The sequence below is a fragment of the Pagrus pagrus genome (assembly GCF_965226575.1).
Source record: "Pagrus pagrus genome assembly, chromosome: 2".
Classification (NCBI taxonomy): Eukaryota; Metazoa; Chordata; class Actinopteri; order Spariformes; family Sparidae; genus Pagrus; species Pagrus pagrus.
Window position 1 is genome coordinate 23,905,620 of NC_140186.1, and position 263,309 is coordinate 24,168,928.

The following is a 263,309-nucleotide window of genomic DNA, read 5'->3' on the forward strand; positions in this document are numbered from 1 at the left end:
AATGTCCGATAAAAACAAAGCATCGACAGTTTCAGGAAACAGCTACGGAAACTCTGTGGTACATCTGAACCTCTTAAGCCGAGTGCAAGTGAGTCCAAGTGGGAGTGCTCGACACCTGAGTTTCCTTCACCAGTGGTTGGGACGAGAGGGGACTTGTGGAGGTCGCCTGTGTGAGAAGACCATGAAAAGAAGACCGTGAAAAGATTTTTCCAGCCAGTTTCTGATCATAATGCATCAGTAACTCCCACAGCTGACAGGCACAACAGAGAAAGGAAAGATCTCCAGAACAGAGGAGTGGGACTGCATACCTTTATTCATTCCTGCCGAGCAGCGCCAAAGCAGTGAGCAACACTATCTGTACTGTGCTGTTGCCACTGGCAACCACGGTTACCATGGTAACTGACAGCTCCATCATACAGTAAGGTAGGACGGACGTGCCAGGCTGCACACAGAAAAGTGAGACGTTCCTGTTCTGCATGGCCGTCTCCTTTTGACTATCCTGCAAGTCAAGGGGTCTCGACCTGGATTCACTGAACTGTACGCTCACAGCGTCATACAGTGACAGGAAGTACGTGTAGCACATGTTTGCTGTCTGTGCGTGGAAACGGCAGATTGAACAACAGATGCGACAAGAGAGGAGGTCAAAAAAACAAAACAAAGGAAGGCTTGGTGGTGCATGAGAATGTGAGAGAAGAAATGGAGCAAAGAATGAATGAGCAAGAAAAAACAGCGGCCACCACACCTTCTTCTTCTACTCTTTTATTCAGTCCATCACTGTATACACCTTCTGAAAGAGAGGCCATTTTATTAAAAGATCATTGTTTCTAGTTATGGCTTTTTTAGATGATAATGAGTACTTAGAAGATAATGTTTGCTCAAGGCACTTGGATGCGAATTTCATCATGTGCAATGGCGGGAGGTCAGTCTTACATCAACTGCGCTGCACTTGATAAAACTTAATTAGCCAAAATACTGAAGCGTACAGATTGCATTGATCAGTCTAATTAAAATAAGCTCATTTGAAGGCTGACTTTGAGAATGTGAAAATACCAACAATGAAGAGAAAAGGGACTCTACTCAAAAGTGCTGCTTACTTAATGAGGTGCTTAGTGTGTAAGATTACTGACAAAACGTTAGCAAGCATCCAACTCAGAGAACAATTACTCCTAAAAGTGTTTTCTTCCATTATATAAAAGTTAAGAATCATATATTGTTTTTGAGACACATTTCATTTCAAATGACACAAGCAAAATTCAAAGACGACCTGCTGGTTTATAACCTTTAAGTCAATTAAATCATCAAATGTATCCCTTTTTATAATACTGAACGCAGAATATTTCATCATATACTTTGTTAAAAAAAAGCTACCTACACTTAAAGTCAAAATTACATACATAATGCTTCTGAAACGCACAGACTGAAACAGCATCAGATTACCAATTACAGTAGGACAAAGTTTGTAGTTATAGGAATATACATGAAATAAAAGGAATAAGAGAAATACAAAAGTGTAAACAAAAAGAAGAGTGTTTTCGTGTGTGTGTGTGTGTTTCTAGTCAAGCAGGGAGGGCTCTGAAGGACGTATGATAGTGGGTCGGTTGGGAGCAGCCGGTGGTCTTCTGCTGCAGGAAGAGGGGGGGGGGAGGATTTGGGGGAGGGGGAGGGAGAGAAGAAACATGCAAGGCAAAACATCATCAGATAATCATGCGCCAATGATTCCCAAACCACCAAAAGCAGAATGTGCAGTACAACCCGTCACCAGCAGTCTTCCACCAGTACCAAAGCCATAAATGAAGGCGTCAGAATGTCTTTGTGTGTGTGTGTGTGTGTGTGAGTGTGTGTGTGTGTGTGGGGACATTACCTGGGGATCCCTGGCGGAAGTGCAGGAGGCACGCGGGCCGGCCTCGAGGGGACGAGAGGCACAACACCAGAGTTGGGATCGCCTGCGTAGGCCGCTTGGCCGGGGCCGGGTCGAGACGGTACCGGCGGTGCTCCGAAAGCCGGCGATGGGTTGAGGGGGGGCGGAGGGCCCGGGGTGGGACCCCTCACTGCTGGGGGTCGGCCAGGAGGAGGTGCTGTCGCTGCGGCAGCACGGGAAGCCGGTGGAGGACTGACACAGAGAGAGAGGAGGGTACTGAGTATAGAGATGCCAATTAAATAACATTTTTATATTATATATATATATATAATATATTTTTATAAGCAGATTATGCAAAAAAAGAAAAAAGATTATAATTGGGATTACATTCTTAAATACAGTTACATAATATTTCATTTAGTTGCATCAGGTGGCAGTGCACTCAAACTGTTGTGTGAACAAGGACATGGGAAGTCAGTCGCAGTTGGGGGTGCTGAGGGGTCAGTCTATAATGACGTCATTGTAAATGGTGCGCAACATTTATTTATTTTTTTGTATTCATTTAAAAGGCTTTGAGAGGTTTCGCACTACAGCAGTCTACAAACGTTCACCAACATATTATAGCTCAAAGCAACCATACTAACCACAGTCAACAACAGCACAGAGATGACGGGGTGAAATTCCCCCAGACTCCCTTATAAAACTGCTCAGTTGTGTGAGTTGCTGATAGGAGAAGCCTTTTAGCCTTTGTGAAATGCTGTCAATGACAAATTCTTAATTATTTGGGTCTTCTTGTTAATTTGACAAATTTTATACATATCTCTCTCATCTGCCGGACTCAATCACTTTTTTATCAGCTGGTTATAATGCCTCGTTGAAGGGGGTGATGCAGCGCTGAGGCAGTCTTAGACGTGACTTTGGTCTGGATAAGATGCACCCTCTACGATACCCTGATCTGCAGGATTACATTTTTTTTTACGTCAGTAAGAACAAAGGAGAACACTATTGCCAGATACCTAGCACCTATATTACAATCATTATGGTAAGAACATTTGTTTTCACAACTCGGCAGTGCTCTCTGGTGGGCAAACTATGTAATGGTGACACTGTTTCTAAATTACCTTTGTCGTCGGCCCACATAGAGTACACACAGATAAGCAGATACCGGGTTACCTGTGCTTACATGTGCTTTAGTATCCTGTTTTTTAAATTATATTCAGGATATGGTGCTTAAATGGAACTTGAGAAACCTGGTTATTCATCTCCCTGCATATATGATCATAATAGTATCCATGTTCCTGATCATCTGCCTGCAGGTGTCTCTTGATTTATCACCATACCAGCCACTATGAAGATAGTTCAGAGACCTAGATAAGGTGTTTACATGCCACAGCATCCTGGTTTCTATATCCAGGTTCACATGTGCAAAACATAACCTGGATGCTCCAAAAACCTGATCATAACCAGGTTACAAGTGTGCATGTACACTCACTCACTCATATCCGTGTTTGTTACCTTTGCTCCTTGGCGATCCAGCTGTCGTCTACAGGTGGAGGCAGTGGGACAGAAACAGTGGTGGTGCTGATGTCTCCGATGAGGACCAGGGCCTCTTTCAGAGCGTGATACATCCTCAGCATCTCATCTCTCCTCTGGGCCTGCTCTGCCGACTCCTCCATCAGACTGCCCTGGTCCGCGGCTGAGTACAGGTAGGCCAGCAGCTCAGAGTGGATGAAGTCCTTCGCCTGGAGACAGCAGAGGATAAAGGAAAGGATGAATTACTTTCCAACTCAGTTTTCATTAAGTATACCTCTCCAGATCTCAGTACACTTATAGTTGAGTATGACTAATGGTAAAAAAGAGACGTACACTGTTGATCATGAGGTGCATGATGGTCTTGGGCATGAGGTCTCTGATGGACTTGTTGACGATGCCGATGTACGAGTCCACGAGGTTGCGGATGGTCTCCACCTGCCGTTCCAGCTGCGGGTCCATGGACACAGTGTCGCTAGGATTCATCGCGTCTTCGCTCTCAGGCTGGAGAAGACCAAGACAGGAACAGAGGTTCGTTAAAGGCCCACCAATTCCCCCCCCCCCCATAGATTGTTTTCTGCCAGTGTCTGACCTTTTTTGGTTATTAAGCAAGTGAGAAATCAGTTTCTGTGTTTTTGTTTGTGTGCAGATTCCTACTTATCTGTGTCCAATAAGTCATAAAATACTATTTCTTACAGCGGAGTGCTGAGGATGAATTGAGGGATCTAACAGCTCGAGGAAAGAAGCTGCTCTGTAGTCTGGTGCTACGGCATGGCATTAAAACAAAGTCAACCTTGTTTATTTATTTTGTTTCGGCATAAAAAAATCAGTCAGTGAAGATATTTCTCTTCTGATTCAAATTTCTTCTCCAAAACTACACCGTGCACCTTGAAGACACATCAACACTACACCAGTATTTCCACCATTAATATCAGATCTTTCAGGATACACTCTCCAGTGTGAATACATGTGAGGACACCAGTCTTTTTTAAAAATGCTGGGTGTAAATTTTTTAGTACATGACCTGAATACACTAGTGGGGAACGTAAACAGTGGATAGCTTTGGCCTGGATATTGGATTCCCACTTTGCATCTTGGACCAGCAGGGCTGTGAGCTGAGCGAGCTGTTGCACACAGTGTGGTTGTGTAACTGGGTAAAAGTGTAGAATGGAGGTTAAAAATGTGTCCACAAACTAATCTTACTCCAATAAATATATGAACAGGTGACCACACTCTCTGGTCAACAAACGGGTACTGGCAACTTTATTTTGTACACCTGTAAAATCTAATCCAACACAACTGTTCTGCCATTAACTCTACTTTCCACATATTTTTGTTACTGAGGTTGTAGTTGAGCTGGACTATATTAAACTGAGAAGTGCTTCTTTGTTTGGTCCACCCCATTTACAAACATTTTTAATATAAACTTGCCATTGATCTAGAGCTGTTGCACCAGGCTGCATTAAATTGTATGAGTGTATAAAAACAGGGAGTGTTGTGTATCTTTAAATATCCCTCGGCCATATTTAAAAAGAAAAGCTGGAATCCTAAATAGCATTCAACGTGTGAGAACACTCTCGTGCACCTGGTCTTTCTCTGGGTAAACGCCAGCTCTGAGGAACGAAGCCTTCCAGCTGTCGACGTCCTCCTGAGTGTCACATGCCAGCTCAATCTGACGCAGGTCTTTATACACATTCCTGTAAGACACACACGTATATACACACACACACATTAACACTTAAAATAGTTTTTTTTTGTGTAGTGTTCATAAACATTTGAACTACTAATCCTGACCATACGCTTTAGGCATTCAGGGGTTCTGTAGTGAACGTGATCGCACCAGTGGATCAAACATTTCTCAGGAAAAAAAGTCCCTTTTGCTTCAGTGTCCTCTGTTATGAACTGATAACCTTTATTTTAACTCTGAGCTTTCTACATGGTCATCAAATGGAATGCAGGATTACACATTTTTCACTGAAAAACACCTGGGATAATATTTTAATATATGGCAGTAACTTGCTAAGGAAAGGTCAGATATGGGAAAAAAAAATGCATACGCAAGCCTAAAACATCCAAGTACATCTTTTTAAATAATAATAATTAAAAAAAACTAAACTTCCTGAGTTCACAGTAAAAGCAAAACAATACTTTTCTGGTAAATTCATCCTTTCTCAGACAAAGCTAATGTAAAATTTGGACTTTTAAATGAGCCAGACAGAAAGTTACGGTGCAATATGTAAGAACTGGCCACCTGTCAAACTCATACTCAAAACAAATCAAGGGCAGCATATCACCAGATTAACAGCTAACTACCTCTAATTGTAGATGTTAGCTCAGTTAGCTGTGCAGTTAGCAGTTTGAAGTAGCTTTTGGCTGGGCCAGGGCTAGCTGGTTAACATGCTAATCTCAGTAGATATCTGTCAAAACTGTTATTTATTCTCATTCTGTTGATAATTGACTTGATATTTGAACATTCTCAGCTAAAATTCGTACATATCGCCCCTTTAAGGTTCTCCTGCATCTAATGATTAATGGCGCTCGATGTTGACCGCTACATAGGATCGGAAAAACAAAATGAACACAGGAGAGACTGGCACCCCAAAACTTGTCATACGTCTTTGAGGGTTCACCAAAGACTAATTAACAGATGAACATAACATCATAGCGTCCACACCTCTGTTCTGTGTTGAAGATGGCAAAGACGTGTTTGCTGGACATGAAGCCCTTCTCCACGTCTCTCAGCTTCAGGTTGTCCAGAGGCAGCATGTACTTCTTCTCTTTCTCCTGATAAAACACCCAGTGATGAAATGACCAATATAAAAGCAGGAAGACTACAACAAACAAAGCCTCAACTCAACAGAGCACCACAGTAATTAATTAACGGGCGTTAGCAGGAACTTTCGTCCACTTCCTCTCCATGGCATCAATAAAGAGTAAACTCTACGTTTTCATGCTTTTAGTGTCCAATAAGCAGCCTTACCTCCTCGTCTTTGTACCAGGAGAGAGACTCAGCAGTCAGGACAAACCAGTAGTCCTTGGATCCTCCCTTCATGATACTGATGTTGATGGTGAGCCAGCCTCTGCGGATCACCTGCACACGAGAGTCCAACAGTTGACTCAACTACACACCCCGCAAGAGGGGTAACATGTATGTATCTAGGGCAAGCAAGTACAGCACTAGAAACAAATGAAAGACAGAAATACAGACATATAGCAGAGAATTGGCTTCAACAGTCATGCAAGTACAACAGTGATCTTCATAAAGAAAGAGCACACTGCAGTGAGATCAACCCACACAGCATGAGCTGAAAACACACCACAAACAAAGACACTGAAAACAGATGATGACAGACAGGCTCTGATGAAAGGTCACCTTCTCTGCATCCCTCTCTCTGTCAGACTGACGGACAAGAAGACACACAGGGATAATAAGCAGACATATGCAGTACCCTAGTCTGGGTGGTGTAACCACGAATGTATTATGGAGCTGGGAGTCAGCCGTGCAGCCAGTTTGTCCCAGTTAGAGGCTGTGGTGCTGCAACTAAAGTTTCCCCTGGGGCCTGAAAAGCATTTTCTCAATAGACCAGCATTTTAATCAGGGCTGGTTTCAGTTGGGCTGCACTGTGAGATTATTGGCCGGGGATGTTATTTTGTTGCTGTTTATTTTCTTTTGGTTGTTAATTATTCCCCTGTAGTGCCAACAAAGATTAGAGTTATATAATTATAAATAACAGTTTTAAAGCCATTCAGCCCTTTATTACACCATCTTTAAAGAGTACACATTTGGTTTTTTTTGGTAACATCAAAAGCCTTTTAGCCCGCTATACAACCACCTACTTTACCTACCTACTACTACCTACTTGAGCCACAGAATAAAAAAGCTGCAGCCGGTAGTTTAAATTATTGAGGAGACAGCGAGTAATAAAAACAAACAGATGAATCGCATCGTGAAACTGCTGCTGCCAGTGGAAAATGCCATTATATTTTATTCACGCTGAGGCTGAAGAGAGTTTATTGAAACAGTCAGTGGGACACAGATGTGTAGCGGGTCGAGCAGTACAGAATCAAAACAGGATGAGAAAAAGCTTGTTTGGGCCTTTCGCTGGGTGAGAAATTCTCATGAGTCATCCATGAGTGTAACTCTTTCACTTCCCTCTTCTTCATCAAGGAGCACAAATCTTGTCTCTCGACATGGTCTGAATGACTGTTGACTCCCCCACCCACCCAAAGAGGAAGTGACCAGTGGAGGTGCAGGGGGGGAACGGTACTTACAAGAATCTCTCCCTAGACCGTAAAGAGGAGGAACACAGGAGAAGGAAGAGGAAGAGGAAATAAAGAGAAAGGACAAGAGGGGCACAGACAAGAGTATGTAAACAGGCGAGACGGGCTGAGACAATGACAGACAGAACAAGAGATAAAGAAATAAACAGCAGGAGAAAGCAGCTGCTATGATGCTACAGTGGTGTGAGGGCTGTATATGGAGGGATACAGTGTATGTGTTTAAACGGGTGAGTTACCTGATTGGGCATGACTCTCTTCTTGGTGGCGTTAGCAGCAGTCCTCTGCTGAGCACTGCAGGAGAGAGAGTCAATAATATAAACTCCGGTCGAAGACACAGTGCAAATTCAAAACAGGCTGCAGAGGAGGAATTTCCATCTGTTGTTTTCTTATGTAGTCTGCAGAGGTCCCGACTGACTCTTTACACTGGTAGCAGTGGTGCTACTTACTGAAAATTGAGGAACACCACTTAAATTGACATGCAACGCAATATATTCATATTTCTTCCATCATTGATTAATCCTCTAGTATTAAATAGACAATTTAGAGAAACAACAATGTTCTGTTTTTACATGTTTGCAATAACCCACATATATATTCAGGAAGTAGATCAGATAATTGATGGAGGAACATTTTGTTGTCTTTTGTGATTTCTTTTTTCATAGCAGTGGAAACACTGCTCCTGTAGTTTCACATGATATACGATGACGATGAATATTTAAAAAAAACAAACTAAATCATGGGGGGCATATTTGCAAGTTGCACAGGTGCTCCTAATTAGAAAACTTAGTTGCACTGTCTATAAAAATGGTTCATAAAATGCAACTAAACGGTCGCAGTCTGGAGCCGTGGTTTGGTCTATGAAGTTTCACAGAACAGTGAATCTGTCACAATTTCTTAAAGACTTCACATCACTTATTTTGTTGATCAGCAGTATAAAACCAAGACATTTAATCTTCTTGTCACAAATGATAAAGAAAAGCAGCAAATAAACACTAAACAGAGACTGGAACACGGATGTGTTTGGTATTTTTGCTTAAAGGTGCACTATGAAGTTTTGGAGAAGACATTTTAATCAAAGAGAGAAGAGAAACCTTCAAGGGCTGATTTTTTATGCCTAAACAAACTAAATCAACAAACTCTCTTTGTTTTCATGACTGAATAAACAAACTGACCTTACAGGACAACACAACTTCAAACTGTTTTACTTTGTTTATATGTGGCGGACCCTGCCACCTCTCGAATAGATGTACTTGGGACCTTACTTTCCTCTGAGAACAGCTTGTTTATCAGTTATGGAAAAGAAAAAGTAAAAAAATAAAAAATTACCTCATTAATATTGTAAATATTAAAATTCTGAGTATGAATTTCTTCTCCAAAACTACATAGTGCCCCTTTAAATGATGGTTCATAGAATACCAAGAGTTGCGTCTTATTTTCCTGAGTACGTGAATTTACGTCTTACTTGGCAAATCCAATGAAGTCCTCATGGTTAGTGTTGATGTAGGACAGCTCAATGTCAATCAACAGCAGCACCTGAGAGGCAAAACATCACACATGTTATGTATGCAAAGAAGTGAAGAAGTGATCGTACAAATGTACAGGTAGGCTGCGCGCGCACACACACACGCACACACACACACACACACACACACACACACACCCACCTGGTCTTTGGTCTTGCTGTCTCTCTCTCTGACGTAGGTGGTGACGATTCTCTCGGTCTCTTCTCTCAGTCGAGGGTACGATCCCAGCTGTAGGCACGAACACACACAGGAGACACACACACTGCTGCAGGCACCGTGATTAAAGGACACACACGCCTGTGTAGGCTCACATCCTCATAAGCAACATAATCATATAGAATATAAACACAAATATGAGGGAAGACATTTGACACAATATGACCGAGGAGGCATGCAACGACTTCCGTATCAGCTCGAGATTTCTTTACTTGTAACATGACGTGAATTAAAAATCATCATTAGCATAAAATCATCTCAAGCTGATAGCAAGCCCCAACAAATCAGTGAGGGAATGAGGAGAAAAGATGAGGTTAAAGTCGGGAACAATGACTGAATATAAAGATGGACGACACGACTTCTCTTCTTAAAAAAACCCTTGATATCACAGCACCCTCCCCCGATCACTACTGCACAGAAAATGACATCATCAGTGCATGATGGCAGCACTCTGTCTTTTTTGGCTCCTTTGATTTACAGTGGGAGGAAGTGGAGACGCGTCGTCCATTTTTCATTACAGTCATTGGTCCAGAAAGAGAAGAAGATTGGGTAGGGTCTAATGGGTCTTATGGGGGGACGGTGTGGGTGAATTATTGTTGTCAGTGGTGCAAAAAAAGGTTGTATCACAGAAAAAAACCCATGAAAATCTCCCTTGACAAGACAGGGTGGAAAACAGCCAGGCAAATTTCTTAGTGTCAGTTGGGATCTGATTTGATAAGTGAGGCAGGATGAGGGGTTGTTACATAAATCACCACTCGCAGTGCTGATGGGGTGAGTGGGCTGGGCGAGGATCAGTATGGACTCATTTAGATTTGTCATTAAGGAGGGACCCGCAGGGTGAGGTGAGGTGGGGAGGAGCTGTGCCGAGTGAAGCCTTCAAGCAGCGGTGAGGGGAAACGATCAACAACGCTAGACAGTGACACGTTAGTTCATTATTATGTTTGTGATCCGTGTGATTTTTGTCATTTCTTTGATTGCTCTCTATCACTCTTCGCTTTCATTTCCCCTTCACTCCTCTCTCTCCATCCATCTATTTTCTAAGCTGTCTCTCTCCGCTCTTTACCTTTTCAGCGCACTTCCTGATCAGGGTGACAAGCTCGGTGACGACCAGGTCGACACATTTCAGACACGGATCTTTCAGCTTAATGACCTGCTTTTTCACTATGGCCTCAAACGCCATGTCTGGGGTGAACAGGCCTGTCCTGTGGTGAGGCATCATGGGAGTTGGAGGTTTAATGTCAGGTGAAGGAGGAGGTGGTGCAGCGTAGGTCGTGATGAGGGAAAAAGGGAACGGTGGTAGGAAAATGAAAGTTGGAGGGAATAGTTTGGGGGAAAGATAAAGTTTTTAAAAGGAAAAGAGAATGATGAAGATTGAGGAATATGACAAAGGAAAAAAAACAGGTATTTAGTTAGTTCTACTTCATGTACACGACAGAAACAAGCTGCAGGTTCTCAAAAGAGTTCATTGCAATTTAATCTTCCTGTTTATTTTAAAGGTCCCATATTGTAGAAGGTGAGATTCCCATTTCTTCTCTTTTTAAAGCACGTCAATAGAGAAAAATGCACACAGTCAGAAACTGCGCTGGCAGGACTTCTGTAAGGTTGTGATGTCACAACTATACAGTCACCGCCACCAGCCACGCCCCCAACACGGGCGTTAATTCAAAAACACCAGCAGAGCTGATGTGGGAACAGATTGGTCAGTGCCTGCTCAGGCCTGTGAGAGCTGACCAATCAGAGAAGACTGGGGTTTTCTGAAGGGGGGCCTTAAAGAGTCAGACAGAGGTTGAAACAGGGGGTGCAACAGGGGACAGTATGAGAAAATAATGTGTTTTTTAACAGTAAAGCATGTAACTACAACTACTGGCTGGATTGCCATGAAATCTTGTACATTGGGACACTTGTATTTGCCAGATGATGATCACTTATTGGTGATCATCAGTACAACCAGGTCAAAATTTAAATTTGTCTAACACTTTTGTTCGTGACCAAATATCTGCAAAACTAATGAAAGTCATCATCACAGTCTGAGCCTATGCACTATATGCAAAAGCCCCTTAACACAGAGGAATAAAACCAGCTTAGCGTGCTAACACACTAAAGTAAGCTGGTGAACAGAGGTAACTTTCTCCCTGCTAAATTTCAGCATGTTAGCTTTTAGCCCAAAGCTCCACTTTGCCTCAGTGCAGCCTCACAGAGCTGCTCGCACGGCTGTAGACTCTGTTTATAGCTGTCGCATAAAAGTGAGCCCTGCAGCTTGTTTTGTAATGAACCTGCACAGGAACATGTTACAGCCCGTCTGTTTCTGACAACACAACAGCACTCCGGTGCACTGTAGTACAGCCGCGACATTCAAATGATATATTCAGTGTTTTTTACACAACTATAAAAAATGTAACCCTTCAGTTGAATTCACCCACTTTATTTTGATTTAAAGTTGACGAAATGATGTAAAAACATCGCTAAAGAAACGGCTTTATCAAACAGTTGGCACAAAAATGGCCCCTGCCCTAAAGCTGGCTGGTCTCTGCGGTGTGTATGTACAGGTGTGGCAGCCGGGCCGGAGACCATGCAGTGATACCTTATTAGTGCACTGCCTGACTGTGTTGATGAGCTCCTGGATGACCAGGTCGATGCATTTCAGACAGGGCTCTTTCAGCTTAATGATCTGCTTTTTCACTATGGCCTCAAACGCCAGATCTGGAGTGAACAGGCCTGTCCTGAAGGACATACACACAAGACAGACATGGAGACATGGAGTAGGAGAGGGGAGGGGGTAGATAGACACACAGGAAGAGTGTGAGATGGGCACACAGATGAAGTAAGACATGAGCAGACAGACACTGACTATGTTTACATGCACACTAACATTTCACTATTATACCAGATATAATACGGGTCATGTAAACAGCTGATTCTCTTATGCAGGCCTTAGTCCAAACACAGCATTTTCAGATTAAGACGTGTAGGATACGCTGACATTATTCTGGTTTTAGAAGCAGTCTTCTGACATGTATACGGCCTGTATATGTCTCATTTGGGGCTTTAACTGAAGTTTGCATCACACAGCTTTTTGCGTGTTTACAGGAAACCCTGTGTGTTGTCATGGATGTGTTGTACACAAACCAACTAGCCAACAGTTTGCAAGGATGGTGGGGTAGAGATGCATGTCCATAGGATTAGATCACATTTCTGGTCGGAAAAAGAGGAAAACCTACTTTTGCAGTTTTTTGATGGGCACAAAAGTTGCAACGTTGGCTTTTTCAAGAAGGTTGTTGAAGGAATGAAAGAGGGAGGTAAACTTGAGCGATATCCAAAAACAACAATTATCGCGATAGACATTATCGTCTTACGGCGAAAACTACATTTTGTCTCATTCAAATCCCTTGGCTCACCTTTTTCTCCATGTTTGTATGTTAAATGTCCTGGTCTCATTCCCATCTAGTAAAATAGACGCGCGTTGCCTCCACTGCCATGACACATCAGCTTGCATTTGCTTTTCAAAGTAAAAGCCCAAAGATGCCATAACAGTTGTTCAATATTCGATATTGTGAAATATATTACATATGACGGGAAATATCTGGACAGTGGATGATATGTAATATCAGCCCAAGCTTAGAGGGAGGCTGCGTTGTCACCGTCAAACAAGTCCGACACCGGTGGAAAACTTCGAAAAGATCTTATTTTAACAGCAAGAAGTAAAATTGCAGAAGCGGCTCCAGCTGTTACATGATAAACGACATACTCATTGGAGTATGCACGGCTGCATGTAAACACAAACATTAGTGTAATATTCATTTTCATAAGCCATGTCAACAGCTTGATAGGAATAAAAACTGGGATATTTTGTGCATGTAAACGTCAGTAAGGAAGACTAAATGAGGAGTGGAAGTGGAAGAAAAAACTGGAAGAAGTGGCGTGGAAGAGGAACGTAAGGCTTACAAGGAGCCAAGGAGACAAAATAAGATAGAAGATAGGTAGAAGAAAACAGAGGCAGACAGAAGAGACGTGTAAAACAGGACAGACATCGACCGCAGGTCTTTATAAGGCTGAATGAACACAAACAGAGAAAGAGGTGGCTCGCTGCTACATGTGAAGCACTGTCTCAACTTGCCTGACTCCGTGGATGTTCTTGATGGCGTAACTGATCTCTTTCCTCAGCTCCTTCTCATCAAACTCCATCTGAGACAAAGTGAGAAATAAAGCTTTGATTGTATTTGTACTGGAACAGAAAACAAACATGAGAGCTCATGCAACACAGCTACAGTGTGATAAAGGATTTATGGAGATTAAAACATCAGTGGTGTGAACACATCATTAACTTAGAGGTGACAACTTGAGCCATCTGACAGGAAAATAACGGAGAGCAACTCCTTATCCACTTAATGGTAATTATCATGATGAAAACAAACGTCAGTCACCTTCACCAGCTCAAAGGGAAAACGCTCGTGAAAGATGCGGTTGATCTTCGCTCCGCCAGACAAGTTGGAGGTGTCCACCTGATCTCCAGACCCTTCGATGCACTTCTCAAAGTCCACGCCAAACTGCTGCACCATCCTGCAGATTGCACGCAGTACATTGAAGTACTGTACTGTAATGACTATCCGTGTGTGTCTGCATCTGTGTGTGTGTATGCACTGACTGGAGTAAGGCCTTGGTCTTGCGTGTAGGGTCGTCAGGACGGAAGTTCTTGTACTCCTCCACCTCCTTCTCCAGTGACAGCAGCTGGCTCTGCAGCTTACTGCGTAACCCTGGCAACGTGTCACGGATGTGGTTGGTAAGTTGCTGGAGAAAAGTAAAGGTAAAAAAAGATTTACCATGAAAAATGTAAAAACACACACATAAAAACACGTTTGATCAGGTGTGTGTCTCACCTGATTGAGCGTCTTCTGCAGGTGTGGTGTGCCCATGCGTTCTGCGATGTGTCTGTATGCAGGGTGAGACAGGAAGAACTTCCTCTCAGCAGCCAAAGCAGCACGGATGTCTTTCTTCCCATCGATGTCCTTTTGACTACGGTTCACCACCCCGATGTACCCTAAAGACAAATACACACAAGGCACCCAAAGATTTGTTTGTAATGAAAGTAACAGTCGAATGCTTTTGAGGCCGATCCCTAATCCAAGAGTGTTTCACCAGGCTGAACACAAGAAGCAGAGCATCACCTCAGAATGTATCAAGACGACGGGCTGCATAGGATTTGTAACCACATATTCATATATTCATCAATCTCACAGGCATTCTTTCATTTCCAATCCAATGCACAGAGGCAACCAACACAACTCATTTAATATGCGCTGCAACTATTATATTCATTATCAATTAATGTGCAGAATGTTTTCACCATTTAAAGAGTAACCTTTAAGACATAAAGGTTGAAAAATGTATGAAAAAAAAGCAAAAATAGTCAAAGTGAAATTGCTTCTTTTGTCCCACCAAGAGTCCAAAAACCAAAGTCTCTTCATTCACTGTCATAAATGACCAAACAAAATCAAACAAATCCTCATATTTAAGAAGCTGGAACCAAATGTTTGACATTTTTGCTTGCAATTATTTGATGAATTGATTATCAAAACATTTGCCATTTATTTTCTTTCAACCGATGATCTGTGTGGTCTTACCTCTGCGGAGTGGCAGTAGTTTGTTTTCCAGGATGTCTCGTGCATCTGTCCCCTCGTCCATCAGGTCCAGCTTTGTGATCACGCCGATAGTCCGCAGCCCTGAAAACAAAGTGATTATGTTCCAGTACTCACACATGGAAGAGCATTTTCAGCGTTTAGAGAGATAATTTTATTACATTACTTAACCAAGTTCAATAACCCCCAGTGTGTTGTTGCATCTGCTATATGCTAGCAGTTATGGGAATTATCAGGAAATGCAAGCAAACTTAACCTTAAAGGTGCAATATGTAAGAACTGGCCACATGTCAAATTCATCCTAAAAACAAATAGGGGGCAGCAAATCACCAGAGTAACTACTAACTGCTGCTAACTGTAACTGCTGTTAGCTAGTTAGCTGAATTAGCCGTGCAGCTAGCTGTCCTGACTATGAGTTCAGAGCACTGGGGAAGTGTTGGTGTTTACTAGCACAGGGGCTTTGGACCAGGATGGGCCAAGGCTAACTGATTAACAAGCTAACATAAGTAGATATCACTGCAACGCAATACATGAAAAAATAATTCTCTCTCTACATTCAGTGCTAACTTTGTTAACTTTTTAATATTTTCAACTATTTCCAACTTTCCATATTGCACCTTTAAGGTATGCCTAATGTGAACATTTGTTCAAAGTACTAAACTGTCTGCACACAGTAGGTAGAGTAGTTAATAAATGGTTAATAACATTTGGATGAAAGAAGGCCAGAGGTGGAGATAATTACATTCATATATAACTTGTGACTAATCTTCAGTCAGTACATGTATGCTGCCAGGAAGTCTTTTAATAATGTAACTGTTAATTATTCTTACGACCGGGCCGGCTCCTGCACTGAGGCAAAGATTAATAGAAAGAGTAAGAGTGATAATGGCTGCAAGATACAGCAAAGAGTAATTAGCCTTGTTTAAATTTAGACCAAAAGATGGTTACATTTAGAGAAATACCCAGACAGGATGTAGCAAAAGACAAAAAGATCTCACCCTGAGGGTCCACCTCCTTGGCGATCTTGAGGGCGTCGGAGTTGGCCAGGTCCATGTTGGCCGGGGTGACGGCCAGGACCAGACAGCTCTCCTTGGTGATGAACTGCATCAGCATCTCTCTAATCTGGTGCTCGATGTCATGGGGCTGGTCTCCCACAGCCACCTTGGTCATCCCGGGCAGGTCGATCAGGGTCAGGTTCAGCACTGAGACGGCAAAAGTAGGAAGTCAGACAGAGGCTGAAACCTGCACCGAGGAGGCTGAGTTTGTATTTGTCTGTGAGTGTTACCATTAGGGGAGTAGACGCGGAGGTTGATGGGGATGGGTGAGATGCCCTTGTTGGATCCGGTGAGCCGGTCAGTCTCCGCTTCAATCTCCAGACGGACCTCATCAAAGTCCACAAACTTGCGTCCCTTACAGTGCAGGAACTCTGCATACTCTACATGGAGACAATAAGAGCATTACACGCGGGAGAGGGGAAGATGGCACAAAGAGGAGCAATGCAGGAACTTTAAGGAATAAATTAGTTGCATAAAACATGTAATAAGCTTTTAAAAGGTGTAATTTGTAAAATATGGCCAGAATTCAAAGGTGGCTCCAAAAACATAGGGAGCAACATATCAACAGAGTAAGTGACGACTACTGCTGCCGCTCTTTGCTAGCTATCCTTGGATGTGGCTAGCTACTGTTAGCTAATTAGCTCATGGCTCAGTCAGTCATGGTGCCAGTTTGATGACAAGGGATGCAGTACAGAGGTGATTTACAGCTACTCCAATCTGGACTATGACCTTTTTTTTAAAATTATTATCAGACTATCAGACTATCAGACTATCACCTCTTGCCGGTACAAAGGTGTACTATGACACAGGACAGAATGGGGCTAGCTGGTTAGCATGCTAACTTCTATAGACATCTATGCAACACAATACATAGATGTCTCCAACATAACGTCAACACTGTTGTTTCTTCACACTCTGTAATGATTTAAGAGCGTAAACCCTTTTCCCGACTCATGTGTGGAACTCGCCTGCTTTACTGTTGACCAGCTGGAGGATGAGAGGACGACGGGTGACGATGCCATTTCCTCTGGGCAAGAAGTCCCTGAGTGAGAAAGATGAAGGTGAAGTTAGAAACAAATACGAGGATAACAACAAGTGTTAAAAACAAGAACAGGATAAAAAACTTTTCCAGATGAATAATTAAGCAACGTGATGTTTTTACTTCGAAAAAAAAAAGGCGCAAAAGTGCCCTCTTGGTTGCCTCTATGGTGGATAAAGCATGATGTGTCCTCTGAGGTGCCCATCCAGTACACAACACATGGTGAAGTGCCCTCTCTTTTGCCCCACCACATACAGCTGGTGCCCTTTTCTGTTTTTTTCACCCTGTCCCTAAATCACCACCACTGGCCCGTGCACCTACATGTGTGCATTATTGATGCCGGACAAGGATTAACTTACAACCCTATTTATTATAAATAGTGCAAAGAGAAAGAAACATGTCTCTCTGTTTCCCCGTCTCGTTACAGGCACGTTCATCTAAATGGAAACTCCTGTTCAATAGAGCTGTGATCATGTCCAGGTCACTGACTACACATCTCTCCAGGCTACGGGCATACTGTATGTCTGTGCCTGTCTGTGTCTGTGTGTCTGTCTGTGTGTTTACCAGGTCAGCGGCAAAGACTGAGCTGAGTTCCAGCGTAAGGTAACCGTCCACACACACATTTGAACATATACATGCGCCCTGTCGTCCACTGCTGACAGAGCAGTCAGGATGTTACACAACAGTGATTCCCATCCTCTTTCCTCATCTCTTCCTGTCACTTATGAAAGCACAGCGTGACTAATACGATCACCAACCAGACAGTTAATCAATTATATCATTAACCAGCAAATATCGCACCCAACATTTGTTTATAACAGCTCTCCACATGTGAGGACTTTTTGTGTTTTACATCTTCATGTTAAATACTGCTGGGCTTCTGGCTGTTGGTCAGACTAGTTGAACTCTGATGGGCTCTTTTGGTTGTTATTTTCACATTTTATAGTCAAAATCAGTGGATCCCATCTAGAAACTACTAGCTGATTGATTGTTTGCTGAATATGTTCTAGTTTGAATGTGAGATCTTGGCACTTTTCTCTATTTTCTATCATTTCAAAGTGAATCTTTTTTTTATTTTTGTGTGTAAATCGGACAAAACGGGACAATTGAAGTTGTCATCTTGATTGTCAGACCTTTTTTTACAGTTCTTTTTTACTTTTCATACACAAAACAGTTAATCAATACATTAAGTCATTAAATGTCGTTAGGAACAACCCTAATCCAGTCCCCTCTGGCTTTTGACCCTGTCGTCACAGCTAACATGCAGCATGTACAAGAAGAATGATTGAAGTTTCATGTCTGTCAGGACAAAATATTCTGTTCAATTATAATAAAGTGTTAGTTCAACCATACAAAGCTCCTGTTTTCATTCTGTAAAGGGTCAGTCTAAGTGGCGGGGGTCCCCGAGGACCAGCAGAGAGGGACACTAGCTGACTGAATCAATTCATCCTTTCAGTCAAACATTTGCTGGTTCCAGCTTCTTTGTCTTCTGGGTTTTGGACAGTTCTCGGACAGATTAAGGACTTTGGAGCATTTTTCACTATTTGTTGACATTTTAAAGACTAAAGCGATTAATCGTTTGATTGTGAAAATAATTAGCAAAGTAACCAATCACGAAAATAATCTTTCCTGACTGACTTAAACCTACTCCATTTACCTACAAACAAGCCACCATTACACCTCGAGTTAACAAACATGAAAACAGCTAAGTAGCCTTCTGTGGGTATCTGGTACCCAGTGTGTCATATACACATGACAGTGCAGCTGGTGACATCACTGATGACCCCAGCACAAACACATCAATGCCCCTACTGTCTCCCACAGCCACTGCTTGGGACTCGGAGACAAAAGGCAACAGGAAAGAAAGGAGACGTGGCTGCCTAATCGACATTCCCTATCTCTTGGACAACAAGTGAAATCATTCTGACGTGTACAAGAGTAAAGCGGTCGCTTCTCCGGGCACCTTCACTCGGAGATAAAGACACAAAGCTGCCACAGAAATCTTCAGTAGCAACACGGCCATGTTGTCTCCCCCTTTTCCTTTTCCTCTGAACGGATTTTCTCCCAATTGCTCGAGAGAAAAACCTGAGCCGACTCATCCTGACATGTGGCATTAATGTAACTGTTGGTTTGCTGCTATTTGTCATCAAAGAGGCTCCACAATTCAAATTCCTTCAGACTCATTCATCAACCTCACATTCAGCAGCGCAGGCGGTGCTGGCAGAGCTGACTCAAGACATTTGTACATTTGCCTGCATGAATTCACCCATCTGACGGTGACATCAACCTGTTCATGCCTCACCCAAGTCAAACATTGACCTGACCTATGTCACATAAGGCCTGTAAAGGTGTATTTACAACCCTGGGGCAACAAGTCTCAAGGAAACACAGCCTTTGTAAATGTTTGACAGAATTATGAAGCAGTGACTGTTCGTGTTCCTGCTCAGGAATTTTGACTGTATGGATTTAAGATGTGGAGCTCCCAAACTAAACCCACTTTTTATTATTTTTTTTACCAATCCTCCCTCAGCTTTCAGCCTCTCAGTTAACAGATGTTTACTTGCGTGAAATGCGTAATAATCGATCGGGAATAGCTCAGCTCCAGAATGGAAAGAACCCGTTAGGGCAGAAACTGGGAGGCGCCGACACACAGCGCGTAACCAAGTGCTTAGTTGGCGACTTTTACGCAAAAGCTCGGCGCAGTTTGTCTTAAAAGCAACAGCCACAAACCACTTCCGACAAAGTAGACATGATGTTCACAGAATCAAAGACTACATATAAACCGTGTAGCTACAACCTTCCGACGAAATTCTCCAACACGGAGCTCTTCCCTGCGCTCTGGCCACCGACGACCGCTATCTGCGGCAGATCCAAGTTGCAGCTCTGTCCGATGGAGCTGAAGGCGTCCTGGAGCTTGTTGATGAGGGGGATGAGGTCTTCCATTCCCCGGTTTCCCATTGCGGCAGCTCGGTCAGCCCAGCGGGCTCTGTGCCGCTCTCCTGGCCGGTTGAATAAGACCCAGAGGGTCGCTCTTCCAGCGAGCCAAAAGTTCCCGGACGGCACCGCAGTCTGTCACAGAGTCTGAGAGTTTAACTCAGTTCAGAGCCAAGAGTCCCCGCTGAGGTCAGAGCACTGGCTGGATTATGAACTGGTTGACTGCATGATAAAAGTAGCCACATTAGACCAAGAAACTTCTGTCATCATCCGGTCAGGCGACACCCAGCCTCCGCCGGAGATTGTGGCTCCGCCTCCAGCGGGACGCTCCTCGGTCATTGGTCAGCTGGGACGTCCGTCATCGTGTAGAGACATGTCATCAGTTTTTTACAGCTTTGGGACCTGCACTTTGGATCAGGGGGAATGGAAGTCTGTTTGTCTTCATGATTAAAAAGAGAAAGAGAAAGAAAACACTTAAAGGGGCACTTTGTAGTTTTGGGGGAAAAAAATAAAAACTCAGAAATATGTTTTTTGTTTTTTTTCATAACTGAATAAACGAGCTGTTCTCAGAGGAAAATAAGGTCCCAGAACACTGTTTGAAGCTAGAAAGGTGGCAGGGTCTGCCACATATTAACAAAGTAAAACTGTGTTGTCCTTTAAAGACAGTTTGGCATGAAAATCAACCCTTATGTGTCCCTGCTACAATACATTCCTCAGCAGCAGACAGGACGAGAGACGCAGGCCTCTTACAGAGTTATATTAGTATATTGTATGTCCTGTCACTATTCAGTAACAATCCTCCTGTTTTCAGAACGGATCTGCTTGTTTCTTCTTGATACTTTGCTGTGATATGTTCACCTTGGCTGGCTCTGGGAAAACCTTCATGATTTTCGCAATTTCGTTGACATTTCATAGACCAAACAATTAATCAGTTAATCAAGAAAACATTCACAAGTTTGATCACATAGTACGCAGCTGAATCACAACACAGGCGTACTGTGACGATGCTGTGAAGCAGTGTGGGATCATGGGAGTTGCTGTCTTCCAAATGTTCCAACATTTGCTGACGAAAGTCTATCTGAAGTGACTCAGACAGGAGGTCACGTTTTAAAGTTTTATTCACACAGCCTTCAGTCTCATTAGCTCACTCTCTGACTCTCTCATGGAAGTCACAGTGACAGGCGACCACATGAACGCACCGTTACCTTGAATAAAGTAATAGGCTGGATTTGGGTTTGAACATTGTTGGAAACATCTGTGATAATGTAAGAACGCAACTCAACGAAATGTTTACCGACAGCCTGGCCGTTTTTAGACATTTAAATGCATAATTTAGCATAGTATACCTTTAACTGATCGTGAAAATAATCTTCGTTAGTTTGGTTTTAACTTGATGGGACATTTTTTGTGCATTAGCTCTTCAACTTTTGTATTTTTCATTCACTTGTTAAAACCACACATGCACATGTAAAAACGTACATTTCATTCAATATGTGTAACTTGTATTATTTTAATTTTACTCTCATTTTAAAGGTGCACTGTGTAGTTTAGGGGAGAAATTTTAATCAGAAGAGAAAAGTCTTCATTGACTGATTGTTTTATGCCTAAACAAACTAAATAAACAAACTGACCTTAATGGACAACACAGTTTCATTCTGTTTTACTTTGTTTAAATGTGGCGGACCCTGCCACCTTTCTAGCTTCAAACTGTATTCTGGGACCTTATTTTCCTCTGAGAACAGCTTGTTTATTCACTCATGGAAAAGATGACAGACTAAAATGAGTAATTAAGAGTTTATATATGGCAGATTTTCATAATTCCACATAAAAATAACCTGCAGGTAGTGTTGTCAGCTGTACACCATCTTCAAACCTCATCTATAACTCTGACTGCACCTGTAACCTGTTATACAGTACTAAAGTTTTCTGCTGACACAGTGATGCTTTAACAGAGCCACAAACATTAACATTATCTTCAACCATCTCACAACCTTCTACTTGTGTTATCTTTTGCATACATTCATGAACTGTCAGCCAGACACAGAGAGTTTGTCTATCTGTGCTTGTCAGTTTTCTTCTACCAGGATTTAACAGATAAAACGATGCCTGACATTCACTGACAAACTGATCAGCAGGATTAGTTTACCCCATGTAATGTCAGTGTCATGACACATGAAAATATAACTATTGACTTAAAACAATCACCAGGTGCTCATATGAACACTGAAGCAGACTTTCATTGCTGTAATCATTCCTTCTGTTCACACTGGAGGTTAAAAGATGCCTTCTTAATGTGGGCTAAGTGCTGGGGCACAAAATCTGAAGTCCTTTTCTTGTGCAACACTATATTCAGGTGTTTATCTGAAAATTATACGATGCAAATAAAGTGAAGCCTCAGAGAGGAGAATATAAAAAGACAAGCTCTGTTCTTCTCCATGTCAGGTGGAGGTACTCCTGGATGTTGAACATGTTTGTGAGCTGGTCAGAGGTCACACCAGTTAATCACCAGCTGATCTCCACTTCAGCCAGAAGAGGGCGCTGCAGAGCTGAACAAAGTCAATGACAAATGTCCTGTTTTCAATCCAAACACACTGAGCTTCAACAGAACAGGTCACGATCAACTGAAAGTGCTGACACAAGTAACACTGAACTGTCGCGATAAGATAAGGGCACTCGATCATGTTCATTTACAGGAGAGCTCGTAACTCCACAACAGTTTTAAAATAACAGAATACCATAAAAAATGTGCATGCATTTGTTATATTTAGCTATTTAAAGGTGCAATATGTAATAACTGGCCACCAAACAAAAAGGTGTTGGCATATCACCAGAGTAACCGCTTACTGCTGCTACCATTAGCTTGTAAGCTCAGTTAAGCGTGCAGCTAGCAGGTGCGTTAGTCGACTGAGAGCTCAGAGCATCAGGGGAGTGCTGGTGTTGTTTACTATCGGACTATCACCTCTAAAGAGGCAAAGTGGCCAGGGGCTACGTGGCTAGCATGCTATCTTAAAAGAGCTATCCATGCAACACAGTACATCGACGTGTTCTACATAGATTTCTTCACATTTTGTTGATGGTTTTACATAAAAATTGTATCCAAATAGTGATATCAAATCCAAAAATTGTTACAGCTGTCCCCTCTCCCCAAGTTATAAATGATCAAGCAGCTACAGATCATCTGTGAATCAGGGATTATATAGTTTTATGAGAACAAGCTGTCTATCATGTACATTTTGTATCAGAGTAAGTAAGTAAGCAAGTGTCAGAGCACTCGTTTGGATATTCTCCTTCTGTTGTGTTTTTTCTGGGAAATGTATAATTTCCAATGACTGTGTTACCAGTACTTTATATTATTTTATGGTAAGCTGCAGTGAAGTATAGCATCGTCCAACCGTACTGATATACACTCAGTGGCCACTTTATTAGGTACGCCTGCATAATTTGAATGCAACAGCTCTGCCATAAACTCTACCTTTATAAAGTTTATAATGTTCAGAAATGTGTAATGAATTTAAGTGTGAGTTGAGTTTGTTGCTGAGGTCATAGTTAAAGGTGGTGTGCATCTTATAGAGAGGTGTTTTTATTATATGTCCTCTCTATTTACATACATCAGTGACACATCACTTACTATGACTTCAGTGCTGACTCATTATTTTATTAACATTTCTATGACAGTGTAAAACAAATTGAAAGTTACAGGAATCATAACAAAATATATAAATAATAAATAATAAATAGTATATCACACGTTATTTTTATCATCGTACTCAGAGCACATTTACATTCATTTCATATACGTCATCCGTTATATATACGCTAACTAGCAAACTCATAGACCACATTCACATGGCAGCCATTTCCCTCTGACGTCAGGGTAGGAAGCCCAATTGTCATACTGCTGTGTTCTAGGGTGCAAGTCATATAAATGTTGGTAATCTGACAAATGATGTCCCTCTGGATTTTCACTGTCCATCGCCTTTTCAGTTGGTGACCAATCTGTAAGCGGGGAAATGACAACAATATGCCAGATTTCACTATATTTATAAGAACTGCAACCTGGAACACAGCAGCATAACATTATCCCAAGCCTCCTGCCCGGAGTGTGACGTCAGAGGAAAATGGCTGCCATGTGAATATGGTCTATTGTGCCAAATTATAGGTCCATCACTCACAAGTTTTGCTACATTACTTTTCTATATTCTGGGTGAATGGACAGTATGTATATAGCATGCTCCCCTTGAACTGCACAGTTAACACCTACTATCTATCTCATGGCTCCCGAGGCTTTGTGACTGTAGTATAGATAGTCTGCTCTGCTGCTGGAGGATGGACGGCCCCCTGAGTCCTGCTGATGGAGGAGTAGTCACAGGCCGAGGAGCCGTTTCTCCTCCCGTCTGCGGAGACATTGACAGAGTCACTCGGGAAGTTGACGCTAGCATAGAGGAGCTGATCAGCGGGAGGGTTGACGGTGGCATAAACAGTCGGCAGTGCGGTTCTCGAGCTCGCCTGCTTGTTCTGCATCTGGATCTCGTCATAGTTGTGAACTCCATGATTTCCCTGCAGAGGAAGAAAGGGAGCGGTGTGACAGATGAAGCTGTTGTTCTCATATGCAAACTCATGAAGACAGAAACACGCACACAAACACACCTCTGTGTTATGTTGAGTGTTTGTCCTTGGCTCTGATGACCCTCCTGCAGCACAGCACACTGACAGAAATAATATTTGAATAGATGGAATCAACAAGATATTTTTATCTGCATTCAAAGTTACTCCTCCGGGCAAAATATTTGTGCATGTAAAGCCGTGCAAGCTGTTCATTTTGTTTGGGGAAATGTCCTTAATATTCAGCATTAATATCACAGGATCTGTTTTGTGAGTAAATATAAAGTTTCAGAAATATGTTGATGGGGACTTCAAGGCAAGACAACTACATATACAACAGTATGTGTGTTGTATGTGGGGTTTTTGCAGCCCTCACCTTGTGTCCCTGGGAATTTGTGTCTGACCACTAGAACTACAACCACGAGTATCAGTACGAATGCCAAACTACCCACCACACCGCCGATTATAGCTGCAATCAAGAGACAACAGAGGAAACTGTTAAAGTACACTGTCAGCAGAGGTTCACTGTCTTCAGCATTCATGCTTCAATGAGCGGTGTGTGCGTTTGTGCAGCAGAGTTGTGTGTATATTAAGGGAGGTATGAAAAGGAGCTGTTTGTTAGCATTAATCAAAGTGATGTGGTTACCTTCAGTTTTGCCTGGAGGTGGTTCACTTGTGTCTTCTTCTCTGTTTGATGATCGGGGAGCTGTGCAGGTGCAGTAAACCAGAAGATTAGAGATGTGGTGAAAGTGAAATGCTAAAACCATAGGCGCACACGTGTTTAAGTAAAGTAAATACAATTAAGTAAATATAAAAAATACTCCATGTATCGGCAACAAAATTGACTTAAGGCATCAAAAGTAAAAGTACTTAGTCTGTGGCAGAATGGCTCCTGTCAAGGCTATATTAATAAATGTTTTATATTATCCTATTTTATTTTTATCACTTATACATTAACATGTGAGCAGCATTTTATAGTTACAATTCTTAAAGTGGAAACAGACAACTCCCGCACCCAACCAAATGATATTATTCTTGGCACCTGAATGCATCTGAATTGTTTTCCGTATTCCACAGAGATGCAACCTCTAACACCACAGGACAAAACATGAGTTTATTCAGTCATTCAGTCTATAATGAGGACGTGAAAGCAGATAGAAACGGTGCAGGGCTGGATCTCCAGTCTGCCTTCATTTTGTTGTTTTGGTGCCATAGCGAGGAACCAATCTAAACTCCAATGGTGTCATCGTTTTATAGCCGTTACATTGTGATTTCAACAGTTACTTCATATTGACAAGGTAAAGCAAGAAAACTTGTCCATTGCCAGGTTTTGATTTTCAGGAAATCAAACTCCTTTTTTGATTTGCTGTTTAGTTTTTTGTTTTTGCAATAGCCTTTCAATTTATTTATATCCTGTAATTACCTCAGTGGCGGAGTCCGCCACCTCGACCCTTGATTCCAACACATACCTTCAACATGAGTTTGTCTGGCTGCACAGGAAACAGATACACAGTTGCTCGTCTGTTGTATTTCTGACAAAATCAGGGTTGGCTGTGGTATTAAACCGTGTTTCCTGTTATCATGGTAACCACGGCAACCATGGTTGTCGCTCAATCACCAGGGCTGAAACCTTAAGGATTAAACCTTTAATGATGCTGCAAGTAGTTTTACACATAATCATATGGAAAAACTGTATAAACTGGTTGTTTGTTTTGTAGCTTTTATCTCAGAAAATGGAAAAATTCAAGTGAAGTACAAGTATTTCAAAATTGTACTTAAGTACAATACTTGAGTAAATGCACTTTCTAATTGCAGCCGTGCTCCTGGATGGATGTCTTTCATCCTTTTTAATTTTGTCACAGTTATGCAGCTGTTAGAGACAAAAACTACTTGAACGTAGCTTTTTTCTTGGTGAATAACAATAAGTAACTGTACGTCTATTCATCGAGAGCAGCACAGACAGTTGTTTTGCTTTTGCTGCATATTTACAGAGTGAATAAGTTATATTTGTGTCAGTATAACAGTAAAGTGCTCAGTTTACTCACCTACACTAAGGAGGATTTCCCTGCTTGGCTGACTTGTCCTGTCAGAGCCACACCAGTACGTTCCAGAGTCGGCTGTGTTCACATTCTTGATTCTTACATAGAAGCACTTCTGTTTTTTATTGTCCCTTATAGCAAACCTGCCTTCAGCCACATATCTGTTCTGTGCTGTTGTCTGTATTAGGATCTCGCAGTCCCAAGGATTCTCCCCTTTGCACAGGAATTTCTCGTTGCCCTCATGGCTGTCTGGATAGTGACAGTCGATATGTACAGTGTCCCCAGTGCGATAAGCTTCTGTAATGTCTTTCCAGTATGAAAAAAAAGACATAAATGCTACCACTTTTCTGTTGAAATGTGCTTTTTGCCATATATTAGCTTGTGTTATGTTGATTATTTTGACACCCAACAAGCTAGCATGTCCTTGCGCAAAAATATTTTTGCATGACGCTTTACATCTTAATTGTACTTACAGTCAGGTCCTTCTTTGTTTCCTGTCACAGACAATAAACTCACGCTTGCTGTCGAAAAGAAAAAAAAAGTGATTTCATCATAACAAATCAAAAGGTTTTTGCCAAAATATGTTTCACACTCATAGAAAAACACAAAGAGAAGAACTCCGTTACCTGTCATCAGGTAGATGAAGATTTTAAATGATACTCCCATCGTCTCAATTCAGCTTTTTCCAGTTTAAATCCTGTCTGATCAAATATAAATTAAAATGTATCTACTGTCGTTCATCATGACATGTACTCTACTCTGATCTCTCTGTTTTACTACCACTGTCACACCTTATGTCTTTCTGCACAAACAAGATCGTGTCAGCTTCTCCTTTCTAGCCACAACTTGGATCATTTGCATCCACAATGAGGATGTGCTTTTATTATGCAGTGAGAGTGAAACAGATGGGCAAAAGCAGCTGAGAAAGAAAGAGAGATGGAGAGATATCATATTCAGAGTAATTATTCACCTGCTGCATCTCATGATCTCTTCCTCGGTGTATACGTAAAGCAAAATACTAGGGCTGTACTTCACAGAACAATGACCACAATGTCCCTCTTATCTTCGGATCAAAATAATTACAGCACCAGCTATTTATATCAAGACTTTCAGTATTATAGTTATGCAACTGATACAGTATGTGGCCGGACACTGACAAATTCCCTGAAGACAGAGCGATGGAAACGCAGTGGATTATTCAAAACTTGTTTTAATGGACAAATAGAGACCTGTATGAATATATCATCCTCATATTGTGAGTTAACCTTGTAGAAACCATGCAGAAAAAAACAAAAAACATTTTCTTGCAATAATGAGCCTTCCTTCTCTGTGCCCCGCTGCTTCACTTCCAGTAAAATATGCATCTATTATTGTAAAAACTCACATAGAAGAAATTAAGACTGAACCCACTGAGACTCAGGCTCAGCTGTAATGGCCAGCCTAGTAGACTGTAACTAACTAATAATTATGTTATGACATTGCCAGGTGACAGAATGAGACTCTTAACATCCTGACAGCAATCAACAAGTGAAATGAAGACTACTTCCCTTTATTAACTGTTTTGTTTTGTTTGTATGTTTAAACCATCAGAATAATGCCAAATTAGCTATTTGCGGTTTATCATATATCCATGTTCTGGAGTCATAAGGAGCACATTTCCTCTCTGGTTTCAAAGTGGATTTATGGATGTTTATTCTGAATGGACATCTGATATCCTCCGAATGTGTGAGTCACACTGAATCTACATGTAACATGTGATTGTTGAGTTATGACTCCAAGACAGAGAACACACACCTGTTCCTCACCTTACAGTGTGGTATGAGTGGCAAAAAGCCAAAGGTAGAGGATGAATTAGACCTGCTGTCATCCTAACAGAGTGTAAAGCCACAGACTATATTAATCTCAGTATTCTGGAGCCATAAGTGACCATATTTGAACTACATTATGACATGAGCATACTTTTGAGGCTGTCTTGTCCCTCAGTGCAAAAGCCAAATGAGACACTAGGTGGCAGAAACTCCATTCTTATACAGCAAATTCTCCCAAGAGATACCAACACTGTACAGTATTAAGCCGTGTATTTTATTTGGTTTACTGTGGGTGAGTCCAGTTAAAATAATCTGGAGTGCTTTGAGACAAACAGTTCATTTGGAAGTGGGCTCCATCTTGTGGCATTCACTTCTCCTAGATAAGCCTCTGGTTTTCTCACATTGGCTGCTTTACCTCTTCAGATCTTTTAAGTTTTCTTTAAACAAAAAATGTACAATTAAATTTAAATTAACTGAAAGTATTATACCTTAACTATTTGCATTGGCCTCACTTGTCAGTCCAGGGGGCTATGTCTACTTATTTTATACAGTCCGTGTGTGAAGCTTGGCAAAGGTTATTCAGTGTATTTAGATAAAGATTATGTTAAAGCGACATGTAACACAAAGTTCAAATTCTGCACACTTTAATTTAAGAAATCCACACATAGAAGCAAGTGAATGTAAAGTAATAAAATAATACAGCAAATGGATAAAAGTACAAACTGTCACCATTTTGATCAAATTCACCAACAAACAATAATAAATGAGTATATAAAACAAGAATAACACCAGCAGGGACTATCTTTGTGTCCGTTGGACGGTGGCATACAGCTCAGAGGGTCCAGCAGCTGATCCGATCTGTCCCCCGGGCTGGAGGGCGTCTCCCCCTCTGTTGAAGCGGACAGTGGAGTAGAGCAGATGGACGTCCTCACTGCTGGGATCAGCCACCTGAGTTTGGATTGTGACTGGATGATGAATCGATGTGTGGGAGCCCGGACCTCTGCGACTGATCACTGTAGCATACGTGATGTCCGATGAACTGACGTTGACTGATGGGTCCAATTCTCTGAGCTGATCCGGGATGTGAGTCTCCACTTGTGTAAGCTGCTGGAGGGCACACACAGTGTGGGTTAAAGGCTTTGTAAAGTCAAACACAATCATGCACACAACACATAGGAAGACTTCTCACCGTGCTGCATGTGTCGATGCTTGGGGCCACTTCACATCCAACTGTTGCTAAGACCAACGCACAGTGAGTATTAGATCAGGCAAACTGTAGCCAGGAGGACACACTAATAAATAATATGGGTCCAATTCTCATCATTTGCAGTCGGAGAATCATTGGGTTAAAATAATGTTGCAGAGACACTTGTGAAATTAGGGTCACTCACCTCTTCCTGTACCACGTCCGTGCTTCCTCAATTTGAAGTACAAAACCACCATCAGACTCAGCAGCAGGACAACCACAACCACAACCACAGCCACAGCCAAGGGCAGCTCCTTTTGGCCCAGTGCTGGTGACAAACAATTCAAAACACTCTTTAATTTATCATGACTGCTCATCCCTACTTTAATTCAGTACAAATATATGCTTGTACAACATTTTTTAATATTTTAACAAATTCTGCCCTGAGTATACATTTCCCCTTTTCAAAGCCAACCCCCTAGAAAGGAAACATGTGATCTGACAGCTGAAAATGCGTTTAGCCACGATGCTGCACACAGATGGAACCAAATTCCTGATAATCTGAAACTTACTTTAAAGCTGCTACAAGAAACTTTCATTTTGTGTTGATTCTGGCGGCCCCTGTAGACAAAAGCAGTGTGGGCACCAGCGTCTGCTGCGGTAAAGATCTTGAACGTGCATTTATTTGAAAGCGAGTGAAAGAAGAACATAATTTTTACTCCTGTTTTTCTTTCTTTTTAACACAATAGAGTAGAGGAATGGGTCCTAAAAGACAGAAATAGGTTAGCACTTTTGCGCTTCTGGTTCCCTCGTCTTGAAGTCACTGGGATTATTTTGCTGAACAAAACATGTAAGTATCATAAACTAGTGTTTGCCACAGAGCTAATAATCCACAATCCAATCGAAAAATCCGGTAGGGTGTTTGTCGATGCTAACTTCCAGGTCAGCCCACAAAAATACATCGTCCTTACACGCATGCTTCCTTCACACCATTGCTTGAAGGATGCATGATTATGAGGTAATGTATCTATTTGATTAATAACTGTAATATAGGCACATGGAAAAAATAAAGTGTGTTAGTGTTAGTGCCGTACCATCAGACTACAGAGCAGCTTCTTTCCTTAGGCTTTAAGAACCAGTTAATCTCTGCCAATCCACCATAAAAAATATGCTTTAAGTTTACGACTTATCCAACCAAGGTAAGTCAGAATCCAACCCAGAGACAGACCATTTTCTTACTGATGGTCATGTTTTCTTATGTGGCTCATATAGAGGCATCAGTATTAAATTGTGACTGTTTCATTATCATTTGAAAGTTTCTGTAGTACCTTAATTATATATTGATATATTGAGATTTTTTGATTAACACATTTTGCATATTTTGATCTTAGGTAACTTTTTTTTATTTTCCTCTTTTTAAATGTTTTTAGTTGATACTTTTCTTGCCTTGTGCAGAGCACTTTAACCGTATTACGAGAGGTTTTTATTGAACATCATGAAACTGTGCCTTTGTTTGAACTAAGAGACTGTCAGCAAGAGGATTGGCTATTTCTGTATAGTCATTCACAATGTCCTAAAATTAAAACTACTTTTATGGCTGAGGATGAATTGAGGCGTCTCACAGCCTGAGGAATGAGGCGGCTCTGTAGTCTGGTGGAACGGCACTACTCTTGTCATATTACAGTTATTGATCTTACATAGCCACAAATACATACATTACCTAATCATCATGCATCCTGTGCAACACCTGTTTAAAAAAAGAAAATGTGTTTATGAAATATGTTGCATCTTTCTTTCAAGCTTTTGAAACAAATCCACAAGTTAGCCAGATCAACAACAATACGACAGGAGGCGGAGGTGCTTTTGTACACAGGGGCTGCCAGAATCAACAAAAAGTAGTTCCTTGCAGGTGCTTTAATAGCCAGAAGGTGATGTACACATCATTATGCTAGTGTCTCCTTGCTTCCCTCACTTCTTGCTTCTTAGCTCTAATGCTGTAGTTTGTTGAACTTGGAAAAAAACAAAATCCAACATTTAAAAAAGTGCGATGTAACGGTCATTTAAGTCAGAAATAGGCTTGAAACTTAAAGTAGCTAAGATCTGTATAATCCCCAGCAAAAAGGAAACATTCTTTAGCATTTCTCTCTTTTTTTTAAATTATCACACACCTCAGATTACTCCTGAATAGCTTGTTGTGTGATGTGTTACCTGTACGCATATCTCCAGGTGGTGTGGACCTCAGTGTTGTACCACCGGCAACTTTTGACACAAAGAAGCAACCAGAAAACAGACTGAAAATCAGCATGCAGTACATTTGTTCACATAAATATCTCTAAAAGATGGTCCTTCCCGAACACACTGTATCACACAGTTAAAATAACCTGTAGTGCTTGCCAATTGTTGCAGGTTCCTGGTGGTGGTTTGAACTGTGGTTAAAACAGGAGGATGTGAGGTGACCAGTGGAGGTTTAGGAGGTGCAGGAGCTGTCAGACCAACAAAAGGTGTTCAGGGAGGAAGAATGAATACAAGTGCAGTAATAGGAAAATAGCTAGAGATTGAAAGAGAAAAGCCGACTTGGACATACCTTTGTAGACTTTGAGTTTGATTTCTGTTTTAGGATCAAACCCATATGCATCTATCCAACACCAGTATATCCCGGCATCGTTCAGGTTGATGTTATGGATGGTCACATGCAGCTTTCTTTGTTTGGTATCATCATTAATATAATATTTCCCTTTTTGTGCGCCTCCTTTTTTTCCAGCAGCAGTTTCGATGACAATCTGCCTATGAGAATAAATACCTTTATAGAAATATTTAGGATATGTTTCATACCCAGAGTCATATGGGCAGGAGATCTCAGCCAGTCCTCCCTCCTGGGCTGATACATGAATCTTTGGATGTTGGCATCTGACTGCTTCCAGAGAAAAATAAACACAGGAGGTTTTTTATTTATTTATTTGCTTTAATTATCTGCAAAATGGCTTTTAATAAACAAATACCAACAGTTTCATTTTAAACTTGCCACTGGAAGGTAGTCGGTACTCACCAGAAGACAGCCAGATAACGAGAAGGAGTGTGTTCCTCATCGTGATCTTTCTTAAATGATCTCTCCCCTTTAGTTTCCTTAGCGTCTAATAGTTTCTATGCCAAACTGTCAGTGAGTCTGAAAACAATCAAGGCTTTTCATCCTTGTCAAGAGGCACTGGCAGAGTAACACGATGGCCCAAGAAGTCCTGAGGTTTATCACAAAGCGTGTGAAAGTTAAGTCGGACCGACGACTGTGAAGTTTGCTCTTGTAGCTTCTTCCTCTGATCATATCACTTTTTTTCAGTTTCCATCTCATTCGTGTGTGTGTGTGTGTGTGTGCGCGCGCGCGTGTGTGTGTGTGTGTGTGTGTGTGTGTGTGTGTGTGTGTGTTTCCACCTTATTGTGGGTGGAGGGTGTGACACATTCAGCTTCTTCAACACAGTCAAGAACAAACAAAAGCACAGACAAAATAATGATTGATTTTCCAAAGTGATTTTATCGAGCTAAAAGTTCAAATCTCCTGAACATAATGTATAACTTTTAACTTAGTGATTGTCAAAAAAATAAATATATTCAGAATTATTCAATTATTGATCCACATCAATCTGTGAATTTAGCCTCTGAACAGGAAGAACAACACAAACTCGTAGAGCAGAGGAAGATACTGCACCTAACAGTGAAGATGACCAGCACTGTGCTCAAACATTGCAATACACTGTTGATTCATCTGTTGATATGTTATTAATGGTGGAGTATGTAACCACAGCCGGGCAGGGCGTGACGCTGCTGCAGTGTTTGTTGAAGCTAACAGTGGAGTAGACGAGGCCGTCTGGTTGCATCTGAGACTCCGATGACACGGTGACGTTGGAGTAAATATTGTCGTCGTGACCTTTGCTGGTACTTTGATGCCGAACGGACGACGAGCTCAAGATGCTGTTAGTCCTGCCACCTGTCTCTTGATCCTCAGTGGCAGTTGAGGAGGAAGTAGTGATGTGGTGTGCATCTTGTTTCTGACGGAGTGGTGTTGCATAGACTGTGTCTTGGACTTTTCCTGTATGGAGAGTGATGACAGGTTGACACAGTTTTAAATACCTGTGAAATGAAAACCAGGCTACATTCTCACATTTCATTTTCAATTTACATTTTTGACAAAAATTACTCAACAGGGGAAAATGAGAAAAAGCCTGAGAAGAGCAACAGAGGGAAAACTCTCTCAGGACAGACAGACATTCGATAGTTGTCTGAGTACACAACCGACTGAAATAACAATAGTGAAGATGGCAAAATGGTAAATCAGGTCCTCTTGGTGCTGGTTGAGTACACATTAGCTGCCACATTGTACTTTTAAAGGTGTTATTGATACCATTCAGCCATTAAATGTGGCATATATCCCTGTCACTACCTGATGTGAGCGGCACATAGTACGGCCACCATCTTGGACAGCTACACCGCTGTTGTTCTCATCAGCTGCCCACTCAAATGGTTGCCAGTTGTAGCTAACATTGCTAAATGTTAACGTCGCTAACACTAATGTAGCTAACGTTAGTTTATGTTGCTAACACTAGCTATCTTACATTAGGACAGTACAGTTTGCGCATACTGCAGAAATCAGCCATTTTAAGTTTTGTTTTGTTTTTTTCCCCACAAACTGCCAACTACCCAAGACACTTGATGGCTGACAAAACACACATACCACATGATACCAGCGGTGTTATACTGCTGGCTCACAAACCAACCATCAGAATTGTTAGACAGAGATAAACAAAACAATCATTTTGGACCCGACAAACATTTTAAAACTAGTGATTCACAATCATAATAATGTTTTTAAGGAAAAGAGATTCTTTTGATTTGGTTGCTAACTGACTGGAAAGATGCACGCTATGGTTTCAAGCTAGGTGCCAGTGTTTCTAGGCAGTTGCCTGGATGTACTAGAGCGCTGGATACAGCGCCACCACTCAGCCCTGCTGTCATTTGACTTATTTTGACTTGAAAAACACAAAAAATATGATTTTGGTAAACAATGGCACCATTATCTCAGTAAGCCAAACCGTGCAATACCAGGACCCTGGAGCGAGCTCATTGAAATGAAAAGCGCTCATTATCTATGTTAGCACACCTGTGCTTTACCTGCAATGACATGTCAGACTGGTCAAAAAAGGTCTGTTTGTCCCACTGACCACTCACTGTATTGTAACAAAAAAATCTCCTGTGACGTCTTCCTTCCAATCTTCTGTTGATAGTTTAAGTTGTGTTTAGTTGTAATGCTGTCAACCTAAATTCTTACATATTGCACCTTTTCAGGTAAATTCTTAAAAATTTAACTGTTGTTTTCATACCAGAAGATGCGCTGACGTTTCTGCTTCGATGTCTGAAGAATATTACAAGGACGATCACCAGAGCCAGCAGAACCGCCCCGAGACCTGCTCCGATGTACACCAGCTTCTCTGAAAAGTGGACAACATGTCTCAGTGATGAGGTATCTCAGGACTTTGTCTCCCACACACACTGTATGTATCTACACAAATGCTTACTAGAGGATGATGCTTTTGGATTAACTTCCTCATTTGAATTTGATTGTGGTGTATCACTGCGGTCATTTTCAGGCTCCTTATTGTTTCCTGACAGAAAAAAGAGAGAGAATAGATTGATAGATGTTAATTCAGTTCCTTGTTTCTCACTCACAGTGTTTCTGCTGTGTTGGTGTCTCTTTTCTTTCCGGTGATGTCTGACTGTTGTGAAAAAGAGAAGACCAGTTTGAGACAGAAAGTGTTGTGAAATATTGGTGGAAATGGAACAAAGGTCTGTATTTTGTATGTGATGATGAATAAAAGTTAATCATACAGAATCATCTCACCTTTTCTGACTGTGAGGAGGACTTCCTGGTATGTGTCCAAACCAAATCTGTCTATTCCACACCAGTACCTTCCTGAGTCCTTCTCTGTCAGGCCAGAGATGGTCACGAGAAATGTGTTTCCTTCATCGCTAATTTTGTATCTCCCATTTGAGTGTTTCTTCTCTTTTCTGCTACTTATCAGGATGTCTTCATTTCCACACTTTCCCTTGCAGAAATATTTGACGTTGGAAAATGCGTTGGCGTGTGTGCATTTTATTGTGACCGTCTCTCCCAACACTCCTGTTACTGACAGAGCTTCAGTCTCTCTTAACCCTGCACAAGACACAGACAGCAACAAAGGTCAAATCTTTGTTTAGTTGGTAGTTCCTCTTTATGACTTTTTACACTTTTGCTTTCTTGCCTCAGATATACTGTAGGTTGCATTAGTGTAGGCAGTTCATATTGATTTTCACTGTTTCATTTAAGTAAGTTTTAGAAGTCTAAAGAGGGCAAACTCTCTCAAACTGTTTCAGAAATCAACAAGTTTACGATCAAGGCTCAAAAACAATGGCAAGACAGCAGGAAATACAGGAGTCAGGAGGAGCTGTTGGGCCCTCTGACAAAATCAGGAAGGACAAATTAAAAAAAAAAAAACACATCCACCTGAGAAAACTCAAAACCACAAAGAGACAGAGGGACAAAATAATTAATTTCAGTAAACTTACCTCCCAGAAGACAGAGCAACATAAGGAAAATGGTCTCCATGCTGCTCAAACAATTTGTACGTCTTTGTGCTTCTCAGTCGCTTTTTCTTTCCTCCCCCTGATTTTGAGTCTTTGTAATTCTCTCCAAATGAACACAATTCTGCACTTGTCATAGGTTCCTCTTTGTTGTTGCACTTCCTATTTTTAGCCAGCTTCCTCTGTCAGAAATCTCCTTTTACAAAACCACTTAAGGCCAGACATCACAGGCAACAACACCTTCTTTTTTTTTCATGCACCATAAAACAGTGCGAAGTTTTGAGATTTTGGGCTATTTGGCTTCCATAACATGTCTTCTTCCAAACATGTGGATAGAAAACGTCCAAAATATAAAATAGGCTGTTTGTTTTATTTCAGATTTCTGTTATGGAAATGCGCAAATGATTATTTTTTTTATTTCATAATGCCTAATTTGCATATTTAAACATAAAATATCAGAAAAGTTTAAATTCTGAATATAACTGCCTAATGTAAGTAATCTGTTGAAGTTTTATTGTGTGATGTTCACCCTATTCACCTGTATTGTCTCATTATTTTATAACAACAACAGCACCTTACAATACATATCTTTAAAGGCAGTTTCCTCAAATGTTTTTTTTTTTTTTTTTTTCCAGAAACCTCCACTTCATTAGCACTTACATACACCAAACTGTCCAGTTTCACTGCTGTCGATGTTCTAAAGGGGTTTGTTCATATATCATTCAAAGCCTGATTCATATAAAATGTTCTTTTTGTATGACTGTTGACAGTATTTTCTGATTTATGGGTTAATAAAAAGAGATATCAGGTAAAAATCTGAAAAAAACCTTCAACTCTGATGTCAACAAAATGAAACATTTGCATATTTAAAGGCCCAATTTGTAAGATAGATGATTGTTGATTGTTGTAGGTGCTAACTACAACAAAACTCAATACATCATAACAATGTTATGTGTTGAAAACTTGTATGTTGAAGCAAACATGTATGTAACGCTGTGATCCTGCCCTCTCACTGAAGTTACATAGTGCAGAAACAAGTGATGGGAGGGCGGAGTGGCTGAGACAGAGACACCATTCACCGTATTACAAGACACTGTACCATCAACGTGTGCAGAATGAATGTTTATGATCAGCAAGTCCAGGACGCACTCTGATATTACCTCTTGGTTTATTTTCATGAAAAACATGATTCTTGGTGGATACCTCTTCTGTACCTCTTTGGACAACACAAACAAAACACTGTAAAAAGTAACACTATAGCTACTTGACCGACTGAAGATCTCGGATCGTTTACTTTTACACTGACAAACATCCTTTCACCTCTTTCTTTAATTATTACATAGTAAAGTTTATTTAACACTGGGTCTTATTGCTGCAGTTATGTTCATCATTCCTGTCAATAATAAACAGGTTTATTGATGAGATGCTGGAAAACGGCAAAAAGTTCTGACTCTCCGTCAGGCTCTGTTGATTAGCATAAGTGAAAGATTTAATGGTCAAAGCTTCAAAAATAAGATCCAAGCTAGCCTTTAACTGTATGAACACCTAATCTGCTCTTTGACCCCCAGAGGTCCATCTTTAGGCCGGCCGTCTCCATGCAGGCTGTGATAGACGTGATCCTCTGTCCGGCTGAGATCCAACTGTTGGTACTGGCACAAGTGCCCCGATACATCCACATCAGCGTAATCACTGAGGCCGAGGGAGACAGTGGACTCCCGATTCTTTAATGTGAAGTGGGAGCAGAGGTCAGGTGGTGGAGGCGGTGAACCTGACAGATAAGGGCAGTCTGGAGCCGAGCAGCTGCAGCAGAGCTCAGGTTCAGTTGTTACACCAGGCACCATCGTCTCGTAGTCAGAGGACATCTGTGGGATGAACACAAACCTGCTGACTTTCAACTGCCTCTTGAATGAGAGTTCATGTTATTCTCTGTGTATATACTGAATGTTAGTGCTTACTGGACAAGGTGCTTTATTTCCAGTAGGCAAACAACAGCCATGCTAGCAGCTCAGTGAGGCTGCATTTACAGACACAGTGCTGCTTTGAGCTAAATGCAGACATGCCGAGGCTAAAAAAGTATAATGTTTACCATGTTGACCATCTTACTTTGATGTGTTAGCATAAGAAAATCTGGATTTATAGGTCGGTTCTGCGTTAAAGGAAAAGTTCACCCAAAAATGAAAATTCAGTCAGTATCTACTCACCTCGATGCCAATGCAAAGTCAGGTGAAGTTTTGTAGTCCACAAAACATTTCTGGGGAGTTGAAGCAAAACAGTGTTGCAGCATTCTCCTTAACAATAGCCATGGATGGGGCTATCTATTATTTATTTATTTCATTTTAAAACAAGTCCCCATCTACTTCAGTTGTTTGGTACAATGCAGCGATGCTGTTTTGATGTTTTCTTTGCTTCAGTAATGTTTTGTAGACTACAAAACCTCACGTGTCTTTCCATTGACATGAGGGTGACTGGATGATGACTGACTCCAAAGTTACTCCGTAGGTTACAATGACAGATGACATGCACGTCTTTAAAAATGTACACTTCCATTGACGCCTTACATTTAGACAATGACAATTTTACAATTAGCACCAAACACACAGTACAGCTGAGGCTAGCTGATGATCAACAACACTTATTAAGGCTAATTCCAATCCATCCACTACTTGCTGAGATATTTCAGTCTGGACAAAAGTGGGGGACCGAATGTGTATATCATGGACCAACCTCTCTATTCTGGCGTGGTGGGCCTGATCTTCGGTGTTTAATAACCATCAGAAGACAAAGCGTGAACAGTAACACACCCAGTATCGCTGCCACACACATTACTGCGGTCAGGTACAGCGGCAGGTGGAGCTCTGCAGGACAGAACAACAACTGAAGTTTACAGGTAGAAGATCCACTCACACACATACAATTATGAACTCTATGGGTACAGATGGACACACACACATATCACTCACTGTCCATCATAAGGTCCGTTGGAGAGATGGGTGGTTCAGTTGCTGGAAAGTGTGAATACAACAAAGTGTTTATACAGAAAAATGAAATAAACACATACACAGCTGCCCAATGATTAGTTAGATCTTGCTCACTGTAACGTGCAAGGTTTTCTGACGGGCTTGCTGTTGTCAAAGGACAGGAAAAAGAATAGTAGGTATACAGATTGTTTATAGAGAATAGAAAGTTCAGAAAAGAGGAACATGTATGGGAAAGGTAACTCTACCTAGTTCTCATTTAGAGTTTCAGCAGCCTGCCATTTTTGGATCGAAATCTCCAGGTGGACACAAACTATACACTATATCTTGTACTACCCAGGGGTGTAGGACTGCAGGGAACTGGGCCTTCGTGTGAGGAGGGTCCACAAAGTTAAATGAAAGAATGTGAGGAGGAACAGGATACAGGGCCCAGAATTTTGTGACTCACCCCTGAAGCTACCTATTTAACTTAAGCTGTGAGCCAACTAGAAACCAGATTTCACTGTATGCATATGGATGAAATGTGCATAACAAACAGTTAAATAGTGATCCTGGCGTACTGTACCTGGGACAACATTCAGTTCTATGGCACTGATATAAGCGGACTGGTTGATGATGTCCACCCCGCACCAGTACTTCCCGCCGTCCTCTAAGCTGAGTTTCTTCACCCTGACAATGAAGTACGCTCCGGTGGTGTTGTCGTAAAGTGAGAACCGTCCGTCTTCCACCCACTTGTCATGTAGATCTGTCCGTATCAGTTGATGGGAGGACACATTGTCATCATGGTGGCAGAAGTTCTTAGTATTCGTCTGAAGGCCGTCTGAATATTCACACCTGAAATCAAATGTCTGACCTTCCACTCTGGTAACTCTGGTTGTTTTGATACTGATCAGAGCTGCCAGTCAGAATAAGGTGTGTTAGTTGTGTTGTCATGTAATCATGTGTGTTAAAGGTGCACTATGTAGTTTGGGGAAGACATTTTAAAGGGTTAGAGAAAGATCTTCAGTGACTGATTTCTTATGTCTAACTAAATAAACAAACTCTCTTAATTCTCATGACTGAACAAAATGAATAAAAAAAAAGGACAAAAGGATAACTAGATTTTTATACTGTTTTACTTTGTTTATATCTGGTGGACCCTGCCACCTTTCTAGCTTCAAACGGTGTTCTGGGACCTTTCCTCTGAGAGCAGCTTGTTTATTCAGTTATGGAAAAGATAAACATTTCTGAGTTTCAATTATTACCTCATTAATATTGTCAATATAAAAATTCTGAGTATACATATTTTTCTTCAAAACTACTTGGTGCCCCTTTAACACAAACAGATTTTTAACTTAGCTTAAGTCTTTAACATCAGCTTTAAAAGTTTTAATGCATAGCACGCAGCCCACCTTGGATTTGTAGTATCGTAATAATGAAGGTTATAGTTGTTCTCCATGAGATCGATGACGCTTCCATCACTCCCAGTTACCATCAGTCCACACAACGCAAAGTGAAGCAGCAACCTGGACTAAAGTTTCTGTGCGTTCAGTCACACGTTTTCACGTCCGTGTGTTTGTACCTCTTCCTCTTTCATGTAAAAAACACTCCACACATTACACTAAACCTCTGAAAGTGAAATCAGGGCGCCTCAAAAAGTGACATTTGTGTGACCAGATTTGATACCAGCAAATGACAGATCCATCCTCTACTGTAATTGACTTAAATCATCACAGACTGCTAGGAATCGGGGTAAAAACTTTTTTTTTTTTAAATTGTCCAGATGAGCATTTTAGCACTGTGTCAGAAACAATCTCTGTCCATTCTAACACATACCGCTAGAAAATACAAAGATTCATACAAAATACAATGATGCTGCAAAATCTGATAAACGTGTGCATCCTTGTTTCTAAAAGCCCGTTTCTTTTAGAGTTTTGTAATAGCTCAATTTTCAGTGACTTGAAAGGCTGTTTCAGTCTCTTTATAAATGACCTGCCTACAAGTGTCCCAGATTCCAGCTTTACGCAGATGACACGGTCATATTTACATCAGCTAAGTCCCTGATGTCCAACAGTGGCTGCAACACTATCACTGTCAGATACTCAAAAGATATATTCTACTTAGTTTTGATAATTTCTGTTTTTTTCAAAATAATTTTCAAATGTATCAACAGTCTAGCCCCAGAGCCTCTTTCCAGAAATATCCAAAGACAAGAGAGTAAATAGAAGTATGGTGAATGGTAACTGTCAAATAAAAACAGCATAGATCTAAATCAGCTTTCTCCATAAAAAGCTGCCAACTGTGCAACACGACTGAAATCAAACTAATTCCAGATATAAAATCTTTTAATTGCTGGCTAAAAGTCAACCAAAGCTCTACCGAGAGCTTTAGTTTATTGTACTTTGACGTCAGTTATGTGTATTGATGTGTTGCAATGTGTGGTTTCATGATACTGACCATTGAAAGCTGTATGTTTTAATTATGTTGTGCGTGTTAAAGAATTGAAATCTAAAGCTATAAACTCTCTGTGCAGCACATCATTTGCCTTCTATGTGTATGTAAAACTGCATTGTCACTATCAAAAAAAAATCCAAATAAATCAAAATATATATATTGTGAATGTCATCACTTGTAGTGACGAACCTACAGGGAATTGTCACCAGACTCTGCCGTGTTTTAGCATCTTGTAGCTGATTGTTTTGGTTTAACTGCCCAAAACTTTACTGTTTTCACTCTCACCAGAGAATAAACCTACTGTATAACTGCTCAGCACTAATCAACAGACACAATCAGCCACTTGTTGTGGATGTAGAGCCTTGAGCAGCTAAAGAGCCAGATATTGTTCTTAGTAGTTGATTGTGATAATATTAAAACTTACATTCAACAGATGACCAGAGACACAAATCCAACTGAATGCTAAAGTTGCTGTGTGATTGCTGGATCTATAAATAGGCAGCTGTCGAATCTGCTGCCCTCAAGTGACCAAAAGCAAAAATAAAAACAATGTTTACAAACCTTTCGTGAATTATGATTTAGTATAAAGTAGCACTGTTATCCTTTGCCATCATCTATATCTCTATATCTCTCTAACATACATTGTTAATAACATGTGATCTGTGTAACAACAACAGGCTGCAACATTTGCTTGTAATGGAAAATAATTGTCGAGACTGTGTTGCAGAGGTTTCTTTCTTTTGTGCATACAGGTAAACAAAATGACATTAATAATAGAAATAATAATAAACGGTATTAGCATCTTTAATGCATGAAATGTGGCTCAAAGTGCCACACCTTACATTACCAATGCAAGAACACTGTGATGTTTGAAACATGTAAGAATTTTAGTTGGAAACATTACAATCAACTAAAACTGTCAACAGAATTAGAATAAATAACAGTTTTGAAATTACGGTGTCCAAAATGATATTATTACAGCAGAAATGATACATTTTAAAATCTGCCTCTAGTCAAACGAAAGTGTTTCTTCTTGTTTCTACAGCTGAACGTTTGAGCTTCACTGTGTAGAATGATGTATGTGCAGAGTTTGACACTGGAAGGCTGTTATCACATTCATCTGCTGAAACTGTTATTTTCTCATCTGATTCAGGAGGCGGGGCTACGAGCATGATTTGTGACATCACAAAAAGTTTGGAAGCCAATCCTGGTCCAATATCTTCAAACACTAGTGTGCTGTGGAAACCTGAAGCCTCCAGTACACATGAGAATGGACTTTACGGTGAAGTAGGAGAGATCTTGTGTCCAGCACTTGTGTTCTTTGTACTTTTTCTGCAAAAACCATGTCAGACACACAGAAGGGATTTTTTATGTATGCCTGACTGCATGAGTGGAGGCGTCATTTTCAATATATGATCAACTCTTATCACATTGTAATGTACACCTCAAGCAAAACAAATATTTAAAACTATGTCAAGCTAGTTTCTCTTTCACAGGACTGGACCTGCTACACCCAGCAGTCTGTAAAGGAAGTACTTCACAGTAAAAGACAAATGTTGCTTATAATTGGAGAAGCAGAATAGGACATACAGTCCACAAAACCCATGAATCACAGCTTTGAGAGTAGCTCAGATAGTTCCAGATAAATCCAGACCAAACCAAAGTGATCTTGGTCTCACTTCCTTGGAATCACTGCGAGACCTGGAGTGACAAGCTGATCTATTGTTTGCACAGCTCTCTGTAGGTTTTCCTGTCGCATTTTTAGTTGCTGTAGGTTTATTTGTGTCTTTTCCAAGAGCGCCATCACCAGCTCTTTCAGATACTGTAGGCGGCAAAGGTTCGATGTAGATCCTAGAGCTGATGTCATGCTTGTCTCGGACGTGTGCAGCTGAATGTCTTGAATCTGCAGGGACTTTGGAGCAGCAGATGTTTTCATAGATAACGTTGTGAGCACCACGTTCAGCTGCTGTAGACGCAGATATTGATGGGTCCTGTTTTGGGTGGTGAGTACAAGAGAACTTCTCTTTTTTTGTCGACTGTATGTCTTCGCCAATCTCAACCTGTTTGAAAAGACAAAGGAAAAAATTAGCAGATAGTGGTAGTAGTAATCCGTACATAAACCAAAGTGTCAAATCAAAAACTTGAGGTTTAATGATATCATTTGTTAATTAATGACTTTAGAGGTGTTGCTAGGTGGATTCTTTTTTACCTCGGGATATAGCCAGCCTAGCTTGTTCTCCCTGTTCCCAGTATTTATCCAGAATGTAGCTTTATATAGACCTTATTATATACACGGCAGACATTTTCTTCCAACATCACACTCAGGGTGAATGCTGGGTAATTCAATACTGCTCTGTTCCAGGTTACAAGTTACATAAACGTTGGTAATCTGAAAAAATTGCTGTCATTTCACAGCTTCCCAATCATTCAGCAACTGAAAAGATGATGGACAGTAAAAATTTGGAGACACATTCGGCCATGTTTCAAGGTGAAACGACATATTTGATAACTCGTTAGCTGATGTTAGCATTTAACAACTTCTTAGCTAACATCACTGTTTAATTACATCCTGTCTGTTTCACTTCCAGGTTTAGACAAATGTCTCCAAGACGCATGTTGATATTTCAGAATTAATTTATGCCTTTCCTAATCGTATCACATCAAAACAGTATTGTATCAAACAGTAACATAAGCAAGAATGTCGCAGAACGCTAACGTCAATTGTTGCCTAATGGAAGCTTTTCAGTTGTGAAACCTGTTGTTGAAACATGGTTTTATTTTCTTCACAGTTGGTGATCAATCAGACAGAATTGAAATGATAACAATTTGTCAGATTACATATGTTTATATAACACAGCAGTATGACATTTGAGAGTGATGTCAGAGGAAAATGTCTGCTGTGTGAATATGGTCTATATTATGGTCAGATTTCAAACTATTCCTTCAATGCAACACCGCTGTATCGACGACAGTTATCTTTAATTGTGGTTTTAAAACACCCCTTGATTCAAAATAAAGAGAAATGTGTACTGATTTTTGGAAAAACCCCTGTTCATACATTGAGTTCTGAAAACAGGAAAAGAAACTTGATCGTCATTTGCTTCATTTTATTGTCTGTTAAGACGATGGTCATGTGTCTCTAGGAAGACAGTTATTAAAAGACACTCTGACATGCTGAGCCTCAGTTTCTGTCTCGTACCTCTCTTTCATCTGCACTGACGGTGTCTGTGCTGTTGAAGCAAACTTGTGGTTGAGGTTTGAAGTTTTTTCTGTGCTTTCTGAAGCAGATCACCAACACCCAGATAGTGAGCATTACAACAGCCCCGATGGTAGCGTACAACACAGTGCCTGACCAAAAACAAAGATGAGAAAGATGAGTCAACAATTTTGCATATCCACAAATAGCCAGCTGATATTCACGTAATAACTGTGCAAGTCAGATTATAAGATAGAAACTCACCTGTGCTGATGCTCTGATCTACTCTGTCAGTGTAGTTTGACGCTGTAAGGTTGGATAGAAAATCACTTTCTGTGAGTTTGTTTATCTATGGTCCGTATTTGTAAGGACTAAACTATAACAAAGTTTTCTTCCTACCTGTTGAAAGATTTGTTGCAGATGTTAATAGTGTTGAGTTGGAAATATTCTGATACGTCCATGTGGGAGAGAGTTCAGAAATGATAGTTGTCTCACTTGCAACAGCTGTATGGGGAAAAGTGGAAGAAGAAGTATTCAGAATCTTTACCAAGGTAAAAGTATCAACAACAACAACTTAAAAACACCACGTTACATATAGAAGCCCTTCATTTAAAGTCCTACATGTGTAAGTTAACAAAAATGTAAAATGTCCCCTGTGAATGATGTATTACAGTATTATATATATCAGACTGTTGATTAATAGGGTGGTAGAAGGAAAAAAGTTCTGGGTCTGAAATCCTGTCTTATCTCAGTTCAGGATGATATTTATGATTTCTGGTACTGAAGAGAATCAAATGCAAAGTTTTAGTTCTCAATGGAGAAGTCCACCCATAAAAGAAAATTTAGTCTTATCTAATCAACCCCCCATCCAATGGAAAATCAGGAAAAAAGAAAAAAATATATTTTAATTTCCAAAACTACATAGTGCACCTTTAACATTTCAAAACAAGTCCCCATCTACTTCAATTTTAAGGAGAATGCTGCAACGCTGTTTTGCAGTGAAGCTCCAGAAATGTTTTGTGGACTACGAAACTTCACCCCCATCAGCACGGGGGTGAGCAGATAATTAGTACATTTCATTTTTGGGTTAACTAATCTTGGAAATTGTTGCTTCTGAATTCTTAGGAATTGCTCCAATAACAGGGAGATTTTTCATAACTTTGAAACTCAAGATAAGACAAGAAAATATAATATATAATATAATATATATACTACTTTCTAAGATGTCGCAAGCCAAAAAGATTGAGAAATGCATTGCATTATATAAACGTATTAATATTAATAACATTAATCTGAGTAACAACTGTGAGAGATAAATGCAGTGGAGTAAAATTGTGTTTACCTTTGAAATGCAGTGGACTTGAAGTATAACATAAAATGTATAAATTCAAGTCAAACACAAATACCTCAAATTTGTACTTACAGCAAGCCCAGTACTTAAGTAAATGCATTCAGTTACATTCAACACTGGTGTGGAAATTGCAGAGACAAATATAAAAGTAATCAGTGTGTCAGTCTGAGGATAAATCTTATTCAAGGTGAGAATGATGAGATCTTGCACGTACCCTCCTTAACAGTAAGTTGTACTCTGGTGTATGAATCAAGTCCAAGCCTGTCCACCCCACACCAGTATCTCCCCGAGTCTGACAGCTGGAGCTGCCTGAAGGTCACAGTGAAGGCTCCGTCCCCAGAGTCCACCAGAGTTATATTTCCCGACTCTGCTCTTCTACCAGACTTTACGGTAACCAGTATATCTTCACTGACTTTACATGGATCCTTGCAGAGGTATTTATGGTTTTTCCAAGCCAACCTGTGTCGACACTGGAACGAGACTTCACCCCGCTCGAATCCCTCTACATTGATGCTTGCTCCCACTGTCCACAATAAAATCATGTGAGAAAAAGTTCAACAATCTCAGAGTTACATTTATGTATGTGTATTATTGGCACACTTACCATTTAGAAGGCAACAGAAGACATAAATGGTCTTCATTCTGGTGAATAAAAAGCCAGTTCTTCCTTATTCTGAGTTTTCCCTCCACGTTTGGTACATTAATTTAATATTTATACCTGTTTAAAAAAAAAAGAAAGAAATGTCACTTAAGACCTGAACAGTGGTGAAATGGTTCATCACGCTCTCCCCTCTGCACACCGTGTGCACCTGACATGGCAGCTAGATAACCTCTCAATTCTTTTACTGCCTTCCTGTGGTTTTGGCTGTACAGGCACGGAAGGCGGGGGCTGTCATCAGACATCAACCCCGTCGATGCGTCAGGCAGTCCCACGCTTTGTTTCATAGCCGTCACTTTCTTGTATCCTCATTTTGAAATTCAGGTGAATGTTAAAGCAAAGCAGGAATTGAAATTCGACATGTACATCGCTACAATAACATATCAAATTACACTTCTCCTCACATCTACCACTGATATGTAGATGAACAATTCAAATTAGGCATATGAAAACAAAATATAGTTCACTTTGGTACTGAGAATGAAAAGTTGCACAGGTGCTTTATCATCAGCGTTTTTATAAAACTGCATTATAAAATGTATCCCCTGATTTTGCTGTATAGCAGTTCCAGCATATGTCTGACCTGCATTTTTACTGTTTTGGTTCACTCTCACCGTTCTCATGGGACTATTGTTGTTGTTGTTGTTGTTGTTGTACTAGCTCAGCACAAAGCAGCGGACAGACATGGTTAGCAACTAGCTGGTGAACATAGTGACGCATTGAATAGCTAAAGCGCCGTATACTGTATGCCCATCAGGAGTAGGTGGAGACCAAAACAGAGCTAAAAGAGAGCGAATATTGAACTCACAGTCATTAGGTGGACAGAAACGCAACTCCAAGTGATTGATAATGTTGCTCTGTGACTGCTGGATGTCTAAATAATCTAACTCTTGCCTGACAAATTTTCCATATCAGCTTAAAAGGTGATGTCAATGTTGTCTCCACAAATTGTTTCTGCCCAAACAAATGCTTCATTGTGCTTAAAGCAACATTATGTAGAAATTGTTTGCGATTTGGCACCCCCTACAGTTTCTGAGTGCAACACCACTGTCGTAAATACAAATCCCAACTTTGTAACAATTTGTCAGATGTAATGTAGGTGATAACTACAAACAAAACTTATTACATCAGAACACTGATACACTACATGTTGAAAATGTGTATCTTGAAGTAAACATGTCTGTAACGCTGTGATCCTGCCCTCTCACTGTGCGCAGGAACAAGCGACAGAGACACCATTCACCCTATTACAGGACACTGTACCATCAAAATCATTTTTAAGATGTAATTTCTAAGAAAAAAGTTGCATAATGTTGCTTCAGAGGAGTAGTTTGACGTTTTTGAAAGAAACACAATTGGTTTCGAACGGACAGCTAAATTAGGAGGTTGATACTACGATTTCCATTACATATGAAGCTACAATCAGCAGCTGGTTAGCTTAGCTTAGCATAAAGCATGTAATAGCTATGTCCATACCCCACCAGGAATTGTTTTTTTTCTACTTATTGAACTGTTTTGTATGGATTAAACATATGTAAAATTAAGAATTATTGAGCTTTAGAGGTTCTGGTAGGTGGATTTTACAGGTTACAGGAGGACTATTCTCACACAACCTGACTTTTCTCCACTGTCAGCGCTGTGGAGAAAGCTCGGAGGTTGTGGTTGTTGTTTCCTGTTGAAAAAGCTAACATGCAGATAGCAAAAGGCTTTGTACCCATAGTCTACATCCAGTGAGTCAGACTACGGTTGGACACAGTCAGGTAGCTCCCTGTGTCCAGTATTTATGTCATTATTGTTAGTACAGTAGTTAATTAACAGACACCCACAGACAATCATAAGCACTTCTTGATCTATATGTAAGCTATATAAGCTAAACAAAATAAGAAAACACTGCAATGTTGTATTTTAGTGCAAACATTATGGAATATCTCAAAGTGAGTCATGAATGTTTTCTGATAGCTAGTGTCTAAAAATAAAATGGCAAAACACGTTCCGACTGGGCCTTTAGTTGCACTATATGTCAGTGTAAAAGGCAGAAAATGACTCTATTGTTATTTAAAGAACAAGCAGCAGACATGGAGGCAGCTGCACACATATCAGTCATTGTGTTTGAGTCATCCTTCACAAAGTTTGTAGTAAAACAGCATGAGGAGAAGTGGCACTGGAGGTGCTCTTCACCCGTGTGGGCAGAGGTGTTAGAAAAGGCCTTTTCTATGAAACCTTCTCACATCCTTCCTGGAAAGTTCATGACTCATGGTGATGTTAAGTAATAAGCACGGTTCAGCAGACTTGTGCATGTGTGCCCTAATAACATACATACCACATCAAAGTCGTCATATTTTCAAACACAAATTTAAGGTGCAATATGTGTCAGATGACAGAAATGACAGATATGACATCTTTATACTTGATACTGGACTGCTAGCTGTGCAGCTAACCAAGCTTCTAGCTAAAGGCAGCTGAAGTTAGCAGCCATCACTCCAGTGATACGCTGCCCCCCATTCTTTTCGATTAACCTTTGCCAGGAGGCCAATTTTTACATATTGCACCTTTAATTCTTATTTTTTCATGTTTGCTTTTGACTGATTAATAATGGGTCAAATCCAAAAATGAGTTAAATGTACTTTTGGAAAAAAATTAATACAATTAATCATGCTGAGCAACAACAAAAACACCCAAAGCACCATTTTATATGGTAAATGGTATTGGTGCTGTTTTGTTTCTTATGCCAGTGCATGCAGATGTCTGCAAAAAACAATATACAGTATGTTTAAAGGCCACTCTGCCCTCTATTGCATTTGATTTCTTCATGACAATACGGGAACAAGACAGAGACAAGTAGGGACTAAATAAATGGCAACAAGTCTCGTGAGTGTTTGCAATGTTGTCGTTATGAACATATTGCACGTTTTCTTCAGGAATCATGGCCATTAAGCTACCAGGGTTAGTTGTGAGAGGGAGTAATGGTCAGGTTGAATTTTAAAGTGTGTGTACAGTAGCACCCTCTGCAGGTCTGCCTACAATACTACTGTGAATTATATAAAGAGAAACTCGGCATCTGAAACTCTTTACAGCCCTACCTTTTGTGTCTAATATATCAGCAACCTGTTTGTATGGAAGACTTAAAAATGCCTAAAGTAAAAAAAAAAAAAAAATTAAAGAAAAGAAAAGAAAAGAAAAAAAAAATCAAACTAAAGGAATAAACTGAAAAACAATACAAACCATTGTATGCATTTCTTATGCTTTTACTGTGTCACAATGACATGAAAAAGATTGCATTTACATGTCGCCCATTTTTGAGGCACTAAAACCAGGTATTTTAAGTCCAAACATGATCTTTTATAACATGATCCAGACCCTAACTACACTGTTTATGTGCCTAAACCTACGCAGACCTTAAGCACAGCGTCAACATAAAGTTGAAAATTGAAGGTAATTGTTACATAAAGTTTTAACATATCCATAGGAAATGAAATGTACAAATTTAACATATCTGTGGTTTGCAGAAACGTCACAATGAAAACAATTCATTTAGTTTTTAAAGGCGCACTATGGAGGAATTTTGATCGGAAGAAAAAAGATCTTCACTGACTGAATTTTTTATGCATAAACAAACTAAATCAACAAACTCTCTTTGTTTTCATGACTGAATAAACTGAATAAACAAACTGACTTTAAAGGACAATACAATTTCATACTGTTTTACTTTGTATTTGGCAGACCCCGCCACCTTTCTAGCTTCAAACTATGTTCTGGGACCTTATTTTCCTCTGAGAACAGCTTGTTTATTCAGTCATGGAAAAGATAAATATTTCTGAGTTTGTATTATTACCTCATTGATATTAAGAGTTTGAATTTCTTCTCCAAAATTATTTCAACTTTTTATAGACAAAGGCAAACAAAAATATCATTAAAGGTAAAAGGTTGATTATGACACATTGAATTCATACATAAAAAGAAAGTACAAATTACAATGTGAGTTTTATTTCATTCATCATTCATAATCTAATTTTCTTGCATACCTGTATGACCACATATTATTGTTAAACCCTGCAAATCTACCTGCCCACACCTTCGCTTTCATCAGGCAGAACCAGATGTGTCTAACTGAGGCTTCTTCAACATGTTAAAATCTCACTGATCTTATTCCCATTCTGAAGAATGTCCAGGACAGCAAGGATATCACTGATGATTATCATTGCAAAAGCCTGTATTATACTGCAAAGAATTTAGTCTCGTACAAACATACACATTGTAAAGGAATAATATATATTTGAGCCAAAATATAGTCATATGGTCAATACAATGAAGAGGTTGAGGTCAGATTTGAGCTCAGAAACAGAAGAAACCCTGTTCAGTCCAGACTCTTGTGATCGAGTGCCTGGTAGGCGTCAGCATACTGGGAGTCATCCTGAGCACTGGACTCTGGATCAACATCTGGCTGTAAAGACTGCAGCCCTACTGCAGCCTGAGTGGAGGCAACATCTGCATTTCCCTCACAGCAATCAGCCTGTAAATAATGAAAAATGTAATTTATGTGAGCAGGAATTCTTTTAAAAGTCATTCAAGAAAGACATTTTAATCCAAATATAAAAAGGTAATGGTAAAGGTAACTCACCTCGCCCTTGTTTGCGTCAGGTTTGTTCTGATGTTCTGAAACAGATAAGCAACAGGAAATATTTAAGATCACGCTGTGGAGTAGAGCTAGTGTTTCCCCCCTTATATCTTTATGCACCGGTCACCTCACCAGGGTCACTCCGGAAGTGTCTGTAGAATATCAGAGGTATAATCGCACAAACCAGAAGAGCCAGGCTCACCGAGACAATGATGACGACTGTGGTGTCTGCCAACAACAGAAACAGACATACATGTGTGCTGGTGACCAAACAGTTTACACTACAGTACTACAACAAAGTGACAAAGTAGTCCTGTTCTACGGTGGCCCTGTGGGCCAAATCACAATAGCAAAAAAGTAAAAAAACACAACAGTTTTGACCCATTAAGCTGATTTTCTACATATAAATACTAATTATGATGCTAATGTGTATCCAGTGTTTCCGCAGTCTCGTTTTCTGTCTTGGAAATAGCAACACTTAATTTCAATCAATAATACACTCTGCATGCAGAGTGCAATGAAAAGTTTTAATTTACTTTCTGGTGTACCCACGGTCCCCCAACATGCCTAACACAGTGCTTTAGTTTAGCGATTTCCTTCACATTCAGTTGAGGGTTGGCGTAAGAGAAACACAATGACACATTTTTTCCAGTCGGGGAAAAAACACTTGTCTTGCCCCTGACTCAAAACCCAACACCTCTCGCCACTTATTACTGAAACTGCAGTCTGTGGAAACTCTGCCTCTTCAACACAATGCATATTTTAATGACATTTACACTTTAAACACTGTGTTTTCATGACTTCACTTTTTTCAAGCAGCACATTTTAATAATGCATGCCTTTTTTAATCCGTTAATAATCCGTTAATACTAAGCATTGCATACAACTAAATACCTGGAAAATATAAAAGTTGTTATTGTATAGTTAGCAAACCTCCTGACAGAAAGGTGACATATCTTTGTTCTGGTGTCTCATTACATTTCTGTTGGGCTTTACAGAATGATTTAAGATCTAACTCACATCTATCGGCATGTGTAGCTGTAACAAAGTCTCAACTTGTCGGCCAATAACTCTTGAAACCACAAAGGCTATGGCGTCTTTTTGGTCGTGAAGGTCACGACTCAGGTATACGTATGCTAGAAAATTATATAAATATATATAAAATCCAGATGATATCCTGAGAAGAGTTTAGCCTTTTTAATGAGCATTGCCTTTAAATTAAACAGCACAACTAGTAAGCATGAGAAAATATCCCCTCCTGTTTAAACATACCCAAGTGCAAAAACAATAAATTAAATGGTCGAAGCACATCGACTCCTCTTTTATTAGAAAAAAAAGAAAAATCCAGGATCTATGAATATAGAAATATTTTTCATTTTAAAAGTTGAACTGCTGGACACAAGATAACACTTAGCTAACACTTGATTCCTCCTGCTTCACGAGTTGTCTCAGTGTATGTATGTATGACCTGGAGGCTTCCACATGACACTGACCACCAGACTACCAGACTAATTATGATGCCACAAATCATCTCGTACATGTATCATAATATCATATTCGTATTTATGTTTTCATTCGCTTACGTATAATTAACCTTATAGTATATCTACAGAGTGAGTGGGTACTCTTCCACAGAGCCCCCCTTGCTGCTGCACAGTTCAGTCACCAGGATAAAATTTAAGCAGTTAACGTTTCTGCAAACCACAGGTACGTTCAAGTTTGTACACATCATACAATATACACCATATTGACATGTGTACAAAATCTATTATATCATGTTCACAATACATGTTTTTTAACTAACTTTTTTAAGGCAGAGTCAGAGGGGCTGCCAGCAGGGACCACAGTTCCAGTCTGCATTTTATCATTTGTGAGTGAGAAACCACTGGATATGTATGACAAGACCACGGCATTTCAACATCTGTAAGAGGTACACCCTCGATATTTTTAAGGAGACTTCAAGTGTCTGGTGCCCCCTGCAAAAATGCCCTTTTGGACGTCCTATGGTAGATAAAACATGATAAAATGTCCCTCTTGGGTGTCTTGGGTTCTGCTCGCTGGTGCCCCTTTTTATCTTTTTGCCCCCGCCCCTCAAACATCCTGAGTCTGCCAGTGAAGAGGAATAACTAAAACAAAACATATTTTCAAGCAGAGGAGAAAATCGTCATCATTATAACGTGTAAAAAATGTTTTGCTTTTTTTTTTTAGCTTGCTATAAGAGAACCACTGCCAAACTGTGAAATACCTTTGAGTTTGGTTGCTGCTTGCTGGTTTGTCTTGTCCTGTGCAGCAGGCAGGGTTAATGCTGCTGGGGACGGTTCAGTTCTGGGTTGAAAGCTGCTCTGGGGCAGAGATTGTGCTTCAGTCCGCAGTGTGGTGGCGGTGGTGGCGGTGGCGGTGGTGGAGGGAGGAGATCCAGGAGGAACAGTGGAAGCTTTGAGTGGACAGGGTGGATGATGAGGAATACGTGTGTGTGTGTGTGTGTGCGTGCGTGTGTGTGTGTGTGTGTGTGTGCGTGTGTGTGTGTACGTGTGTGTGTGTGTGTGTGTGTGCGTGTGTGTGTGTGTGTGTGTGTGTGTGTGTGTGTGTGTGTGCGTGGTCATGTGATATTGATGCTTAATGTATGACGCATCACAAGACATAATGTACATAACTACGTTGTTCTGGGGAGGTAATTTTAATCAGAAGAGAAAGATTTTCATTGACTGATTTTTGTGTGCCTAAACAAACTAACTAAACAAACTCTCTTTGTTTTCACGTCTGAATAAACTGAATAAACAAACTGACCTTAAAGGACAGCACAACTTTTATACCGTGTTACTTTGTTTATATGTGGCGGACCCTGCCACCTTTCTAGCTTCAAACAGTGTTCTGGGGAGCTTATTTTCCTCTGAGAACAGCTTGTTTAGTCACTTATGGTAAAGATAAATATTTGCATTATTACCTCATTAAAATTAAGAGTTTGAATTTCTGCTTCAAAGCTACATGCCCCTGGTGTAGTGTAGTGCAGTTATCTACACATTGATCATCTTTAAGTGTTTTGCTGTAGCCTGCAGGCAGAATCAGTGGTATTTACAAGACAATGAGTTTTCAGTCTTACAGTCCAGACAACATGACCTAATCACCATCTAACAGTAACCCACAGTTAACACTTTAAGCTTCATTTCATACCAAATTTGCAATCCTCATTAGAGCATAGTTTATCATTATCCCACAACGTCCCTTAACTGCTGACATGTTATGCATCTAATCAAGAACTTACCGTTTAGCACCATGAGAATGACCTCCTGGTACAACACATTAAAGGTTTTCCCCACACCACAGTGATATGTCCCTGCATCCGCCCTCCTCAGCCTCTTTATGGTCACATTGAAGGCTCCATCTCCTCTGTTGACCTCCATGCTGTATCTCCCTCTTCTTGTGATGGCCGAGGCCTTCCTCTCAGTCTGAATGAGAGTGTTTTCTCCGGAGCAGTCTCCTTTGCAGAAGTACATGTTGAAGTGTTCGGAGTCATTGTCTGTGGTCCAGCTGCCAGAGCAGTGTATAGAGACCTCTCCTCCAACATGGCCTCTCACCTCCAGCACTGCCGAGGCCTCCGCACACACAGCTGCAGGATAAAACACAAATGCAAAAACATCCAGTCACAACTTTTAGTATATGACATTTTTTTATTCATTCTGTTCAGTTACCATCATAACCACCCACCCACAGCTTGCCCTATAAAACACACAAGCTGTATTTTCATTATAACAAAAATCTGTATGCTTGCGACATTACAGGATTATTCGTTTAGCTTTTTGACATCCTGGGAATGTGTGTAGCCTACTTTTCTCTCTCTCTCCCTCTTCATGCGCGCGGGTCCAGACACTTACACAGCTTATTGCAGTTAATCTAGTTAGATAAAACCTATCGCTGTTGTTGTTTGAGCAGTCCCTTTAGTTTTACAGCAGAGGGCAGAAATAGACTTTTTTTTTTTTAAATAACATTAGAATAAAAGTATCTCTTTTCATTTAATATATTAGTATGATTGTGAATCAATAATTTAAAATGTTTGTCGGGTCCACAAAACTGAACATTTGCTCTCATTCACGTATGAATTAATGGTGAAATACAATGCAAATAAAACATTCTGTGTCAAAACTCACCTGAGAAGCAGCAAAAAGTAAGAACATGAAGAATCCTCATTCTTTCGCCAGGATAAAAACAAACCAAGTAGAAGAAAACTTAGTCCAGTGGCATAACACTGGAGTACCTTAAAGATCCAGAGAAGCTACAAAGATGTGTTTGAGGGAAAATGATTGCAGCAGCAGTTTTGTCTTCAGCTCACGTCACCAATAAATGAGCATAATTCTGTTTTACAAAGTTGCTTTTTTTACTGTGCCATTAGATTTCTTTTTAAAGTAGAGAATATACAGTATAGCCTACTATAGTTTCTTTAGCCCCTTCCTCTCCGTCACTCTGGTCTGAAGAAGCAGCTCATGACTGTGAAACTCCTTATTGTTTATATTTATTGTTCAGGCTCCTGCAGCTGGATCTGGGTGTCTGTGTGCATCTGCAGTACAGGAAGCTGGAGGGCATCAAACTCAACAAGCTGTCTGCTGACTGTGTCACGGGGATCAGAGAGCAGTCTGAGGACTGTTTCATAAACCCCACCTCCATCACCAAATCAGGCTAATTTTCAGCTAATTTAATTTTATGAATAGGAGGGCTTATCTTTAATTTCTTTATTTAAAAAAAAAAAAAAGCAACACCCTCCTCCACAATAGCAGTATTTTATTTGGACAGTCCACTTGACCTAGAAAAAAACCTCTGCAATATTCTCCCCTATATGTCATTACAATACTGTAGATCATATTCACACAAAAGCCATTTTCCTCTGACGTCATGCTCAGGATTGGAAGCTTGAAGGCTGGGATGATGTAATGCTGTTGTGCTCCAGGTTGCAAATCGTATAAACATATGGAAACTGACACATTTTTATCATTTCACCACTTCCCCATTGATCAGCAACTGATAAGATGATGGATAGTGAAAATCCAGAGGGACATGGGCCATGTTTCACGGTAAAACAACATGTTTGATAACCCTTAGCTAACATTAGCATTTAACTGCCTCCCATTTGATTACATAAATTGCATTTCACTCTCACTTCACTGGATCAAACGTGTCAAAGATTTGCAAAGATATTTTTGACTCACTCCTCTCCAATTGTATCCTGTAACACTATCGAACAGTTATGTTAGCTTGGAATCGGTTGAATGCTAACGTTAGCGGAAGCTAATGGTTACCAATATGTTGTTTTATCTTGAAATACATCGATGTCCAGATTGTCACCTTTGATTATCTTTTAAGTTGCTAATAAATATTTTGTTTTACCTTGACTTTTGGTATTATTTGATAGTTATCCTCTTAGCTAATGTTAGCATTCAGCGATTCCCTAGCTAACATTACAGTTTGAATACATTCAATGTGTTTCAATTCCAGGCCTATAAATGTGTCCAAGAGGTTTGTTAATATTTTAGAATCCATTGGGATCCATTGGGCATGAGGAAGTTGTTCAATGCTAATGCTAGCTCTCTCTAACATATGCTAACAGGAATTATTAATTACGTTGTTTTACCTTGAAATATGGCCCATGTCCCTTTGGATTTTCACTATCCATTGTCTTTTAAGTTGCTGATCAATCAGGAAGCCTTTAAGTGGCAACAATTTGTCAGATTTCCTATGGTTATACGAAACGGCTATAAGTATGGTTAGCCAGGTTAGCTGTTTCCCTCTGTTTCCCTCTGTTTCCAGTCTTTGTGCTATAATTTACCCACAAGTTTCCTGGGGAGGTCACAAGAGAGGTCATTGGGGAAATGATTCTGGGTGATCCTCCCAGAGCTCGGCGGAAGTAGCTTACGTACAAAAGTATGACAACGACTTCATTGCTTTTGAAGCGTTAGCTCAGTGTGTTAAACAATGTAAGTAGTATTCACTCGATAAAGGCGCTAACCTAGATCTTGATGAATGAATAATACGCCGTACCAATCGCTCTAAGAAAGAGGGCTAGCGTCCTGTTGCCATGGAAAATTGGTTTTGGTTAAGCAACAAGTCGCCCTGGAGGTCATGCCCATAATTCGCACAAAGCGGATAATGACAGTGGGATCCAGATTCGTAATGAATGGACAGATTTAGGAGAGGTATTCATCTTCTTATCTAGCTCATGGCAAGAAAGGGGTGAAGTGTATTTCTAAAATGTCAAACCATTCCTTTAAAATGTGTACCTGTGAGCATGATTTTGTGACATCACAGGAGCCAATCACGGCTCAATATGCAATTTATGCAGAAGTGTGATGTGGAAATATGAAACCTGCAGTGTTTCCACAATTTTGCAGCCAAACTACAGTTCACTACAGAGAGATCGCTTGGAAGTGTATAACAGTGTTTATTGGGTTTAACAACAGGAAAAGACCTTGGCAAGCAAACCCTGTCATTGTTCAGACACAGTGACATCAAGATATGTGAATGTGAAGGAAACTGATAACAGTGGATATGATGGAGAAAATTAGTGTGGGGAAAATAGCACCAACAGAGGCAAAACATGACAGGAAAGAAATGTGCCAAAGCTTTATGCATACTTAAAACATTGGGTTAAAAATGTGCCCAGTGTGGGTCAACATAGCACTAACTGGATGAACCTGACCTAGTATGAGCAGGGCGTTTGTGACCCTGTCAGTGTTCATTTTATATTACTTTTGGATTGCTGGATTAAAACAACACTTCTGTGGAGTTGTTTCTACCCATTAATGAGGTAAAAATTAAACAGTATTGCATCAATGCTACATTGACCCCATGCTGAGTTAATTTTAACTCATTTTTATGTAGCGTGTGTGCATCTAAATACACTAAAATCATACTAATATATGATTGAAACAAGGTCACTTTGAAAAGCCCTTTAGGCTTTGTTTTCAGAGCCTTTCTGTAAGGCCTCCCTGTTTAACGTGCACAGCACCAGTTTCCATTTCTTTATTATTCTTTCCAAAACAATGACGATGGTAAGTTATCAGTTACCAAACAACTTTTCATTTGGATGTGAAGTTGTCATTTTTCTCTGCATGAGCTGCAAAACAAGTCATTCAAATATGAAATCTTTCACAACATCTTACAAGTATAGGTTCCTCCATCCAAAAATATTTTTCTCCATCAGTATACACTTTAAAAACGTTCCTATCCTAGCTACATTAAGCTTTCTATGCACAGCTGAGTGCATGTTGCAATTTCATACAAAAAAGAAAACATCTTTCTTAGAGAAAACCTTTATTACCAGCAAAACAGTTCCCATAGAATAATATATATATTTTATATACTACATTTGTTTTCATCCAAAATATAATTGTATTCAGTAACTCAAACACCAAACAATGTTGGTCATATTTACATTTTAGCCTGTGAAATACTGTCATTCATGGTGAGCATTTTCGCAAGGTGGTTTTTACATGAATGCCCATGTGATGAAAACAATACTTGGCAGCGTAGTGCAATAGTTGTAAAGTCCTGGAGGTCCGTTGGTCTTGTTTAAGATCGTGGGAGGACCTGAGCGATGGTGTCCCGTGCACTCTGGCTGAGTCTTTCTGGGAACTTGACCTCATACTCCACTAGTAGGTCACCTCGACGATCGGGGCGTTTGGGGTAAGGAAGCCCCTCGCCGCTGATGCGTCGCTTCATACCTGGCTGCACGACTTCTGTTGTTGACACGGTCACTGTTTTGCCTTCCAGGGTTGGCACGTTGACTGTGCAGCCACACAAGGCCTGATGGGACAGAAGGGAATACAAAAGGGGAAAAAAATCATAAATTAAGATCATGACAAGACACTAATAGGAACGTAGTTCCACCTTTTTTCAGCAGATAAAAATTGTTTGGGTTTGTTTTCAAGCACTTTTGTGAGGAAAATAAGTGACAAAAAAGTTTTAAGTAATCTTAACTTACATCTCTGAGTGAGATCCTAGCCGGGTAAACGATGTCTGAGCCGTCACGCTTGAATACTGAATGAGGCTTGTCCTTCAACACAAAAACCACGTCAGCTGGAATGTTTGTGGGAGTCTGGTCCCCCTCTTTGGGAAACGTGATTTTTGTGCCCTCTTTCCACCCCTTCTTTATCTGCACCTCCAGGATTTTGTCTTCAGCCCGTATCGATCGCCCATCGGGGTTCAGTCGTTTACGAGAGATCTTCATTCTCTTGGTGCAACCCGACAGAACTTCCTCCAGGGTCACCTGAAGATCGTGAACCACAGGAGGGTCCTGCTGCTTCTTTACAACGCTACTTTGACTGCCCATTCCACCCATACCAGAGCTGAACGAGCGAGGGAACCCACCCATTCCGGCGCCCCCCATCCCAAAGCGAGTGAAAGGGTCATTAGTGTCCATTTCCTCATCCATGCCGCATCCATTGCGGGCACCAAAGAACTGTCCGAAGGGGTTACGTCCACCAAAGAACTCTTCAAAGATGGCATGAGGGTCGCCCTGGAAGGTATAGCTGAAGTTGCCAGGTCCACCACCACCACCACCACCACCTGAGGGGCCTCCGCCTTTCAGACCTGAGTGACAGAAACATTTAGTTAGTTACATGTGTGGTATATTCCTTTTCTGTGCTGTTTTGAGAGGTAAGTGTCATTGATAAGGGAGAAACCTGGTGCCATTACAGGCATGAGCCAACTAAATTTAGCTTAGAAGGGCGACAGCAAAACCTTTCATGTTACAGCTGACGACACAAGCAGCAGAGTTTACTGTAAGTTGCTCTTTGAATTAATCCAGATAGTAAAAAATGAATGCCAAAAAAGTCCCTCCGTGTTATTATCATATTGTAGATCTATTACAAATTCAGTATGGGGTCAATCTAAGGCTGGGTAATGGCCTGAAAAATAATATTGCAATATTTTTTAGGCTTTATTGCGATACACAACATATAGCTCAATATTTGCTGCACCTGGGGAGAGCCAAACATGTCGTCGCCGGTGTGGACATCTTTAACAGTATTAGAGGAAGACAACAGGACTGACCGCATTTTGCAATACATGTTCGGCAATATTAAATCGCCTATTTTTGCTTGCTACATCTTATCCTTCCTTACCCTCAGGTGTGCATGAACTACAGGTTAGGAAACTTCTTTAAACAATACAAAAATGTAAAATAACTGGTTGAGTTATCTGTTATTATCTGTTATCTGTATTGGCTGGGGGAAAAAAATCCATATTGTGCATCCCTGTAGAAAAGTATTGTCATGTGCAAAATGAACTGCAGCAAAAAACTATTTTAAAAATGTAAACAGGCCCTGAGACCTTCAACTCAACTGTGTACAGACACCACCATAAAAAATGTGGCACGAACCTACAAAATTCTCCAGCAGCAACTCTTGCGGTTTCTATTAAGCTGTCTACCTTTGTAGAAATGTTATTATTGTACTGAAAGGACACATGCTTTGCTCTTTTCTGTATTACCACATCTGGCACCATATTGGAGAGAGTTAAAATCTCATGTGTATCAAAGGATGCAAAACTTTTACAAAGTAACACTTCTTACGTTCTTCACATGAAGTCATGAAGTGAACTTTGACTTTAGTTACCATGCTTACCAAACATGTGAGAACAGTAAGTATAAATGGTTTGAGTACATGTCTGTGTCCCTGCCCAGCTGTCAGGTTGCCATGCACCAGAATCAACAGTGACTTCAGTGACGACACCCCTCAAACATCCGCACGTTGTACGCTCGGCCCCGCCCCCCTGCTGACGTCACACGGAGTCTTCACACTCCCCCTCCTGAACTCAGGTTTACACGTTTTTACGTCGGGGATTGTCTGTGACTTCTTGTAGAAACATGTCATGTGAGTTTCCCTGTCAGCAAAGCCTCGCCTGTCGTGGCCCAGCAGAGGAGCCGCGGGTAAAGGGCAGAGCCGAGGGGAGCTGGGAGCGCCATGACACCCAGGATAACATTAACGTCCTCTTTGGTGAAGTGCATGTTGACATGTCACCTCCACGCAGTCGTGTCGTAAAGCTACACTGGCAACTCTCTCTCTCCTAATGAACTGCACTGTTTAACGATTCATGTGACAACCTTACCTTCTTCGCCGTAACGGTCGTATATATCCTTTTTCTTTGGGTCGCTCAAAACGTCGTAAGCTTCAGCGATTTCTTTAAATTTCTCTTCGGCGTCCGGTGCTTTGTTTTTGTCGGGGTGATAGCGCAGAGCCTGCTTCCGATAAGCTTTCTTTATATCGTCCTCCGACGCTCCTCTCTTAATTCCCAAAATGTCGTAGTAGTCTTTGCCCATTTTGACCAAACGGCTGTGAATAAACTTCGCTAGCAGCTCCTCCGTCCGACTTCTGCCTCAACTCAGAGCGCCTCGTCCCGGAGATTTTCTTTATAAGCGGCGCAGAAACTTCCAGAGTTTTCCATAACCAGCCTGAACAATCTCCACTGTCAGTCCGGATCAGACACGCCCAGCGGGACGGCACGTCATGCTGCCTTCAACTGCTGTCGGAAATATCCCGGCACAGTAACATACCATACCTTATCAGTCGCCCAGACCTCAGTATGACTATAAACACCACAACAGGAAGGAGTGGGCTATATTTTTAAACAAGCATGGGATACTTTCAGTTATATTTATAAAGAACAATACGGTTGCATCCCAAATGCACACGTCCCAGTGGACATTACTGACATGTCGGGCTAATGCCATGAACAATGAATAAACCGCAATAAAATACAGCCCAGAAATACTTGTTTTGCAAGTCTTGTGCAAACTGGAAAAAGTCTGCCTCGCCTTACCAAAATTAAATGTTTATAAGCCTAGATTGCTGGCAGACTGTTATGCTCACTACTAAATCACCGGGGCACTTGCTGGTAATGCGCTCCTCATGAGAGATATGTAAGGCCTAATACTGTGGCACTTTACCTTTAGGTGGCAAGGTCTTCCAAAATAAACATCTCCAATCTGATTTCCTCTTCTTTCTGTTATTTGAGGTTAGATATGTAACTTGCAATAGTATAATAGAAGGATAAACATTTTGGTCAATACATATTCAAAGCTTCAACAAGCTCAGCTGCTGCTGACGCGGCCACAAACTGAAAAGAAATAACATTAAATCTAGACATACATGAGCTTATCCTTTGTGATGTTTTATCGACAATAACAATAAGAAATTGCGAGATTTACAGGTAAAAAGCTAAAGTACAACTGTGCATGTACAGAGAAATGCAGCCTCACACTGACCACTGGAGCTGTATCCCATTTTTCCATTTAGCCTATGTTTTAGTTATTATTGAACTATAAAATGTCAAATGAAATTATATTATAAAATTTTCCCATTTTGTTTCATATTCTTTAACACTGCTCTGCGTGGCTTTTCAAGTACAAAAACAGTGTGAGAGTGTACGAGTGGCACTTGAAGGCAGCATTTCAGATTTAATTTACACACATGGAGGCCTACGTGCTTTCACACTTAAACACAAATGTCTATCAGACATTTGTTGGGAAAGGTTTACACTATGTTTATAAAAAGTACCCTTACTTAAAGCAAACATTATAATGAATCAATCACACAACTTCGTACACCTTTTGGGTACTGTCAAGTGAAGCAAAACCTGTTTTTCACTGCAGGTGTTAACAGCTCTACAGACACACCCAAATCACAGTAGGAGTTTTTAAAGGTCAGAACTGTAGTCCTGTGTATTAAAGTACATTGAAGTGACACGTAGGCTATGGCTCCTTTGCAGGCCAGACTTATCTATATAATCTGCATATTTTTTACATCATTTTGTTTGGATGTGTCATTATTATTATTCCTTAAAACGTGTTTGCACATTTCACGTGTCCTAATTCTGTCCTCACTGTGGTGTGTTACTGTACAAGCTAATTATTTTTGGGGTAAATGTGCCTAACTAACACAAGCAATTCATGACCTGATATTTTCCATTAGTATTGACTTTGGTTTGAGATTATAAAGTGACAGCACACAAGGTTAATGCCAAACTTTATTTATGTTAGACATTTTACACACAAAGAAAACAAAGAAATGCGTGTAAATAAGAGAAGGCAAACATTGAAAATTCACATAAAGTGCAACTGTGTAAAAGAGACAATGTTGCAGCATATAACTGAGAATGAGACTGCAAAAAGAAATTGGCAAATTAATGGCATTGTGCCTGGATATAAAGAGGGGAAAAGTCACCAGACAGATGAACACACACTGGACCAGTGAGCATGCGCACAGACGGACAGAGATGCTATTCAAAGAGCAATATAACTGAAGGGATAATCCAATTATGTTAGCGCAGCAGCGACCTCTCCGTCTGCTCACACGCCATTGGCTAGGTCGCTGATAGTGTGGGCAGGATCGCCTGAATGCCGCCTGTTGTTATTGGCTGCGGCATGGCCTTAGGGCCCGCCCACGGTGGCCTCAGCACTCCCATATTAGTCCGCTGATTGGAGGCGGCTCTGTCACTCATCTGGGATATTAAGGGAAGGGGTGCTAACTGCCAAGATGAAGCACTACGAGGTAAGTAGTGTCTAGGAAACTCTACACCGTCAATGAGGCGCGTTATGGGACTAGATTACAATTAATGAATCCAATGTGGATTTTTTCTGTGATTTCTACAAGAGTAAACTCCACCAGAACAGCCACATTTAAAGCTTTAAACGTTAGCATTGAGGTACGCATGCTGCTGCAACATCGCCTGCCATGGGCTGGTGTCTGTGACCGGGGATTTGTGGCCTCTCATGCACGGAAATGAACGCTAGTACCGGCTAATGTCGTACCTTAAAGTCAGGCTACACCTACATTTATGACGAATTATACCTGCGTTGTGCATTTGATAGGTCTTGAGGAAAAGCTAAACGTCTCTAAGCTAAACACAAAGCCCTCTGTGTAGGATAATAGCGGGTATCATCGCCATCTCTGGCTGGAAAGAGTCATGGCGCTTCTTATCTAGTTATTACCCAATAATGCAGGTGAACAGCCAAGTGAGCAATCTATGGCAGGCGTTTTAACATTGAACAGAACCACAGTCCAATCTGTAATTACGTGTCAGATATCCATAATACAATGTCTCCTAGGTAATGTTGTATTCCCACTAGTCAGAATGGTAATCAAAGATATCCATAATAATATTCTTGCTGGTAGAAGTTTGATTTCAAGATGCAGGAAATGTAAAAATCCTTCAAAAGAATACGTGGCCACTTTAACATTTTAAAGCTAGACTGGATATATTCTGCAGATATCTATAATTCAATACTTCCTAGACATTTCAGTGATCCAGAATCACTATCAAAGTCATAAAAAAAGTCAGACTCTAAGTTGTCAGGAGAGACGTGCTTAGATTTAGGGTGGAAAATGTGAATACTGTCTCAGAAACATCCAGGCTTGACTTTACGCAGACGCCTGTTTTATCATTAATAAACATATCCTACGCTGCAGCCATTGAACTCCTGTGAGTACTGACAGCCTCGAAATCTTAACAGAGTTCCACGAGCGCCAAAACTCATCAGACAGGATTTGAAGCAGTCTGACAGAAACTGATCCAGCCAGTGGCTGCTCCGGTTCCCCTTCATTCACTTGACAGATGCGGCTTTTGCAACCTACGAGGGGCAAAACAACATTTATACAATGAAAAATGCATTAATGAAAACACAGCTAAGTTGATCATTATTCTCATAGATCTAAACATTTTTGAAGTGGTGAATATGTGATAAACTGTGAAGGTATGCATGCAATTTATCATTCAGTGGTTGCACTGGTGTCAGCATTCATTTGCACTTGCCAATGTGTCAGTCAAACGCCACTCCTGCGACCCCTGACCTATCTGCTCACCTTTTCATGGCCATCTTCGGTTATCAACTTTTGAACTCAGTTGCTCATGGCCATGCCCTTGACTGCATTTGAATACCAAAAGCCTACACATTGGTAGTGTGTATGAATAAGGCATGGGACGATATGAAGATTTCATATCACGATTATGCTGTTCAACATAATTGTGATTCACAGTATTATTTTTGATAATCATCAACATATTCTTTAAAGACAAACTGGAATCACTTTAACTTTACATTTTGTTAGGAAACAAATATTTTTACTGCATCACAGATTGGATGCTTTTTTTTTGTGAAAAACAATTAAAGAATCTTGAATAAGTTATAAATCTTTGGCACAAATGAAGGATAAATAAATGGTATTTACCTCATCTGCCTATTGTCTTTTAGTTCAGTATCCATAGTATCCAATTAACCTGTTTTTGTGAGGGATACAATGTTCAAGTCATGCCTTTAGCCATGGTGACAGACCTGTGAGTGTTTTTATTGTGATTCGTGATAAAATCTTTTATCGTACCATCCCTAGTATGAAGCTACAGTGTGATAATCACGGCTATGATGTGCCCACATGTCACTAGTGTACCCAGTATTACACCACGACTCCTAAGAGTCTGTGAAAGTCCAAAAAATCAAAGGTTATCCACATATTGGTTGATTGTATGGTCTCTACAGACAGACCAACACCAATGGCTGCTATTCTCTCTGCTATTACAACTTCAATTAAACAATCATAATTTGCAAACATTACTCGGTAATGATTACGTTTATTTATATAGCACTTTTCTGAACACAAAACAGAAAATAGACCCAGACAAGGCAGATAAAATGAGAATTAATGACATGAACTGTAAAGTCAATACAACATGTGGGCGTGGTACAAAGTTGTTGCAACACACCCAGGTTAGAGGTTTTTGCGTATGTTGCCAGAAAAACTGAATGAACAGTAAATAAACCAGCATTGTTAAAGCATTAGCCGTAACAGGTATGCCGACTGTAGTCACTGCTGGGTGTGGACTATGACTGACATGGTCACCAGAGCACATGTTTAAAGATGAACGCTCACACCAGTGCTCTTTGGAGAATGCGTCAAAAATGAGCTCAATGTTTTTATTTTATCAAATCAAGTTTAAAATTTAGGTTTATTGATTCAATAATAATGATTTATATTCTTCCTTTATGTAAATTGCCTCCATTATAGAGACAACAAACACATCTAAGGCTAAACAGTAAAGAGAAATACTTAAATAAAGTATTTAAGTATCACACTGTTCACAATATCTTGTATCATTAATGAAAGATTAAATGTTTCCCCACTAGACCAGTTTAATCATAGTTTCATTGTATTTACACCAGGTAGCACCAGAGAGCTGCAACACTTTCACAGGTCTTGCTTACACACCGACCAGTAGCTCGCACTGTGTTTTAAAATACTTATGGAGAAAAGACATGTTTCCAGATTGTCTGTTAATCTGTCTAAACAATTAATCCGACCAGATTTACAAAACAGCTTCTTACCTTGGGATAGGAGGTCCAGGCAACACCAGCAAAACAGGCAAAGTCTCCACATGAGCAGTTAAAGCGTATTTCTCTCTGCTTCACCCTCACCCTCAGAGTGCATTACCAGCACAGACTGTCACTGCCAGCCAGAGGCTTTATATAGATGAGATGGGGGAGGTACAGTGGCAGTGGGTATGCCTGGCACACGGAAAACTGAGATGGGGTTATTTCTCCGAAGTCTCAACTGCAGTGTCAGGTGTCATGCGTCATTTAGGCATATGTGAATGTTTCATTTGTACAGTAATGAGGTAGCTACGTGAATGGATTTAAAAAAGCACTTATTGAAGTCTTACAAAGACAAGCTGCTTTTTTCTTCAGTTTTCATGCCACAGTCTGAGGAACAATCTCGGTTTCTTTTAAAATTAAATAGTTTATTTCAAAACACTACTGATGTAAAGAACACATTCATTTTTATTTAAGGGTGTTATGTTCTTTTGTCCCACAACATTTCTTTGTTGACTTTTATCAAACAGTTGCTGCCTTTCCAAACAGAAATAATCCAGAAACCAAATAATCCAGAAAAAAAAAAATGACTGAAATACACAAAAAGTCAGGTCAAGATGCAGTTTTTGTAAGGACAAATGGAATAAATTGAAAAATGGTACAAGGCTCATTTTCCTGCTTTGTTGCCATTGTCCTGAAAGCCCAACTCTTAAATGTGCTCTGTGGAGAGTCTCTGTAGTTTTATAAGCTGGTCGTTAATTATTTCAGCGGACTTCATCTCTAAACTAAAGTTAGCTACTGTTGCTTTCTGTTAGCAGATCAGTAAATCTGACCCGAGTCCTTCACAAAGATATCCACAATCCAGCAGCATTAAACGACTTAAACAAATTGTCCACAAGCAACCAAGAGAGACAGGGAAGCTATCATTTCACGTCATGTTACAATCCTCCCACGTATGGGCAATGAAAAAGGATGTATACATGTTTTGCAACAAACTGTTACACAGAGCCCCTTTAACTCACTCTATTTATTTATTTAACAAACTGAGCTGCGCTGATTTGCTTTTCCATCTCCAGTTTTACTGCTCCAAGTTGAGCCGAGTCGTGGACCTGTTATGGAGTAGTTGGAACACTGACATTTATGTCAGATACATACGCTGGGTCTAAATCTCATGTTTGGGTGTAGTAAATGGAATCAAGGGTAACCTGTTGCATAACAGAAAATGTTTCTTACCAATTAGGGCTGGGCATTATATCTGTATTGTATTGTTATTGTGGTATGAGACTGTATTGTCTTAGATTTTGGATATTGTTATATATTTATATATATATATATATACATATTACACATACATTACATACATATTGCGTTGTGTTAATATTTTGTGAAACGGTCATCCCTACAATATATTTCGCAACATGGATATTGACGTATTTGGTCGAAATATAGCCTAAGAAAATCACAATATTATTTATTGTCTTATGAAGACCATTTTGCCCACCCCTGATACCAATACTGTATTCATTATATTCATGCATGCAAGTACATAAATAGAATACTTCTCCAATCTCCATCCTAAACTTCCATGTTACCACTTGTGACTGTATGTCTTTCATTCATTGCGGAAACTGTATCTCGTCTGTTGGTCATTAGAGAGACGGAGGGGTGGGGGTTGGCTTCAGCAAAGGGAATGCCCCGACTAATCCCTCACAGTCTGGAGTATTATCACCCCTTGGAGGCAGGAGAGGGAGTCTCCCAATGTGAGTGACTGGGAGATCAGGCTGTTGAGTTTGGTTTGGAGTGTGCTGGTTACAGAGAGTTAGAAGTAGACGTTTATATTTAGCTGGTGAGAGGAAGAAAGGGCGTTAAACAAGGAAAGGGGCGGTGCCGTCTGTCAGAATACCTCTCGTCCATCTTGCCACTTACCCAGGGGATGAGAGGGGGTCATCAGGTGTCCATTTTTTGGGAGGGGGAGTTATGTTTCAAAACCAAGTTGGCGCAGCTCTGAAATACAGCTTCGGCCTTCTGCTCTAGAAGGTTCCCTCATGAGATCTACACCGATGATATACTGTAGACGGTCTGCCAGGGGGATACCAGGCATTCCTGTGTATGCAACTGTGCACACACATGTGGCACAAATGTCGGCGCTCCAGGGGTCGACTGGCAGTTAAATAAAGCAGCGCACCACCAGTGAACGAATGAGAATGAGAGGGGCAAAGAGGGAGGGAGAGTGAGAGAATGACAGAGAGGAAGAAGAGGGAGGAGCAGTGGAGAGACAGATTTATTTCCACAGCTGAGTGCTGCCCCTCTCTATGGTTTGGTGTGGATCTTGGATAGGCAGTTGAGAAGAGTGACAAGAAGAGGGCAATAAAGTGAGTGCAGGAGGAGGACTGTGGACATGGACACTCTAGCGCTAGAGGCCACTGGCAGTAAAAAGGCATCTAATGGGGCGGTGGCAGCGGCCCCGTTAGTGCCAGCTCAAGTGCCGGTCAAACGCAAACCTGCTAAAAAAGCTAAAAAGGCTGTTGTTTTCTTTGAGGTGGAGATACTGGATGCCAAGACCAAGGACAAGCTCTGCTTCCTGGACAAGGTAAGAACTTATTCAATCAGTATTTAAATATGCTTTTCTAACCTCAGCTATGCAAAAAAGTCTTCTCCAATACTGTTTATGTATGTTTGATTTCCTTGTGCCTTTGTTGTTTGTCTGTCTGTTTACTAAATGCAAGTGCTAAGTGCAGCATGTCTGGTCCTGTGGTGTTTGTGTACGTGAGTCAGACGTTTTCTAGAACATTGTTGAGCTGCTGTAGCCCTCGCTGTCAGTCAGTGGCTTGTGACTGGCAGTCTAAATGCACACCGGAGCCCCTTTTATACATGCAGGGGAAAAAAGGCTGTAATGTTGGAGTTGTTTGGGTCAAATGCTTATACTGGTCATCCTCCTCACATCATGAACAGGTGGGGAGACAATAACAGAGTAACTCACGATACGATTCACGATATGTTGCTGACAATCACGATAGCATCACGGTAGAACGATTTTGCGATAATTGGCACGTTGCAAGAGGAAAAGTGCGGGAATTATGTTTGTGTTTATTCACTGCATTGTGGTGTCAGTTTCAGAGTTTGACATGAACTGAAACGTATTCAAAAGTGCATACAGTCTTAGCTTTGTGCCTCTTTATCACACACACTGGCTGCAGCTTGTCAATGTTCATGTGTGCCATAATTTCGATGTTAAACAGCCAACATCAAATTACTGAACTGCCAGAAAGCAGAACAGTTCTGTAGGTAAAAAGTCTGAGGGAAGGGTACAACAATGGCTGACTGAAGTCTGTTAAATCAGTCTAAGTTAAGTTTACAGAAAATTTACACCACAAGGAGTTTTGAGGAAGTGACTCTGGTAAATGAAATTGTCAGAGGAGTCTTTTTAGAACATCTGCATGTATTAATAACATTGTCAATATTTGATGCCAGTATCGAAAATCGGATAACAACAAGTGATATGATATACCGCTGTACTTTGTCCCACCCCTAATGAACAGATTTAGTATTCTTGTCGAAGCAAGAACACAGCTGGGTGCACGACAAAAGCAGCAGGAGCTGTAGGAAAAAGAAATTTGCACACAAAACAAGCTCTGTCGCTTTTACAGATGTAATGTAACAACGAGTTTTGCGCTTCAGTCACATTTGGCCAAAGTGATATTGGCCGATAGACTCAAGTTGTGTTTACAGTCAGGATTAAAGTGTTTCATTGTTGTATTAGCCACATTTATTTTGGTAGGACGTTTAAGCCTGTTGTTTTACAAGGTATATTTACAGGCATTTGTACTTGGCTCGTACTTTGTTATTGCTGTGTTAGACAGCTTTAGTTTGTCAGTGCCAGGCCTGTAAGTCAGTGCCGTTGCATTAGGAGGGTTTAGTGCGATGTTGGTGGGAGGTCTGTCAGTGTACAGAGTTGCATCGGCCAAGTTTACAGTGGTGTTAGTCTGTCAGCCGGGGCAGACTCAGCTTACCAAAGACTGCTCCTCAGGACCACCAAGTATAAAGCGCTATCCTTGCCGGATTATACCCTGTTGTCGGATTAGCGGGTTTCCATGGTGATACCAGGTTTAATCTTAACACCTTTTGGAGAGGAAGTTTAACAGAAGTGACCGATATAGATCTGGATGTGGACAGGGGGCCCTTTGGGGGACTGGGCTAAACTAACAGACCGAGTTAGATATAAAACTGTATTCCTGTATCATGTCTGGGGCAGGGTTTATACAACAGACTCTGAGTGAAGCCTCGAAGAGCGGGGGGGCTGCAGGGGTTACAGAGAGGTGGCTTCTCAGTGATGTCATCCTGCTGAAAATGGCCCGTGGTGCTCAGGTCGACATCAGCAGAAGCCAAGTCAATTACAGCAGCAGACCTTCACACTTCAAACATTATGAAAGTCATAAACACATAAATTGATTTTTTTTTTTTTTTAAGTAATGTGGTGCGACCAGAATTTATCTTGAAATTAATTCATGTCCTTTGTGCAATATGAAGTTTTTAGAAAACAAAGTAATTGCGTTTATTTTGAGTTTTTGTAAATAGCGATCTCTTATTTTTGCTCTTTGGTGTCACAGTCACCTTCTTAAAATGTAGTAAACAGACTTAATTTTCCTGTATATCATATACAACTGATAAAAATGGTTTTAAAACTAGTGTTCACATAAAGGGGGCGCTGTGGAACTTCTGTGTTGTGCTGGAAGTCGCTCGTTAGTTTATGTTAGCAGACATTTCTAAACTTTCGTTAGCTGCTGTTGCTCTTTGTTAGCAGAGAGGCACTGAGATGAGCCACTCGAGAAACTTCATAAAGTCACATCCTTCACAAGGAAATCCACAGTCAACTCAAACAAACCGTCCATGCCAAGAGAGACGTGAAAGGTCACATTTTTCACTTCATGTTACAATCTGCTCACATATGGGCAATAAAAAAGTCATTAATACAGCTCAGTTGTTCCATAAAGCCCATTTAAGCATACTGTAGCACTTATTGATATTTCAACCACAGAAACTTTATATATATATTTTTTTATTTAAAACAGTTGATACACGATGACTAGTAGCTGCAAATGACATGAAGACCTCGTATTGTTATTTTAAGAGATCTATAAACAATAAATATCATATAAAACCATAGATTTTATAAATATTTCAAATAATTAACATGAACACAAACATTTAATTAACATTTTTCCTTTCACACAGTTGCATGTAGACTGATAACCTTAGCTCAAAGGCGTGTCACAGAGCGCAGACAGAAAAATCAGCCTTTTCTTGCTTTAGTCTCCTCCTGTGTCACACCTTTGCTTGGAGAGTGTGATTGCTTGTTGGAACACATCACAGAAAAATAATCTTAGCTCTTCTAGTTCAGCCCAGCAGGGAAGCATCAGCTTACTGCTAAAATGTTTTGAGGAACCTGTCACTGAAGTCATAAATGTCAAAGGCTTGAGAGAAATTTGAGCTGAGCTGCTGTAATGGTGTAATGTGTAGATAGTATTGCTGGGTTTGTTTTTTGCATTAATGAGGAATTTCCTGATGCATTTCCATTCATTTCAGTTTAGTATCCTGCAGTGACTTTAAACTTGTCTAAAACAGACAATCTATCCCTTATAGATAATGAAGGAAGTAAAGTTTAAACTCTAAAGCAAGAGTGAAATCTCCAGAGTTTAATTTCATCACCTTCTGAAATGAATGGTTGGATCAGTGGTTGCATAATAAATTGGTTAAAGGCATTTACAGATCCAAACATATTGTAAATGTTTGGGAAACTGGCCAGTAATGAATGACATGTAATCAGAATTATATAATCAGATTACAAAATTAGTAATCGGGTCAGATTACATTTTGAAAACATGTGCAATTAGATTTTAGTTATATTGCCATTGATTACTTTGATGATTTTGTCTTTAAAATATGCATTTTTTTAGTTTTTAGTTTAAAACTACTCAAAATCAACTTAAATAATCAACAGTTTTAAGAAATGACTGTTGATTTCTACTGACGTTATCATGCTAACACACTAGCCTCTGCCCATCCTGTCTTGCAATAAATGGTAAAGGACTGACAACACAAGTCAGCATTCACCCATTCATACACTGGTGACAAATGGTACCATGCAAGGTGCCACCTGGTCATCAGGAGTGATATACATCGATGGAAAAGCCACTGGGAGCAATTATGGGTTCAGTATCTTGCCCAAGGATATTTCGACATGTAGACTGCAGGTGCCTGAAATCAAACCACCGACCTTCCGATCGATGGGCCGCCCCAGTACAGTGATACTGTATGAATCTGACTGACGGCACTAACACTGAATTTTATAAAGATCCCTCGAACCCAATCTTAGTCACTGAATGACTCACTGAGCTGAATCCTAAACTAACAGCCATTTCATCTCACAGTGGGATTACTGGCAGCCAGTGGGCAAATGAAATGTAGTACATTTGATTAAGTACTGTACTTGAGTACAGATTTGAGGTACTTGTACTTCACTTGAGTACTACTTTTTTTCCAACTTTACACTTCTACTACATATTAGAGGCAGACATTGTACATCAACACTACATTTGTCTGTCAGCTTTTGTTACCAGTTACTGTTTAGATTTTGTATAGCTTCCTTCCCAGTGAAAACCATGTATCTCCAAATGTGGTGATTTTCAATTTGAATGTTATTGACTCTGAAATTGATTCTCCTACTTATTAAGCTAACTAAACTGTTCAAAAAACCTATTGGATTAATGGAAAACACATGGTCACAAAGCTGAAAACAGGCTGTTTTTCTGAAACCATGAAAAGTTGAGTTCTTAGAGATTCGTGGTACTCACAGGACAGTGATGCTCCAATCACATGATGAGCTTATACAATATGGTGCAAGGCTGCGGATTAAACTAGCCAGCAATTTATGAAAGGGTTAAATTAAGAACCGCCTTAAACTTATACAAGAGGGTGGGTGGTATCTCAGCCACCCCACCCTCCTATCACTTGTTTCTGCACTATGTAACTTCAGTGAGAGGGTAGGATCACAGCGTTACATACAAGTTTTCAACACATAACATTGTTATGACGTAATGAGTTTTGTTTGTAGTCAGCACCTACATTACGTCTGACAAACTGTTGCAGACCTGGGATTTGTATTTATGACAGTGGTGTTGCACTCAGAAACTGTGGGGGGCGCCAAATCACACAAAAGGCCAATTTCTACATTATGTTGCTTTAATACAAAACACAATAGTAAAACACTGTTAGGGATCATGTTACTGCAGGATGAGTACTTTCATTTTTGATACTTTAAAGTGACATTATGTAGAAATTGTCTTTTTTTCCGCACACCAATCTCAGTTTTCAGGACAAATCTCAGAGCCTGGATGTACAAAATGTTAAGTAAATCAGATAGAGATCTTCTATTTATAAATGGAGGCTTTGTAAGTCTACAAGAGAAAGGTCTTGGAGAGTTCTGTAAGTGGCTTCAAGTCTAACCGATTAATTTTTTTTATGAGATAATGGGATTTTGTGGTGATGTCCCGGAGGTTTCACTGCTCTGGTATCCTGCCTGTAACAACTGTGTGTGTCCAGACGTGCCTGTGTGCTCTTCATGTTTCTGGTTTGTTGTCATTGTGTTTATATTGGGGCAGTTGGGCCATAGCTGGCAGCCTGGCACAAGGTCGTGTATTTTGGCTGTGGTTATGTGTATATGTGTGTGTGTGTGTATGAGTGTGCGTGTGCCAAGGCTCTTTGAAACCCTAATACCAGCTGTTGGATACCCCACATCCACTGGGTGTGTGGGCAGAGCCAGAGCTAAATTTAACATTTATCGCCATCATGAATGGAAAACAGGGTTATTATCTGTTCCTGTGTGTGTGTGTGTGTGTGTCTGTGTGTGTCTCTGTGTGTGTGTGTGTGTGTGTGTGTGTACACATGTCCCTCCACTTTATTTATTGTGCTGTTATTTGTAGGTCGAGCCAAATGCCACCATTGGGGAGATCAAGTCTATGTTCCACAAGAGCCGTGAGTGCCACCTCTCTACAGGCGACTATAGCCTCATAAACCTGATTTAAGATTGAGCAAATCTTCAAGCCACACACAGAAATACTCACTTTACACCCCATCTTTAGATGTGTATGAAGCATTTATCTGTGTGTTTCAGATCCTCAGTGGTACCCAGCAAGACAGTCCATTCGTCTCGACCCCAGTAAGTCAGCCAAAGTGTGATCTATCAGTATACTTAAAGCGGCACTATGTAGTTTTGGAGAAGAAATTCAAACTCATAATTTTAATATTTCAAATATTAATGAGGTAATAATACAAACTCAGTTTCCATAAATGAATAAACAAGCTGTTCTCAGAGGAAAACAAGGTCCCCAGAAAACAGTTTGAAGCTAGAAACAAAGTAAAACAGTATGAAACTGTGTTGTCCTTTAAGGTCAGTTTGTTTATTCAGCCATGAAAAAAAGAGTTTGTTTATTTAGTTTGTTTAGGCATAAAGAATCAGTCAATGAAGATCTTTCTCTTCTGATTAACATTTCTTCCCCAAAGTACATAGTGCACCTTTAAAGTAAAAGTTATACTACTTCTCTTTGCAATTATAATTTACTCATTAAGTAAATGATGTGTGTGTCTCAGAGGGGAAGTCTCTGAAGGATGAGGATGTTCTGCAGCATCTGCCTGTGGGAACCACAGCAACCTTCTACTTCAGAGACCTGGGAGCCCAGATCAGCTGGGTCACAGTGAGTACAACAGACAGCAGAGCAAACACGGGAACACTTTGTGCTGTCGCAGTCAGGTCCAACAGTCCTGACAAGCCCATATTCATCTGAATGCGAGTGGGTTTAAGCAGAACTATATTGAGATTTCCCGCTGGGTAAAAAGGGAGTGTGTGTCAGAAGTTTCCCTGTGACCCTGAGGTTAATTTGCTCTGGTGGAGTTCACTGTTAATGTTAAGGTTGTGTTGGCTCTGCTGGGATATAGAAGAGGGGCAGGTAGACGAAAGACAGAACAAGCAGAGAGGAGATTATGTATTTTTTCTTTCTAACACATCTCCAAGCCAATATATCAATAATACCACAATATCAACTGAGTCTCCAAGGCTCTGACTTATCATGCCTTTTCTTTCTTTTCTTTCAGGTGTTTCTGACAGAGTACACTGGCCCTCTGGTCATCTATCTGATGTTCTACTTCAGGGTTCCCTTCATCTACGCACCCAAATATGACTTTACCACCAGTAAACACTGGGTCGTACAGTGAGTGTCTCTAACACGCCCTCAAAAATAGTTATTGAGAGGCTTCTTGTCCCCCAGTGGTTTGGTCACAGCAGGCAAATGTGCAGATTTTATGCACCAAAAAATCGTACGGAATATTTTAATTTGCATAGTAACAACTACAACAATAACTTCTGAAATCTATTTGAGTAGAAGTTTAAATTAGCTGAAAATGAGCCCGCTTACTGCTTATAGCTAATCAGCTGCTTGCTACAGCTCCATGTTCACCATACAGACATGAAAGTGTTGATCTACTTATACTAACTCTCAGCACGAAAACCACTCAGCGTTTCTCCCCAAAATGTCAAACTATTCCTTTAGTTTAAGCCATGCTGTTTCCACGTTAGTGTGGTAATAAGCCTTAAAATAGAGTTTAAAGAGTTTTTGGACAAGAGGATAAAATTGTCAGCGCTTTGTTCTCATTGGGAGGGAACCATGTATGTGAAATCCTCATTTTAATGACAATAGTCAAGCTAATACAAGCATGTGTTCTTCTTCCAGTCTCGCCTGTATGTGTCACTCTTTCCACTACGTTAAGAGGCTGCTGGAGACGCTGTTTGTCCATCGCTTCTCTCATGGAACAATGCCATTACGCAACATCTTCAAGGTGAGATACCTTCCCCCACTCAAACTCTGTCCCCTCACATTAGTTTGTGCAAAGGTGTGATGCAGGTTGAATGGAGTAAAACATTTTTATCTCAGTACCACCACAAGAAAGAAAAACAACGTTCCTGTCACACGCTCTGTTTCAGAACTGTACCTACTACTGGGGCTTTGCAGCATGGATGGCCTATTACATCAACCACCCGCTGTACACACCACCCAGTAAGCATGCATGCACATACACATCCATACACTCACGTATACCAATTGTAACTCCTTTTCATCAATACTGATGTTAACTGTGTCTTGTTTCAGTCTACGGCGAGCAACAGATCAGACTGGCCCTCATCGTGTTCTTGGTAAAAATCTTTCTAGCGATGACACTTTGTTCTGTCATTTATTTTATATTAACAGACGTCATTCACATCATTTAAATAGTAATTTAATCTTTTAGTCTCTGGTGTACAGTAAGAGTTTTGTTTAATGGTCTTTTGCTCTACGCACACTCAGTAAAAAAATCACTTGTGTGAATGTTTTCTTTGTTAGTTCTGTCAGATCGGGAACTTTTCCATCCATGTTGCTCTGCGGAACCTCCGTCCACCAGGTACACACACCTGTACATCTGACACACACACACACACACACACACACACACACACACACACACACACGTACAGTTCAGTCCACAGTAAATGTGGCCTGAGCTGTAATTATTATATATATAGAATATAATATTTTAAAGGATGTCATTTGTTTCTCTTTTAAAAAAATACATTGGATATTTGTGTTACAACCCCTTGTAAGCAATTTCACAGCTTAAGTATTTCCCTATCACATGAAATTTTCATGACTATAAGCTTAAAAAATGAGAGACCATCTAGCGATGGGATCACACCCATTAACATGTTCACGTTTATACCCATGACTAGACAGTTGTCATTATGGCATTATTGGAGGAGCCCAAAAATTCCGGTGGCTAAGTATATTCAACTTAGGTGAACTTCGACCAGCGAAATTGGCGCCACAACCAATAGCAAAGAAGTTTGTGTGGTCGTTCACTCAAATGGACTAAAAACTGGCTAGTGGTCAGTTCAGAAAGTCATCGTTGGTCGGTATGTTAAAATGTAAACATTGAAATGAGTAGATGGCGTTAAAAACATATATATATATATATATATATATATATATATATGTAATTTTATTTATTTTTTTATTTATTCATAGTCCTTGTTTTGCTCCCTCCATCTAGGCTCAAAGACCAGGAAGATTCCCTATCCAACCAAGAACCCCTTCACCTGGATCTTCCTGCTGGTCTCTTGCCCTAACTACACCTACGAGGTAACAGTTCATGGCGAAAAGAGTCTTCTCTGCATGAGCGTGGCTTCTATTGCTTGAAAAGTGTGGGGACTTGTCATTGTATTGTGTCATTGTACACTGAAGGTTTTGTTAGTTAACTTGCGGCTGCTGCCCTCTTGTGGTTTTAGTGTGTGTGTGTGTAACGTCCCTCCTCTTCTTTTCCAAGCTGGGCTCGTGGCTCGGCTTCACCTTGATGACCCAGTGCCTGCCGGTGGCCTTCTTCACCCTGGTGGGTTTCATCCAGATGACTGTGTGGGCCAAGGGCAAGCACCGCAGCTACCTGAAGGAGTTCCGCGACTACCCTCCTCTCCGCTCACCCATCGTGCCCTTCGTCCTGTAGAGGACCGCTGGACCGCTCCCGCCCCCCGTTCAGCTACCCCACTTGTAGGAGTCAAGTACCCCTGCCCACCTCTCCACCCTCAGCCCTTTTTCCTTCCTCCAAAATTTACACTGGAACTTAGAGGACTGACAGACTGAAAGAAATCTAACCCTGTCCGCTTTTTTCTGCCCCCCCTCAACCAGATAGTCTCTTTCCCTTCCCGTCTCCCTGTCGTGTTGAGTGAAAATGTGAAACACTACACTTGCTCTATTTTTTTATCGCCCACAGACAAACCATTTTGATTGGCTAAATGACTTCTGTGCGCTTGAGTTCCCAGAGCAGTCTTCACCTTCAGACTACCCAGTGTATACTGAATGATGTACTATACTGTGTATAAATACTGTTAACATGCCTGACCAGGGTTACATCAGCTAATACTGTTGTTTTGGGGCTGAATCTGCATCTGGTGATATTCAGCTTAACTGTGCAGTTATGATATCCATTAATCCAAATCTGAAGGCATGATAGCATTTGATTTTGTTGATGTCTGAAGTAATTTATTAAAAAACAATAAACCAAAATGTTGCTGCCTTGTTATGTCTTTCACGTGTTGGATTTGTACTAATTCAGTTTGCTAATTGGCTACCAGCTTTGGAGCTTTGTGAGTGGGGCTTGTGTAGTGGCTGATGTGGTTTATTATATGTGATACTGATTATTGGTAATCAAGGAGATAGATTATCGATATTTGGAGTCGATATACATTTGCAGTAAAAATAAAAATCTTGTTGTATTTTGAGTCATTTCTATTTCCTGCTACTTTCTACTTCCATGCATGCATTTATTTGATAACTGCAGCTATGTGTTACTTTGCAGATTTAGATTATTCAGTATTGAAAAAGCTATTGTGACCAATCAAAGGATGCTGTGGGATGCCGACACACAATGAAGACTAATACTGTTATTTGGACAAATGCGTCATAGCACCCCGATAATCATTTAGGCTGATAATCGGTCCATCCGAAGTTGAAATGTGTGATGTAACAGGCCACACCTACAAGAAGTCTTATACAAGAAAATTGTAGAAAACAACCAAATTTTGGTATTTTCATTCAAATACTGTATATGTAAAAATAAATTAACTAACCAAAAAAAGGTTAATTGATGAAGTTTGTCACAGGGGAGAAAAATCTTTTAACATTCAAAATGGTGCATCATTTATTTTGTGGTCCATATTCAGGATGTTAAGTTGTCCTGAACCACAGGACTGAATGTCCACATGGTGGCGTTATCCAAACCACAAACTTGTCACTCAGTCTTCAGACAGAAATGAATTTTAAACTTTGCTGTAGTCAACCAAATATCACACTAATGTATCTGGTGATGTCATCCAGAGGATAACTATGTTCTGACATGAATGAGACTGAAGCTTGTAGAGCTTAAACAATATTGTTTATTGTGAACGGCAGCACATATATACAGAGAAGAAGATGCATCGGAGGATGTACTGATCACGCAGCTTCAGCCTGAGCCTCGATTCTCTTCTTCCTCAGCTGGAGCCTCCTCTCTCTCTCGTACTCCTTCATACGCATCACATAGCTGGAGAAACACGGCGGACACAGTTGATGTTAAGGGTGGATGTATATTAATCACATTATGACAGCATTTAAGTTTAAAAGTTAAATCTGACACGGCTGAGGATCTTGAATATACTCAGGTGCCCTCACAAGTTAACAAGCAATTAAATCTGTGAGATGCAATGTTATTTGGAAACTCGGCCATGTTTCTGTTTAGTCTGAATTTCTGAAGAAGGAAAATGATGAAAGTCCTTAAAACGAAATCAGAAATTTGAACATCTGCAATTCACCTACAACTCAGCAACTCCATCTGCTGAGGAAGATGGTGCGATACGATGGAAAGCTCCAGAGCAGCTATGAAGTGGAACTAGTGGTAAAAGAGGTTTGTCAATCTTGAAGACATGGTTCATACTATTTAGAGGAAACCAGCCTGTTAGATCGAGGTTTTCTGAGCTTTGTTATGGTCCCAGATTAAATTTCAGCCTTGTTTTTTTATAGTTAGAATGACAAAAAACTTGAACTAGATACAAATAATGTATGGCTTCGAACAACTTACGTATCTGATAGTACTGTACAACATCACCAAGTATCTGGGGTTTCAAAGTGAAACCAAGTCAGTTGGTCTGCTTAAAGACTCACTGTGTCCGACCCAGCCTTTACTCTCCTATAAACACACTTACTCCTGGTGTTCGCAGTAGTCCCAGTCGTGTCTCTCATGCTGGCAGGCCAGGAAGTTGGGCCAGTTGTCCCTCTTGCACTTCATGAGTGTCAGGAGGTACTGGGCACAGTAGTCCCTCTGCTCCACAGGCAGCTGGGCCAAGTTCATCTGCATCTGGCTTGCTACCATCTCTGGCAAAGGGAAACAAATGATCAGGCTGGTGTTTTTTATGCAAGTCCTGTCCAGAGTAGAAGCTCTGCATATCCTTCACAATACATACAAATTTTTTACTGATTACTTCTTACAAGGAGGTTATGTTTTGCGCCTGTGTCTGTCCATTTGTTTGTTGGTTTGTCAGCAGGATTACACAAAAACTACAGAACGGATTTCCACCAAACATGGATGGAGGATGTGTCTCGGCCCAGAATAGACCCCATTAACTTTTGGTGTAGATCTGGATAAAGAGACTGATCCAGGTTTTTTTTTTTTTCACTTTAACACAACAGAGGGCATTTTTTGATATTTAATTTCTCAGGGAATAATGCATGGATCTTGATGGGGAAAAAAGTGTCATATTTAGGTGCCTCATATATATGAGGGACTACAAATAAATCTAATATAGAAAGAAAGAAAATAAAAAGAAATAGAATCCAAATTCAAAATCTGGATACAGCGATTTAAATATGTTTTATTTGATACTGGATTAGGCTTGATTGAATTAAAGAGGACTGTTGGGCCTTGGCGGAGGCATGCGCTTTACTGATTGCTATACTAGTTTACTTTTATATTTAAGGTAAGGTGCTCTTCTAGACCCAACGCCCCAACTGACAATGAGACACAACAATATAGATATAAACATAAAACAAAAACATTTGGTGTCAAAGCACATAACATTGTAGGACCAGACAGAGGCAGTCAACAAGATTTCATGTACATACAGTATAAACACTAATAATGGCTGTCACAGTGCCAATTAGACTGGCTTTACTAGCTGACTTGAATGCCTTTCCATGCAAAACACTCCAGCTAGATTGTAAATGGTCCATTACTTCATTTGTAAAGGTGGCATTTTTGACACGGGTCCAATGACTCTGACTTTCTGAGGTATTTAAAGGTTATGGATCTGAACATGTCCCAATTCACAAAAATCACCACATGTTCTGTAAACAAACTCAGAGTTTAGACAACGTGATTAAATGGCTCTCTAGCAGACATACATGTAAATTCATTTTCAAGATGGATTTTACTTTAGTGTCTGTATCTGTGCAAGGTATTAACATACTCCTGAAACAAATCTTCAATATGATGTCTTGTCTTTAGGAACAACTAGGCACCTTTGGTAGGTGCATGGCAGCATACTGTATATAGTATTTATGACTTAATAAGTACAAACGCATTACAAGACTTGGATTTTTGTCTGTACATTACTGTTAAAACTGTACTGTCTGTTTTCTCAGTACATATTCGAATATTTAAAAGGTCCAGTGTGTAGGATTTAGTGGCATCTGGCCGGAAGGACGCAGATTGAAACCAACAATATACCAATCCCCTAAAAACTAAAAACGGGAAACCTCAGAAGGCCCCCTCTAGAGCCAGTGTTTGGTTTGTCTGTACCGAGCTTTGAAGAAACATGGCGGTGCAAAGGGGAGGACTCCACCATGCAAAAGCACCCGCTCCCTCTGTAGATATACATGGCTCATTCTCAGGTAACGAAACCTCAATGATTTATTTCCGTGTTGTTTTACACTAATGAAAACATAATTATAAATATTATTATATTCCATTTCTGCCTATAGCCTTCTGCATCTCCCTAAATCCAACACACTGCACCTTTAACTTAAATATTAGAAATATTATATTTTGCTTATGTGTTATGCTGGATAATTTCTATCTTGTCATCCTAATAAGTCTTATGAGGCTACAGAGAAGGTAACGATAATTCATCTGAAATTCAGCAGTAACCATCCAATTACCTTCTTATTGTTATGACACTGATGTCAGAGTCAATGGTTTGTATATATAAACACAAGTTAGTGCCCATGGCTCTAATAAACAGCTTTAAGTTAATAAATATAACAAACCTGGCCATGGACTATAGCAGGGCACCAGCTCACCTCACACTCGACTCCTTACACACCACTTAGCTGCTGCGCTTACCAGCGTATTATTACTGCCATTAGCGCAAAGCTAACTAGGCTAACGCTTGACGAGCTGTGCTAGCATGGCTTATAAGAAAATAATTTCCAATCCAGATGATTATAAACACACTGTAGCATGAAGTTACAGGTTACACGTTCATATGAGCAGGGGACAGCTGACAAACCTCTCTCTTTCCTCTCTGGGAAGCCAAACTCGGGGTCGAACTCATTTTTCTTCGATGGGTCCGGTTCGGTGTCTGTCTCGGTGATATACCGTCTGACCAGGTGAGCTCCCATGGTAGCGACGATGTCTGTGCGCTGCTTGCTAAAATTATTATATCGTTTGTTGCTTCTGCTCCACGCTAATCTAGTATTTCCAAAACGATTCTGCTATCTGCCATTCGGTCACCTCCACAAGCCCCCTGTTTCTACTTCCGCCTGCTACCGGAAATAAACAGCCGAGCGGTGCTTCAGAGAACACCTTCCCCCCGCATAATAACAAAGGTTCCGCTGGAAGGTGTTGCTTCCAATAACTTAGTTAACTACTCTACTACCGTAAACTACTTACGGATTCACTTGTAAATATTCAATAATGGCAAACATATAAACAGTAGAGTTTAGCTCAAATTCTATATTTTCTAGCCAAGTGGGTTACTGTACCACCAGGGCTCCTGGTCCTCAGGGTCTAATATATACAGTAAAACGGAAAAGTGAAAATTGTCCACAGTGAAATAACAAAAATACTACAAAAATAATATGAGGTGTATGAGGGAACATTTATTTTTGTGTGATTTGTGAGGAGCTTCGATCCATCAAATCAAGTCTTAACACAGATTATTCCGTTTATATTGTGCCTACATGATGCATATATAGACTATTTGTGTTCAATCAAATCGCCCGTCATCACAACAGACATTTTGACTCATCATAGTAAGAAAAGCACAGATGCTGCAAGTAACATTAATGATGGCTCTTTTCTATGTAAGAGCACTCCAAGCCACACGTACAAAAATGTTGCATTCAGCATTCAAAGATAAACCTTGCCAGAGTGATCATTAAGGCTTACAAATGAAATTTAATTATCACATTATAAACTCACATACACACAACTTACATCATTTTCATAGTGCAATCAGATTACAGAGTGTGAAAACCCAAAGATTTGATGTTACGATGGTTGACACAATCATTTTCTGTCTCAGGGACACTGTCTTACAAGTGTACTGGTTTTCACATTGAAACAATTCAACAACATATCATAAATAATAGACAGACATTTTTCCTTTTTTGTTATTTCCTGTTTTGTTAAGAGTCTTCAAACTACTCCTTGTTATTACAATATTTCCCCATTATTCTTCTGTTTCCATTTTCTCAAAGGAAGCCAAGCACAGCAGTGGGAGAGGGCACTAAATGGGTCACTGATAGAGATCATCATTGCCTTCGTCTCTGTACAGGCCTGGCCTCCCTGATCCAGAGCCCGACCCCTGGCCTCCAGACCGAGTACCAGTATCAGAAGGGAACCTAGGTGGAGAAATTAAAAGGAATGATTCTTGAACGTATCCTGAAGAAATCACAACATGTTCTGTAGTGACACGTCTTGTACTTGAATATTCGTACCTAAAGTTTCCAAAACCTCGGCTCTGCTGCAGAGTTTGAGCAAACATTTCGTATTTGCGGATGTCGTTGTCACTGACGGAGCGACGAGCAAATCGCATCGCCTCTTCAAAGTGGTCCTTCCTGATCTCCGGGACTGGATCAAAGTCTTCGTCCTGCAGACAACAGAGAAAACACATTATGGAGACTTCAAGGAGAAACAACACAGTCTCCATCCGTGCGTGTGTGTGTGTGTGTGTTCCCAGTCCAAAGGCTGATGGTTACAAAACACACAGCCGCCCTTTAGGGAACGTTTTTATCTTCCACAGTCTCTATCTGTACCAGGCACAGACAGTCTGGTACAGCTTTGAGCAGTGTGGCATATGTGTTTATGTGTGTGTGTGTGTGTGTGTGTGTGTGTGTGTGTGTGTGTTAAAGGAGAGGAAAGAGTCAGAGAGGCCCAATTATCAGCCTCCAGTTCAATACAATATAGTATGCAGCAGTAGCATTCTGACCATTGGGATGCCTGGTCTGTTCTGCCTCTGACGCTCAGCCTTGATCTCGGCCTCGATGGCCTCACGGATGGCCAGCTTACAAGCCCGCTGGCAGATCTCTGTCAGGTCCGCTCCGGAGAAACCCTCCGTGATGCCAGAGAGGTATTCTAAGTCCACATCCTACAGGAGTGAGAGAGAGGAGATGCAAAAGGAAGGATTCACATTATTTGGGATCATTCTCAGAGAACTGGGGTTACCATAGTAACTAAACATTTTACAGTTTTTACGTACAGATTATTCATGTAAGATTTTATGTTCTTCACTACATTTACCTGCTGAATGTAGGAGTGAAGGTTTCTTAAGGTCCTGTGTGTAGGATTTAGGGGCAGAAATGGAATATCATTTTCATAATCAGGTACTCATTATAATCACCTGAGACTAAGAATCGTTTCATTAACTTAAGCTCTGCATCTTTGAACACGTAACATATGCGGACCATTTGAGGAGCTGATGTGCAGCAGAATATATAAATATATTTTTTTACTGGCTACAAGATGGTGAGCTTTTGTTTTGGGGATTTTGTCTGGGAATAATATTTGCAGCTTCAAACCTTTAGAAAACCACAGAACAACATCTGATCATTTCCTCTGTCATGATTAATGCTAATGAAGTTAAGCAGAGCAAAGTTAGGGAGATTTTAGTAGAGGTGTATTAGGCGGAATATTCAAATGTTTAGCACGTGTTGGCACCATCTGTGCCATTTTAGATTCCTCATGTTACAGCCGGTAAAACTTATTATTATAATAATTTGAGCTTATTATTATTATTATTTTTTTCTTTCATTTCACTGTAGGTATTCATTCCATCTAAATACAACTGTTTTTGGACTTGAATCTGTAGAGTCTTAGCTTTTATACGGCATGTTGTTTGTCTTGTTATCATGAAATACTATGATCGCTAGAGCCAACATTGTGGGCATGCACCGTTTTTGTTACTTTTGCTTTAGTTGCTTGGTGTTGGAGTTGTGTTTTGTTTAGGTAAAAATGATGTACTTTTAGCTGAGCTTCTTCCTGTTAAGTGGGTATGCTGCATGACTACGTAGCTACATGATTAGCATGCCCTTTTATGGTGTGTTGTGTAATAGGACACCCCTGTACAGGGGAGTTTAAATGCCAGCAGGACGATCAAGACCCAAAAGTGGAGGGCAGCTAGAGTTATTTCCTGCATACAAGTACTTTAATTTAACAAAATATTGTCAGTTTATGACCCAAACCTCCAGGAAAAAATATAAATAGAAGGCTGTCCTATTTTAAGCTTGTAACGCGGATCTCTGTGATACATACGCACCACTTACGCGCTGCTCTCACGCATGGTGTAGACAGTTTAATTGATTATAGTGGAAGCGCAATGATGCAGCAGCTGCTCTGCAGATGGTCTGCACACGTTACGTGTTAGATTGCGTCTCAGCCTCTTAGAATGAGCCTTTTTAAATCTCTGCAGGGAACACTGGCTCTAGAGAGGGCCTGTCATGTTTTTAGCAGCCACCGCAGGAGAGGGTGAGACGAGGGGTGTTCAGTTGGTTCTTCAATTTGCAACCTCAACACCTGTGTGTGTGTGTGTGTGTGTGTGTGTGTGTGTGTGTGTGTGTGTGTGTGTGTGTGTGTGTGTGTAAAACTAACTTGTGCGACGGGGGACTTGCGTAGGTTGGCATTTAGGATTGCTGTGCGAGATGGTTTGTCTGGGAGCGGGATGTAGATGAGCTGGTCCAAACGGCCCGGCCGCAGGATGGCAGCGTCAATGATGTCAGGTCTGGTGCGACGGATAAAGAGAGTGACATGACCAGAGAGAAGAATCCACCTTCACTCCTCAAACCACAATCATTAAACAATTTCCCACATGTACCTGTTGGTGGCACCAATGATGAAAACATTCTTTTTGTCGGACATGCCGTCCATCTCTGTGAGGATCTGGTTGATGACTCTGTCAGCTGCACCGCCTGCATCCCCAGCTCCCCCTCCTCTGGATTTGGCGATGGAGTCTAGCTCGTCGAAAAACAAGATGCAGGGGGCTGCCTGTCTGGCCTGTAGGCAGAGAAGAGGCCAAAAGGGTTAGTAGGGTTACCGTAGCTATGTTTACATGGACAATATTTCTTCTATCCAGTTGAAATCATTCTGATTAGAGATTAGAGAGTGTGCTCAGCTCCCTCCTGTTCACACTGTCCACCCATGAGTGCACTCCCAGGCTCTACTTCCTTCAGAAACTTAGGGGGGCTAAATTCTGGAGCCATATTCTGGTCAACTTTTACAGAGGAGCAATAGAAAACATTCTGACTGGAAACATTACAAACTGGTATGGTTCGTGCACGACCCAGGACAGGAAGGCTCTACAGCAGGTGATTAAAACCGCCCAAAACATCACCAGTACCCATCCACAGAGCATCAGTGACATCGGTGCCATCGAGCCAAATCAGATTAGTCTCTTCAACTGAGGCATTTTTATTCTGATTGGGCTATTAAATGATTATTGGTGGAAGACTAGGCTCCTGTTCTCACCTTATCAAACACGTCCCTGACATTGGCCTCTGATTCTCCGAACCACATGGTGAGCATCTCGGGTCCTTTGATGGACACAAAGTTTGCTTGGCACTCGTTGGCGATGGCCTTAGCCAGCAGGGTCTTCCCACAGCCCGGAGGGCCGTAGAACAGCACTCCACGAGAGGGAGTCATTCCAAACTTCAGGAACTTGTCCGGATACTCGACAGGGTACTGAGGAGAGCGAGAGGAACATCGATGGATTATTGATGGCACTTGTGTTTGCAGGTTCATGCAGAGTCCAGTTGTATGAGTGTTTCTTCCACCTGGACGAGCTCTTGCAGTTCTCTCTTGACCTCATCCAGTCCTCCGATGTCCTGCCAGCTCACCTGAGGCACCTCTGCACAGGTCTCTCTCAGAGCCGATGGGTTACTCTGACTCAGTGCCCACTGAGGGAGGGCATGGTGGGGTCAGGGAAAGGAGACATTGTTCTTTGAGGGACTAATAGAGTACAGCCTAGAAGAGCAAACGTCTGTTTGTGTGTATGTGTGTGTGTGTGTTGTGTGTGTGTGTGTGTGCGTGTGTGTGTGTACTTGGAAGTCATCCATGGTGACGGCCAGTGAGTTAAGCAGGTCGGCGTCGATGGATTCGTCCTCCAGGTCTATGAGGGTCATCTTTTTGCGGATGGCCTGCAGAGCAGCTTCTGAGCACAGAGCAGCCAGGTCGGCGCCTACGTGACCGTGGGTCTCTGCGGCGATCTGAGACATGTTAAATACCTCAGGGACATTGATATGAATTTATTAAACAGCACAGCGGTGTGTATCAGGACATTTTTATGCCTAAAAAAACTAAATAAACAAACTCTCTTCATTTTCGTGACTGAATAAACAAACTGACCTTAAAGGGTTCTGGGGACCACATTTTCCTCTGAGAACAGCTTGTTTATTCAGTTATGGAAAAGATAATTATTTGTGAGTTTGTATTATTACCTCACTAATATTGTAAATATCAAAATTCTGACTTTTAATTTCTTCTCCAAAACTACATCGTGCCCCTTCAAAGTATGACATAAAACAGTTAGTTGATTATCAAGATAGTTGCCTACTATTTTTTCTTTAATAAATGTTAAACCTTTAATTATGACATATTTTTTATGTTCTTTGGACCGAGGCTGCTGCACTTCCTCACCCTCTCCAGGTCGATGTCGCCAGCCAGTTTCATGTTTTTGGTGTGAATCTGCAGGATCTCAAGTCTGCCGGTCGAATCAGGGATTCCAATGTCAATCTCCCGGTCGAACCTGCCTGGAGAGAGACATCACCATACTTGAAAATGTATGCATGTTTTGTGTGCTTTCTTTGTGTTGTGTGTGTGTGTGTGTGTGTGTGTGTGTGTGTGTATGTGTATGTGTCTGTGTGTGTGTTTCTTGACCGAAGCGTCTCAGAGCAGAGTCCACGCTGTTTGGTCGGTTTGTGGCTGCCATTACAACCACATGAGCTCTTTGCTTCAGGCCGTCCATCAGGGTGAGGAGCTGTGATACTATACGCCTCTCCACTTCACCATGGGTCTACACACACACACACACACACACACACACACACACACACACACACAAAGTTACATTGACCCTATACAGCAGAAACAGACATTTTGTACTTGTTCCCTATTGATATATAAATAGATATAAAATCTAATACATTTCCCTCTGAGTGTACTTTATATGATTGGATGCGACAAATAAACGTGATTGATTGACTTGACTGATATTGTTTACCTTCTCTCTCTTGGGAGCGATGGCGTCCAGCTCATCAATAAAGATGATGGCCGGAGCGTTTTTCTCCGCCTCCTCAAACGCTTTTCTTAGGTTGCTCTCTGACTCTCCGGCCAGCTTACTCATGATCTCAGGACCTTCACAGAATAATGCAGAGCATCTAAAGCATATTTTCTCCTACTCAGATCTACAAATAAGAGAACCAGTGGGTAAATAAGAATTCACAATCAGGTTCTATGTACTTTATTTTCAGTTTTTGACTTTGCTGGAGCAGGGGTTTCACTCTTCCTCAACACAGTGCCACTATGTGAGCAAAGAAAAAAACCTTACCATTGATGAGGAAGAAGAAGGCACCAGTTTCGTTGGCCACAGCTCGGGCGACCAGGGTCTTCCCTGTCCCTGCAGGGCCGTACAGCAGGATCCCTCTGGGGGGCTGAGAGAGAACACCAGGTTATGAGTGGATGCTGTTTCCATATGTGGAAATTCTGATCCAGATGAAAAAGCCAATCACATGTAAAAATAGGCAATCACACCTGAAAATGTATGCAATTGGGAATTCATGTTTTTGAAAAAAAAAGAAAATAAAATAATTTAGTGATTTCATGTGCCTTTTTCTGTTTCCACACGTGAAAAAGTCAGCCACATCTGAATGAATGTGATTCACATGTGAAAATGTAAAATTTACATGTGGACATTTTCAATCACGTGAAAAAAGCGACATATGACATTATTTTCTTTTCACACGTTAAAATTTTCGTTCAAATGTGAAATTGTGATTGTGAAAAAGCAAATTTCAAATGGGAGATTTTCGTAAGGGTTTGCGTGTGTGTGTGTGACACCTTGACTCCAATAGCCTTGAAAAGGCCGGGGTGTCTGAGAGGAAGCTCCACCATCTCTTTGATTTGGGCCAGCTGCTTCCGACAGCCTCCGATGTCGTCGTAGCCGATGTCATTGAGGCTCTCCTCCTCGTCCTGTCACAGGCAAATGTGCAAGAGTCACATCTGGATGATTTATTATCAGTCATGGCACTCATACCTGTTGCCAGTACGGTTAGCATGGGTAACAATATAAACAACAAGAATCCATGGATCCATCCTGATTGGTTTCAACAGCATGTAGGGTTTTTCTTGCACCATTTTTATGATTTAAACACAATAATCTTACAACTCAGTCTACAGAAAGACACAAGCGAGTAATTGTGAACATTCCCAGCATGTTGTTGCACCAGCAATTCTTCCTGATATTAACTACGTGTCCTGCTAATGCTGCCTCTGAATTAACCAGTCCAGAGGCTCATGAATCTCTCACCGACCTCTCTTTTGATTGGCTCTCCCTCGCAGTAGATGACAGTGTCTGGGGCAACGATGCAGTGAGGGTCCGGGTCGGTGTCCATCACCTTGAACTCCACCGCCCTCATGCTGCCCCTCACCAAGAAGATGTCATCTGGAAACACAGAGAAGAGAAAAGAAAAGAAAAGAAAAGAAAAGAAAAGAAAAGAAAAGAAAAAAGAAAAGTTACTACATACAGGAGCACCTGGCTGTGTTGTGGATGGTGTTGAGGTGATGACATAAGTACAAACACGCTGATATGAGCAAAAATCGGCTGTCACACCTGGTAGTAATATCATTGGAGAGGTAATGCTATGAATGTAGCTGCTTCACTGTATCAACATCAGTAGCAGAGGCGTTGCAGTACCTTTATGTATGGGCCGGTAAGCCTCCAGAAAGTACGGTTTGAGAAAAACCTCAAAGAGGTTTCCCGTCAGACCCTCAATGGTGTCATCTATAGGGAGGATGTGGATCTTTTTCCCATACTTGATGTCAGGGCACGCATGAATACTGTGATGAGACAGGCACCATCAAAAATTTATGGATTATTCCTGACAATTCCACAATTAATATTTCCTAACCTCATACGTAACACAAAGAAACAGGCAGTGGTGGAATGTATCCAAGTACATTTACTCAAGTGCTGTTCTTCAGTTCATAGTTGAGGTACTAACTCTTTACTGTGCAATGGTGTAAATATTTTTGCTGAGCGTTGTTTCTTATTTATATTGTTTATATTGTTCTTACTGCTTTTTTACTTATATTTTTTTGCTTGTTTGTTATTTCTGTTTTTATTAATGTTCTCTATATTTGCTATCCCTTTTGCTGCTGTGACAATACAAATTTCCCCGTTGTCGGTTAGTTAGTTAATAAACAATTATCTCATCTCATGCCATGTTATCTCATGTCATATTATCTCATGTTATCTCATCTAATGTCACCTTGTGTCATCTCATCTCCTGTCACCTCATCTCATGCCATCTCATGTTATTTCTTCTCATGTCATCTTATCTCGTCTCGTCTCATCTCATGTCATCTTATCTCATCTCATCTCGTCTCATCTCATGTTGTCTCATCTCATGTCATCTTATCTCGTCTCGTCTCATCTCATGTCATCTCATGTCATCTTATCTCATCTCATCTTATCTCGTCTCGTCTCATCTCATGTCATCTCATGTCATCTTATCTGGTCTCATCTCATGTCATCTCATGTCATCTTATCTGGTCTCATCTCATGTCATCTCATGTCATCTTATCTCATCTCATCTTATCTCGTCTCGTCTCATCTCATGTCATCTCATGTCATCTTATCTGGTCTCATCTCATGTTGTCTCATCTCATGTCATCTTATCTCGTCTCGTCTCATCTCGTCTCATCTCATGTTGTCTCATCTCATGTCATCTTATCTCGTCTCGTCTCATCTCATGTCATCTCATGTCATCTTATCTGGTCTCATCTCATGTTGTCTCATCTCATGTCATCTTATCTCGTCTCGTCTCATCTCATGTCATCTCATGTCATCTTATGTCATGTCATCTCATGTTATCTCATCCCATGTCATCTTATGAGATGGCATGTCATCTTATCTCATGTCATCTCATATTTGCTATCCCTTTTGCTGCTGTGACAATACAAATTTCCCCATTGTGGGTTAGTTAGTTAATAAACAATTATCTCATCTCATGCCATCTTATCTCATGTCATATTATCTCATCTCATGTCACGTCACCTCATCTCATGCCATCTTATCTCATGTCATTTTATCTCGTCTCATCGCATGTCATCTCATGTCATCTCATCTCATGTCACCTCGTGTCATCTCATCTCATGTCACCTCATCTCATGTCATCTCATGCCATATTTTCTCATGTCATCTCATCTTATCTCATGTCACCTCATCTCATGTTGTCTCATCTCATGTCATCTTATCTCATGTCATCTTATGAGATGACATGAGAAGTTACTTTTCTACTTTTTTGCATGCTGCACCAGAGCCAAATGAATGCAATTTGAACATTGACAGCAGTAAAATGTAGCACACACATTAACGCAGCAGTAATATTAATCCAAAAATATCAGATATAATAGTAAAATACTGACAGGGAACATTTTACTGCACTTTGACTTCTTCAAACAGTGCATTTTTCTGATCATACTTCTACTTAAATAAGGCTTTTTACCCATAAAGTAGTATTCTTACAGTGTACTGATACTTAAGTAAAGGATCTAAACACCTCCTCCACCACTAAACACAGGTGTGAGATCTACCTGATGACATCACCAAGCCGGACACGCAGGTTGTTACGCGTCACACGATTCATGCGGATGCGTTCCTCCCCACAGGTGTCATCAGTCAGGACGATACACACCGTTTGCCGACGCTTCCTCCCTCTCAACACCACTGTGTCCCCCCGGAAGAGCTGCAGCTCCTCTGTCTTATTCTAGTGAAACACACACACCCACAGATCTCAGAGGAAATACACACATGACCCGGATATATATATTTACACACACACATGCAGACCTGTGACAGGCTGACGATGCTGCTGTCTTCATTTAGAGCTTCATCCACAATCAGTCTGTTGGGTCTGTGTTTCTGTTTCAGAATGGCAGTGGAGAAATCTTCTCCCTTTGGGCTTCCAGACAAGGGACACATTATGACTCTCTAACATGCAGGCCCTGCACTAGTAGCTCTGATTTCCTCATGTGACACTGATCTGTATTTAGACTCTCTTTGGTACTGCACGTAGCAACTATATCAGTCTGTAAACATTTGAAAAAATATCTAATCAAAAGTTTTGAGTTTAATGCAAGTATGATTTTAGTAGCACATTTTTTATGACACGCACATGCAAAATACGCCAATAAAACATTGTACAGCAGGTTCAAATATGCATGATTTTAAGCATACGCACGCCCATGCACACATACTGTACACATGCAGCTGTTTCACTCACTCTGCTCCTCCTGAACCTGGCATGACTGCTCTCCTTTGTCTCGTCAGATTTCAGATATCCTCAATTTTCAGGTCTGGTCCCTCCCTGTCCTCTGCAGTTGTTTACTGTGGTATACTCGGGACCTGATCTTGTATGGTCTTGTATTTCTGCTGTGATCAGTGCCAAAGGTTTCAGCTTGTGCCTGATCTGATCTGCCCTGGTGTGGTTTTGGTCTTCCTGGAGCCCAGAAGCTCCCAGCAGAGAGTCTCAGTCTCTTGTTTTCCCTCTGCCTTGAACCACCATGTTTGTGGGAGCTGCACCCTGTCTGTTTATCAGTGGAGGTATAAATATGGCCGTCTGCTGCCCTGTCTTATTTGTAACCCCATCGTGCGCGCGCGCGCACACACACACACACACACACACACACACACACACACACACACACACACACACACACACACACACACACACACAATCACAGATCCCAAGCACTTACCTTGGAGAGAGTCCCAGGACAGATATAGCGTGATATTTCCTCCTCCCCCTGCTTCTAACCAGCAGATGCTGGGACAAGTGCCTCGCTGGTCATGGAGAACACTTCCACGCTTACTGTGAAACATTTATAGGTCAAAATAAATCCTGTATCGCGCCTATTTTCCAAAAGATCATCCGGATAAGTCTTATCTTTTCTAAAACGCAGCGTGGTCTCTCCTCCTTCGACTCCCTGTCGTGGTGACTGAAGGGAGCTGCTGGTGTGACCCAGCTGCTCCAAACCCCTGATTGGATTCCCTCCCTTACACACACACTGTTGAAACACATGTTCACACACACTCAGAATGGACACATTGTGGTGTTTTAATGAAACTTTTATTACTAAAATCATCCTTTAACAAATAACTTGAGACAACCAACAAAAGGCATAGACGCACTGTACATTCCCCTGCACTCAAACGCAGCTGTCCTCTACAGATTAAACCGAGAAGAATGAAATGATCTGAATGCTAACCGTGGCAACAAACACCGTAAACCTGCTCATGGAAGTTGCACATAAAGTGAAAGTGAGGGGAGTGATGAGGTGAGGGGAGGTCAGAATGCACAAAGAAAATGATGATTTGAACATCAGCGTGTGGAGAGTGGACTGGAAACATTAAAAAACCAATATGTGGAAAACAGAAATACAAACATGCAAATATGAGAACATTTTATACAAAGCAAGCACAGACGACATGCCAAACCTGGAATTTTAAGGTGGGAATGAGGTGTGTGATCATTTGACAGCATTTGGTTTCTAAGGTTTGACCAGTACAGACAGTTAAAAAAATGCTGGTGGTATGAGATTAGTTGATTGATTGACTCAGCTTTACCCTGCGATAATATCGTTCAGTTAGATCATTGTATTAATAATAATTTACAAATGGAGGCTGATGTATCAAATGGGCTTATTTTCAATATATTTACATATTCACTCTGTTACATCTAGTTGAGAGCTGATTGTTCTGCTGATTTCAGTTCAGTTAGCTTCAGCTGGAGTGTGTTCAACATTTCTGCTGCCGACTCTGAGGCCACTTGCACAAGAAAATTTAGACCTGCTGACCAGTGGCACCAAATTACAAAAGAAAAGAAGAAGAAGGAAAAAAAAGGAAAACTTGGCTTATAAATTGTGGTTTTCTTACAATGTTGTGGAACAATTCAGTAGCAGCAGCAGTGAGATCATCATCATTGTTTTTATGTGTCCAAATACATGAAAACAAGATATGAAAACTGACTGACTGACGAGTTTGCAGAAATGTTAAAGGAACACTTCGTCCTCAAATCCAAAAATATATTTTTTTCCTCTTGTCTGTAGTGCTATTTATCTATCTACTTTGTTTCAGTGTGATTTGCAGAGTTTTGGAGATATCAGCTGTAGAGATGTCAGCTTTCTCTTAAATGTAATGGAACTTGGCTTGTGGTGCGCTCAAAGCTCCAAAAAAAATATAAATATATATACTTAAAACTCAGAAAATCTCAACAGCAATGTCTCTTTCCAGAAATCATGACACTGTTACTCAAGATAATTCAGAGACTTGGGACTCTACCGAACTACATCCACCAACTGCACAGGAAGAAGTGAGAGGCTTGGGCTTGTGGCAACGAGGGATGTGAGCGGTAGGGGTGTCATGATCTTGATTTTAAATCGAAAATTGATTGAAATGAGCCTTCAACTTCGCCAATCGAAATCAAACGCAGTAAACAGTAATGGCGTCCTCCTCAACTGAGCTGTAACGTTAGCTAGTTTAGTTAGTTAGCCTGCCACCCCTACTCATGGACGCACGCTTCCTTCTGTGCGGTGATACAGATGGCAGGTGTAGTTCAGGAGAAAGAAAATAGTTCCTACATGAAACTGCTCACATCACAGTCTGTGGATTATCTTGAGTGACCGAGTCATAATGTTTTGAAAGAGACATCGCTGTTGAGCTTTTCAATGTACTGAATTTTTTTGTGTCATCTATTTTCATTATATTGAAGAGAAGGCAGACATCTCTACATCTGATATCTCCACAACTCGACAACAACAAAACAATCCAGATTAGGGATGCAAATTTTAATCAATAGTAACATGGCTGCCTTAACAAACAATTATTGGTTAATCATTAATATTATATGAAATATGTTGGAAGTTTTTCCTTTAGAAAACTGTGCAGGCTGCGTCAGGAATTAACAGAACAGAAACTAAACACCAAGTTACTTGAATAATAAACAAAATAATGACTTCATTTTAATAGATTTGATTTTGGGCTGAACTGTCCCTTTAAGAAGCCACATCTCAGCTCTGCAACAGGTCTGAACTGTGTTGTCTTTACTTTGCAAATTAATCCCAGTTAATTCAGTCAAGAACTAGATAGCTTTGTGACTAGTTTGATTGAAGCCAGTCAAAGTCTCTCTTTGTGCAACTAGCATCTGGTGTGGCGATACATTGGTTAGAACAGACTGTGGCTAGCTCTGTTCAAAACATGACAGATGCATTTATTTATTAGATTTTCATGTGAAACATTCAAAACCAACCACCTGCCGATCTACGAGCTGACATCGGGGGAATTATCAGCTTATTGCTTTGACCAACGACCGATTACACAAGGTCATGTGCGCTCGCCTCTCCAGTTTCTGGGAATGTACAGTATTTAATCTGGTCAACTTCTGATTTGTTTCTGTTTAATCCAACATCCTCTGTCAAGCCTCCACACACACATAAAGCATGTGTACAATGGCAAACACGCAACCACGACCAAGATACCCTTGCATTGCAGCCGCAAAAACCAAACCACACAGAGTACCCTCCACGACCTCCTTCAAAATGTGCATAGAAGTCAGCACAAAGCAGCCCCTTAAAGAAACAACCCATGTTGCACAGTTTAATCGAGAAATTGCAAAGTGCTTTAACACTGTAAATAAAAAAAGAGGAATTGCATGATTTTCTGCATCTCAGAATGTCATGAATCGACTTTCCCCGCCAAACATTTGAGCTCTGCTTGGTAGAAAATCCTTGTTGTCCAGGAAGTACAGTCTCATTTCTGTGTGTTGTTTCTGGACCAGAGCTGAGGGCCAGGAGGGATAGGAACTGAGGTGTGTGTGTGTGTGTGTGTGTGTGTGTGTGTGTGTGTGCGCGCACGCTGTTTGACGTCAGATGAAAAGTGAAGTGCATATTGTATATCATGCATGCATTTGTATATGATTACTTGAGCTATATGTAGATACAGACATACCAGTCTCTCTCTGTGTATTTCATGTGTCTGTTGTTAGCAGTCGTCTTCCTCAAAGTGTGTTTTCTGCAGGACCTTCACATGGCGCTCATAGATCTTGAGGGCGGGGCCGAGCCTGATTGACAGGCCTGTCAAAACATCGTTACGCTGCATGAGGAGAAGAGACTTGCCATCGATTTCCTAATGAAGAGAGCAAAGCAACGTTGGCAGGGAGATGTAGGTTACACATGTTAGACGTTAAAGAACAGCCATTAATCCTGTCTCTGGTGGCCTCTAGTGGTTCTTAAAGGAGATTGCAGGCTCACCTGGGTCCTGAAAGCAGCGGCCTGCTCAGGGAAACCTGCTGCTGTGAAATAACTGACCACATCAGACACTGTCCAGTCCACCGGGCTCCCGCTCGCCCCCTCGGACTTTATAAACCTGGAGAGATGAGGAGGGCCCATCGGCCTGTTACAAAACCTGCAGTGAACTCGTAAAGTTATGACAGAACTCCCTGAGCAGAAAATACAGGAATGTAGTTGTGTGTTACCTCCGCCAAGGAGGTTATATTCTCACCTCTGGCTATTTGCCAGTTGGTTTGCCAGCAGGATTAAACAAAAACTACTGAACATATTTCCACGAAACTTGGATGGAGGACGGGTCCTGGCCCAGAACAGATCCCATTAACTTTTGGTGCTGATCAGGATAAAGGGCAGGATCCAGGAGTTTTTTCTCACTTTCTTTAAAGGTGCACTATTTATTTCTGGGGGAGACATCTTAATCAGCAGAGACTGAATGACTGGATTGTTATGCCTAACCAAAGTAAATAAACAAACAACTCAATTTTCATACTGTTTTACTTTGTTCATATGTGGCGGACCCTGCCACCTTTCTAGCTTCAAACAGTGTTCTGGGGACCTTATTTTCCTCTGAGAACAGCTTGTTTATTCAGTTATGGAAAAAATAAATATTTCTGAGTTTGTATTATTACCTCATTAATATGTAAATATTCAAATCCAGAGTTTGAATTTCCGCTCCAAAAGTTACAAAATTGTTTTCACACCATTTTTTGTGAATTCCTCAGGGAACAATACTTGGACATTGATGAAAAAATCAGGTGTATTTAGGTGGCTGGTATCTATGAGTGAGGGCAATTTTATGTGGATTTGTTGGGCCTTGGCGGAGGTATGCACTCTACTGGGTGCCACTCTGGGTTTTTGTCCATGGTATTTATTTCCTATGTTTTGATAATCAGTGTGGGTTTATTAGAAGGGAGCACTGAGATGTCCATGTTTTTAAACATAAACAAAGTAAACCTTAAACTCTCAGATTGCTCAGTGTCATTGTTATAACATGTTGTAACACTGTAACATTGTTATAACTGAACCATGTTCAAGTGCTGCTTGGACGAAGACGGATCGATCAGTATTCACACCCCAGCGCACTCATTTTAACACGCGTCATAGCAGCTGTGCTGGAAAAAGGGGCAAAAATTAGCGTGTCCACCCGGATGCTGCGTTTCCATCACAGCCAATGGGAGCCAGAGCTGATAAATATCCATCATACTACGGAGTCATTTCTTCTGGGAATAAATGTTGATTGCACCCATTCTTCACAAGAAACAAGCAAGATGTTAAAGTGTATCAGTTGTTTGTTTTGTTTTTTTGTCCAGTGTGAAAGATTAGATTAGATTATTCACTCTGACCGCTCTCATAGCACCAAAAAAGCTCTAAAAACCCACCAAACACAACCCTCTAAACACCAAACAGCAGGCGGATACAGTTAGCAAGGAGCTGGTGAACAGAGTGGAGCATTTAACAGCTAAAGAGACACATATTAGAGAGTAGTGGACCTGCATACATCAAGTGGACAGAAAGACAACTGCAAGTGGCCCAAAAAATCTGATCTTGCAGGTTTATGGTAATACAGTCTGGGAAGGAGTTATCTTGGACTGCGCAATGAGGAGAAAAAAACATGCAGTGCCTGAGGGTGCTTTATTAAATGGACATTAATGGAGACAGACTATAGTGAAGTGAGAGAGCACCTTTTGTTTTGGCTCTATACTCCATCACATTCACTTTAAGAAATGAAAAATAAAGAACTCACTTTCAGATTTAATTTGAAAGTGTTCAGATCCATAAATATATACACGTAGATAATAGTAGCATTTAAATCAGTATGGGAACTCAGTAAATCTGGAGACTTGGATTACACAGGACGAACTGTGTGGAGCCATTTTCAGGTTTTTTTTTCCGGCTGTTTCGTTTTTTAAAGTTTAAAACAAGTCCCCATCTGCTGCAGTTGTTTAGGAGAATGCTGCAACACTGTTGTGCTGTCAAGCTCCAGAGATGCTTTGTGGACTATGAAACCTCACCTGACTTCCCACTGACACAGAGGTGAGAAGATAATGTCGTTATTCGGTGAACTTATCCTTTAAACGTCTGTGTATACAGATGCATCATCTTCTTCACATTAAAAACCATCCGGTGGTTTCTGCTTATTTCATGTCTCGTTTTGACGATATCGCACTAAAGAAATTGAACTTGTTCACAGTAAATCTTCATGAAGGAAAACTGACTTTGTAACAGATCCACAAAAGCAAGCAACAGAGGAGCAGACAGAGCCAAAGCCAATGAATCTGTTTGGTATCTTAGTGTCTCCGGTATCTCGGCTGTACTCACCCTCCACTGCTAACTCCTCCGTTTATCCCTCGTTCCTCAGACATGCCGGAGTCTCTCGGGGAGGCCGTGGGTGTGAGCAGGCAGGACGACACGCCGACCTCTGTCTTAGACTCCGAGCCTACAAGGGGAAAAATAAACCACAGTCTGTTTACCTGTCATCATCGCCAACCACCAAACACAAACAAACACACACACATTTTGAGATCATCTACTTAAGCAGAACTCACTGTTAAAGCCTGAGGAGCTGTGGTTGATTCCGTCATGCTGCATCTGAAAAAGATGAAAAATAAAGAAGCATGGCGGAAAAAAAAAAAAGATATCTACTCGTAGGCACAAGTCAGAGTCACACCGTGCGAGAGGGAAAATCATGTTGAAAGCATCAGAGCGATATGACCTCCAACTAAACTCAGGGATTACAGAGCTGGCTGTGTCAAGATGCATCATAACAAAACTGTAACTTGACCATCTGCTGTGTGAGTGTAAATGATGATGTGCAAGGTGGGAAGTGGCCACGACCCAAGACTGTATGACAGGGTCTATATACAAAGTGTAACTAATTAAAAAAGAGGAACAGGGATAAAATTCACAGTGAAAAAGTCAAACTGTTTTGTTAACTGTTCTCTTATTATTTTGCTTATCATTGACTCAAAGGACTCGTCTGAAAAATAAGCCAATCGTGTTCCTTCTCTGATATAAATGGACCGTTTCCAGACAGAACCTTTAACAGGAGAAAGTACCAGGGTTAAGATAAAACATCCTCGCCTAAGGTGATACAAAACATTCAGTAATGTTCTGGCTTTCATTAACGGACACACACTTCAAACACACAGAACAATGTGTTTATTCTGTGAGTATTTTATTTTCATTGACAGGAACCCTGTTAAGACCACTAGTAGCACTTTGGATGTTTTTACAAAAACCATCCCAATTTCATTCGTGTCGTGCACGAGGACGCCCACACACACGTTGGTGACACGAGTTGCAGGGTTTTTTTCCCCTCACCATTTCACTTTATTCCACTGATCAACAGTTGGTGGCAGTAATGTGCCAAGAAATGAACGAACCAGCCATGCCAGATGTGTGATAACTACCGATACTTACCGTAGTCATACCATCATTTTTACTCTGTATGATACATACATACATACATAATAACAAAAATGCCATAACTGGTGCAGTATCACAGTGAGCAGCATGAACAGAACCTGAGCTCTGATTAAACTTCAGATTGATAACATGTTTATGTGGACAGATCTTTTTAAAAAATAAAATAAAAAAGATAATAATACATCTACAGAGCTTGTTGAAGGTACAGAATAAAAGTGTCTCTTTTCCTTAAAAACATTATTATGATTGTAAATGTATAATTTACACTGATATATGGATTGGCTCATAAATGACAGTTCACTGGTGTCATTTTAGACAATAAAGTTTATTGCTAAACTGTAAAATATCCTGTCTCCATATCATGTTTTGTGTTTAGACACCACATAATGTAAAAAAAAGTCTGTATATCTGCTGAATTATCAGTATTCAAAGTTTTTTACTGCCTAAAATCGGCATCGGTCGATCGGTCATCGGTCGATGCCAATATTAGGCAGTAAAAAATGTCCGTAGGACTTTTAAGTTCATGCTATGTTTGAGTCATTTCGACTTGTTTTGATAACACATGGGAAACACCATCGTCCAACAATGAAAACCAACAGGACAGATGCACATGCTTGCACTTACTTGTGCCTCTACATGCAGCTGATCAGGGACGACAGCTCTGTCCTCCTCCAAGTGTGCACTGTTACTCTGCGACAGGGAGGCTCCCTGAGCAGATGGACACGGTGTCCTGGTGACGGGTTCAAGCCCAGATAGCCCTGAGAGACCAACAGCCAGAGCCAGGTGAAAAGAGGGAGGAGTTAACAAATTGAAAAAAGTGTTTCACAGCTAAAACAAAGCAAGACTGACAGTATTTAAACTGCTATGAATAAAGTTAGAGGCAGTAGGAGTTTACAGGTTATATTCAAATGTAAAGTATTAGTTTGAGATATAGTCAAAAACCTAAAGCTAGAGTTCCATTTAAAGGTGCAGTACGTAGTTTGGGGGAAGAAATTTTAATCAGAAGAGAAAGATCTTCATTGACTGATTTTTTTTGACTAAACAAACTAAATAAACAAATTCTCTTTGTTTTCATGACTGAATAAACAAACTGACCTTACAGGACAAATCCTGTTTTACTTTGTTTATATGTGGCGGACCCTGCCAGCTTTCTACCTTCAAACAGTGTTCTGGGACCTTATTTTCCTCTGAGAGCAGCTTGTTTACTCACTTATGGAAAATATAAATACTTCTGACTTGTATTAATATTTAACTATAATATCAAGCGGGCCTATCACAGGTGAAGCAGGAGTGGTAGTAGCAGTCACAGTATCACTGATTAGAGGGAGGGTTAGGCACATACACGCACGCATGCGTTCACGCACACACACCTTTGCCACCGTGGCTCTCCTGCTCAGATGCTGTCTGGATCTCAACATCTTCTTCTGTGGTTTTCTTAATGAGCTCCGGTTCGGTTGTCATGGCTACCGGGGAAAGTCCTCCCTCCTCATCAGAACTCCGGGGATCCTCCTCCTCCTCCTCCTCCTCTTCCTCATTCTCTTCCCGTTCCTCTTCCTCGCTGGCTGTTTGCATTGGCTCGTTCTCCTGGAGGGAGGGGGACGGCGCCTGCAATGACATGAAGTAGTTTTTAAAAAATGTGTCTTTATTGAAACAAGGGGAGTAAAGTGGAGTTGGGTGTCTAATGGAAGTTCTCAGTCAGGCCCATGGTTCATTGTACCTGACACAGAACAGAAGATCTGCTGCGCTTCTCCCACACCTCCCACTTGGAGAAGCACATATATCAGAAATAACGACAGCAGCCTACTGTAGCCTACTCAAGTCTGCACCCACAGGGGGGAGGAGGGAGGAGAGTGCGCTGTCAGGAACGATACAAAGGATTTAATGAGGCACGCAAAGGGGGAGATGCGGGGATAACAAGAAGGGGAGAGAAAAACAAAACCGGCAGCCTCAAAAAAAATATATACACGCAAAATGAAGCCTGCGTGAGCAAACGTGATGCTCGAGCTGCTGGGTGCCGAGTCCTCCGCGACGGAGCAGCGCTCAGCGGCACGTCTCAAGTTTAGACAGACACCGCCTACTGCGCGGCGGCAGGCCCGGACACTGTGCGCTCCGCTCCGCTCCGCTGCTGAACTTCCTGAGAGCCCCCAAAACCAAATGTGTGCTGCTGACCCCCAAACAGCGAGGAGGCGCCGAGAGCGGAAAGTGATCGGGCCGTGCGGAGACGCTCTTTGTGGTGCGCTCCGGAGCTGTCTGCTCCCTGCGTGTAACCCGCACCTTTTGTGCAGGAAGCCGAGCTACACACACACACACACACACACACACACACACACACACACACACACACACACACGGAGGACAAACGCAGCACCGAAACGGTGGCATCCCGCTGTCAAATACAGAAACCAGAATGAATGTGGCCCAAACACTTCTGCATTCACAGCATCGAGGTTGAACGCGGAACGCAAATATTTGGCGAGGGGCGCCGAGCGCGTCCTGAGCACTGATCATTAATTTATCTGCCAGCCATCACCACGGCGCTGCTCAGCGCTCCCTGTGCGAACGGGACGTGTTGGAAATATTAAGTTAGCGGTGCCCACCTTTCTCCCCGTGTGCTTGTCCTGCAGTGCGCTCTTCACAAGTCTGTCGGCGGACGCATTCTTCGGCAGCGGCTCCTCCACCACCGTCCCCCTCAGAGGGAGAGTGATGTTCCCGCAGCGGGTCCTGCGCAGCCTGCCCCTCGCCACCTCTCTCTCCATGACCACTTTGACTTTGCCTCGGGTCAGCTTCTCCTCCGACAGCCGCTCCTGGCTGCTCAGATAGCCCAGGATCTCCTTCAGCCCGAGCGGCTTCATGTGGCCTCTGGTCGCGGCCGCGGAGCCCCCCCGGAGGCTCCTCTCGGACAGGCTGCGAACAGAAGCCACCAGTCTGTCGCCCAGGTCCGAGTTGGCGTGGCTCCCCGCTGTTTTGGTGCCCCCTCCTCCGACACGAAGTTTGGGCTTGAGAGGAGGCGCGGGCTGCTTCTGCTTCTGTTGAGGAGGGAGGCTGCCGACGCTGCCTGGGCAAGTTTTGTTCTGGGTGTCAGCCCCGGACGAACCCGGCTCTTTCCCCCCGCGAACTGCATCGGCTTTGCTCGGTGTCATCCCGCTGCCATCACCGCCGTCGTGTGCGCCGGTTCTGTGGCCGAGACCCGGCGACGGGCAGCCCCCCGCTCCCTGCCGTCCTAATCCCTTGTCTCTCGGTGCACTTGCTTTCTCCTCTTTACAGCCGCTCCCGACATCGCAGCCCGTTGTTGCGCCACAGCTGAGGCACCCGTTTCCGCTACTGGGGCTGGAGGCAGGCTTGAGCTTCTTGGCTGCTGTTTGAGTGTGGGGCTCTGGGCTGGGCTCGGAGTCCTCCTCTCCCTCCTCCTGGTCGGTGAAGCTGTGCGCACTGTCGCCGTTGTTGTTCAGATGGTCGTGTTTGGTCCGCTCCCTCGCTGCCTCCGCGCCGCCGCCGCCGCCGCCGCTGCTGCCGGCGGCCGTCAACTCACTCTTCTTTCTGCTTTTCCTCTGAACCTTCGCCGCGTTTCGGTACGAAATGGACCCCTTGTAGCTAACTTTGAGCACCGTCTGCTCTTGAATCAGTTTCTCCAGTTCTGTCCTGGTTCGGTCCGGGTCCGACCCGTGTCGTCTCCGGACCATTCGACAAATCCTCTCCAGATCCGGACGGGCTTTCCTCGAGCGGAGAGAGTCGATGGTTTCCAGGATCCACTCTCGGTACTTATTGGGCTCGGACATCCTTTCCTGCGGGTGCGGATGGGGTTTGGCCCGAGTGCGTCTTTCTTCCCCTCTGTTGTTTCACAAGTGACGCTGTGTCAAAGCTGGGAAGCCCGAGTGCGATCCCCGGCTGGAGAACGAGGACGGAAGCCCGGCTGGTACGCTTGCGTTCGTTGGCCACATTGTGCGCTTAAGGTGGACCGAAGATGGCGCCTCGGTCTCCAGCACAGACGCGAATGGCATTTAAGGTGGAATCGGCTGGCTCCAGGCGCATCGGAGCGGCTCTCTTTGTTAGCAGTCTCGTCCCGACCAACCCGCAGTTTGTGATATCGGATTTTTAACACAAAGACTGAGCGGCAGCGAGGAGAGGACACGGCTGAGTTGCTGGATGTCGTGTTTTTGAGCGAATCAGGCTGCGCCGGGCGGTCAACAGATGGGTGGATGACGGCTCCACTCCGCATCAGGCGGCAGTGATGGATGTCTGACCTCTGGGCGACAACAATCCAGCACCGAGAACATTTCAGATATCTCATCATCTGCAATCCACTCTCAGCTGCACGAGCAAACACACGCACACACACACACACACACACACACACACACGCACACACATCCAGGAAGCACACACACACAAGTTCAGTAGAATTTTAGAAGTAAAACTTTATTGGAATGATATTCATGTTGCAAAATATTACACTTCGTGTTTTTATGTCACTGCTCCCGTGACTTTAGACGCTTCCCTTTGCAGTGTGTGTGTGTGTGTGTGTGTGTGGCGGGGGTTAACATGGTTTACATTGGGGTCTCATTTCCCTAAAAAGTGCGACAGTATGTACCAGCATTGTGCCTGCATCGAGAGGAAGTTGTATCACTGCAAAAAACATCGAGGAGACACAGAATAATATTGTATTATAACTTCAAACATTTTGTCCATGATGATATAGTCAACATTAAACTTGACATGGAGGAAATACAGCGAATGTGAAGTCTCAACAAGTGGTTTACAACAATGTCATAATAATAATAATAATAATAATAATAATAATAAAAAGGTTTGTAAATTAGTCCTTAATAACCACATGTCAGCTGATAACTACAAGTAGGGTGTGTCTACCTTGCAGCTCTTGCCTCCACCTATCTGCCAATGTGATTTTCACGTCAGATTGATCAATGAAATGTTTTCAGCTGTTTCACCTCTCAGTGAGAATGAAAAGTAGTGAAAAGTTGGGTAGTATAGGGAAGGTGGTGAACCGTTTTGGTCACAAATCATTTGCCTTGTATTTGATTCACTTCTTCAATAGAAAACCGATCGTTCACAAGCCACTTGGTCGCTGGCGAGGCCGGCCCCAGACACCCAAAGGTCCCCCAAAAGCTCCAGGTTTACTGCGTTGTTTGGTTTGTGGTCAAAATGTCACAGTGTTACAAACTGTGAGCATTGAGTTTGAAGGGGCACTGTGTAGTTAAGACTCAGCATTTTAATATTTGCAATATTAATGAGGTAATAATACAAACTCATTTCCATAACTGAATAAACAAGCTGTTCTCAGAGGAAAATAAGGTCCCAGAACACTGTTTGAAGCTCGAAAGGTGGCAGGGTCCGCCAAATATAAACAAAGTAAAACAGTATGACATTGTGTTAACAATGTAAACACAATTGTGTTGATCAGGAGAGAAAGATCTTCATCAACTGATTTTTTATGTCTAAACAAACAAAATAAACAAACTGTCTTTGTTTTCATGACTGAATAAACAAACTGACCTTAAAGGACAACACCATTTATACTGTTATACTTTGTTTATATTTGGCGGACCCTGCCACCTTTCTAGCTACAAACAGTGTTCTGGGACCTTATTTTCCTCTGAGAACAGCTTGTTTATCTAGTTATGGAAAAAATAAATATCTCTATATATTGTATTATTACCTTGTAAACATTAAAATTCTAGTTTGAATTTCTCCTCTAAAACTACACAGTGCCCCTTCAACAGTCAGGGGATTTAGCCCTCTCTAGCCTCTAGAAAGTTTTATGGAAGTAAATCACTGGAGGGGCCCTTTAATTCAGCTTGCTAATTTGTGTTTGAATCAAATTACCACACAGCAAACCTGGGGCCATGTAATATTACACCTTAGTGATACTGCTCATAATGTACAGAGAGTGGGTGGAATGGCGGGTTAATAGGGGCCCGGGGCCCTCTAGCTGGTTGATCCGGCCATTGACACTGGTCTACATAGACCAAAAATGATCTGAAACAGATCCTATAGCCCACCTTGAAAATTCCTTGATGGTAGGTCATTTTATGTATCATCCCATATGACTGGTATTATCGTAATGTTTAAAAAATGTGTGTGTGTGTGTGTGTATCATAGAGACACAATTACACATTACAAGTGTGTAATTCTGAGAAAAGTCTTGTTACATTTTCCCACATCTGAGCTGTTATGGACAGGACGGACTCATGTGAATCAAAAATATCCAGATTGTAACACAATAAGAGGAAAACAGAAATTTTGAATATCCCATTAAAATACAGCTGTAAAGAAGGCATTTGAAGGTTCGAAACAGACACGAGTGTCACTTTTGTCTGATCTGATAAATTTTGAATGACCAAATCCTGCAACGACCACCATTTTGGGCTTTGCTTCAAGGGTAACTCCACCAATTTTACACATTTATGTGTGTTTGCAGGTCTTTGTGGCTCCAGAGGAAGCTGTGTGTAATCTGATAAACTGCTTCCACTGATGTCACTCAGTGGCAAAGTTGCAATGTGGGTAATGTAGGCACTAGGTTTTGAAATGCAAGCCTATAACACTGTTGGACTCATTATGGAGAGTTTACAAATAATCCAAATTGATACAGCAGAACCAGAGATATCGCCTTTTTATTTCACGATTACTTCTTCCATGGTGCCTATGTTACCCACAATGCAACTTAGTGGCATCACTTGAGGGAATTTATCAGATTACACACAGCTTCCTCTGGAGACACAAAAGGTTTTATACTGCTTTTTTCACATATGCAGTAGTACTCCCCGAGACCCGTAAGCACACTTTAGAGTGTAAACTGGTGGAGTTACCCTTTAAGTACTTCATACTCCATCATAGCTCAGGAGCTAAGGAGGCACTGAACACCCGAAGTGCTACGTGTCATGTACATTATAGAGGCAGGCTGTATACCCTGCACTAAGATCATGTCTGCCTTTTCTGAGCACTATTCTCACTCTATTCAACACAAGCCACTCTACCTTGTCCTAACTTGTTCAATGAAGTGCATGTTATCTTTACATCATCACCACGTTAAAAAGGAAATCAAACAAAAACTGTGCATGTAAACACAGATATGGGAATAGAGTTGCTGTCACATGTAAGACTGTCAACACGGAGCATGGCCCGACCTCGCAGGTGGTAAGAAGAGAGGGCTGAGATGAACGTAAACACAGTTTTCTATAAAAGACCAGAAGGCACACTATCCAGACTGCCCTCAATGACTGGCCATCATGGTGAACTCAGCCGGAAGCGGTCTGAGGTAGTCTGCCTCAGATGGTCTCTTTTAGTTGGAGTTGCCAAATGGTGGGCCAAATGATTGTCAGGACCAACCTGACTGAGCTCTGAGCAGAGACAGCAAGTGCTTTTAAGACCAAACAAGAGTTGTCGAGTTTGCAAAACCAAAACTTCTGGAAGGGTAAAGTCTTAATGAAAAGTCTTAATATTCCCTTGTGTTCCTCTTAGTGCTAACCAGATCTTTATATTCTCAAATCTATAAGCAAGCGTCTCACATCCTTCTTAACCTGCTAATCCAAATGTTGATAGAATGTCTATTAAGTGATATGTTCAAACCTGAGATACCATTATGTTATGGTGTTCCTTCACAACACCATTAGAACTGAGATATTTCCATTCCCTTATTCGTTGTTAGTTAGCGTGACATGATATCATTGGAAACAGTATCTAGTAACATTTAAAGGTGTAATTAGTAAGAAATGGCCAGAATTCAAAGGTAGCTCCAAACTATAGGGGGCAGCTTTACCGCTTACATTAAACTCCTCATTGTAGCTATTTTTGGATGTAGCAGCTAGTGGACATCAGCAAGTAGCTCAGTTAGCTGTGTAGCTAAGTGGCTCAGCAACGGGGCTCAGCTTGACCGAGCTCAGCCACCTCGCAGTGAACATGGCCGGACACCGAGCTGGGACTGAACACGTTCTCTGAGACCAACGGATGCCACTTTGACGACAGGGGGATACAGTACAGAGGTGATTTACAGCAGCTCTGACCAGGACTATGATTCTGGAGAGGAGAGGACACGGCAGGTGAGGATAGGAGAGGTGTGCAGCGGCAGAAGACCGAGAGAGTCAGGTATCAGCAGCGGCTGAAAACAGCATTTTTTTAACATCTCAAAGCTGAAACTGCAGGGGCTGTCAGAGTATCGCCTCCTGTGGTACAAAGTGGTATTATGAGATGGGGCGGGTCGGGGCTAAATGGTTAGCATGCTAACTTCAGTAGACATCTTTGCAACACATTCCACGGCCGTCTTTGAAATAATGTCAACACTGTTGTTTCTTCACACTTTGTTGATAATGCGATTTCATTGTGTGAATGTTTTAAACTAAAATTCTGGCCATATTTTACATGTTGCTCCTTTAAAATTGGAGTACTGGAGATATGCACAAAGCCTGGCTATGCTAATGATGATAAGATGTAGTTACACAGTAAACTTAAACCTGTTAAGTGTCATCCTGTCCCTGTCTGTTTGAGGTCACAACGCACCTTTTATTTATTAATGTTTTTGGTCAATCGTGTCACTGACTCGAAGAATGAAAGAGGTATGGTTTAAATATTTAACAAAAGTCATGATTTCAAACCATATAAGTTGTCGAAGTGCGTATGTGTGTGACTCATTTAAATGTGCTCCTCTTGCTTACCAGGGAAAGAGCAACTTTGCTCGTTTTATCAGTTTAAATTTGAGAAACTTGTTGAGCAGACTGAGACCTCAACTTGTACAGCTTCATGTAATGACCACCAGACCGCAGCGGACCTGAACAGACAGACTGATTTCTCTATGATGCGGCCTTGATGATGTTTGAAACAACAGAAAGAGCAGGGAAGATCTTGGGTGAAAATGTGTCGAGGCAACTCTAAACAACTGGGGGTTCCCAACACCCATGAATCTGAAGCACACCTTCATCATAAAGGGATCCATAAATAAGACAGAATAATAAATAAAATACAACAGAAACGCAACAGAAAAGGCAACACTGCTGGTTATCAGTCTCCTTGCTCTTTTTCCCTTCTCTATCCCATTTTTCCTCTTTTTGTAGCTGGTGCTTGTGATTGGACAGGAGACAGTACTCTCTCCTTACGTCTCCCACTTGACCAGCCTACCTTTGACTCTCCCTACTTCCTTCTGTCTTCCTCTCTCGCTCTCTAACTCTAGAACTCTGCAAACTCCTTGGCACATTTCTCAGTGAAGGAGACGCGGATCTCCTCCTCCTCGTAGTCGTCAAAGTTGCTGGTGTCGCCTGGTCCTTTGAACTTGGGGACGAAGGGAGCTTCCACCTAAAGACAAGTAAAAGCACCAGTTGAAAAGCGAACTTTACAAGAGGGTCGCACACCAGTGTTTCCCACACATATAGTTTACTTGGGGCAGTGCGGCCAGGTATGTTAACGGCCCGCCAGGTATATTTGGTGACCCATTTTAGTATTACATACTTTTTTTTTTTAAATCAAAGAAAGATGCCATCCGTGATTGATTAACTCGCGAACAATCTGCCTTCACTCTTCCCCTCCTGTCTACTATCAATCACACATGCTCTGCAGAGAGGAGCTCTTTCATGCAGGCCTACTTCCGTTGTTTTTGACAAACTGTTATTTGTGCAACGTTATAAAACTTGCTGCTGACGAAGAAAACAGATAACCTTACCACAAATACCCAGTTGTGCTGTGGGAAACACTGTACATCTACATGGTGGACACAAACACACACATGCAGACACACTTACCTTTTTCTGGTAGATGGCAATCCAGTCAGTGGTTGCAAACCACTTGTGCCCCTTGATGTCGTTGACCCCATTCTTGAGGTTCCCGTAACGTTTTGTGAGATCCACCTGAAGATGATGCCAAGACATTTGAGTCACTTTTAGGTCATAACAAATTAAGATCAAACAGGAGAGTAATTGCAACCGTGACTGAGATATTTGCTTTATACCTGTAACAGGTTCCTCAGCAGGTCCTTCAGGTCTGAACTGAAGTGAGATGGGAAACGCACCTAAGAGAGAAGACCAGAAGAAGAGTGAAGCAGCGGTAGAGTTCAGGGATGCAGCAGTGTGGCCAGATGTTTCGTCATTCTGAGTCCCTCTTTATCTTAATAACTCTGTACAGATGTGAGGTAGCTAATGCTTCACCTCCGTCAACTGGCCAGTTCCCAGGTTTGATTGTACGGAGTGACAATTTACTCGGGTTTCATTTTATACAGTGGTATGAAAATGGACAGTTATCATACTTAGTACATTTGCTTATCTATGATACTGAATTCTATGGTATTCGTGTTATTAAAAAAAAGAAATTTATAGCAAGTACTTAAACCAATATTTGTGAAATTATAATAAGGTGTTTGTTCAACCGAAAAAAAATTAAAATCTGTTTTCATTCATTTAAAGCTCCCATATAGTAGAAAGTCAGATTTAATGTCTTCTGTGATTATAAAGCAGGTCTAGGTCTAACTCTACAGTCTGCACCCTCAGCACCTCAATTACTAAACTGCCTATTTCTCACCTAAAACAAGCATACTGTACATCAGCAAACTGTTTAGCTGCAATAGAGAAAGATTGTGAATCGGAAGTAACCGCCATATTGTTCCTGTATTGTGAAATTGACGGCTGAAAAAACTCTGATCAAACTGTAAAACAAGGCAGTGTTGATCAAATATGAACCACGATCCCGTTCATTGTCCATTTCTCCCCTAAAATGCTTTCAACAACATATTTTAGAGTACACTTCAGATGTAATATGATGTCTTTTGTAACCAGCATGCTGCCTGACTGTTTCCTATTTCAAAACAGACTCGTAGCCAAAACCAAGCACCGCACTGGTGTATCTTTGTACCGATTATCACCTCACAATGAAAAGCCTATAAATACTAAATAATATGAATCTGTAAAGTAACTACATTTATTGAATAAAGGTAGTGGAGAGGAAGTATAAAGTTGAAAAAACAGAAATACTCTAGTAAAGTACCTTAAAATCTTTGTTCATTCCACCACTGGTTGTTCTAAATTTTAACTTTAAGATTTTAATTTTTACTGCGAATAAATATTGGTTCCAAATATTGATTATCCATCTCCTTGATTTCTTATAATCTGTATGAGTATCACCCTGAAAAAGCCATATCGGTCGCCCCCTAATTCAGACAGCCCAGTTTTATGCAAGGATCATCTTTCCAGCGGTGAAACACTTCTTTAAAAATTCTTCGGACATCAGCAAAAAACAGTTTCTCAGTGCAACAAGAACTCTTATTAGGGAAATCAAACAACACTAAACAGAAACGCAACCTTTACCACAAACAGTTTGAGTGAAGTAGACACCACAGCATCGACACTGATTGTAAAATTATCAACAGAAAGTGAAAAAAACAAAAAAACAAAACAATCGCTGCTTATGACCAAAGGTGGAGCTAAAATGGAGCGACACTGTTTATATAAACCAGGGCCACATTTTCAATTAATGGTGGGCTATGGGCTAAACTCAAACACCTATCACATTGTATTGTTAAGATGAAAAATGCCACTAGGATCTGAAGTTCCCTTTATTCACCCACTTCCTGTGTCACTCTGCCAGCCATGTTCAGATTATAACAAATCATGAATAATTAGGGATCCTACATATTTAAAGAGCATTTTCTTTAGTTCACAAGAAAATTAAACAGCATAACCTAATTTATATTCTTAATTTTTCTTAAACTAATTTTAAAAAAAATTCAGTAGAAACATCTGACAGGCTAAGGCAGCCCTCATGTACACTAAACTAAAACACTTTTCTACAATAAACCAGCTGAAATAATTCAGGGACACTGGGTCAGACTCACCTTCCCTGACACGATCTTTTCGTAGATCTGTATGGGCTGGTCAGCAAAGAAAGGCGGGTACCCTGCTGCCATCTCGTAGACGAGTACGCCCAGCGCCCACCAGTCTACTGCCTTGTTATATCCCTGGTGGATGGAAGGAGGAAGGAGGAGAGGGGCAGAGGGAAAGAGAGGAAGCATCGCTTTAGTTTTTATTAAACTTCATTCATCCTATGCTCCGGTTTAGCTACATCTTATTGTTCTGTGCATCCCATCTAGAGGTTCAGAGGGAAGATGCATGATTGTTGCACACAGCATGACACGGGCAGTAATGAATAAGCCAAAAGTTTTTGTGACATTATACCGAAGACCATTCCAGGACATCTTACACAGAGCAAATAGCTGCCCATCAATACTGATGTCATGATGACTGTCACACGAAGCATGGGATTGAGCTTTGATTACTGCAGTATACACAAGCTGGCTAGTCGAACCTTGTGAAATATTTGAGCAGTTCCTGTGGCTGCTTGGACCATAAATAAAACTTTAATTTTGAACCAATATGATGTGCTACAATTCTGCTGGCTCAAATGAACGATTATCCTGCATGAAGTGTTTTAATCTTGTTTGTCCACGTGCAGAATATCTCGTTTTGAAAGGAAACACAGTTGTCAATTCACCTTGCTGAGAATAATCTCTGGGGCCAGATATTCAGGGGTGCCACACAGTGTCCAGGTCCGGCCCTTTACACGTTTCGCAAAGCCAAAATCTGTCACCTGAGAGAGGACAAGAAAGAGAGACGACAAATAATGAGAGAGAGGTTAAGAGGACGAACAAAAGAGAAATGAGCAGCAGTACTTTCAGAGTGCCTGGCTGGAGGCAAGGAGACACAGACAAAAGACAGTGAAGGATCCCTGGAGCAGCGAGGGAAATTTTCACTTGTTGTTGTTTCACTTATCACCACTAGAGGGCAGCAGGATCCTTGCTACAAGATGGCCCTCAATCTGCCAACACACCGCCCAGTGACTACAGATAACTTCAGATACACACTGCCATCATAGTTGCCTTTATATTGTTCGTATGTCTTCGACACCCATCATTCTAAATACTCAAGAGACTAGGGGTGTCACAATTCTCCAAATCAGATATTTGGTTCGACTTAAACCTCACATTTAGATTTGATTCGATTAAAATCTTCGAACAGTCATTGAGGAAAAACTGTCATGGGACTTTAACACTGGCGTGATCTATAGGAAAGGACTACAACAACTGTTTTTTATGCTGAAGCTTTGTCAGTTTGGAGTGACCAGAAAAACACTGGTTCTACTTCATCATTCATTTGTAGAGAGTATTTTAACCTTCAGCCTTATTGCCTGGCATTTTTTCAATGTCTGTTGTTAATAAGAACAAACTCTGTGGCTCAACAACAACACAGAATGCCACTGCCTCTCTGTGAATATGAGGTATTACCATCAGGAGGGGGGTCTTTATACCTTCCAGTGTAGCTCTGTTAAACACACCTTTGTGGTGTGAGTTGTGCATCACTTGCATTCTGGTATATTCATATTTTTTACTTTAAAACACACTGAGGCAGAAACGTGTCCATCCAAAGGACAAAACCGAGGCATGAACAGAGTAATGTAGTTTATGTTGTTCAATGCAGCCAGGACTGCACAGATTTGTACGTTGGGGAGACAAAACGACCTCTCCGTAAACATCTGAAGGAGAAAAATCATTCCTTTGAGGACAACAATGTAAACATCTCATCCACAGAAGACAGATGGTTTGAAAGAGGAGTAATGGAATCCATCTATGTCAAACTAAAACGACCGTCTTTGAACAGAGGAGGTGACCTAAGACATTACTTATCACCCACCTACAATGCTGTACTGAGTTCTCTGCCCAGACAGCTTTATAACCATTCACACCCGGGCTCATCTAGCCCTGGCAACCCACATGAAGGCCGGTTTGACCAACGACCCACAAATGGCCCTAACGACTCTGAAACTCAGAGGTCACACGTGTCCTTAAAGAGTCCGTAAGAACACTCCCACACAGAGTTTTTAAAAGCCATCAACTCCTCTCCAGTTAGTTATAACTGAAGAAGCCTCTTGGATGAGAGGTGAAACGTCTTCAACAAACTGAAACAAGTCCAGCTGCCTACGATACAGCAGCTAGATTTACTATGACCTGGATGACTGAGAACACTCATCAATATATTCATATTCTATACTGTTGGTGATGATGTGAAACACTTTGTTGTTATGTAATTGTTGTAATGTTGTGGTTGTTAGTGTTTAACAATTTCAAAAGACACTAAAAGAATTTCAAAAAGGATAATAAACAGTCCTAATTATGACATTTTTTTTCAGCACTGACGCTCAGACTTGCACCTGAATTTGTAAAGAACAAAATATCAACTGACATTTACATTCTCACTCTTACAACAACAGTTTGACTTCATCCTGTCCCGAGTAAACCCTCTGCCCAAACAAATCAATAAAGGATCTCTGAAACAGTCCATACTGCAGGTAACTAGCTAGGATTGTTGTTTTTGAAGTGTTCTTTTTGTTTCCATTCAGATGCCAACACTAATATAACATTTGTTGATATATGGTACATTTGGCAAGTAACCTCCAAGTATGAGCTGACCCAGGTGGGGTCGTGCCACTCCTACCGAGCTAGCAGCAAATGCTAAAGTTAGCATGCCTCACGTATAAAGTTTTATCTGCATCATTGTAAATGTGAATGGAATAAACAGCTTTAAAGGCAGTGCACAAAGAGTAACATGACAGGTATGTAAAACGTGCTGCTTGTTTTTTCTGTGTCAACAACAAACATTAGCTAGCTAACCTACGTGGCTAATGTCAGCTACTGTACATCAGTGTGATTACTTGGTGAATAAATATTAGGGTCGCAAACAGTTAGTCATTTAATCAGGAGTTCACTGACAGAAAATCAGTTTGTAACTATTTTGATAATCTATTCATAATATATATTATTTTTCAAGCAAAAATAACAAAGATTTGATGGTTTCAGACTCTCAAATGTGAGAATATGCTGTTTCTTTTGTCTTATAATACTGTAAACTGAATCCGATCACCTTTGGCTGGAGGTAACTGTGATGTTCATGAATTGACAATGACAATCGTAAATTGTGGCTCGCTATACACTTTTTGTACAAGTAATGTCTGATCAGCTTTTGTATCACACTGCATCATGTGTTATTTACCTGTATGTAGCCCTGTTGGTCTATGAGCAAGTTTTCAGGTTTCAGGTCTCTGTAGATCAGGTCCAAAGCGTGCAGGTACTCAAAGGTCAGGACGATCTGAGCAGCGTAGAACCGAGCGTGAGGCTCACTATACACAAACACAGGAAGATGGACAGAAAGAGAGCAGTTTATTGGAGTGTACGGTACAGAACAGAACGGAGACGAACAAAGCTAAATAAAACTAAGGAGAGCCAAGAGAAGAGAAAGAATTAGAACAGAACAGAACAGAACAGAATAGAGGAGAAGACAGCTCCACAATTGCCCTCTATGTGCCTATAAAATGCATCTGGCTGTATGTAAACTCCATTCCATACGGACACTAACCTAAATCTGCCAATTCTCCGTAGATGGGAGAACATCTCTCCACCTGGTACATATTCCATCACCATGTAGAGGTTAGTGTTGTCCTGGGGAAGGGAAGACAGAGGAGCTGTTAGTGACTGACACACACACACACACACACACACACACACACACACACACACACACACACACACACACACACACACAACTTGACGAAATGGAAAGAGTATTTTCTGGGACTTTCATTTCAGTTATTATCACATAATATAAAACCCCTAAAGAAAGTGTTCCTGTAACTCTATAACTCTATTATACAAAGACTCAGGCAGGTTTTATGTCCAAAACCTGGTTTGCAAACCATATCTTCTTCACACACTTTAACAGAGGTAATTGACATTTCTCCTTCAATAACTATTCCTCAAGTAAAGAGGTTACTAAAATCTCTGATGTCAACTTTTTTGCAACAAAGCTCTATAATTAATCTTTTTACCACACACTGTGTTTCACATGGATGGTTATTACAGACACACAATGTGCTTATGTTGTGGACACATGGCATGAAGAAAACATGATGGAGTGGATTGCAAAATGGAGGAAGAGAGAGAAAATAGCGAAGGGTAAAGAGAAGAAACAGGCCAGAGAAAAGATCAGGAACAGCGACAGAAAGACTGAATGACGTAAACTATAAATCATATCAAGATGACACAGAACGAATATTGTGTACATTGTGTCTAATGAAAAACTGAACTAGCCTACTACAATAACATGACATCAGTCTACAGCAGCAGACGATAACGTTAATGTTAGCATTCAACACACCAGTAAATCAGTCTTACAAAAGTAACCATCCATCTCTGAAAAAGCAGCGCTTGAACACCGTTCAGTCAATGCTGAATTTGAAAGATAGTTAGTGGCTTCCTCTGGTCTAAGCCCGCACGTGCAATATATCCGAGATCAGAAAGAAGCGAGAGGTCTCACCCTTTAGCAACTTCCGTTATCAGTTCCCGAAAAAACAATGAATGTAATTTAGAATGTTGTTTAAGACTTTTTCAAACAAGTTTAAGGTCTTCTGGACGTAGTCTGATGAGGTATATGATCTGCTGCTTTCTGATGTTCCATGTTTTTCTTGGGCGTTCAGAAAACAGAAAGCCAAACTCAACAACTAGAAATGTGAAAGGAGTTAATTGCTGATTATTAGTGTGCTACCCGTGTTTAAAAACCCTGTGTGTACATGCTAATTTCGGTGTAGAAATGCCAAAGATATAACCACAGAAAATAAAAAGCTGCAGTCAATTTGTGAAAGCCATATTATGATTGTTGCGCAAACACAATTGGCGCGCATAACTTGATCTTGACTAACAGTGTCCCATTGTACCATGGATGATGGGACAAACGAGATCCTTCCCAGGATGCCTCCGGGAGGAGAGACATTTTTGTATGCATGAGTATGTATAACTGAAACTGAACTGAATGCTGACTACAACACTCACCCTAAATTTTCCCTGACGCTACTTTATGAACAACAAATCCATGTTGAAATCGGCCGAAGAAGAGCTAGTTACATGTCAGCAGCCGGTGGGAAGCAGAGTCCTGCAGTGTGTTCTGCTAAGAGCTAACAGCTAATGAAGCTAACAGAGCAAAAGCAGCAGGAGTAACATGCAGCATTAACCAGTCAGCTGCAGAAATACATTAAGTGTACTTAAGTACTTCACTTGAATACAGTGTGGAGGTAAATGTATGCTAATGCTAATATTTATTTATGGATGACAATTACAAAATGAACAACATTTTGATCTTTGGACAATTTACATACACTTCAGGACAGTTATAATTGTTTTTTGGGACGTTACAGGGAAGTGGTGGTGCCCTTGAAACACACACACACAAACACATCCCAGAAAGCAAAATATCAGGCAGTGTAAATAGCAGCTGGAGCCTAAAATGCACCAAGCCAATACAGAGGGTATATGCATTTTAATTTGATTGTAATGTCAGCAGTTCCAGGGCAACCCCATCAGGTAGTCTGTTACTGTTAGTTCAAAAATCTGTCTAATGTACATTTATTTACTATGTTGCAGGGTTTGCCTGTGCCTGCTGACCCTGCTCACTGCGATCAATAAACAATTAGTTGTTGACTTAAAGAGACCTGTCTTATTTTATCTTTTATCATTCTCTAATAGAGCAAAAGTATCTCTTAACCATGTACTCGATCAATGAATGGAATAAGTGGTAGAATACTTGACTACTAAAGTAATCAATAGCTGCAGCCCTGCTAGCTTTTTATCATAAAAGAGGATTTCATTCTTAACCTGCTCCTCTGTTGCCACCTGCAAATACAACTTATTGCCGAACACATCCAACTAAGCCGAGTTGATATGTGTTGGTTGTTGACTCTTCTATCCGTGTGCAGGACAAGACACGTGGACAGTAATATTCTGTTAATAGGTTTATTTGAGGCATCAAGGATATTCAATCCCCAAGCGTCCTAGGAGCATCTAAACAGCTTAACCTGAATAAGGCTTTAATTGGAGCATGGCCATGGGCTTGGTTGGTCTGTACAAGTACAAACAGCCACTAACGAAGCTTGGTGGGGGAAATCTGGTAGATCACTCTCTATATATGCAGATGACACCCCTTTAAAAGGGTTGATTGTCACCGATGACGGAAGTGGTAATAAGGATGAGAGAGGTAAATTGTCAGATTGTTGCATCAGTAATTACCTTAGTAACTTTAGTTAGAGTAAAAGCGATGGCAGCCGATTTTTATATAAACAAACAATAGGCCAGTATTGTGATGCTAAGGGCTATTGTTGAGGATTACTATAAATACCTGGAAGTGGCAACATCTCATTTTGGACATTTTATGCCTGTTCCATCCAACAAATAGAACTACAGTGTCCTTGAATGATCTGACAATGTTAATAATCTGTTTCAATATCGGACGTGTGAAGTTCTTCAATTGAAAAAACAAACGCAGATGATTTTCAGATTTCATGTATGAAAGTCTTTCAACATAAATTACATTTTGCTTCATTTCCTGTTGGTACCATCCACCTCCAAAACATTTCACTTGCATTCCCCATCCTGGCTCCTCCCTAGCTTGTTAGCTAGCTAGCAACCAGAACTAACAATAATGAAAAGATGACGCACAGCCAGATGCCAGCGTCTGTAGTTAGCTAACACAACGTTACATTTAGAGTCTTTGATTGTCTCACACTAAATTGATCAAACAAATACATGCTTTTTGACTTTTTATTGTAGGCCTCTGACAATTTTCCCTCCGGTCTTAATTTACGGTTAATGAAAGAGAATTAATGACCTTAATTTCCTTCATTCCTTTAAACCTTGAAGCTGAACTGAAGTTACAAAGGTTTAAACTTCGCATTCAGTGTTTGCGTCCTAAGTTGAAAAACAGTTGTCATTTACAACATTACCTCAAAATAAACATAAATTGAAACTCTTTTGTAGAAACAGACAAAAAGAGTCTTCAGCAGAACATATTCCAAAGATATTGCTCCAATCAAAGATTATGATAGAGAATGTGATAAAACTCAAAAAGGTAAACAGGTTATGCTTGAATGGATCTAGTTCGTACAAGTGTAGAGACATATAGAGAAAGACAAATAGCAACTTAAAAGCTGGTATGAGGGACGGACAGCAAGAGCGGATGGAGGAAGTCTATCCAGTCACTCACTGTTAACACACAACCACACACAGGCTTGTACACACACACACACACACACACACACACACACACACACACACACACACACACACACACACACACACACACACACACACACACACACACACACACACACACACAGCATCTAAAAGTCTCCGTACCTTGAATGAGTACTCTAACCGCACCAAAAAAGGAAAGCTGACAGCCTGAAGAATCCTCTTCTCATTCAGAGTGTGCTCTATCTGCTTGAGCTTCACCACCTGAGAGGCAAAGAAAGAGAGAAAGGGAGGAGGAGAGCTCATATTAAATCATCTCAATAATGAACTGATGTTGAAATCATGTTTCAACAATAATAAACCATTGCCTTATTAGAGCAGCTTCAATGTTAACTTGTACATTTACAGTCAACAGCCCCTGGTTCAACACTTCTGGACAAAGAAATACGTCTTTGTTTTCTGTTTCCCTCCAATATGAACACTGTGGGACACTGTACTGAAGTGCTATGTAGCTGTTCTTAGTAGACTCAGAAATAAGCGCATCGAGTAGTTTTGGCTCAGAGAAAAAAGTCAACCAAGAATGCTAAAAGGCCAAAGTATGCAGAAAGAAAGGTTTAAATCGGTCAAATACGTCCTAAAATCTGCGATTTTGAGCTATATCTACTATTTTTATGAAGACATATACCTACATTTGTTTAATTCTGTTTACGTGTGTGTGATAATTCATATTTATTCACATGAATTAATAACATTTTGTATAAAGGACTTGCTAATCATGTTTATCCGTCCACATGACATTTTCTAAAAGGTGGAAAGGCATCTACAACAGTATCAATACCCAGGTTTTCTTCCAATTTCATTACAAAGGAAGTTTACAGAAGGTCTGAAATCTTACAGTCTGCCTGCTTCAGCACAGGGCTTTAGATTGTTATTGTACTGCAATGTGTTTAGTGTATGATATTACATTTTTGGCATGGCCAACATCTGGAAGCATCTGCATTCAAATTATGTAATTTAAAAAAAAATGCCTCAGTTAAAGGATAACTACCGTTTTTTACAACCTGGACCTTATTTCTGGCAAAATATATGGTCATTTACTCACCCAGATAACTTTGGTGTCATTCGGCGTCGTTCGGACGAAATTAGATCCAGTGTAGCGGCGATATATCCATATAATGGGAGAGACGGGGCAGCGACACACAGCCTCTATATAACGCATTATCTGCCACGAAACTAGTTCATTTCATCAATATTTTGTTATGAAATGCTAGCGCTATTAGCCTCTGAGTCCGGGCTCGTCTATTGTCAACATCCGGGGTCTGTAGGCTGATCTACTACCTCTGACCTGGAAGATGTCGTCTCTGAGCTGCGCGCGCACCCGCGACAGCGCGGCTTGTTTACCTGTAGCTGCTACTGCTAGTTTGACCCCGGATGTTGATAACGGACGAGCCCGGACTCAGAGGGGAATAGCGCTAGCATTTCATAACAAAATATTGATGAAATGAACTAGTTTCGTGGCAGATAATGCGTTATAGAGGCTGTGTGTCGCTGCCCCGTCACTCCCATTATATGGATATATCGCCGCTACACTGGATCTAATTTCGTCCGAACGACGCCGAATGACACCAAGGTTATCTGGGTGAGTAAATGATCATATATTTTGCCAGAAATAAGGTCCAGGTTGTAAAAAACGGTAGTTATCCTTTAAGTTGTCGTTCTGGTTATATTCCACTGTACTACTTATCTAACACACTACAGCTTTAAAGGTAACTTGATTTACCTTTTCTAGGTATCAAACACACAATATGTCATTTCTGCCACCAGGGGTCTTGCTTTAAAAAAAAAAAATGCAGAGCTAGACCTTCTGGAGGAATGAACACCCACAGTCACATTGAAATCTGCTCTGATCAGAAGTCATTTACCCCCGGGAGGAGAGCTTGAATATTACTTTCTAACTTTTAGAATTAAAAAGTAGATTTATCTTCAATCCTGTTTATCGACCTGACTACAGCAGTAATCCAGAGGTTACCTGGACCTGGAGGGGAAATGTATTTTACTTCATGCAGGAGGAGAGAGGAAAAAAGAAGAGAGAACCAGAGTCTCTGGTGAGTCCTGAGTTTAGTGAGAGTCGACCTGAATCCACACATACAAACACAAACACTCTCGATGCATGCTGTTGCTCTCTCGCACAGTAATCTGGCTGTGGATAATGACGAATGATCCCCCAGTCAAACATGCTTGCTGGTGGTGAACACTTTTAAACAACCACCATTGCAGATGAAAATCCCTACTTCACTCAGCCACAAATATTCACCGAGGAGGTAATGGTTTTAGTTTTATTCACGTTTAGTCTCACAGACTGTCTTCCTCACTCTTGAGACAGGCAACCAAATGAAACCCACTGTTGCCTTGAGTAAATCATGGATTTTTCTCTGGGTTTGAACATTGTTGGAAACATTTGGGATAATGTAAGCACACAGCAAAGTCTATAACAACGATCTAGTCATTTTAATGCAGAATTCTTACGTATCACATCTTAAATTCATTGGATTAGCCAATTAGCCAAAATACAGACATCTGTGTATATCATCTAAATAAATGTTTATCCATAAATATTATTACACGAGAGGGGATTGGAGTGGGTGAAAACGCAGGCACAATTTTATTCTAGATTGGCTACCATAATGACTTGATGACATAACTGGATGTGATCTGCACAAAGACGACCTCAGCTCTGCCACTTCAGCCGGGTTCAAAGAGGTCAAAGGGAGAAAAAAACTATTTAAGTCTTGTGAGCCCAATTTCCACATCAATGACATTTCCATATCGTCTTTGACCGTCCTGTAGGATACTGTCCTTAAATGACAGGCACATTTAAACACTCTCCTGACCCCTGACCCACACTGACCTTCTGCTTGTTGAGGATCTTCATGGCATAATGCTGTCCCGTTTCTCTGTGCCTCACCAGCATCACACGGCCAAATGAGCCCGTGCCCAGGGTTTTCAACCTCTCAAACTGCTCCAGGCAAGCAGTGTTCTGAACAGAACAAACAAAAAGGGTTAGCGGATTTTTGTGAAAATAGGGTGGTGAGGGTTGTGCTGTGGGAAGTGATTGTGTCATATGTCCTTAGGTATGTGTACATGTTTTTGAACAGGGTGTATGTGTATGGTATATGTGTACACCATATACAGTAATCACAGAGTATATAATGTATAAAGCATGTTTTATATGAAATATGTTTATATACGATACATATTATGCATGTTTGTTATATTGTGCACACTCACTATCCTGATTCCTTCACAAAGTTTATATAAAAAAATCTGTCAAACCTTCACATGTCAAGTGTACTAATTGGGCAGAGTGAATGCTGGATATATTTGGGGTTGGGTGATACAGTTTAAATTAATACCTTAAAAATTTTAAGAAGAATATTCCTTCCAAAATTTCTATACATTAGTCTGACTACAAAAATGTTGGGAGGCTGTGTGAAATATGAATAAAAACAAACCATTCAGACCTACAGTATTTTCATTTGAATACAGTAAAAAGAGTATATTTAATGTTTAAACTGATAAACTTTATTGATTCTTGCAAATTTACACTCATTCTGAATTTGATGCCTGCAACACTTCCCAAAACGATCTGGTCCTTTTCCTATTTAGGACACGACTACCATGACTTTTCATAAACAATTTGAAATGTGGACCCGTCGTACCACAGTACACTTTATCACTTTGCATCAGACCATCTCAGATGAGCTCAGGCTCACATAAGTCTGCAGCATTTCTGGCTGTTGTTGATATATGGCTTTTGCTTTGCATGATTGAGTCTTAACTTGCATTTGTAGAAGCAGCAGCACACTGTGTTTACTGGCAGTGGTTTTCTGAAGTGTTCCTGAGCCAATGTAGTCATGTCCTTTATACAATCATGTTGGTTTTAAATGCAGTGCTGCCTGGCCATTTGGTGTAGGTTTTTGGCCTTGCCCCTTATGTGAGATTTCTACGGATTGTCTGACTCTTTTGATGAGATTATGGGTTGGTAACAGGCAATTGAGCGTTGAGAAACGTTGCTTTTAAAGTGCTGGAATATTTGCCAACACAGTATTTTACAAAGCAGTGAACCATGGCTCATCCTTGCTTGTGAAAGACTGATGCTCCTTTCATACACAATCATGATACCATCACCTGTTACCAATGAACCTGTTTACCTGTGGAATGTTCCAAACAGGTGTTATTGGACTTTCCCAAACTTTCCCATTCTTTTGTTGCCCCTGGCTGAACTTGTTTTGAGAAGTGTTACCGACATCAAATTCAGAATAATCATATTTACAAAAATGAATGACGTTTAGGTAAAACATAAAACATATTGTCTTTGTTCTGGTTTCAACAATAGGTTGAAAAGGATTTGCAAATCATTGCATTCCGTCTTTATTTACGTTATTTACAGCGTCCCGGGGCCTTTTTGCAGCGTCTTTTGAAATTGTTGTTTCCCAAAAGCAAAAAAATGTAAAACAATCAATTTAATGTTCAGTGCAATGCTATACATTATATTAAATACAAATAATACAAATAACTCAAATAAAAAAAAGATTCTAATTTGCTAGAAATCACTAATCGAATTTGAACTAAACAATAAGACAATGTGGTCTATTCTCAAGTGATTTTAATTTAAGTCGTTAAGTGACAAAATTGAGTCATTACCCCAAATATTTTACTTGCCCCTTGCTTTATTTAACCGTCCAGATTTATACTACTGTACATTTCCAGATAGTGGTTGCTGGTAGAACACACCAATAATGGGCTGCACATTGGATATAAAAAACAAGTAAAATTCCAAGACGGACACCTGGTATTTTCAAATTGTATTAGGAATTGTAGACAGCATGCTACACATAAATTTGATATCTTTGGTCAAACTGATTCTTTATGTTCTGTTCACATTAGAGAAAATACATATCATATTTTTGTGACATCAACACTAACCTGTGCAGGGTTCTCCCACTTCTTGAGAAAGTCCTCTTTGGCTTTAGCAAGGAACTCCTTGACTGTGGAAGACAAAACCAGAAGAAGAGCTTCAGTAGTGTGTGTGTGTGTGTGTGTGTGTGTGTGTGTGTGTGTGTGTGTGTGTGTGTGTGTGAACAGTGAAAGAAACCTGGAAATAAAATAGTAGGCCACCTCCTACGTTTTCTGAAATCGATTGTAGGGAGCCGGTGCTTTTTGAGAAACATAGCCCAGCTAATGCTGTTTACATCTCACCTACATTCAAGAATACTTGTTTTAAATGCATGATTTTCCTTGTTTGATCATTTCTGGACTTTGATAGATACACAGCACATAGAAAGAGGAAAAACAGAGAATGAGACCTTAAGTTTCAAATGAAAGTAGTTATGCACCAGCGCAGCAAGATATGGTTAAAAAAAACAATCAGATTGCGATTGTTTTGACACATATTACGACTGTGATAAGATTCATGAAATCATGATGTGGCATTTGTTGGGGTCTTTACCAAAAAAAAAAAAAGTTTCTTACATCTAGAGAACAAGATTAGTCAGCCGGTTCTTCTCTGCATCAGTACAGTTTAATGCTGTAGTGTCACATATTTTACCTTTATCAAAAAATGACAGCCTCTGTGATTCGGATATTGGCCATATTGTGATTCGGATAATTGTTCAACCCTGGTTTGCACAAACTCATATTGTTTGAGATTAAACTTTGTTGTGTCAAATCCATTTTTAAGTCAACAGTTCACAAACACAGATGCCCCAAATAAGAAGGCATGACTTGTGTGTCAGTGTGTCGAAGTTTGCGAGGACGTGTTCAGTTAGTACACTGGATGAAGCAGAATGCCTAAATATCAATGAAAGTACTGATTCTTTACATATTGCAGCTGCAATAATCTTAAAGGGGCACTCCACTGATTTTACTATTTAAAGGCCACTGTAGTTCTGGGGAAGAAATTTTAATCAGAAGAGAAAGATCTTCGCTGACTTTTTTTATGGCTCAACAAACTAAATAAACAAACTCTCTGTTTCCATGACTGAATAAAGTGAATTATCACACTGACCTTAAAGGACAACACAACTGTGTTTATATTTGGCGGACCCTGCCACCTTTCTTGCTTCAAACAATGTTCTGTGGACTTTATTTTATAACAGCTTGTTTATTCAGTTATGTAAAAAATACATATTTCTGAGTTTGTATTAAAACCTCATTAATATTGTGATTTCTGAGTTTGAATTTCTTCTCCAAAACTACATAGTGCTACTTTAAAATTTGCTTACTTGTCATGCAGAATATCACTAGGCAAAGTTGTGTGATACTTACTGCGGCTCTGGAGGGAGCCTTTTTAAAGTCTGTGAAAATAACCCTGATGATGTCATCAGGGTTATGACAGGTTGGGGTCGAGACTTCGAAATTTTGACAGAAATGCTGTGTTATAAACTGGCAGTCTGAAGTTCGGCAGATGATGGCATTTAACAGGCAGTGACGGTCAAATGGAAAACGCTATTGAGTTGCATAATGGGAAACGTAGGATGCAGTGTTTATAAAGCTTCAGTAAAAGACAAGACATCTTTGTCTGCATCTGCTAATTTCATTTTGGTCATTCTTTTTTTAATTTTAAATCTGTCTCTTGTGAGTCCACCGACTTTATAGAAGTGCAATATTAAATCTCTGGAGTAGCCCTTTATGGAGAGGGAAAACCAAAATAGCTGATCCACTTTGAAAATAACCAAACAAATAATCATTAAAACATGGTTCACTTTCAGTACAGGAATAAAGCACAGGGGGAAGTCTAGGCTTGGCTTTAAATATTTGCTAATTCCCTCCAACTGGTCATGGGTTTCATCCTGCAACGAAAATGTGGTTTCGATTCAGTTTAGAACTGCAAGATGAATCTATTCATCAAGTGGTTGTCGACAATTAAATTAATCACTAACTACTTTGATAATGTACTAATCAGTTTCAGATATTTAAAGAAAATAAAAGGACGCCATCTTGAGTTTTGGGAGACACTAATTGAAATGTTTCACCATATTCTGACATTTCATAGACCCAACAGTTTATCCATATATCAGGAAAATAATTCAAAGATTAATCAACAATGAGATTAATCGTCAGTTGTAGCCCTAGTTGAGTTAAATAAACACTTCAGCAACTATTCGCACCAAAGCTATGACCCCCTTAGCTTCCTAGGCCATGTTTCACAAGCTACTGAAAAGCCATAATAGGACACAATCGCAATGCATGGCTGCAGCTTACACACATATGTTTGTAGGATGTCATCCAGCACTGCCAGCCAATACCCAGACTGACTTTAGCGTGAGATGCACACACATGCACATTTGTATTCCTCATTGCTGCCATCAAAAATATTAGTCCAATCTTTATAAGGCATGGTTGATAACTACTCCAGGAGGCCTTGGACATTAGCACACTTTCATCCTTCTACACAACAGGAACCCTCCAGTGTAGCAGACACTCTCACACCAGCTCAGCCAAACCTGCAGACTTTTCTGGGTTTACTAAACAAAACAGTGGCCACCTAGATTACATGCAGCTCACCCACACACACTTTCACTAGCATCCCTTTCCAGAAGGAGTAGAGCAACAAGCCTAGAGTGTTTGGGAAATATCTGACACATACATTGTTGTGATGTTGCCAGTATTTCAGTTCATTGAATATGCCAGGATGCTTGCAGTTTACAATTGCTGTTGGCTGTTTTGCAGCTGATCCAGAGACTGTGGAAGCAGCACTACATCCTGCTTCATCCTACCACTGAATCCATGGAAATCAATTTAAAACAAAATCTGAACAGTTCTTCTGAGAATCAAATGACGAGAGATTGCCTTTTCCCCCAATCCACGTGTAATGCTACATCGATCATATTTAGGTTATTATTCGTTTGCAGCAAGGACTTGTCGTGGACGTACGGATGGATCTTAATGAAGTCTAAAGCAGGAGCGGGCCTGTAATTTACACTATATGGCTTGTTATGTAAAGCTAACATAGGCTGCTGTATCACATCGCCTCCGATCATTTCATGAGGCTGTGACCGAGCAGGTGCTGCTCAGGAGTGATGTGTGCTGGCGACGGTACCCACCGCTTTCCATCTCGCTGCCCTTCCTGGCCGTGGGCGCGTTGCCCATGATGACAACTTGTCAACGGGCAATCCGTGGCTTTTTGGCCGCCCTGCAGCCTTCTGAAGCCGGTCTAAGCTCGATTAGGTCTGAAGGGTATTTCCTAAATCCAGCTGTAACGGTTACCAAGCGTTACCGAGCGAGGTCTTGATCCTTGATAGCCTGACAGCTGCTGATGCGGTGCCACGGCGAGACGGGGTAGTGCAGCGGGCTCACTCAGTCCACGGTCATCAACACCCGGCCACCGATATCGAGCTTAAATCCACGGGGAGCTGTCGTTGTGGTGTCTCGGTCCTTGGGGCTTCACTGGACTATCAGGCCGACCTCGGCGCCGTTGGCCTGAACACGGAGGATCCAGTCTTCTCCTGTCCCTCCTTGCAGCCCCCTCCGAGCGAGGCCCCCCGGCTCCCCACCTCTCCCCCAGCCCAAGAAACGCTGATACCGACGGCGGGGATGCAGTAATCCCAAGTGAAAGCCTGCCGCTCCTCGCTACCGAACCCAGCTTTAAAAATTAAACCTCGGCGAGGTCCGGCAACGACGGGAATTCGCCCAAATCAACATTGGCCCCCTGTAGCCTCGGAGACGAGCGAGATGACGGAACTACAGCCGAGCGAACGTCCCGCCTACTCACCAGAACCGGGTTGATTGACAGCTGGGTCCGGGCTACGGATTGGCTGCCTCTGGACGGCGCTGTCGCACGGAGCGCTCTGATTCGCTCTTCGCCATCCATCAAACGCGGCAGAGTCCCGCCGCCCTACAAAAAGCAAGCGAGGGGAACGTCACCGATTATTTTCCTCCCGACGATGTACGCGCCCACCTTCCCCGGTTTCTCTCCTCCATTGGCTTGGCGCGGCCGAACCGTGGGAATCTCGGCAAATGCGAGGGCATCTATTGGCTGTCAGCAGCGGTTGACAGGAATGCCCCCCCCCCCTCCAAAATCGTCTCAAAAAAAGGGGGAAAAAAACCTCCCTCACCCCCCCCACCCGCCGCCAAGCGACTGATACACGTTTGGCTGAGTGACGTCAACCGCGAGCTATTTTTAGAAATGTTGGTCAGAATTTAACGCACGCGCGGCGCGGTCTGGCTGGCAGGACTTCTAAACAGATCGCAGACGGCCGAGCGTCGAGGGAAGAGTTGATCTGGTGGGGAATGAATCAGAGGAAAGAAAAGACAATCTTCTTTACAATCGGGTTCTGGATGAAAACAAGCAGCGTCACATGCTGTGTTGTGTACCGTGCACAGCTCGGGCATCTCTGTCACCCTCGCCCCACATCTGGTGTCACCTGCAGGGCGAGGGGCAGCAGATGCCCAAGGGCCCCCTTATTATCAGGATCCCGAAAAGGCACAGTCTCACATGGATTTGCATCTGAATATCTAATCTCAATAATGATTTGAATAATTTGAGCTGGTGTTGGTGAAAATCTAGAATTCAGAAAAGGAGCCTAAAATATGAGAGCGCAGCAGCTACTAGAGGATCTGACACCTTCAAATAATGTCTCTGAAGGGGCTTCGACCACATAATCACTACAGCTGTCTTTATTTGATATTTATGCCCTACATTTATGCGAAATCCCAGTGCATTCCTAAAATGATTATACAAGCTTTGAGCAACCATCATCAGCGTTTGGCTGACCTATATGGTGTGACATGGGCATGGCTCAGTCATGGAGGATTTCCTCATGCTGTGTCTCCGGCCCCTGTGGATTACAAAACTACAATCTTTGGCCACAACTAATTTTTTTTTTCGTTAACATACAGTCTGTGAAGTGTGACAAAGTACCATGGCTGACATCTTGTCTTACAATCCCTTTCCATATTCAGTCAACTCTGTGGGGTTTTATCATCCTCAGAGACTTAAACCAAAGAATATTCAAGAGAAGGGTAGAAAATCTTCACAATTGAGAAGCTTGAACCTTCCCATCTTATCTTACTCAGTTGTCACAATCATTTTGAATGTGTTGTCCATCGAATACTACAGGCAGCTATTAGAGGGCAGGGCAGTGGATGCCACATGTGCATTTCAACACAAAATATGGAAATGCACAGTTAAAAATGCTCGTCTTTAACCTGCCCTCTGTTCTACCCTCAAATTTCAGTCTTTCTAAACAGTGTAGACATGCGAGAAGCAGACATTGGTAACAGATGGACGGACAGCGCAGTCAGTCCCCCTCAACTAAGAAGAGATCGCAGACAGTCCCCCCTCCCTCTTGGAGCTCCAGTTACCTAGCAACATGAGGCTAGAGTGAAAATGGCGGAGCGATACTGCTGCATTTTATGAATGAAATTGGAAAAAAGAAAGGAGGCAGAGTGGGGAAGGGAGGGGGGGGGGAGAGTGGGCCGATGCACGCGCACGCACAAACACACACGTGCCGAATCTCTCTGCTGTTGCTGTGCTGCCTCGCTCAGTAGTCGAGGTGGGAAGCAGTGAAGATGTGGTGATTACCAGAAAGCAGCACAAGGTCCACAAAACAAACTTTATTAACCCCATGGCTGCTGTTACAAACACCGAGGCAGAGTATATATAGTAAGTACAAAAAGAAAACACGTCTTCTCATCCTGAAGATGAAATAAGCGCTGGGAAAACATTATTTACAGTATGCTTAAATCATCCAAACAACTTGACTGCAATACGGCACCTGTCTCTCCTTTAGCCACTTGTTTTGAGCATAATTACATAATTAAAGAACATCTGATGTAACATTTTTAAGAACATAATCTGAACCGAAGTCTGCTTGAAGAAGTACAACGTCCTACAACAGGCCTCTGTCAACAGGCCCCTGAACGTGGGCCACATTTCAATCCAATTGTTTTCCTCCGGTTCTCTCGATGCTGCAGATCTACATCAAATGAAACAACCCTTCAGAACAATGACATTCTTTACAGTGAGCGGCTAGTGCTACATCTATTCTGACATACAGAGTATTTATTAAGTACTGCCCATAGCTTTGATCTGCGCTCAAGGGAACAAAATAACCAGCAGGTAATGGGTACCCAACAAGTGTGACTTGCACGTCTCAGGGCTGTGAGGATATGGTGGTCTCATCTTAAGCTCTCCCCATCCGATGACGGAAACTTTCTCCAGCTCACCTTTGACATCATCCGAGACAGATACAGAAAAATAAGGCAATGTTGGTTGTGCAGATCTCTCTCTCATTCTGTGTGTGTGTGTTTTGAAAGATAGAGTGAAGAAGAAAGAAAAACAGTTTGTAACAGTTCCACATCCCGTTTGTGTTTGCCGTAGAAAAATAATGTCCCTGCTTCCTGTTGATGTCCAAGTTACGTAGATGCGTCCATTGCCTCCTCATCCAACTGGTGTTTGTGATGACGGCGAGTGTACAGATAAGAAGAGCTTCCTGTCCATCAGCTTAATCTGAGGATTCTTACATGTAGTCCATGGAGTTGTCCGGCATCAGTCCAAGAGGTGGCATCTTCCCGGGTATACATGACGGGGGGAGCATGCCGCTGACATTGGGTGATGGGTCAACATTCTCGCAGTCCTCCATCTTGTCTGCCACGCCCTCCCAGTTGATATGGAAGCGGGTGACACGAGGGTTGGAGGCCAAAATATTCCTCTGGAGCTGAGGGAAAGAGAGCAAACAGTGGTTAAAGGTCAGAATTATGGTTTGCGAAGAAAGGTCCAAATGAAAGCAGTTGGTTGAGGTATTCTGACTCTTAGTCCTAAATATGGATCAATTTCTATAATGGATTCTATATGGCTCCAAGCCCAAACTGAGGAGACGACCTTGATGGCATCACATGGATTACTTTCTCTGATTTATAAAGCTTCTCTAAAGTTTTTGTTATCATTATATGAAACTATATTATCAGAGATATATATTGTGTTTCACAACATTGGTGTGTTAAATTAGTGCAATTCCCTTTAATTGTTGGGACGTCTTCATATTGCTTCTTTTGTCTAACCAACAGTCCAAAACTCAAAGACACTCATCTACTGTCATAAATGACAAAGAAAAGCAGCATCATTACGTTTAAGAAGCAATTTTTCTTTCGATCGACTACTTGAAATATTGACTAATCTTTGCAGCCCTAAAACAACATAGTGATTAAAAACCGGATCCGTGTCAGGTGAATACCTAAGGCTACTTTTCCATGTACATAACACAGAGAGCCTATTCTAAAAGTAATTTGCACTTACGAGATGGCTTCTGTTCCACTGGTTTAAACTTATTTATCAGGCTTTAAAAAAGCTGAGTTTTAATCTGTTTTAATCAAAGTTTTGTAAGCATTCAAAAACTTTAGCTCCCATGCTTCTTGGACCAGGCCTTCTGTTCAAGCCATTTCTCTTTGTTAAAATGGCATACTGCTCAAGTGTAGCTGAGAAGATAAGCAGAAAACCTCAGTGTCATGTTTTAACTATTTAGATTGAAACAAAGACTAGCTTCCAACAACTAGTTGAAAAATGTCTCTATTGATTTTTAAGACTATGTAATTAGAGTAAGGGGGAAAAGACCAATCCTCCTTATTACTGATTAATAAAGAAATGATAAAATGCATGTACATAGCCACTGAACTGATGCCTACTTTAAAGTGAGGGAAAACATTTCATGTTATATCTTGATACTTTTGTCTGTAACTTCAATTTCAGGGCAGCAGAGGGCAGTAGAAAACCGTTTATGTATTCCAATAAATCCTTCTCATGAGCATGGCCCATGTACTGTACTGGGTGTCCCAGCTAAAACCCCTAAACTTCAATCCATGACAGAAATCATTTTGACTGTCATCTGTGAGTGTGTGTGTTACCTGAGTGTAGTCTGGTTTTAGAGGTGGATTTTCTCTTAGTTCAGGGTCTGTGTATTCATTGTTGACATAGTAACCGATGCGGATAAACTCCTGTCCACGGTAGGTGCAGGTTATAAGGACTACAGTCACTCCTACAGCGTCACTCTCTGGAATCAGCCCCGTGTTAGGAGCATCAGCCTGTGACAGGAACACAAAGAGGAAGAAATCACATCAAAGTGAAGCACATTAATCTTCCTATTGATCCAGCATCGAGAAAAATAAAGAGCCAGATTAAAATAACTACCTTCACCTACATTTCTTTGATTTGTATTTTATAGTATTTAATGGAGTCTGTGATCTAGCTGCATTTTGAAACAGCATGAGAGGTACTAACCTGAAACACAAACATGTGTCTGCCAGCCGGTACCGGGCCAACTAGGACAGAGTCCAGAACCTGGTCGTATTCCTCGCTCTCAGCTGAACCCACATAGATGATCTTCCACTCCAGATCTGACATAAAAAACAATCATGAGAGTTAAAGATATAATTCTGTTTGCAAATAATATTGATGAATGGGTAGTAGCTCCATCTATTGACACTGCGTTGGGTGATACACTATAAAAACTGGTGTGGCGTCATGGAATTGGTATCAGCAGATACCCTGAGTTCAGGATAGGTAAAAAGGCAAATCAATTAAGAGGAACAGAATTTCATTTCAAGTGCAATGTGGTGCCCCCGTTTGCAGTAATAGCACAGATTCATTCCAGTATTGGCTGCTCACTCGGCAAAAATACAATTTTAAGAGTCTCTGTCCAAATGCAAGTATGAAACAGCTTCCTAGACTTGGCTGAAATTAGGGCTGGGCGATATGGCCTCAAAGTAATATATGTGATACATTGTGATGCATGATATACATCTTGAGATTCTGAAATCTCCTCAAAGGGACTTCAGATATGTTCGGATTTGGGGACGAGATGAGATATCACAATATTTCTGACCAAATACCTCTGGTGCTTTGACAAAATATTAACACAGTGAGAATTTTGCCAACTAATCATCAGTAATGTCGGTGTATTGACTGAGTGGGTAAAGACAAGTATTAGATCAAGCAGAACAGTCTGGCAAGTTCAGAAAATGACATCACTTTACTGCCATACAACCTTTAAAACCAGGAAATGACAACACTTCGGATATAACAATATCCAAAATCGAAGACAATATAGTGTCATATCATGATAATATAATATGAATACCCATCTATACCTGAAACATAATAAAACACATAACACTTTAATAATTAGTTATGTTGTAGCAATTCGACTGTTGTATTAAGTGACATCAAAAAACAGATCAAAAATGAAAGTGATCTAATATCGACATCAAATATAAGTAAAGGTTGATTGATGTTGCTTCATGAGTTGACAATTACTGAAAGTATGTACTCTCTAGACAGTACTGTTTAATGCGACGTCCTAAACCATCAATAAAAGAAGAAACATGTCATCATGAACTAAAAAAGCCTTACAATCAGAATCAGAAATACTTTATAATAGTATATAATCAATAGGCTGATGCCACTGAATAGTTTCACCGTGCTGCTGTCACCACTCCATGCGTTCCCAGCTTACAAGCAACTGCTTCCCTCTTGTCTTTCCCTGCAGTTCGCGGCAACTCTCGAGCTTGTCTGTTACTACAGTAACGCACGGCGATTAACCAATCAGCTTCTCGGAAAAAGCTCCATGGAACGACCCAGATCCAATCACTGCAGGCTGGAGGCGGGGCTCCGTGCACAAACGCGCCAGCGCCAATTTTCAACCACTTGTCAAATGAAATATCACTAACCAGCCCCGGTGACAATAACAAGTGACATATCGTCAAAGAAAACAGCGGGCTTATCGATTACTCACGACGCACCCCATCGACCTGCAATGTATAAGTAACCAATCACGAAGAATGCGCACAGAAAGGTAGCTGGTATTCAACAGCTAACACTATACATACACACGAACGTTGGAAACAATACCCACCTTCCGGTAAATCCTCCATGCATTCAAACGTTATTTCAAACTGGAACGGGTTTCCAAACGGGCTCGGGTTGTCCAGCACAGCCACATTCAACACTTGCACCTTGGCCATAGCGTTGTCTTCTAAAGCACCGCGACCTGGAGAAACAATGAGCTTTTCTCTTACGACCACAAAGTCCAACGAGTCACTCTTCACTTTGCTGTCGCTGTGTTTCCTGGTCGGCTCAAACGCCTCGGCGCCGTCTGTCTTCAGGACTGAAAGTTAAAGTGCGATTCTTTTATTCTCCAAGAACACCAACATGACCCGGCGGCGGCTGGCTGCAGGAAGTACGTCACCTTCTTCTGCTTCTTCTTCTTCTGCTTCTGCTGCTGCTGCTGCTGCTGCTTCTTCTTCTACGAGGTTTCACGGCAGCTTGCATCCTTCGTGCTGCATTACTGCCATCTCCTGGAGTCCGATAACGCCTGCATTGTCTGGGAATGCACTTATCCCCCCAGCAGTCTCTGTAGGGAGCTGATTCTATAGTCCTGCTCCTGTCGATGGTTTCATTTCTCTCTCATGTACCCACCACTTGCTCAAAGACTTGCATTGTGTCGATTGTAATACTATCGCACTTTATTTCAGGGTACACTAACAACACTCAATAAGCCTTACTTTATAACAAAGGAGGTCAGAACTAGACCTAATTTGCCTGTTATTAAAAAGTAGTCAGTTTTTATTTAAGTCAGTACAGAGTACAGACCCATTAGAATTAGAGCCCCTCCCATATATTGGTTGATAAATATTTATAATTATTAAATTCCCAATAAAGTTTACTGCTTCTGTTTATTGTTACTCCCTTATAATGGCATCATACCCATAAACAGTATAGAATCAGTCAGGCATGCTCTAATTAAAATCTTCCCAGATCAGCCCCAATACCACTGCTAGTTTTACAGCCTATTGCACATCTGCAAAATGACACAGCTCAGTGCCTTATTCTTCATTTTCTTTCTGTTTTAAAATTATTTAGCAATACAAATGTTACCGTTTTATAATGATAACACTGGGGGGGGGGGGGGGGGGGGGGAGGTTGTTTGAAGTAGTCACCTGTCACATATTCTACAAAGCTTGCAGGTAAAAAAAAAAAATCTGTCTTTGCTCCTGAGGTTTGTGGTAATGAGCATCAAAAATAGGCACAAAATGTCCAGAAATTAAGTTATAGTCTGAAATCTTACTCAGGTAAAACAACTATGGCAAAGACACATACATATAAATATATTAGTGTAAGACCATTCACTTAAGAATCTCTCTCATTCAACGCTTTTTCTGTCCCTTATTGCTATTAGATCTAGCCTTTTTAAGTACGTGTAATCACTTTGTCGATGATCATACGTCTTTTTGTCAGAGATCAGTCAGTCCCACATGCTGTTGCTGATGGTATTGAAAACAAGGAGGTGCAGGAGGGGGGAGTCGGGTGGATGAAGGAGAGTGTGGCAGAGCAAGAGTGTACAATGACAGCAGATATGGGATCAGGTCGGAGGACCCAGCTGTGGCTGCTGGCCCTTCTGGGCTTTTCTATTCTGGCTGGTGTATCTTCATTGTAAGTAGAGCTACCTTACCTTCACACACTCCTTTTTTTTCAAAATCACATAGAACTAAAATACTTCTTTTGCACACCACTACAATGGAAATAATTCTCAAAACACTTTTTAAATGATTGTGTTTACAACTCAAACAGTAAATGTGTTTCATATTAATTTGTAATCTTCAAATGGCCTACATCTTTCAAGATAGTCTTGATGACCAGAATGTGAATAGATCTTGAACTGTCTCAAATGTGTCCTGCAAAAGGCTGAAACATCAAACAAAACAGTGATGACCTTTTTAACATAAATGTTTTATATTTCTTGTTTGATCTAAAATTCTGGCAAAATAATTGAACCGGGGCACATCCCACCATGTAACCACATCCAGCTCATAAAGAATATTTGTCAAACCCATTCACACCACAAATCAGAGCATTTAGAACCATCAATGCCAACGATACCAACTCAGGAATATGGAACCGATTTATTTAGTGAAACTATTTCATGCTGAAATGAGATTTGATGAAACCCGAGTAACTCTAAGTCTCAATGTCAATACAGAAATAGTTTCACAAGATAAAATCATATTCACACAATTTCTTACACTTTAGTCTTCATTGGTTTATGTAATGACAAAAATGTAATTTTGACAGCAGCGATGCAGTTATTACTTCATTTTACGACAAACACATCATCTGTGTTTGACTGAGATATGGTCCTCTACACATCCAAATAAAAACAAAGCTGTTCTGTATAATATATATGGGCGTGATGACTGTGTCTAAGCAACTGAGGAAAAACTGTAATGGGAGCAGCGTTAAATCCAGAGATCGTCTGCATTTGCAAATGAGAAAGGAGTTATTGATATGGGGTAAGTATTTTGTTTGCTGCAATCCAGTTTGCAGTATTTGTCACAAAAGTCAAAGTACAGTTTACTTTCAAATGATGCCAGTAAATTGTCCTAAATGTTGTGTTGAGTTTGCTCAGTGGTGCACTGATCAAGACAGACAGTAAACAGAGTATAAAAGTAACTGATGAAATGTTTTATTGATTCTTGTAGGCTCTTAGCCAAGACAAACTTTTATAGTGTTTTTTTCTAACATGGGGTCAATCACCGCCACTGAGTCCAACAGTGTTTGCATGTACTTTGGACAAAAGTTTCTGCCAATTGAATAAATTGTGTGTCTGTTCAGTGACTGAATTCTCTGCCCCTCTCGCCACTGCTCTGCAGGAAGGTCATGTCTGCCCCCAATGTGTTGCGAGTTGGAACAGTGGAGAACATCTTTGTGGAGTGTCAGGACTGTTCCGAAGGAGACAGGGTCGAAATCATCGTAATGAACCATCCAACCAAAACCAAAAGGCTGGCATCCACATCTACGACCCTTACTACGGCGAAGAATTTCCAGGACCTCATACAAATTACAGTAATGTAGATTTGCTTGCCATTCATCACCTTATTCAAAGTAACTCATTTTCTACAAAAAATGAAGACACAAAGTGTCTCATGAGATCCTTTTTTTTTTAACATCTATAAATTCACATCATACATCCCAGTTCTGCTCCTCACACACTGCTTGTGTCTCTTCATACCGGTTTCAGATCCCTGCTGGCGACTTCAGTAGGAATCCAGACTTGAAGCAGTATGTGTACCTGCATGCTCGGTTCCCTGGTGTAGAGCTGGAAAAAGTCGTCTTGGTGTCCTTCCAGTCTGGCTACATCTTTATCCAGACTGACAAGACCCTCTACACCCCCAGCAGTAAAGGTGTGTCCAGTCCTCCATCACCGCTGATGAAACTCAACAATATTCCCTAATTTGCTCAAAAGTCAAACACAGTGGAATCAAAACACACGTCAATACTATCGACTACTGTTGACAGCAGCTTTCCGCTCAGGCGTGTGTCTTTTTCTTTCCCTCTCCGTCTATTTTTCTGTCACTTTCTTTCTTTTAAACATACAGCCATTTATATGGCTGACTGGAAACATTGGAAAATCTGAAGTATCGCTCATCATTTCACCACAGAAAGTATATATCTCGTCTGATAAACCCTTTGAAATGGTTGCAATGAGCCCTTGTGGCCCTTGCTAAAACTGTAAAACATTTAACTTTGGAGTGATAGTTGAATAGGTCTCCAATTCATCTGTATACTGCATATGTTAAGCTGGCGGAAACAAAATATAAATGTACTTTAAAATATTTTTGTTTGTTCTGGAAACCTACAGCAGTGGTGGACTCGGGATGTTTGAGGGGCAAACAAACATTTAAAGGGCACCAGCTGTATGTGGTGGGGCACCAACGTGCAAAAAGCGCACCCTAAAGGGTTTTCGTTTAAATGCCTGAAATAAGGTCTGTGGCTACCACAGGCTTTAGATATTTTGTTCTACAACATAAAATACGTCATTAAACGCCCCACAATTGAAATTTAAAGCGCTGACTTAAAAATGGTGGTTGCTAACAAGTGGCTCAATGAGACTACAGAAGTTGTCAGGGACATTCAACAGAGACTCATCTACTAACCTGACAGGCGGTCAATGTGTGCAGTAATTGTGTAGCTTGGTGGTGGTGACGTCTAAGTAATGTGCTCACCATGTAGTCTGTTCATAGCCTAACAATAGCTTTTTACATCTAGCGATTGATCACTTATAGTACTTGTTATAGGGTCACAACTGTACAAGACACATTCACAAAACTGACAGTCACAAAAATGACTACTGAGTACTCAAGGGTCAGATGATCAACATGGTAGAGGCGTTGTGGCGGGTGTGATCCCGAGACGATCTCAAGTTTTTGTTCCTCTGTTTTTATATCTTGTACATAATACATTTTGTGAGAGAAGGCTGAAGTAAAATACACAAAAAGAAACATTATATGACCCTCCATTGCTCTCCCAAAAAAGACTCCCATCTGTTTGTATATATTTAAAAAAAAAAATTACAATACTTTCCCTTTTGCCAAGGGAAACCCAACCAAAGTTTAGTTTTTTCAGGTGCTTTTCGCTGCGGGGGACGTATGACACTCATTTATTCTTTCATTCATCCAGTCCTTCATAATTTATGGTATTTACATGGATAATGGATAAAATAATGTCTGTATCTCTCGTTTTCTCTTTGGCAGTATTTTTCCGGGTTTTTGCAATGATGCCAAGCATGGAGCCCATGGAGAGGAATGATGCAACCAATATTGATGCTACTATTGTCACTGAGATTGTGGTATTTCACTCTATCTGTCAAAAAATCTGAATTTATAATATAAACACATTAAAAATCAGACCCAGAAAAAGTCAGAATATAATGTTAAGTCATAATTTTTGGAAAGTTTACCTGATGAATTTGTATGGCTATGGCTATCTATTGGCTCTCAAGTTTTTGCTATTTCTAGACTCCTGATGGCATCACCTTACCACAGAAGCAAGTCACTCTGAAATCAGGTGTCTACTCTGGGCATCACCAGCTCGGTGAAATTGTCAGGTCAGTATTTTGTTTTGGAGCTTCTTTCTTTTATAGATTAATTATTACCCATGGTGCTAAAAGCACTATGTTGTACACTTAGCCATACAGCCCAACGCCCTTCCAACAGGCAACAACATATGTTGAATACCTATGGTTTCCAGTAACGAGAAAATGGTGCGGGCCTGAGAACTGGACAGCTTGACTCGCCTCACATGCTGAGGGAATGAGAAAGACTCGGGTCCAAAGGATGTGACATTTATTCTCGAGTGCCTCATCTCAGTACCCCTCTCCGCTCAGCTAACCGAGAGACACAGTAGCTAGCATTAGTTAAGAAATGTCCACTGGACCGACTCAACACATAAGTTTTACAGAGCCCCATGAATGTGACAGCAGAACATGTGCAACTCAAAGCACGGATGGCATGTAAGCTTGTTAGCGTCCACTAAATTATAGTTGATGGAAGCTAGCATTGGAGAAGAAAGAGGTTGTTTTGGATAAAGAGCAGAGGACTTTGAGGCCATCATAAACCACAGTGTCTTTCGACCCTCCAACCTGACCAGCTGGACCACGGGGAGGAAGAGAGTCAGAAAAAGGGCAATGCTAATCCATCTTAGTTTAAGGCTGCTCCTGGCCAATGTCCGGTCGCAGGATAAGGAAATGGACGAAATGGGACTCAGGCTGGCCAAACAATGTGACATCAGAGACTGTTGTGCCCACAGAGACCTGTCTCCACCGCAGCATCTCGGATCAAGCTGTTGTACTTGACAAGCCGACAGAGCGCAGAACTACAGCTGGATGAGGAAAGGTGTTTACAACATCGATGCTTGGTGCTCACACAGTTTTATTTCTCACTTCAGATTTGTTCAGAAACAGATGTTGGTGAAATTTCACAGGAATTAATTTTGGAATGTCATGCTCAGTTTTTTGTTTGTTTATTTGTTTGACATCGATCCATGCTGTCTCACATGATGTGTGAATTGTGATACCCCAAATCACACTGGATACATGTATGTAAATGCCCTAGAGTTCAAGAAAAGCCATAATAAAAGATGAGAAAAGAAAGGGATTTTAAAATAAAACTTACTCACAATGTCACATCAGTTCAAATGTGTTCTCTTAGTGTGTGTGAGTATGTGTTTTATTGTGTGTGTGTTTTAGCTTTGGGGTGTGGAAGGTGGTAGCGAAGTTCCAAAGCAACCCGCAGCAGAGCTACTCTGCAGAGTTCGAGGTCAAAGAATACGGTGGGTCCCTCTTCTCATGAACTGTTATTTCAAACCTATACATCATTCACTTGCTTTTAATTGTACGCACAATAAAATTCATTTAATTTTTCAGTGCTGCCCAGTTTTGAGGTGAAACTGACGCCTGAGGGACAGTTTTTTCACGTGGAAGATAAAGAGCTCACCATCAACATCGAAGCTAGGTATGTGACGGTCTTTGTTTTGTGGATTTGGAGACCGATGTGATCAGTAGAGTGATTGTAGGAGAACGTGAAGTGTGTTGCTCAGAGGTTTTACTGGGCCTCTTGACCTAAGAGTTGACCTCCATTTACAAGTTACAAGTTTACAAAGTTTTCCCTGAGTTTTTACAGGGCTTAAATATTTTATTTACAAATATTCAGCAGCGAAAGGCGAAGTAATCAAGTCTGTTACTCAGTCGTTCTGTTTAAGATAGGTGGGGAAGTTAGCTGATTGCAGGATGCGGTTATAAAGCTTCTTATCTGTAAGTATTTTATAACACCAGAGATGGCAAAAGTACCCAGATTCTTTACTTGAGTAGAAGTAAAACTACCTGTGTAAAAAACGACTTAAGTAAAAGTGAAAGTACTGATCCAAATATTCACTCAAGTAAAAGTAAAAAGTACGGGCTCTGAAATCTACTCAAAAGTATTATTAAAAGTAAAAAGTATTTCTATTGCACGATTCACTGCAAAGCTAATAACCACACGATAATTTATATGGAATCCATTTAATCAATGTTATTGTTTGAACAAACACAAGATGTATCCTAATGTACTTTACCATAGTCAATTGTAGGCATTTGTATTGTACAGGTCAGGTTCACACATCACACTTGGTCTGATTTACTGGCGGACAGACAGCCGTGTCTCTGTCGTGCCTCTCTGAAGATTTTAGCGGGAGCCTGCGGGAGCCCGTCTTTGCCTGTAGCAAACACAGGCTACAGGCTGCACGTGACGTGCATACGTCACAGTGCCCCCAAAAAAAAGAAAGAAAGAAAGACAGACTTATTTTTTTTTTTTTAAGTAACAAGCCTTTTTGGGAAATGTAAGGAGTAGAAAGTACCGATATTTGTGTTAAAAATTTACTGAGTAAAAGTGAAAAGTTGTTAGAAAAATAAATACTTCTAAAAGTACAAATACCTGAAAATTATACTTAAGTACAGTAACGAAGTATTTGTACTTCGTTACTTGCCATCACTGTATAACACTATATACAAAAACAAGCATTAAGTACAGTTAACAATATCTACAAGGCTAAATACGACAGGTGAAGTCACTAACCGAAGGATGAAAAAGCACTGTGATCACTGAGGTTGGAGGTGCATGTAATGTGACTGTAGAGTTGACACGGGAAGTAAACAGAGGTGCAGTTCATCGTGCAAGCAGTGAACGGATACGGGGACGTTGGCCCAAAAAGGTTGAGAACAACTGGTTGAGATCATTTGCTTTTTGATTGTCCTGCGTTACATCATAGGACACTTACTATAAACACTTTTCTTGTGGTTTTAGGTATCTGTTCAATCAAGATGTGGATGGGACTGCCTACGTGGTATTTGGGGTTATCTATCAGGATCAAAAGAGGAGCTTTCCAAATTCTCTTCAGAGAGTGTTGGTGAGCCATACTGACACGCTCGCTGCATCTCAGTAACTTCAGACATATTTCTGACATTTAGCTAAGTAGTTAGCAACTGCCACACTTAGTGTGCTTCAAGATGCATTTTTACTTTATGTCACATTAGATCAACGGAGGTGTTGGGGAAGTCAAACTGCAGAGAGAGCACATCACACAAACCTTCCAAAACATAAATGACCTGGTGGGGAGCTCCATATATGTAGCTGTCAGTGTGCTGACGGAGAGCGGTAAGAAAGAGACAATGAGTGTTTGTGTACGTGTGTGGTCAAACGTCAGGGTGCCGTTTCTGGATTTGTGAATTTCTGATTTAGCAGGCTCAAGTAAGATATAATGAGTGTGTCAAATTTCCCAAATAAGAGAGAAAGAAAGCAAAGACATTGTATCTGGATATGTCCATTGTGCATCTGTCATTACTGTTTTATTATATTGTTGGAAATCAGCGAGACCAGGGAGAGGATGTTTGTGAGGTTTTGACAGTAAACAGGATGGTGTATCGGTCAGGACAAACGAATGAAGATGAGGAGATGTAATTTCTTCTCTGAGCTGAACTCTGTTCCAGCAGGATTCATTGACACTCAGTATTTTGTCATCAGTCTAGAGTATTAAATAAAACACCAGGCACCGACATATTGACAGCAACACCAAATAACTACCATGAAGCATGAATAACCAATATATGCAGACTTTTGGGCTGCCAATTTAAAATTAAATTTAAATTGGACCAAGTGAATGATAAAAGCTACATAAAAATGGTTAACAGTAGAATTGCAAAACATTTTTTACAGTATAATAATTTGTGTGTGTGTGTGTGTGTGTGTGTGTGTGTAGGTGGTGAAATGGTGGAGACAGAGTTGAGAGGGATCCAGATTGTCACATCACCTTATACCATCAGCTTCAAGAAATCGCCCAAATATTTCAAACCAGGAATGACCTTTGATGTTGCGGTAAGTGTGCACTTGCATGTAATCAAAATAAAGGAGTACATCGAATAGCCACCTAAAAATCACCAGTCACAACCAAACACACAGGACTATATCCTGGAAAATAAAAACAATATATTTATTTTTAATAACCTACAATAAAAGACATTTCTTTGATGTTGTGGTAAAGTACACATTTATTTGCACGTTAAAAAAAATATGCATAATCACATACACATACACATACACATACACATACACATCTTACATCAGTGCCAAAGATCATTTTAATAACTGTTAATACTTGAAAAGTGTTCATGTGTTAATTTTCTGCTGCACAGCTACTACAGCTTACAGACAGAATAGGATTACATTATCATACATATTAAGATATGTTCTGGTGTAGTTGGGTGTCTTCTTTTTCACTGTTTTTTCTGTTTCTTGCATGGAAGATTGAAGTTGTGAATCCTGACGGCTCTCCGGCGCAAGGTGTTAAGGTGGTGTTGGATCCAGGAAAAGCAGAGGGCCTCACTGTAGCCAATGGCATTGTTCGGCTTCCCATCAATACAAACACAACAGCTGAACCACTGAAAATTATTGTGAGCATCTGAAATTGTTTTTTTTTTTTTTTAAATTAAAAAAAAAAAAAATTCAAGAAAGTTTTGCATTAAAGCTAGGTTTAGCAAAGAAAAGCCTACACTTAATGGACACATTTTCTCAAAATACTGCCAGTGGACAAAGAAAATCCTCACAATGGCCGGTACAGTACGTCTAATGGCAATTACAAAGGTTTGCCACAGTGGGTGGTGCCGGCTCAGGCCTGTGTGAGCTGACCAATCAGAGAAGACCGGGCTTTCCGGGAGAGGGGGGCTTAAAGAGACAGGCACCAAAACAGAGTGTTCAAAAAGAAGGTGCTACAGCAACGGACAAAATGAGGAAAATAATGTGTTTTTTGAGCATTTAAGCATGCACACATTTTCTAGTAGGTAACCAAAATAAAAGTATGATATGGGATCTTTAATAGTGTAATCATCTGATGTTAAAACATCACTGACATGTGGTTGACACATGACATTTTAATTTTGTTTTGTATTACATTTGTCTGTTTTCTTGTTTCTTTGTATTTGCAGCTCAATTCTTTATGTGATATACTAAATGTACTTAATTGTGTTTTATTTATTTGCAGCTTTTTTTAAATGTTGCATATGTGATTTCAAATGATTTCTTCTTCACTTGATTGTGCTATTGATAAGTTGCACCGCATTGAACTCTCAAGGAAAGAATAGATATTCTGCATGTACAGTACATCACTTTACATACATCATAAATGGTATACAAAATGTGTTTGTTAACCCTGGGTTTAATTGTAGGCAAAGACCGACGTTCCCAGTGTCAGCCAAGCATCAGCCACAATGACAGCTCACCCATATACCAGCAACAGCAGAAGTTACCTACACATAGGTGAGGAAGAACCTGAAATCATATCAGATGGAAACATGGTGATTGTTTTGACAGTGATGACAGTGGAAGTTCTGCCTAACTACCATACATAAGATCCCTTGTTTAGCTAGAACTAAATTTGCAATTCAATTATTGCAGGGGTGGATACAGCTGAGGCAAAAGTTGGAGACAATCTTAAAATCAGCATCGCCCTCAGCCAGCACCAAAATGCAGAGGGCCACATTACGTACTTGGTGAGAGATTTTTTAAACTGCCGGTTTATGTGTGTGTGCGTTTGTGGAGATTTGAGTATTTGTGCTGCTTCACACAACATGTTTAGCATATACAGTACATGCATGTTGGATAAATGCTAATGTGTAAATCTGTGTCCCTAGATCCTGGGCAGAGGTCAACTTTTGAAATTTGGCCGATATGAGACAAGAGCGCTGACATCCATGGTAGTCATCATTAGCAAAGAAATGCTGCCATCATTCCGCATCATAGCCTACTACTTTACAAATGCCAGTGAAGTGATATCAGACTCTGTTTGGGTGGATGTCAAGGACTCCTGCATGGGCTCGGTGAGACACATGACACTGATGTAGCAAATTTGAATAGGGTAAACAAGACACCCACACACAAACTGATAGTTAATTGTATTATTCAAGGTGCAAATGCAAGTATGCATATGTGTTTTAACAAATACAAATGTGCATATTTGTCCTGCTAAATCTCCTTTAGTTGAAGTTGGAACCAACCGAACCTGGTATCTCCTATAAGCCGCGCAGTATGTTTAAACTGAAGGTCACAGGAGACCCAGAGGCCATCGTGGGACTGGTGGCGGTTGACAAAGGCATCTACGTCCTAAACAACAAGCACCGCCTCACTCAGAAAAAGGCAATTTCTTTATTTCGTTATTCTGACATTTAAAACCTATATTAATTGCACTAAACTATTCACTTTTCAATATTTTGACATACAAAGTACTACGCTTTTTAGAATATACTGCACCTGATCTACAATATGTGCAAGTTTTGGCAAAATGATGTAATTAAGTTTGTTATTTAAAAGTGCATTGTGTTGGAGAGCCATAGGGAGATGGGGTGAATACAAGTATAAAGTATACCATCTGGGAATTCCACCCAGAAAGTAATTAATACTAAAATACAGTTAATATCAATATCCTGTGTGTAATTTATGCTGGTAGGGGTCTCTTAATCAATTATGTCTTGATGTAGCATGGGAACATGCCACCACTGCCAATGAAATCTATCTGAAGTGACTGAGTGTGAGTGGTTGTCTGTCTCCATGGGTACATCCCAGTTCCCTTATTTGACATTTCCTCGATCCTCGATCTTCACTTGCTCTGGCCCACCATCTTGCAGAGCTCTTATTAGTGCTCGGAGGAGCGAGGACGGATCTCTGAGCTGCGATGATCGAGGACAAACGTGAGCAGCCTTCACAAATGTCTTTTTACCGGCCAACATGCCCCCTTATTGGATATCAGTTACTGAAGACTGATCGGTCTTATCTGATACATCACAACAACACTGGAGTTTCATACGGGAGTGGAGACAGATAACCCATTAAAGTTTAAAATGCCTTTTTTGTTTTAATGTTTCTTTTTTTATTCTAAAAAAAAATCACCCACCTACACTGCAGTACTCAGTTCTCTCCCCAGACAACCCTTCACACCTGGGCTCACCTAGCCTTAGAAACCCACATGAAGACCGGTTGGGTCAACGACCCACCCTAACGACTCTGAAACTCAGAGCTCACACGTGTCCTTAACGACTGTGTAAGAACACTCCCACACAGATGTTAAAACGCCTGCAACTCCCCTCCAGCTAGTCAGAACTGAAGAAGCCTCATGGATGAGAGGTGAAACGTCTTCAAGAAACTAAAACAAGTCCAGTTGCCTACGATACAGCACTTAGATTTACCATGACCTGGAGGACTGAGAACCTTCATCAACAGTTTCATACTGTTTTACTTTGTGTAGATTTTGGCGGACCCTGCCATCTTTCGAGCTTCAGAGTTTGAATTTCTTCTTCACAACTACAGAGTGCCCCGTTGACTTTTATTATGGATATGATTAAAGTCGGAGAGAGAGTCTGTCAGAGAGCAACACTTCACTTAAGGTCATTTCTGTGCATCATTCTTTCATCATTTCCATTCAGTCACATATGAGGCTGATAATTTTATATGTTACAAAAATCAAATTTCCAGTGTCCAAAATACACCATAATAATACTATTAAATGATTATCTCGCAATCAGAATATCAATGATGCAAAAAGTAAATAAAAATACTTTTTGTATAATTAATTTTGCATCCTTGAAACTCAACCTAGTTGAGTCTGGGTTTGTAACAATTACTCATACTGTTTGCTCTGGCAGCTCTTCCATCTTGGAGATCACTGAGTCCTCTTGGGTGGTTCATTTTTTCGGCAGGGTGTTACCCTCCTCTTATTGTGAGAAAGCCATACAGTATATCTGAGGTGACACTGAGCCTATGCAGATACTGGATCCAGGCTTTGAGAATCCTGATTGTTATTTCAGCCCTAATTCTCCATCAGGGTCAGTATTTAATGTACAAGATATGTTTGAGGACAGTTGGTTCATTCAGCTTCAACTTTGGTAATGATGTGGATGATTTACTTGCACATACATCTCAAGATATAATATAAAGAGCATTGAGGAAGTGTGTCCCATCGCAATTGCGTAAGTATATCTTCTTCACAGTATATCAGAATGGGTCTTTAACTGTTTGTGTATGATTTCCACCCTGCTCAGGTATGGGATCTAGTGGAGAAGTACGACACAGGCTGCACACCTGGTGGAGGGAAAGACAGCATGAGTGTGTTTTACGATGCTGGGCTGTTGTTTGTGTCCGACAGGGCTCCTGGGACTCCCTACAGACTAGGTAAAGCTGTCATTCCTTTCCCTCTCCCAACAAGTATGATTCCAGATATGTATTATATTTACTTGTCTTGTCTTGTCTGTCTTGTCGTGTTTTGAAGAGATCACACAGTCTGCAGTTTTATTTATTTCTTCTTTAGCAAGTAACTGCAATTCAACAATTTTTTTTCTCTGCATATTCTGGTGCCCTAGGAAAGGAATCCAATAGCTCCCCTGAGGGATTGATCTTTCATTATAATACATAACATTTTAATGTTTTATGATTTAAAGATTCACTTTATTAGACTTCTGGTCCGTCTAATGTCATCTAACATTATCAGGTTTCTGTTAATCTGTGCAGAAGTTTCTTTGATGACTCCAAATCCCAGATGCTCTCTGTCATTTTTCTACTTGGGTGCAGGTGACCTATGGCTGTCCTGAGCAAATGTTATGATTCAATATTCATTTTAATATATTTGTGTCCATTTTTTTCTTCATTATACAATGTACAGTGCTCATTTTAGGCATGTGTTAAAATTATTAGCTCTACTTTAAGAAAATATAACTTGATTACAAAGCTCAAGACAAACATAACTCGATTGCAGTGCTGTGTGGACAGTTTTAATGAAGCACAGAGGGGACAGCTGTCATACTGAAAGAAAAAACGTCTGTAATTATAGCTAGTTCCTATGAGTCAAAAAATGCCTGGACTGGCCCCATAACGGTGTCCTTTTATACAGCCTGCCTGTGGACTCACAGCGTGAGGTTTTGAGTGCATTGTGAGCAGTAACTAACAACTTAAAGTGAGACACAAAAACATATAGGTTTTTGAAAAATACTCTTGTTCTGTGATATTTTCATTGGGGTAAATGGACTTGCATTTCCATAATGTTTTTCCAGTCTACAGACCGCTCAAAGCGCTTTACAACACTCGTCACATTCACATGGCAGAGGCTGACATGCAAGGTGCCAACTGCTCATCAGGAGCGTGCAGCTGGGGGAGCCAGGGACCAGCAACCTTCTGATCACCCGCTCTACCTCCTGCGCTACAGCCGCCCCAAAATCTGGGCGTCTCTTTCTATAGCCACAAACCTTACAACTCTCTTACAACAGCAGATTGCTGAGCAGAATAAAGTTACAACTGTTAATCAGGCCCATGGTCCGTGACAACACCATTTCTCTGCTGGCCTGCAATCCATAGCCACACGATGTAGGCTCTCATTCTTCAGCACCAGAAACCACAAAACTGTCCTGTCATATTACAGTTATTTATGAGGTAGTAGTTAATTCACTTTTCTGATGGGCAACAAGCAGATTTGTTTCTTTTCTCTTTTTTCCACACTGCCTCACTTGTATAAGGCCCACTCCAACAAGGTAATTATCAAACCAGATACCAAATTGCTAATGCTAGCTAGCTCACACTAGGGCAGTACAGTATGCTGGGTGCATACTGTCAAACTCAGCCATTCTTGTGGTTTTTCCCCCCACAAACTGGCAACTACCAAGTTGATTGATGATGAAACACAGATACCACGTGATACCAACGGCGTTATACTATTGGCTCACAAACCTTGTTAGAAGCTGGAACCACCCAATCAGAACTGTTACACAGAAATAACCAAAACAATCATTTTGGACACGACCAACATTTGAAAACTATTGATTCACATCGTAACAACGTTTTAAAGGAAAAGATATACGTGTTTTCTGCAGCTTTCTACAACCTCTGTAGATGTTATATTTTTTGTCTACATAAAAATATTATTTATATGACCTTTAACAGTATAACATCTGTGGTGCCACACATAACTCAGCTCTCGGTTTATAAATGTTGGGTTCTGTTTATGAGCCAGTCTGTTTTGCATTTCCAGAATTGAACTGTCCAGCTGCCAGAAGGAGGAAACGAGCCAGCACCATACTGGATGTCAGGACCACCTTATGTAAGAAAAACATGGTAATATTTAAATGTGATCTGAAAAGGCATATCATAGTTAACAATCTGGCTGAACAATAGTCCATGAAGGTAAAACAACTGTTTGATAACCCATTGGCTATCATTAGCATTCAACCATATCCTAGCGACCATTTCCATCTCAATTTTTTTTTCTATTTGAAAACGCATTGTGTAAACGCTTTGCATTTGCAGCTGCAAAAAAATCACATTACATCACTGACATCATCTTAATCTCTCCCTTCACCTCTCTCGCAACCCTCTCTCCTTTCAAGTGAGTGATTATCAAGAAAAAAAACTACGCGAGTGTTGTTTGGATGGCATGAGGGAAATCCCTCTCTCATACACCTGTGAGAGGCGTAGCAAGTACATTGTGGACGATCAAGCCTGCGTCCAGGCCTTCCTGCACTGCTGCGAACAGCTGGAAGCCCAGAGAGCTGAGATGAAGCAAGACAACCTCATACTGGCACGCAGTAAGACATGGGGACAAAGGATGGGGGGGAAGGAAGCATTGGTTATTCAATGGTCAGGAAATTGCCACTCAGTTGAAACATATTCATTTTTTATATGACATTTTAGGTGAGGAGGATGACAGTTACGTGGATAGCGATAACATTACTTCTCGCAGCCAGTTTCCTGAAAGTTGGCAGTGGACAGATATCACACTGGGTGCTTGCAGCACACTAAACTGGTGAGTCCACTGAAATACACACACAATAAATACATTGTGACTGTAGTGATGCCTGTGAGCGAGTTCAGGCAGCCAACTTCAATCTCTCGCGATACTCACATGGCATTCTCCTCTCAGCGAAACATATCAACATACCCTTCAAGGCAGTGCTCTGCTTTTTCTACTACCACACTGCAAGTGTTGGTGTAAAAAGTACCCAGAAGTCGTACTTGAGTAAAAGTAAAGGTATTGTGTTAAAAGGGTTAGCTAAAAGTGAAAGTCACCCATACAAATAGTACTTGAGTAAAAGTCTGAAAGTATTTGATGTTAAATATACTAAAACAAACAAATTTAATTCCCGATGTTATCAAAACAAAACAGACATCTGCAGAGTGTTATGTGGGGAGGAGCTGCTGCTCAGCAGCTCAGACTCAGCTAGAGTGTCAAGAACTAAGTACAATATTTGCTTCCAAATTGTAGTGGCGTGGAAGTACAAAGTATCAGAAAATGGAAATACTACGAGCAAAGTAAAAGTACCTTGCATCGCTGCACACTGCTCACCTGAAAGCTAAACTGGCCCATGCTGCTGTTGTTCATTTAGTATTCTACATTTACATAATCTGTTCCATGTGAGTTGGTTGACTAAACTTAATTAATGGCACCACTAAAACCTAAATATTGTTTTATCACTGCTTTTCTTGTGGGTTTCAGTCGCGTATCAAATACGATATCATTCCCTTTGAAGGACTCCATCACAACCTGGCAGTTCATTGGCATCAGCCTTTCAAGAAGTCATGGTGAGACTGTTGCCCTAAAATCATCAGCCCTTCTTTTTGTTTCTCTCAGTTTTATCCCTTGTTTGATTCTCCCCTCGTCTTCAAGGTATCTGTGTGGCCGATCCGTTGGAGGTAATTGTGCGGAAAGACTTCTTCATTGATCTCAGGCTGCCTTATTCTGCTGTCCGAGGAGAGCAGCTAGAAGTGAAGGCAATCCTCCACAACTACAACACTGAGAAGATCACTGTAAGTCTGAGCTATTCTTCTCCGATACTTCAGGACAGAACGTTTACAACTTAGCATAGTTCATGTAGTTGAGCTATTGAGTTTAATACAAAGGGAGGACAGAAGCCATGTATTCAGTGCTTTTAGTTGTTAATTATGCTACATTTTAAACTAAAACAGTATTAAATGACTCCCAGTAATTTCAAACAGTTGTTAGTACTGCCAATCTCATCACACTTATGGGGTTTTTCCACTGGCACATTTGGCGCCGCTGATTCAAACTGAGCTGCTTCGCACCACCAGTTTTTCCTGCACCAAATTGGGCCGAGATGCATCCAGGATGGTTTCTCTTCAGAGTAGGGCCCGCCCCCGCCTCCAACCCGTGATGACCCCTGTCTCTTCCTTCCTTTCTTTGCAGGAAACTCTGTGCTCAGCTCTCAGTAGCTGTTGTAGCTTCTGGCCGAATCTCTGTGGTTTGAAGTTTAGTTTCTCTCCTGCGTCCCTGTTCGTACTTTGTTGTACTGTTTCTTAACGTTCATTCTCAGCTGTTCCAGGGGTCATTATTAGTTCCTACTGGGAACCAGAGAAACATTTCCTGAATTTCTTAAAAGTTGTTAAAACAGTAAACAGTGGACTTTTATTTTGAAGAATTTACAATAAGAAATTAAACATGTTGTGCACCGAAGTAGATGAGCTTTGTTAGCGGCTATTCTTTGATAATACTGCAGGGAGGAAGAGTATTTCCAGCCGCTCCTTGGTCCAACAAACACCACTGGTCAGACAAGACAGTGACACAGGCTGTTGGGTTGTTGTGCCAGATGAGCTACCACTTTATTTGGAGATGGAGCATAAAATGAGCACACCCAAAATATTACTGGTAAACTGATGAATGTTTATGAAAGGCATTTATAAAAGATGTTTTATCATCATGTGGCGAGACGCAATGCCACCTGGGGACTTGGGAAATAGAAAAGGACACACAGGCTCATTACTGAATAGGCAGAGACGTGAGTTAAAGTAAATTAAAGGTTTTATTTTAAACAATAATCAAAATAATCAACGTAAACAAGCAGGGGTTGGAACTGCTGAGAGAGAAAAGAAAGGGTTATTGAGCAAATGAAACTCTTAAAAATCAGAACGTAGAAAAGGATTACTTGATCACAATTCTCTTTAAAAAGGCCTATATATGAAATATTAAAAAGAATCTTAAAAATGTATTAAAATTCAGTCCAACCACTACTATGAAAAAAGAAAACTATGCTGAGGCCATAAGTTGAGGGCAGACTACACAGAGGCAGTGTCCAGGGGTGCTACCACTGCTCACCTTTAGTGCAGCACAGCACAGCAAACCTCACAGCAAAATGGTGCAGTCAACAGTGTATACCCGTGTGTTTACTCACATGCAAAAAGTGAAGGGACCTCACCACGGTGCCTAGCCTCCCAACAATATGGCAGGAAAATAACTAAACAAATGATCAGAAAACAACAAGTAATCAAATAAACAAGGTAACAAAATAACAAAGCAAAGTAAGGTAACCCAGTTGGTTTTAACAAATTACACAAAACTAAACTAGAGGGAAAAATGTGGACAAAACAGCAGTGGTTATTGTGCAGGTGAACCTGAAAAAAGGGGAAACTAAAATTAGCTTGGCTCACTGCATCTTAAAATACATTTTAAAAACTAAGCCTACTCACCACTTATGGCACCAGACGTAAACACAGAAAGCACTCCGGTAAGGGGCAAACAGGGATTCCTCACGTGGACAGCTGCTTCAAACAAAGACAGTCCACTATAATACACATTTCAGGTGGGAATATGAACTAAAAAAGACAAACACTGCCAGTCACAGCAGGGACAGAGAGCAGGAAGCAGAAGCAGAACAATGGCACTCAGGTGCCTTATAACTTGGCCCTGATTAATGAATTTGTTGGGGGAGGAAACTGAAAGTGCTAATGGATAATATCTGGATTATATCTGGAGCCTCATAAATCTCATCATATTTCATTAGTCTTATCCGCTCTGTGAAGAGGTCTTTGTCTACATTCAAACTCAAACACATAAACTTTTTCTTCATCATTGTCTCATCTTCAAGGTGCGTGTGGATCTACTTGAGGCGGAGCATGTGTGCAGTGCAGCCTCTAAGCATCGGAGGTATCGTCAGGAGGTCACAGTTGGCCCCCAGACTACACGAGCCGTACCCTTCATCATCATTCCCATGAAAGACCAAGAAATCCCCATTGAGGTCAAAGCAGCTGTGAGAGACTCGGGGGTCAGTGATGGAATCAGGAAGATGCTGCGGGTGGTGGTAAGAGAAACAGAGCCACGTGGTGGGTTTGAAGCGTGGCATACCACATTTTACTGTTCTCCTGTTGCGATATAAACATAAGAGACACAAGAATGCAATGTCGTAAATGGTTTGCTTGAAAATAAGGCTGTAATGGTTGTTTTTCCAGCCTGCAGGCATGCTGATAAAATCTGTAGAGAGTATAACCCTTGACCCTGTGAAGAAAGGTGTAGGTGAGTTTGTTATCAAAGTAACTGCAGTGAACACAGAACGTGTTTAATATCTGTTGTTTTAATTTGGCAACACCCCAACTTGTCAACTGTTTCTTCCTCTAGATGGCAAACAAGAGGTGATTCTGAACAGTAAAATTCCTACGAAAGATTTGGTTCCAGGTGCAGCTACTAGGACAGACATATCTTTGACAGGTGAGATATCATGTTGTATTTAGACATATTATGTGATACAATGCCTGCAGAATAAATTGTATTGTTAACTGTAATGCTGCCTTAAAATGACCAGCTAACCTGGTTGGGGGGACCTCTGCATTGTTCCTATGTATCCACACAGGAAGAGAGCAGATAGGTGCACTGGTGGAGAACGCCATCAGTGGGAAATCAATGGGTACTCTGATCAAACAGCCCTCAGGCTGTGGAGAGCAGAACATGATCGGCATGACTCTGCCTGTCATTGCAGCCATGTATTTAGACAAAACCAATCAGTGGGAAGCTGTGGGCTTTAAAAAACGTGAAGAAGCCCTTCAACACATCAAGACCGGTAGGCTCACACAGATGTAATTATTAGCACAGAACCCAGAAATATAGCTAAACTGAGGAGACCAGTCACTCAAACTGGCATCTGGTGGACATGATTCAGTTAAGAGGTGAAGGACAGTTGGTGAAATGGTTGTGTGTTTTGTTCATGTCCAGGCTACGAGAACGAGCTTGCTTTCCGTAAAGGTGATGGGTCTTTTGCTGTATTCCCGGAGCATAAAAGCAGCACCTGGTGAGGCAAAGCAAGATTGAACTTGTGTTCAAATATCAGGCACATCCTGACTTAAATTAGATTCTGAGAAGTTGCTAGGATATCAGATATAGTTCATGTACGTGTTATTTAACCAAAGCAAATTAAAAGCTATTCTCTCCTCTCCTCTCCTCTCCTCTCCTCTCCTCTCCTCTCAAAGGCTGACAGCTTATGTCACCAAGGTGTTTGCCATGGCCACCAATCTGGTGGCAGTGCAAAACAGCACCATCTGTGACGCTGTCAAGTTTCTGATTTCCAATACACAGATACCTGATGGCTCATTCAGAGAAGTTGGAACGATTATCCATGGAGAGATGATTGTGCGTGCACAGAGGGACATCAATACTTCATCTTAGGGCCATATGCACTATATCTTATTGACTATCCCTGTGTATGATGTTTAATTCTGTTGACTGTAATGATATGATTATGCTGACCTGTTTTTTGTGTGTACTTGTGTAGGGTGATGTGCGTGGTACAGATTCAGACGCCTCCATGACGGCCTTCTGCCTCATTGCCCTGCAGGAGTCACGCACTATATGTAATCTAACTGTTAGCGTGAGTACCTCACCTCCATACAGTGTATTGTTCTCTCCCCTCTTTATTTATCCATGTACTGATTTCTACTCCCAGAAGCTGTGAGCATCATTGTCATTTTCGCTAAAGTCCTGTCCTTTTTGCAGTCAGCAATCCCCGTCAGACACAAGCCCCCAGGAAGAGCGCCAGGCTTTGAAGCCAGTTTTTAGCTTACATTTTGAAAGAAGTGTCCGTAAAAATGGTCAATACTTTTTCTTGAGCATCACAACCCGATGAAATGATTCATTTGACTGTCATAATTCGGTCCAATTAAATCTGGAAAGTCTAGAAGAGCCGCACAATAAAATTATTTTATCCCCATTCAAGTTAGCCAGGCGCTAAACCAAAAGTTCGCACACGCTCTATTGGTCACACAACACAGAAGATCTGGGTATTTTCATGTTTAGGAAGTCAAGCTTTGTTTTGCTTCAAAACAAGGAGCAAACAGGAGGATCTGTAATCATGCATTTCTGTGTGAATGCTCAAAGGAAGATGGTGATGGTCTGCCACTTGATATGGCAATCTGTACTTTTGTTACCTAATATCTGTGTGTCTTTTCCATCTGTCCAGAATTTGACAGAAAGTATAAACATAGCAGTATCATACCTGGAAGGACGTCTGCACGGCCTCACCAACTCATATGCTGCTGCGATGACATCCTACGCCCTGGCAAATGAAAACAAACTAAACCAAGATATCCTCTTCAAGTTTCGCTCATCAGGTTTTGTCACATGACAATATTCTTTAACATACTGAGAAACAAAAACATCTTTAGATTCTATAAGGATATTAACTTTTTCCACATACACAGATGCAGCCTAATGCTTACCATACCCACACCAACTGATTACTCGTGTGTGTGTGTGTGTGTGTGTGTGTGTGTGTGCGCATGTGTGAGAGACAGTTAAGCTAAAACTTTTTCAAGTGAATTGTTTATTATTTTTTTATAAGCTTGTTCTTCTGAATTTGTTTGTTTTGTGAGCTGTCAATGTGGATGAAGATTTTGAAGAAGTATTTTAATGTCTGTCTGCTTCAGGGTTTACTCACTGGCCTGTAGGTGACAGGCAGCTTTTCACACTGGAGGCCACAGCTTATGCTCTTCTGGCTTTGGTCAAGGCCAAGGTAAGACACATCCCATGTGTGCGCAATATTTGATCAGGATGTCATGCTGTGAAAAACATAGAGTGCAGTAGAGTCATCCTTCATGCTACATCAGTGAGGGTATCGATGATCGATGACAAAAAAACACTTTATTTGCCAATAAAAACATCTAGTGTGGAGGAACAGACCAAAACCATTCAGTGTCTGAGAAAATGTACGCATGTCTAGGCTATGATAACTGAATAGAGCGTTGAGGTTCCTTGCTAGTTAAAGATGCGAGTGTATGAAGAGTGAGGTAGGAACCCATGAAGTCATGCTCAATAATTCCACAACTGAAATTCTCATACCTTGGTTAAAAACAAGAGTTAAGGTGTGACCGTGATTATGGATTCAGCCACACACAACGTGTTCAAATAAAGATGTAGCAGTGGCAGTAGGCTTAGCAGGGTATTCCAGAAGTCCTTTGCCTGGCTCCTCCTGAGGCATCCCCATGCCAGAGAAGACATATAATCCCTCCAGCGAGTTCTGGTTCTGCTCTGGGGTCCCAGTTGGACATACCCAGAAAGCCTCCAAAGAGAAGGCATCCTAATCAGATGCCAAACCAACCTCAGCTGTCTCCTTACGACGTGCAAGAGTTGGCCCAGCTACCCTACGGAGGAAACTCATTGCTGTTGCTTGTATCTCCGATTACCTTCATTCGGACCCACAGCTCATGATCACAGGTGAGGGTTGGAAGATAGGTGGACTGGTAAATTGATGTCCCTCGACACCATGATGATCTGGCTTGCAGCACTGATGATGCCACAACAAACCACCTGTCCATCGCACGCTCCTTCTTCCCGTCACTCGTTAACAAGACCACAAGATGCTTAAACTCCTTAGCTTGGGGTAGGAGCTCACTCCCCAACCAGAGGGGTCAATCCACCATTTTTGAACTTGGAGGTGCTGACCCTCATCAAAACCACTTCACACTTGGCTGCAAATCACTCCAGTGTCTGCTCAGATGTTTTTTCTTTGGGCTGAACCTAGCTGAGCTCCATGGGCTAAGGCCCGGCCACCAGACACTTGTAGGTGGGCTCCCCTCCTAAGTCTGGCTCCAGAAGGGGGCCCTGGTGTCCCCATACCAGGCAGGTGCTCTTTCTCTTTTGTTAGAGAGATAGAGATCAAACTCAGCTGTTCTGCTTCATCAGTACTGCATGGATATGGTTTGAACAGATTTGATTGACAGGTATTGCTACCTTCTGATTGGTGCACAGAAGTATGTGACATTACCTAAATAAATAAACAATATTTCAGTATACTTTGGAAATGTAAAGGGAGAAGTTAATAGGACTTTCAATTAATAGTAATCGATAGTAGTTAATACAACTGAATTTTCTGATTTTTCATTATTAAAGGATTTCGAGAATGCCAAATCTGTTGTCCGATGGTTCAACCAACAGCAGATGGACGGCGGAGGCTATGGATCAACTCAAGTAAGAGTCTCTCTCACTCTCTGTTGCAGTTAATGTTACACTATATATATGTATCTATAGTCAGTTCTTTTTTTTTAGTGAAGAATTATTTTTGTAAATTATTCTGGAGCTTAAGTTACCAGTCGATTTTTTGAGTCTTGCTGTCTCTCTCTCATTGCCTTTATTTCTCTTGCCAGGCTACTATAATGGTGTACCAGGCAATAGCTGAGTACTGGATTGGTGCTAATGAAGAGGAGTATGATGTGAATGTGGACATTAAGATTCAAGGAAGGACAAGCCCTGAAAAGTTCAACTTCAACAGAGACAACCACTATACCACCAGAACAGCTAAGGTGAAATCACACATTACAGCTGCATTAATGGCCACTAGGGAGCAGAAGAATATGAAAATGAGTTATTGGACACATAGCTCTCACATGAGGAGATCAAATTACAGAGGAAAACTACACAACATATAGCTCTATTTTCATGAAGGCAGCTAAGTGGCAGAGAAGTAGCATGTTCCTTGCTGCTGCCATAATGTCCGTCCGTAAAATCTCATAGACTACACAGAGACTCCACAATCCAAATGTACCCTCAAGTCATAATTATTTTTCATTTCTGTATCTGCTGGACGCAAGTTTCTGATCAAGCACCTGTTTTGTGTGTGTGTGTGTGTGTGTGTGTGTGTGTGTGCGTGCGTGTGTGCGTGAATGTGTTTACATTCACATTTTAAAGGCCAAGGAAATAAACCAGGATGTGACAGTGACTGCCACAGGAACAGGAGAGGCAACAGTGACAGTGAGTCTAACACATTTTTGTTTTCTGTGGTGTGTTGTCATGCCTCTCAGGCATTCAAAATGAAAATACATTTTAGAATAGTTTTTTGGTAGAGTTATGTGGAAAGCTGAAAGCACCAATTTCCCCAAAGGAGCAACTTGTAAGATATGGCCTGAGTTTTTGGTTTAAACCATTTAAAAAAAAATCAACGAACATTATCAACATAGTGTGAAGAGACAACACTGATACATTATGTCAAAGATGTCTATGTACTGTGTTGCAGAGGTGTCTACTGAAGTTAGCATGCTATCCAGCTAGCCCCATTCTGTCTCATGACACCACTTTGTATCAGCAAGAGGTGATAGTTCAATGACCCCCTGTAGTTACAGCTGGCAGATATATGCCGGCTGTTAGTGTTATAAATGAACAAAATAAATTCACAAAATGTCGTGAAATTTAAAACTTCTAAACATCTTACATCTATTTTTCATATTTAACATAAAAATAAAACTGCACAGTGTTGTAATCACCAATAGAAGTGGTGGCCAGGCCGGTGAAAGTAAGATCAAAGCTGTAATTAACTGCAGTGATCCTTTAACTCAAACTTTGTGTCTATTTGACAGATGGTGTCGCTGTATTACGCTCTGCCTAAAGAAAAGGAAAGTGATTGTCAGAAGTTTAACCTGTCTGTGCAGCTCAAACCAGGTGATTTGGTGCCCAGAAGATCCACTGATATTTAAAACAAGAGCAGAATTTCTGCAAGAAAGGACAGAGTAATACCAAGACAAACGATTGTATTAAAATTTGGATCTATCTGCTGTTCACAGGAAAAATTTGTTGTTTTTTTTAACACCTCAACATGCTCCTGGGGATGTTGTTAAAGTTGAATTAAGACCTCAAAGCCCCCCTGTCCTTTTTTGAAATACCCCTTTACTCTGCTACCTGTTAGCTTCTGATCATCAAATGTTTTGCTCCTCCAGAGAACATGAATACAGATGAGAAGACATACAAGTTGGTAATAAAGGTTTTGTAAGTATAATCAGGAGTGTCACTTTCCTTCCCTTTCACTCTTGCATTTCTGTTGCCTTGCCATTATCTTTTAATCGCCCTGCCCTTTACATCCCAGACTGTCTTATTTTCTCACATCTGGTCCGGACCGGGTTATGTCTGGAGCCTATTCTTTGAGTTTATTTGTCAAAGTGACTAATGGGAAAATAAAAATTTGAAGTTGGTACAGTATAAAGCGAGACCACTACAGCCAGCATCCAGGAAATAGGATTGCTGTATAATTCCTGGGAGAAATTGGCCACCATCAAAGTACGTCCGCTACGTTGCGGACGTTGAAGAACGAGATCCTTTTGTTTAACCAACTCTGGTTTGGTTGCAATAAACCAGCATTATTCACCGCATTAGACGTGGAAATATTCTGGCTCTATACTCTGTTTTCCCTAACAGCCTTTCTGATGTCCACCCTCCCTCTCGCTCCTCTCCTGATATTTTCATCTCTAACATGGTGAATTAGGGGTTTATAAAACTTAAAAATGAAATGACTTATCAAAAATGTCTCTGTAGGGATCCTCTTTATAATGTTGTCTATATCTATCTGAGCCCATCAGTGGCAAAAACAAGTACTTGTAGTGGACGTACTTTGATGGTGCAAATTTGCCCTGAGGGACATTGCAGCCCATTTCATGGCTGCCAGCTGCAGTGTTCTCACTCAATACTGAACCATTTTCAAAAATTGTTTCCTGATTAGTAACTAAGACACAAAAATCACGTATCAGTTGTGAGCTATTTTATACTAATGTACAATAATTCAAATAATGATTCACTACACTTAGGTCTGTCACACTGTTTCTTATTGAAATTCATGTATTTTCTCAAAGTCACATGACTTTCCGTAGCTCATGGTTATATATACATCCTGAAATCTTCATAGAGATTCCTGCATTTGATGTCTGTTTTTCTGCTTTATTGTTTTCTACTTTTTGGTACAGGCATAAACATGAGGAGCGTGATGCAACCATGACAATCTTGGATATTGGCATGTTAACTGGCTTCATCGCTGACACAACTGACCTGAAGGCCGTAAGACTAACACACACACACACACACACACACACACACACAGGTCAATGTTTATGGTTAGTAGAAACAGTATGTGTTTTAAAGTTTGGAGGATTAAAGGAATGCTTGAACACTGACTGGCAGCGTGAGATGAACTTTTTTTCCTCTGGTGACCCTGGAGAGGGGAAAATGCTCATCACATTACTAAACAGAGTATTTGAAGGACAGAGTTTTTACAGCAGAGAGCCACGGAGGTAAACCTTCGAATTACAACTCCTAACATACGTGGCAAGAGTATTGAAAAATGTCCCAAAGGCACAACCATATCCTGAAATTTTAACACCGGCTTCAACTGCTGGCTGGATATGAGACCAGCTGCGCCTCCTATGTGATACCGTGTCCATCTGTCTGTCTGTCCATTTGTGCCATTCTTGTGAACACGATATTTCAATAGCGCTGTCAGGGAATTTCTTCAAATTTGGTACAAATGTCCATTATGAATCCAGATCCAAATCCACTAGTTAGATTCATGGAGGCCCCATCTCCAAACATACAGGACCCAAAGGATCCACTACAAACATACCCCAGAGGTCCCGTGGCCATGCCTTGATAGGTCAGACCTGTTTTTGGCGACACAAAGGGTGTTTTAATGTTGTGGCTGGTCAGTTTATGTTTTGCCACTTGATCATGATCTTGTGAATTCACTCTTCTGCACCTCAAATACTTATGTCCTGATAATGGCGTATGTGTACTTGTGTGTGTGTGTGTGTGTATGTGTGTATGTGTGTATGTGTGTATGTGTGTGTAGTTGTCCGAGGGCCATGCCCGTACCATTGCAAAGTTTGAGCAGGACACAGTCCTGTCAGAAAGAGGCTCGCTCATCATCTACCTGAATAAGGTAACCAATTTTTCTTCCCTCTATCCCCTTTTCTCTCTGTCCCTCTTTCTCAAGTTAAAATAAGTTTTAATGAAATGAATGTTGAAATGACATTATTTCCATTCTTGTCATCTGACTCAGACAGACATCTGTAACAGGGTTGTTGGGGAGGACGTGTTCAATTCAACAGTGATAACACTGTTTCTCCGAAATGGCCTGGAAAAGTGTTGTTTTACGTTGCAACTTGACATTAACTTAAAGACAATAGGCTTATGACTTTACTTGGACTTTAGCTTTTCAACTTGAAAAGCTTCCCCCCCCCCTTCTCTTGCCTGTTTGGGGCCGGCCTTTGTTTTACTTATATCGACCATGCCCTCGGTTATTATTTGAGACCTGGCTCTTATTTGACGATTAGATTTGTTTGAGGAAGTACTGTAATCTGTGTCTTTTCATTCTGGTTCTGGCTCTCACTCACACACCTTTGCTTTGCTTCTCTCCACAGGTTTCTCACACTGAACCAGATGAGATCGCTTTTAGGATCCATCAGAAGATAGCAGTGGGAGTCTTACAACCAGCTGCTGTGTCCGTCTATGAATACTACGATCATCAACACAATAATCGTGAGTCTCAAAGACACTCAGACACATGGCCTGTCTCTTTGTCCAACATACAGATGTACTGTGCCTGAACAACAAGATGGGTCATCCGTCAGTAGCCTCCAAAACCAGCGTCCAACCACAAGAGGTTGCATGCAAGAAAAATATTAACAGAGATAGTTTCAAGCTTTTAAACAAATGACCAATGCTCTTTAAGCTAGTGAGCTAACTAGCACTTTTGAGGACAGATTCATTCCGGAAGATTAATTCACTGCTGTTTAGTATTCAGTGTGTGTGGTGATGGATACGAATACATTTAAGGTGCAGTTTTAAGATGTGTAATGTTAATTTTCTGATGTACTATAATCACAAAATATCTTACAAATGTCTTTCTTCCTCGTAACAGAGACACCTTGTGTGAAGTTCTACCACCCAGAGAGGACGGGAGGAAAACTGCTGAGGCTCTGCAGAAATCATGAATGCACATGCGCTGAAGGTAAACAAGTCGACCTAAGCTGAAAACCAACTTTTTGTTTTGAAGATATAAATCATGCCTTGATTATTGGTTGAACATACCAATAATCAACATACCAATGTCCCTCAGGGCAAATTTGCACCATCAAAGTACGTCCACTACAAGTACTTGTTTTTGCCACTGATGGGCTCAGATAGATATAGACAACATTATAAAGAGGATCCCTACAGAGACATTTTTGATAAGTCTTTTTATTTTTAAGTTTTATAAACCCTTAATTCACCATGTTAGAGATGAAAATATCAGGAGAGGAGCGAGAGGGAGGGTGGACATCAACAATAGAACGCAGCAGTGGAAGTAACAAATTAGATTTACTCTTGTTACTGTTGTTTTTTGTGTATTATGGTGTACTTCTCTACATTCACAGTCCGTCACAGAGTAAAACGGAAGCCATGCTCATGTAAAAAATCTTGACATTGTGACTGACTGTAATAAAAATCAGGACCTTGGTCAAAAGTTACCTGACTGATAATTACTTTGTTGCCTTCGTGTAAATAGAACCAGAGGTCGTCTGTAATCCTGTGACGTTCATTTGTGTTCTTTGCTCATCAGAGTAACCCACGGAGAACGGCTGTCTTAGAGAAAAGAAGAGAAAATCAAATGTTGTCCATACATAGACAGTTACAGAGACTGAAAATAAGAGCGTGTCAGACAGACGATAAATACTATTAATGGTACAAGCTCTTTTGGTGTGTTCACTGCATGTTTTGGAGCTACGTCATTTTGTGAAGGCTAAATAAGGCCGTAATAAGGTGAAACACATGCGATTCACTGCATACTTACATTAAGTCCTGCATATGTGTATTTGACAAGTTTTACTGTATATTTACTATTTCATTTGTTTCCAGAGAATTGCAGTATGCAGAAGAAGGAAAAGATTGGGGATGATGAGCGCACACTGAAGATCTGTGAGACTCAACAGGACAGCTCAATAGATTTTGGTAAGTGTTGGTGAGCGAGCGAGTGAGTGAGTGAGTGAGTGAGCGAGTGAGTGAGTGAGTGAGCAACTAACAAGCTGCAACTTGTCTGTCCTCAGCATACAAAGTGAGACTGGAAAATTCTACAGAGATGTTGTCTACTGACATTTACACAATGCGGATTGTTGAAGTCATCAAAGAAGGTGGGTATTCAAAGTTCAAGTGAGCAGATGCACATGTAGTTTTATATATACGTATATATATATATACACCGATCAGCCACAACATTAAAACCACTGACAGGTGACGTGAATAACGTTGATCATCTCATCACAATGCAATGTTCTGCTGGGAAACCTTGGGTGCTGGCATTCATGTGAATGCCACTTGACACGCACCACCCATCCAAACACTGTTGTGGACCAAGTACACCCCCTCATCACAACAACACTACCTGATGGCAGTGGCCCCCCAGCAGGACAATGTGCCCTGACACACCGCAAACACTGCTCAGGAACAGCTCGAGGGACACAATAAAGGGCCCAGGGTGTTGACCGGGCCTCCAAATTCCCCAGATCCCAATCTGATCGAGCATCTGTAAGACGTGCTGGAGCAGGTCTGATCCATGGAGGCCCGATCCCCCAACATACAGGACCCAGAGGATCCACTATAAAACGCCCTGGTGCCAGACACCACAGGACCCCCTCAGAGGTCTCAAGTCCATGTCTTGATAGGTCAGAGCTGTTTTAGTTGCACAAGGGGAACCTTCACAATATTAGGCAGGTGGTCATAATTTTATGCCTGGTCGGTATGTATATATATATATGTATATATATACATACATAAACATATATACATGTTATATATATATATATATATATATGTATGTGTATATATTAACGTGTTAAAGTCCCGGCCCTATATATATATAAAACATGTATATATGTTTATGTATGTATATATAATAATATTTAAGTATCTTCTCTCTCTTTTCTAATATTTTAATTACAGGGAGTGATGAGTGTCAGTCGAAGTCAGGGGAAGTCGGGAGTAAAAGTGAGCATTTATCTCCTTTCAAAATGTAATTATTTAAACTGAGTGACCTTTATTCTACCCTAATATATCTATGGTGATATAAGAATGCTACAGTGATGATTTTATACTACACCTGTAACTTACATGTATGTATTTTATTATATATATAATTAGCTTTTTTGTCTTTTCTTGGATTTTATAACAGAAACCTGTGACGTGGGTCCTCTGGGTAAACTGCGTCCATTCCTCAGTTTTCAGCACTGCAGGGAGGGTCTAAATCTGAAAATAGGCAAAACCTACCTCATCATGGGCGTGGCCAGAGATATTCACAAAGATGAAGAGAATCAATCGTGAGTGAAAAAGGAGCAACATTTTTGAGTTTCTTACTTGCTATGATTTCTAAAATTTGGAAACATTTTTTCGATTGTCAAGTGGTTTTACTTTCTTCCTTTGCTCTCCTCAGGTTTCAGTATGTACTTGGTGAGAGAACCTGGATCGAGTACTGGCCCACAGCTACAGAGTGTCAGACTGCACAATACAGACATACCTGTTTGGGCCTGGAGGAGATGGTCGATGTGTTCAAATTCTTTGGATGTGTCGCCAAGTGAAAAATAAAAGAAATACATTTGTTATGCGAAATTCACCACCATGTCAACGTGGTCACTTCAAAAAATATCTCTGCATCTATGGATGGATTGGCTGAAAATTTTGTCTAAATATTAATGATTCCCTGGGGATGTATTTCAAGGATTGTAGTCACACCCTGATGTTTTCTTTAGTCGTACCATGATGCTGACATTCATGGCTTTGAAAAAAATATCTCAACAACTCTTGGATGAATTTACATTAAATTAGATACAGATATTGATAGCCTCTCTGTATCATTTATAAAAACTTTTGTGTTTGATTAAATTTGTATCAACACCACAACATTTTGACCACCAAACAAATGTGTTAATTTCTCCTAAACTTTGGTCTATGATTAAAAACACTACACTAATCAGATTCCTATCAGCCTCAGCTGGTTTTGTTTAGTGCTAACTAGCAACTTTTAGCATGCTAAAATGCAAAACTTAGATGGTGAACATAGAAAACATTATAACTGCTGAACATCGACATGTTAGCATTGTGATGGTGAGCATGTTGGCATACTGACAGACATCAGTGTTCAGCTCGAAGCACCATGCTGTGCCCAAGCACAACCACACGGAGTGGCTGGCATGACTGCAGACTCTTGTTATGCAAGTATTTGTACATTTTTTAATATGACCGGCAGTGATGAATTCACTTAGGTAATTTATGGACCTCTGCAAAAGCCAAATTTGGACAGTAAGCTCATTTGACTGTACATTTTGTGGGTTCTTCTCTCAAAGGTTGTTGGATGCATAACTCTGGATTAATGAATGAAATATTTTTGTTGTATGTGTGGATGTTGTGGATGGTGGTTTCAACATATTTTAATATTAAGAGCTAAAGGGTTATTTTGTTTTGTGTATGAGTAGATTAAAATTTTGTCATGACGAAGACTAGTATTCACTATCCAGTATGATGAAATTTAAGCTAGACTGGAAATAGAAGTATTTTAAAGTTTAATAATGCTGAGCAGGTGGGTTGATACAAGGTACATTTCAGTTTACAGCACTGGGGTTTAAAAATCTAGGTTTGAGTCCTTTGTGCTACATTTACAGAAAAAAACAAACAATGTATTTTTACAAAATGGAGTATCAATGATGAGGAGACTCCGCCTGAGTAATGAAGCTGCTCTGTGGTCTGGTGGTACTGCAGCAGATACTTCTGTATATCTTGCCAGCTGATGGAAATAGTATATAGTGCCGAAGTCACGCCCCTTCCAGTTTCCCTCACGGGACCTTATTTCAGAAAAACTTTGTACGGTAGTGAACGAAGAGAGACAAATGATTTTTCAATCCCATTTAAATTGTGCCATGAACTGCTCATATGATGTTTGTCAATTTAAAGTGTCATTTTCGAAATCGATAAAGTTGCAGTTTGTCACAAAACTAATCAAATATAAGACTGTGAAAACACGTAATTATAAAGACTACACAGCCAAAGGTTGCATTAGTGACATCGTCTTGTTGAACGCTCACCAAAACCCTGTAACTTAAACTTTGTAGAGCTGGTCCCATTAATGAGCAGCTCACAAAACTGATGAACTACCCTTTCACATAACTGCAGTTGTCAATATGGCCAGATTTATTGTGATTTCATTTTTTTTTTTAGTTCCTTTTCTGTGCCAAGTTGGCGGCCATGATGGTGTTGATGATGCGTGTTGGGCGAGACGATGTCACTGAGCGTTTAACACAAAACCAAACGATATTTTACTTGAATTACGACAAACTGCGACTTTCTTGACTTGAAAAATGATCCATAAAGTGATTTATATTGGATTGGAGGTGGCTTTGGGAGAAGCCTTCTCTCAGGGATCCAAGCTTGATGTATTGAGTCATCAGGTTTTTTACAAACTTGTGGAGTCCATACCAGCTCAAGCTCATGCTGCCATTAAAACAAAAGACCATAATATGAAGACATCCAGAAATCCTGTGCTTTGCCCACCTCAGCCTGCTATAGCTACAGCAAAGTTCTCTCCTTAATGACTCTACACTGCAAGCATTCACTGCTCATGACATTTTAAATGTGCAGTCAATTTCAGAAGTCATGTTCTCACAGTTTAACTTTCATTCATATCATATCAATAATTTGAGCTGATAAACTCTCTGAAATGCATTTTTCTCTCTCTCTATTGCCTCACATCTTATAGAACTATGGTCCACATATCATAATCTAAAGTGGGGATGACATGCTGCCATTAAAACAATAGAAAACTGGCCCTTGGTTTTTCCCCATTACTGTCAAACAAGCTTGCACTGTGATTAATTAAAGGTGTAATTTGTAAAATATGGCTAGAATTCGAAGGAAGCTCCAAAGATATAGGTGCTAGTATAACACCGGAGTAACTGACGACTATGGGAACCCGTTTAGGCTGCAGCTGTCATATATCTCCCCCCTAAAATAACTCTTGCGGTACAAGGTGGTATTACAAACAGAACAGGTGGGGGCTAGCTGGTTAGCATGCTAACTCCAGTAGACATCTCTGCAACACAGTACAGATACCTCTTTGACATAACAGTTGTTTGTTCACATTCTGCTGACAATGTAAGTTCATTTTTGGAGTTTTTGAAACACAAAATCTGGCCCTATTTTACAACTTGCTAAGACTGCACGCCCCGAACAAAATGAAAAAAACACTCACCGGACAATTCTTCATGTCGCTCGTCCTACAGAAAGTCCTTCTGAAGTGCAGTATGTTGGACCACAATACATTTGGTTTCACATAACTTCTACAGTACATCCATTTTTAAGCGGTAGCCTTTCTTTCTGAATTCCTTTAGCTAGCAACTTCTCTTCATCTTCTTCATCATTCCCTCTCTCTCGACTGACTCCACACTTCTCTGCTTGTGTCTGGCACCATCTGGTGGGCATTCATTGGGTAAGCTTGTGACTGTAGCTTTGTCAGCAGTTGGTTTTGCTGTGTCACAACTTTAACTAGTTTGAGTGTAATCTCATGGTGACGCCTGTCCATGTCACAAGTCTGACATGGGTTGGATTAAAATGGGTTGGATGAACCGGTTCCCTTGGATTTGGCTTGAAAGAGTCACTAGTTAAATTGTGTTATGTGCTCACTTAAATATAGCCACACAAGCACCCCTATGACTGTCAATTAAAATGTATTCAAGTCCTTTCTTACACATTAATTGAAAATGAGACATGAATTGTTCATTTAGATTCTTGTCTTTTCTCATAAACCTATTGCATGTCTGTCCTTCGTCACCAGTGTCTTTGTCTTCCCTTCCTCTGAGAGCGATGCTGACAGGATGACTGAGTACCCTTCACAAGGATGTCACTTCCAGTTTTAGCTCACCTGGCTGAGTGCACGCTCCGTGCACAAATTCCCTAGCAGCCGCCAGTGCCTAATGCCTCTTCTGTACAATGTAGTACGGATGTGAATTGTGGATGTAATGTAAAGTGTTAAAGAATAATTCAAAACAAAAACAATTTGAAAAGAACATTTTATTTCCATCACTTTCTCTATTGCTCACATCCATGTTGCGTGTACTTCTCAACCATCTCCACCATGCCTGCACAGGTAAGCTTGTGTTTCTGACTTTTACACTCTGCTTCTGTGGGCCAGTATTCGATCCAGGTTCTCTCTCCGAGTACATACTGATACCTGAGGAGAGAAAAGTGAAAAACACGTAAGGTCTCCAGGGATGACCAGAAAAATCATCACCACCATCACATGTAAACGGTGACAAGATCAGAACCAGACACACACAAACACAGCAAACTTACGTCTGACCACGTTCATCTCTGTAGATATCTTTGGAATCACCCATGATGAGGTAGGTTTGATCTCTTCTCAGATCTAAAGCCAATCTGCAGTGTGGATAACTGAGGAATGTGCGCAGTTTACCCAGAGGACCCACATCATCATTGCCTGTATATTGTAAGAGCGAGAACATGCTTAAAGGAAAACTATGGTTTACTACACACTGGTTTTTACATTTCATGTAACTCTTTTATAGCAGTTATGATAACATTGTATTTTCTAACTGCTGAGTTTTAGGAGCAGAGGGATATCAGTCCAGCCCAACTGGGCAAGAAACATGGGCAGACAGTCAAACGTACGGCAAGATCGGGAAGACAAGGCTAGCCAAAATAACTTGGAGGAGAACACAAAGGCAAGTGGTAAAGTGGTGAAAATGGCCCAGATTATAGGCTTACTCATTCAACATTCATAGTGGCCACACAATTCAGAAAGGGAAAGAAATGTGGTATTTCACCTCTCAGAGGGAAAGTAACTACCCAGATAACTACCCACCTTCCTTGATGACTTCCAGTACCCGCACTGTGTAAATGTCAGTGGACAAGCCGTCTGTAAACTCTTGCAGTCTCACTTTGTACGCTGAGGATAAACAAGTTGCAGATTATTTGCTCTGTCTCTCACTGATTCTCTCATTTTCTCACTCACGTTCTGACACATACACAAACACTTACCGAAATCTATATTGCTGTTCAGTTGAGTCTCACAGACCTTAGCTGTGCGGTCAGCATTGCTTATGTTGCCCTTCTTCTGCATACTGCAGTTCTCTGGGAGTACACAACAGGCACAAGGTAAATGCACAACTGATGGCCTGATTAAATAAGCACATGTATGCATTGTCCCTGTTTTAGCTAACTTCCTGTCCGTTTTGCAGTGAGCAATCTCTCTATGTCAACACACTTCCATGACTCCTTTCTTTTCTTTCGAGGCAGCTCTCTTTGCCCCTTTCTTTTCTTCAAGCGTTTCTTCATCGCTTGGCCTGTTTGGTAGTTTAAGCTGTCAATGGGAGCGCTGGAATTAGAAGCTTTCTCTGTTTCACCATTGCTGGTATCATCGGTTTCTGACCAAACACTCTGCAACAGTGATAAGTGTTGGAATATACAGCTATTTAACACTTATTTTAATAGGAAACCAAAGCTTACAGCTGTTTTAAATATGTTAGTGACTTATTCTTAAGCGCTGACTTCTGCTTTGATCCTATGGGATTATTGTTGCCTGGCAGAAAGTTCTGCTATTAACATAGAAATTAATTATGCTACATGACCATCTCCTTCACCAGATCTTAAAGGTGCCAAAGGTAAGAATTTGCCACCTGTTGAATTCATAATTAGAACAAATAGTGGTGCAGCATTTCACCAGAGTTTGCGCTAAATGCTGCCAACAGTAGCTACCATTAGCTAGGTGCTCACATCACTAGCATTAGAGCTTTGGCCCAGCTCAGGCCGGGCCAGGGCTAGCTGGTTAACATGCTAACTTCAGTAGATACCTCTTCAACATGATACTTCAAATTCCGTCGATAACTTTGTTTCCAACTAGAAATGTTACATATCGCACCTTTAAAACAAGCAAACAATCACAGGCAAGTGCAGCCCCCAAATCAGTGATCAATATATGGTTTAGCATGAGCAAGAGTTTCTGCTGTAACAAATTTATGTGAGCAGAAGATGGATTAGGTCATCAGTTAGACATCATCCTGTTTACCTTCAGCACATGTGCATTCATCACCTCTACAGAGCCGCAGGAGCTGTCCAGCTCTCCTCTCTGGATGGTAGAATTTCATACAATGTGTCTCTGCAATTAGAAAAAGAGATATCTGGAAAACATTTTGTGCTAATTGGATGATTGTAGCACATTTGAAAATGTGCATTGTGTATCTGGAAAATGTAATGTAATTTAATCAACCCTGCCAGATTTCACGTGTGTGTGTTTGTGTGTCACAGGCAGAGCCAGCATGCATTTTGTTTCCGAGCGTCTCTGACACTCACGGTTACTGTTTTGACCGTCGTTGTGTTCATAGACAGACACAGCAGCTGGTTGTAAGATGCCCACTTTCAGCTTCTGATGGATCCTAAATGTGATCTCTTCTGGTCGTTTGTGAGAGACCTGCAGAGAGGTGTAACGGAAAGGTGAGATAAAGAGAGAAGGAACACGGCAGAGAGAAGTACACAGGAAGGAGACACTGATGTCTTACTTTGTCCAGGTGGATGATGACAGATGCTCTTTCTGTGTCAGCGGTGTACATGGTGTATTTTGAAATAGTGCGGGCACGTCCCCTGGATAGCTAAACAGGAACACACACACACACACAAAGCTCAAAAATGTGTTTTAATGTTTGGACACAAAAGGGTGTGTGTGTGTGTGTGTTTGTGTATGTCATACTAAGCTCAGGTCGTTTGTGTCAACGGTGAAGCCAGTTAACAAACCAACATCCAAAAGTGACATGGCTGCATCGCGCTCCTTGTCCTTAAACCTGTACAGAAAATGGATAGAATACTTGAGATAGGGAAGAAACGCCCATTATCAAATATTAAGAGACACAGCTGCGATAAAGATATATAACTATCAACTGCTCTAAAACAAATGTTTCAAATATAATTTTTAATTAGTTGACAAAACAGTCATTTTGTGGTGAGACTGCTTTGTGTTTCAAGTAAATGCCAAAAAAGTTGTGAAAATGGACATAGGGAATGAGTAAATCAGAGACACGAGGTGATTAAAAACAATGGCATCAATGTAGAGCAAACAATAGAAATGAAACTGAGAATTAGAAAGAGAAAAGGGGAGAGGTGGAATGATGGTGGAGAGATAATGTCGTCTTTGTTGGTATGACTTCTTCATTGTACTTACAAAACCAATATTTTCAACCTGTATACCATCTCATCATCGTCCATTTTCTCTGCAGGCACAAAATATTAAATGAGCACAAAATCCTTTCTCATTCAAGAAAACCTGGTGAAAGGTTGGACGGACAGCAAAACTCCACAGAGCTGACCAAAACCTACAGATAAAATGACAACTAATTACCTGGGACCAGCTCCACTGACAAGTTAAACTTCTGACAGTCGCTGTCCTTTTCTTTAGGCAGAGCGTAGTACAGCGACACCATCTGTCACATAGATAAAAGTGCATGTCGTTGTTTGAAAAGCTAAAAGGCATCTCTATAACATAGTCACCACACATGGTAAAAAGAAGCCTAAAGACTCATCTGAGTAAACAGACTGTAAAGAAAGAAGTGGACGTAGTCTTCGGGTATGAAAAGTGAAGACAATGCAGAAGTGCCTAAAGCCTGCCTTCTTTCTAACGGCCAACAGGGGGCGACTCAACTGTTTTTAAAAAGAGATATGATTTAATGTAAGCTCTTGAGAACATGATCCCACTTCTCACTTGATTTAATACCACAGTAAACCGTTTCCTAATGAGTTGATGACCTACAGGAAATCGCTGGTTTCAAGTCTTCTTCAACAGCATAATTGAGCAGGGTTAAAACTCAAAAACATATTTTACTTACTGTCACTGTTGCTTCACCTTTGCCCATGGCAGTCACTTTCACATTCTGGTTTATACTATTGATCTGTGTGAATTTAAACATGCACACACGCACACACACAAATACATACACACATGTCAACAGAAGAAACAACAGGAAAGCATTAATGAGCCAGTGTGTGTGTGTGTGTGTGTGTGTGTGTGTGTGTGTGTGTGTTTTCTCACTTTATCTGTTCTTGTGGCAAAGAGGTTTTCCCTGTTGAAGTTGTACTTGATAGGCCTTGACCTGCCTGGCAACATGATGTCCACATCCAGATCGTACTCTGGTCCTTTCGGACTGGTCCAGAACTCAGCTACAGCCTGGTACACCATTATAGTAGCCTGGAGAGAATAAAGAAGAGAAGGGTGGGTGAGAAAATGAATCAATGGTTTGAGGTCAGACTACTTAAAAAACAAGTGAACAGTGGTGAAAAACTATAGATGGAAAATGAGATTGATACCTGAGTTGATCCAAAGCCTCCGTCCTCTCTCAGCTGTTTGTTGAACCATCTGACAACCGGTCTGGCTTCATCAAACGCCTTTATTTACGAAAAGGCAATAGTTGAATCAGTGTGTTCGACTGTGCATGGGAATTTTTAAAAAAATATTATAGTGAAAAGAAAGAAAAATGTGTTATAGCTGTTATATAGCAGAAATATAATGTATGGTTATACTGTACTACATGCCATTTTCGAAAGCATACCTTATATTTCCAGACCAAATGTACTTTTTCTATCTTGGCACGATGATATTTGACTCGGACAAGCAAGATACAACAAAAGCATCATGTCTGCGAGACACATTTTGTAGCATCGAGAAGTGTGCCTCAAAAGGTAGGGAACTACCACATGAGCAGGTTTGAGTAATTTGCCAGGTGTTTAAATGTCTGTCCGTCTGTGGACAGATTTTTGTCATCACGATGGCATCACAGCCGTGCAAGGTGCAGTCAGGAAACTAAACAGGTGTGTAGTTGTGATCAAAATGATGGCAGAGTTTCAAGATCAACATGCTATGAAGTAGTAAAGCATGGATGACGTGAGGATTTTTTCTCTGCTGGTGCTAAAGGTGGGGCTTGACCAATATGTGGGTTGCTAAGAAAATAGCCTCTTTTAATGACTTCTGAGTTACTTAATGAGGAAGTGTTTGGTTTGTTTTGTTTTGATCTATAAGTGTCTAATAATAATATTTTCAGATGCTGAAAGCTTAATCCTGTTTCCCCTGGAGAGTTTCCTCTGTCCTGTCAAGTTTATAACAGCGTTTACCTTTGCTGCTAATGTGTGCCATAATATTTGTTGCAGTGACATAACTGCTGCGCACTGCAAAAGTTTGAAATACTGAAAGCAGCCTCTCTGATAACATTTCAGATAATATAATGGGACATTTTTTAAAATGATCTATATAACTTAAATGGTCAGCTGTCATGGAAAAAATCCTTGCACTCCTTGCTTGTCTTCACCAACCTTCTACCTCTCAGTCTGGTACCATGAAAGATGACTGCTGAATGTTTTTGAGGCGGGACATGCTGCTGACATTCAGATACAGATAACTGGGACATGCTCACCTGGGCCTTCACCAGAGCAAGAAGAGCGTAAGCTGTGGCCTCTAATGTGTAAACACGCCCCATGGGAACCTGCCAGTGGGACATCTCTGAGGAAATCAGACACATTTTTGTATTACTATACTGTACTCGTGGCAAGCCAAGAGACCATGTGTACTGCAGAGGTCAAACTATGTACATGGCCAGTTTCTATATTTCAGTCTTATTTCATCATCACTTTTCATGTCAACATGTATGTGATTATTGCTGTATGAAGAAACCTCTGGAAGAAAACTTTAAGAGGATCTCCTGGTTCAGTTTGTTTTCATTGGCCAGGGCGTATGATGTCATGGCCACAGCATATGGGTTGGTGAGGGTGGGAAGACGCTTCTCCAGGTAGGCCGCTGCTTTGTCTACACTGCTTGACAGACTCTGGACAGAAGGGGACAAAAAGGAAGGACAATAAGGTTAGAACAGATCAATAGTAACGGGCAGTGAAATAATTGAGAGTACAGTAATGTTATCTGCTGGGCCAATCCCAACATGTAGCTACTGGTAGAGATACGGGGTAAAAAATGCACAGGTCACCAGTATATCACAGGACTAACACACATATATTAACACTCAGTGACCGCACTGAGTCTGAATCAGATTAGTGATACCAGCTACACTCTCGCTATTTCTCGCCCAGTCCGAAGCTCCTGTGCTAGTAGTGTTAACACCACCACTCCAAGCTACCAGTCCGGACCGCTAGCTGCACAGCTAACTTAGCTAACAGTTAGCGGCAGTAAATGATGCCCCCTATTTGGTTTGAGAATGAATTTGACAAGTGGCCAATTCATACATATTGCACCTTTAAACAGATTGCTTTATTGAATGTTGTCATATTATTTGACCCTGGGACAACATCATTAGTTACAGTCCTAACTGTGGTGTAGGGTCAGTAAATAAAGAGGTAAAAGAGGTGAGGGAAAATGAACTCAACATTGTTTGAAGGTGAGGTACTCACACTGACAGTGGCAGCACATAGTGTGCGTGACTCCTGCATGGCAATGAGGCAGAAGGCCGTCATGGAGGCGTCTGAATCTGTGCCATTCACATCACCCTACACGTGCACATGGACAAGAACAAACGTGTCAGTACAATCTTTAGTATTAATTTGATAAATATTACAAATGTTTTTATTCATACAAGATGAGAGTCAATGCCATGTAATTTGGATTTTATTCTTTGTTTTGCCTCAAGTTGAAGACTCGTGTTAATGAAATCAGTGCACGCACCATCATCTCTCTGTGGGACACCTTTCCAACTTCAGTAAAAATGCCATTAGGGTGCTGTGCGTAGAGAATCAGAAACTTGACAGCTTCACAGATGATGTTCTCTTTTGCTGCCACCAGATTGTTGGCCATGGCGAACACTTTGATAACGTAAGCTGTCAACCTTTGAGAGGAGACGAGAGGAGAGGCAGTTATAGAATCATTTCCTTTATGGCCCATGAAATACACCTATCCTTGTCAGGATTGACATGAGTTTATGCATGTTTGCTGGCCTCACCAGGTGCTGCTTTGTTGATCAGTATACGCCGCAAAAGACCCGTCATTTTTACGGTAGTTAAGCTCATTCATGTAACCTACAAAAAACAAACATACAACCTTTACTGAATCTTATCAATTGGAAGCCAGTTTGAGCAACCCTTTAAAGCAACATTATGTAGCTTTTTTACCTTAAAATAACAGCTTCAAAATCATGTTGATGGTACAGTGCCTTGTAATAGGGTGAATGGTGTCTCTGTCTCAGCCACGCCTCCCCCCTATCACTTGTTTCTTCACTATGTAACTTCAGTGAGAGGGTAGGATCATCATGCTATCTGTGCTTTAGTAAATACATTTGTATGAGCTTACCGGTCTTGATGTGTTCGAGTCCTTCAGCACGTTTCTCAATGACCTGAGGGTCCCACTGGTTGGTTTTGTCCAAATACGTGATTGCAATTACAGGCAGAGTCATGTGGATCATGTTCTCCTCTCCACAGCCCAAGGGCTGTTGGATCAGTTGCTCCATTGATTTTCCATTTATGCTATTCCTCACAATATCTTCTTGCTCTTTTCCTGCAAACATTTACACAAAAAGTGAGGCCATACATTGCCACTAAGAACAAGGAGGAACAACAGACACAATCAGCCATAACATTATTACCACCTGCCTAATATTTTGTAGGTCGCCCTTTTGCTGCTGAAGCAGCTTTGACCCGTCGAGACATGGACATTTGAAGGTGTGCTGTGGTATCTGGCACCAAGACCTTAGCAGCAGATTATTTAAGGCCTGTAAATTGCAAGGTGGGGCCTCCATGGATTGGACTTGTTTGTCCAGCACATCACCCAGATGCTCGATTGGATTGAGATCTGGGAAGTTTAGGGGCCAAGTCAACACCCTGAACTCGTTATTGTGTTCCTCAAACCATTCCTCAACCATTTTTGCAGTGTGGCAGGGCGTGTTATCCCGCTGGGAGAGGCCACTGCCATTATGGAATATTGTTTCCATGAAGGGAATGTTCTGCGGTCAAATTCTGATGCTCACGTGCCGATTGTAGCTGCTTTCAGTGGTGGAGAGGGGTCAGCACTCAGTCTGACACCTTTCTATCGAAGACAGTATTTACTTTTTCAGCAATTTGTGCTACAGTAGCTCCTCTCTGGGTTCAGACAACTCGGGCTAGCATTCATTCCCCACGCACATCAATGAGCCTTGGGCACCTATGACGCTGTTGCCGCTTCATCAGTTGTCCTTCCTCAGACCACTAGTACTAATCACTGCAGACAGGAAACACCCAAAAAGACATGCAGTTTGGCCCTCGTCAAAGTCGCTCAGATCCTTACACTTGCCCATTTTTCCTGCTTCCAACACATCAACTTCAAGGACAAAATATTCACTTGCAGCCTAATATATCCAGAGCACTGACAGGTGCGAGATAATTGATGACAATCATCTGTCAGTGGCTATAATGTTATGGCTGATTAATACTACAGTATTAATCACTTTACCACATACCACGACATCTACATATCTTACCTGTCACGGAGATCTGTGTGCTCGTAGGTGTGTTTGGAACAAAATCTTGCACAGAAATTCTGCTGGTGATAATTTCTACCTGTTGGCCATCTAAAAGTTAGAAAGAGATTCAGGTTTAATTTGCAAACAATAAACACATGTTGCAACATTTTAATTAACAGGCCAAGTAGAAGTAAAATCAATGGTTTGAGCTTTGTTTTTGTCCTCCAGAGGCGGCATAGCTGTTTATCTCTTTAGCCCTGCCAGAAAAGTCGCTGAAGCATGGACACTCTCAGTTATGTAAGCTCTTGCGCCCCATTGGGTGTTCTCACTTGTTCCCATTATTGTCCCTCGTGCCTTGATGTCCCAAAACTGTGGCAAGAACTGTCAAATAATGTTTGCATTAATCCAAACCCTGACATTTGTAGAAAGGGCTGCTTGGTTGGCTGATTGGAAAATAATACTGAAAAACAATATGTTATGAAAGGCTAGCTTTGTCTCCAGCTTGGAAGGGTAGTCAGTTACTGGTGGAACTTCTTTAGATTAATTGCACTTTCAAAATTGTTGGTAGAACAAATATGTAATTAATGGCCAGTTAATTAAACTGTTACAGAAGAGACGACAACATTAGTTTTTTTCATGCTTCAGCTGCTTAACAAGTAAACTCACCTAAACCCTTTTTTTCCGGGTTAAGTGTTACAGTCTGAGGATATTTAATCAGCATGCCTTCAGGCTGGAAAAACAACAGTTAGGACAAACATCAGGAATCACAGGTACTTCTGAGAAGGTGTGTTATGTTTTTAGTCCACTATTTGTAGCAGTTTGACACACAATATGTATTTTTAAAAAAAAAATGTTTTTAAACCTAATCATATAGCTGTGGACAATAGAAGAAAAGCTCTGAACCAACAACATGAGTGTGTTGCTCTTACCACCACCCGCAGCATCCTCATGACTCCATCACTGAGATATGAGTCTTGCACAGCTGCTTTGACCTCAATGTTGTATTCCCCTTCCCTCGTGGGAATAATTATGAAGGGTACAGTTCGTGTACTTTGGCTTCCAACTTTAACCTTCTGGACATATTTCCCACGCTTAGAAGCTGCACTGCACACATCTTCCGTCTCAGTCAGCTCCACGAGCACCTTGAAAACAAGACGGAGGTAACAATTTCAGGAACTCTATGTCGTTACACGGAGAACAACAATAATACCACATGTGTCCTAAATAAGTATCCAGCTCCAGTACTGAGAAGAATAGAGCCTAAACAAATCTTTTATGAAGAGTCACATTATTATGTGAGAGAGGTTTATTTGAATATTTCCTTAAATTGCTTCCCTAGATTGGTTCATGAAAAGTACAGTCCTGTCCAGACTTACTGTGGCAGCATCAGGGCTGATGTTGTGGAGGACTGTTTTAACTTCTATCTGCTCTCCTCGGACAGCTGAGTACGGCAGCCTGAGATCAATGAAGAATTCCTTTCGCACAATTACCTCTAATGGTTCGGCCACACAGATACCTTAAAAGAAAACAGGAAAGAAACAACATAGCAAAGAAAGAGGTGTAGCTCAGTGAGGGACAGACCAAAGAAAATCACCACCACCACAACAACTAAAACACAAGATGGATTTTCATCACTGCATCCTCACCGTGAGTTCTTGACAAACTAATGCCAATGAACTGCCAGGTTGTGATTGAGTCTTGCAGAGGAATATTTTTCTTCACTGATGTGGTGTCACTGAAATGAAGAAAAATGTTACGTTTTTGTGTACTCTCAGTTTTTATGTGTATATATTTCTGTTGACTCACCAGTTGCGTGTTCCTTCAGGGCAAGGAGGCAGTTTGATTTCTGTCCACAGCCAACTTTCAGGGAACTTGGTACGAGAAACAATTTCATCGGTGTCCATGTAACTGTCATCCTCTTCACCTAAACCGTCATCAAAATTGTTACCATTTTATTGTAGGCTATTCTAATTAGCAGTATGACCGTGGATAGTAACCACCCAGGACTTCCTTCCATCCCTTGCCCCTGTCTCTTACTTCTAGCCAGTTGGAGGCTATCCTCCTTCCTTTCAGCTCGCTGGCTTTCCATCTCCTTGCAGCAATGCAGGAAGGCCTCGACACAGGCTTCACCGTCTCCAATGTACTCGCTGCGCATCTCACATGTGTATGAAACAGGGACGTCCCTTATGCCATCCAAACAACAGTCACGCTGCAGTTGATCTTCATATTGACTCGCTGGAAAGAAAGAGGGTTGTGGGGATACACACAGGTGAAAAGGGATGGAGTACAAGCAGTGTTGCCAGATTGGCATGAAAAAAGCTGCTTAATCAGAGGCTAAAATCACCTAATTAGTTAAAAAGTAGCACAATGTTTAATGTTCATTTAGGATAGGGATTTATATACACATATATAAAGAAAAATAATTTGTCTTATGGCCTCTCGTCTTCTGTTATATCAGTACAACTGGGCAAAACTCAAACTTCTAACCAACCTGAAACCTAAGTCATAAGATCAAATACGAGAAAATAAGAGAAACAGATTGTGAAAAGAGTTTTAACTTGCTTCATCTTTCCACAATTTCATAGTATGGTAAAAAAAAACAAAAAAAAAAAACTGTACTGTGAGAGTCATCGACACGAGATGTCCAACTATAAACTTCTTCGAGAGCCTGGACTGTGTGGCAGAAGATGGCTGGACAGTCGGCAGGTTATTGGGTAGTTTAGAGCTGTGGTTCTTACCTAAGCTGCCAGTGACATCCCTTAATGGAGCGGCTCGTTTCTTCCTGCTCCTGCTGGGGGCCGGGCAATTCAATTCTGGAAACGCAACAAGACTAGATCTTCAACAGAACCCAACAAGTTTAGACCTAGACTTGATTTCTGGTATAGTTGATGGAATATTCTTAAAATCAATATTTAGCTGGTAGGATGCAGGTTGTAGGGCTAGAAATAATATCTATATTTGTTGGACTGTTAAAATGTAATATTTTCACAGAAACTTTATTTATGGAGTGATTTTTGACACCATTAACAAAAGACGGGGGAGCAAGATCAGCAGATGTACCGATCACCATGGCTGACTGTTGAGGCCAATATGGAAATGCATGGTGGCTGAGAGAACTCAACACACTGCAACATGAAAATAGACAAAACAACAAGCAAGAAAACGTGCTGCACCGACACATATACGCTGCCAATACACAAAATGACAATGGAAGTATTTCATGAGCGTGGCAGCAATTTTTATGAAGGTAAAATGACAAGTCACACCTACTTTAGAATTACTAGGGTTATTTGGTTTTATATGCATTATATTGAAAGAAATACAAACATATATACAGTTTGTTTAAGCAGAGTTCCCCGAAAAGAAAGAAATGGTCTATGCACATGTAATAAGTGATATTTCACTGGTACAATATTAAAGCCTGAGAAGGGTATATACAGGGACGTGTTTGCATGTTTGACTAAAGCAGTCATTCTCAGCTGTATTTGTTATCATGTGTTTGCCCTGCCTCAGCTTAACCCTGGCTCCTAGCTGACAACGTGGCATTTGGAAGGAACGGGATCAGCAGGTGGAGGGAAAAGAATAATACTGGAGAGTGATGTATTATCACCTTTTCTGTACTTAGTCCCAGAAGCCAGGTTGGACTCGAACAACAGCCCAGCATCGGAGAACACACTTATACCGTCCTTCCCTCCACCTGGTGTGCAGCCGGTGTCATATGTCTCGACCATGTCCCATACCTGAGCAAAGTGGAGGTAATTCACACATGAAAATACAAACAGACAAGGAACAGGGTTAGAACACATATGGAGGTAAAGCATGGTATCCATTAATGCCAGAGTCTGGTTCAATCCTCAGATCGTCCACGTGATGAAGCGTTCCTGAGGAAGACACTGAACCCCAAAAGTCTCCAGATGGCTACGCTAGTGCCTGGAATTGTTGGTCTACTGCTATTGGTGTGTGTATGCATGGGTGAGTAAGACTGAGTTTGCATCAGACACTTGCATGCAAAGTTGCACACACTGCAGTTTAACAACCAAGTAATATTGACTTACTCAGAAGTCCAAATATGGAACTAAAGCCCCTGTCAAATATTTTCAAAGATAAAGCAATTGCCTTTTTCTGGTCGAGGCGGTGCTTGTTGTTTAGGACGTAGACGCCTTTGTCAACTGCGACCAGTCCCACCGTGGCTCCTGGATCTCCAGTGACCATCAGACCAAACATCTTGCGAGGCTCATAGGATGAACTTGATGATGCTGGTTCCAGCTTCAGCTAAAGGAGGAGGCATACTTGTATTTGTCAGAGATAAAACAGATGCAGATAAAATGAATCCCATTGCGTGTGGGTGTATTGTTTGCCCACTTAAACTCGGCTGCATCATTGTTGTGTATCTCACCGAGCCCATGCAGGAGTCCTTTGCATCCACCCAAACAGAGTCTGATACCACTTCATTGTCATTTGTATGATAGTAGACTATGATGCGAAATGATGGCAGCATGTTTTTGGTAACGGTTTCCATCACTGATATCAGTACTTGACCTTTTGCCTTGTAACGGCCATACTTAACCAGCTGACCTCTGCTCAGGATCTGGGGACACAGATTTACACATCAGTACTTATCTAGTATGCTTACATACTACGTAGGTTGCTGAAAGCAACATGAACACTTAAGCATTTTCACAAACACACGCATACATAAGTGCAAAACCTCTCACCAGATATGTGATGTCAATTTCTGTACTTTCCTGCCTGTTTAGGTTGAGGTTGATTTTCAGGTTTTCTCCTAATATCACTTCAGCTGAATCCACGGCTGCAATAACAATAGTTCAATTATCAACATGACTAATAGACATTGAAAAAGTTGTGCATGGTATTTTTGAAAGCACTGCCACCACCATCCCTGAGTTGTTTCAGTACCTATGTGGATGTAACTGTCGCTCGTCGTGCTATATGGGATGGCTGTCATGTTGGCTGATGCTTGCCTTTCAGGTGAAATTTGAGGATCATCGGTCTTTGCCTGCAAATTGAACACACAGGTTAGCATATGTTGCATGAAATAATGTGCATGAGAAGTTACTATTCATAGCATCAGTCAGCCACACCAGAAGCTGCCCCATTAGCTTGACGTCATACACTGAAAAGTGATGTTATTGGCTGGCAGTTGTGATGTACACGTCAAGGAGAATCCACACCGGCTCACCTTAAAAGGGGTCATTTAAAGGCAGTTATCTCAATAACCTAGGAGGTCCAGTATTTACCTGTTGCCTACATTTTCTACTGAAGCACAAAATGTAAATCAACGAATACAATCCAAGCAATTCTCAACACTTACTGTGACTGTCATTGGTGTAGGATTTTTCTCTGTATTGATGGAAAGCCTCGCCATGCCATTTTCTGAAGTGATGCCCTGCACCTCACCTGGATCCACCACCACTCCTATATCTTTTGCTGGACTGCCATCAGGATTCACAACTTCAACCTGCCAATAAACAGTCCAAAACATCCAACTATCCCATAAAAGACATTTCAGGACAATCTTTCGTCTGCTTTTATAGAAATATAAGAAATTCTGTCTGCAAATGTCAGGGTAACACTTGGGCAGGATTTGAACAGACGGGGAAATAGATAATGAATCATTAGCAAATGATTAGTTCATTAATATCTGTGTATTGACATTTAGTCCAATTTCTTGTAAAGGTTGTTCTTGATTATCTTAATCACCCACTGATTGATTAAATACTAATGACTGAATCATTAGTTACTCTTTTTGTGTACCTTCAGGTAAAGTGAGGCATCATCATACTGTTGATACCCACTAGACTCATTTAATACTGATCAGTGAATCGTTAGCTATAAAGTTCTAATTTTCTGTTTGAAGAGATTTGCATTATAATTAAGATCCATATACAATTAGGACTCAGGACAGTGACTTTAAATTATAATTTTTTTTTTTAATATACAAAATATGTCATTCAAAACATAACCATAGGTGTGTGGTAGGTGAGATTATATTTAAATCACCCCCCTCCTTACCACCTCCACTCAAACTCCTCCCTTCCTAAGCAAAGTGGTGACAGAGCATTGAAACTGAAAACTGCTGTCAATGAAAACAAACAAACAAACAAAAAAACTGTCGGTGTTAAATGATTGTCGCTCAATAAAGGATTATAGAATCAAATCATTCTTAATGCACGTGTGCTAGTTAAGTTTCCTTTTTCAGTTCAGGTTTTGTTTTCAATGCCAACATCCATAAAAATAACACGTAGCACTGAAGAAATGTCTTTTATTCTAGGTTATTAAAAATAAATATATTGTTTTTTTTATTTTCCAGGATATGGTCCTGTGTGATTGGTTGTGACTGGTGAATTTTTGGTGGCAATTCGATGTACTCCCTTATTTTGATAACATGCAAGTGCACACTTACCGCAACATCAAAGGACATTCCTGGTTTGAAATATTTGGACGTTCTCTTGAAGTGGATGGTGTACGGTGATTGGACAATCTTTATACCTCTCAACTCTGCCTCCACCATTTCACTACCTGTGCAAAGATATATGCACATACACACTCAAACTAATTATTACATAACTAATTATTAGTACAAGCACTTTTACTTCTCTTGTCTTCCCTCTGGTCTTGTTTGACTGATTGACTAAAGATACAGTTCGACTGACGACAGAAAAACATTAATGCACGCCTAATGAGCCTCATCTGGACATGATGTCTTTGCCATGCCATTACCTATAAGAATTTGAAGCACAAAATTTTTTTGGATGGTAAATTTGAGAAGACACTGTATGCATTTCACTGTACTAGTTCAGTTTACTGTATACTACAAGCAAATACTACTTCATTTGTAAAATGGCATATTCATCTTCAAAACACTACAAATGAAATCAAAATAAGGTAAAACTGTTACGCTTTTAAAGGTATACTTTGATCACATCAAATACATAGATTTTCACATATAAATGTTTTAGTAATTATATTGAATGGCTCACCTGCAGGAATACACTTTTGCTACACTACAAAATGTATCTTTTGATACAACATTACTGAAGTAGTATTTGTACAAACTCAAAAGTCAAGTGCACTTAAGCGTAGTAAAGTATCATAAATGTACATGGAAGCATAGCAAAATTACATGCATTTTTTGGTAGTATACTTGTAGCGTGATATTGGATCGCTACAAGTATTTCCCTTGTGTATCAATCTGTCAGCTGCTGAATGGTGTTCATGTTTTTATCCACTGGGTCATATCATGCACTGCTTAATCTGGTGTACTGCTGTCCTCCTTCATTCATCAGTTGTTCTTCAGTGTATTCATTGCATTCATTCATCATTGCCTTTATGTTTTCATTTGTGTGTTCAGTATGTATCAGGTGTTTGTGTAGCTGGCAGTTTTTTGTGTTTTTTTTATTAAGTTGATTATGGCGTTTGTGTGTATTGTGGGGTTCAGAGCCAAGAGCTTAGTCACCTCCACAGTGAGACTTAATTACTTTGAATTAATTGGCTGTCATTCTTTACTTTTTAAAGGGTGGTGCCCCAAGGTGAATGCAATGCAAGTTAAATTCTGCTATTCAGTATTAATACTATACTTCATCAATTGTTCTAATTAATGTGTTTCTAGTGCATATTCGTGCTGCCCTTTGTGGGGTCTTATACCTCATATTCACTCCATATTTTGTGCTCTGTGTGAGGCCTCACATTAGGCAACAACTCTCAGGCACATTCTCTCTTTCTTACCGCTCTCCGTCAGCACGCCAACTGCTACAAATATGGAGCTCCCCAGCAGGTCGTGGATGTTCGGGAAGGTGTGCATAATGTGCTCTTTCTTCAGCCTGACCGCTCCTTTGCCGCTGTTGATCTAACGTCACATCATTTAAAAATGCTTTACTTAATCTACTTCAGTAAGCTGTAAAACAAGCAGAGGTTTGTGTTTGTCTTTGCTGCACAACTGCTAACTAAAAAGAATGAGCGAGAGAGAAAAACACAAACAAGTAAATGTGTGAGTATGTACTCACTGTCACTCTCTGAAGAGAGCTGGGAAGACTCTTTTTTTGACCTCCATGCATAACCCCAAACACCCCGTAGGCCGTCCCATCCACCTCTTGACCAAATAGATACCTGAAACCACAAGGACATTGACGATTTTACAATAGGCTAAAAAAGAAGTTAGAAAATGGGTGTGGTGAAAATGTAACAGCAAAAAGAAAAAAGAAAAAAGAAAAACACATACATGAAAAGGAAGAAAGCCACCTAAACTTAAAATAAATCTCAACCTGATCTCTTAATCCACGGAACAAAAACCTTCACGTACGTGGCTCTGATGTTGATGTCGAGCTTTTCACTGTCCACGTAGAAGAAGGGGTCGTCATGTGTCAGTTTAACCTCAAAACTGGGCAGCACTGAAAAATTGAATGCATTTTATTGCGTGTTCAATCTGCAAAATATCAGTACAAGTGATACTTTTTTTTTTACTACAGATTGAGAGGTTCTCTGCTCTGACTCACCGTATTCTTTGACCTCAAACTCTGCAGAAAAGCTCTGCTGTGGTTTGCTGTGAAACCTTGCCACTACCTTCCACAGTCCGATACTACACACACACACACACACACACGCACACACACACACACACACACACACACACACACAAACATATAAGTCATACTGTAGATATTACTTGCAGTTTGTTTGTATGAGGCTTTGGGGGTATTTAGTTTTTAATACCTTCGTACCTTAATGAACATTAAGTTTTCCTTCACATGCTGTTAGCTGTTGGCCTCTGTTTATAGTGTACTTTACATTTTAGGTTTTGGGTTAAAATTTTGTCATAACATAGCACCAGAATCAGAAGCAGCTAGTTTGAGTAGGTGCTAATGGAAAGCAAAGTTTGTTCCTTTGTTAGTTAACATTTCTCGTTTGCAAGCTATAAAAGCTGATGGGGACAAAATTGACCATTTCAAAAAGTCATGGACATGCTCCCGGTGTGAGCGTGTATGTTTTCCACAGGATGAATCCTTCTGACTCTGGTGATTATCCAACACTCCTTCAAGCAGTAGGCTGCTGACTTCAGTGGGATTAAAATGAAATGGGGGAGCAGGAGGTGGTTGCCCACAGCGGCGCCATCGACATCATGAGACCAGGATTCCCCATGGTGCTCCTGTTGGCCAGTCTAAATTTGTTGTTGTTTGTGTGAGTAAAAATTTAAAAGTAAAAAATGTACCGGCTCAGAGGTGAGTGTCAGCCCACGTCAGGCACTGCGTATCTGTATTGTCAATTTGAGCATGTAGGTAGCGCTGATTTTAGCACTAAGCTCATGTAATTGCATGTTTTATTTAAAGTTAGGATATAATCTGTAGTTGATTAATTTGATCAACACATTTTATTAAACAGTAATGTTAAATAGTCTTAGATTAGATAGATTTATAAACATATGTTCAGGAAGCAGAATAAACTTTGGTGCAAAAATACCACTGAAGTGGACGTATGTATTTTTAGTCACAGACAAAAAGCTGTACAAAGAAAATATAATCTAAGTCAGGATGAAAGTATTTTAAACATCTCTTATTTAGTCACTTTTTATACCATTGGTGCATGGTGTGCAATGCAGCTGAGTTTTATGTAACTCCTTCAGTATAGATTAGGCTATATGCAGTATTTCACTTCACTTGTTTAAGAGTAAAAACAGACATTGAAAAGGAATTGGTACTTTGTGGTTTAATAATTCATGCAAGAAAGGGGTCAGTACAGCCTCACAGGGCCGTTAGCATGGTTGTAGACTTGTAGCCTTGTTAAAGCAAAACAAATGAATTCAGCTATAGATATAAACAAGAGAAATTCTCTACAACTTTCACAAAAACTTACCTGACAATTTCAGTGAGTCTGTAATCTCCAGAGTGCATCCCTGATTTTAGAATGACTTGGTCACGTGGTAAAATGATGCCTTCAGGGGTCTGAAAGAAGATACAACTTTACAACAGTTAAAGTGAAACAAACCACAGATTATTTTTTTTCAATTTATGCTACTTTGTTTTTTATCAAATCCTCCATTAATGATCTTTTCACTGCCATCTGCTCGCTCTTCCTGCTGAGGGAGAGGCTGCATTCAGATGACCAACTGACGCAGAGGGTGACACGGATGAGTGGTGGGTCAGTGGTTACTAGAGATCGACATTAAACCTTTTAGATACGTACGGAACGCTACCTTTCACTCACACAGCTAGGACTGAGTGCTGATTAGGAAAAGAGTAACGTGAACTGAAGTATGGTTTTGATGGTCATCAGTTATGACTCTGTGTGTTAAGCTGAGCCAACTGGTCACAGTGCCCTGTCACTCTGAATCATCCTATATAGTAGTATAGTATATTGTAATTTAGTGTAACTTTTCATTGGCGGATGTCAGATGGTACATGGAGTGCTTTTAGTGTCACACAAATGAAGCACTCCAAGAGAAAAAATTAAATTGTCCAACCCACCTAAAACTAGTTGTACCTGCACAGTTGCATAAAAGTAGCCACATTGGGTGAAATACTGCACAATCTGGCAACACTGACTCAGGATATTTGAGGAGCAGGGGTGGAAAAAAACAAAAAGGGCATCAGCTTTATGCAGTGGGGCACCAGCACACAGGAAGGGTACTAGAAGGGCACCCTAATGGGCAATTTATCATGTTTTATCTACCATAGGGGGCATCCATGAGGGCACTTCTGCTGCGTTTTTTGAACATGCAAGTATTTTTGAGGCATGGAGGAGATATCTAGGTGAAATGTGTTTAGATAAGTCATATCATTTAACTTTCAAATCTGTGCGTGAAGATAAAACACAATACCACGATCTCAATGGCAATAGCAGTATCAGTTTCATTATCCCTCTCCACAGGCTGCATGCCGGGCGTCACTGCAAACATCCTGTAATGAACTGAAAGAAAGACATTAACTTTCCTGTTAAGAGCCAAAAGAGGGGGTATCTACACTACTAGTGTAACTGACCTTTATGCATTTTGACAGCACTATCATTCACTCTGGAAATAAAAATACCCAAACGGATTAATTCAGTCCTCACCTGTGCTGCTGGGGGTGTAGAGGGTCTTGTCAGTCTGGATGTAGATGGACGCCGACTGGAAGGACACTAAGACAAGTTGCTCCAGTTCTGCGTCAGGAAACCGAGCTTGCAGGTACACATACTGCTTCATGTTAGGATCGTTACTGAAGTCACCAGCAGGGATCTGAAACCACATGCAGAGACACACGCAGTGTGTAAAGAGCAGGATGGGTTATATCATGTGCTCAATTTAAGACTTTTGTTTCTTTGTTTGTGGTCATTATGGAAAACTTGATAAATTAATGCTTTAAAATACCAATGTTACTGAGATATTTTGACAATTAAACCAAGTAACAGTAACATATATTTCAGTATCTCTACATTACCCTAATTTCTCCAAAGTCCTGAAATTTTTTTGCACTGGTGAGCATCACAGACGTGGACGCCAGCCTCTTTGATTTGGTTGGAAAGGTCATTACAAAGATATCGACTTTGATGTCGTCATCATTGGTGCAGTCTTGACACTCCACAAAGATGTTTGCTGGTGTTCCTACCCGCAGCATATTGGGGGCAGACATCAGCTTCCTGTAGGGCAGCGAGAAGAGAATGAATACAGTCACTGTACTGTAATAACCTCATGCTGTTTAGGATGCACTAGGACTTACTGGCAGTCTGAGGAACACTGTCACAAATATTTACTGATTTAACAACAGTTGTTTGCTGCGTCATGGACTGCACATGGAGTGATCTATTGATTATGTTGAGTAAGATCCAGCAGTGGATCAATAAAACATTTCAACATTATTCCCGTCTCTGTTTGCTGTGTCTGACTTAATGCCACACTGTGCAAAGTCAAAGCAACATTTAGGTCAATTTACGGTAACAGTTTATTTGGATAGCCTGCCCACAGAGAGTTTAGAGAGTCTATAACATTTTAACAGCTTATTAGTTGAGATCCAGCAGTTCAACTGTTTCACTTAGTTAGTAGATGTTAATTATGTAAATAATAGCAGGGCTTGACAAAGTGGGGCTCATAGGCCAAAGTTGGCCCGCCAAAAGGTTCAAATCGGCCCACCAGATGTTTTAACTTAACATCATACAAACCAAGCTGGACCATCAAGAACGTCGCCGCCCTGAGGGGGTGTACTTGGTCTGAGGCGGCACTTTGGGGTGCGTTATGTATCAAAGTCTACATGGTTTCCCTGCAGAACATGGCATTGTAACAGAACGATCAATGTTATTCACCTCACGTTTTTGATGTTGTGGCTGACTGGTGCATACTTTTCACTTTACTGGGACAGTCCAAGTAAAAATCTGCAGACATTAACTGGGTATGTAAGTGATAATCAACCTTATGCTTCCATATACTATGTCATTGAAATTCTGGCACGAGTGAAGATGTATGATGGACATGGACAAGGCAATAGTCCACTGGTGGTTTGTATAGCAAGTAATTTATGTTGAGTTAAAAGCAACAAAATCTAGAATATTAGTTCATAGTAATAGTTGAACATTTTGTTGAATGAAACCTGTAACACCACTATTACAACATGTCAGAAAATTGAATGACATTCATATGAAAAGAAGAAATGTCTACTCTGCCAGTGTGGGAACATGCAGGGGAAAGCTATTAAATGTTCAGCATAGATGAAATAAATCATGGATAAACATGGTAACATTTTATTTGTACATTTGTTTGCTTTGTTGAACATTTGTATGATTAAATGTTGAGCATTAGAAAAAGATTACTGGTTTTCTAATTGTTGAATACGTGTATATAGTTTATTTAAAGTTTGTATGGCATAGGTTGAGTGAGTAGTTCAAGTTCAACAAAGTTATTCATCAACCTCAGATATAATATTTGTACTTACTTAAAAATACACACAAGTCTTTCGTCATGGTGCAGCTGACCCCTCCGTGCAGGCGGTATGTACACATTTACCTCTCTCTGTTTCTTTCTTGTCTTTCCCCTTTAACCTCCTCTGACTCTTTGAGGACACATTCAAGGAACAGTGTGAAAAGTTACTGCAGGTCTACTTACAATGGTGAACCATCAGCCAGAAAAGTAAGCGAGGAAAAGACCAGAAAGGCCAACAGCCAGAGCTGAGTCCTGCACATCCTCCTGCCTGATCCCATATCTGCTGTTGGTGTTGACTCCTGCTCTGCAGCACTCTCCTTTTACACACTTAAAGTCCTCCTGTACTGGCGCACAATGTTCGATCAGCCTTTTAAAGAGGCACGACGTAGTTTTGGAGACAAAATTCAAAGTCAGAATTTGAATATTTACAATATTAACGAGGTAATAATACACAGTTTGTTTATCAAGTTTATTCAGTCATGAAATCAAAGAGCTTTTTCAGCTTTTTCTTCAGTTCTTGTCTGTCCATATCCTGCATTTGGGTCCCATTTTGTGCATTGTGACAAATATAGCACCATATATCCCACTGTTAGTGTTGTGCTCCCTCCAACACCTAAAACATTGTTGACAGACATGTAGCAGTTCCTGACACGTGAGAAAATCAGATTTCCAGGGCTTGGGTGAATATGTTAATCTATAAAGCACTGGGATTTTTAATATGACACCTGATCCAAGATTCAGTTTTATTCACAGAACCCAATATCATAATATCATAAATTTGCCTGAATGGACTTTAAAACCTGTAGCATACAAAAGCCTATGCTCTTTCCTTAGAGCCTCGATTTAGATAAAGAAATCCCCCACTGCCTCAAAACTAAAAACAAAATGTCTGTCTGAGCTCATTTACTGTAAACTTGACATTTTGTTGTTGCGTTTTGTTTATTATCTCCTATACTCAAAATTACTGTGTGCTTATAAAATAGTGGACCAGAAAATACCAATAACCTGAAGTTCACACATACAGAATAACTCCACACAAAATTTTTTTATTTTTATTTTTATTTTTTCTCAGACAAAATAAAACGATGTACAAGTCATTCTGTCATGTGTCAAGATCTTATGAGTTGTAACTTGAAAGTATTGACGTCATCTGAACCTCCAGATTCAGGCTGATTGTACCACTTGAAAGTCGAAATGAGCAGAAGAATCCTTGTGTGTACAATTATATTGTCATGAGTGACATAAAAAGAGTGAAGGCACGCGCTACAAGACCATGATTAATTCTAACCTTTAGATTACTTTCTCACTTTTTGGGGCCAGATTTTGAGCAGGATATTCATTGACTTAGCCTCCTTTTTCTATAACTAGAGCTTAACATTGATTATTTATCAGTTATGATTGACTTTTGTAATGCGGGAGGTCTCTGGTTCTGAGGTAATCTGGCCTGGCTGAGTAACACAGCTATCAATGCCGACAAGCTACCATGAAGCGCTGGTGAAGACACACCGTTGGTCATGAACAAAGGATTCATTTTTCATTCTGTGGTACAACACTAACAACGCTTCGAGACTATCTCTCCACTCTGTTACATATTTCATATGTTTGGGAGTGGAGAGAGTCTCTTCACTCGAGGTTACAATGTAACCATTCGATTTTGAGCTTGAGTGGATATTCACAGCTTTTCAACAACAATACTGACTTGAAGTCCAACTGAAAACAGATTTCAATGTGTTTTTTCAAATTAAAGGCTGATATATTTTATTATTAAAAGTTGTTTTTTAAGTGTGATATCATTACGACAAATATCAGAAATGCTCAACCAGCTGGAAGGATGTCTGGTGGAATTTTTTTCTGCTTTTACTAAGGATAAAAGCAATAAGTAACAGGTCACCATCTAAAACTGACAACGTTTTATCTCTGGACATGTTTAAAAAACTCCTCAACCACCTGTTCATTACAGCCTACAGTATTACCTCTCTTAACTCTGCTTCCTTGGCAGACACCCATCTTTGTTACCTGTTTAAATTTTCCGTCTGTAGCACTTACTCTACTGTGTAAAGCATCCTTGGGTCTTGTGAAAGGCGCTATATCAATCTAAGTTATTATTGTTATTATTATTATTACTGCTACTAAAACAACGGTGCCCAAACTTTTTCTTTTGGAGGACCAAAACAAACTTAATGACAGGCTCCAGTCCAAAAGCAAACAGCAATTGTATAGCATTTATAAGATGCCAAATGGTGCTAGGATCCCAACTGACTTCAAAGTGTCAAGTGAAAAATTGATTAGGGATCCTTCAAATTTAAAGAGCATTTTTTCTTACAAAAATAAAACCACAGAAAAGCAGCTGTGTTCATAATGTCTCAGAGAAATGTTTTTTTTTTTCTTTTTCCTTTAAATTGACATTTAGCCTAACAGTTTGGGCGTGTCTATTATGCGACCCAACCTCACAACAGTGACACTGAGCGATTTAACAGTTATGCAGGGTTTTTGAACCAGACTTGGAACTCTTGCAAGAGCAAACCACACCAAAAACAGCAAGAGACATTAAGGATGAAATTATGAAAATGGATTGCTTGAGGCTCATTTGCTTGCATGGTGGAAATTAGCTTCAATAAGAAAATCTCACATGACACCATAAAGACTTCTTTTAATCAACAGAATGTACAGCAATACTGTGACTGCTGCATTTCATATCTCATACATGCACATGACATATTAAGATTAATGCCAAACAAAAGCCATTATATACATCTAAAGAGTGCGTACAGTTGGACAAGGTCCTCGATGCCCAGACAGGTCGGTCTGTATGCTGCAGTCTGACACTCCGCGTCTGTTGGCCAGTACTCTATCCAGGTTCTCTCACTAGGTACATACTGATACCTGAGGAGAGCAAAGGGAAAAACACATTGGGTCTTCATGTGGCCAGGTTTCGTTCATAGGCCACGGTTATAATCCATTTAATCCAAGGATAACATGTTGGAATTAAAAAAAATAAATAAATAAATCAGAAATATCATAGGTGACACAAATGTATCTCCTGCCTCAGCCCTTCTGCTTTGTACTTGTCATTGTGATGTGTCATTAGGATAATTTAGTAATTATATATTATTCAGGAACACTACCATGTCAAAACTTACAATATAGGCAACACACACACACACACACACACACACACACACACACACACACACACACACACACACACACACACACACACACACACACACACACACACACACACACACACACACACACACACACACACACACACACACACACACACACACAGAAAACAAACTCACGATCGACTCTGTTCGTCTCTGTGAATTTCTTTGGATCCTCCCATGATAAGGTAGGTTTTGCCTGGTCTCAGATCTAAAGCTGCTCTGCAGTGTGGATGACTGATGAATGTAAAAGGTTTACCCATAAGACGCACACCACTTCCTGTCGTTTGAATACATAGTAAGAGAAGAGAATACAGGAGAACATTGTTAACTACATGTACTGCAAACCCCACAAACACATATCCAAGTCATGCATCGATGCTCACAGTTCTGTTTTCAATTGCTTACATTCAAAACACTATATATGCAGCACATTTTTCAATTGCTAACTAGAAATTTGTTCTTTATTAGAAAAAAAAATGTGTGACATCCTAACTTACTAAGAAGTATTGACCATTGTTGCACTGGTGCCAGAGGGTTTGTGGACGGCTAGTTTTTACATAGTTCTGCTTGAGCTTTGCTGAGGCTTAACGAGTTAGCTGCATGTGAAAACCACAGCCGTTTTAATTCTCCCTTTGCTGTGGGCTGCTCCTGCTACAAGCTAATGCGATGCTGATGACCCGGTAGGTGTCACGGTGGAATAAAACAAACTCTGTCAGACATTTAATCCTCAAGATAACAACAAAAGATGACAAAGGCCTGTGTGAGTATGAGAGAGCAACTGGCACGGTGACCCTCGGGGTACCACCCGAGGTGATATGGAAATTGGATCATTGGATAATTAATAATTATCCCTGATAATCATTAATTATTATTGATAGCCAAATTTAACCCAAAACTCCCTATTAATGTTGCATGAAGCACTACATTATGGTGCCTCGTGTGAGGAAGTGTACGACATAATGGTGCCTGGTGTGAAGTGTGTACAACAGTCTCTAGTCCACCTCTAGAATTTTAAACAAACTATGGATTTTTATATGTTATTAGTGTAATCATCTTAAATAAAGTTGAATAAAGAGTGTTTGCCTCATTTGGTACAAATTATGGGGTTAGGGTCGTTTTTGTCTAACTTGACAAAAAGTTAGGCTTATTACATCTTACTAGTGTACTACTTGTTAGTATTTTTTTGTTTTGTATCTGCATTCTGTAATTAAAACACAACTACATGTGCAGCATTGAATTGTTTTGGAGATCCACCTGGACATCTCAAGTATGAAAATGATTCTCCTGTCTGTCTTGAAAACATTGTGAGGAATGGATGGAAAATGGTCATGAAGGAAAGAGGGGATTAATACTCACCTTCCTTGATGACTTGAACTATCCGTGCTGTGTAAATATCAGTGGACAAACCGTCTGTAAAATTCTCCACTCTGACTTTGAACACTGAGAGGATACAAGTTGCAGATTGTTAGCTCACTTTTCTCTCTGTCTCTCTGAGACACACACACGCTCTTACTAATGTCGTTGGCTCATTAACACACACTCTTACCAGAATCTATTCGGCTGGCTGGTGTGATCTCACCAGTCTTAGATCTACGCTCATCATTGCTGATTTGGCCCTTTCTCTGATGGCCACAGTCCTCTGGAAATACAGTGGGCACACAATAAATAAACAACTTATATCTCAAACGAATGAGCACATGAGCGTGTCTGTAGGTTTGTGTGTGTATCTGTTGTTATAACATCTTTGTGTTGTTACGTCAGTTCTAAAAACAGTAAAAACTTGTCTTGAAAAACTTGTGATATACACACTACTTACTTCCTGCTGTGAGTTTCAAAGTTTCAAATCACTAGTGCAGGCAGATCCCTCTTGTGTTTGAGTGACGCTCAGTTGCTTAAAGCAGTTAGTAAATACCGGTGTGTATCTTTTGCGAGTCTTAGTGTGCAATCGGCTGCAAGGGATCATGTGAACGTGGAGCGTACCTCCAGGCAGATATAGCATAGTGACTGTTTAGGCTAGAAAAATGTACTAAATGACGTTGTTTCGAGTAAACTCTGGATGTCGCCACTTCAGGACACTTGGATTGCAGCGGACGAGCAGTATGGAGGAATATTACAAAGTTTTTGTAAATCCATATAACGAGCGTAAATGGTGTCGGAGAGAAAAAAGGTCCATAAAACTAGGACCTTTTCCTCTTGGACACTATTTACCCTCATCATATGGATTATTGTTGCTGGAGGGTACCCCCCCAGGTCTCCAGCTGCACTTTGAGGAATAAGAAACTACACCGGACTTCTCATCAGCATGTGGGTGAGTCGATAATGACTGAATTTTGTTTTAGAGTACTATTCCTTTTAGTGTTAAGCTTCTGTATATGCTCTGTGTGCTATGCCATGTTTTCTTGGGGTTGCTCTGATCATTAAAACATCTGAAAAAGGTCTGTTAAACCCCCGTGATGATTTGGGCCATCAGGTTCTGTCTATCATGCCACAGGATTGGTTTGGAGAATGGAAAGAGGAAGTGGAAGTGGAAACTGATCCTGTGGCCTTGTTCATTAATCTTGAACGACTCGATCTCATGAGTCAAGAATCAATCAGTCATGTAACTCAGACTACGGAGACGAAGACTCAGATGCCGTCTGTTGTTTTCCTTCAAAACAAATGTATGTTTAGACTGTTTAGGTCATCATGTTTACCTTCAGCACATGTGCATTCATCATTTCTACAGAGCCGCAGTAGCTGTCCATTTCTCCTCTCTGGGTGGTAGAATTTCACACACGGTGTCGCTGCAACAGGGAAGAAAGACTTTTGAAAAATATTTTTGCATTGATTATTCGCAGCATCATCCGTACATGTACATTAATATCTTTAAATGTGTCCTACATGTATCCTTATTTCATTTTCAGCAAGGAATAAATTGTTGAGCTGTATTACCAGAGGAAGCTGAGAACACACACTGACTTTTATGGCTTTGGCGAACAATTGCTCATTGCACACTTGAATATGTGAGGGACTGTGTTCAAGCTAGAAAGGGGTCGTATGTTGCTCTTTAACCCAGGGTGGATATTTCACTTCACTGTTAAATTAAACTGCATAGTGAAAGATAAATAACTTCAGGGCTGAACCAGCATTTTAAAAGACACAGCTGCTCAGTACCAATATTTTTTGTCCACGCACAAGATTCAACCCTGAGGTAGTCATGCCCCTTCCTGTGAACCCCCATAGGACCTTATTACAGGAAAAAAAAATATGTACAGTTGTGAATGAAGAGAGACGAATCATTTTGATCCCACTTGAGTTTGTGCCATGAATTACACAAATGATGTTTGTCAATTTAAAAGTACATTTTCCAACTTAATAAAGTTGCAGTTTGTCATAAAACTAATGAAATATAAGACTGTGAAAATACATAATTACACAGACATTACAAAGACTAGACAGTCAACCAATGTGTTAGTGACATCATCTCATTAAACGCTCACCACAAAAACCCCATAACTCAACCCTTGTAGAGTCTGTCCCGTATATTAGCTAACTCACAAGAACTGAATAACTCTCCTTTCACAAAACTACATTTGTCAATATTAATAGATTAATGGTGATTTTCACAATAAATCTGTCCATATTGACAACTGTAGTTGATGATATTTACTACCTTTAAAACAAACAGCGACTTAATTGACTTGAAAAACACAATTCAAACAGGATTAAAAATGTATTTGTCTCTTCCCATTGACTACTGTCATTTTTTATATGTATATGAAATAAGGTCCCATGAGGTCCACTGGAAGGGGCGTGACTTCGGAGCTCTGTAGGCAGAAAAAATGCAGTCATAACTGTAAATGTGAAACATCTTTCAGCCCAGTCACCAGGATAACATTTTAGTAGTCATATTTCCTGCACCTATTTTAGGCTACATGTTGTATTGGCATTTTCCACAAAACGTGTCACATCACGTTCACATAACATGTTAATTAACTGGTTTTCATGTCAAGGTGGAGGGGACATGGAAGATTTTAGATGAGGAACTGCAGTTTTTCAACAGTTAGTTAGTTTTAAGGAGAACTAGTGACACCGTGTTTGTGGAAACAAAGAAAGGGATATTTTTGGTTGTGTTGTTTGGGTCATTTGCAGCTGGGTCTGTGGTGAAAAAAATAACAAAAAACAGGTGATTTTGACAAGACATGAGACATCTACAGCTGTGTTTGTGACGACCAAAACACTGCTTTGTTTTGTGCTTAAACCTAACCATAAACCCCCATCCTACGAGATTGTTTTTTAAAAGACACAGACAAATGAAATATTTTGAGGTTCTGGCATGAGTGTTTGTTAAAATACAGTATATCTGTAGGTGACTCACGATCGTAGTACTCATAGACAGACACAGCAGCCGGTTGTAAGACGCCCACTTTGAAACTCTGATGGATCCTAAATGTGATCTCTTCTGGTTGTGTGTGAGAAACCTGCAGAGATGTCCAACAAGGGTACAGTATGTGTGTGTGAGAGAAACAACCAAAAAAGCCCTCTACAGGTCTGAGAAGCACCACTTAGCCAGCGTAAAAAAAACCAACACAATCTCAAATGTTCTTGTCAATAAAACTTAGGAAAACTAGGTAAAAAAGTGTTACTTTGTCCAGGTAGATGATGAGTGAGCCTCGTTCTGACAGGAGAGTGTTCATCTCATATTTTGCAATGACGCGGTCACGTCCTTTGGACAGCTACACACACACACACACACACACACACACACACAGAAATAAATGAACAAGCTGTTTTAAAGTCAGTTTTACTGGTGACAGTCATGTGTTATTGTAATTCCACTATATTTTAAAAGTTACTAGTAATATACTGAATAATAATATCATTAATAATTAAATACTGAAATTTAAATGGTCTTGTTATCTTGCAAAAAAATACTGGAGAATATCAGATTCCCCAGATGTTCAGGCAATCCGGGCTTGCTTTTCATCAAATTGACTTTAATATCTGCAATATAAATTTAAGGAATGTAATTATTTATCATCTGTAACAATGCTCGGCTAACATGGTATATTATTGTATTGCATCCAGCATCGTATGGGTCTTTTGATGAAATATCCTACAATATCTTAACGTTGTATTGCACTGCGACAGAAAAGCTAAAATTGTGCATTAATAAATCAAAAAAATAACATAAAGGTTCTTCAGTACAAATAAAATATGTTTTAAGATTTAGACTGTTGTCTGATCCTGGGTATTTTTCGTGTTTTTCTTACTAAGTTCAGGTCATTTGTGTTAACAGTGAAGCCAGTTAACAAGCCAATATCCAAGACTGACATGGTTGCATCGCGCTGGTTGTTCTTATACCTGTGCAGAAAAAGAACAGGATAATTTAAACTATTTTATATAAGTCAAGTGAGAAAAAAGCAAAGCCCTTAATGTTTACAAATATCATTTTGAACTATGCAGGGTGAGATCGAGCTGCAAAAAGTCGAGACTATAAGTAGTAATATGCAACAATTCACAGGGGTACCCCCATGTACAATAAAATGTTGTCAAAGTCCCCCCTTTGTTCCCCCTGTGGTAGCTAGAAACGAAATGTTATGGATATAACTTCTGTTCCCTGAAGGAGAGGAACGAGGTACAACACATATAGTATGGGACTAGTATGGGACTGACTGAAGACACCTCTATTCACGCCTTTACGGCAGATGATCTGTGGTGACGTATGTGAGGCCCTGCCTGCACATATATACGAGCACTGCCACAGTCATTCTTCAGTTCGATAGCCGCTCTTCACCGAGCCCAGCTGCGCAGTGGGGCAACATAGTGTTGTACCTCGTTCCTCTCCTTCAGGGAACAGAAGTTATATTCATAACATTTCGTTCCCTTTCAGTCGATTCACTCGGACAACACAGTATGGGACATGTATACACGCCCCACAGAGTAGCCACCGAACCGGAGTCAAACCTCCACCACTCTAGTGCATCATAGACCCAGCAGAAAGGACAGAGTGAGCCACTGAAGGGGCTGTCACGTCCAAACGATAAAACCGAACAAAAGTGTGCGGTGATGACCAACTGGCTGCAGCGCAGATATCACTCACAGAAACCCCTTTAAACAAGGTCCATGAGGTTGCCATGCCCCTGGTTGAATGTGCCCTCACACCTTGGGGCAACGAAATACCACTGCTGCTGTATGCTATGGAGATAGCCTCCACAATCCAGTGGGAAAGCCACTGTTTAGACAGCGCCTTGTCCTTAGCTGGATTAGCAAAACATACAAACAACTGGTCACATAAACGCAGTGGTCTATGTAAGTGCGTAGTGCACCCAGGGCACAAGGAATGTAACCTCTTCTGCGCCTCTGATGCAAACAGAGGGGGGCAGTAGCTCAAGAGCTCAAAAGTCATAGAGCTATAGGCTGTGGGGATAATCTTAGGCAAATACGCCGCATTCGGGTGCAATGTAACCTTAGATCAATCCGGAGTGAACTGGGTACAAGAGGGATGCACAGACAAAGCCTGAAGGTCGCCCACTCGCTTTGCATAAGTCAAAGCAAGTAGCAGTGCAGTCTTGTATGAAAGAAATTTCATATCTGCAGACTCAATAGGCTCAAATGGGAGTCCACAAAGAGCCTCAAGAACCAACGCTAAATCCCATGAGGGAACGCTGGGTTTAAACACAGGCCTCAGCCTGCGGACTCCCTTCAGGAAGCGCATAGCAAGAGGGTGAGAGCCTGGCGTCACTCCATCAAAACCAACATGGCATGCAGATATAGCTGCCAAATAGACCTTAATTGTTGAGAAAAAGAGACCCTTATCCAGCAGCTCCTGAAGGAATGTCAAAACATCCACAATAGAGCACTGAAATGGCCGTCCTGATCAGAACATGATGGCCTGTCAGAACGGGACAAAAATGCTTCAGAGCTAAAAAGGTCGCTAGTAGCTCAGGTGGTTGATGTGGAGCCTGCCTTGTGCCGGAGTCCAAACCCCTCTCACTGCTGCGCCCTCGCACAGAGCCCCCCAACCCCTCAGGGATGCGTCTGTGGACACCACCTTGCGAAAAGACACCTTCCCTATAAGGGACCCTTGTTGTAGTAAACCGGGCTCCCTCCACGGGAGAATAGCCGACATGCAAGACGGAGTTATTGTCAGCCTCCTCTGGAAATGACGCGCCGCGCACAGCCGGTGAGAGTGAGTCCAGCGTTGAAACGCTCGCATCTTTAACAGCCCGAGTGGCACTACAGCGATCATAGATGCCGTCATGCCTGTCAGCTGTAAAATCGTGCGGAAACGGAGTTTGCGTCCCAACTGAAATTGAGCAAGGCAGCGGTAAAATGAAACGAAACAGAGCATATTTCCAACTTGAGGAAAGAAAGCTGTTGACTCAGGGTCAGTGAACTTTTCTGTAGATGAAAAGCTGCTGCTCGCTCTCTGGAGCTCGCAATAATAACCCAATCGTCCAGATAGGCTAATATGCGAACGCTCTTCTCCTGAAGCAGAGCTAACGCCGCCTCGACACATTTGGTGAATGTTCCGAGCAACAAGCTGAACGGCAGCACCACGTATTCGTAGGCCGTGCCCTCAAATGCAAACCTCAGAAACTTCCTGTGGTCCGGGTGAATCGCTACGTGAAAGTAAGTGTCTGTCAGATCGATAGTTGTAAACCAATCTCCCGGTCTGATCGCGCTCAGTAGCTGTCTGAGTGTAAGCATTTTAAACTTGTAAGTTCATAGGTATTTGTTTAACACGCCCTCCTCCTTTCTTCGGAACAACAAAATAATTGCTGTACCAACCTTTGTTCGTTTCCAAAGCGGGAACAACTCGTATCGCTCTCTTGTTCAACAAGTTGTTTATTTCTTCCCTCAGAACTGCTGCTGCCTCGTCTCCTACAACTGTGTTAATTACAGAGTGGAAGCGAGGCGGCCGGGCCCCGAACTGTAAACGGTAAACCACGGCAACGTGGGCGCATGCGCGCCACCGAGGAAGGTGAACAGCTAGCCGACTGACCTGCAGCACTGTGGGGAAGGGGCTGTGTCTCTGGCGTGCCGGGGGGAACAGCAACACTGGTCTGCCCCGACTTATTTTATTCACAATGTTTTGAGAACAAAACGAAATCTTTATTGAATTCAATAACTGCACATTTACAACATTCACACAGTGAACAGGCACCATCTTTGGGGCATTTGTGTGTGAGGGGGTTTTGTGCTTGGGAGACTGTGTTAGGGGAGCGCCTCTCGGGACTGGACCCCTGAACCAAACATAAATGCGGCCTTTTTGGCGGCAACAACTGAGGGGCAGCAGTGTCTCCCTGCTGCTGGAGCCCCTCTCGAGTCGATCCCGAAGCTAGGATGACTGCTGCTTCTTCCTCCAGGGCGCTGAGCCCTTTTGGAGTCAAGGTGGCAAGCCCTTGCTCCAAGCTGAGGGGCATGGGTTCTGACCGGGTGTCTGTCGCTTCACCGGCTGGGGTCCCGAACTCGAGGGGTTCGTAGTCCTCTTGGGAGGACTACGAACCCGGTGCCGGGTGCCGGTTTGTGCAGATTGTCTGGCTGTTTGGGCTTAGCATCACGTCTGGGGATGATGCTGCTCAGAGCCTCGGTTTGCTTCTTCCTCAGCTCAAACTTAGCCTGAATGGCGTAGAGCGACTGTCCAAACAAACCATCAGCCGTGCTGCACAGCGGGACACTCTGATGATGTAATCCGTAGCAACTCTAACCTCATTAAGGAGAGGGGACAGTGGACTGTCAGGAGGCATACGTGACCCAAGTTCCGCCAGACACATAGCTTGATATGTCTGAAGCATGGTGACAGAGCTCAGTGCACGTGTAGCAGTTGTCTGCGTTGTGTTGTTTATTTGAAAGAAGGACCGACACTCTCTTAGCTTCAGGACCGGACTTTCATTGCCTGGACAATGACATGGAAATGACTGGTCAGCTCTTGGTCAAGCACAGCACTCGTTAGGCACAGCTTCATGGAGGAAAATTAGCAAGTTAGCTTAGCCTTCGAGCTAAGGTCGCTAGTTATAAACATTAAACAAAATAAACCCTCTGTAACACATTTAGTTACACGTAAAACTGTCGCCAGCTTCCTGAACATAATATCATGATAACTGCATTATTACATTACATTGTTTACACAGTTTCAGTGGGCTATAACGCTGTGCTTCGTGTCACCAACCTACCATGGGCTCAATCCTCGCATACTGGCACTGTGTTTACGTCACAGCCCATATTTATGTGCTGAGGAGAGCCCTGCTAACCAGTGAGCGTCCATGATACATGAATAAAGTTATATGTGATTGGCTGTCACTGTGTAAGTGGAATCAACAGCAAAACTCTGTTACACACGGGCCGTGCTTGCCTGAGCTCCGGAGCTGGAGACAGGACTCAGAGGACTCGGGCACTGTCAACGCTCTCCTGGACAATCCCCAGGCAGAGTCTTTTTTTGTGCAGGGAGAAGCCGCACCCCTGAGGACAGGGGCGAACAGAAGACTTCCCCTTCGCTCGCTTATACTACGCGCTCATATCGAGACACAAAAACCAGAAAAGCAGATGAAGCCAGAGGCTAACACCAACAGGGGCAGTTGAGCTAATTTCGAGCCGCCAGTAGCCACAACAAGACTGACTGTGGCGGTGCACGTATATATGTGCAGGCAGGGCCTCACATACGTCACCACAAATCATCTGCCATAAAGGCGTGAATAGAGGTGTCGTAAGTCAGGCGTGATATCCCATACTATATGTGTTGTACCGAGTGAATCGACTGAAAGGGAACATGGTAAGTGCCCTCTTGGGTACCTTTCCAGTTCACTATAAATGTATTACAACATTTATAGTGCCGTAATACACTTTTTTTTGCCCCTGCCCCTCAAACAGTCTGAGTCCGTCACTGAATGGCTCTCTAAAATAATGTCACTGTAGTCTTCACTGTACTTACAAGACCTCTATTCTCAGCCTGTATATCGTCTCATCTTCAGTGATTTCATCTGCAGAAGCAAAACATTTGATCAGCATTTACTTTGTGTTTCTCCTAAGAAAAATAATTGGCAGAGGAAAAAACAAACAAACCAAACAGACAAAAACAGAGCAAGCATTACTACTACTGCTTAAATGAAAACCAACTGCAAACAGAAAGACAGGAAGAGCCAGAGGACACCAAATTACCTGGGAGGAGCTGCACTGACAAGTTAAACTTCTGACATTCACTCTCCATTTGTGTAGGCAGAGCGTAGTACAGGGACACCATCTGTCATAGAGATAAAAGTGCATCTTAAAGCAGTGAGTTACCATCAGGGCCTCAACGAGGGTTGGAGGAAAATTCAAAATCAAATTTTGTAAAAATAAAAAAATATATATTTGTATTTATATTCTCAAAATCATTACGAGCCACAACAGCGTCATGACCTCACCTGACCACTGATTACTCATCTAATAATGTAGTAATGACAAATAGTCATTGTTCAGAACGTCTACATGTTGACAGGCATCGGAGCTGATGTCATCCCATCGCAATATGGCCTTATTTAATAATCTAAATGTTTCAAGTCAAAATAAAAGTCAAAAATGGACCCTCCAAACACCACCACAATTAGTAACTCCCAATCCTTCTCGATCACTCATATATAGATATTGTAGACTATTCTAGGTTGACTACAGGTGTTTGCCTTATGGCTTTGTCCATTTTGAATCTGATGAAGACACAGTAGTGTGGAACGTCTGTCTGATGTTTTAAAAGCTGAACATGAATCAATGTGCGGACCTCGGGATCTTACTTCGGCAAGTTATTATGTAAAACATATGTTATTATGTCAGGGAGCTCTGTGAACGCTGGGTTTTACTTCACTTGCTGATACTTCTAAACAAGGCAACTGTCTGGAGTGAAATTCAAATTAAAAATGACATTTCACCTCTAAGAGGGGGGATTTAATACATAAAATAATTAGGATGTTCCCACAACATAATTGGATCAGTATGGACAGAATTTTGTTCCTTTATTATTCATCAAATAGAACAGATTTGAACCAAAAAAGAGATTTGAGAGCAAAAGAGAGTAAGTGGCAATCAATTTTTTTTTTTTTTGAGATCGAAACAGAACAGGTTGCAATTGAAAAAAAAATATGAGAGAGCATATTTCTTCAACTTCAATCAAAACTAATGTTTGTAAGTAAAAACATACGACAATTTTGCTCATAAATCAGTCCTCTTTGGTTGCAACTTCTAAAGTTTTGCTTGCGAATTCAACTGCACTTGATGGGCGGGGCCTACGCTGGTGGATGAGAGAAGAGTTTCTATTGGCTGGTTTGACCTGGCTCCAGCGCCAGCTACGCCTTCCGCATTACACCCACTTCTCGCTTGTGCTGTGCTGCTTGGAGGTAGAGTTTAGATTCCCTGCCCAAGCCCGAGCCCGGACTTATTTCCCACTACTATCCTCGGGCTGGGCCGGGCCGGGCCGGGCCGGGCCGGGCCCTTGATCAAGCATTTGTACTTTTTTTTTTTTAATCATTACTTTATTAATTTGCGATCCATTCCGTTCTGAATAAACAAACAACGCAGTGTACATGCTTCGCCCTTGTTGCATTATTCATTAAGATAATTGTAAACAGACTTCTGTAGTTCAAACAACTCGGAGTTGTAGTTGAGAGCGTCAGTTACTGTAACGTGGGCTGGTGAAGGGGAAGGTGATGGTCCACTTTAGTGCGGTGCCTCCGGTTACTCAAGAGACGGCAGGCAACATGTGGGGGTTTCCACACGGCACTTTTATTCATAATTCTGACCACACCATGCCAGGTCTCTACGGCACTAGATGTTACAGGCACACATGCAAACGATCCAGGCCGAGGTTCTTGCACCAACACTTTACTAAATAAAGACAAAATAAAATGGGGAGTCTTCGCTCTGTCAGCAGTATCCTTTCTCACGGGGAGCGCAAGTACACCTGCTCTTCTTCATCGTGCAGGTTACATTACCCACTAAACAAAAGGAGGCCCCACCTAGTGGCGCTACATTGAATAACTCTGACTGTTACACCACGTATTAAAAAATTGTCGGGTTTAAATCGGGCTCGGGCTCATAATTACAGTTAATGTGTCGGGCCGGGCCGGGCCGGGCTCGGACACAACGTACACAGGCTCAGGTAGGGTCGGGCTTGATTTTTTGGGCCTGATCTAAGCTCTACTTGGAGGTAAGTTGATAGCCTGTTGCTCTTGAAACGTTTACCATAAGTAATGAATTGCGCTATATATCGTTAGCTACAGCCTGCCGTACATTCACAACAACAACAACAACAAGTAATGAATTATAATGCCCTGCTGCTGCAAGCACACTGATTAGCAGCATCATGGTTGTCTCTGCTAGTCACGGCCTGAGCAGAGTAGCTTAATGAGTGAGTGAATTACAGGAAGGCGTATACAACGTAGGGCTGTGATTTAAACATTTAGTGTTGCATGGTACTGCGGTGCCAACACGTCACGGTTCCTACACAACAGTACTACCGTGGATTACTAAACTACTACTACTAAAACTACTACTTTTTTGGTTTCAAATCTATTCTATTTGATTGAATAATAAAGGAACAAAATTATCTCCATAGATCAGCTTATTAGAGGCCTGCTACAGCCACAGATACTGTATTGTTTTCTTCTGTTTTCAGAGCTTTGCTTTATTGATCCTAGCTTAAACAACTGACCTTTGACAAAAAAATTCAACTGGTTAAATGACAGCACTGCATAATCTTCTGCAACATTAAGACATTGGAAAGTCATTTCCATCAAATTTTCATTTTGAAAAAATCAGTCATATTGTGGAAAAAATTCCAATTCACAATTTACAGAGCTTAATGAAAATGGTATTTATGAAACAATGCAAACCAGATAATAAAATGTCAAACAAAAAAATGAGTTACTTACCGTCACCGTTGCTTCTCCACTTCCCATGGCCGTCACCTTTACATCCTCATTTATACCATTGAACTGTTGAGATTTAAAATATGTGTCACATGTTTAAAACAAACACCTACATACACATGCAAGAGTAAACAATCAGTAGGAATCATGTCTGTGATTACTAGATCATTACGCATGCACAGACTGACTTTGTAGCTCAAAGTGTGTGTGTGTGTGTGTGTGTTCTCACTTTAGATGTTCTCGTGGTGTGGTGGTTTTCACTGTTGAAGTTATACTTGTTAGGCCTTGACGTCTCTGGCAACAGGATGTCCACATCCAGATTATACTCTTGTTCTTTCTCCACCAGTGCACTGATCGGCTCTCTTCCTGAGTGGATACAGACAGAGCCCCTCTTCAAGATGATCATTTGCAACACAGACATCTTTGGCAACAACTTTAATGCAAAAAGAGAATTTACAGGCCCTCTCTCACTATATTCCCTGTAGTGGCTATCTTACGTTCTTTTCTTTGTTCTTCATTTCTTACTCTTTTAACCACTCTTGAGAAATGACGTGAGACTGCTTTACTCGTTGAGCTGGCTGGGTGCCGACACAGACGGTAAAACGACTGTGTTGCTCCGCCATCTTCGTGTTTATTCAACACATGTTCTTAACAACAACACTTCACTTTCTGCTTTCTCTACGAAAGATGCATGGGACATCAAAGGCAACATAGATGGCTAAAATTCAAAGCATACTCAAACTTATTCCTCCAACAACACATCAGCATAAATCAGCGCAAATAACCAAACAATAATAAATGGCACTTACATTCCCAACTATAAGATAATAGGATCTTTTATCATGCTAGCGTGAAGTCAGGGGAAGCACAAATGCAGGTACAATCTGTTTCTTTGGATTTGCGTGGGCTGATGTGTTCCCTTCGCCACGCAGCTCTGCCCACTCACTTGAGAAGCTCCTGTCTCTGTTTGCCTGTAGACCACAATAGCCTTCAGTGTTGCTGGGGTGTTACTCGTGATGCATGACCAATCCGACGTGTTTACAAAGCAAAGGGAACATGTTCAGTGACGTAAGGTCAACGGGCGTCATAGAGCGCGATTAATCTGCCTTATTTTATTTAGAAAAAACACGTTATTTTTATATATGACATATTTAAAAATCTATATATTATATTGACAGCTCTAGTTTTTGACGTTTAAAATGCTTAATATTGTGGTGGTTAATGTTTGATTTTTGTTGAGATTCTCTGTGGTGTAAGGCCTTTAGAAAACTTTTGACAACATGATAAACAAAAGTAGTAGAATTTGATGTACTGCAGTTTAATTAGAATTTTTTAGAAACTATCAGCTATTTTTTTACTTCATTAATCAATCTTTCTGCTGTCTCTGTGTAATACTACATTTTACTAAATCTGTACCCAGTGTTGTCCTTGTCAGTATCTACAGCTGACATGGGGTGCAGTTGTAGTGGAAAGTCCCACAGTAAAGGCTTTTACAAACTGTGCAAATAATTCCAACCTCAGTGTTTTTAAGATAAGTACTTGCACACAGAAAGTTAATATCATACGCTGAGAAAGTGACACCATAGTGTAATTTATTTGTCACTTCTTCAGTGTGGGAGGCTTTAAGAGACAGGGACTGCATCCTGCTTACGCAGATCACTTATGGTGTTCACACACACACTCTTCAAAACCAATTAGAAGATTGTTATAATTTTGCTGCTTAGTATATACTGCATGCAAACTCTGTAAAACCAAGGAAAGCTGTTGAGACTATGGCTAAACTCTTCCAGCGTGATGCCACAGCTGGCTGTGTGACCATGGCGACCACACAGACACACAGGAAGTACTGTAATTTTACTAAGATCTGCAGTTACAAACATATCAGTGACCATAAAAAGAGTCTTGGAGCAACATCTGCTTCAATGTTTGATTACCTGGTGTGGACCTGATTCATGTTTACGATGCTAGTCAGCTAAACATGCTAAATGATCATGTCATATTGCTAATCATTCCACCACTTTAAACTGCTCCGCTGTAAAATACATGATGAGATTAGTTTCAAGCATGTCTCTTGTTCTCACCTGTCACAGAGATCATTGTGCTAGCAGGTGAGTTTGGAATCAAATCTCTCAGAGGAATTTCACTGTTGATAATTACCTCTTGTTTACCGCCTAAAGGGAGAGACAGGTGGCAAATTAGGGATGAACAAATAAAAACATTACAATTGTTGCTTGTTACAGCGACTTCAATAGCACACTTACCCACACCTCTATTAGCAGGGTCTAGTGTTATAATCTTTGGGGATTTTATCAGGACACCTTCAGGCTAAAAAAACAGCAGTTAATAAACATTAGGAATAACTCATAAGTAAACTTGTGTGACAAAAAACAATGAGGCATACATGTTAAAATACTTCGCACTCAGTTTTTTCATCTTTCTGATATACTTGATATACACACACAAAAATTGAGACAAGCATCAAATAATTATCATTTACAACCTTGAATTCTCATCAGTCTGATGTTGCAGCTGGTTTAAAATGGCCACACATGCATGCAAATCAGAAAGTTAAAGGTCTGAGATGGAAATGTAAAGTTTAAATCATGTACTATTTTATTGTTAATCTTGAACGCAATAAGATAACATTTCAGAGAGTGTTTCTCTTACCACCACCCTCAGTGTCTTCATGATCCCATCACTGAGTGAAGAGTCTTTAACAGCTGCTTTAACCTCTATGTGGTATTGTCCTTGCTTCATGGGAATAATGATGAAAGGTACAGATCGTGTAGTATGGGGCCCAACTTTGACTTCCTGACGATACTTCCCACGCTTAGAAGCTGAACTGCACACATCTACCTCCTCTAACAGATCCACACGCACCTTGAAACAGGTCAAGATGGAAAAAGAAACAGACTGACATTTAGATGTTGACAAATTGAAAGAAAAATCATAATAAATGAGGAGAAAATTAAAAAGATGATGTTTCCAAGGTGCATGGGGTCACTGAATGGTTCAGATTGTTAATACTGATAAATATATTATCAGAGAGAGTGGGAGGGAGAGAAAGAAAAAGAGGCTGCTGGAAAAATACTGCCCTCCACCTGTCGTGTGTATTCTTTTCATGCCTGTGATTTATTCTACAGATACAGACTTTGAAACTGTAGTGAAACATGAGTGTTGTCAAAAAAAACAAACAGGCGGGAATCTCTAGATTCTCGCTGCTTACATGAGCGCTGAAATAAAAAGCGAGACGTTCCACCACGCTCACGCACTGCACATGCAGGATTCGTGTTCAGCCCATGAGACTTGCATGAGCCGCGCTGCTCACGTGGGCTGTGTGGCTACTCAAACCTGTTTACATGGGTGCCAAGAGGAAAAGCAAGATGTCCCACCACGAGTAATCTATTACTGCTTTCAGTCATTAGTGGCTGCAGACAGACAGAGCTGGACTTGTTGCTGTTGTATAGTTATAATAATGTCTCTGGTTCAGCTTACGTTAGCTTGACGTGCTGTTACTGTTCTGAGTTGTGTGCAAACTTGACTGACTTGACTGCTGCGCTCCAAAAATGCCTCAGCATGCATATTAACTTCAAGACACAAGTTTTCAAGACAAAGCATCGTTGTGACGTGCCAAGTCTTGTTTGTAGTTAGCAGTAAATTATATCTGGCAAATTGTTGCAGAAACCTGGGATTTGTACTTATGACAGCTGTGTTGCACTCAAACAGTGGGGGGCGTCAAATTGCACAAAATACAGATTACTACATAATGTTGCTTTAAGCTAATGGAAAATATGACAGTGATATTGATGTTCTTCTCTTACTCTTCGAGAGAGTACAATAAAGCATATTTTCTAAAAAGTTGAATTATTCCACTAATGGGAAAATTGCGAGTATACATTTGCAAGGCAGTATTTTAATAGTAAACCCTGCCATCTGTCCTGACTCACAATGGTATGATCTGGGCTGTAGTTATGGAGGATAGCCTTAATTTCCAGCTGCTCTCCCCGGACAGCAGAGTACGGTAGTTTGAGATCAATGAAGAATTCCTTCCGCACAATGACCTCTAATGGATCAGCCACACAGATACCTTCAAGTCAAAAAGAAACATGAAATTAAACAAAATGAAAAGAAAGATGGGAAATTAAAGGTAGAGCGGAGAAGTGAGGTGGAAAAACAATGTCACAAGTGTTTAAAATGCCCAAAGAGCAGAATCCTCCTCCAGAACCTGACACATTGTAAACTGTGTGCCTTATACACCCTTATAACCTCACCAATGTAAAGACAAAGAAAGAAAAAGTCAAGTCGTGCAGAGAAACACAATCCTCACCGTGAGTTCTTGACAGGCTAATGCCAATGAACTGCCAGGTTGTGATTGAGTCTCGCAAAGGAACATTTTTCTCCAATGTTGTGGTTTCACTGAAATAAGGAAAAATGTAAACACTTTGAGAGGCAAAAGGTAGGTTATCTGTGTATTTTTTGTGTGTATATTTCTATTGACTCACCAGTTTGGTGTTTGTCGAGGGCAAGCAGGCAGCTTGATTTCTGACCACAGCCAACTTTCAGGGAACTGGGTGCGAGAGACAATTTCATCGCTGTCCATGTAACTGTTGTCATCCTCCTCAGCTACAGTGTCATTAAAAAGGTTACAATTTCGATTTTAGGAAAATTGCAGTAAATAAAAAAAAAAAAAAAAAAGCTTTTGGTAAAGAAATTTAGTTCAACAAATGTTCCTGACATTTGTAGATGATGGCAAGACTGCCAACACAATTAACAAGAATTTGCCGACAATAAATGGTTTGAGCAAAGGAATCAGGTTTAAACAGTCTGACCAGAACACAGTCACAACAGCTGAGAGCTGATGTAGCTGTTTTCATTTAGAAATATTCATGTTTTCCGTTTGTACAAAATTAAAATCACACTACAAGATAGCTTCACCTGCTTCCACATACCATAACACAGACATATATTTTAAAAGTCAGATATCCAAGAAACATTTTGGAGAGCATGAAATGTCACACAGAAGTTTAGGGAATATGTTACAGAATATATTTGGTCATTTAAGCTATGATTTTTACCTCGTTTCTTCCTGCCGGGGCCTTGACACTTCAACTCTGGAAATGTAAAACACACAAAGTCTTAAACAGAGGAGGGGTAATTTGACACAGTAGACACCAGTGGACTAGAGGGGCAGGGGCGAAGAAAATTAAAAGGGCAGCAGCTGTATGCAGTGGGGCACCAGCACACAGAAAGGGTACTGGAAGTGCACTTTATCATGTTTTAGCTACCATCGGGGCATCCAAGAGGGCACCTTTGTGGCAGTTTTTTCTGCCCCCTGAGTCCACCAGTGGTAGACACAGTAAGGCCTCTGTGTCCATACAATATATATTTATTGTAATTGTACAGGCAAACCAATGGCTGCTCTTTTTAGGGAAGTTGCAACATTTTCATGTGGTCATTACACTGATGAAAATGTTTCATTCTGCTTTCTTTGAGGCTGTTTTTCTTCTAAAAACTGGGCACTGTGGCTATGTGCCAAGAATGGCAGATGTAAGGAACATACAGTCAATACCACTCCCCAAAGACACCATGAGCAGAAGCACTTTTGACATGAGTGATGAGATCAAATGCCAACTCATGGACTACTTTGCCATACAGCTGGATGAGCTGAATGTCGCTTCATTGTTAGTTTTTGTAAGATACTGCAGTAACAGTAATCCTCACAATCTACCATTTCACAAAGAGCTATCCACAAATGTAAATAATGTAATGCGCTGCCTTGTGTGGTCTGGATTGGAAACACTGTACAGGTGTTAACACAATAACAGGAATACATCATGATGTTGTCACACAGATCCAAGAGAGGGTGCAAAATGCCAAGTGTGCATGAAATTATGAATGTAACTGTGAAAACGGCTTACTATATTGAAAAAAATGCACTCAACTCCAGGTATTCGCTGCTCAGTCTGAAAGACTTGATGCCGTTAATTTGCAGCACTTATACCACAGTGAAGTAAGGTGTAAGGTAAACTGAGGAAAGAAGTTCACATAATGATTAACTTCCAGCATCACATCAGCACTTTTACAACGACAGCTTTCCACAATTAAAAAAAACAAAACATTTCTTAAATCGGGAGCTTCCTGTCCCAGTCTGAGTCTGAAAAAGTAGTTGCATTCATCGCAAGCAGACTCACTGTGAAGCCATTTTTGCTGCGACTAGGAAAACAGAACAGATTACACCTGTGCTCCAAACATGACACTGCCATTACAGTAGAGACTTGATTTCAAACTATTACTACGTTAAACTTCAAACTCAGTTGTACGGCTCCTAAATATTTAAGCTTTTATTTCATTTTAATAAATATTTTTATGACATGCCTTTCTACCTACAGCCCAATCAGATCCTTCAGATTATTAAGCATGTGTCATGAATGTGACTTGATTTAAAACCACAGTAAACCAGGTGAAGGTCCATTTCTCTACGGTGCTGCTTGATGACCTGAGATATGCTGCAAGTGCATCCTCTTTACAAGCAGACTTGAAACATTTATTTTCCGACATGCACACTCAAACTGTTGGTCTGACCCGATGAAGATCCAAGAGGGAAAGAAATGTTGTCTTCGTGAGACTTTTTATTAGATTTCATTAGACAGTTTTCCTGGTTGCACCTACGTGATGTGCTTGTATCCAACATGCTCTTCTTCAACTCTATTTGTCGAACAACTTTATTCTAAATTGTGACATATTTTTGACAAAGCAGTATATTTTTAAAGTACAGTTCCTTTGGACAAATGTACACATGATCAGTGTCAGTGTGATGTCTTTAAACTTTTAAAATGTATTAATTAGTCTCAAAATGTTTATATTTTTAATGTTTAAATAATGAAAATACGTAAATATGGCCGGTGACTAAAGCACATTCAGTTGTGTGTAGTGTAGTGTCACCTTGTCTGTAGGGAGTCCCAGAGGCAGTGGACTCAAACAACAGACCAGCATCATAGAAAACACTCATGCTGTCCCTCCCTCCACCTGGTGTGCAGCCCGTGTCAGACTTCTCTACAATGTCCCACAGCTGAAAGGAACAAGAGGAAGTCATTCACACAGAAATACAACCGGACGGGCTTAGTTACACAAGGAAAATAGCAGAACAGTAGAGATGGAAGCGACAACTTTTGCCACAAATGGAAACAAACCAACATGGATACATTTGAGTCAACGTTAATGCAGAGAGTACCACCAATATCATATTCGGTGCAGAGTCAGGTTTTACATCGAGGAGTCTTGGTTAATAATTTTTTTTTATAACTTAAACTTAAATTTCAATGTCAATAACACTGGACATCAGACATTGCTGAACATTCCTTGAATGAAAGGGCTTTTCATTCTATTTAACTTTTTTCAAGAGCATCTTGTTGCTTAGGTCATACAGACAGGAAACTATTTACACTTACATTTTAGACTATCAATAAACCAAACCTGCATGTCTTTGAAGGTTTTATTATGTAGGTCTCTCCTAATGTCTTATGTTTTGCTTTACACTTCCTCCCTTTGTTCTTTTCCAGACATTTGTACCTGTTTACCTGTGTTTTGTTTGTAACTTAGCCCTGTCTAATTAAGCCTGTGTTTCTCTCGCACTCTTTGGCATTTCTTCTGTTCTATTTTACTGACATCAGTACAGGTCTCCTGTGTTCCAAGAGCGTCTTTGGTTTGTACTTTATGTAGTTTTTGTATTTTTGTTGCCTTTTGTTTGTGTGTAGCTCCCTCATTTATTCAGGGAAGGGCCCTGAGTTCTTTAAATCACTTAAATTACCTACCAATAATGAATAATAAGATAATGTATTTATATTTCTCTTGTGCTAATACACTCTTTAAATTGTCTTGGGTCTCCTTTAACAAAATAATAATTAATCACCAGACTGAAATCTGTTTTAAAAAATAATGAACCGCTTATTTACTTTACAAAGTTTTAAATAACAAATGGAATAATATTTAACACCTCAACAACTTCAGATCTCACAGCAATGTTTTTCCTTTCAATTGCAAAACACAATGTAACTAAATTCAAGTTCCCTTAATTGAAATTCACATTGAACCCCCGTTGCAGGCCTGATGTGAAGCTTGGGAGCAGTGCAGCCCAAAACTTATGGCCGGTTCACTCAAATGAGCAAAACAGAAGTGTGGTACCTTATTCCAGTGTTATAAGTCCAGTCTGTAGGTTTACCAGTCTCTCAGTCTGGGTGATGAACAATGGTGATGCACACAGGTGTCCAGCGACAGCGTCGTCTTCTCCAGCAGGTGCACTGACCACTGAGCATTATGTTGATACTGTGGTGTCAGCTCAAAGCAGTTTCTGATTAATCTTCAGGGTTTCCACGCCAGAAACGATGAACTAGAGCCTTTGTCGTTGGCTGGGTTAGCTAACAGTGGCTAAGAGTCCATTCACTTTGCTATTGAATGCTAGCAACATACACTCGGTATGCTAATGAGCGAACAAACAGGTGAAGCTAATGCACACACGTGAACAACTGTATGACACACTTCGAGTAGAAATATCTTTAGCTGCTCACAGAATCATGTAGCATGAGTATCTTGACACGGACTCACAAGTACAAAATCTGAGACATCAACTACACACTTGTTGCATAAACTTTTTCTCAGCTGTGATTTGTTATCTGACAAGCCACAAAATTTAGCTCAGACTCTTATTTCCTGTTACTGCCCACCTGTCCATCAACCACCTCAACCAATGAATGATCAGAATTACTCTTGTTCACAAATACCACTTCGTTTAACAACCATGAACTCTTCAAAATAAAACAATATTTATAACAATGCTCCTGCATCTTTTTAAATGTAGTTATTACATCATACCGTTTTAATCACCCATGAAATAGCTTTTAAACCATTTTAACATTTTTATCCTGATGTAACATTTAACCTTTCCTATATGTTTTTTCGTAGGGTAATGTTGACCTGGTTACATATGTTGTTACTTTCCACTTTGGATTTTGACTTTGGTCAAAGGCCAAACTTTGATTTTGATTTTTGGTTTGCAGCTTCATTTTAATAAAGAGTGCTTCTAATTCATTTCCCTGTCCTGAGTGTCGTGTATTTGGGTACTCACTATTTTTGCTACAGGTAACAACCTGCAGAAAAACTAACACAAAGGGAGAGCATGCTAGCTCTACACAGAAAGGCTCCATGGAGCTGTCAGACTCAAACCACACAGTCACATCAGTCTCAGTAACACTGAAGGCTTAAATTAACATTCTTTCAAAGAGTTTAAAAGAAAGGAAATTGCCTTTTTCTGAGTGAGGCGGTGCTCGTTGTTGAGGACATAGACGCCTTTATCAACTGCCACCAGTCCCACTGTGGCCTCTGGGTCTCCTGTGATCTTCAGACGAAACATCCTGCGAGGTCCATATGATGGAGCAGGTCTGGATGATTCCAGCTTCAACTACATAAGGGAGGAAGAGCCGATTTGTATTCAATCAAGCAGTTACATTTAATTCATTCTGTTTTTATATGCACGCTTCAGTTTTATCAGTTTATGTTTGGGTGTCCCACTTAATAAGTTCAACTCTGCAACATCAGTATCGTGTGTCTCACCGAGCCCATGCAGGAGTCCTCGACATCCAGCCAAACAGAGTCTGATACCACTTCATTGTCATTTGTATGGTAGTAGGCTATGATGCGAAACGATGGCAGCATTTCTTTGGTAATGGGAACTATCAGGGAAATCAGTACGTGGCCTCTTATGTGGTATCGGCCTTTTTTCACCAGTTGACCTCTGCTCAGGATCTGGGGACAACGAATTACACATCAGCCTCTAAACAACATTAGAATATAAATGTATACACTACACCACCTGCTGAAAGCAACACAAACACTCATGCATGTGCACAAACACACCAGGAATGTGATGTCTTTGTCTTGATTTGAGTTGAGTATAAGGTTGATTTTCAGGTTGTCTCCTAATGCCAGCTCAGCCGTATCCACACCTGCAAAAATGACATGTTGCAATGAGTGCTAGACACTGAAAAGATCGAGTGCATGACACATACTGTACTTTGCCACTGCCAACACCAACTTTTTCCGTTTTACCAGCTGCTGTCATTTCAGGATGTTCCTCACCTATGTGGATGTAGTTGTTGCTTTTTGTGGTATATGGGAGAGCTGTCATGGATGCTGATGCTTGCCTCTCACGTGTAAGAAGAGGATCATTGGTCTTTGCCTGCAAATAAATGCACGCAATAAATCATACACACAAGGTATAGAAAGGATCTATTCAGGCCAAGCTTAGCCTAGCTTTACAGTTCATAATTACTTTTAAGGCAAATTTGCAAACACAAAAAATATAAACTTAAATATACCAACCTTAGTTGATGAGAACAGAAAACTTCACAAAACATAGCTACAATACAATACAACCCACAATTAGTTTCCATCAGACGTAGCCCATTCTTTATATGTTTTGCTTTTGTATAAGCGATTATCCGTCATCCACTACTGTAATGCAAATTGCTAAATGAAAATCAAACTATTTTAAAGACAAGCTGTAACTGCAGGCACTGGTTTGAAGATCTGAGCATCAAAGACAAATTAATGTTCAACAGTCATTCGGTTTGGGTATCCACCGACTCTTAGTATATATTTAGCATGAAGCTGCTAGACTGCAGTAAGCTCATCGTTTACAATTTGGCATATCATTCAGTAAATGTGTGAGCAGCAGAACCACAGCAATGACAAATCTACATCTAGCTGACGTGTGGATTCATGTAGGTTTAATATTCATTTGTCAAATGCGCTGTAATGCATTGAGGGTAAAAAAAAAATCAGACTTACAGTGATCGTCAGTCTGTCAGTCCTTGACTCTGTATTGATGGTGACCCTAGTTATGCCATTGGCTGCAGTGACGCCCCTCACCTGGCCCGGATCAACCACCACTGCAACACCTTGTGCAGGAGTTTCATCAGGATTCACAACTTCAACCTGCCATCAGAGACACAAACAGCTGAACAATCAGAACACATCTAATTAAATCTGTCTCATAAAAACAAACTGAAAGGTCCCATTTGGAAGAAAAGTTGATTTTTGAGTCTCATGTCCTACCCGTCAAAAACTGACGCTTTGAGATGGCGGCCAACCCGACCTAGTGTATATTCCCAAAGCACCACTATTGATAAGTTTCGAATGAGACTCAGAGATCAACTTTCTTACAATTCAGTCCTTTAAAGTCACCATGAAATGGCTAATAGAATGCTATTTGCTTCAACATAGTTTTGAGTTTCCAGTAAAAACAGGCAGCGGCCAAAAGTGCAGAATGTACGTCACACCACTATCCACTAAACACGGAGCCTCTGACGCTGGCCCTGCCCCAGCTGACAGCTCCCAGTAAACATGACCGAACTGGGACAGAACGACACAGCCTCCCAGATGGAGAGCAGTTTGACAAAGAGAATATAGCACTGAGGTGGTTTTCTTGCCAGTTTTGGATCCTGGCAACTTGGCTGAGTCAGCAAGGACCACTTACCGAGCCAACAGCAGGTAATTGCATTTGGCAGTAATAAGTACTTACTTTAGCAACAAAAACATGATGTCTGTCTCCCAGGAAACTCCATAAATCACCTCGGTACTCCGACTAACAAGTATTTTCTCCATAAAATGACCCGATTTCACCCAAATCACTGAATAAAGTTATAAAGTTGTGTTTTTGTATAGGAATCTGTCAGGAACGGTCCTGGGTGACACACTCCTCTGGCAACATTCTTCTTTTTATACATACATGGCTTTCCTTATAAAATAAGCAAAGCATTTATTCATCATTTAAATACCTACAAACGGCTTTTCTTCCCACTGTTGGGCCTGTTACTGCTCTATACTATAGGTGAGATACTGAGCAAGACATCTGTGATAAAAACATCTAACGATTTTGACTTCTTGCAAACTTTAAGAGCAATCTAATACTACCATGGAAATGTTGTAATCATCTGCAAACTGCAGTAGCTGGGCAGCAATGAAGTAATGACTGAGACAATAGTCAGTAATGGGTTTTTCAAATAGCAATTGAGGATACAGACAACTTTGTTTTCTAACCTTGTTGTCATTGTTCATAAATATAAATTCAGTCAAGTACTTTACCACTACATCGAAGGCCATTACTGGTTTGAAGTATTTGGGCGTTTTCTTGAAGTGGATGGTGTACGGTGACGTGACAATCTGAATACCTCTTAACTCTGCCTCCACCATTTCACCACCTGTTGTGATAAAAAAATCACAATCATGTTTTTAAAAACCTGTAAAAGTTCTTTTGTGCAACATTACAGATAAAAAGCACAAACAAAACAAACTATTTTATACATTCCCCTCTGCTCCAAGCCCTAAAAATAAAACCTGTAACTTTTATGTCCATCCATCCAGAAAAAGTCAGCAGAGATGGGGAACAGTTAGTAAAGGCCTTGAATCATCAAATAAGAAGCAATAAAACAATAAATGGACTTTGTCATTAGTCGTAGCTAAATACAAACACAAACAGTGTCTCTTTCTTACCGCTCTCTGTCAGCACACTGACAGCTACAAATATGGAGCTCCCCACCAGGTGGTTGATGCTTTGGAAGGTCTGTGTGATGTGCTCTCTCCTCAGCGAGACTACTCCCATACCTCTCGCAATCTAATAGAATGAATGTAACAGTCATTAATGTATTCCTAGATGTGAATCTAACAATAAGCTTAAATACTGTAACTGCAGACACTTGGAAAATAGTCAAATCACAGACATTTTTCAATGTCTGATAGAATATTTAGCATTAATGAGGTCACACCAGTGACAAAGTTTGAGGTTTGTTCTCGTCATCATTTTAGTTTGTGTTTTTACAGGAAACAACACGAAACTGAAAAGTCAAACATGTTGACCAATCAAGGAGCAGACTGACAGACACACCTGCACTCTCTGAAGAGAACCTGGAAAGCTCCTTTTGGTACCCTCTTGAATAACCCCAAATACCACGTACGCCGTCCCATCCACCTCTTCACCAAATAGATACCTAAAACCACAAGGACATTTTTAAGCCTACAAAGAAGTAAAGCAGGACAATCAAAAACACAACAGACTAAAATCAAATCAAATTTTATTTGTATAGCCCAAATTCACAAATCACAGTTTGCCTCAGAGGGCTTTACAGTCTGTACAGAGACGGCACCTTCTGTCCTTCGACAAGAGCCACAACACAACCTCTGAACAACATCCTCTATTTTCTCCTCCAGTCAATCTATCAGTCAAACCTGATCTCTTGAGCCACAAAACAAAAACCTTCACATACCTAGCTTTGATGTTGACGGTGAGCTCTGGACTGTCCACGTAGAAGAAGGGGCTCAAAGGGATCAGCTTCACCTCAAAACTGGGAAACACTGAAAATGTGAAAACGTTTTATTGAATGTCCAATAAAGTCAAAAGTATGTGAATATAGAAGGTATAGGTTTTAAAAAAACAGTGCAGGTAATGAGGGACTTACCATATTCTTTGACTTCGAACTCTGCAGAGTAGCTCTGCTGTGGGTTGCTGTGGAACTTGGCCACCACCTTCCACAGTCCTGGACTAAACGCAACAACACATATTCCAGTAATCAAGTGAGTCATTCAAATATTCATAACATTTTGAGACTGAAGTTGACACATGAATCAGACTTCAGATGATGAATGAGCTTGAAAGCACTTGTTTGTACTTTCCCACAGAAAGCAGCAACACAGAAACAGTAAGGTCTAGAAGAAGGGGTTAATATTGTCAGGTTGGCCAGAAAACTGTACAATAGATAGACTGGTTGTACTTTTATTGTTAGTCTGATCATTTCAGTCCATAGATGTATTTATTTTAACATGTCTGTCAACTTAGAATTAAAGTTTATCTCTAAACAGAGACGCTCTAGATTAATTAAGTAGCTATCTAGCTTATACACTTTATTTTCTTTCTTCAAAATTTCTGAATTAGATTGTGTGTTTATGGTAGAACGCTCACGTTATCTAGTTTGTAAGTTTTAAGTTACAGTGTAACCAACAAACATTTGCCTTCACCAATGCTAGCGAGCTAATAACGCTCCCTTTTATTTCCAGTGTTGGCTAAATAGCGAACTAGCTGTGATTATTATTTGGCACTTCATTACAACTATAAATTGTCTTATATTATCTCAGCTAAACAAGCAAGACAGTGTAAGGATTGTAAACTTCAGTTTACTGAAATGTGTGTGGCACTGCACAGGGTTACCTTTATGCCTTGGAGAAATAGTTACACTACAGTCGGACATGTCCCACCAACTTTTAGAAGAAAAAGCATCAGTCCATTCACTCGGTTCGCCTTCCAGAGCACTGCCAGTGCTCATCAAATCCAATCCACTTTCTTATTGGGACTTTGCCAAATTAATGAAATTCCCTTGTGATGGCCACAGCTGTGGCCACACAACCATGAAGCGGTGGTAACCTTCTGTACCCACATTTTGTTTTATATCTAAGTTAGCCATATTTCACTTATACATATTATACATTTAATTAAGTTGGTTTACAATAGTTAACATTTAGTATTGAAATAAACCACACAGGTTTTCAGTTTCATAAAACACACTTTATTATTTGACAGTACATTAGTTTCTATTTTGAAGCACACACATTTAGTTAGCTTTTGTACAGTCTTTGTTTCAGTATAGTTCTAATGTTTTGTTTGTTCTTTTTTGAGTTACCGGTGCTGCTGGTGCTGCTGCTGGGATCCAGGAAATCACAAAAGGGATCCGCCCCACAAGCTCCGCCATTTTGTAGCAGTGATTGCTGATTGGGCTAACCCAAAGGGCCAGTACACCATGGGGGGGTTATTTAGTGCATTAGTTACCATTTATTATTTTCTTTAGACAATTGGTAATTTTATTTGGTTGGGTTAGGTATGCTTGTGTTTATTCTAATGAGTTAAGTTCCTGCTTTGCTTTGTTTGTAAATTAGCTGTTGTCTTTTGTGTTCAGTGTTTATGTTAATCCCTTTTTGTGTTAATATGGGTTGATCACCCAGTATATAAGTTCCCTTCTTGTATTCAGTAGAGAGGTCTGTTTGGTTTCTTTGTCCTCGGTTAGTTAGTTCAGTTGACGTTTGTACAGTTCTGTTGATTTGACCTCTTTTACGGGCCCAGTCCTTTATTAGTTTCATTTGAGAAATTTTGTTTGCTTTATATTTTCAGTAAAAAAAAACAAAAAACAACCTTTTTTTGAAGTTACTACCTGTTGTCCTCATTGCCGACTGACTCGGTCCCTCACATCCCTACACAGCTACCTTGCACCTTGGCAGATTGACACAGCATGGAAAATAATTGTACAAACCGCAACATAAACATGTTATTTACTTTAAAGAGTTTACTTTGCATGATTTACTACTAAGATCCCAAATTGCTTGTACTAATCTGCATGTGATTGCAATAATGACAACAGGTGCAAACGTGTTGAAGACATGCCTATTTAAATGAGGGTTTAGCGTGTTTCATGGTTTTCAGCATGGCGAGTTTGAGAGAGCGAAAGTGCAAAGTGAAATTCGACCCTTTGGAATTAGAAGTGTTGGTAGAGGAAGCGAATAAACATTTCAATGGGCTGCAGCAAAAGAATCTGACGGTCGCGCAAAGGAACGCCATGTGGGAGAAAATCGGTGATAAAGTTAATGCTGTTGGAAAAAACAGGCGAACAGTGGATGACGTGAGAAGGAGATACCAAGACATCAGAAGAAGAACAAAGGAAAAATTGGCGTATAATAAAAGGTCTGCAAATACAACAGGCTTCCATTGTTTCGGCGTCTCCTTCTTGCAACAATAACCGCAGCCATGTGTGCGCAATTACGCATACAAACCGTTTGCACCTCCCTTTGAGACGTGTTAAATATAGACGCAGTTTCTATTGGCAAAATTGCTTTCCGGTTTGATAAATCACTTTGCGTGTGCTAAATTAATATATTTACATTTTCTCCACCCAGAACACGCACAACTGCATGTAAACGCCCCGTGTTGCATATTCATTGCTGCAAACGTACTAACTGAATGCAGACGCAACCCTTTTTGCGCACTGTTAGTAAATCAGTTTGTACAATTTTTTGCGTGTGCATGGAGTTTGCACACCTTTGAATACACGCAAACCTTTAGTAGATCCGGCCCTCAAGGTATTATTACCAGCCAGTAATGTTTTCAGATTGTTTGTCTGTGTGTGTGTGTGTGTGTGTGTGTGTGTGTGTGTGATCATGGTATAATGCAGTCCTGGTGTCTCAGCGAAATAGTGTCATGACACCTCAAAAGTGTGATGAAAAATCCAGTCAATATGAGTGCAGGGTTAAAAATGGGTGTGGGCTGAGCAGGTCGTTGATCTTTTTGAAGTAGGGGGCGCTGAGGCTGAGTTTGAAGATTGGTGTTGTATTGAGATGCAATGATCAACGTTACCACTAGTTGGCACCAGTTGCTTAGCTGAAGTGTATGTAACAAGGAAGTGCAGTTGCCAGTAAACTTTGATGCTGAACTACACGGTGTGGGTACGTCTCGTCAATACATGGTACCAGGAGAAATATCTCAACTGAAAAATGAACTTTATACGTCAACCAGAGGAGTTGAAGTTGACCGGAAACGTCAACGAAAATTGGAAAGTATTCAAACAGAGTTTTGAACTCTATGTGCTGCCATCCGACTGGAGGGCGACGACAAGCGGAAGATAGCATTGTTGCTAACAGTAGCAGGCCGCAGCGCACTGGACATGTACAACACGTTTGTCTTCACAGGCGACCAAAATGAGAAGTTCGATGTGGTCATGGCAAAATTCGAGGAGTACTGCACGCCTAGAAAGAATGAGACACATGAGAGGTTTGTTTTCAGGAACCGTGTTCAGAAAGAGTCCGAGCCGATAGAAAAGTACGTCACAGACCTACGGCTGAAAAGTCAGTCATGCAACTTCGGCACGTTATGTGATTCAATGATACGTGACCAGATAGTTATCGGTGTACTGGACAATAAGGTGAGAATGCACTTATTGAAAGAGACTGATCTCACGCTTGAAAAAGCTATTAAAATCTGCCAAGCTTCAGAGAGCGCAAAGGCGCAGATAAAGACATTCAGCAACGAGGGTGAAGCTGCGGAAGTGGACGCGAGAGAGCCCGTCTTGAAACCGTTAAAGGAGTCCACTGATGCATCCAAAGCCGGACTAGGAGCTGTGCTTCTTCAAAAGCATGACACAGAGTAGGATCCTGTCGCGTATGCATCTTGCACTATGACCAGTGCAGAAAGAAATTACGCACAAATTGAGAAAGAGACATTAGGGGCTGTTTATGGCTGTGAAAAGTTCCATGAATATGTTTATGGAAGAACAGTAACACTGGAAACTGACCATAAGCCGCTAATAGCAATTTCACAGAAGCCACTGGGTGATGCACCACCACGCATTCAACGCCTAATGCTACGACTTGTAATATGATGTGGACTTTGAGTTTAAGCCAGGAAAACACCTAGTGGTGGCAGATGCATTGAGCAGGGCCAGCCTGCAGGATTTAAAGAGCACAACTGAAGCAATCGTGCAAATCCATGTAGACTCTGTCAGAGCACACATGTCAGACTTAGACGAGTCATGGAACAGATAAACCTACCAGGCCAGGTTAAACTGGCTTAGCCATACCAACACTTTAAAGGGGAACTGTCAGTGTTAGACGGTGTTCTTCTAAAAGGCACCACGATTGTTACTCCTAACTCATTGGAAGCAAATGGTCAGATTAGTGTACGAAGGACATCTAGGAATAGAAAAATGCAAGAGATGTGCACGAGAAGTATTATACTGACGTACATGAACAAAGATATTGAGACCTACATCCAGCGCTGTGTCACTTGCCAGCGTCACAGATATCAGCAGCCCAAGGAGCCGATGAGGCCACATGACAAGCCTAGGAAACCGTGGAGAAAGGTTGGGATGGATCTTTTTCATCTTAAAGAAAAGGACTACGTGTTAGTCATAGATTATCATTCCAACTACCCAGAAGTCATGTGTTTGAGTGATACGAGTTAGGTTAAGTTAAGGTTAAGGTTAAGGTTACTTTATTGGTCTCCACCAGGGAGAAATTTGTCTCGGAGATAGGGAGAAGTTGCAGCACAAAAACGGACATAGAATACATAAAATACATAAAAAACAACGGACGTGACAATGGACCACAATTCTCGAGCCAATGCTTCAAGAACTTTGCAGAAATGTATGGTTTTGAACATGTGACTTCGAGTCCCCACTACCCACAATCCAATGGTTTAGCGGAGAAGGGAGTACAAATAGTGAAACGTATTCTGAAAAAAGCTGCAGAAAATGCAGAGGATCCATACCTTGCTATCCTGAACTACAGAGCATCACCACTGGAGAATGGACTTTTGCCAGCAGAAATGCTCATGAGAAGAAAGCTCAGGACCAGGCTTCCAGCAGCCACATACAGGAAGGAAAAGTATGTGAAAACAAGTCCAAACGTGAGACTGTACAACAGAGCAACCAAGGCTCTGGGCCCACTCTCACAGGAGGACATTGTGAGGGTGAGATGCGATGGACAATGGGGACCACAAGCTAAGGTGGTCAAGGAGACAACGCCTCGATCATATGAAGTCATCACGGAGTATGGGACACCAATGAGGTGGAACAGAAGGCATCTGCTCAAAGTGCCTCAGAAAGAACTCATGGACAATGACACAAATGACATGTCAGTCATCTCAGACCAATCCTGTTCTGAGACAGACAAAGACACACCAAAGCTGAGACTGATTGCAGAGATATGAAAAAAAAAATGGAAATGATGAGAGGAAAAGAAAACACACATGTTAAGGGTGTTAAGTTCAAAACAGTTAAAGTGCCAAAGAGGAAACTGTGTTAAGATAAAGTGGTAAATGCTAGTAAAATGTGAATTTGAATTTAATTCTGAAAATATTTCATTTAAGCTGTGAAAGCATGTTAACACGAATTGATTCATTTACTGAATAAATGATTTAAGTTTAAGTGGTACAAGAATACTTAAAAAAAAAAAAAAAAGGGAAATGTATTGAGATGCAATGATCAACGTTACCACTAGTTGGCACCAGTTGCTTAGCTGAAGTGTATGTAACAAGGAAGTGCAGTTGCCAGTAAACGTCGATGCTGAACTACACGGTGTGAGTACGTCTCGTCAATACAGGTGTGGACCGACTCATGAGTACTGAGTACTCATGTTATAATGTAGTAATCACTAATGAGTACTCATGGGTCGGAACATGTTGACAGGGGTCGCAGCTGTTGAGCTCCCATCACAAGATGATCTCTAGTTTGAATTGAATTCACCGGTTATTTGTGTTAAAAGGCCAATTCAATTAAGTAAGATACAGGAGGCTACTCACCTGACAATTTCACCAAGTCTGTAATATCCTGAGTGGATCCCCGAATTCGGAGAGACTGGATCAAGTGGTAAAATGATGCCTTCAGGGGTCTTGAAACAAATGATATTGTATTAAACAATGACCTCTTCCAGCTTACAAATTAATTTAGCAAAGCAATGCTTTTATTTTGTCTGCAGTCCGTGAGCCTAGTCAGTGTCTAGACATCGGCTGTGTTACATTAAATGTGCAACTCAACCACTAGAGGGAGGCATGCATTTATTATTATAGTGAGTGGGGAGGACAGGTGTTACTGAATATACACACCAAAGCTAACAGTGACACAAGGTGTGCCAGATGTGTTTCTGTTTTTCTGGTAATTTGTAGGTAAGTGACCCACTATTAAGCACTGTGATGTCATCTCATTCAGAGGTGTTTTGCTTATCAATTCTGTGTTTATTAAAGATAAAACACAATACCACAATCTCAATGGCAATAGAAGCATCCGTGTTGGTTTCCTCATCTACAGGCTTCATGAGGGGTGTCACTGCAAACATCCTGTAAAGAACTGACAGAGAGAGAGAAAAAGTTCATTTTGCTGGTGAGTCATGTGACTGTTTAACAACTTTCTGATTCACTTCATTATACTTGTGTCAAAATAACAGTTCATCTTACTTTATTTTATAATGTGTTTTATTGTTTCATTTGAAAAAATAAATAAATATTATGATATATATTTTCTATTGTAATATCTTTGCTTACTAATGTAGAGACATTGAACTCACCTTTGCTTTCGGGGGTGTAAAGGGTCTTGTCAGTCTGGATGAAGATGTACCCGGACTGGAAGGACGCTAAGACAACTTTCTCCAGCAGTCGTTCAGGGAACTGAGCTTGCAGGTACACATACTGCTTGATGTTGGGATCTTTACTGAAGTCACCAGCAGGGATCTGAAACACCACGCAGAGAAGAAAGCAGAGCATGAGGAGCAGAGATTGTTCGTTTGTGGTCATGATACAGTAGAAAATTAGGCCAGCTTACAGTGACATAAAAAAAAAAATACAGTAACATTTCATTTACTATTATTTGTGCGAGCTCCTGGAAGCTGTTTCCACTGGTGAGGGTCACAGTTGTGGATGCCAGCCTTTTGGTTTTGGTTGGATGGTTCATCACAATGACTTCGACCCTAATGTCTGCTCCTGTGCAATCTTGACACTCCACAAAGATGTTTTCTGCTGTTCCTACCCGCAACAAGTTGGGGGCAGACATCACCTGCCTGCAGAGCAGAGAAAGATGGAGAATAGATGTAGTCACTGTGCAGCGGACACCACATGCTGTTTAGGATTTCAAATCCAATGAAAATGTATTCATAAAGCACATCACAATGACAGTTGGCCAAATAGCAATAGGATAGGATTTAATGAATGCTGCCCCCTTAAACTTAAACTTAAACTTCCCCTGACTTTTCATTGGCATGCAGGTAAATTGAGGTAAAGTGAATTTTCATTTTTGGGTGAACTTTTCCTTGGTTAGGAATGAAACATCTGCAATATTCAGACTACCCAAAGCCCAAATCTGTTTTTTTGGCATATCCAAGCAATTTTTCGCAAATTCAAACCACATTTGCAGGTGGTTTGATATGCAATTCAAATCTGATTTCTACAGATGTGACTCTCCTGACACTCTGGCCGCTCGTATTGGATTTCAAAGTGTCTTTTGTGTCACTTGCAGCAACAGCAAAGTCAAATCCATAAGGGTTTTGACGTAAAGTCTTGAAGGAAAGAGGCTAAAAAATCTGCCACGTTGATTTTGCAAGTTTTCAATTTTTTTTTCTGAGAATTCAAAGTAGAATTCAAATCATTTGACAAAACACTGATACATTTTCCTGGTTATTTTGTCATTTAAGTTTTTTTTTAAATGCCACCAGCATGCAAGAAACACCATAATCCATGAGTCTCACATTTTTGGGACCCCTTCAACCCCGCTTTGGTTTCAAAATCCTCCCTATTTCTGAGGTCTCATGGTTGGCAAGTATGTATACAAATTCATGTAAATTTAGGAACTTTCAAGAAGTTAAAAACAACATGTAAATCTGCTGCCCTCTGTCATGTCTGTATCCTCAATTTTACAGAATTGTGGTAATCAGAGTATATAAAACTAAGATTTTCCTCCTGTGGTGAAAATATTTTTGTGAAAAATTAGCTCCTGAGCTGTATCTTTTAGGAGAACATATGAATCTGTTAACAGTTATTGGACATTATTACAATATGAGATCAAAGCAACTTACAACAATTTACATTTATATTTGCAAACAACTAGACTCTTTTTACATTATTATATAATACAATTAATTAGAAAAGCAGTCTAACCTATTTTGGTCACTGAGACTAACATACAGTAATTAATAATTGGGTCATTGGAAGATTAAACATATGATTTCTGTATGAAAACAACAAGAAAAGCACCAATTGTGGGAAAATAAGTGTGTACTGAAATAACACAATTGTGCCAAAGCAACCAAGAGGAAAAATCAATGGTATGCAACAGGGCTAACAACATTTTAGTTCATTTAACCTAAAGAACTTTTGAACAGACATTCAGGGTCTCTGAAGGTGGGGCAGGTCTACTCACAATTGAGATCCATCAGTCAGAGAGAAAAAAGCCAGAAAGGCCAGCAGCCACAGCTGGGTCACACACATCCTACAGCTTGATCTCATATCTGCTGTCAATGTAGACTCTCGCTGTGCAACACCATACTTTATAAACCGACCTCCCTCCTCCCGACCCTTTAGTTCTCTTCCCGTTAAACGAGAAGTGCACAATTTTATAGATAAGGTAGGTAAACAATAATCAGGTGCCCATGTTTGCATTGGAACTGTGTTTGCTTGCTGTAAGCACTCATTCCTGTTCTGAGCACCCATAGATCTCCTTCCTAATGTGCTTTAAATGTAGAACCTTTATTTCGTGCAGAAATATGTTCCAAAGTCTGATCTGCCAGAAACATGACAACAATCATTTGAGCATGAAGTTCTTGTAAATTTGGCATACATCTTATTGACAAGGCAACAATTATTTGAGCAAACTTTTGGCTTTTATAGGCGGTTTATAGAGGAATGTTTATAAGGTGAAAATGATTGTGGCAACAACAGGCAAATCCATTATAAAAGTATGACATATTGGTACAGACCTGGGATTTGTATTTATGACAGTGGTGTTGCCCTCAGAAACTGCAGGGGGCACCAAAATACACAAAGTGCTAATTTCTACATGAGGTTGCTTGAATAAACTTCAACTTCTTGTTGAACTTAGCAAAGATCTTTATACAATAATCAAAATTACAATAATCACCATTCGTCTTACTTTATATAAGACAATGAGATTAAAACCATTACATTTGAATAATTTCAGTTTAACATTGTCACTTTTGCAGCCCTTATATAATTCACAGATACGTATGTTTTAAAGTATTGGACAAAATGAAATGTTGATCTGATAATGGTGCTAAAAGAGACATCCAGGAATTCCAATGACACAGAGTTAAGTTCAAAGGGCAACGTCTTTACTGAAGAAACAGGCAGTCATAGGAGGTCAATTCAACAAGGCAAACAAATCCAGGAAAGGAGTTGGCAAAAAACAAAAGTGAAGTCAAAAACCACAGTAACAAACACTAGGAAGAATGCCAGATCAGAGGCAGGTAAGTTGGAAGCAGGTTTGGAAAATCATGGAGGCAGGAAACACATGAGAGCACATGTGAGCCTTTCAGAATAAAACAGGAAATGCAATATGCACAAATTAATTGGACGTTACACACCCAAAGGTTAAGATTGAAGGGGACGTGAATTACATTGCAAATTTGATGGTACTCATTCACACGTTTGTTGAGATGTTGCAATCAGGATTAAACAGGTGGAGCGACTGGCTGGCAGACCAATTTCCATGCCATTAGCACAGCTAATAAAAATAAAGGGAGTGTGGGATTTTTTGTGAACACACAGACTGTCAAAGAATAGAATGAGGATCATGAGCTCCAGCAAGGACTTTACACATAATGAGTGAGCTATTGATTATCTTGACTAAGTTCCCGCAGTAGATCAATAAAACATTGCGTCATTGTTATGGACAACGTTTGCATTGCATCACTATGTAAACTTGGATTAAACATTGTGTGAAAATTTAGGCCAGTGGCATCATTTGAAAAACCAGTGTACGGTCAAATGGAACAGTGTTAAACTATTAGTCCCAATCAGGGCCTGAAGTTAACTTTTTTGGCCACCAGCCACTGTGGCAGGTGGATTTTGAAATCCACCTGCCACAGTGTTTTTTTACCAGTCAAAATTTTTTGTGCCTAAAATAGAGATGAACGACTCAGAAAATGCATAAGAATGGTTCATGAACTTGTACAGAATACACATTAAAGTGCTGTCGAGTTATTAACCAACTTAATCTCATTAATGACTAGACCTACAAAATGACTTACAACTGTATCTGATCTGGTGTGGCAGGCATTTAGAATAGAAAATAACAGAAATACAAACAGCCAATCTGATGGTCTCATTTATTTAGTTAACACCCAACTGTTATCCATTAGTCACTGTTTCTTTGTCACTGTAGTGTCATTACATATCCAAGTTCGACATTTTTTTGAATTTTAGATTAACAATTAACATTACATTTATATGAAAAGACTCTTTTTAAGTTTGTACATATTACAAGTTTATGTTGCTTTTCAAGACAAGAGTCTAATATTTTGACTATTTTTTTGACTATAACATTTAGATAAACAACAACAATAACAATCATAATAATTAACTGAAACCAAACCATATTACACTGTAATGTCAAGGTCAAGCAACGATTGAAAAACCCTGTCACAGAGCATAAACTGAGGGAGCTGTCAGCTCTGGGGGAGCTGTCTTCCCCACTTTACAGCTGATCGTGTGCAAGTGGTTTTTTGAGGACTCGTGGTCCTTAATGCCTCTAACTTTAAGTTTTTTGTCCCGATTACAAATGGGTTTGATTTCGCTTTCTCCGAGCCATACATACGGCAATCCTGACAGTGCATTTCTTCTGTTGTGACGTTGTAGACCAGCCAGTCGCGAACCTTGCCATCCCCGCTTACTTTCCACTTCGTATTGAAATCTTTTTAAAAAAAATTTTTAATCGTCCACCTCGTCCTCCTTTTGTTGGTCTGTTACAGCCAGCCTCTTCACGCCAGCAATATGCCGCCACATTTTGGTTTTAAAATCCAAGAAAGTGGCGAGCCGGGGCTTGCTTAACAGCACGCAACAACACACATAGGCTACCTGATTGGTCAACAACACAACACTTGCTCAGTGTTGTGTTGTCTTATTGGCTACCCACCAGTGTGGCAGGTAGATTGACAGTTTCACCCGCCAATCACAAAAGTTACCCGCATTTGGCGTGTGGGTGGGTGCCAATTTCATGTCCTGGTCCCAATATTCCGTCATCACCCTGTATCCATTACAGTTAATGATTACAAATACAGAAATCCCCTTGTCTTATTGTTGCTCCTTTATTTATTTATTTTTCTTTGTTGCTTAAATATATTTTCTGACTGTTACAATTCTCAAAGCATGAATCACTAAACTGATTTATACTATGCAGTTCAACATTCGATTTGAGCAACAAAATTAGTCAAAAACATAAGTAATCTCTGAACATTAAATAAACTCACCATTAAGTGTCACTGTAATCATTCTCATTAGCTAAGCCAAAAGAGTCAAAGGTGTAAGCAATTATGTCAGAACAGTTACCTCCACTGAAACTGTCTTTATGTATTTCATTTACAATAATTCAGGAGTTAAGAAATCACTGTTAGTCTGGGCCAGTGAAGCCCATGAGGACAACGTATTTGATTAAATTTACCCATAAACCACCCATTGCAAGATTTGACTTTTGAACTTTATAGAAATGAAAACAACATGTCCATACAAACGTCTCCACTGGACACTTTTCAAACTCAAAGTCTCTTTTGATTAAGTTGGTTGGAGCAATTTTTTTTTTTTCTGATTAGGCTATTATTCTAGTTATTATAAGAATATTATGGTCCATGTAAACACAGCTACTGAATAAAGTGTATTGTGCCTGACCAGTTCAAGACAGGGTGATGACACATGCCAGACTGGCAACACCACAAGCCTGTTTCATTGTTTGAACAAAATGATCAGTTAGAGCATGCAGAAAGTAAGATATTACAATTACAAACTAGTGTCGAAAGTTGACACTCAGTAATGATTTTTCTATTGTCTATTTACATTGATTAGATTGTCAGTCACTATATTTACAACATGTTTCAAACCATCTGTACATGCTGCCGACCATAATTAAGATATTTAATTTTTATTAATTGTTTTATTTGTTGGCATAATCCTTTAAAAAGTTTGGCTCCTAAGCCATCCTAAGTTACATGTGTGCGGCACACTGCAGCACTTAATATTTTATTTTATTTTAATGAGGCAACAGGACTGAAACGGGATCTATGACTATTTTCACGTTAACAAAGATTTTACATTAAAAAATTTTTAATGTTGTAGCTCAGATTAGTGAAATGTTCTGCTGTTCAGCAAATGTTTCTCATGTTGAGACAATAATACTTAAAAAAACGACAATTGTCTCTGCACCTCAGCAGCAAAAACTAGATTTTAAACAAGAAATAATGATTTGACTTTTATTGTGATACTAATCAACGTTTATCATTGTAACATTTTTGGCAATATTGCCCAGCCACATGAAGGGATCGTGACATTATGTGTGTGTGTGTGCGTGCGTTGCAATGCATGAACACATGAACCAACATTGTGAGATTTTTTCAGTCATTTTATTTTCGTCAAGAGAAGGCATTTGACCAAATGGAAACAGGATTATGGTGCCACATGCATCTATCTTTTGGTGACTGTATATGTACATAACACATTGTGACAGTATTTTTCAGCATGTAACCAGACAGGGGTTCCCCTCTCTTCTCATTATTATTCTCCAGAGGGATGGAGACAATAGCCACACCAATATGTCGCAATTTGCACAAAGAAGGAATAATACGTGTATTAAAGAACATAAGGTTTCACTATATGCAGATGATATGCTTCTTTATATATTAAAACCTATGCCATGTCTACCAAAGTTCTATGAAGTACTGGAGAGATTTCGTCAAATTTCCGGCTGTAAGGTTAACGTAGAAAAAAGCAGCTCTATATGTTGTGTTGTTTGATTCAGAAAAAATCTATTATTTTTTTTATTTAAATTTTGTAAGAGGCTACTGCACATGCTGCATGGCATTCCTTCCTGACAAACCAGTTTAGCCAATAAAACCACACAATTTCACTTACACACAGTTTAATTTTTTATTTGCAAAGTGGTTTCACAAAAGCTCAAAATGCCTCCTTCCTCCTAACCCTAACTTCCTGCGCGTCACTCAGTGACCTTAACATTATTAAACATTATTAAACCTCAACGTATTGTTGAACTTATCAAAGATCTTTAAACAGTAATCAACAGTAGGCACTATTGGTCCATCTTTCTTTTAGGGCTCGGCAATATATATGATATATGTTATCTCTTCCTGATGAGACTTTGTACCGTCAGAGACTTTTTATATCATATAATCGTTTCGTATATTGTGATATGGCATAAGAATTGTTTTTTCATGGGTTTAAAGGTGGCATTTCAATATGATGTAATTTTCTGACCTTACCAGGCTTGTTCTAATACTTGTCTTTACCCACTTGGTCATTATATATATTATATTATTTCAAAATATTGTGAATATATATTGTGTTTCGTGATAAAACCTAAAAATATTGCAATATTATTTTAAGGCCATACTACCAAGCCCTTCTTTCTACATGAATCAGAATTTGATTTGCATGATAGACAAAGACAATGAGATTAAAACCATTACATTTTAATCAATGCAGTAATATTGTCACTTTTGTAGCCCTTAAATTTCACAGCAGTGAAGGCTTTACAAACATAAAGCAAAATGAAATGAAAAAAATTAACTTTACATTAATTTAGCATGCACCCCATGTACAGAGGCTGTGTCCTCACCGCAGCAGCCCAGGGTTCGAATCTGACCTGCTTGTCATCCCCCCTTTCCTATCATCTCTATAAATCCCATAATAAAGCCATTGAAAATCACAGTTCACCATTCATGGATGGTTACTGGACTATTTTGTGGCCAGGACCAGTTAATTACTTGAGTATCCACTGGTTATCTGTGATGGAGGCTGGCTGGCTGCAAGCGACAGCTTTATAGTGTATTTAGTGTAAAACATGTGACTGGTGTCATCGTCTCATCTACAGTATCTTCTGCAAGAAAGGGAAAACATGTCTCCTAAAATGTCAAACATTTCCTTTGAATGACCAAGAAGTTTTATTTCGAAATGCAAACAGTGTTGCCCATAAAATTTCAGAAAGAGACAAAAAATTGCGACGTCACCTTCCTCTTCAAGGCACCTTAGAGACACTTAAGGGAAAACATAAGTGGATAGTACATTTTAGGCAGTTCAAACATGAATACCCACCTTCCTTGATGACTTCCAGTACCCGCATGGTGTAAATGTCAGTGGACTGACCGTCCTCAAATTCTTCCAGCCTCACTTTGTACACTGAAGACAGACAAGTTGCAGATTGTTAGCTCACTTGCTTAACTCTCTTAAGGTTTTTTTTTTTTTTAAAAGAGTACTCAGTAAATAAATGCAGATAATTTACACTCTTACCAAAATAAATTCTGCTGGTCTGTGTACTCTCACAGGCCATAGCTGTGCGCTGTTTATTGCTGACTTTGCCCTTCTTCTGCATACTGCAGTTCTCTGGAAGTATACAATAGGCACATCGTAAATATACAATGCGATTGAATTAACACATGTGGATGTGATGTTGATGGGTGAGGGCGGCTTTATATAAATTGCATTTGGGTATGTCATGAGTTATACTTCAGTTTAACCCAATTCCATGACAATCTCCATTACCAGATCTTAAATTGGCACTTTACTGGTGGTATATCATAGGATAAGATTAGTTTACTCATCACAAGGAGCTCTATTCCTCCTGAGATGCAGACGTTTATTACCCTCTGAAGGCAGCTTTCTAAAGACTGAGAGAATATAATCCCAGTGATGTCATCATGTCTGACAATGATGACATTGTCTTTCTGTTGGTCTGTCAGTGGGTCTACCACTTTGGTCCAGACACAAACATCTCAACAAGGAAGGGATATATTTTCATGAAACATGGTAGAGACGGGGTCAATTCTAATTATTTAGGTGATGCCCTAACTTTTTAATAATTACGTAAATTATGTAGGTAAGTACTAAACCAAGTCATTTTAACACAAACCACAGTCTTTGTGTTTGACTTTTCTCAAGAAATAGAAATGTACTGTTGAGTGAGTGCTTAGCTGAAAAGATATCGATATGCTGTTTACGTATCATCTGAGTAAATTGTTTAAATGTTTAAATGTTAAATTGTCACTTTCTGTTCTCGTGTTAAAGGAACATTCCTTAAGGGGGAACTGACTGAAGTTCTTTCATTCAAGTTCATAAAAAACTTGGCTGTTCTGTAAATTGACCATATTCACACAGCAGCCATTTTCCTCTGACACAGCTGTGTTCGAGATTGCAAGTCGTTTAAACAGGGAGTGGGAAAAATTGTGCTAATTTCACTACTTCCAGATTGATACATTTATTTAACCTACAACCTGCAACACAGCAGCGTAACATTATCCTAGCATTCAAGCTCCCCGCCCTGAGCACAATGTCAGAGGAAAATGGCCACCCTGTGAATAGGGTCAATAGTTTTCCAATAACTAAGAAATAAACCATGTCCTAATCCACAAACATTGATTTCAGGCTTAAATAAACTACGCTGTAAGCCCTACCAATTCCAGGGGTGGATATGGATGCAGGTAATTTAGTTGACTGAACACATGCAGACACAGATATGGGTGTGCTCACTCATCTACTAATTATCTACATCTCCTACTTAGCTGGTCACACCATTGCTTGCAATACCGGAGGTCAGCCAAAAAATATTTTTTTAGACAAATGTGTCGGATAACATTAGTAAATCTGGCTCTGCGCTGGTCCCCGTGTCCATAGCGTTTTATTCTGACAGAAAAGTGCTGGCAGGATGCTAGGGAACAAACGTTAACAGAGCGTTGCCTTCACAGCTAACAACAAACTAACAAAGCATAGGGTGATAAAAGCACAATCGTCATCAGTAACCATTATCGATGAGAAAATGAGATGCTTTTGTGACGTCAGATGAACAAGTTATCTGGATCACAACCTCATGTTCAATGTGCTAACGTTAACCTCTATCAGAAGTGATTCCTCCCTGCTCCTCATCACAGGGCCGACCGGTGTCTAAACATTATTACTTAGCAAGAAAGCTTTCAGTGTAAAGTTACTGGTAACGTGTGAAAACCCTCTAGTGGACAGAACGTATAACAACCACAGTAGTAGTAGTAGTAGTAGATATTAGTATATTGGCTGAGCATAAGCCTGTGTATACAGTGTGGAGGTACATTAAAATATTCCTAATGGCCTTAATTTGAACATTAAAAATGTGGATATGATTTTAATATAAAATAAATAAGGCATGAAATGAGATTACAGAGGAAGATTGACAGCACTACTACTTATCCACGGCCTTAATCCATTATCCATTCTACTCTGACGTCACTCACGTTCATAGTATTCATAGACAGACACAGCAGCTGGTTGTAAGACGCCCACTTTAAACTTTAAACCCGAGGGCAACAGAGCGAAAACCAGAAAGTACTTTCTACATAAAATGACCCAGTTTTTTCATAACAAATTTTCATGAAGTTATAAAGTTGTTTTTTTGTATATTAATTTGTGAGGTCCCTACCCGAGTGACACACTGCTGGCAACATTCTCTTTTTTATACATCCCAGAGCTCTCCTGAGTGTTTTTAAAAAAAAAAAATCCTTAGGCTTTTCTTGGTCTTCTTGAAGTTGCGTTAGGTCATAAACCACATTGCAGACACAGCATTTTGTATTGAGTTATACAAATGAACAAGACATAAAACACTAAAAGTAATAGTGACGTAAAATACAAAATGAGAAACGCTGTTATTGTTCAGTGAAGACAAATGTCTCAATACAAATTGATGTAAACTGGGAACACTAGAAATTAAAAAATAAAATCCATTGGCCATGCCGAACGCTCCTCTATGTTTAAACAGCAATTCATCAATTTCACATCTAATATTTGTACTTACTAAAAAATCCACACAAGTCTTTCGTCATGGTGCAGCTGACCCCTCCGTGCAGGCGGTATGTACACATTTACCTCTCTCTGTCTCTTTCTTGTCTTTCCCCTTTAACCTCCCCTGACTCTTTGAGGACACATTCAAGGAACAGTGTGAAAAGTTACTGCAGGTCTACTTACAATGGTGAACCATCAGCCAGAAAAGTAAGCGAGGAAAAGACCAGAAAGGCCAACAGCCAGAGCTGAGTCCTGCACATCCTCCTGCCTGATCCCATATCTGCTGTTGGTGTAGACTCCTGCTCTGCAGCACTCTCCTTTTACACACTTAAAGTCCTCCTGTACTGGCACACAATGTTTGATCAGCCTATTTTTGGAGAGAAAATTCAAAGTCAGAATTTGAATATTTACAATATTAATGAGGTAATTATTCAAACTTAGAATTATTATCATTATTATTATTATAATATTATTTTTCCACAACTGAATAAACAAGCTGTTCTGAGAGGAAAATATGGTCCCAGAACACTGTTTGAAGCTAGAAAGGTGGCAGGGTCCGCCAAATACAAACAAACTAAAATGGTATGAATTGTGTTGTCCTTTAAGGTCACTTTATTTACTCAGTTTATTGAGTCATGAAAAGAGAGTTTGTTTTATTTAGTTTGTTTAGACATAAAAAACAGTAAAAGATCTTTCTCTTCTGATTAAAATTTCTTCCTCAAAACTACATAGTGCACCTTTAATCTCCAAAGCATGGCTGGAGCCTACCAATTTTCCTTCTTGACGCTGTCACAACATTGCTGACAGATATGTAGCAGTTCCTGACACATGAGAAAATCAGATTTCCAGGGCTTGGGTGAAAATGTTAATCTACAAAGCACTGGGATTTTTAATATGACACCCGATCCAAGATTCAGTTTTATTCACAGAACCCAATATCACAATATCACAAGTTTGCCTGAATGGACTTTACAACCTGTAGCATACAAAAGCCTATGCTCTATCCTTAGAGCCTTGATTTAGATAAAGAAATCCCCCACTGCCTCAAAATTAAAAACAAAATGTCTGTCCGAGCCCATTCACTGTATGCTGAACATTTTTGTTATAGTCAAAACTGTTGTCTGTTTCCCACATGGGAAATAGTGGGCACAGAAAATACAACCATACAACAACAATACAACCAACTAGGCTACCAACAACCTGAAGTTCACACATACAGAATAACACAAAAATGTTTTTTTTTAGTAGGCTTTTATTTTAGATTTTTCTGAGACAATATAAAACAATATACAAGTCATTCTGTCATGTGTTAAGATCTTATGAGTTGTAACTTGAAAGTATTGACTTCATCTGAACCGCCAGATTCAGGCTGATTGCACCACTTGAAAGTCGAAATGAGCAGAAGAATCCTTGTGTGTACAATTATATTGTCATGAGTGACATAAAAAGAGCAAAGGCAAGCGCTACAAGACCATGATCAATTCTAACCTTTAGATTACTTTCTCACTTTTTGGGGCCAGATTTTGAGCAGGATATTCATTGACTTAGCCTACTTTTTCAATAACTAGAGCTTAACATTGATTATTTATCAGTTATGAGTGGCTTTTGTAAAGTGGGAGGTCTCTAGTTCTGAGGTAATCTGGCCTGGCTGAGTAACACAGCTATCAATGCCGACAAGCTACCATGAAGCGCTGGTGAAGACACACCGTTGGTCATGAATAATTTTTCATTCTGTGGTACAACACTGATAACATCTTGAGACTATCTCTCCACTCTGTTACATATTTCATATGTTGGGGAGTGGAGAGATAGTCTCTTCACTCAACTTTCAACAACAACACTGTCTTGAAGTCCAACTGACAACACATTTCAATGTGTCTTTTAAATTTAAGGCTTGTAGGAGAAACACTACTAATAAATGTTATTTATTAATCACTTGCGATTAATAAAGCACTTCTTTTATCTCTTTGACTAATCCGGAGAAATTAGACAAGGTTAACTTGAATCAATATCAATCAATTCTAAACAATTTATTCAATCTCATAACTGAAGCAGTGACTTCTACACACAGTTACCATTGGTTCTCCACATTAAAACAAACCTGCACAGACAACGACATACAGTTAAATATATTTATTTGGCTAAATAGTTAAGAGTAAATAAACTAAATGGCAAATTAAACAAATGATAAGATTGACAGGTAACAGAAAGATGCTGAGTCTGTAATGACTAATGTAACAAGTTTATGAATGAAATATGTGTGGATGGTGAAATTACGGGTTGTGTGAAAGCATTTAAATATTACGAGAATAATTTAATGCTAACAGAGTCCTAACCAAATTTCTCCTAAACTCAAAGAACCTGAATCAAAGCCAAAGACACCAACTCATATTTTATACGTGTGAATCCAGCAGGATGATGGATATTTAGCCTATTTTGGTTTGAAGAGTTGTCTTGTGGAGTCAGCAGGCTGCAGCTTTCGTCTCTGGCAGCCTCTCTGCCACTCAACTGCAGGCTGGCGGTCTCAGTCCAATAGCCGGCGGGGTGGCACAACTCATCCAGTACCCAGCGGGTGACAGTCTCGGTCCAATGCCCAGAGGGATGGCACCGCTCGTGAGCGTTGGGGGCACAGCCGATTCGGCTTGGCAAAATAATCTTTCTTTCGTTGGAAACCTGCTTGCACGGTTTCTTAAACAGCCGGTGGCTGTAACTTCTTCGTTAATGATGATGATCTTGATGAAGAGGATGGTCTTCTGTCGCTTTGAGTGGTGGTTCTTAGGCTCTGAGCGATTAACTAATTTAACTTCTTCGCTAAAATAACTGAAGGATGCTTCGGTGGCCTATCGAATAATCCTTAGTTACTTAATACGACTTAAAACTTGAAATAAGACTTTAAAATTAAAGTTCACTTCCTCTAAGTCAGGTCACGATACTTAACTGGGTAAAACAAATTAAAACAGAACTTCGTTCTGGTAGAAACTTAACGAAAGTTGTCAAAGTTCTTAAAAGAAATCGATCGTTACGGTGAAAAATATAAAAGTAAGAAAATTAACGCATGAGCAACTCTCCTGAGAGTGCTGTCTTGAAGAGAGTAAAAGCAGAGGAAGTAACAAGACAAAGTAACAAGAGAGCGTAAAAAAAAGAGAAGACTAACAAGAGTGAGAGAGGAGAATGCCTCTCAGTTTTATTAACACTGATATCAGACGTGACCCAAGTGGGCAGGCTGCCAGTGTTCACACTTTAGACAAGTTTATAAGTCTAAAACTTACAGAACTAACTAAAACATTTGTTGTTTTTTTTGTTTTGTTGTTTCAAAATCATGTTTCACCTTTCCCAGAATGTCACCATGGCTTAATATGTGGACTTCTTATTAACACAAATCACATGGCATCCCTAAATCATTAACATTCAAAAGAAAATTAAAACTTGGGCAAAACATCTAAACACACTTGATTATACTGTAGAACTGATCACTTATACATTTTTCTTTTAGTTCTAGCCTAATACTTTTGAAACAGGGAATATTTTAAACATTGACTGGTAACAAACAAAAATGTGTTAGAAAAGATCTTTTGAAACTTTGTCCAAATCATACCAGGGCTCACCACTAGAGGGCACTGTGGCTCCCTGTGAGTAGAATCAGTTCTATGAACTTTTCTTCCTGGTTAATAATATGTTAAAATTCAGAAGATTAGGTTCTGGCTTAATAGTTATTTTAACTTTGTTGAAATCTGGAAGAGTGTAGGGGCTTCTACATAGGAATGTAAAAAGATAAGAGAGGCAAAGGCGTAAATTACTGGGCTGTCAGCCGAGGATTAGGTAAAGAGAAGGGGAGTAAATTCACTCTGGAAAATGTGTGTGTGTGTTAATTAGATAGGAGAGAACAAAATGTTAGCAGTTTTTAGTCTCATTTACAGATGCAAAGACATTCAATTATAACATATAATTGTCAAAAGAGGTCCTTCGATCCTCTGATGCTTTGCAAGCGTGGATTCAATTGTGATCAACTGAACCTAGCTTGACCCATTAAGGAAAGGGTGCGAGTGTCTCTGGTTGAGCGGTGGTAAATTCAGTTTTACAACTAAGAAGGCCTCTGCAGACGAGTGCGATCGAGGAACTAGCATGTCTGTCAAGCATCCAAAGTGATATCTTTATTCTTAAGAAAATAAAGTTCCTTTGTCCAGATAGAGGTAATTAGAGACTGGATCCAGGGATGGAGCCTCCTGGTACAAGGGGTCACAGGGTCAGTTAAGCTATAAAAGATGTTTACCTTGCAGAGAAACAAGGCCTCAATTAATAGTTCAGATGAGAGGCATGTGTCCCTACAGGCTGATATATTTTATTATTAAAAGTTGTTTTTTAAGTGTGATATCAATATGAGAAATATCAGAAATTCTCAGCCAGCTGGAGGGATGTCTTGCTGTCTGTGGTGGATTTTTTTTCTGCTTTTACTATGAATAAAAGCATTAAGTAACATATCACAGCCTAATACCTCTCTTATCTCTGCTTCCCTGGCAGACACCCATCGTTGGGGGTCATCATTTGGACATTTAGCCTTAACAGTTTGGGCGTGTCTATTATGCGACCCAACCTCACAACAGTGACACTGAGCGATTTATAACAGTTATGCAGGGTTTTTGAACCAGACTTGGAGCTCTTGCAAGAGCAAACCACACCAAAAAAAGCAGGAGACATTAAGGATGAAATTATGAAAATGGATTGCTTGAGGCTCATTTGCTTGCATGGTGGAAATTAGCTTCAATAAGAAAATCTCACATGACACCATAAAGACTTCTTTTAATCAACAGAATGTACAGTAATACTGTGACTGCTGCATTTCATATCTCATACATGCACATGACATATTAAGATTAATGCCAAACAAAAGTCATTATATACATCTAGAGAGTGCGTACAGTTGGACAAGGTCCTCGATGCCCAGACAGGTCGGTCTGTATGCTGCAGTCTGACACTCAGCGTCTGTTGGCCAGTACTCTATCCAGGTTCTCTCACTAGGTACATACCGATACCTGAGGAGAGCAAAGGGAAAAACACATTGGGTCTTCATGTGGCCAGGTTTCGTTCATAGGCCACGGTTATAATCCATTTAATCCAAGGATAACATGTTGGAATTAAAAAAAAAAAAAAAAAATCAGAAATATCATACAGTAGGTGACACAAATGTATCTCCTGCCTCAGCCTGTACGACAGGAGATACATTTAAGCCTGTTCTGCCTGTTCTGTCATTGTGATGTGTCATTAGGATAATTTAGTAATTATATATTATTCAGGAACCAGTGATGGGCAAATTACTTTGAAAAAGTAACTAATTACAATTACAAATTACTTCTTAAAAAAGTAATTGAGTTAGTAACTCAATTACTCTATTATAAAAGTAACTAATTACTAGGAAAAGTAATTTTTGCGTTACTAAAACAAAGTAATATGTCAAAGAATTCGGCTTTTTAGAAGCATGTTTCACACGCCAGTTTCATAGAGTAGAACAGCATAGAGAGATAATTAACCTTAAACAAATATCCTTTGTTGTGTGTGTGCGCCGCACAGAAGCTACGTCGGTTTGTGTGTAAAATAAACTCCTACAAGGATTCGTCAATGATGTCACGCAGCTATACATCGTCAAGTCAGTTACTTCCTTGTTCCATATCCGCAAAACATGACCTGTCTTATCCTTGGTATTTATCGAAACCGTGTTGTACTAGTGTGCTCTCTACTCTGCAGCCCGCTTATGAAGTGAGGAGGAGGAAAGGAAGAAAAGAAAAAACAATAGCCTAGAACTCATGCTGGCTGCAGGCTTTTTTTTTTTTTTTACCATGATCGCGCTGGGGCCCCGATTTTAGTAACGGCAACACAAGTCATGTTAGTAACGGAAACGGCGTTAGTAACGCTGGATAAAGTAATTAATTAGATTACAAATTACAGAGGAATGTAACGGCGTTACGTAATCGCGTTTATTCTAACGGCGTTAGTCTCAACACTGTCAGGAACACTACCATGTCAAAACTTACAATGTAGGCATAATAGATTAGCTCAAATGCAGCATATGTAGCACACACACACACACACACACACATACACAAAGAGAAAACAAACTCACGATCGACTCTGTTCTTCTCTGTGAATTTCTTTGGATCCGCCCATGATAAGGTAGGTTTTGCCTGGTCTCAGATCTAAAGCTGCTCTGCAGTGTGGATGACTGATGAATATAACAGGTTTACCCATAAGACGCACACCACTTCCTGTCGTTTGAATACATAGTGAGAGAAGAGAATACAGAAGAACATCGTTAACTACATGTACTGCAAACCCCACAAACACATATCCAAGTCATGCATCGATGCTCACAGTTTTGTTTTCGATTGCTTTGAACACAGTTTTCAAAACTGTTGAAAACACATTCAAAGTTTTGATTCTGCAGTAACTATATATCAGAAAGATGTCAATTACTGTCATGCAGTCTTTGTAATGCCAACTGTAACAGAAGTTATTTAAGGTGTTGCACTGTGAGTGACTATATGATCCTCTTGCATAGAAATCATGCTTGTGTTTTGAAATAATTATTTGTTACCAAGTCAAGGTTAGTCATGTTTTGATAGTTTTATGTAAACACGTTTTTTTTTGCATTTTGAATAACCCTCTAGGCGCCAAAGTTGCATTATTGCGACAGGCAACATTGCTGAATAAAACGGCCCATATCTTTAAATCTACTGCCTTGTGCTGTTACTGCTTGCTACCACTAGATGGCCACTAGATTCAGCTTCAATCCTGATGTCATTTGTGGGTGTGTTTCTGTGACAGTGGGCTCTGTCACCGAACCCGGCAGCTTCCCCCTCATAACACACCTGTAATCTCCCCTCTGTTTGTTAGCTGCAGCAGTGAGTGCACGCACCGTTTAGCAGCTAATGGCTAACCCTTTCAGAAAATACACACACATAACCCACGTAACCCTCCGTGAAATAAAATGACGAGAGCAGTAAGTCAATCATACATGGTTTACTGGATGAAACTGAGTACAGCAATTACAACAAGTTTTACTTTTACTTATCGTGTTAGACCGGCAGACGCGGGACTGGACTTCTTTGTTTGGTCGCGTTTCCGTGGTTGCACTTCCGGGGTATGGGTGCTGCATCGGGACAAACCAGACTAGCGCTCTAGTGAGGCTTTTTAAGCGAAGTAGTCCCAGGGAAATGGTAAATTAGGTGAGCTCACGGGGAGGGGGAGATAACTGAGGTAATAAACTGGCCCAGAGCATATGTGACGAATGAAGATGTGAAATGTAGGTGGTTTTCCGGCATTTGCCAAAGAGACTGTTTTTCATGTTGTGTGATTGCGGTTTTAATATCATATGCCTATGCTTACCTGGTAACTTACTAATGTCTGCTGATATGACATCCCTGCATGTTTGGTTTGGACCATGGGGGCTGTGGTTACTGGGCTTAAAGCCGGCTGAGGAAACCTGGTTAAGGGTTAGTTGAAGCTGGGTCCTAAAGGGAGTAGGATCGCTGAGCCTGAGAGACACGTTTTGTATATATACTAATTTTGGTTTCTCATCATTTTGTACACACATGTGGATCCATTGTGGCTTCTTTTCTTTTTGTCACTGTTTGCACGGCTAAAATAAATACACCTTTGCACTGAAGTGCTATTGTGGTTGGACCATCATTTTTGTTTTAAAGGGGCTGTTGAACCTTAAAGCGCCTTGCAGCGGCCTTTTCTGACAGTTGGTGGCAGCGGTGGGATGGTCAACCGCAAAGCCCAAGCAAACAAGGCCAAAAGAAGCCTCAGATCACAGACTGATCCTGAGGAAGGAAAAACAATTGACACCACGGACGAAGAAGAGGAGAAAGGAAAAGGGGCCAGACCTAAGACCCAGACTGCTCAATCTGCAACAACTGGTCAAAATGCTGAATTTCTGGGGATGATGAGATGCTTCATGGATGAACAGCAGAGACGAGAGACACTACGACCAGCCAGACCGCCAGAACCTCAGCAGCAGCGGGAGCCGGCCGTCCAGAGCACCTCCACAGCTGCCGCAAGGTGCGGGTTGCCAACGACAGCACCACGGCGATCAGGTGGAGCCATGGGAGGATATGATGATCAACATTCCCAGGCATATCTGTGGCAAGCGTCAGTGGAGCCCTCTGCAGGTGCAAACCGATCCGATGACGACCACTCTCTGCCATATCGCCAAGAAAGAGCATCCATGGAGAGGGGGTATATGCATGACCCGAAGATGCCAGTTTACCAGCAGGGGGAAGATATTGAAAACTATATCCTCCGCTTTGAATGAATAGCTCGCACCTGGCAGTGGCCAACAGAGGAGTGGGCCTGTCGCCTGGTGCCCTTGCTGACCGGACGAGCCCTGGAAGCTTACTCAGCGATGGATGAGGACCAAGCTGATTCCTACGACGATCTGAAGGAGGCGTTGTTGCAGAAATTCGACATCTCTTCTGAGACCTATCGCCAGCGGTTTCGGGGGACAGCCATACCACTGGGAGAGACCCCGACGGAGACATACCATCGGCTCAAGGGACTCTACAGGCGGTGGATACGACCGGAGCAGCTCAGCAAAGAGGACATAGGAGAAGCCATCATCCTGGAGCAGCTGCTGCAGGTTTTTCCTGCAGACAATCGGTTGTGGGTGAAAGAGCATGAACCACAGGATGGACAGGCTGCAGCTAAACTGGCCCAGCAGTACCTAAATGCCCGCAAAGGGGTTCCGCCACGTCACTTATCATCCCTGCCTCGAGCTACTCGGGATGTCAGAGACAGACACAGCACTGGAGGTGACACAGGGACCTGGGGGAATAGACGGAGAGAGACGGGCAGAGACCGAGATGGTACTGGTAAGGGACTTATCTGTTTCTATTGTCAGCAGCCTGGCCACAAAGCATCTATGTGTCCAGCAAGAAAGCTCAGTAGCTACTGTTATGTGCCTAGAGAAGAGGAAAAACAACAGAAGGAGACGGATGCTACTGGCTGTTATAATGTTGTGGTGAATGGACAGGTTTTACATGCACTGTTGGACACTGGGAGTGTAATGTCACTAATCAAGGCGTGCTATGTTCCAGAGGGAAGTATTAGCTATACCCATACCACGCCAGTTCAATGTGTACATGGGGACCAGAAGTGGTATCCTATGGCAGAGGTTACTGTGACTATCAATGACCAAATGCATCTGCTGAATGTTGGGGTGATTTCTGACTTACCGGTAGACATGATCTTCGGGAGGGACATGCCTGTGCTACATGATTTGTTGTCATTACCCGGGGAGGTGACCGAACCGATAGCAAAGAATGTGGTTGGTGCTGTGGTTACGCGGGCCCAAGCGAAAGCGGGTTTGCAGCCACTCCCAGACTTCTGCGATAGTCTGCTGGAGGGCGGAACCAAAGGTCCAAGAAAACAACGCCGCCAGCGGCGAATTGAAAAATATCTGGGGAAGCCACTGGTAGAGCCCGAGGCAACTGGCCTCAAGGCACCAAATTGGGAGATACCTGAAAATATAGCAAGTCTCCAGGCACAGGATAAAACATTACAGCGATTGTTTGCTAAGATCAAGGGGACAGAAGAGGTCAGTGCTGTTAATCATTGTGGGGAGGTGTTATGTGTAGAGGGTGGTGTGCTGTACCTTAGGGAGGGGGAGAAACGACGACTAGTCGTCCCTGAAAGGTGTAGACACATGGTGTTAGAGCTGGCACACACCATTCCTTGGGCCGGTCACTTAGCTCATCAGAAAACCTACCAGAGAATCAGTTCACGTTTTTACTGGCCCGCCATGTACACTGATGTTATGGCCTTCTGCAACACATGCCCCATTTGCCAAACCACTAAAGCCGTCCCTAAATCTGACAGAGCCCCGCTGTATCCTTTGCCGGTGATCACTACACCATTCCAGCGCATTGGCATGGACATTGTAGGTCCATTAGAGAAGAGTCAGACAGGATACCAGTATATACTGGTTATCTGTGATTATGCCACCAGGTATCCAGAGGCCTTCCCCTTGCGTTCCATTACCACACCAAAGATCATTAGCGCACTGGTACAGCTCTTTTCTAGAGTGGGCTTCCCAGAAGAAATCCTCACTGACCAGGGGACAAACTTCACATCGCGCCTAATGAAACAGCTTCACCACCAGCTGGGCATCACCGCTATCTGCACAACACCATACCACCCGCAAACGGATGGGTTGGTAGAACGGTTTAACCAAACCTTGAAAAACATGCTGCGAAAATTTGTAAGTGATACAGGAAGAGATTGGGATAAATGGTTACCGTTTCTACTCTTTGCCTATCGGGAGGTGCCACAGGCTTCAACTGGCTTTTCCCCATTCGAGCTGCTGTATGGAAGGTCCGTGCAGGGTCCGTTGGACCTCCTGAAGAAACACTGGGAGGCCCCGGCCAGCGGTCCAGGTAATGTAGGAGTGGTGCAGTTTGTTTTGCAGATGCGTGACCAGCTGGAACAGTACCGTGAGGAGGCCCAGGAGAATCTGAGGAAGGCTCAGCACAACCAGAAGCGCTGGTATGATGAGCACGCTCGACGGCGGGAGTACCAGCCAAATCAGAAGGTCCTCTTACTCCTGCCCACTTCAACCAGCAAACTCCTGGCGAAATGGCATGGGCTATACACCATCACCAGGAAGATGGGACCCGTCACCTATGAAATCCACCACCCAGACCGTGGCAAGCAGAAGCAGACCTACCATGTCAATTTAATAAAGGAATGGAAGGAGCGGGAAGAGAGACCAGCCAAAGCCATGATGGTGAGGAGACTGGAGGAGGATGAAGGCCCCTGCAACATTCGAGCCTGGCAAGAGCAAAAGCCGGCGGATCTAAGTCACCTGAGCGAGGACCAACGAGTGGACTTACAGCAAGTGTTCAGGAAGTACCCGAGCCTGTTCCAGGAGAGACCAGGGAAGACGTCAGTGCTGCAACATGTGATCCACCTGAAAGATTCCACACCCATTCGGCAAAGGCCCTACCGCCTTCCCGAGAGCCGGCTAGAGCCCTTCAGGAAGGAGATCATGATCATGAAAGAGCTGGGAGTCATTGAGGCCTCATGCAGTGAATGGTGCAGCCCAGTGGTCATCGTGCCCAAAAGGGATGGGACACTCCGAGTCTGTATGGATTTTCGCAAGCTCAACGCTGTGTCAAGGTTCGACGCTTATCCAATGCCCCGGATAGATGACTTGATTGAGAGGATTGGCCGGGCCAAGTATATCACCACCTTAGACCTCTGTAAAGGCTATTGGCAAGTACCACTGGAGGAGAAGTCTCGTGAGTACACCGCCTTCCAGACGCCGATGGGCCTATACCAGTTCACTGTAATGCCCTTCGGACTTCACGGAGCTCCAGCCACCTTCCAGCGGCTGATGGACCGTGTGCTTCAGGGATGTGAAGATTGCTGTGCCGCCTATCTCGATGATGTGGTCATCTATAGCGACACGTGGGCCAATCACCTCCATCATCTGCAATATGTCCTCAGCCAAATCCACAAGGCCGGCTTGAGTTTGAATCAGAGGAAGTGTGACTGGGCACGGAGTGAGGCGCAGTATCTGGGATACCATCTGGGTGGAGGCCAGATCCGACCTCAGGTGGACAAGCAGGAGGCCATCCGCAATAGTCCCCGACCGCACACCAAGAAACAAGTCAGATCCTTCCTAGGCCTGGTAGGCTGGTATCGGCGATTCATTCCGGATTTCGCAACCATAGCAGTCCCCCTGACAGACCTCACAACTAAGGCAGCCAAAAATCCAGTAGAGTGGACTAAGGACTGTGAACAAGCGTTTGCCACATTGAAGACCCGCTTGTGCTCTTCACCTGTCCTGCAGAGTCCCGACTTCACCAAGCGCTTTCTGGTCCAAGTGGACGCCTCCGCTGTCGGCCTCGGGGCGGTACTGGCACAAGGAGAGCCTGGAGAAGAGCGACCTGTGCTGTACCTGAGTCAGAAGTTGCTGCCACGGGAAACCCGGTATTCGACGATTGAAAAGGAATGCCTTGCCATGAAATGGGCCTTGGACAGCCTGCGTTACTATCTACTTGGAAGGGAGTTTGATCTGGACACCGATCATCGGGCCTTGACCTGGTTCCAGTCAATGAAGGACCGGAATGCAAGAGTGACACGGTGGTACTTGGCTCTACAACCGTTTAGGTTTAACATAAGGCATAAAGCGGGGAAGCAGAATGTAACGGCAGACTGCCTTTCCCGATTGCCGATCCTCGCCAATCTGGAAGAGAAGGGGGTAAATGTGACAGTGGGCTCTGTCACCGAACCCGGCAGCTTCCCCCTCATAACACACCTGTAATCTCCCCTCTGTTTGTTAGCTGCAGCAGTGAGTGCACGCACTGTTTAGCAGCTAATGGCTAACCCTTTCAGAAAATACACACACATAACCCACGTAACCCTCCGTGAAATAAAATGACGAGAGCAGTAAGTCAATCATACATGGTTTACTGGATGAAACTGAGTACAGCAATTACAACAAGTTTTACTTTTACTTATCGTGTTAGACCGGCAGACGCGGGACTGGACTTCTTTGTTTGGTCGCGTTTCCGTGGTTGCACTTCCGGGGTACGGGTGCTGCATCGGGACAAACCAGACTAGCGCTCTAGTGAGGCTTTTTAAGCGAAGTAGTCCCGGGGAAATGGTAAATTAGGTGAGCTCACGGGGAGGGGGAGATAACTGAGGTAATAAACTGGCCCAGAGCATATGTGACGAATGAAGATGTGAAATGTAGGTGGTTTTCAGGCATTTGCCAAAGAGACTGTTTTTCATGTTGTGTGATCGCGGTTTTAATATCATATGCCTATGCTTACCTGGTAACTTACTAATGTCTGCTGATATGACATCCCTGCATGTTTGGTTTGGACCATGGGGGCTGTGGTTACTGGGCTTAAAACCGGCTGAGGAAACCTGGTAAGGGTTAGTTGAAGCTGGGTCCTAAAGGGAGTAGGATCGCTGAGCCTGAGAGACACGTTTTGTATATATACTAATTTTGGTTTCTCATCATTTTGTACACACATGTGGATCCATTGTGGCTTCTTTTCTTTTTGTCACTGTTTGCACGGCTAAAATAAATACACCTTTGCACTGAAGTGCTATTGTGGTTGGACCATCATTTTTGTTTTAAAGGGGCTGTTGAACCTTAAAGCGCCTTGCAGCAGCCTTTTCTGACAGTTTCTATGCAAAATATCTGAGAAAAAAAAGTTTGAAACCCGACACCAGCTGTCAGAGAGGAGAGAGCAGCGGAGCGGTGGCAGGAGCGTGCTGAACAGATAGAGAGACAGATAGCGATTTTTGTAATAAAAAACAAAATGCCCAGAGCACTTTACAGTGGGGATGAGGTGCTTGCACAGATCTTTACTGATCGCGATTCAGAAGGGGACGATTTGCCCTTTGATGACGATCGCTCGTCAGAGACAAGTGACTCTGACGATGCTGCAGCTGCACACACTGTCACACAAGCAACCTTTTACCTGGTGATATACAAATTAGATTAGGAAATGTACTCCTATCAGATTCCTGTTCATTTACTCTGAGGATGAGAGGATGAAAAAATCTATGAAAAAATGAAATGAAATGAAAAAAAATCTACTGTGTAAATATGTTCAGAATTCCGTTTTACTAAATTTTACCTGGTGATATACAATTAGATTAGTAAATTTACTCCAATCAAACTCCTGTTCCTTTATTTTGAGGATGAGATGACGATATAATTTTTTGTTTTTTTCTGTGTAAATATGTTCAAAAATCAGTTTTACTGAAAGTTATGTAATCCAATATGGCTGCCACCTGGTGACGTCACAACATGCAAATTAGATGAGTAAATTTACACCTATCACAAACTTTAGGTCATTATGAATATTTTTTTCATTTACACTATGAATTTATCTCTCACCACTTCCAAGCTACAGCCTTTTGAAATCTTAAAATCCAAACGGAATATTTTCCTAAATAAACTCTGGCGCCTAGTAGTGGTTCTGAACAGAAACGTTGTTACGTGATATAGGTGTGTTTCTGCGTTAAGAGCTTAGAAAAAGTATCTTTAGTTAATTGCTTGTTAGGAGCACAAAAACTGGGTCGCACTTTATTTTGAGTGTAGTACACTAATGAGATGTAATAGCCGTACTTTTTTAGAAATAATGTGTTCTTTATTAGACAGTCAACATACACCGTTATACAGTAAGCAATCTAATAAAGACGTAATAAGTCATAATTTGTATTAAATTAGGCAAAAACTAGAAATATGTTCTTTTTTAGAAAAAAAAAAATGTGTGATATCCTAACTAACTAAGACGTGTTGCACTGGTGCCGGAGGGTTTGTAGACTGCTAGTTTTTACAGAGTTCTGCGTGAGCTTTGCTGGGGCTTAACGAGTTAGCTGCATGTGAAAACCACACCCGTTTTAATTCTCCCTTTGCTGTGGGCTGCTCCTGCTACAAGCTAATGCGATGCTAATGACCCAGTAGGTGTCACGGTGGAATAAAATGGACTCTGTCAGACAATTAATCCTCAAGATAACAACAAAGGATGACAAAGGCCTGTGTCAGTATGAGAGAGCAACTAGCGCAGTAAACATAATTATTTTCTGATTTCCTCGTGGATCATAGCTACAAAAACATTTCATGTCATTGCAGATCAACCTGCACATGAGATGATAGAGACTGACCCCGACCCAGATGTTAGCCTGGGCCCACAGTCACTGCACATTGGTAGCCAAAGTAAGCGGGAGCACACTGCAAGCAGCTGAGATGACGGCCTACCAGGCTGGAGAAATGCAGTCACACAGTGAGGAGGGGACGGACTTTTTAAAACTACATGTTGCTGGAAATGTTTCTCAGAAGTAAAGAATTGCACTGGACCAGCCGAACAGGTTGTCTGATGTGATGTGTCTTGGTGGGACCCACAGATGAAGTCGTTCACTGTGGATTTCAAAATGGACTCTGAACTGAACTCAGTTTCCCAGAAGTCCCCAGTCTTCACACCTAGGTGCAAATTCAGCTTTGAGCTACTACCTCTGACCAGGTAGTCAAAACTCCAACTCCTTCCTTTGTTCTCTCTCTTCTCCACCGCTCTTCTCCACCTCTCTCCCCACGGGGCTGCCTGCCCTCAAGTTCTCTTGTCCTGGATTCTTCTGGGCCTAACAGCTGCTGAGAGCTGCGAGCTACATTTCCAGCAGGCCCAAATAACTTCTCTTCACTGCAGCGACATGACGTCCTGCTAGTATTCCAGATCAGTTAGCACCAGCAGCTGTGACACAAAGCTTGCCACCTAAGTCCACAATCTGAGGAACACCAAGCAAGTTAGCACCAAGCTGCCATCCTTGCAAAGGAAAGGAGCGACCAGGTTCCTCCACCCACTGTCTTTCATCAGACCTTGCACAGCAAGAACAGCATTGTTCAACATTGGAAGTACAACCTGCTCCTGCTTGGCTCATCAGCCAAGGAACCACCAGCACCTTTTCTTCAAAGACTGGTAACATTGAACTGGGCCTAGATAGCATAGCATAGCACAGCTAAACACAGAACTGCTTAACTCTGGTTGATGTAATGCATATGTGTTCAATCTATGTGTTTGTTCACTGTTTTGGTGTTACTGTGATCTCAGGTCAGGTTATTGGTAGTTTGCCTTGCTACAAGGCTAATTTGACTTTAGTTGAATTATGCTTCACACAGACTCAGGGTCTGTGCATGCAACTAACAATCTTCTATAACCTGACATCAGGTCACACACACACACACACACACTCCTTTAGCCTGGAGCGTATCAGCGTGATAACAGTGAGCACATGATGTGAGAACCACCATTGTTTCTTTGTTCTGCCACACACACACACACACACACACACACACACACACACACACACACACACACCTGTGTATATAGTACATGTTAGTGTGTTTTCATCTTTGTGTTAAATAAAAGACTTCTTGAACCTTCACGCTGTCTATTTAATATTGTACAAGAGTGAATGTTGCCAACCTCTACTCTGTCAAGAACTCCAAAATCCTTCAACCATTACTAGCTGTCATGGTAATTTTGGTTGTAGTTATTAAGTTAATTATTAATCAGAGTCATCAACTGACAGTTGAGTACCTTTATATGAGACTGATTTGGTGAATTCGCTATCTTTTCCCTTCTTCAAGGGTGGTGCCCCGAGGTGATCTAATGGAAATTGGATCTTATTATTTATCATAATTAATAATTATCCCTGATAATTATTGATAGCCAAATTTAACCCAAAACTCCCTATTAATGTTGCATGAAGCACTACATTATGGTGCCTCGTGTGAGGAAGTGTACAACATAATGGTGCCTCGTGTGAAGTGTGTACAACAGTCTCTGAGTTATATTTTGTCCAGGTAAAGGAAGCTGTGAACTACTGCTGGTGAGTAAGGAGAAATTGTAGATTCAGTGTTTAGGCATTCTGTGAGGAAATTAGTTGAAATATTTACTCTTGTCTAGATACTTTTTGTGTCAATTCTTGTGAGACTGTTGAAGCTGAGTAGCTATCAGTGAGTTTAGGCCAAGTCAGGTGTGTTGAATAGGCTTGATTGCAGGACGGAGCTAAGCCTGCATGAGGTAAATGTAGCACATATGGGCTAGTCACTACAGCGTCAGCTGCAGCGTCAGGACAGCCAAACAAAGACTTAGGGAGTCTCTCTGTGGGAGTCCATCGAGGGTGTCCAAGTAACTCACTGTCCACCACAGATCGCAGCCATGAGTCCCTCCCAATCCCAGTCATGACATCAAACCTGAGAAGATTTCACCGGAGACCAATTGCTCGAGGCTGTAACCCAGCCAATCTCTGTTACCCAACATTCTCCACCGGTACAGAACTCGAAGTACTAGGGGGACTATGGAATTGCCAGTCTGCAGTCAAGAAGGCGGACACCATTTCAGCCTATGCCTCCCTGCAGACTCTTCGCTTCCTGGCCGTCACAGAGACCTGGATCACTCCAGAAAACACTGCCACTCCAGCTGCCCTCTCAACTGCCTACTCATTCTCACACTCCCCGAGACAAACAGGTCGAAGAGGAGGAACTGAACTCCTCATCTCATCTCGTCCTAACCCTCGACCACCTACCCAGATCTGCATTTGAATTCCACGCTGTCTCTGTCACCCTTCCTTTTAAGCTCAACATTGTGGTGTTCTATCACCCTCCCGGTCCTCTCAGCGACTTCTTTGATGAGATGGACGCCCTCCTAAGCTGCTCCCCTGACGATGGCACACCACTCGTTGTCCTGGGTGACTTCAACATCCCCCCAAAGAAGCTGCACTCATCTGAATTCATCAACTTCTTCTCCACATTTGACCTCACACTCTCCCCCTGTCAATCCACCCACTGGACCGGGAACCAACTTGACCTTGTCTTCACAAGGTCCTGTAGTACCTCGGCACTCTCTGTTACCCTGCTCACTGTGATCGACCACCACTTTGTTGCTTTCTCTCTCCCCTTGAAGTCCACCACTTTCCTCGCCCCTACACCTTGCACGGTCACCACCCGCCGCAACCTGAAATCCCTCTCTCCCGCCACTCTCTCCTCAACTGTTCTTTCCTCACTACCATCACAGAACAATTTCTCTCTAATGTCCACCGAGGAAGCCTCCTCCACTCTGTTATCCTCCCTCTCCTCCTCTTTAAAAACTCTCTTCTTTCATTCCTCTCTAAAACCTCCTTGACCCTAATCAGTCAGGCTTCAGGACTGCTCCCTCCACTGAGACGACCCTCCTCACAGTGACACTCCATGCCGCCAGAGCCTCATCCCACTCGTCAGTCCTCATTCTCCTCGAATTATCCTCTGCGTTTGACACAGTCAACCACCAAATCCTCCTCTCCACTCTGGCCGAACTTGGCATCGCTGACTCTGCTCTAACCTGGTTCAAATCATACCTGACAAATCGCACCTTTCAGGTCATGTGGAATGGCTCCTTGTCCTAACCCTGCTTTCTGGAAACTGGTGTCCCTCAAGCCTCAGTACTAGGACCACTTCTGTTTTCACTATATACTAGATCACTAGGCTCTGCAATCACATCACATGGATTCTCTTATCACTGTTATGCTGACGACACCCAACTGTTTCTCTCTTTCCTCCATCCTCCAATACCCACATTGCAACGTGCATCTTGGAATGTCTGGCAGACATCTCCGCTTGGACGCATCATCTCAAGCTCAACCTTAGTAAAACTGAACTCCTCTTCATCCCAGGGAAAGAATGCCCTCACATGGACCTGTCAGTCACTGTCGAGGCCCGATCCTGCAGATTTGCCCTCTACAACATCCGCAGGATCCGGTCTTTCCTCACAAAGGACGCAACACAACTCCTGGTCCAAACGCGGGTCATCTCCCACCTGAACTACTGCAACTCGCTCTTGTTCGGACTCCCAGCCTCTGCGACTAAACCGTTGCAACGTATCCAGAATGCTGCAGCACGCCTCTTTTTCAATCTACCCAAATTCTCCCATGTGACCCCCCTCCTCCATGACCTCCACTGGCTTTCTGTTGCGGCCCGCATCCGATTCAAGACCATGGTGCTGGCCTTCAAGGCCGTCAATGGAACTGCACCAATCTAACTCCAAACACTGGTCAGACCACATGCCCCAATGTGAGCACTTCACTCAACTACATCAGCTGGCCGGCTGGTACCGCCATCGCTAAGAGCAAACAAAGGCCGCTCAGCGAAGTTGCGACTCTTCTCTGCTTTGGTGCTCCAGTGGTGGACAAACTCCCGACCAATGTCAGGACAGCAGACTCACTCGCTATCTTCCGCAAAAGAATCAAGTCTCACTTGTTCAGATTTCACCTCGACCCCGCATAGCATGACTCCCTCCACACCCCCCCCCCAAAAAAAAAAAAAAAAAATGCACTTGTATGTGTTTACCCTTAGCACTTAAACCATAGCACTTATGTACTTAAGGTATCCTTGATGAATAGCAGCTACCATGCTCGGATGAGGGCTTGAAAACTGTTTCTATTTTTTCTTTTCTACTTTATCAACGGTGATATGTTGTGGTTTCTGGGTCTTTTCTTGTAACAAATGTACTTATTATAAGTCGCTTTGGACGAAAGCGTCTGCTAAATGCCCTAAATGTAAATGTAATCCACCTCTAGAATTTAAAACAAATTATGGATTTTTATGTGTTATTAGTGTACCTAGCTTAAGTAAAAACCACATAATTTTCTTTGCCTTATGTGGTACAAATTATGGCTTATAACGTCTTTATTAGTTAACTTAGCGTAAAGCTGCGTATGTTTACTGTCTATTGAAAACCATATTATTTCAATTGTTTGCCTAATTTAATACAAATGAAGGATTATTAACTTTTATTAGATAGTAAACAAAGACAATTAAAAGCTAAGTACACAAATAAAGTAATACTGTCTAATATAGACCACGTTGACAAAAAGTAGAGCTTTTTACATCTTATTAGTGTACTCTTAAATAAAGTGCGACCAAAAACTGTATGAATCATTCAAACTTTAATGATAAAAGTTGTTGTAAGTATTTTTTTGTATTGTATCTGCATTCTGTAATTAAAACACAACTACATGTGCAGCATTGAATTGTTTTGGAGATCCACCTGGACATCTCAAGTATGAAAATTATTCTTCTGTCTGTCTTGAAAACATTGTGAGGAATGGATGGAAAATGGTCATGAAGGAAAGAGGGGATTAATACTCACCTTCCTTGATGACTTGAACTATCCGTGCTGTGTAAATATCAGCGGACAAACCGTCTGTGAAATTCTCCACTCTGACTTTGAACACTGAGAGGATACAAGTTGCAGATTGTAAGCTCACTAGCTCATTCTCTCTCTGTCTCTCAGACACACACATGCTTACTAGTGTCGTTGGCTCATTAACACACACTTACCAGAATCTATTCGGCTGGCTGGTGTGATCTCACCAGCCTTAGCTCTACGCTCATAATTGCTGATTAGGCCCTTTCTCTGATGACCACAGTTCTCTGGAAATACACAATGGGCACAAAATAAATACACAACTGATATCTCAAACGAATGAGCACATGAGCATGTCTGTAGGTTTGTGTGTGTATTTGTTGTTATAACATCTTTGTGTTGTTGCGTCAGTTCTAAAAACAGTAAAAGCTTGTCTTGAAAATATCACTAATAATGCCACTGAAAGTTAGAAAGTTAGATCTGAAGAATTGCAATGAGAAATTCAGCAATTTAAACCTCACTGACAAGCATTTATGCTGTTGTGTGATGTTCCTTATTAGTTAGAAGGACACTACTTTTATGAACTGACTGGCCTAACATGCTTAAAGGTGCAATCAGGGGTGGGTGCAATCGGTTTCTCATATGGGCAGTATGGGCAGTCGCCCAGGGCGGCATTTGTTGAGGGGCGGCATTGAGCGCCCTCAAAAAAAAAAAAATACCGAGCGGACAGTCGCCTACAGTAACCGGCTCTGTAGCAGCCACCTCTGGACTTATCTCGTCATCTCGGTGGATTGACCCCGGTGCTGACCAGTACCGGCTGCCTTAAATTTGTTTGCATTCATTTCTTCCGTTTTTTTGTATTGCCCCTTTACACGTCAAGTCAACTATGACATGTTGCCCTGTGGGGAGCGGGCGGCTGGGCGCCCTCTGTTTTGTAAAGGTGTGTCTGCTGCTGCTGAGAGTCTCACATACAGAGGCTGTGTAAGAAGGGGAAGGGGGAGGGGGGCGGATAGGTTCACCTACTGGACCTCAGCTCTCCCTACTGGTGCGGGGGAGTGGTGAAGCAGGGGGTTCAGAATCAGAATCAGAATTCCTTTATTAGTACGCAAACGGAGAAATTTGTGGGTCACAGCAGCCAAAGGACAGTTCAATATAACAATAAGCAATAATAATAGTAAAAAAGAAATATAACAAAAAGGTAAGAAATAGAATTGTATATACAACATATGTACAAATATATAAACAGTGTAATTAGAACAGTGTGGGCAGTGTATTGTTATTAATAAATAATAAATATGAGTATGAAAATATCCCAGTTAGTGCAGACCAAAATGAGTTATGTATACATTCATATTAGATTCATCTAATAGTGCACAACTAAGGCAATTCGCCTAAAGTCAATCACATCACGAATTACTTCCAAATAAAGCACATTTCAGTGTGCATTTCAGAATATTAGTTTAATAAGAAGTTATTTTGTGCGTGAGTTTTTTTTGTCGTTTGTGGGGGCGCTGAAGGTGAGGTTCGCCCAGGGCGTCATGCAAGCTAGGACCGCCACTGGGTACAATATGTAAGAACTGGCCACCAGTTGACCTTATACTCCAAACCAATAGGGGGAAGCATCTTGCCAGAGCAACCGCTGACTGCTATCTCAGTTAGCCATGCAGCTAGCATTCCTCACTGGGTTGTGTTTACACCAGAGATGAAGTCAAGTCTCAAGTCTTGGTTGTAATGAGTGTTCTATCATCTGCTGCATGTCATCCGGTCTGCTTAGAACACTGCATAGTTATATCTAAGGAATTCAAAGCATGTACCGTGTTATCATCACTCCTTTGTCTATTAGCACAGAGCAGGGGTATTCAACTAAAATTCAAATAGGTCCAGTTAGAGAAAATTTCCTCAAGCAAAGGTCCGGAACATCATAATTTCTAACTTGCGTTATGATTTAGTGTGATATATATTGAAGTAGCCTAGTAGTTGTATCAACGTCTGCATGTAATCAACAACTGACTGTCAAATCAAAAAAAGAAAGAACAATTCAAAAACGTTTCGACGATATTTATTGTCACTTAACATTTAATTATACAGATATATAATACTGTAGATATGTATTATTTTTTCTACTCTCTTTAAGGAAAAGAAGGGCTGCATTTAAAAATAAAATAGTGAAAATAAATAATGTAGCGCCCTGCTATAAATGATATGTTATTTCATGTGTTTGGGTTTACAAATATTCAGTATATTTTGCAATATTGCCTGTTAAATTAGTTCTATGGTGAAATAACCTTGAAGTAATACAGAGAAATTAATAAGTGCACTTCATTTGGGGAAGGTACTAAAATGTCCCATGTTTTTCATGGTTTGTGAATGTCTCATGACGTTTCTTTTGTTTATTTGAGTAACCAGGTATCAATCTGTTATTAGCCAATCCGTGCCTGTCAGAGATGAGTGTCAACTACCTACCGGATTCGGAAGGGGGTGGGACTAAAAAAAAAAGAGAGGAGACGAGGCTCGGGCTAGTAACGGGGAGAGACGAGGAAAAAGAGTGACAACACCATGGAAAAGTAGTTGTAAGCTATTTGAGACACTATAAAGTTACTGTTGTTACTAAAACCTTAAACCGGAAGGTCAGTTTGTGTGTTACCGGTACCAAATGTGGAAGTAAGCCGAGTTCAGAGCTGTTTCAGCCGGGAATTGTACTGAGTGTCCGAGACGCCATTATCGTTGTGTATAGAGCTAGAGTTAGCCTCGTCTCTGCTAGCTGGAAGGAGACCGCGTGTGTGTGAGGGAGAAATATTTTGCGCCGAGTTTCCTGAGTGAGTATGAGCACTATTTGAGCTGGTAACAATATGGAAATGTATGAGAACGAACAGTGAGTTTATTAGTGTTTTGAATTATGCTCAGTGTATCTCCGACCTACATGCCTGCCTGCCGCTGATCTGCTGCTGCTGTAGAGGGTGCTCAGGATCCCCGCTGTCGCCAGAGAGACTGCTGCTGCACGAGGACGTGTCAGCAGGACTAGTTTTCTTCATCTCCTGTCACCTCACTCCTCTGAGCGAGGGTTTGAGGAAACTGTGGTTATCCGTGAGTACTGAGAAACACTTTCACAAGGATACATGAGCTCCAACTCGACATGCGCGCCAACGATATGGTACCATAACTGACTTACAAAACCCGGGTATTTATTTATTTTTAGGGCCCGAGCACGAATCTCGTGCGAGGCCCTATTGGATCCGCTCGGATTATTATTATTCTTCCATCCCCAAAATCACATTTTTCACTGCCTGAACATACCCCAAAACTCACCAAACTTGGAATATAGATCAGACCTGGCGAAAAATTTCATAATCTATTGTTGTTGTGAATTTTCACCACTAGGTGGCGCTATAGTCAAGGAAAGTGCGTTTTGGCTAATAACTCCCGCATAATTTATCACACTTATATCCCCGCCTTCAGTGAATTGTGCTGAATCTCCTGATATAGGCCACGCCCACTTCCGCCCAGCGTTTTTTTTCGCTAGCTCGCCAAATGTCGCAAACCTACTTTTTCGAACTCCTCCCAGGCATTTTCAGCGATTTGCACCAAATTTTGCACACAGCATCTGTGGACCCTCGTGACAAAAAGCTATTAAAAGAATTTTGATATACCAAAGAATACTCGAGTTATTAAATTATAACTTCCTGCAGATTTCGCTCCAGAGAGGAAGTGTTGCATATCTCGACGTCGGTGTGTCCGAATGACTTCAAACTCAGGATCCTACTTCCACATGAGGCCCTAAGGCTCTGTTCAAAATTTGGGATGATGACCACCAGGTGGCACTGTTTAAATTCAACTATTTTATATCTCAACATCGGTTGGTCGGATTAATGCAAAACTTGGTACAATCATTGCCAATGCCCTCCTGAGGATACCTGACGAATGTGTTACCGATCTGACACTAGGTGGCGCTCTGGACGCAGTTTCATCTTAGATTTGGCACTGTGCCCACACCATAACACTTATGGATATGAAACTCATTGGGGTGGTATAGACTGGCCCCTGTAACTCACACACCAAAAATGACCAGCAGGTGGCGCTGTTATCAAGACAAAACCGTTTTTGGCTAATAACTCCCACATAATATGTCGCACAGTTTAAAACCCTATGTCTACGTGTTCCCTGAATCCAGATGAATTGATTGATGTAGGCCGTGCCCACTTTCGCGCCAGAATTCCATTCGCAAATTCGCTAAATACCGCTAACCCATTTTTTCGAACTCCTCCTAGGCAATTTATCCCATTTCCACAAAACTTTGCACACAGCATCTATGGACCCTCCTGACAAAAAGTTATTAAAAGAATTGTGATAGTCCAAAGAACGCCCAAAATATAAAACAACAATTTCCTGCACATTGTGGCCAAACACACAGTCTTGCCTATCTTGATGAAATACAGTCCAATTAACACTAAACTTTTTGTAATTGTGTTGGATGGCCTGATGAGGGTTTGTACAAAATTTGGTGCAAATCAACCAATAGGTGGCGCTTTTATTGCTAAATGATGAAAGAACAGCTAGTTTGAAGGATTTTTAGCTCCTCTTCTGGGTTTATAATGGGTGTGTATTGCGTGAGCTAGAGTGGGTGACATCATCGCTAGAGTGGAGAGCAGCTGCAAAAACTTTAGAAAAAACTCTCTTCCGCTTGATTTGGGTCCCACAGCTTTTACTTCACATAGACAATATATACATAGAAATGTAGGAAATCTTGTTGGCTTTCATATGATCATCTTATTTCAGATGTGCGACTTAAAGTTTTGGCTGTGGAAGCCCTAGAGTGACAAGAACTCCAGCAACTCCGCCATAAGCCGCAGTGTTAACTTTGAGCCTAAATCTCTGGAGTGGAGCAGACGGTACCGGTTTTGTCTCTTGCTCTTGTGCCCTCATTTTTCACTCTACACAAATAAAAAATACATCACATGGTTCAGCAATGTCTCCTGTTACTCAATGTATACATATTTTGGCCATAACCATTACACTTTTTTCTAAACCTGCAGGTGTTTGGGAGGTGTTTTCCCATTCATTCTTATGGGGACATTTTCACCTTTGGTTCTGCTACTGCTCCAGCATCTGTGCAGCTACATAAACTGTTTGGCTGTCAAACTGTTCAGCTTTTTAAGCTCTTTCAGCCTATTACTTTCAGCTTTTCAACCTTTTCAGCTTTTTCAAAAATTCTGCTTTATGTTCAGCTATAGAAACCATTCAACTATCAAAACATTCAGCTTCATGTTCAGCTAGAGAAACCGTTCAACTATCAAAATGTTCAGCTTTTTAAGCTCTTTCAACCTATTACTTTTCAGCCTTTCTTCCTTTTCAGCTTTTGAAAAAATCTGCTTTTTCTCCAAATTCTTCACGCAAAATACGTCTCTGCATCAATACTACGTCGTATCTATAGTGCCACCCATTGGACACAGGAAGTCACTGAAGGTGTCACTGTTGTGTTTTGTGTGACACGAATCCCATTTAGGTAGGACATTTCCACAGGCAAGGGGCAAGCACACATCTGGGCGTGCGGCTTCTGACGGCGCCACAGCCCAACGTACGTGGGGGGGCGAGGGCCCGTTCATCACTGCTTGCAGTTTTAATTTATTTTATTTTCTGAACTCAAAGGTCACCAGGTCAAAAGTAAAGGGTGATTGCCTATGTTTTCTTTCTGTGTAATAAACACTTTTTCCTGTTGCAACGTGTATTTGCAGTCACAAATGTTTATTTGAATGTAGTGTTATTAGGGCTATAGTGTGTTAAAGGTACATGCATGGGAGTATTAAAGTTCACAATAACAATGTAGCTATAAAATAAGCTAACCAGTCCTCTATGCACCCTAGGCAGAGTCATACGCTCTAGTTTAAGTAAACACATTAAACGGTTGATATTTTCGTGGACTCCCTCCAATTCAGTTCCCAGGCTCGAGGTGTCATCAGGTATAAGGGGTTTTACCATGACAATGCTGTAATAAAATAGAGTTGGTTGGGAGGGCTACAATAAAATAGCTTTTTAAAAATCATTTTTGAAAAATAAAATAAAGTGTAGCAGCAGCTTGAGTTTCCCTTTTTCTTTGTTAATGTTTCACATCTTAACAGTCTCAACCAATTTTACAACAAATAGATCTCAACACATCTTAACAATTGAACAGTTTTACAGTTTCTCTTTCTTTCCCTCTTATATCCCACTCCCCCACTTTCTGTTCAGTGAGAGAATTGAGCTCTAGCTTGTCCTGCCAGAATTTTAAATCTGGGCTGGAATGGTGTCAGGTCCATTCTCATACACATGTGCAGGTACTCATTGGTGAGCCTGGAACGATATTTAGATTTAAAAATGTTTATTGTGGAGAATGAATGAGTCTGTCCACTTTTCTCTTCTTAGAGAGCACCATGTGTTTATTTTTCTCTGTTGTCTCCGGCTCACTCGTCTCTCTGTCTTCTCTCCCTGTATCGCTCAATTGTCTTTCCGTCTGTCTGTATTCAGGGTCACAATGTTTATCGCCTGGAATGCACAGATTTGATTGGCTGAGTAGCATCAGCGGACGCCAATCTAATCAATTGAACCTCCCTCAGCTACGAAGCTAGTAGCAAGCTA

At 41.0% G+C, this 263,309-nt stretch overlaps 18 protein-coding genes across 26 annotated transcripts; 2 read left to right on the forward strand and 16 right to left on the reverse strand.

The window, feature by feature from the left end:
- Positions 1-295: 295 nt before the first annotated feature.
- LOC311264919 (dynamin-2-like) lies at positions 296-20,335 on the reverse strand. 6 transcript variants are annotated; one of them, XM_084366123.1, is made up of 21 exons: positions 19,933-20,335; positions 17,065-17,138; positions 16,327-16,476; positions 16,040-16,243; positions 15,027-15,125; positions 14,283-14,443; positions 14,051-14,193; positions 13,830-13,965; positions 13,523-13,590; positions 10,472-10,610; positions 9,334-9,420; positions 9,132-9,202; positions 7,906-7,960; positions 7,661-7,672; positions 6,369-6,479; positions 6,063-6,172; positions 4,974-5,085; positions 3,725-3,892; positions 3,374-3,600; positions 1,862-2,110; positions 296-1,622 (listed from the first exon to the last, which is right to left on the reverse strand). In XM_084366123.1, exons 1-21 carry the CDS (start codon positions 20,091-20,093, stop codon positions 1,553-1,555), a joined length of 2,607 nt encoding a protein of 868 aa, XP_084222249.1. In that variant the 5' UTR covers positions 20,094-20,335; the 3' UTR covers positions 296-1,552. The 6 variants fall into 6 exon arrangements, with proteins under 6 accessions (XP_084222249.1, XP_084222248.1, XP_084222251.1 ...); XM_084366122.1 differs by lacking the exon at positions 10,472-10,610 and adding an exon at positions 11,990-12,128 and having other exon boundaries at positions 19,933-20,334; XM_084366125.1 differs by lacking the exon at positions 7,661-7,672.
- A 3,887-nt stretch (positions 20,336-24,222) lies between these two features.
- Positions 24,223-27,376, reverse strand: LOC311250315 (uncharacterized protein; the record flags this gene model as incomplete). The annotated part of the gene is made up of 7 exons (XM_084341955.1): positions 24,223-24,626; positions 24,717-24,775; positions 25,048-25,140; positions 25,318-25,377; positions 26,141-26,280; positions 26,776-26,959; positions 27,337-27,376. The coding sequence occupies 7 exons, from the start codon at positions 27,374-27,376 to the stop codon at positions 24,339-24,341; spliced, it is 864 nt and encodes a 287-aa protein (XP_084198081.1). The 3' UTR covers positions 24,223-24,338.
- Positions 27,377-29,145: 1,769 nt separating this feature from the next.
- On the reverse strand, positions 29,146-32,469 carry LOC311269576 (uncharacterized protein). The gene is made up of 6 exons (XM_084373790.1): positions 32,289-32,469; positions 32,086-32,187; positions 31,913-31,963; positions 29,910-30,032; positions 29,708-29,754; positions 29,146-29,625 (listed from the first exon to the last, which is right to left on the reverse strand). Exons 3-6 carry the CDS (start codon positions 31,920-31,922, stop codon positions 29,317-29,319), a joined length of 489 nt encoding a protein of 162 aa, XP_084229916.1. The 5' UTR covers positions 31,923-31,963; positions 32,086-32,187; positions 32,289-32,469; the 3' UTR covers positions 29,146-29,316.
- A 687-nt stretch (positions 32,470-33,156) lies between these two features.
- Positions 33,157-36,372, reverse strand: LOC311271289 (uncharacterized protein). Its single transcript, XM_084376892.1, has 5 exons — positions 36,293-36,372; positions 35,589-35,900; positions 35,266-35,352; positions 35,071-35,178; positions 33,157-33,782 (listed from the first exon to the last, which is right to left on the reverse strand). The coding sequence occupies exons 1-5, from the start codon at positions 36,330-36,332 to the stop codon at positions 33,430-33,432; spliced, it is 900 nt and encodes a 299-aa protein (XP_084233018.1). The 5' UTR covers positions 36,333-36,372; the 3' UTR covers positions 33,157-33,429.
- A 1,369-nt stretch (positions 36,373-37,741) lies between these two features.
- Positions 37,742-40,742, reverse strand: LOC311267164 (uncharacterized protein). The gene is made up of 5 exons (XM_084370052.1): positions 40,674-40,742; positions 39,848-40,177; positions 39,268-39,309; positions 39,032-39,162; positions 37,742-38,169 (listed from the first exon to the last, which is right to left on the reverse strand). The coding sequence occupies exons 1-5, from the start codon at positions 40,738-40,740 to the stop codon at positions 37,837-37,839; spliced, it is 903 nt and encodes a 300-aa protein (XP_084226178.1). The 5' UTR covers positions 40,741-40,742; the 3' UTR covers positions 37,742-37,836.
- Positions 40,743-42,511: 1,769 nt separating this feature from the next.
- LOC311270559 (uncharacterized protein) lies at positions 42,512-46,957 on the reverse strand. Its single transcript, XM_084375510.1, has 6 exons — positions 46,867-46,957; positions 46,477-46,785; positions 45,311-45,415; positions 45,176-45,217; positions 44,915-45,063; positions 42,512-43,775 (listed from the first exon to the last, which is right to left on the reverse strand). The coding sequence occupies exons 1-6, from the start codon at positions 46,901-46,903 to the stop codon at positions 43,344-43,346; spliced, it is 1,074 nt and encodes a 357-aa protein (XP_084231636.1). The 5' UTR covers positions 46,904-46,957; the 3' UTR covers positions 42,512-43,343.
- A 3,868-nt stretch (positions 46,958-50,825) lies between these two features.
- Positions 50,826-55,790, reverse strand: LOC311265059 (uncharacterized protein). Its single transcript, XM_084366375.1, has 6 exons — positions 55,681-55,790; positions 54,798-55,142; positions 53,781-53,894; positions 51,668-51,763; positions 51,539-51,573; positions 50,826-51,430 (listed from the first exon to the last, which is right to left on the reverse strand). The coding sequence occupies exons 1-6, from the start codon at positions 55,718-55,720 to the stop codon at positions 51,275-51,277; spliced, it is 786 nt and encodes a 261-aa protein (XP_084222501.1). The 5' UTR covers positions 55,721-55,790; the 3' UTR covers positions 50,826-51,274.
- Positions 55,791-58,817: 3,027 nt separating this feature from the next.
- Positions 58,818-62,168, reverse strand: dnajb1b (DnaJ heat shock protein family (Hsp40) member B1b). The gene is made up of 3 exons (XM_084376566.1): positions 61,631-62,168; positions 59,505-60,112; positions 58,818-59,326 (listed from the first exon to the last, which is right to left on the reverse strand). The coding sequence occupies exons 1-3, from the start codon at positions 61,839-61,841 to the stop codon at positions 59,093-59,095; spliced, it is 1,053 nt and encodes a 350-aa protein (XP_084232692.1). The 5' UTR covers positions 61,842-62,168; the 3' UTR covers positions 58,818-59,092.
- Positions 62,169-63,595: 1,427 nt separating this feature from the next.
- Positions 63,596-79,236, forward strand: tecrb (trans-2,3-enoyl-CoA reductase b). 2 transcript variants are annotated; one of them, XM_084364528.1, is made up of 12 exons: positions 63,596-64,071; positions 69,421-69,471; positions 74,861-74,912; positions 75,052-75,096; positions 75,528-75,631; positions 76,029-76,144; positions 76,664-76,769; positions 76,915-76,987; positions 77,081-77,124; positions 77,312-77,369; positions 78,015-78,103; positions 78,288-79,236. In XM_084364528.1, exons 1-12 carry the CDS (start codon positions 64,057-64,059, stop codon positions 78,459-78,461), a joined length of 927 nt encoding a protein of 308 aa, XP_084220654.1. In that variant the 5' UTR covers positions 63,596-64,056; the 3' UTR covers positions 78,462-79,236. The 2 variants fall into 2 exon arrangements, with proteins under 2 accessions (XP_084220654.1, XP_084220653.1); XM_084364527.1 differs by lacking the exon at positions 63,596-64,071 and having other exon boundaries at positions 69,185-69,471.
- Positions 79,237-79,867: 631 nt separating this feature from the next.
- Positions 79,868-83,261, reverse strand: ndufb7 (NADH:ubiquinone oxidoreductase subunit B7). Its single transcript, XM_084365764.1, has 3 exons — positions 82,996-83,261; positions 80,695-80,863; positions 79,868-80,036 (listed from the first exon to the last, which is right to left on the reverse strand). The coding sequence occupies exons 1-3, from the start codon at positions 83,105-83,107 to the stop codon at positions 79,949-79,951; spliced, it is 369 nt and encodes a 122-aa protein (XP_084221890.1). The 5' UTR covers positions 83,108-83,261; the 3' UTR covers positions 79,868-79,948.
- Positions 83,262-83,865: 604 nt separating this feature from the next.
- Positions 83,866-94,163, reverse strand: LOC311270073 (transitional endoplasmic reticulum ATPase). 3 transcript variants are annotated; one of them, XM_084374716.1, is made up of 18 exons: positions 93,957-94,163; positions 93,049-93,160; positions 92,793-92,965; positions 90,892-91,034; positions 90,509-90,639; positions 90,036-90,167; positions 89,527-89,629; positions 89,200-89,333; positions 88,857-88,992; positions 88,617-88,729; positions 88,022-88,186; positions 87,755-87,877; positions 87,450-87,662; positions 86,800-86,978; positions 86,577-86,706; positions 84,919-85,077; positions 84,428-84,579; positions 83,866-84,331 (listed from the first exon to the last, which is right to left on the reverse strand). In XM_084374716.1, the coding sequence occupies exons 3-18, from the start codon at positions 92,843-92,845 to the stop codon at positions 84,226-84,228; spliced, it is 2,172 nt and encodes a 723-aa protein (XP_084230842.1). In that variant the 5' UTR covers positions 92,846-92,965; positions 93,049-93,160; positions 93,957-94,163; the 3' UTR covers positions 83,866-84,225. The 3 variants fall into 3 exon arrangements, with proteins under 3 accessions (XP_084230842.1, XP_084230843.1, XP_084230841.1); XM_084374717.1 differs by lacking the exon at positions 93,957-94,163 and adding an exon at positions 93,482-93,806 and having other exon boundaries at positions 93,049-93,153; XM_084374715.1 differs by lacking the exon at positions 93,957-94,163 and adding an exon at positions 93,482-93,806.
- Positions 94,164-94,318: 155 nt separating this feature from the next.
- Positions 94,319-106,557, reverse strand: samd1b (sterile alpha motif domain containing 1b). Its single transcript, XM_084345236.1, has 7 exons — positions 103,565-106,557; positions 102,338-102,572; positions 101,592-101,725; positions 100,088-100,130; positions 99,861-99,978; positions 97,506-97,620; positions 94,319-97,380 (listed from the first exon to the last, which is right to left on the reverse strand). The coding sequence occupies exons 1-7, from the start codon at positions 104,741-104,743 to the stop codon at positions 97,237-97,239; spliced, it is 1,968 nt and encodes a 655-aa protein (XP_084201362.1). The 5' UTR covers positions 104,744-106,557; the 3' UTR covers positions 94,319-97,236.
- Positions 106,558-109,701: 3,144 nt separating this feature from the next.
- On the reverse strand, positions 109,702-129,043 carry prkacab (protein kinase, cAMP-dependent, catalytic, alpha-b). Its single transcript, XM_084345259.1, has 11 exons — positions 128,127-129,043; positions 125,008-125,069; positions 122,930-123,058; positions 120,187-120,285; positions 116,363-116,445; positions 116,000-116,126; positions 113,448-113,543; positions 112,792-112,914; positions 110,917-110,976; positions 110,711-110,815; positions 109,702-110,267 (listed from the first exon to the last, which is right to left on the reverse strand). The coding sequence occupies exons 1-11, from the start codon at positions 128,170-128,172 to the stop codon at positions 110,142-110,144; spliced, it is 1,056 nt and encodes a 351-aa protein (XP_084201385.1). The 5' UTR covers positions 128,173-129,043; the 3' UTR covers positions 109,702-110,141.
- A 1,580-nt stretch (positions 129,044-130,623) lies between these two features.
- LOC311250910 (histone chaperone asf1b-B-like) lies at positions 130,624-135,268 on the reverse strand. The gene is made up of 4 exons (XM_084343056.1): positions 134,931-135,268; positions 133,298-133,413; positions 132,925-133,101; positions 130,624-131,741 (listed from the first exon to the last, which is right to left on the reverse strand). The coding sequence occupies exons 1-4, from the start codon at positions 135,037-135,039 to the stop codon at positions 131,544-131,546; spliced, it is 600 nt and encodes a 199-aa protein (XP_084199182.1). The 5' UTR covers positions 135,040-135,268; the 3' UTR covers positions 130,624-131,543.
- Positions 135,269-137,359: 2,091 nt separating this feature from the next.
- On the forward strand, positions 137,360-165,642 carry LOC311250321 (complement C3-like; the record flags this gene model as incomplete). The annotated part of the gene is made up of 43 exons (XM_084341962.1): positions 137,360-137,364; positions 137,725-137,917; positions 138,093-138,255; positions 139,606-139,700; positions 139,870-139,958; positions 141,099-141,181; positions 141,276-141,363; positions 142,690-142,792; positions 142,920-143,040; positions 143,642-143,757; positions 144,186-144,332; positions 145,104-145,194; positions 145,333-145,427; positions 145,569-145,754; positions 145,915-146,070; positions 147,969-148,098; positions 150,300-150,497; positions 150,604-150,715; positions 151,406-151,491; positions 151,577-151,716; positions 153,789-154,001; positions 154,150-154,213; positions 154,316-154,405; positions 154,548-154,754; positions 154,907-154,982; positions 155,161-155,320; positions 155,463-155,558; positions 156,147-156,297; positions 156,613-156,698; positions 158,075-158,152; positions 158,329-158,484; positions 158,870-158,932; positions 159,535-159,616; positions 159,892-159,940; positions 160,909-160,999; positions 161,787-161,876; positions 162,358-162,475; positions 162,858-162,947; positions 163,835-163,927; positions 164,023-164,106; positions 164,915-164,959; positions 165,144-165,288; positions 165,402-165,642. 43 exons carry the CDS (start codon positions 137,360-137,362, stop codon positions 165,544-165,546), a joined length of 4,869 nt encoding a protein of 1,622 aa, XP_084198088.1. The 3' UTR covers positions 165,547-165,642.
- Positions 165,643-169,045: 3,403 nt separating this feature from the next.
- Positions 169,046-190,597, reverse strand: LOC311274160 (complement C3-like; the record flags this gene model as incomplete). The annotated part of the gene is made up of 43 exons (XM_084381600.1): positions 190,532-190,597; positions 188,877-189,075; positions 188,512-188,674; positions 188,279-188,367; positions 187,315-187,403; positions 185,961-186,043; positions 185,768-185,855; positions 185,472-185,574; positions 185,194-185,314; positions 183,872-183,987; positions 182,780-182,926; positions 182,365-182,464; positions 182,163-182,257; positions 181,844-182,035; positions 181,564-181,719; positions 181,058-181,187; positions 180,186-180,260; positions 179,485-179,682; positions 179,254-179,371; positions 179,094-179,182; positions 178,824-178,963; positions 178,377-178,589; positions 178,114-178,177; positions 177,466-177,555; positions 176,304-176,507; positions 175,957-176,032; positions 175,683-175,842; positions 175,412-175,507; positions 174,684-174,834; positions 174,427-174,512; positions 173,327-173,404; positions 173,052-173,207; positions 172,849-172,911; positions 172,365-172,446; positions 172,188-172,236; positions 171,720-171,810; positions 171,532-171,621; positions 171,326-171,443; positions 171,042-171,131; positions 170,015-170,107; positions 169,839-169,922; positions 169,310-169,454; positions 169,046-169,187 (listed from the first exon to the last, which is right to left on the reverse strand). Exons 2-43 carry the CDS (start codon positions 189,066-189,068, stop codon positions 169,046-169,048), a joined length of 4,905 nt encoding a protein of 1,634 aa, XP_084237726.1. The 5' UTR covers positions 189,069-189,075; positions 190,532-190,597.
- A 2,434-nt stretch (positions 190,598-193,031) lies between these two features.
- LOC311250330 (complement C3-like) lies at positions 193,032-230,863 on the reverse strand (the record flags this gene model as incomplete). The annotated part of the gene is made up of 34 exons (XM_084341973.1): positions 193,032-193,231; positions 193,654-193,795; positions 194,875-194,958; positions 195,065-195,157; positions 196,212-196,301; positions 197,876-197,978; positions 198,144-198,233; positions 198,771-198,861; positions 203,432-203,480; positions 203,659-203,740; positions 206,400-206,462; positions 206,626-206,762; positions 208,478-208,567; positions 208,658-208,721; positions 209,064-209,276; positions 210,344-210,483; positions 210,724-210,812; positions 210,899-211,019; positions 211,472-211,507; positions 213,339-213,465; positions 215,695-215,850; positions 216,003-216,194; positions 216,306-216,394; positions 216,528-216,627; positions 217,239-217,385; positions 218,535-218,650; positions 218,943-219,063; positions 219,334-219,436; positions 219,713-219,800; positions 219,905-219,987; positions 226,231-226,324; positions 226,542-226,704; positions 227,000-227,030; positions 230,856-230,863. 34 exons carry the CDS (start codon positions 230,861-230,863, stop codon positions 193,093-193,095), a joined length of 3,534 nt encoding a protein of 1,177 aa, XP_084198099.1. The 3' UTR covers positions 193,032-193,092.
- Positions 230,864-241,897: 11,034 nt separating this feature from the next.
- On the reverse strand, positions 241,898-257,542 carry LOC311250341 (complement C3-like; the record flags this gene model as incomplete). The annotated part of the gene is made up of 5 exons (XM_084341985.1): positions 241,898-242,036; positions 243,122-243,263; positions 256,704-256,787; positions 256,895-256,987; positions 257,509-257,542. The coding sequence occupies 5 exons, from the start codon at positions 257,540-257,542 to the stop codon at positions 241,898-241,900; spliced, it is 492 nt and encodes a 163-aa protein (XP_084198111.1).
- Positions 257,543-263,309: the final 5,767 nt, after the last annotated feature.

Coding starts and splice junctions, on each gene's coding strand:
- ndufb7 (XM_084365764.1), bottom strand. CDS start 83,107: ATGGGAGCTCACCTGGTCAGACGGTATATCACCGAGACAGACACCGAA. Junction 80,864..82,995: donor CCCAGAGAGGAAAGAGAGAG/GTTTGTCAGCTG, acceptor TCCCTTTGCCAG/AGATGGTAGCAAGCCAGATG. Junction 80,037..80,694: donor GACTACTGCGAACACCAGGA/GTAAGTGTGTTT, acceptor GTGTTTCTCCAG/CTATGTGATGCGTATGAAGG.
- samd1b (XM_084345236.1), bottom strand. CDS start 104,743: ATGTCCGAGCCCAATAAGTACCGAGAGTGGATCCTGGAAACCATCGAC. Junction 100,131..101,591: donor AGCTGCATGTAGAGGCACAA/GTAAGTGCAAGC, acceptor CATCTTTTTCAG/ATGCAGCATGACGGAATCAA. Junction 99,979..100,087: donor CAGCTCCTCAGGCTTTAACA/GTGAGTTCTGCT, acceptor TTCCCCTTGTAG/GCTCGGAGTCTAAGACAGAG.
- LOC311265059 (XM_084366375.1), bottom strand. CDS start 55,720: ATGAGGATTCTTCATGTTCTTACTTTTTGCTGCTTCTCAG. Junction 53,895..54,797: donor CATTCTCATGGTGCTAAACG/GTAAGTTCTTGA, acceptor TGCGGACTGAAG/CACAATCTCTGCCCCAGAGC. Junction 51,431..51,538: donor CTGACGCAAACAAGGGCGAG/GTGAGTTACCTT, acceptor CATTATTTACAG/GCTGATTGCTGTGAGGGAAA.
- LOC311264919 (XM_084366123.1), bottom strand. CDS start 20,093: ATGGGAAACCGGGGAATGGAAGACCTCATCCCCCTCATCAACAAGCTC. Junction 3,893..4,973: donor TTTACCCAGAGAAAGACCAG/GTGCACGAGAGT, acceptor GGTCTTCTCCAG/CCTGAGAGCGAAGACGCGAT. Junction 1,623..1,861: donor CTTCCGCCAGGGATCCCCAG/GTAATGTCCCCA, acceptor CTCTTCCTGCAG/CAGAAGACCACCGGCTGCTC.
- prkacab (XM_084345259.1), bottom strand. CDS start 128,172: ATGGGCAACGCGCCCACGGCCAGGAAGGGCAGCGAGATGGAAAGCG. Junction 120,286..122,929: donor AGATCCTCAACAAGCAGAAG/GTCAGTGTGGGT, acceptor TTTGCCTCTCAG/GTGGTGAAGCTCAAGCAGAT. Junction 110,977..112,791: donor AAAAGATCGTGTCAGGGAAG/GTGAGTCTGACC, acceptor CTTCTCTCTTAG/GTGCGTTTCCCATCTCACTT.
- LOC311270559 (XM_084375510.1), bottom strand. CDS start 46,903: ATGAAGACCATTTATGTCTTCTGTTGCCTTCTAAATG. Junction 45,416..46,476: donor ACAACTTACTGTTAAGGAGG/GTACGTGCAAGA, acceptor TTCCCCATACAG/CTGTTGCAAGTGAGACAACT. Junction 45,218..45,310: donor TGCAACAAATCTTTCAACAG/GTAGGAAGAAAA, acceptor CCAACCTTACAG/CGTCAAACTACACTGACAGA.
- LOC311271289 (XM_084376892.1), bottom strand. CDS start 36,332: ATGGAGACCATTTTCCTTATGTTGCTCTGTCTTCTGGGAG. Junction 35,179..35,265: donor TCCAAAAGCATCATCCTCTA/GTAAGCATTTGT, acceptor TCCACTTTTCAG/AGAAGCTGGTGTACATCGGA. Junction 33,783..35,070: donor AAACGTCAGCGCATCTTCTG/GTATGAAAACAA, acceptor CTCTCCATACAG/GAAAAGTCCAAGACACAGTC.
- tecrb (XM_084364527.1), top strand. CDS start 69,280: ATGGACACTCTAGCGCTAGAGGCCACTGGCAGTAAAAAGGCATCTAAT. Junction 74,913..75,051: donor GTCTATGTTCCACAAGAGCC/GTGAGTGCCACC, acceptor TGTGTGTTTCAG/ATCCTCAGTGGTACCCAGCA. Junction 77,370..78,014: donor GCGGAACCTCCGTCCACCAG/GTACACACACCT, acceptor CCCTCCATCTAG/GCTCAAAGACCAGGAAGATT.
- LOC311267164 (XM_084370052.1), bottom strand. CDS start 40,740: ATGGAAGCGTCATCGATCTCATGGAGAACAACTATAACCTTCATTATT. Junction 40,178..40,673: donor TACGATACTACAAATCCAAG/GTGGGCTGCGTG, acceptor TCTGACTGGCAG/CTCTGATCAGTATCAAAACA. Junction 39,163..39,267: donor AACGGACCTTATGATGGACA/GTGAGTGATATG, acceptor TCTGTCCTGCAG/AGCTCCACCTGCCGCTGTAC.
- LOC311270073 (XM_084374715.1), bottom strand. CDS start 93,504: ATGCCAGGTTCAGGAGGAGCAGA. Junction 90,640..90,891: donor TTACCGGCCCATACATAAAG/GTACTGCAACGC, acceptor CTGTGTTTCCAG/ATGACATCTTCTTGGTGAGG. Junction 87,663..87,754: donor AACTGCAAGAGCTCGTCCAG/GTGGAAGAAACA, acceptor CGCTCTCCTCAG/TACCCTGTCGAGTATCCGGA.
- LOC311269576 (XM_084373790.1), bottom strand. Junction 29,755..29,909: donor CGGACGTGGTACAGGAAGAG/GTGAGTGACCCT, acceptor CGTTGGTCTTAG/CAACAGTTGGATGTGAAGTG. Junction 29,626..29,707: donor GCATCGACACATGCAGCACG/GTGAGAAGTCTT, acceptor TGTGCCCTCCAG/CAGCTTACACAAGTGGAGAC.
- dnajb1b (XM_084376566.1), bottom strand. CDS start 61,841: ATGGGCAAAGACTACTACGACATTTTGGGAATTAAGAGAGGAGCGTCG. Junction 60,113..61,630: donor CGACCGTTACGGCGAAGAAG/GTAAGGTTGTCA, acceptor TCTGTCACTCAG/GTCTGAAAGGCGGAGGCCCC. Junction 59,327..59,504: donor CTAGGATCTCACTCAGAGAT/GTAAGTTAAGAT, acceptor CTGTCCCATCAG/GCCTTGTGTGGCTGCACAGT.
- LOC311250910 (XM_084343056.1), bottom strand. CDS start 135,039: ATGGCCAAGGTGCAAGTGTTGAATGTGGCTGTGCTGGACAACCCGAGC. Junction 133,102..133,297: donor GACACATGTTTGTGTTTCAG/GTTAGTACCTCT, acceptor TTCCTGTCACAG/GCTGATGCTCCTAACACGGG. Junction 131,742..132,924: donor TAAAACCAGACTACACTCAG/GTAACACACACA, acceptor TCTTTCCCTCAG/CTCCAGAGGAATATTTTGGC.